Source organism: Phocoena sinus, chromosome 14 (assembly GCF_008692025.1).
Source record: "Phocoena sinus isolate mPhoSin1 chromosome 14, mPhoSin1.pri, whole genome shotgun sequence".
NCBI classification, from domain to species: domain Eukaryota; kingdom Metazoa; phylum Chordata; class Mammalia; order Artiodactyla; family Phocoenidae; genus Phocoena; species Phocoena sinus.
In genome coordinates this window covers 14,702-259,000 of record NC_045776.1, presented here as the reverse complement: position 1 = coordinate 259,000, position 244,299 = coordinate 14,702, and the positions used below count along the sequence as shown (strand labels likewise).

Genomic DNA, 244,299 nt, shown 5'->3' with positions numbered 1-244,299 from the left:
TGTTTTGTTTCCAAACCTCCCTTCCCAGCTTGGCTCGTTTGCAGGCCTCAAGCTCCACGTGCTTGGATACATCTCCTTGTCTTTCTGGATGCCTCCTGGGCGTTTCTGATGCTCCTGTCTTGCCAGGCCGAGACCAGAACTCACACTCATGCCCTCAGAGGCTGGAGAGATGACGTCTCAGTTTTGCATGAAAATTCATGGCGCTGCAGTAGCATTCACGTTGAAGAAACACGTCTTCTGCTTGCACTGGGAGGAACCCCTGCTTTGCAGTGGTAACAGCACCAAACTGGCCAAGTCTAGCAGGATGGCAGCAGAATTCCAGCTTTCCTAGATCTCGGGGCACCTTCCCTTTTTAATCCCCCCCCCCCAACACCCACACTCTCAGTGCAGTGTCTTAGTGCAAGAGTCTTGGTAGCCTTCCCTGCCACCAGGCCTCAGTTTCTGAAACTCTGAATCTTGGTGCGACGAGGGTTGGAGGCAGGGTGGAGGGAATCATGCTTCTTTCCCTTCTAGAACAGGAACTATGCACATTGGCCCATCTTCCAGATTTCCGCCATGCAAGGTGTCAGGAGTGAATTCTCTGTCCCCCAGGTGCAGAGGGCAGATGGAAGGTACTGTCACATTCCCCTGGGGGTGGGTGCTTGGGTGCCCAAGGACTCACCTCTAGAAACATCCAAGCAGCAGCTTCTTTCCCTGAGAAAACTTAAGCTCTGTCTAACCAGGCACTTCGCTGGACGTGCTGTGTGGGAAGCAGTTCTGACTCAGCCTTTCACCGTCTCCCCTTACCCTCCGTGAAGTGCACACAGGTAATCAGACCAGTGTTAGGAGAACTCCCTTCCCTTCACAGCTCTGAGGAATCTTTGGTGGAAGACGGATGTGGGACGTCTCGTTGTGCCACGTGATCCAAGATGACATGCAATCACTATACAGCTGCTGAGATCAGAACCCAAGTGTTCCTGGTAAACGTGGAAGGGATCTAATTTACATCTATTTTAAAAATAGGTTTTCAGTAACTGAAGGAAAAAAATGTAGCCTACAATATATCTTATTTAGCTCTGGACAACGGTCCCCAGTTTTATAGAATGCAGGTCCCTGCAACACTTTTCTGTACGTATTTTCAAATTCACTTATGCATAGCAGCTCTCAACATGGAGCATGACATTACTAGGTACAGCTTTTTAAAGTAAGCTGTTCTGGGAAGAATGTGTATAGAAGGAACTCTCAAGTGTCCAATAAAGCTTCTTCACTCAGCCCCAAACATCAAATTCCCTCTGTGCCTCCACTGCTTGCAGATGGCTCATGCACTGGCTTTGGAAACGTGCTTGACGCAGGTTCTGCAAAAATGAGTGAAATGCGATGGGGAGAGATGCCCCTGAAGCTGGCGAACATTCGGTGTGGGGTGGGGGCTGGTGGGCGGGTGCTGAGCCACGTCAGAAGAGCAGCCAGCTGTGTTCATACCGTGACCAGCATGATGGTGGCATCTGTGTTGCGTAGGCTGGTCCTTCCATCTGGATAAGTGGAATTCCTGATGTCAGTCCCTGCTCAGGCCCACGACTTGCAGCTTGGCTTGTGGGCTGGATGGCTGCATCACACACTATTGGGATCAAGAAGCCCCATCTGGCTCACATGCTCAACTACTGGATCTTCAAAGCAGGTTTCATCAGAGATATATTAATCTTGGTCACAAAGCCAAGAACGATTGTGTGTGAGTGTATTTTAGTGACCAGAAGAGGAAAAGTGGAGAAAGAACCATTGAGAAATGACAAAAGATTCATTGCAAAATCTTGCCTGAATTCTATCTGTGTAACTCTTAGAGGCTGGCAGTGTAGTACATATAACAGAGCACTGTATCCTAACTGTTTCCCCCCCAAAATGGAGAGGCAGGAATGCGTCCCACCTTACTCTAGAAGGCCAGTATAACCCCAATACCAAAGCCAGACAAAGACACTACAAAGTAAGAAAAGTAAAGACCAATATCCTTTGGACATTGATGTAAAAATCCTCAACAAAATACTAGCAAACAGGTTTCAGCAGCATGTTGAAAGGATTAGGGCTTCCCTGGTGGCACAGTGGTTAAGAATCCGCCTACCAATGCAGGGGACGTGGGTTCGTGCCCTGGTCCGGGAAGTTACCACATGCCACAGAGCAACTAAACCTGTGTGCCACAACTACTGAGCCTGCATTCTAGAGCCCACTGTCCACAGCTACTGAGCCCGTGTGCCACAACTGCTGAAGCCCATGTGCCTAGAGCCCATGCTCCGCAACAAGAGAAGACACTGCAATGCGAAGCCTGTGCACTGCAACCAAGAGTAGCCCCCACTCGCCTCAACTAGAGAAAGCCCACATGCAGCAACGAAGACCCAATGCAGCCAAAAGTAAATAAATTTTAAAACTTTAAAAAACTAGCCTTAAAAAAAAATAAAAAAGGGTTATACACCATAACCAAGTGGGATATATTCCTGGAATGCAAAGTTCAACACAGGAAAGTCAATGTTACATGCCACATCAACGAAATGATAGGAAAAACCACATGATCATCTCAAATCATGCAGAAAGAAGCGAGACGAAATTCAACAGCCTTTCATGAAAAAACAACAAAACAGGAATAGGAGGAGACCTTAATATTTATAAAATCTGTATACGAGAAACCCACAGCGAACATAATAATGGTGAAAGACTGAAAGCTTTTCCTCTAAGGTCAGGAACAAGACAAAGATGTGTGCCTGCTTTCACCATTTCTATTCAACATAGTACTGAAAGTTCCAGCCAGAGCAAGTAGGTAAGAAAAAGAAAAGGCCTCAAATTAGAAGGGAAAAAGTAAACTCATCTGTTTGCAGATGAATGGTCTTATGTGTAGAATATCGTAAAGACACCACATACAAAAAGCTGTTAGATCTAACAAATGAATTCTACAAGGTAGCAGGATTAGAAGTCAACACACACAAAGCAGTTGCATTTCTATACATGAGGAATGAATGATCTGAAAACATTACAGAGAATTCCCTGGCAGTCTAGTGGTTAGGACTCAGCGCTTTCACTGCCAGGGCCTGGGTTCAATCCCTGGTTGGGGAATGAAGCTCCCACAAGCTGTGTGGTGCAGCCAAAAAAACAACCCCCCCACCATATTACAATAATAATTACATTTACAATAGCACCAAAAAGAATAGAATACTTAGGAAATAACCAAGAAGGAGAAAGACTTGTACAATGAAAACTACAAGACATTCTGAACGAAACTAAAGAAGAGAAATAAGTGGAAACCTCCTGTGTTCACTAATTGGAAGACTTACTATTAAAACACCAATATTACCCAAAAGTGTTCTGCAGGTTCAGTGCAATCCCGATCAAAATCCTGATGATTTTTCCTCAGAAATTGTAAAACTTACACTAAATTTCCTAAGGAATCACAAGGGATCCTGATAGTCAACACAATCCTGCAAAAGAACAAAACTGGATGATTTTCGGTTCCCAGTTTCAAAACTTACTGCAAAAACTAGTCAAAACAGGGTGCTACTGGCTTAAAGACAGACACATAGACCAATGGGATAGAATAGAGAGCCCAGAAGTGAGCCCTCACGTATGTGGCCAGATGACTTTTGTTTTTTAATATTTTACTTTTTATTTATTTATGGCTGCATTGAGTCTTCGTTGCGGCACACAAGCTTCTCTCTAGTTGTGGCTCGTGGGCTCAGTAGTTGTGGTGCACGGGATTAGTTGCCCTGTGGCATGTGGGATCTTAGTTCCCTGATCAGGGATCGAACCCATGTCCCATGCATTGGAAGGCGGATTCTTAACCACCGGACCACCAGGAAAGTCCCTGGCGAGATGATTTTTGACAAAGGTGCCAAGATCATTCAATGGGGAAAGGAGAGTCTTCTCAGTAAATGATGCTGGGAAAATTAGATATCCACATGCAGAAGTATGAAGTTGGGCCTTTACCTAACACCAAATACAAAAATTGACTTAAAATGTATCAAAGACCTAAATGTAAGACTTAACAGTATAGGGAGTAACCTGGCAGTCCAGTGGTTAGGACTCCATGCTCTCACTGCCGAGGGCATAGATTCGACCCCTGGTTGGGGAACTAAGATCCCAGAAGCCGTGCAATGCAGCAAAACAAACAAAACCCACTATAAAACTCTTAAAAGAAAACATAGGACTAAAGCTTCAGAACATTGAATTTGGCAATGATTTCTTGGACGTGTCACAAAACGCACAGGCAACAAAAGAAAAAATAGGAACTTCCCTGGTGGTCCAGTGGCAGGGGTTAAGACTCCATGCTTCCAGGCTTCCCTGATGGCGCAGTGGTTAAGAATCTGCCTGCCAATGCAGGGGACACGGGTTCGAGCTCTGGTCCAGGAGGAAGATCCCACATGCCGCGGAGCAACCAAGCCCGTGCACCACAACTACTGAGCCCACGAGCCACAACTACTGAGCTCACATGCCTAGAGCCCATGCTCTGCAACAAGAGAAGCCAACGCATTGAGAAGCCCGCACACCACAATGAAGAGTAGCCCCCGCTTGCCACAACTGGAGAAAGCCCGTGCATAGCAACGAAGACCCAACGCAGCCAAATAATAATGATGAAAAGAAATTCATGAATCCTGATTGGTTCATAGATTTAAAAAAAAGAAAAGGACTCCACGCTTCCACTGCAGGGGGTGCGGGTTCAGTCCCTGGTCGGGGAACTAGGATCCTGCATGCTGCATGGTGTGGCCAAAAAGAAAAAAATTAGACAAATTGGACTTCATGAAAATCTTAAAATTTTGTGCAGAGCCAGTATCAGTAAAATAAAAAGGCAGTCCACAGAATGGGAGATAATATTTGCAAATCATATATCTGATAAGGAATTAATATCTAGAATATATTAAAAATGACTACAACTCAATGACAAGGACAACAAAACAATTCAAAAACAGACAAAGGACTTGAATAGAAATCTCTCCGGAGAAGATGTACAAGTGACCAAAAACCATATGAAAAGATGCTCAATATCACTAATCATTAGGGACATGCAAATCAAAACTACAAGATACCAACTCACAACCATTAGGATGGCTACTATTTTAAAAAATAACAGAAAATTACAAGTGTTCTCGGGAATGTGGAGAAATTTGAACCCTTGTGCACTGTTGCTGGGAATGTAGAATGGTATAGCCACTGGAAAACATTATGGCTGTTCCTCAAAAAATTAAAAATGGAACTGCCAAATGATACGGCAATTCCGCTCTTGGGTATACACCCCAAAGAATGGGTAAACAAAATGTGGTATGTCCATACAATGGAATATCATTCAGCCTTAAAAAGGAAGGAAACTTTGCAATATGCTACAACATTGATGAGCCTTGAGGACATTATGCTAAGTGAAATAAGCCAGTGACAAAAACCCAAATTACTGTATGATTCCACTTATGTGCAGTACTTAGAGTGCTCAAAAATCATAGAGACAGGGCTTCCCTGGTGGCGCAGTGGTTGAGAGTCTGCCTGCCAATGCAGGGGACACGGGTTCGAGCCCTGGTCTGGGAAGATCCCACATGCCGCGGAGCAACTAAGCCTGTGAGCCACAACTACTGAGCCTGCGTGTCTGGAGCCTGTGCTCCGCAACGGGAGAGGCCGCGACAGTGAGAGGCCCGCGCATCGCGATGAAGAGTGGCACCCGCTCGCCGCCACTGGAGAAAGCCCTTGCACAGAAACGAAGACCCAACACAACCCAAAATAAATATAAATAAATAAATTAATTCAAAAAAAAAAAAAATCATAGAGACAGTCGTAGAGTAGTGGTTGCCGGGAGCTGAGGGGAGAGGGGATAGGCAGTTAGTTTTTAATTCTTACAGAATTTCAGCTTTACAAGATGAAAAGAGTGACGGAGATGGATGGCGGTGATGGTTGCACCCCAGTATGGATACTTCATACCACTGAACTGTACACTTAAAAATAGTTAGGATGGTATATTTTGTTTCGTATATTTTACCACAATAAAAAGTTTGGGAAAATGTGTGCAAATAGCTGACATACAAAGATTCAAGAAAGACAAAATTTTATCTTATTTATACTAGTAACACCTGTGAAAAGTATCCATAGGCCTGTGATCCCTCATCTGAAATCCTTACGGCCGGAGGCAGCACACTGTGTCAAAAACATTAGTATTTAGGCAGTTAGGCATTTAAGTCTCCACACTAAGTAGCTTAAGTAGAGGAAGGCCCTTGGGAGAAAGGAGGTAATGGTAGTCGTAGCAGCTGCCATTCGCCACACGCTGACCGAGGGCAGTCTCGGGTGTTCCTTAACAACAACCCAAGGATGCAGGTGCTGGCAACCCCACGTGACAGAGGAAGCTCTTTAGCTCTGGGCGCTCCAGTAACTCGTAGCAGTAACTGCTAGTAACTGGCAGGTCTGGACTGTCCACCAGTTTGACCGAAGCCCCACTGTTCCTGGTGGGCTTCTTGGGGTCGAAGCATCACAGCATGTGGGGGTAATGGGGTCCCCCCTCCTCCTTGCTAACCAAAATCCTACTGGGGCAGCATGTGTTCCCTGCTCTTCGTGCCAGCACTGGGTTTAGAAATGGACACTCGGCCGATGAGAAGTGGGGGCCAGAGGAGACCGCCCCTTTTTCTGCCTCTGGACGCCGTGGCTGAGGTGTGCTGGGCAGACGTGACGCAGCACAGAGAACCATGGCCTGGGCATCTCTGCCCCTTTCTCTCGTTAGTGAGATGAGGAGTATCTGTACTGTTAAAGCACATTCACTTGTCCTGTCAATTGCATCCAGACGTACCCTGACAGATGTAATCCCTGAGAATTCCCCAACTGAAATCCAGATGCTGCACGGAGGGGGATAGGCTAACTCACTACTGGCCACGAACACCTCAGTGGTGATGAGTTTACCAGACACAACCTACCACGTTTGAGAGCAGAAGCCTATGGTGCCAAGGAGAGTAACAATAGAGCGCTTTCGGCATCCGCGGAGGCAGACTCCATTATCGCCTTTATTTATAGATGAGGGCACTGAGGCAGAGGTTACATAACCAGCCCAAGGCCACAGAGCCAGAGGCAGCCTGCCGTCCTGACCTCCGCTGCGCACCCTCATCTGTGGGCGGGGAGAGGGCGCTCTGATGCCACCTTTAGTAGGGGAAGCGTGCATCCCTGGACACACCTAAGATGGGCAGGCTATTTTCTTGCTACCAAAGATATTGTCGCCTTCGTTTTGTCTCTGGGGTCCTTTCCAGCGTGTGACAGGACTGGTGTGTCCCGGGGCGGTGAGGCCGGCACACTGGAGAAATCCAGGGACGGGAAAAGGCAAAGTGGGGGTCGGTGTGGAGAGCGGGACAGACAGGCGCGGGCTTGCAAGCTCAGTCCTCATCTTACAAACAGGGAAACAGGTCCAGGCAGAGGTGAAATGCTGCGCTGGAGGAGCTGACCAGTGTCTGGATCAGAGCCGGGCTCCTACTAGCGAGTGCTTAGTGTCTCCAAAAGGGCAGCAGTGGGCACGTCTCCGAGATACTGTCCTAGATCTTGCTGTTCGCAGTGAACCCAGTTAGAGATGCAGAACCTCGCTCCCTGTCCTGCGAGACGGTCCACACCTGGGGGTTTCCCGAGCCCCCCGGATGCCTCAGTCCACAGTAAGCACGAGAGGCTGGGAAGTGCTGATCTAGTGAAGTCCTCAAACTAGCTTTGTGAGCACATCCGTGAGCCCATTCTCTGCAAACACCTCTCGCTGCGAAATGGCTGCTGAAACGCGAAACGAGTCTACGCGTTTCAGTCTGAGAAACTATTGTATCAGCGCCTGTTATTTTGTTAGATGGGTCAGCGGTTCTCAAGCTTCAGTGTACACCCCTGGGGCGCTGGTAAGATCAGACGCAGGCCAACCCTAGCCCTCCGGATTCGCAGGCCTGAGGCCCGAGCACCTGAACTTCTGTCGAGCTCCCTGGAGATACGCATGCTGCCGGCCCAGGAAGTACACTCTGCAAACCACCGAGGCATGTCCAGGAGAACTTCTCCCAGGAGGTAGCACCACTCGCCGTTCCCCGCTGCACCACGGGGGCTGCGCGCGGACCGGCTGCACGCGTGGACCGGAGCTCTCATGGGCAACACTGGCCGTCTCGGGGCCGCCAGCGCAGCGCGGGCCGCCGCGGAGTGACCGAGACACACCTGCGTCCGGACCCAGGCTCAGGGCTTGGAGACCTGGGCGAGCCTCTTCCCCTTGCGAACCTCCGTCTCTCGTCTGGGTCGGGGGACAAGGCCCCCAGCCTCCGGCCAGCGATACCGGCCCGGCAGAGGTAGCGGGTAGGAGTTGGCGCCGCGTCCGCGCCGCCCTGAACCGCAGCCCCGGCTCAGGACGGACCCCTGAGCGCGCACAGGTGTATTATCTTTGGGCCTCATCCCCGGCCCCTCCCGCCGCCCCGCCCCTCCCGCCGCCCCGCCCCTCCCGCCGCCCCGCCCCTCCCGCCGCCCCGCCCCCAGCCCCTCCCTACCGCCCAGCCCCTGGTTATAGTCCGGGCCCCACCCCCACCCCCCGACCGCCTCCCGCACCTTTCCGTCCTTGGCTCCTGCGCCGAGAGCAGGCCCCGCACCCCGCCCGCCCAGGCTGCGCCCATGCACGTGCGTGGGGCTTGCGCACCGAGGCTGCCCGCCTAGCTGCCCCGGCTCCGCGGCTCCGGCTCCGCCCGGCTCTCAGGAGGGTGGTCTTCCATCGGCCCGGCAGCCGTCCACCTCTCCCGCGCCCCGGGCCGGGGTCGCCTGCAGCGGTGGAAGGAAGGGCGGGAACCCTGAAGCCTCGCCTGCTCCGAGGTCTGAGGAGGAAACTACTCGAGCCGCTGAGCCAAGTGGACGACCTTCGCTCCGGGCCCCTCGTCCCGGCCCTTTTCACCTGCAGGCGGACCTGGGAGCTCGCGCAGGTGCGGCGCGGGGTGGGTCCGGGACACGGCGCGTGCGGGGCTCAGTGGCAGTGGCAGGGCGCTGCGGGCCGGCGCAGCCTTCCCCCAGGCCGAGCGGGAGCAGCTGCCGGCCCCGCCCGATGCCCCGGACACGTGGCGCCGGCGACCCCGGGCTGTCCCCCTCCCCTGACCGCGGGCGGGCAACTCCGAGGGCGACGTGCTCTGGCCGCGCGGGTGCCGGCGGAGACGCGGGTCTCCAGCTGTTGCAAGTACCGCCCACCTCCTTTGAGCCGGGGAGCGGACCTTCTCTTTAGTCTGGATTGGGGCGGGGGACGGCGGGGCGAGGGGCGGAGTCGGGAAGAGGAGTCTCAGACCCTGGGCCGTGGGGCAGCCGGCGGGGAGCCTGCTCCCAGAGTTTGCTGCCCGCGAGGTCGCAGATCCCGCCCAGGCCGGTCGGCTTCGGCGGCTCTAGGTGGGAGAACCGCTAAATGTTCTTCGCAGGCTTGTAAAGCAGAACGTGGAAGCAAGGTCGAGGGGAAAAGACGTTAGTCCCTTGTTTAAAAGAAAATCTAGCAGATGGTTTTCTCCTGTGTTTTGTGAAAGTCAGCAGGTAAAGGGGGCGGGGACCGGACCACCTGCTAGAAACCCCTCAAGTGTGAAGCCCGGTCTCTGGTGCTCTCGCCAGATTCCTGAGCGACTTTGAAGGGACTGGATCATTCGTCCTAGGAAGGAATGCGCCAAAGGACGGGGTAGTGTGGTCTTTTCTGAGCCGACGATTATAAGCAAAACATCCATTTGCGTTTTCTTGGTCTGAAAGCCAAAACCCAGGAGCCCTCTGCTCAGCTGTCCTTGTGAATCCCACGAAATGGATTGCTGGATCTTATGGTAGTTCTATTTTTGATTTTTAAAAGAACTTCCAGAGAGGCTGCACCAATTTACATTCCCACCAGCAGTGCATGGGGGTTCCCCTTTCTCCACACCCTCACCAACATTTGTTATTTGTTGTCTTTTTGATAATAGCCATTCTTCTAACAGGTGTGAGGTGACATCTCGTAGTTTTAGTTTGCATTCCCCTGATGATTAGATGTTGAGCATCTTTTCACGTGTCTGTTGGCCATCTGTATGTCTTCTTTGGAAAAATGTCTATTCAGGTCCTCTGCCCGTTTTTTAATTGGGTGGCTTGTTGTTTTGGTGGGGGGAGACCGGGGGGGCCCTGGTGAGCGTCTGTCTTGGACTAGAAAGGGGCGCGGGAGGCCCAGGGACTCCTGTTGGCAGCGGCTGTGCCTCCCCGTTCTGAGTCTGAGGGACTTTGGGAGGCTGGGGCCCTGGAGGCCCCTCTAAAGGCTGGAAGCAGGTGCTGTCGCAGGACATCAAAACAGGACTGCACTGCCCGCTGGTCCTCACCCTCCCGCAGCTGCCGCTGGGGGCGCAGCTGTCCCCCAGGACGGCCAAGAGCTAGTGCAAACCCAGTCTGCAGGGCAGACGATGTAGGTTCCTCTCTATGATTTTTTTTTTTTTTCCTCTTTATGATTTTTGAGCATTAGCAGTGTAGCAGGGCAAAGCCAGACGCAAATTTTACTTCTAATTTTATAATTGGAGTTAGATAAAGGACAGTAAAACCCCAAAGGAGAAGGATAGGAGAAGATCACTAAGGAAGAAAAAAGAAGTGAATAGACGACACATATAAAAGTTACACTACGTTGTGCAGACCAGCTTCTGTGTGACGTGCGACGCTGGAGACGGCGGAGACTGCTTTTTTCTTAAAGCCTAACTTTTAAGCTTTGTGCCTGTTTGAAGAATGGCGAGCATTCTGCTTTTATAGGAAAAGGAGTAAAATTTATTAAAACATGACAATTATGATAAAGGAGAAATTCTGAATTAGGTATCGTACTGTTTTGTTTTCTATATAAAATATATAGTTTGAATTTTTGTAAATGTCTACTTTTAAAGCTTCCTTCACCGCATTCCATTTCATCTGCTACCTGCCAGGGTGCTCGGCAGAGTAGGTGTGACTGTATGTATGTTGCCTGCAGAGCCATCCTCTTAGCTGAGTGAGTTCTCAAAGTGAGCCTCACTGACATTTTATTTTAAAATGCAGTCATAAAATTTTCCTCCAAACAATTCAGAAATTATTTTCCCCATGGCTTTTTGAAAGAAAGTGTGTTCTGGTATGTAAATGAACAAGAATCACCTCCATTTCCAGCTGGTTGGGACCAACGCTTCATGAAAGAAAAGAAAGGCGGTGACAAAGGCGGGAGTGGAGAGGTGTGTCCGGCAGTAAAAGCTGTTTCGATCACAATGGGGAGAACGCGGAGGAATGACTTGGCAGACAAGTCCCAGTGTCATTAAGTGGTGTCTCTGAACTTGAACAAAACCTAGAAAGTGAACCTAAATTAGATATGGAGGGAGAAGATGACCAAAAACGAGGTTTAGAAGACCTCAGTGTTCGGGTAGTTCTCTGCCCGACTCCCGCGCCTCGTGGGGGGTTTGCACTCCACCTGCCGTGCGGGCTCCGTTCCGGTGTCGGAGGTGATTGTGACACCTGTGGCAGTCGTGCAGGAAAATGGGAAGGACCAGGAGCGTGCGGTCCGGTGGCCTGTCTCTGCACACAGCTGGGGGCGTGAATTCAGTTACCTCCTTCGTCTCTCTGAGTTGCGGTTGCCTCACCTGTAAAATGGGACAATAACATCTCTGTGATTTTTGAGAATTAAGTATTAATTCTCCTTTCCCTTTGCTACCTTTTATGATAACTGTGTGTTTGTTTTTTAGTTTGGGAATAAGTGTGTGTAAACCAATTTTTAAACGATGACTTTTTCCCCCTAAAAATACTTGCATTCCTCTTCTTTTTTTTTTTTTGCGGTACGCGGGCCTCTCACCGCTGTGGCCTCTCCCGTTGCGGAGCACAGGCTCCGGACGCGCAGGCTCAGCGGCCATGGCTCACGGGCCCAGCCGCTCCGCGGCACGTGGGATCCTCCCGGACCGGGGCATGAACCCACGTCCCCTGCATCGGCAGGCGGACTCTCGACCACTGAGCCACCAGGGAAGCCCTCCTCTTCTTTTTTAAGGTTTTTTTATTTGGCTGTGCTGGGTCTTCATTGTGACATGCGGGCTCTCTAGTTTTGGCACTCGGGCTTAGTTGCCCCGCAGCATGTGGGATCTTAGGTCCCCGACCAGGGATCGAACCCACATGCCCTACGTTGGAAGGCGGATTCTTAACCACTGGACCACCAGGGAAGTCCCACTTGCATCCCTCTTCTAATAAAAACTTAAAAATACCAGTGGGAGGCCAGAAGTTCCCAATGTTTTGCTATTTCTCCATTATGGCGGGATGAATCTGATTAAAACAGCGCGTGAGACTTAATTCTGGGGAACCTGAGAAGCAGAAGGAAATGACTGGAGGAAAGACTGGAAACAGGAGAGGAAATGGTGAAGCGAGGAGGGGCTCGGGATGCAGCCACTCTGCTCTGTTAACAGTCTGCTCTGTGGTGGGACGTTGTTGGCTGTGTTCTCTTCCGTCAAAGGGGCAGAGGGTCGTGCTCTGCAGAGCACCACAGGGGCACATACAGTTGATTCTTATGATCTGAGGTCCTTACGCACAAAAAGCCACTGTGAACCTGAAGCCTGGCTCCTCGGGAATTACCCGGGCAGCTTCCCCCAGGCCTCTGGTCACAGCATTCCCCTCACCCGACCAACAGAACCTTGCTTTATGTGTGCTTTTGCTTAAAGATGCCCTTCTTCTACATATTGTTGATGCATTAACATTGACCTTGTGGCCAGCAGCGCCTGATTCAGCCAGAATGCAGCTCATCTAACACTGCGTTTTCTCCTCCTGGGCTCAGGAACCCTGAAAACACAAAGAAAAGGCACCAAAATGCAAAAAAAAGTGTCACTAAATGGACCACAAAAGAATATGTGTACCTGTGAGCTGAAACAGGAAGGCGGAGTGTGGCCTGTGCCGCGTCAGCTAAGTCAGGGTGTCCAGGGCACGCGGCGGATACTCAGAAGTCAGCCTTGTAGTCAGAGGCTGCGAGGCTCCCGGGAGGAACCAGAGAGGGTGCCGCTCTCGAGATGCTGGCTGGGTGGCCCAGGAAGGATGTGCACTTCATACGTCACTGGTAGAAAGCTTGCTTAGTAACAGTAAGTTTTTACTTTTTTTTTTTTGGCCGCGTCACGCGGCTTGTGGGATCTTAGTTCCCCAACCAGGGATTGAACCTGGGCCCTGGCAGTGAAAGCGCCGAGGCCTAACCACTGGACCGCCAGGGAATTCCCCTTTACTTTCTATTTGAAAGCAGAATAAACCCAGCAAAGTAAGGCTTCGAGGAGCGAGAGTGACTGCGTTCTTCTCTAAATTCGCTTCTTCTCTTGACCTTGAGCCTGCCCTAGGCTTTCTAGGGCCTCTGCCCCACACCCTCCAGTGTATTTCAGCTCTGGTCTGTGATGTACGTGTGAGCTGCGGCCTCCACACCTCTGTGCTGTGAAGGTCCCCACTTAGCTTCTCCTATCTAAGCCATCACTGCTGTTTTCCGAAACACCAGACGGTTTTGGAAACTTTCTCCTCCTCCTCTTCTCTGAATGACGCTGTACTTCCTCTTTTTTTTTTTTTTTTTAAATTGGAATATAGTTGATTTACAATGTTGTGTTAGTTTCAGGTGTACTGCAAAGTGAATCAGTTATACATATATCCACTTTTTGGTTTGTTTTTTGGAATCTTTTCCCACATAGGCCATTACGGAGTATTGAGTAGATTTCACTGTGCTCTACAGTAGGTCCTTATCAGTTATCTATTTTTTTTAAAAAAATTATTTATTTATTTATTTATTTAATTTTGGGCTGTGTTGGGTTTTCGTTGCTGCATACGGGCTTCTTCTAGTTGCGCAAGCGGGGGCCACTCCTCGCCGCGGTGTGCGGGCTTCTCACCATGGTGGACTCCCCACCGTTGCGGAGCACGGGCTCCAGGCTCGCGGGCTTCAGTAGTTGTGGCATTCGGGTGCAGCAGCTGTGGCTCGCGGGCTCTAGAGCTCAGGCTCAGTAGTTGTGGCGCATGGGCCCAGTTGCTCCACAGCATGTGGGATCCTCCCGGACCAGGGCTCGAACCCGTGTCCCTGCATTGGCAAGCAGATTCCCAACCACTGCCCCACCAGGGAAGTCCTAGTTATATATTTTATACATAGTAGTGTATATATGTCAATGCCAATCTCCCAATTTATCCCCCTTACCTTATCCCCTGGTAACCATAAGTTTGTTTTCTACCTTTGTGACTCTATTTATGTTTTGTAAATAAGTTCATTGGTACAGTTTTTTAGATTCCACATAGAAGCAATATCATATGATATTTGTCTTTCTCTGACTTACTTCACTCAGTATGACAATCTCTAGGTCCATCCATGTTGCTGGAAATGGCATTATTTCATTCTTTTTTATGGCTGAGTAATACTCCATTGTATATGTGTACCACGCCTTCTTTATCCACTCCTCTGTTGATGAACATTTAAGTTGCTTCCATGTCTTGGCTATTGTAAATAATGCTGCAGTGTAAACTGGGGTGCATGTATCTTTTCAAATTATGGTTTTCTCAAGATATATGCCCAGGAATGGGATTGCTGTGTCATGCGGTAGTTCTATATTTAGTTTTTAAAGGAACCTCCATACTGTTCTCCATAATGGTTTACATTCCCACCAACACTGTGGGAGGGTTCCCTTTTCTCCACACCCTCACCAGCATTTATTGTTTGTAGATTTTTTGATGATGCCCATTCTGACTGGTGTGAGGTGATACCTCACTGTAGTTTTGATTTGCATTTCTCTAATAATTTGTGATGTTGAGCATTTTTCATGTGATTTTTGGCCACCTGTATGTCTTTTTTGTCTACTTAGATCTTCCACGCATTTTTTGATTGGGTTGTTTGTTTATTTGTTTTTTGATATTGAGCTGCATGAGCTGTTTGTGCACTTTGGAGATTAATCCCTTGTTGGTCACTTCATTTGCAAATATTTTCTCCCATTCTGAGGGTTGTCTCTTCTTTTTATTTATGGTTTCCTCTGCTGTGCAAAAGCTTTTAAGTTTCATTAGGTCCCATTTGTTTATTTTTGTTTTTATTTTCATTACTCTAGGAGATGGATCAAAAAAGATATTGCTGCAATTTATGTCAGAGAGTGTTCTGCCTATGGTTTCCTCTAAGAGTTTTATAGTATACGGCCTTACATTTAGGTCTTTAATCCATTTTGAGTTTTTTTATGTGTATGGTGTTAGAGAGTGTTCTAATTTCATTCTTTTACATGTAGCTGTCCAGTTTTCCCAGCACCACTTATTGAAGAGACTGTCTTTTCTCCATTGTATATTCTTGCCTCCTTTGTCATAGATTAGGTGACCATAGTTGCATGCGTTTATCTCTGGACTTTCTGTCCTGTTCCATTGATCTATATTTCTGTTTTAGTGCCAGTACCATACTGTCTTGATTACTGTAGCTTTGTAGTATAGTCTGAAGTTTGGGAGCCTGATTCCTCCAGCTCCGTTTTGCTTTCTCAAGATTGCTTTGGCTATTCGGGGTCTTTTGTGTTTCCATACAAATTGTAAACATGTTTTTTTCTAATTCTGTGAAAATGCCATTGGTAATTTGATAGGTATTGCATTGACTCTGTAGATTGCTTTGGGTAGTATAGTCATTTTGACAATATTGATTCTTCCAATCCAAGAACATGATATATCTCTCTGAATCTGTTTGTGTCCTCTTTGATTTCTTTCATCAGCATCTTATAGTTTTCTGAGTACAGGTCTTTTGCCTCCTTAGGTAGGTTTATTCCTAGGTATTTTATTCTTTTTGATGCAATGGTAAATGGGATTGTTTCTTTAATTTCTCTTTCTGATCTTTCATTGTTAGTGTATAGAAATGCAACAGATTTCTGTGTATTAATTTTGTATCCTGGAACTTTCCCAAGTTCATTGAAGAGCTCTAGTAGTTTTCTGGTAGCATCTTTAGAACTTTCTATGTATAGTATCATGTCATCTGTAAACAGTGACAGTTTTACTTCTTCGTTTCCAGTTTGGATTCCTTTTATTTGTTTTTCTTCTCTGATTGCCTTGGCTAGGACTTCCAAAACTATGTTGAATAAGAGTGGCAAGAGTGGAAATCCTTGTCTTGTTCCTGATTTTAGAGGAAATGCTTTCAGTTTTTCACCATTAAGATAGATGTTAGTTGAGGGTTTGTTGTATATGGTCTTTATTATCTGAGGTAGGTTCCCTCTATGCCCACTTTCTGGAGAGTTTTTATCATAAGTGGGTGTTGAATTTTGTCAAAAGCTTTTCTGCATTTATTGAGATGACCATATGGTTTTTATTCTTCAGTTTGCTAATGTAGTGTATTACATTGATTGATTTGCATATATTGAAGAATCCTTGCATCCCTGGGATAAATCCCACTTGGTCATGGTGTATGATTCTTTTAATGTGTTGTTGGATTCTGTTGGCTAGTATTTTGTTGAGGATTTTTGTGTCTATGTTCATCATAGATATTGGCCTGTAATTTTCTTTCTTTCTTTTTTTGTGTGGTATCTTTGCCTGGTTTTGGTATCAGGGTGATTGTGGCCTCATAGAATGAGCTTGGGAGTGTTCCTTCCTCTGCAATTTTTTGGAATGGTTTCAGAAGGATAGGTGTTAGCTCTTCTCTAAATGTTTGATAGAATTCACCTGTGAAGCCATCTGCTTCTGGACTTTTGTTTGTTGGAAGTTTTTAAATTACAGTTTCAATTTCATTACTTGTGATTGGTCTGTTCATATTTTCTGTTTCTTCCTGGTTCAGTCTTGGAAGGTTGTACCTTTCTAAGAATTTCTCTATTTCTCTACTTCCTCTTAAAAGGAGTTTGTTCACACAGGGCCACTTCATTTTACTACCTTGACTCCTAAAATGGTCAGACCTTTATTCTGGCTTTTGAAAGCACTAAATCAAACAAAACATGAACTGACAGCATTAAAAAGGTGTGTGTGTGTGTGTGTGTGTGTGTGTGTGTGTGTGTGTTTTAATTATGGAGCTTCTCTGAGCTTCTAAGAGAAACTCATTACAAATCTCTAAGAGAAGCCCGTGAGGATCCCCTCAAGGGTGAGGGGCCTTCAGGGTTGTCTCAGATAACTCTCAGGCAGGGTGGAGACAGAAAACAGTAATGAGGACGTAAATGAGGTGAAGGATCCAGAGAGGAGAGCTCAGAGCAAGAAACTTTCTCAGAGTAATAAAAGCAGGGCTTGTGGAAAGGGGCTAAAAGGAAATCAGGGAATACTGTGCGGGAACTGAGGTCTTGGATGTACTGATGGGAAAGGGGCTTGATGGGCTGGGCAGGGACTTCCTGCACACAGAGTCCCAAGGACACCAGGTTGGTTATATTTTCCTAAGCTGTTCTCATTTAGAATCAAAAGCAGGTGGACTGGGCCCCAAGCTGTGAAAGAGCCCACTTCTCTGTGTTTGACCCAAATCTTATCCTTCAGGTTTCTGAAGAACAACACAAGATGACGTCACACCTCTCCAGGCATTTTACCAAAAGTTAGGGCATTGACTGGGGAAGAGAGGAGCCCTCAGCAGTGGAATAGGGATCTTTGGGTGGATTCTGATGAGTATGAGAAGCTTGAACCTCCAAGTTCCTCTGTACCTCCCTCACTGCTAGAGTCCAGTGTCCTTCTCCCATCCGAGGAGACCAACCTCCCCTTGTGAAGACTTTGTAATGTTCTCAGCGAGACAGTTAGCTTTCAAGAGAATGCCATTCTCAAGACCCACCCACCACAGTCAGATCCCTGTGCATGGGGGATGCATACCAAGTCTGGCCCGGGGAGAGAGGTGTGCAAAAGGCTTGTTCTAGTTGTTATCAACGGATATCTGAGCATAACGTTTGAAAATGGATTCTATTGATATTATACGAGGAGGAAAACAATGTTGGGTTGAACAGAATCTATTGATATGGGGTACTTAGCAGATATTCTGGACTCAGCGTTAGCCTCAGCAGCTGGGAGTTGTTCTCACAATTTTCTTAGTTGGTTGACTGACAGCCAGAGTAATTGGTGACCACATTAAATGAATTTGAGATCCATAACTTTCTTGATTTAATGTATACAAAGGAATCTCCTGGCTTAAGGAGTTAAAAAATAATGGAATGGGCATGTCAAGTAAGACCCACTTACACATTTCCTCCCTAGGTTCTGGTAGGAAGGCACTGAGACACTCTTACCAAAGCCTGGGGAAATATATTAATTAAGAGAACACTGATGTGACCCACTTCTGCTTGACAATGGGATGCTGCTGCACGCGCACAATTTGACGCCTCTCTTGCCGCAGCCTGTGGGTGCTCCTGGGGTGGGTGTCTCTTATCCGGAAGCAGAGCCAAGCCTCGTTATTGCTTTCTCCTTGGGTAGCAGGAGCTCTGGAGAAGGTGCTCATTTTAGGTGCGGTCATAGGGTGGTAAGAGAAAAATTAGACTGTTCTGTGATACAGGACGACTCCTCGTGCAGCAACTAAGATCCAACACATCCAAAAATAAATAAATAAAAATAAATTAATTTTTAAAAAAGAACAGACATTCACTGTTGATTCAAAATTTAATGACCAACGTGCACTTAAGAATGTGTATTCTGCTGCTGTTGAGTGGAGTTTTCTGTATATGTCTGTTAGGTTTAATTGGTTTTTAACGTTGTTCAAGCCCTCTGTTTCCTTATTGATCTCCTGTTTAGATGTTCTATCCATTATTGAAAGTAGAGAATTGAAATCTCCAACTGTTCCGGTAGAACTGTCTATCTTCCCCTCCAATTCTGTCAATATTTGCTTCATATGTTTTGAGACTCCACCTTTTTAGTGCATTATATAATTATAACTGTTATATCTTTTTAAAAAATTACTGAAGTATAGTTGATTTACAATGTGTTAGTTTCTGCTGTACAGCAAAGTGACTCAGTTATATATATATATATATATATATATATATATATATATATGCACTCATATCTTTCTGTATATATATATATTTTTTCATATCTTTTCCATTATGGTTTATCATAGGATATTAAATATAGTTCCCTGTGCTATACAGTAAAACCTTGCTGTTTATCCATCCTATGTATAATAGTTTGTATTTGCTAATCCCAAACTCCCAATCCTTCCATCCCCCCTACCCTTGGAAACCACCAGTCTGTTCTCTATGTCTGTGACTCTGTTTCTGTTTTATAGATATGTTCATTTGCGTCATATTTTAGATTCCACGTGTAAATGATATCATATGGTATTTTTCTTTCTTTCTGACTTACATCACTAAGTATGATAATCTCTAGGTCCGTCCATGTTGCTGCAAATGGCATTATTTCATTTTTTTAAAAACATCTTTATTAGACTATAATTGCTTTATAATAGTGTGTTAGTTTCTGCTGTATAACAAAGTAAATCAGCTATACGTATACATATATCCCCATATCCCCTCCCTCTTGCATCTCCCTGCCCCTGCCTCCCTATCCCTCCCCTCTAGGTCGTCACAAAGCACCGAGCTGATCTGCCTGTGCTATGCAGCTGCTTCCCATTAGCTCTCTATTTTACATTTGGTAGTGTATATATGTCCATGCCACTCTCTCCCTTCGTCCCAGCTTACCCTTCCCCCTCCCCATGTCCTCAAGTCCGTTCTCTACATCTGCATCTTTATTCCTGTCCTGCCACTAGGTTCTCCAGAACCATTTATTTATTTATTTAGATTCCATATATATATGTGTTAGTGTATGGTATTTGTCTTTCTCTTTCTGACTTATTTCACTCTGTATGACAGACTCTAGGTCCATCCACCTCACTACAAATAACTCAGTTTCATTTCTTTTTATGGTTGAGTAATATTCCATTGTATATATGTGCCACATCTTCTTTATCCATCCATCTGTCGATGGACACTTAGGTTGATTCCATGTCCTGGCTATTGTAAATAGAGCTGCAATGAACATTGTGGTACATGACCCTTTTTTTTTTATAATTTTAAAAAACTTACTTATTTGTTTGTTTATTTATTTATTTGGCTGCATTGGGTCTTTGTTGCTGCTCATGGGCTTTCTCTAATTGCGGCGAGCGTGGGCTACTGTTCGTTGCGGTGTGCAGGCTTCTCACTGCAGTGGCTTCTCTTGTTGCGGAGCATGGGCTCTAGGTGCGTGGGCTTCAGTAGTTGTGGCACACAGGCTCAGGAGTCGTGGCTTGTGGGCTCTAGAGCACAGACTCAGTAGTTGTGGCACACGGGCTTAGTTACTCCGTGGCATGTGGGATCTTCCCAGACAAGGGCTCGAACCTGTGTCCCCTGCATTGGCAGGCGGATTCTTAACCACTGTGCCACCAGGGAAGTCCCCATGACTCTTTTTGAATTATGGTTTTCTCCAGGCATATGCCCTGTAGTGGGATTGCTGAGTTGTATGGTAGATCTATTTTCAGTTTTCTAAGGAACCTCCATACTGTTCTCTATAGTGGCAGTATCAATTTACATTCCCACCAACAGTGCATGAGGGTTCCCTTTTCTCCACACCCTCTCCAGCATTTGTTGTTTGTAGATTTTTTGATGATGGCCATTCTGACCAGTGTGAGGTGATACCTCATTGCAGTTTTGATCTGCATTTCTCTAATGATTAGTGATGTTGAGCATCCTTTAATGTGTTTGCTGGCAATCTGTATATCTTCTTTGGAGAAATGTCTATTTAGGTCTTCTGCCCATTTTTGGATTGGGTTGTTTGTTTTTTTGATATTGATGTGCATGAGCTGCTTGTATATTTTGGAGATTAATCCTTTGTCAGTTGCTTCATTTGCAAATATTTTCTCCCATTCTGAGCGTTGTCTTTTCGTCTTAAGGTTTCTTTTGCTGTGCAAAAGCTTTTAAGTTTCATTAGGTCCCATTTGTTTATTTTATTTCCCTTTCTCTAGGAAGTGGGTCGAAAAGGATCTTGCTGTGATTTATGTCATAGAGTGTTCTGCCTATGGTTTCCTCTAAGAGTTTTATAGTGTCTGGCCTTACATTTAGGTCTTTAATCCATTTTGAGTTTATTTTTGTGTATCATGTTAGGGAGTGTTCTAATTTCACTCTTTTACATGTAGCTGTCCAGTCTTTCCAGCACCACTTATTGAAGAGGCTGTCTTTTCTCCATTGTATATTCTTACCTCCTTTATCAAAGATAAGGTGACCATATGTATGTGGATTTATCTCTGTGCTTTCTATCCTATTCCATTGATCTGTATTTCTGTTTTTGTGCCAGTACCATACTGTCTTGATTACTGTAGCTTTGTAGTATAGTCTGAAGTCCCAGAGCCTGATTCCTCCAGCTCCATTTTTCTTTCTCAAGATTGCTTTGGCTATTCGGGGTCTTTGGTGTTTCCATACAAATTGTGAAATTTTTTGTTTTAGTTCTGTGAAAAATGCCATTGGTAGTTTGACAGGGATTGCACTGAATCTGTATATTGCTTTGGGTAGTATAGTCATAGTCATTTTCACAATGTTGATTCTCCCAATCCAAGAACATGGTATATCTCTCCATCTGTTTGTATCATCTTTAGTTTCTTTCATCAGTGTCTTATAGTTTTCTGCATACTGGTTTTTTGTCTCTTTAGGTAGGTTTATTCCTAGGTATTTTATTCTTTTTGTTGCAATGGTAAATGGGAGTGTTTCCTTAATTTCTCTTTCAGATTTTTCCTCGTCAGTGTATAGGATTGCAAGAGATTGCTGTGCATTAATTTTGTATCCTGCTACTTTACCAAATTCATTGATTAGCTCTAGTATTTTTCTGGTAGCATCTTTAGGATTCTCTGTGTATACTATCAAGTCATCTGCAAACAGTGACAGTTTTACTTCTTCTTTTCTGATTTGGATTCCCTTTATTTCTTTTCCTTCTCTGATTGCTGTGGCTAAAACTTCCATAACTGTGTTGAATAATAGAGGTGAAAGTGGGCAACCTTGTCTTCTTCCTGATCTTGGTGGAAATGCTTTCAGGTTTTCACCATTGAGAACGATATTGGCTGTGGGTTTGTCATATATGGCCTTAATTATGTTGAGGTAAGTTCCCTCTGTGCTTACTTTATGGAGGGGTTTTGTCATAAATGGATGTTGAATTTTGTCAAAAGCTTTTCCTGCATCTATTGAGATGATCATATGGTTTTTCTCCTTCTGTTTGTTAATATGGTTTATCACATTGATTGATTTGCATATATTGAAGAATCCTTGCATTCCTGGGATAAACCCCACCGATCATGGTGTATGATCCTTTTAATGTTCTGTTGGATTCTGTTTGCTAGTATTTTGTTGAGGATTTTTGCATCTATGTTCATCAGTGATATTGGCCTGTAGTTTTCTTTGTTTGTGACATCTTTGTCTGGTTTTGGTATCTGGGTGATGGTGGCCTTGAAGAATGAGTTTGGGAATGTTCTTCCTCCTGCTATATTTTGGAAGAGTTTGAGAAGGATAGGTGTTACCTCTTCTCTAAATGTTTGATAGAATTCACCTGTGAAGCCATCTGGTCCTGGGCTTTTGTTTGTTGGAAGATTTTTAATCACAGTTTCAATTTCAGTGCTTGTGATTGGTTTGTTTATATTTTCTATTTCTTCCTGGTTCAGTTTGGGAAGGCTGTGCTTTTCTAAGAATTTGTCCTTTTCTTCCAGGTTGACTATTTTATTGGCATATTGTTGCTTGTAGTAATCTCTCATTATCCTTTGTATTTCTGCACTGTCAGTTGTTACTTCTCCTTTTTTCATTTCTAATTATATTGATTTGAGTCTTTTCCCTTTTTTCTTTATGAGTCTGGCTAATGGTTTGTCAATATTGTTTATCTTCTGAAAGAACCAGCTTTTAGTTTTATTGATATTTGCTGTTGTTTCCTTCATTTCTTTTTCATTCGTTTCTGATCTGATCTTTATGATTTCTTTCCTTCTGCTAACTTTGGTGTTTTTGTGTTCTTCTTTCTCTAATTGCTTTCTTATTTGAGATTTTTCTTGTTTCCTGAGTTAGGATTGTATTGCTATAAACTTTCCTCTTAGAACTGCTTTTGCTGCATCCCATAGGTTTTGGGTCATCGTGTTTTTATTGTTATTTCTTTCTAGGTATTTTTTGATTTCCTCTTTGATTTCTTCAATGATCTCTTGGTTATTTAGTAGTATATTGTTTAGCCTCCATGTATTTGTATTTTTTATAGTTTTTTTTTTCCTGTAATTGGTATCTAGTCTTATAGCGTTGTGGTCGGAAAAGATACTTGACACAATTTCAGTTTTCTTAAATTTACCAAGGCTTGATTTGTGACCCAAGATATGATCTATCCTGAAGAATGTTCCATGAGCACTTGAGAAGAAAGTATATTCTGTTGTTTTTGGATGGAATGTCCTATAAATATCAATGAAGTCCATCTTGTTTAATGTGTCACTTAAAGCTTGTGTTTCCTTATTTATTTCATTTTGGATGATCTGTCCATTGGTGAAAGTGGGGTGTTAAAGTCCCCTACTATTATTGTGTTACTGTCGATTTCCCCTTTTATGGCTGTTAGCATTTGCCTTATGTATTGAGGTGCTCCTCTGTTGGGTGCATAAATATTTACAACTGTTATATCTTCTTTTTTGTGTGTGTGGTACACGGGCCTCTCACTGTTGTGGCCTCTCCCACTGTGGAGCACAGGCTCTGGACACACAGGCTCAGTGGTCATGGCTCACGGGCCCAGCCACTCCACAGCATGTGGGATCTTCCCGGACTGGGGCACGAACCTGTTTCCCCTGCATCGGCAGGCAGACTCTCAACCACTGAGCCACCAGGGAAGCCCTGCTATCTTCTTCTTGGATTGGTCCCTTGATCATTATGTAGTGTTCTTGTTTGTCTCTTGTAATAGTCTTTATTTTAAAGTCCATTTTGTCTGATATAAGAATTGCTACTCCAGCTTTCTTTTGATTTCCATTTGCATGGAATATCTTTTTCCATCCCCTCACTTTCAGTCTGTATGTGTCCCTAGGTCTGAAATGGGTGTCTTGTAGACAGCATATATATGGATCTTGTTTGTGTATCCATTCAGCCAGTCTGTGTCTTTTGGTTGGAGCATTTAATCCATTTACATTTAAGGTAATTATCGATATGTATGTTCCTATTACCATTTTTTAAATTGTTTTGAGTTTGTTATTGTAGGTCTTTTCCTTCTCTTGTCTTTCCTGCCTAGAGAAGTTCCTTTAGCATTTGTTGTAAAGCTGGTTTGGTGGTGCTGAATTCTCTTTTGCTTGTCTGTAAGGGTTTTAATTTCTCCGTCAAATCTGAATGAGATCCTTGCTGGGTAGAGTGATCTTGGTTGTAGGTTTTTCCCTTTCATCACTTTAAATATTTCTTGCCACACCCTTCTGGCTTGCAGAGTTTCTGCTGAAAGATCAGCTGTTAACCTTATGGGGATTCCTTTTATGTTTTTTGTTGCTTTTCCCTTGTTGCTTTTAATATTTTTTCTTTGTATTTAATTTTTGATAGTTTGATTAGCCTGTATCTTGGCATGTTTCTCCTTGGATTTATCCTGTATGGGACTCTCTGTGCTTCCTGGACTTGATTGACTATTTCCTTTCCCATAGTAGGGAAGTTTTCAACTATAATCTCTTCAAATATTTTCTCAGTCCCTTTCTTTTTCTCTTCTTCTTCTGGGACCCCTATAATTCGAATGCTGGTGTGTTTAATGTTGTCCCAGAGGTCTCTGAGACTGTCCTCAATTCTTTTCATTCTTTTTTCTTTATTCTGCTCTGTGGTAGTTATTTCCACTATTTTGTCTTCCAGGTCACTTATCTGTTCTTCTGCCTCAGTTATTCTGGTATTGATTCCTTCTAAAGAATTCGTAATTTCATTTATTGTGTTGTTCATCATTGTTTGTTTGCTCTGTTAAGCGTTTCTTGTATTTTCTCCATTCTATTTCCAAGATTTTGGATCATCTTTACTGTCATTACTCTGAATTCTTTTTCAGGTAGACTGCCTATTTCCTCTTCATTTGTTTGGTCTGGTGGGTTTTTACCTGCTCTTTCATCTGCTGTGTGTTTCTCTGTCTTCTCATTTTGCTTAACTTACTGTGTTTGGGGTCTCCTTTTTGCAGGCTGCATGTTCGTAGTTCCCATTGTTTTTGGTGTCTGCCCCCAATGGGCAAGGTTGGTTCAATGGGTTATGTAGGCTTCCTGGTGGAGGGGACTGGTGCCTGTGTTCTGGCGGATGAGGCTGGATCTTGTCTTTCTGGTGGGCAGGACTGCATCTGTTGATGTGTTTGGGGGTGTTTGTGAACTTATTATGATTTTCGGCACCCTCTGTGCTAATGAGTGGGGTTGTGTTCCTGTCTTGCTAGTTGCTTGGCATGGGGTATCCAGCACTGTAGCTTGCTGGTCGTTGAGTGGAGCTGGGTACTAGTGTTGAGATGGAGATCTCTGGGAGACCGCTTGCTGATTGATATTATGAGGGAATGGGAGGTCTCTGGTGGATCAATGTCCTGAACTCAGCTCTCCCACCTCAAAGTCTCAGGCCTGACAACTGGCCAGAGCACCAAGACCCTGTAAGCCACGTGGCTCTCGGCCCTGGTTCTTGCACTTTCCATCACTCTGCCAGCTCCTGCCTCTGTGCTTCCCTCACTTTCGGTTTGATATTTACTTCCCACGCCAGGTGGGGGGGCAGAGGGCAGTGCAGAGAATGCCAGCAGGCAGCTGCCCCACCGCATCCTCGTCCGCACCACACACCAGGCTTGCCAGGTCCCTCCCAGTCATGGGGCAGTGTCCGCAAAGACAGCCTGACTGCTGACAGATCCACAGACCTGGCGAGGAGGGAGGGATTGGAGCAGGCATGGCCTACATGTCACCCACCGGCAGCAGCGCCAACCTATTTCATTCTCTTTAATGGCTGAATAGTATTCCGTTTTATATCTATATATATACCATATCTTCTATATCCATTCATCTGTCAATGGACATTTAGGTTGCTTCCATGTCTTGGCTATTGTAAATATTACTCTTATATCTTCTTGATGAATTGACTGTTTTATCAATACGTAATGCCCTTCTTTTTCTCTTGTAATAATTTTTGACTTAAATCTACTGTCTCATGTTAGTATAACCAGCCACCCTGGCTCTTTTGGTAACTATTTGTATAGAATATCTTTTCCCATCATTTCACTTTCAGCCTATTTTTCTCTTTGCATCTAAAGTGAGTCTCCTGTAGGCAGCACATAGTTGGATCATGTTTTAAAATCCATTCTGCCAATATCTGCCTTTTAATTGATGAGTTTAATCTATTTACATTTAAAGTGATTACTTACAATGATGGATTTACTTCTGCCAATTTGCTATTTGTTTTCTATATTTGTTATTATTTTTGTTCTTTAATTCCTCTGATACTGCCACCTTTTTTGGGGACTGATTTTGGTTCCCTTTTTTTTTCTGTATAATTTTTAGGTTTTTTCTTAGTGGTTACTATGGGGATTAGAGTGAAATTCTAAATTTCCATGACTCTAGACTGAATAAACACAGACTTAGCTTCAACAGCATATGTTGACTCTGCTCCGATCCAGCATCATCTCCCCTTTGTGTTGCTGTCATCACTAATTGCATCTATATATGTTGTGTACCCATTAACATAGATGTAGAATAATTATTTTATGCATGTGTCTCCTAAATCATATAGGAAAAAAAGAAGAGGAGTTATAACCCAACAACACAATAATACTAACTTTTATATTTATGTATATATTTACCTTTCCCAGAGCTCTTTATTTCTTTGTATGACTTTGTGTTACCATCTAGGTTCCTTTAATTTCACCCTGAATTTCCTTTAGAATTTCTTGTAGGGGAGGTCTACCCATGATGAATTCTCTTAGCTTTAGTTTCTCTGAGAATTTCTTAATTTCTCCTTCTTGAAGGATAATTTTGCTGGACATAAAATTCTTAGTTGACAGTCTTTTTTCCCCCAGTAATTTAAATATATTTTCCCATTACCTACTGGCTTCAATGATTTCTGAAGAGAAATTGACTTATTGGCTTATTGAAGAGTGCTTGTACAAGTTGCTTCTCTCTTGCTGCTTTCAGGATTTTCTCTTTGTCTTTGTCTTTTGACAGTTTGATTGTAACATGTTTCAGTGATATCTCTTAGAGTTTATCCTGCTTGGAGTTCATGGAACTTGAGTGTGTAGATTCAAATTTGGGAAATTTCTGGCCATTATTTCTTCAAATATTTTCTGCTTCCTTTCTATCCTACTTCTTCTTCTGGGACTCCATAATGTGGATATTGATACACTTGATGTCTTGTAGGTCTTTTTTTCTTTCTGCTCCTCGGACTGGGTAATTTCAGTTGCCCTGTATTCAAGTTTGCTAATCCTTTCTTCTGCCTGCTCAAATCTGCTGCTAGATCTCTCTAGTGGATTTTTTTTTTTTTGATGTGGACCATTTTTAAAGTCTTTATTGAATTTGTTACAATATTGTTTCTATTTTATGTTTCTTTTTGGGCCACGAGGCATGTGGGATCTTAGCTCCCCAACCAGGGATCAAACCCGCACCCCCGTGCATTGGAAGGCAAAGTCTTAACCACTGGACCACCAGGGAAGTACCTCTAGTGAATTTTTAATTTCAGCTATTGTACTTTTCAGCTCCAGAATTTCCATTTGGTTCCTTTTTTATAATTTCTATCTCTTTATTGATATTTCCTACTGTTTATGCATTGTTCCCCTGATTGCCCTTAGTTCCTTGTGCATGTTTTTTTTCTGCTTCCTGAGTACATTTAAGACAGCTAAAGTCTTCATCTAGTAAATCCAGTGTCTTGGTTTCTTCAGAGATGTTTATGGCCAGTTGCTTTTTTCCCCCTGTGAATACACCATATTTTTCTGTTGCTTTGTATGCCATGTAACTTTTTTGTTGAGAACTGGATATTTTGAACATTGCTATGTGGTAATTCTGAAAATCAGCTTCTTCCCCTTCCACAGGGATTGGTGATGTTGCTTGTTGAGGGGTTCAGTCATCTGTACAGTGACTTTTCCAAGGATAGATCATATGTAAGGCATATAACAATTCTCAATAAATTTTAAAAGGTTGAAATCATACAAAGTATCTCTTCTGACTACAGTAGAATGAAGCTAGATATCAATAACAAAGGAACACTGGAAAATTCAAAACTATATGGAAATTAAACAACATACTCCTAAACAACCAATGGACCAAAGAAGAAATAGCTAAGCAAATTAGAAAATAATGTGAGATGAGTGAAAACAAAACCACAATATACCAAAACTCATGGCCTGCAGTGAAAATAGTGCTCACAGAGAAATTTATAGCTACAAATGCTTACATTATTAAAAAAAGAAAGATATCAACAGTCTAACTTATACACCTTAGGAATGAGGAAAAAGAGAGCAAGCCAAACCCAAAGCCAGCAGAAGGAAGAAAATAATGAAGATTAGAGCAGATTTAAATGAAACAGAGAATATAAACATGATAAAGTCAATGAAACCAAAAGTTGGTTCTTTGAAAAAACAAAACTGACAAACGTTTGCTAGATCAACAAAGGAAAAAACAGAGAAGATGCATATAACTAAAATTACAAATGAAGGGAGGTCATTATTACCTAACTTATAGAAATAAGAAGGATTAGAAGAGAATACTATGAAAAACTGTATGCCAACACATTAGATAATCTGGGGGAACTTGACAAATTCTTGGAAACAGACAAATTACCAATACTGACTCAAGAAGAAATAGAATATTTCAACAGACCTATAACAAGTAAAGATTGAATCAATAAACAAAAATCTCTCCCCAAAAGAAAAGCCCAGGGCTTCCCTGGTGGCACAGTGGTTATGAATTCGCCTGCCAACGCAGGGGACAGGGGTTCAAGCCCTGGTCTGGGAAGATCCCACATGCCACAGAGCAACCAAGCCCGTGCACTACAACTACTGATCCTGTACTGTAGAGCCCATGAGCCACAACTACTGAACCCACACGCAACAACTACTGAAGCCCACGTGCCTAGAGCCCATGCTCCACAACAAGAGAAGTCACCGCAATGAGAAGCCCGCGCACCGCAACGAAGAGTAGCCCCCAGTTACCACAACTAGAGAACACCCACGTGCAGCAATGAAGACCCAACACAGCCAAAACTAAATTAATTAATTAATTAATTAGTTAGTTAGTTAAAAAAAAAAAAGCCCAGAACCAGATGGCTTCACTGATGAATTGTACCAAACATTTAAATAAGACTTAAACACCAATCATACTTAAACTTTTCCAAAAAACAGAAGAGGGAACACTTCTTAACACATTTTCTGAGGCTACTATTACCTTGATTCCAAAGCCAGATGAATATACCACAAGAAATGAAAACTACAGACCAATGTCTCTTACGAATATAGTGTATTAGTTTCCTAGGGCTTCCATAACAAAGTACCACAACCTAAGTAGCTTAATACAACACAAATCATTGTCTCAAAGTTTGGGAAACTAGAAATCCAAAGTCAGTGTCAGCAGGGCCATGCTCCCTCCAAAACCTGTAGAGGAATCATTCCTTCCTCTTCCTAGCCTCTTGTGGTTTGTCAGAAATCTTTGGTGTTCTTTGGTTTGCACTGCATAACTTCAGTCTCTGTCTTCATCTTTACATAGCATTCTCCCTCTGTGTCTCTGTCTTCACATGGCTGTGTTCTTATAAGGGCATCTGGGACATTGAATTAGAGGTTCATTCAACTCTAGTATGACCTCATTTTAACTAATTTCATCTGCAGTGAGCTCATTTCCAAATAAGGTCACATTCATAGGTATCTGGGATTAGTACTTCAACATACCTTTTCTTAAGGGGAACAGAATTCAATTCATAACCTAAAAATTGAGCAAATTGAGTCCAAAAGCACATTAAAGAATTATACCCCAAGACCAAGTGGGATTTATTCTAGGCATGTGAGGGTGGCTCAACATAAGAAAATCAATCAATGTAACCCACCATATTAATAGAATGAAGGAACCCCCCTCCCATATGATCACCTCAATAGATGCAGAGAAAACACTTGACAAAATTCAACACTCTTTCACGATCAAAATGCTCAGCAAACTAGAAATAGAAACTTCCTTGACATGATAGAGGACATTTATGAAAAATCCACAGCTACTAAAAACCAACATCCTACTCAATGATAAAGACTTTCTCCCAAAGATAAGAAACAAAACAAGGATAATCCCTTTCACTACTGCTATTCAACATTGTGCTGTATGTCCTAGCCAGAGCAATTACGCAAGAAAAATAAATAAAAGGCATCCAAATTGGAAAGAAAGAAGTAAAACTATCTCGAATTGCAGATGATTCTACATATAGAAAATCCCAAAGAATAATTTTAAAAAAGTAGAGCTAATAAATAAATTTAGCAAAATTGCTTGTAGATTAACATACAAAGAGCAGTTGTGTTTCTCTGCATCAACAATGAACAGTCTAAAAGAAAATTAAGAAACAATTCTATTTACAATAGCATCCCTCCAAAATACCCAGGATCTGATTTACCCAAGGAGGTAAAAGACTTGTTTATTGAAAACTACAAAACATTAATGAAAGAAAGTAAAGAAGACCTAAATAAGTGGGAAAATATGCCATATTCTTGAATTGGAAGACAATACTGTTAAGATGACAATACTCCAGAAGCAAACTACATATTCAATGCAACCCCTATAAAAATTCCAATGGCTTTTTTTTTTTGCAGAAATGGAAAAGCCACTACTCAAATTCATTAGAATTCAAAAGAATTACGAGGGTTCCCAAATAACCAACAACAAATATAAAAAGAAAAACAAATTTGGGAGACTCATACTTCTGGTTTTAAACCTGATCACAAAGCTTCAGTAATCAAAACAGTATTGGTACTAGCATAGGGATAGACACATGTACTAATGGAATAGAAGAGTCCAGTAATAAACCTATATATTTATGGCCAATTGACAAGGGTGCTAAGATCCTTCAGTATGAGAAAGAAGAGTCTCTTCAATGAATAGTGATGCAGCAACTGGATGTGCACACAGGAAATAATAGAGTTGGATTCCTACCTCACTCCGTATACAAAAATTAACTCAAAATCAACAGCCAAAGTGTGAAAGCTAAAACCATACAACTCTTTGTAAAAAATATAGGGGTAAATCTCTTTGTCCTTGGATTTGGCAAAGGCATTCTTAGGTTTGACACCAAAACATGGGCAACATAAGAAATAATAACTGAACTTCATCAAAATTAAAACTTTTGTATATCAAAGGACATCATCAAACAAATAAAAAGTACAGAGTAGAGAAGATATTTGCAAATCATGTGTTGATAAGTTTAGTATTCATAACACATAAAGAATTCTAACAACTCAACAACAAAAGGCAAACAACCCAGTTTAAAAATGGGTAAAGACAGGCTTCCCTGGTCGTGCAGTGGTTAAGTATCCACCTGCCAATGCAGGGGGCACGGGTTCGAGCCCTGGTCCGGGAAGATCCCACATGCCGTGGAGCAACTAAGCCCGTGCGCCACAACTACTGAACCTGCGCTCTAGAGCCTGTGAGCCACAACTACTGAGCCTGAGTGCTACAACTACTGAAGCCCGTGCGCCTAGAGCCCATGCTCCACAACAAGAGAAGCCACTGCAAGGGAAAGCCTGCACACCACGACGAAGAGTAGCCCCTGCTTGCCACAACTAGAGAAAGCCTGTGCACAGCAACGGAGACCAAAACACAGCCAAAAATAAATAAATAACATTTTAAAAAATGGGTCAAGAATCTTAGTAGACATTTCTCCAAAGAAGTATATAAATGGCCAACATGTACATGAAAAGATGTTCAACATCACTGGTCATTAATGAAATGCAAATCAAAACCATAATGAGATACAGCTTCACATCCATGAGGATGGTAACAACAACAAAAACAGCAACAGCAACGATAACAGCAATGAAAAATAGCAGGTATTGGCAGCATGTGAATAAATTGGAGCTTTCCTAAATTGTTGTAAAATGGTGAAACCACTATAGAAAAAGTGTTTGACAGTTCCTCAAAAAGGTAAACACAGAATTACCACGTGATCCAGCAATTTCACTCCTGTATTTATAACCAAAAGATATAAAAACATATATCCTCATAAAAACTTGCACATGAATGTTTATAACAGCATTACTCCTAATGGCCCAACATGGAAATACCTCTAACGTTCATCAGTGGATGAATGGATTGAAAGTGTGCATACGTACAGTGGAATATTATTCAGCCATTAAAGGGAATGAATTACGATAGATGCTATAATTCGGACGAACCTCAAGAACATTATTCTAAACGTAAGTAGCCAGTTACAAAAGATCACATGTTGTCTGATTCCTTTTATGTGAGTGTCCAGAATAGCCAAATCCATAGACAGAAGAGACCAGTGGTTGTCAGGGGCTGGGGGTGGGGGAGGGGGAGTGACTACTTCATGGATACGAATGTGATCCTGGGGGGATGAACATGTTTTTAAACAAGAAAGAGGTAGTGGCTGCATGGCACTCTGAATGCACTAAGTGCTCCTGAATTGTGCCCTTTAAGATGATTCAGTGTACATTGTATAAATTTCACCACAGTGAAAGCAAACGTTAGTGATCCGTGGATCACCCTCTGCCTTCCTCTCATCATCTTCACTCAAAAATGACAATTTCTCTTAGATTTTTGACCCTACGTAAACACTGCCGTGACATATTGCTATGTATTAAAGCCCGCCCCCCCCATTCTCCCTTCTCCATCTACATAATCTTGTAAAATCAGGTAATAAAGTAAATTATTGGGACTCTTTTGCCATCTTCCAATCAGTAATGGACAATTACAACTTATCTTTGATGCTACCATTCTCTACAAGTAAGGCTGATAGCACTCAACGGACACAGATACACGTCTGCAAGCAGAGACAGGCCACCAGAGTGCTGGCTGGTTTCAGGCCCTGTGCCCAGATACTTAAGACACGACATCTCATTCCACCTTCACACAAAATCCTGAGATAAATCTGATCGCCAACTCATAAATGTGGCGGTGGCAGTGGGGTCCTGCTGCGGTCACTGCCCAGAAGGGCGTCCAAGGTGGGGGACTGGACGCCCAGGGTGAGGCTGCCCATCCCCGGGCTGTTATTGCGCGGCTGCAGAGGGGCCTGGACGGCCCTAGGGGTCAGGAGGAACAGACCCTTTCTCAGGTGAGCAGGTCCCGACAGCCACCAGTCCACCGTCACAACTTCACTCCCTGCATCTTAAGGACTTTCTGGGGTTGAATCATAGACGCCTCAGGGGAGGCCAGGTTCCCCTGACTTACGCCCCTTTGTCTGCGCACAGGTCAGGTGAGCACAAAGACCCCGAGCTTCAGCCCCGGCTCCAGGGCCTGAGAGAGGAGGTGGGACGTGGCCAGTGATGCAGCCGCCTGGTCTCTCACCCTGCTTCCAGCTCAGAGAAGGCCAAGCCTGAGACACGGGATGCCCTGCTTCAAGGAGCCACCTGCAGCGCCCTGGTCCCGGAGCCTCCTTGCAACACACAGAGGCTTCCCTTTGACCCACTCCGAGGCTCTCCCATGCCCCGCCAGCCTGTGACGGGGGCGGCTGACCCCTGGTCACAGCAGCTCTGATACCCAGCCTGTGCTTGCTCTCATTTCCAGTCTGTCCTGCCTGTCACCGCGGACCCCTGCCTCTGACCAGCTGTGGTCCCCACAGAAACCCTTGCGGGAGGTCCCACTCTCTTTGATGTGAGTTCCTAAGCGTTTACTGCGCTTGGTGCCCAGGTCTTGTTATTGGTTCCCATCTGTGCGGCATCCTTGCTGGAATCAGACCATTCCTTTCTATCCTTTTTTGCTGTCTTGGCGTTGCTGTTTTGCGCTGTGCTGACTAAAAGTAGTTTGGTCATAATTATAATCACAGAGTAGAACCTGGCATAGGTCCCATGAGCCTGTGGCTGGAGCTGGCCTCCCAGACCAGCGGTTTGTGATTCCTGTGGACCAGCGTCCTCTTGGGCAAACTCTGCTTGGGGTCGGCAGTGACATAGGATGAGATTGTTCTTTCATCTCAAGCTTGTGTCCTGAGAGCCTGGCTTTGGTCCAGAGACAGCGGTTCTCTCTGGTTTCCACCTGCTGGGGCCAACGGTCAGGGGGGAGCTAAAGGCACCATGTTCAAGAGCATCACATTCCTTCCGACTGTCAGCAGCTCTTGTGGCTCATCCAAGTCTACATCCCCCGCCCCACCCCGCTTCCAGGACAACCCCTGCTTCTTATATGTTCTCTCATCGTAACCCCAGTTCTTGCACCTGTCATTCTCAATGACATCACTTCACCAAGGACAACTTGGGCCTTCAGTGGCCCCTCTGGGGAACATCTGGCTTGAAAAGAAGTCCATTTGAGAGGTATGTAGAAGAGAAAGGGAGCCAGATTTCTCAGGCTCAAATGGCGCTGAGAAATCTCAGCACTGTTTGATTAGTAGAGGCCTCCCAATTAAATTCTGAATCCAAATTCTTTCGCTGGAAGTGTATTTGGCCAAAGCTAATGAACAACTTGACAAACTTCAGCTCCCACCATCTACTCACCTCCCTAGGAAGCCCCGTCCCGAGGGGTCTCCTGCACCCAGGTCTCCCTCCCCCACTCCTATCACTTCCCTTCCGCACCTGCATCCACTCTCCCTGCCTCTTCCCCCGTCCAGGCCCCCTGCCTTTCCCCAAAACTCTCCTAAAACCCCAAATTGGCAGGTACCTTTCATAAGCCAAATATGTAGGCAGCTGTAGAATGTAAACCATGGACTCAAGCCAAATTAAAAACTATAATTAAGGATTTCCCTGAACCCAGATAAAACCAGCAACTATTCATAGGATTTAAGTTCTTTCAGATTCAGGGGCCCCCCGGTGGCCCCGTGGTCCTTCTCCCAGTGTGGGGGGCCCGGGTTCATCCCTGGTCAGGGCACTGGATTCCGCATGTCGCAGCTAAATAAATAAATAAGTAAATATTTTAAAAATAAATAAATTCTTTTGGATTCATATGAGCCAGGGTTGCCTGACCTATATCAATAGAACCTCAGATTCTAAATCCTGGATGGCAAAAGCTGACTGGACTGACTTGGAGAGCGATCTACAGAATAAACCTGAGGGTGCAAAGAAGGCCAGATAAGTAGGTCAGAGTTTCCTAAAAGCCATACAGGAAACATTTGCTGTAAAAATTTACTGGACGAAATTCATCATGCAAACAAAGAAAGGTGAAACTATAGGAGATTTTGAGGACATTCTGGAGTTAAAGAAGATGCTGATGAAATAGCAGCTCTTTTGTCTCATCTGGTCTATGGAGTTAGACCTGAGATTGGAGGCCTAATTCAAGAACAGAAATCAGAACGGGAAATAGGCCTTCACCTGAACGACAGCACCTGGCTTTAGAACAAAAATGAGGCAGGACCCAGAATAAACCTGGGACCCTGCAGATCAAAGAGCCAGCTGGCCCATCCCCCCAACCAACCATCTCCTGACGGAACGTGTGTAGGTACTGTACACAGAGGGACACTCGAACAAAGATCATCCCTTCTTGCAAAAGAAAGACCAAGACCAAGACAAAGCCTCGACTCAGATCACTGAGGGTGCTCCAGGGAGGGAGCAGTGCCCTGAAACACTCAAGGTGAAGTAACTCAGTTAAGATCACTGAGGTTATGGTCAACTTCATCAGTTCCTGGTCCATACGGGTGCTACCCTTCCTACATTAAACTCTGCTACCTTTTAGTCAACACATCACGACAGGTGGGAGGTATTTCTGATGACCCCCAGATTTTCCAGATCTCTCAGCCCTTAATTGTAATGTCTGAGCCATTGGCTGAGAAGCATTCCTTCCTGCTCTGTGGTACCACTCCAGCAAATGCAATAGGGAACGACTTATTCTGCTAATGGAATTGTAAGATGAAATGCACACCACAGGGACTATTTCTCGAGTCCCAGAAGACTCCTGTATTCATAATCAAGTTGTGTCTGCCCTGGATATACCTCTGCCTCCCCCATGATATTTATGCAGACCCCAGATAAAGGTCTTGATGCAGTACTTGACAAGGATAAACATACTTGGACCAGACCTGTAATAGTTCAACTAGATCCTACAAAACCATTCCTAAGCTTCCCCCATATTCCTTGAAGCAAGAAGCAAAGGAAGAGATCAAACCTCTGTGGAAGGCCTTACATCCACAGGCTTCTCATATCCTGCGCTAGCCTTCGCAACACTCCGTCCTGCAAGCAAAGGAACCAAATGAGTGAGGCTACTGCTTTGTTCAAGGGCCATCAGCAAACTTGTGATTTCTCATTTCCCAGTAGAACCCAGATACCATCCCACGTCCAATTCCTCTGGAAGCCACTTGGCCACTGTGGTGAACCTCTGCCCCTTTCAGGCTGCCCCCCCGGATCCTGAATCAAGACTTAAAGGATCTAAAGTTCTCTCATGATTTAGTTCTGGCACAACATGTACATGATTTCCTACTTTTCTCAGAGAACAAAGCCTGTGAAAAGGACTCCATTCACTTTCTCTCAGCTTTGGAAGAAAAGGGACTTAAGGTTCTGAAAGATAAGTTATCAAATTTTACCAAAACACAGGCCATTATTTAGGGTATGACCTATCTAAAGAGGAAGGCTCACTCCTGGTAGACTAAAGACGAGCCACACTTATCCCAGACCCCTCACCAGATGACACTGGGGAGGATTTCTAGGCTTAACTGGATGTTGCAGACAACGGGGGCCAAATTTTTCTAAGATTGTATCGTGTCTTTACGAAGTAAGTCCTCAGTGAGGGTCCTTTTCCTCTTGGAGCCAAACATCAACAGGCATTCAGAACCTGAAGAAAGCTCTTCACCAGCCTCCTTCCCTGCACATCCTGGCTACAAACTCCCCATTGTCCGTTTGCGGAGAAGCAGTCTGGACGAGCCCTTGGAATTTTAACTCAGCGTCCTGGGAACCAGCAAACCCATCACTCACTAGAGACCTGGGCAGAATTGCTCCACTGTAGAGGTCATCAGCTCACTCTGAATGTCTTTTCTGAATGGGCTGCTTCTAAGGAATCCCTGGATTTTGAGGTCCCTTTTGAAATAGTCTTCCAACTAGATGGAATTCTGGACTGCTTCTTTAGTTGTGAGTCACGAACCGAGTTGTGAAATGCGACTGGAGTTTAACTGCTGGGTTTTGTTGTTAACAGTAGATGGTAAGGGGCCTTTCAGTGAAACTTAGGAGCAGTTTTCTCAGATGTCTCTTCCAACAGACAAGACCCCTGAGCTGAAGACCATGAAGAGACTGTTCAGGATGATGTTGTGGGGAGGTGGCCTCAGCCGCTGATGATGGGACTGGCTGTAGTAGATGAGTCCTTTGCAATGTTTCGCCACGATCTGTGTGCAGGAAGGCAGAGTCTAGTGTTGGAGGTGAAACCCCTAAATGCATCGGCCTTCCCTGTTATCAGATCATAGGGTAACTGATGTATCCCTGGAGGAGTCAACCATATGCCCATAGGGCTATTGGAGCGCTCTTGGTCCAAGGAGCTCAGGGTTTCTGAAAACAGCTTTTTGTTTTTTTATTTTAGTTTTTTTTTGCGGTACGCGGGCCTCTCACTGCTGTGGCCTCTCCCGTTGCGGAGCACAGGCTCCGGACGCGCAGGCTCAGCGGCCATGGCTCACGGGCCCAGCCGCTCGGCGGCACGTGGGATCTTCCCGGACCGGGGCACGAACCCGCGTCCCCTGCATCGGCAGGCGGACTCTCAACCACTGCGCCACCAGGGAAGCCCTGTAACAATCTATTGATCAGATTCTAGGTAATTATAAATTTGAATTTAACAACCTTCATAGAGCAATGGGCCAAACACTTGCCACCTGAAAGAGACCAAAGCATATAACCAGCTGAGGTAAGGCCTTGTGTCCCAGGCAACTTCTCTTTAACTGGATCTCCATGGGCCCATACTGGGTACTAGTTTTGGGGGACCAGGACCTTTGGTGCTGCTTGCCTCAGACCAACTCCTCATGAACTTTAGGAAGAGTATTCTCAGACTTGTCTATACACAGAGGCCCTAAATCTAGAAGTCACTAAGGCCAGAAATTCTAACTGAGACATGAACTCTGAAATGAGGCCACCTTGATTACTCAGGTGCTTTTCCTGGAGGAATCAGACTCGTTGTGATGCCAGCAACCAGAGCAGTGCTCCCACATGTGGGGCCATACAAAGAGAAGGCTCTAAGAGAGTTACCAAGAACTCTGGGGAAGCTAGGACCCCCCCCCCACCCCCCCCCCCCCCGGGAGCTGCAGACTGGCAGGGCAGAGAGAGGTTACCACAGTGCTCTAGATTTCGGGTTGGCCAGTCATGTGCCACTGCTAATACTTGCTGTGCTTGGATCAATGCAACAGGCCAAGCAGAACACGCGATATGTCACCTTAAAGAAAAAGCGATTTGTCTCTTTAGGGTTAATCCTCATGGTCTACGGGACTTTCCTCTCGCCCTAGGTTGGGCAGTTAGTATTCCTAGTTCAAAGCAACCTACGGGGACTGCTGATGGCTCTTGTTTGGTTGTGGCCATGACATTCTATCCAGCCTCACAGGCTTCTGTGCAGCTGCTCCCTCATCAGCTCAGATGATTGCAATGACGGTACAACTAAAAGAAAAAAAAATCTCGCGATATGATTGTTGATGGAGACAGCTAGAGAATCCCCAAGCTGTGAAGACCTGGATCCCTCACCTTCCCCGAACTGATCAGCTTCCCACAGGTGAGACAGAGACCCAAGTGGGAAGGGGACCGGGAGACTAAATACACAAACGGACAAGGGTCAGACCATTTATGACAGTCTCTGACTCACAGCCTCTGCAGCGATCAGCCCGGAACGATCAGGACGTCGTCAGTGACTGCCAGCTTCCTTATTATTATTATTATTAATTTTTGCTTCCACTTCCAACTCAGGACCAGCCAGAAAAAGCCAAATGTGCTCCCTAGCCCGGTCTGCTCCACAAACATAAGGGGTCCCAACTCTAATTAGCCGCCTGCAGCTCCCCAGGGCACCTGCCTGAAGCCTTGCCTTTTCACTCCAAAGGTTTCTCACTCATCTGCCTGCCTCTGAGTCTCTACAAAACACAGGTGATGGCGGCTGACACGCTCGCTACAGCAAGACCCAGATAAATAGCCTCTGTTTGTTCTCATTTGGGGGATCTTCATTTATTTCCACGTGACAAACTGGACTTACGTAGATTGTGAAACTGTCTGAAAAAGAAGGATGCTAACAACTGAACCTGGAGTGACCTTTCCAAAGCCTGTGCTTATTTAGATCCCCGCCCCCGCCCTGCTTTAGAGCCTTTACTGGCTCCCCTGCCGCTGCTCTTCTAAGCTATCTTGGTTGGCTTCCAGCCTCTCTCCCTTACACTGGTAACCAAACTGACCTTTTATTTTCTGGAACGTGCCTTGCTTTCTTTTCCTTCCTGGCTTTGGGACAGGCAGCTTCTTCTACCTGGATTTCTCCCCTATTTCTCTCTTCAACTGGATGCATCCTCACTACCCCTCAGGTGTGCGCACGGACATCACTTTGTCTGGCCAGCTCGCCTCCGTGCCGGCCTGTGTTAATTGCTCCTCCTCCTGTTACCATAACAGACCATTTTCCCACCGATTATTTGGTTGTGTTCACCCTTCAACTCTAAGCTAAATTGTAGTGGTCGTATACCACGCCAAGCCTAATCCCATCAGCCCTCACGGTAGTTTTGCAGTTCCTTATCTAGATAATCTGAATGAACATATCTGAAACGTTTCCCCTGAAGAAATTATTTCTAGAATTATTTTCTATCAGTATGGGATCTAATGCTTTGCTGATTACATAGTACCACCAACTGACTGTACAGTTCAACTTTTCCGTTATCTTATTTGTCATAGCTAACCTAGGAAGGCAGTTGTCTACAAAGTGTTTTGTATTTTAACTTTATTATTATATTAAAGTCATAGAATCTCAGGGTAGAAGTGACTTCAAGAACCAGTCCCATCTAGTACATTCCTTTGTGTTGGTTCACTCTTTACTCTCTCTCACCCATGTTCATGGCTTTGTAACTGAGCAGGACCCTATGGGGTCTTCTCGGGACAGACCCCTCCCCACATGCTCTGCTGTAGCTCCTCTCTGAAGTACCTGGATAATAGTATCTGATGCACGCTTCCTGAGTCGTTCTACAGATGCTAAAACCAACACCAAGTGGAAGAAATTAACTACCTGATGACCATGAGCATGTAGCCCCCAGACCTCCTGGAGCCTAAGGGTTGAGCCTAAGGTGAACCCCTGTGACACCACCTTGGTACCCCATCACCAACCAGTCAGAGAGCTGTGCACGAGCTGATCACATACCCCGCGACCCCCACTCCCTCCCTCACCCGGCCTTTAAAAATGCTTTGCTGAAACCCTTCAGGGAGTTCGGGTTTTTTGAGCACTAGCCGGCCTGGACTCCTTGTGCGGTGCCTGCGATAAACGCTGCCCTTTCCTCCACCGCAGCCCAGTGTCAGTGGATCGGCTTTGCTGTGCGTAGGCTGGCTGACCCAAGTTTGGTTCAGTAACAGCTTCAATTATTATCTGTATTATGGTGACTTTATATTTCTAACCCAGACCTGCATTCTTAGATCCAGACCTGTATTTCCAACTATTTGATTTTAGCATCTAGAGGTCTCAAGAGCCTTCTTCAACATTGTCAAGACCAAACTTGTGATCCCTTCATTCTCTTTCCAGTGTTTCCACTATCTGTCCTCACTGCCCTCATTCTTGACACTTCACTCACAGCCCCGTCCACACTGTCAGGTCTGGTTCACTTCACTTCCTAAATACCTCTTGGAACTACCTGCTCTCCATCTCCAGGGCTACCCGCCAAATCCCGGTTCCAAATGGCCATCGTCTTCCCCCTGCACGTCTCCGGCACTCCCCTCTGATTCCCACACCTGCTCTCCTCCACACTAGAGCCAGCTGTGCTCTCCAAAAGCGAATCGCATGCTGTCATCCCACTCACTGAAAACACTTCACTGGCTTCTCACTGGTCTTAAAAAAGACCCAAATGGTTTACTGATCTGGCTCCTAGCTTCCCCTCATAATGTACTTTCTTCCTGTGACCTGACCTGTAATTCAGTCCTTCTGGTTTCCTTGGTCAGCCTGTGCCACACCTGCCCCAAGCACCGGGCTTTGCGGGGCTGTTCCCACTGCCCGGAGTCATCTCCCCTCACCACCTCTCTCTGCCTTGATCAACTCATGCCTCCTTGCCCTTCTGACCTCAGGTTGCCACTGCATCAGGATTGCTCAACCGGATCAGGTCTCTGGGCTATAGATACCTGGAGAGCCTACCTTCTTCAGGAGCGTTTACTCAGTTGGTAATTAAACTTTCACTGTGTACTTATTTCACTAATGACAATCTCCCTCACTGTTCTCTAAGCTCTGTGAAAGCAGGGATTGAGCTTCTTTTGTTTTCTGCTCATCGCCGTCTCCTTGGCGTCTAGTAGACACACAAATAAACGTGAAACCAAGGTGAGAAAGGGAAGATCCCATGTCGGGTTCACAAGGAATATCATCTCCCCTTCTATAGACATTTCAGCGGTTTTGGATTAAGCGTAGCAATTAATTTTATTGTAGGTGAGCACGTGGACAGTTGTCTCTGTGTGTTGCCAGATGCAGTTGCAGAGGGTTGCTAGCCCAGCTCTGCCCAGAGGAAGGGACACTCCTTTCTCTTTCTTTCTTTGTCTGGAAGCTGGGTGGGGCCCTCAGGGCAGCACACGCCCAAGGGCTCCCTCTGTGGGCCAACGTGTCAGGCTCTGGGGCCAGTTTAAGATTTCTCTCCGTTCTGTGGTCACCCAGATTTTGCTCTTTTTACGGTGGACAGTGAGTTTTGCAAAAGCTGATGCTGATTTTATAGAAGGAACCAGATGAGAGAGTAGGAAAAGCCCAGCACATCTGTAGACTCAACTGAAGCTAAAATCAAAGCATCTGTACTCGCACTGACACCAAGTAGGTTGAGAAGAAGCAGAACAAACTTGTTTGTGCTACGACGTGCCCAGCATATAAGTCCTCAGGTCTAACTTCTGATTTTGAATGATTTGATGGCTGAGTCCCTCTGGGTCATATTGCCCATTCCTCTGTCATGGGGAGGGACAGTCCTTTCAACATCAAAGCCGTTGCTTGTAGTTTTAAATGTCATTTGTTACCTATCCATGCATACTCAAGTGTTTAGCGACATAGTAGACCAATGTCTGCAATTTCCTTTGAATGCATCCAAAAAACAACAAAAAAAGATGGAACAAGAGATGAATAGTTGATTCACATCAGCCAAAACATGGAAACAACCTAAATGTCCATCAACAGATGAATGGATAAAGAAGATGTGGTATATATATACAGTGGAATATTACTCAGCTATTAAAAAGGGTGAAATAATGCCATTTGCAGCAACATGGATGGACCTAGAGATTATCACACTAAGTGAAGTAAGTCAGAAAGAGAAAGACAAATACCATATGATATCACTTATATGTGGAATCTGAAATATACCACAAATGAACCTATCTATGAAACAGAAACACACTCACAGACATGGAGAACAGACTCGGGGTTGCCAAGGGGGAGGGAGGTGAGGGAGGGAAGGACTGGGAGTTTGGGATTAGCAGATGCAAACTGTTGTATACAGGTTGGGTAAACAACAAGGTCCTCCTGTAGAGCACAGGAAACTATATTCAATACCCTGTGATAAACCATCATGGAAAAGTATATAAAAAAAGAACGTCTGTGTGTGTAGAACTGAGTCACTTTGCTGTACAGCAGAGATTGGCACAGCATTGTAAATCAACTGTACTTCAATAAAAAAAAGAATTGAAAGAGATGAATAGTTAGATAGCTGGGTGATAAAGCAAATAGAGTAAAATTGTTCATTATAAGATCCAGGTGATGATGGGCTTCCCTGATGGCGCAGTGGATAAGAATCCGCCTGCCAATGCAGGGCACACGGGTTCGAGCCCTGGTCCAGGAAGATCCCACACGCCGCAGAGCAACTAAGCCCGTGTGCCACAGCTCAAGCTCTGAGCCCAGGCTCTGGAGCCCATTGAGCGACAACTAATGAGCCTGTGTGCCACAACTACTGAAGCCCACGCACCTAGAGCCCGTGCTCCACAACAAGAGAAGCCACCGCGATGAGAAGCCCGCGCGCTGCAACAAAGAGTAGCCCCCGCTCGCTGCAACTAGAGAAAGCCCACGCACAGCAACGAAGACCCAACAGAGGCAAAAAATAAATTAATTAATTGAAAAAAGAAAAGAATACTGGATACTCTTAAAAATAATTGTTAAAAAAAGGATCTAGGTGATGGTGTTCACTGTGCATTTATTTCAACGTTTCAGTATGTTCAAAGTTTTGCATAAGATGTTGGGAGAAAATTCAACATTTATTAAAACCTTGTGATATTTATTAAAATATTTATAAATATAAATTTTATTAAAGTAACCTAGGCATCAGGGATACAGTGACGATCAGAAGGCATGGCTCCTGTTGGTACAGCACTCCCTGAGAGAGACAGACACGTTAGCAGGTGATGATCAAACAGCATGGTGAGTGAAGTGATAGATACACACAGACTTCTCTGGGCGTGTCAAGAAGAACCCACCACATTTCGCCATGTGTATTTGTGCGGTGGTGGTGGTCAGGGAGATCTTCCTGGAAGAGAAGCCACCAGAACTCAGCCTCGAATGGCAATGGGATAGAGATCAGGTCAGGTAGTAGGGAAGGAAGGAATTCCATGAACAAACCCTGTATAGTGTTTGCAGCAGCGGGAGATGGGCTGGACTGGTCAGCTCTGGGGAGCTTGTGTTCCAAGCTGGCCAGCTGGGCTTGCTCCTTGGTGGGGGGTGGGGGGAGGTGGAATGGCTGAAGGTGAGAATGGAAACGGCAGGGTCAGATTCGCTTTTTGCTGCGTCTCTACCTAGCTGACTGCAGAGCATCCCTGAGACACCAAAGCTGGAGGTCACGTCGGTGCCTGACTGTGCAGGTGTTCCTGTCAGGAGATGCACACATGGTAAGAGGGTTGTAGGTGGGGGAACAGATTTGAGGAGCATTAGGATGTAAAATTAGAAAACTGGAAATGGGAAAGATGAAGGGTGGTAAGCAGCATGCTTACGGTTAGAGGGGCTGTTGAGGAGGGATGATGGGCTCAGTCTTGAACTGAGAGGGGCACCTCTCAGTTAGAGGGGCACCCAAGTGGAGCTGCCAAGTTGGCAGCCAGAAAACAAAGCTGAAACTTAGGGAAGAGGTGGATACACTTCATTACTGGACAAAGCTGAAACTTAGGGAAAGGTGGATACACTTCATTACTGGAATCGAAATAATGAAGTTTGAATCTGCAGTTGAGACTAACAAGGGAGAGTACGGAGAGTGATAAATGAAAGGGATGGGGTTTCCAATACCTGGAACAGTGCCTGGCACATACGACGTGGTGATGAATATGAACAAAAGTGGGAAGAATTCTGGAGCAAACATTCAAGGATGGGCTGAGAAAGGGAAGCTGGTAAAGGTGTAAGGACCGATCAAAGAGGGTGGAGAAGATTAAAGGTCATGTTTGGGAAGGAAGTGTTTCAGGACAGGGAGGAGGTTACAAATAAAAGATGAGGCTAAAATCTGTTCATGGGTGTAACAGTCGGGAGGTCACTGGTAGCCAAGGGATATCTGCAGAGTGCAGAGGGTGGGGACAAGAGAGCACAGGGTGAGGAGTGGAAGCAGCTGAGGCATCGGGAGAAATGTGACACAATTCCTCCATACTGGAGCGCCGTGGTCTAGATCAAGGGTGACTGGAAGGCTTTAACTTTTCATCACACCCATAATTACTTGAAAAAAGATATCTAGGGACGTCATACCCATTTACTGCTGTGATTTATTATCAAATAAAATCATGATTCATATATAACTATAAAGAGCAAATTCTCCTTCAATTATGGCCTGTATTCCTGTAGGAAAAAAGCAAATTGTGGCTAAGTAACATCATCAGCCCAGCATTCAACACACTTTTTAAAAATAAATTTTATGTATGTATGTATTTATTTTTGGCTGCTTTGGGTCTTCGTTGCTGCACGCGGGCTTTTCTCTAGTTGTGGCGAGCGGGGGCTACTCTTCTTTGCAGTGAGTGGGCTTCTCATTGCTGTGGCTTCTCTTGTTGCGGAGCACGGGCTCTAGGTGTGTGGGCTTCAGCAGTTGTGGCTCGCGGGCTCTAGAGCACAGGCTCGGTAGTTGTGGCGCACAGGCTCAGTTGCATGGGGGATGTGGGATGTGGGATCCCGCGGCATGTGGGATCTTACCGGACCAGGGCTCAAACCCGTGTCCCCTGCATTGGCAGGCGGATTCTTAACCACTGCGCCACCAGGGAAGCCCTCAACACCATTTTTAAATTAACTCAGACATTTATTTAGTGCCTGTCATGTTTTTAGTCACTGGGCTAAACTGAACAGAAGTTACCAGTAGAAAGAGAGAAGCTGGAATTACGGGAGAGGGAGGGCTGGACAATGAGGTGCTGGGCAGGGCAAACAGGCCAGGGGTGAAGGTGCTGGCCATGGGCGTGAGCAGACGCAGCCTCTGATCAGGACAGTTGCTCAGGAAACAGGCCTGTGCGTGGGGCCAGGAGCGGGTTCCAGGGAGACCAGGTCTGATGGTCTTGGTGTTCTGGAAGAAGGAGGAGACATGGTCTTCTGCTGAAAAGGAAGCTGAGGATTATCCCGGCAGCTTCAATGAAGTGAGAAAGGTCTGGAATAGTTATTGAGGAACGATAAATTAAAGTAGCTGTGTGCACACACACCAGGCCTCTCGTTAAACTGCAAGCTCTCTGAGGGCGATGTGGCCCTTTTCTTCCCCCTTGGGCGCTTGACTCCACGAAGGAAGAGACCCAAAGGCATTTTGAAAGCCTCCTACTCCATGATTTCATTCATTTCGAAAAATAATTATTGCCTCACAATTTTTTAAAGAGTTGGGCATAAGTGAACTTCTAGGACGTTTAAGAGATTTAACAAATGTATGCAATTAACTTTTTTCCTACACAACATGTAGTAGCTCTAACTTAAAAATCAGAATTCTCAAGAAAAAAATGTGACATTAATTTTCTTAGAAAATAATTACTAAGTCAGGAGACCCTATCCAGTCAGTTCACCAAGATGTGTCAATCAAGGGCATACTTGTCAAAGTTCTGATAGTCCAAGTTCTATCCTCCAATGGCAGGGCAGGCTTCTCCTCACATCTGGTTTCCCATTGGCTCTGAGGTGTGGGCGGGGCCACCCATTCCTGCTGCTGCCAATAGCTCCACCCCACCCCATGCAAATGAAATCAAAGCTCTGGTGAACCCACGTGATTGGTCACGTGGTACGACACACTCGCCCCACCCCCTCAATTGACATCATCACCCTCTCAAACTCTCACGAGAGTTTGCACAGATGCTGGTGAGAGGCTGGCAGGCCAGTCCACTGTGGCAGGAGGGGGGTCAGGGGAGGGAGCTTCAATACAGACCCCCATTCCCACTGCTGAGTCTCCAGTCCAGCTTAAGACAGGGGCCCCTAGGGGCCTGTGGGGCAGTACCCAGGGGTCCCATGCAGACTCTTCCCCCATTGGCTGGCTGCTCCGGCATGCAAATGAGGGCGCGCGTCACTTCCGGAGGCCAATCGAGCGCCATTTTCTCTTTCTGGCCGAGCTGGGAGGAGGGGACGGGGTCGCGCGGGGTGGGCGCGCGCCGAGCCGGGGTCCCGCCGCGCGGGGCTGAGGCGGGCGGGCGCGGGGCCCCAGCGGGCGCGGCGAGAGCGGCGGGGGACGCGGCGGCGCTGCGGTCGCCCAGCGGCAGGTAACCCCGGCCCGCGCCGACGCCCCTGGCCCGGCCCGGCCCGCGAAGTCCCGGCGGCGGCCCCGCCCCATCCCGCCCACACCCCGCGGCCCGGGGCCGCCTCACGAATCCCGCGACGCTCTCCAGGCGCGGGGCTAGCCGCCAGAAGGGCGCCCGTCGTTCCTCCGCGTCACGTGGGGGGCCGGGGGTGGGGAGGGGGCGGGGATGGGGGTTCGGAGGGCGGGGCGGGGGGACGGGACCGGGGTGAGGGGGACGCGGGGACTGGGCGGCGGCAGGGGAGGGCCGGGCGTGCGGAGGGCGGCGGGACGGGGACCCGGGGAGCCGCCCGGAGCGAGTGCGGACGCGGGCCGAGCGGATGCGAGCTCACCCGGCCTGCGCTGTGGCGGCTGTCTCTCAGGAGGAGAGAACAGCCGGTAGCAAAGCCCAGTTCCTTCACCCCTGAGCGTTTGGTGTGAATATTGACCACATGCAGTTGTTGACATGAACGTTTTAACTTTTCATATGTCGTCGCTTCCTGCGTTGACGTACAGTCTGGGTGCAGAATTTCTCCTCTCACTTGGCTTTGGAACGTCCAAACCTGTAGCCACCAGTTCACCCTGTACACAGTTGCAAAATGATAAGTAGTTAAATATTTAAAGTATTTTCTTTGAATTTGAATGGGAGGCTTACCTGAATTCTCTTAAAACTCGTTCTAATTGAATGGAATGGGTAATGGCAGCCTCTTGAGACCTGAAGGACTCTTGTGTGTGGTGATTTACAATGCAGATGGGCAAGTGCGGGCAGACAGCGGCGGGTACCCGGGTCTCGCCAGATAGGTGGGGCGGGGAGTCAAGGTTGTGGGGAGCGTCTTGGGGAGAGGACCGCGTGAAAAGTGCGGCTTGTGGGAAGTGCGTGTTCATCTTTGGAAGTGAAGTAATGCGTGCGTGACTTATTTAGAGCTGAACGAACTTTGATACTCCGGTTGGAGATGCAGCTGTGTTGAGCCAATGGTCTTCAGGCGTGGAAGTGACAGACCTGTGTGCAGGAAGGGAACTGGTGCTGGCCTGGAGGGTGGACCGGAGTGGGGCGGAGATGCTCACCCGTCCATCTGAGCAGTGGTGAGGACGTGAGAGCTGGATTTAAGGTTAGGAATTGAAGGTCGGTGACGGGAGGTGAAGGTGGAGTTGTTAAAAGATTTTTAGCTGCAGAGATCTGGGACCCCTTTTTAACTTGAACCCAGGTTTGCGATGTGCTTTTGGTGAATTTGTGGTTGAAGTCCCTTTGAGGGGTCACGCCCCAGCTTTCTGCCGTGGCCGCCACTCTGGATGTCACACACCTGTTAGGGCAGTGTTTGACAAGTGCGGAGACTGACTGAAAGATGATGACTTGCTGAAGGCCACAAGTCTGAGAAGGGGTATTCCTGTGTTTGAACCCAGACCTTTGAATCTTGCTTTCATGCATTGTACAAATACTGGTTTTTTTTTTTAAATTAATTAATTAATTTATGGCTGCGTTGGGTCTTCGTTGCTGCGCGCGGGCTTTCTCTAGTTGCGGCGAGCCGGGGCTTCTCTTCCTTGCGGTGTGTGGGCTGCTTCTTGCAGTGGCTTCTCTTGTGGGTCACGGGCTCTAGGCGTGTGGGCTTCAGTAGTTGTGTCTCCCGGGCTTCAGTAGTTGTGGCGCACAGGCTTAGTTGCTCCGCGGCATGTGGGATCTTCCCGGACCAGGGCTCGAACCCGTGTCCCCTGCATTGGCAGGCGGATTCTTATCCTCTGCGCCACCAGGGAAATCCCTGAATATTATGTGTTTTTAAAGTTACTTAAAAACAAAAAAACAACAAACCTGTATTCCAATAGTTGGGACATTTCATGTAGATTTTTTGGAGTTAGATAATGGCAACTCACAGCCTTATGTTCTAAGTGCTTTTCTTGTATGAAACTGTTCTTTCTCAGAAGTGCTTCTCAGAGTAGGCTGTGCAGAAGGAACTGAGGCCCCAGGCTTCAGTGACTTGTCGACGACCACAGCCGGTCAGCTGTGGAGCTGATTTGAGCCCAGGCAGTGCAGCTCCAGAAGCTTTTGCTCGTGAGATGACTGTGTGGGGTTGCTTCTGAAGTGAAATCTTTTTAGAACTTAGATTTCACAGGAACTGAAAAGAAAGTTATGTGGCTTTAAAAAGTCTTATATTACCTGAATGATTTTTTTTGCAGTGTATTTTTTCAATAATGGGATATTCTTAAATAATCACGATACTAAAAAGCAACAAAAGAAACCCTTTAAGTGCCTCTTTGGGAAGTAATATTTTCTTGTGCACATCAGCGCAATTTTTGGTAATTCCGTGTCTGCCACACACTGTGGAATTAAAGGTAATTTACTATGAACAGAGGTGGATAGATTAGTGCAGCTGCATTAGCCTGCTGTTTTCTAATGGTGAAGGTACAGATTTAACTGAGTACTAAGAATGTAGAGAGAACAGCATCAATAAAGGATCTATAGGTATGGAAGCACTGAACAACTTCTTTCCTAGTTAATTAATCCACTGGGTCCTCTTTATGAAATCTTGCGTCTCTGAGAATGGAGAAATAATGGTAAAAGTCACCTTCTGTTCCCCAAAGTGACTGGCAACAGTAGACCAAGGATTTTGAAAGAATTGTTTTAAGGTTATGAAACTTCTATGATTTACCTACGTTTTATTTTTTATTATCTTTACTTGGTTTCCCTAAAACAGCAAACTGCTGAAAAGAGGAAACTTTTTTTTTTTTTAATTAAGAATGGATCTGTGTACTTGTTTTGGGAGGGGGCGGGGAACCACAACAGCCATGATGAGGGAATGGGGGCACTTACAGTTGAGAATAAAAAGCTCCGATTCTCCGAATTGAAGAAGACAGACTTCCTTGACCCTCCTCCCAAGCCTTGAACAAGTAACTGCCGAGCCCTTTAAAACTTGCCCAGTCACTGGAAGTCTCTTTTCAGTGCCTTCCTCCTGAGGGTCGGCCTGTCAGTAGCAGCCTTGGGAACCATCCTGTGAAAATTGGCCAATCCCTAAACTGCTTCTGAGAGTGTACCAATCCCTGTACTCCTTGCTTCTCAAAACTGTGATAAGATCAGCACTTGCTTTGTAAGGCCAGATTTCTTTGCAAGCAAAAAATTTAGCTTTTTTGTTTTGGATATCTGTGGATGGTGGTCTTAACCTTGGACAGTTCTATTTACCCGCTTTGGGGAAAGAAGAACCCCAAAGGATAGAGAGGATAGTGGGACTTTAAGGAGGAAATAACGGCAAGTCTGATAAAGTGAGTGGGAAGCATAAAGAAGGATTTTTGAGGCATGCTCTGGCCAAGGAATCCAGTCTGGGCTTGAAAGTGACCTTGTGCTTAATATTTAGGAATGCCACCACGAGGGTCTTGACAGCTCCTCTGTTAAATTATGCTTTTGAAGGCTAGAACCCAATTCAGTGAATTTTATTGTTAATAATTTTATTATTAGGTTTTTTTTTTTTTTTTGCTGTACGCGGGCCTCTCACTGCTGTGGCCTCTCCCCGTTGCGGAGCGCAGGCTCTGGACGCGCAGGCTCAGCGGCCATGGCTCACGGGCCCAGCCGCTCCGCGGCATGTGGGATCCTCCCGGACCAGGGCACGAACCCGTGTCCCCTGCATCGGCAGGCAGACTCTCAACCACTGCGCCACCAGGGAAGCCCTAATTTTATTATTTTTAACTTTACTTCCTATGATTTTTATTTTTCCCAGTTCTAAAATGCTAAATGATCCTTCAAGCTCACTTTCTGCTGAGCCTGAGATATACTTTTCACATAGATAACTTGTCTGAAAAGTGTGTCCATTCCAAATCAGCTTCTCAAACACTTCATGTTTCTTTATTACCCACGAAAAGGTTCTCCCACTGTTAACCCTCCCTGCCCCGCTCATCTCTCGTTTTATTCCAGTCTACCTTTTTGGTTTTACTTACCTTTTGCCCAGTATATTCAGACTTTTACTACCTTACTTCAGTCATTTTCTGATGCTGATCTATTCACTTGGAATATCTTGGACTCCAAGTTACCAGCCCTCCATAGCCTTTCCATTTTGAACCTCAGTGATAGGCCCAGATGTGCAAAGAAAACATGATTCCTGCCCTGAAGAAGTTCAGTCCAATAGGGAAAATAGGTGTAGAAGTAGATAATTACAACGTAGTGAGGTGAGTGCAAAGAAATAAGTATAAACTGGCCACTCTGGGAATTCCTCGGAGGGGCACCAAGCTTATCCTTGAGGGAGGAGGGGTTTGGTTGTAAGAGGGTATAGAAGCGGAATTGCGGGCTTACAGAAATTGTTATTTAAGATCTTGGGAGGTACTGCCAGTTGTCCTGTAAACATGCAGAAAGTACAGTTTTTCTACTTATACTCATTACCAGTGGATATTATCAATCTTTAAGTTACTGTTTTGATAATAAAAAATTGGCATTCATTTTTTTACCTGGCATTTCTTTAACTCGAGTTTAACTGATTTTGTTTTATAGCTTGCACATTAAAACTTTTTTTGAAATAGTTTCGGATTTATAGAAAGTTGCAAGTACAGTACAAAGAACTTCTTCCCCTGAATCATTTGAAACTAAGTTGACAAAAATGATGCCACATTACCCCCAATATTGTCTGTTTCCTACAATAAGAACATTCTCATATATATGCAGAACACAACCATCAAAATCAGGAGATCAGTTTATTACCATCTAATCCTCAGACTCCATTGAAGTTTTGCCAGTTGTTCCAATATCATTTATAGTAAAGAATCTAGTTAGAATTGCGCATTGAATTTAGTTATCTTTAGTCTCTCTCAATCTGGAACAGTTCTTAGTTTTTCCTTCCATGATCTTTTTCTAAGTGTATAATTAGTTGATTTTTAGTAAATTTATAGAGTTGTGCAACCAACAACATAATCTAATATTAGAACATTTCCGGCACTCTCCCCAAAAACCTATCCATGTGCAGTTACTACCCGTTCCCACCCGCAGCTGACTGCTAATCTACCTTCTATCTCTGTAGCTTTGTCTTTTCTGAACATTTCATGTAAATGGAATCAGACTTTTGCGTCTGGCTTCTTTCACTTAGAGTCATGTTTTCGAGATTCATTCATGTTGTAGCGTGCATCAGTACCTAGTTACTTTTATTGCCAGATACTATTTTGTGGTATGGGTATGCCATATTTTGTTCATCCAGTCAACATTTGGTGGACACTTGGGTTGTTTCCACATTTTGGCTGTTAGGAATAGTGCGCCCTTGTATCATCTGGACACGTTTGAAGATTGCAGGTTAGGTATTTTGTACAGTGTCTCTTAACTGAATGTCTGCCAGACTTCTGTGAATTACACTTTCCCCTTTGGTTATGAACAAGTATTTTGTGGGGAGATGCTTGGAAACCATGTAAAATATCCCATTCCTCACTAAACTTTCAATTTATTAAATTGTTTATGTTACCATGGACTTAAGTTTATATTCTAGTGGGTTTTCTTTTGGTTACTATTTCTGAATACCAAACCACCCCAAAACTTTGTAGAATGAAACATTTTATTTAAAAAACTCAGTAATTCTTTGGGTCAGGAGTTCAGGTGGGAGCAGGAAAGATGGCTTGTTTATATTCCACAATGTCTGGGGCCTCATCTGGAAAGACTCAAAGGCTCAGGGTCACTGGACAGCTGCAGGCTCTAGAGCATCTTCACTCTTGTGTCTGCTAGTTGATGTGGAGCCTCTCCATGTGGGCTAGTTGAACTTCTTACAACAAGGAGTCTAGATTCCGAGAGTAATGGTACCCAGAGGGCAGGCAAAAGCATGTGGCATTTTTATGGTCTACCTTTGGAATTCACATGGCATTACTTCTGCCACACTTTATTGGTTGAGGTTGCCACAAAGTTCTGCCCAGGTTCAAAGGGTGGGAGCATAGATGCCCCTACTTTTTGGGAGGAGTGTCAAGGACATATTTTAAGGAAAGCATGTGGGATGGGAGATCCTGTTACGCTATCTTTGGAAAATTCAGTGCCACAGATTAATCTGTTATTGTCATTACTTATTTGGTACCCACATTGTCCCACATTTGGCTTGTGGGAACTTCTTCAAGCGCTTGACTTCTTTTGAGTCCTTTTGACATGTCTCACCATTCTTTGAGCAACTTCGTTATTTTCTGGCATAAGACATTCTAGGCTCATCTTGTCTTTTATGTGCTCCAGCCCTAGAATCAGCTGTTTTTTCCAAGGAGCCCTGTTTCCTTTTAATGGAAAGTGGTATTTAGTAAGATTTGAGGGACTTTGCAGGTGGCACAGTGGTTAAGAATCTGCCTGCCAATGCAGGGGACACGGGTTCGAGCCCTGGTCTGGGAAGATCCCACATGCTGTGGAGCAACTAAGCCCATGAGCCACAACTACTGAGCCTGCGCTCTAGAGCCTGTGAGCCACAACAACTGAGCCCGTGTGCCACAACTACTGAGCCCATGCCCTGCAACAAGAGAAGCTGCTGCAATGAGAAGCCCCCGTACTGCAATGAAGACTAGCCTCTTCTGTCCGCAACTAGAGAAAGCCTGGGCACAGCAACAAAGACCCCACGCAGCCAAAAATAAGTAAATAAATAAATAAAATTAAAAAAAAAAAAGAAAAGTAAGATTTGGGCCCAAGGAGTGCTCACTGCTACTGGGGTGTGTAACTGCTTCCAGGCTCTCGCAGTGGACAGAGCTATACAATATACACAGACAGATTAACAAATGTATTTATTTTTAATCTATGTATGTGTTAAAAATAATGAGGTCACAGCTATACCTCTTATCATGGTCAAGTACCACAGGATTTATTTTAATTTTATGCTTTTTCAGGTATTTTAAAAACAGCTTTATGGAGATGTAATTTACATACCATGCACTTCACCTTTTTAAAAAACAATTATTTATTTATTTGGCTCTGCCGGGTCTTAGTTGCGGCACGTGGGATCTTCATTGAGGCACATGGGATCTTTAGTTGCGGCATGCAGGATCTAGTTCCCTGACCAGGGATCCAGCCCAGGCTCCCGGCATTGGGAGCGTGGGGTCTTAACCGCTGGACCACCAGGGAGGTCCCCAGCTCACCTATTTAAAGTGCACTTACTAAGTGGCTTTTAGTGCGTTCACAGAGTTGTGCGTACGTCGCCACAGTCGAGTTTAGAGTGCTGTCATTATTCCAAAAGGAAACCCTGTTCCGCATAGCCATCACCTTCCAGTCCACCTCAGCCTTAAGCAACCAGTATTCTCCTTTCTGTCTCTATAGATTTGCCTGTTCTGGATACTTCATACACATTGAATCGTATAATATGTGGTCCTTGGTGTCTGGCTCCTTTCACATAGCATAATGTTCCCTCACACAGGATCTTCGTTGAGGCATGTGGGAGCTTTCGTTGAGGCACGAGGCTTCTCTTTAGTTGTGGCTCATGGGCTCAGTAGTTGTGGCCCACGAGCTTATGGGATCTTCCCAGACCAGGGATTGAACCCATGTCCGCTGCATTGGCAGGCAGATTGTTAACCACTGCGCCACCAGGGAAGTCCCCTTAGCCTATTTTTAAGTTGGGTTTTTTATTTGCCTTTTAATTATTGTTATGTATTTTGGATATAAATTTCTTATCAGAAGTAAGATTTACAAATATTTTCTCCCATTTTATGGATTCTCTTTGCTTTTTTGATGGTTTCCTTCAAAGCAGGTAGGTCTTTAATTTTGATGAAGTCCAACTTATCTATTTTTTCTTTTGTTGCTAGTGCTTTTTGGTGTCATATCTAGGAATCCATTGCCAAATCCAAGGTCATGAAGATTTATGCCTATGTTTTCTTCTGAGAGTTTTAAAATTTCACCTTGTGCGTGTGCATGTATGATCCATTTTGAGTTAATTTTTGTATATGGTATAAGGGAAGAGTCCGACTTCATTCTTTTGTATGTGGAAATCTGATTGTCCCAGAATAAAAATTACTCTGCTTTACCAGCCCTGTTTTTAAAAATTTTATGTGTGTGTGTGTATGGGTATATGTACTTATTACAGTTTTGTTTTCTTCCCTTTTAAGGAAAATTTCAAAAATGTTTCAAATTCCCGTGGAGAATCTTGACAACATCAGGAAGGTACGGAAAAAGGTGAAAAGCATTCTTATGGATATTGGGCTTGACAGCTGCAAGGAGTTGCTGAAGGTAAGAAGGCATTAGTAACAGATTAAGAGAAGACAGTAATATTGGAGATACTGGGGGTGGTGAGATTTGAACTGGGAGGTTTTGGAGAATGGGTAAGATGCCTCAAGATGGAAATTGCCAACTCTTGAAATGAGGCGTGGGAATAGCATTCGTTTTTATTCATGTCTTTGACTTAAAGTGGGCTACTTTAGGCTCTTCCAGTTTTTAACGTTACTTTTAGGAGGGACTGTTCATAGTCATTAGTTGCAACATATTGTTGTTTTTGATCTTTGAGGGGAGTGTCTTGAATTACATAAATTATTTTATCAGAAGAAAACTAACTCAATTTTGTCAGAGTGATCGTCAAATGGGGATGCATGCTTGTATGATAGGGTTGTTTGTTTTCTTTTGTTTTTTTCTGATTTGTGAGTTTAATACATTCAGTCTTACAAAAGTTTAAAAATTAAGGTCACAGTCACACACTTTATTGATAAGTTATGTTCTCATATAATTTTATCTTTTCTTATAACTGGAGAATATATGGCCGGCATAAAGAAATAAAAATTGTTAAATAAAGCTTGCTTTGTAGCTTTATAGCCACTTATAATTCTATGCATGTTTAATTCATAGCTATTGAAATAGGGACCGTGTCTGCTTTGAATTTTTCAGACTTGTGAAGAATTCGATTCAAGGTGTTACTGGCCTGGGAAGAGTTCAGTTTCTTAATTTTCAAATCTCAGACTTTGAACCAGATTGACCTTTATTTATAAAAAGGTGTTCAGGTGTTCTGATGCTGAAAGACCAATACTTAACCAGGATTCTCATTAATGGTCAGAATTGATTTTTGCTCTAAAGTAAAATCTCTCAAAGGTAGACCTCAAATAGTTGTCTTCAAACATTACCACCCCAGAGAGATCTTCCCCCTAAAATGCTGCCCTTTTCACTTTGTTATCTTACCTGTTCTTTCTTCAGAGCTCCTGCAATACCTGATGTTATTTGTTTATCTGTATCCCTCACTTGAATGTAAGAAGGCATGCACCACATTGTTTGGTTATCCACTCTATTACCTGTACATGCTTAACATATATATATTTTTTAACAAATATTTTTCAAGTGAATGAATGAAAGTAAAACCCAAGTAGAGAAGTACTTTCAATAACAGACTGTGCCTGAAAGTTTATTTGGAAATAAAAGGTTGGAGGAGATACTGAATTGGAAGCTCTTAGACACTGTTGTTCAAGAACAGTCTTAAAGTGAGAGCACTGTCATTGTTCCTGCAGCTCTGTCTGTAAGTCATATTTTATGCATGAGGAAGAAAGCAGGATAATCTTTTGGAGACAGGTTTGAGAAGGTAGGTAGTGGACACATAGTCCATTAATAATAGATAAGTATGTGAGTTTAAGTAATATTTGCAGAGAATATAAAAATAACAAGCTAAGAGCACAATATATATAGACTGAGGAAATTTCAAATGATAATGTATGAGAAAATTTTTGGAATGGTGCCTGGCCTGCGGTAGATGCTCAAAAAATGTGCCCTGAAGGTATAGCAGTGCCTTCAGTAACAGACTGAAACTCTCTTTGGAATATTTGGGGGATGAAGGCGTGGCTTTCACTTTAGTCCTAGCTAGCAGCTAGTGGTGAGGCCTTGGGCACATCTGTGACTCTTTGGGCCTCAGTGTCCTCGTTCCAAGGAATGTAGAGAATTAGTCAGGATACTTACCCTTGAAGGGGGTTGACAGTCTAGCAGGAGCTGAGACAAACTTGAAACAGTCATAGTGAGAAACAGACGGATCACTTCTAGCTGAGGAGGCTAGAACAGCCTTTATGGAGGAGATGAGATTTGAACTGTTTTTTGTTTGTTTTTATTTGTGTATTTATTTATTTATTTTTGGCCGTGCCGCATGGCATGAGGGATATTAGTTCCCCAGCCAGGGATAGAACCTGTGCCCCCTGCGATAGAAGCACAGAGTCTTAACCACTGGACCGCCAGGGAAGTCCCCATGTTTTTAAAGATAGGGTAGGATTCTCCAGTGGAATTAGAAAGAATATTTCAGGAACATGGAATTTAGAATGACAACCCAGTTGATTAACCCCCATCACACTAGGCTAAGTGAATTCAGTTTTTTAAAAAACTGTTCTATTTGGAAATAATAATTCAAACTTACAGAATAGTTACAAGACTAAAAATAGTACAGGGAACACTCATTACTCTTTACCCAGACTTACCAGTTGTTAACATTTTCTCCCATTTGCTTTAATATTTGCACACTTTTGCCTGTGCTGTGTGTGTGTAGTATTTTTCCCTGAGCCACTTAAGTAGGTTGCTTATCTCATTACCCTTATTACCTAAATACTTAAAGTGTGTGTTTTCTAAGAATAAGATTAGTCTCTTATATTGCCACAGGATGGTTATGAACTTAGGTAAATTTAACATGGATATGACATTTTTGTCTAATCATTTATAGCATTATTCCCCCTGTCAGTGGTGGACCCAATTTAGGGTCAGGTATTGCCTTTGGTTGTCATCTCTCTTTAGTCTCCTTTAATGTGAATTTACTTTTTAAATGGAATTTTTACAGAATTAGTTTTATTTTTAGGTAAAATGCCAGAAACAACTAAAATTTTTCATCCTGGAGTCCTTTGTTTTTGACATGGCGTAAAACTGGACATTCCTCACTAACTTGCTTCCTCAGTCAGCCTAAGAATTGTTTACTCATCTGAATTTGTTCAGGACTGTTTACTTTTTCTTTCCAAGACTATAGTGACACAGAAACATACATACTTTACAAGAGAAAAGTAAGAGATTTGAATGGCATACCAGAATTGTTAATTAACTATTGGGTTAAATTTTACTATTTCTTTTGGGGGAAAACTTTTGTTTTATTAATTTGTAGTTGGTCCTATATTTTGCAAAATTTTTGAAAATTCAAGCAATGTAGAAGTTCATTATAGAAAAATTAGAAAATATACACAGACTTAGAGGAAAACTATGACTCAACTGTAAACCGTTACCCCAGAATCCCCATGGTAAACACTGTTATATCCTTCCAGATTTTTAGAAACAGGACATGATCTATCTATAAAATACTACACTAGTAGCTTTGTTCTTACTTTTCTCTGAATCTCATATGAAGAACTTCTTTCCACGTCAAATGCATTTATTCTTAATCCATTGTATTATTTAGAGTCTCTTGGTCTCAAGCAACGAAAACCAGTACTGACCAAGTTAAGTTAAGCGAGAAGCAATTTATCTGAAGTCTGTGGGTGCTTACAGAGAGTCAGCCCTGGGAACACCTGTCCATGTGGTCCTTTCCGTTTCCTTAGCCAGCGTTTCAGATTTCATAGTGAGAAATCACTCTGCCTTCTCTGATTTCCAAGGTATATACGACTCCACTTATCCTAAGAGTTAGGCCCTCAGATCGTAGGCTGTACAGTTCTTGTCAAAAGCCTGGCTGAGAAAAGTGAATCTTAGGGGAAATAGGCTCTTCCAAGAACCTTATCTCCTTTTCTAAAAATAGATCTAAACCCTGCTACTCCTTAGAGTATCTTGAGGAGTTTTTTAAAAAGTTAACATTTGGGGGCTTCCCTGGTGGCCCAGTGGTTAAGAATCCGCCTGCCAAAGCAGGGGACATGGGTTCGAGCCCTGGTCCAGGAAGATCCCACATGCTGCGGAGCAACTTAACTTGTGCGCCACAACTCCTGAGCCTGCGCTCTAGAGCCCGTGAACCACAACTAACTGAGCCCTCGTGCCACAAGCCCGCATGCCTAGACCCCATGCTCCACAACAAGAGAAGCCACTGCAATGAGAAGCCTGCCCACCACAACGAAGAGTAGCCCCTGCTCACTGCAACTAGAGGAAGCCCACGCGCAGCAATGAAGACCCAATGCAGCCAAAAATAAATAAATAAAATAAAAATTTAAAAAATAAAATAGGGCTTCCCTGGTAGCGCAGTGGTTGAGAGTCCGCCTGCTGATGCAGGGGCCGCGGGTTCGTGCCCTGGTCTGGGAGGATCCCACATGCCGCAGAGCGGCTGGGCCCGTGAGCCGTGGCTGCTGAGCCTGCACGTCCGGAGCCTGTGCTCCGCAATGGGAGAGGCCACAGCAGTGAGAGGCCTGCGTACCGCAAAAAAAAAAAAAATAAATAAAATAAAATAAATTAGATCAAGATATTAAAAAAAAAGTTAACATTTGATCAGTTAAATTAAAGGCTACCTACATAATTTGGAGGGCACTGTGCAAAATGAAAATGCAGGGCCATAGGCGCACTGTCCCAACCCACAGCAGATGGGTGACTCCCAAGAGATTGCAGCTTCTGTGCCAGGATGCTTCTGTTGCCTGGATCCAGGGTGGGCTCAAGGCCCCAAGTTATCTACCAAACACCTTGGTGCTGCCAGTCCAGGGCTGGGCTGGTTACCACCTTCCTCCTCCTCTCCCTGGGTCTGCCTGGCTCCCACCAGGGCGACTGGGGAATATGGACCTCTTGACAACTTGGTTATTGCCCCAGGTGGTGGACAAGAGTCTAGGAGTGGTTGCAGGGTGAGGGGAGTTTGGAGGGTTGTGGAGACTGAGAGCAGGGACAGAATCTGTCCCAGGACAGTGGAGGTAGGACCATGCGTGAGCTGACACTTCAGGCCCCTGACACATGCTCCACGGTCCTATCAGACTTCACTTTATAAAACAAATTCAAAGATGAAATTATTCACACTTTCAAAATGCTGACAACAGGGATTACACCCCAGCACTGGCCTGTCTGAGCACAGGGCTCTGTGCAACTGCATTGGTCGTTTTGAAAACTTTCCGATTTTTTAAATTTAGTTATTTAACCTCATGTTGAAAATATTATTTCAGTATGTAGTCAGTATGAAATAATGAAATATTTTAACCTCTTTTTTCTCTTAAATCCTCCAAGTGTATTTATAGAATTTTTTTATTATGGTAAGATATATATAACATAAAATTTGCCATTTTAGCCCTTTTTTTGGGCCATGCTGCACGGCTTGTGGGATGTTAGTTCCCTGACCAGGGATCGAACCTGGGCCCCAGCAGTGAAAGCGCCGAGTCCTAACCACTGGACCACCAAGGACTTCTGCATTTTAGCTATTTTTAAGTGTACAATTCAGTAGCATTAATGATATTAACACTGTTTTGCAACTAGATTTTCATCATCTCAAACAAACTCAGTAATCTTGAAGTAGTAACTCCCCATGCCCCACCCCAGCCTCTGATAAACTAATCTACTTTATGTCTCTATAGATTTGCCTATTAAAAATATTTCATGTGAGTGGAATCATGCAGTATTGGTCCTTTTGTGACTAGTTTATTTCACTAGCTTAATGTTTTCAAAGTTCATCTATGTGTGGCATGTGTCAAAATCTTAACTCCTTTTTATGGCTAAGTAATATTCCATTATGTAGACATATACCACATTTTATCAGTTCATCTGTGGATACACACAGGTTGATTCCATCTTTTGGCAGTTGTGAATAATGCTGCAGTGAACTTTGCCTCACAGGTATCTGTTTGAGTCCCTGTTTCAGTTTTAGGGTATATACCTCAGAGAAATGCTGGGTCATGTAATAATTGTTTAGCTTTTTGAGGAACCACCTAACTGTTTCCACAGTGGCTGCACCTTTTTCAGTTGCCACCAGCCATGCATGAGGGGTCCAGTATACCCACAGCCTTGTTAACATTTGTTCTCTCTTTCAGTCTCTCCCTCTTTCTCTCCCTTCCTCGCCATTGTGGCCACTAATGATGTTGAGCATCTTTTCATGTGCCTATTGTAGTTTTTTGCCCATTTTTAAATTGGATTGTTGGTCTTTTTGTTGTTGAGTTGTAGTTTTTTATGTATTCTGGATATTAAACCGTTATTAGATATGTTTTGTAGATATTTTCTCCCATTCTTTTTACTTTCTTGATAATATCTTGATGCACAAAAGTTTTAAATTTTGATGAGGCCCAATTTATTTGTTTATTTATTTATTTATTGCGGTACCTGGGCCTCTCACTGTTGCCTCTCCCATCGCGGAGCACAGGCTCTGGACGCGCAGGCTCAGCATCCATGGCTCACGGGCCCAGCCGCTCCGCGGCATGTGGGATCTTCCCAGACCGGGGCACGAACCCGCGTCCCCTGCATCGGCAGGCGGACTCTCAACCACCGCACCACCAGGGAAGCCCGGTCCAATTTATTTTTGTGTTTGCAATGCTTTCTATGTAGTATCTAAGAATCCATTGCCAAATTCAAGTCAAGAAGATTTTCTCCTTTGTTTTTTTCTAAGAGTTTTATGGTTGTAGTTCTTTTCGTTTAGGTTTTGATCCGTTTTGAATTAATTTTGTATATGGTGTGATATAGGGGTCTAACTTTATTCTTTTGCATGTGGAAATCCAGTTGTCCCAGTGCCATTTATTTGACTAATTTTTCCCACATTGAATGGACTTGGCGGCCTTGTAGAAAATGATTTGGCCATAGGTGCATGGATTTATTTCTGAACTCTCAATTCTAGTCCATTAATCTTTATGTCTATCCTTATGTTAGTATTACACTTTTGATTACCCTAGTTTTGTGATAAGTTTTGAAATTGGGAAGTGTGAGCTCTCCAACTCTGTTCTTTTTTTTTTTTTTAACATCTTTATTGGAGTATACTTGCTTTACAATGGTGTGTTAGTTTCTTCTGCACTTGCCTTTAGTGTGTTTTCGATTACCTTCATTATTTTACGCAGGTTTCCCCATGTAAAACCCTAAAAGAAGTTTTTTTTCAGAACTCACGCTAGGAGAGTATGTGGCATGTCTTGAGTGTGCTGGACCCACATCAGGGATCGGTCCTGACCATCCTTTTCATTGCTTGGTCAGCCTCGTTAGGCAGGCCCATCCCTTGAAGCTCATTAAAGTGTAGAGGAAACTAGTACTGGGTTGCTTGATTTAAAAAAACAAAAAAACAAAAAAACACATGTAATCAGTGGGAAAGTGGAAGAGACATTGGATGTTCTTTCTGTGTATGATGTGTGTGTTGCTTAGAGGAGAGATTTCCAATGTATGATGTGGACCCTTGAGGAATCATGAAGTTATTAGGGATACAATTTCTCTGGTGGCTGCAAATTCAAATGAAGCATTGTCTGAGAATTGAAAGTAATCTCTCCCATTAAATTACTGTTATATATCAAATGTTCATAGATACTGAGGTGATTAATATTATCCAAATTTATTTAAAAGTATTACTCTTCCTATCAGCTTTTGTCATCCTCTGTTTTCTCAATTAACAGCTATCAAAGATACAAATACTGTCTGATGGAGGCCAGGAACCTTTGAAGAAGCGGTAGGGAAAAAGGGGATTAAAAAAAGAAGGTCCCTACGTTAGAGTTTCAAAGTATCTATCAGATTTATTGAGGGAGTTTGAGATAGAAGGAATTAATGTTGACTGTCTAGTAGAAGTTTGGATCCATGATCATTTTCGCCTTTTTGTCACCTTGTGGGTTATTACCTTGTAAGCCTTTTTTTCCTACCAGTCTTGCCTTTGGTGCAAAAGCTTGACTACTCTAGCTCTTGCTTCTCACTGCACTGCACCACGTTCCTTTCTGTGCTGTTCTGCTCAGAGCTGCCATTTCTGAGGCAACTAGTGCACTTCTTTGCATCAAGTTACAGATTAGATGAGAACATTTCAACCAATGTTTACAAATTTGGGGTTGCTGCATCTAAATTAGGGAAGCTTAAACAAAAAGAGTGCACTGAACCCACCCCATGTCAATCTTCTGAGACCTATATATGTATAAACAGATTTTTAAAAATGTGTTAACCTATGTTTCTACATCTTATGTACAAAAATATATTGAAATATTCTTAATCCATTTATTTCCTAATAATTGTGGTTTTTTTCTTACTAGCTCTTTTTTTCCTGCATCTGACAATGGAAAGCACTCTTTCCTTTAAACCCTTCTCATCGCCTGTGATAGAACATTACTGCTTCCCTCTTCCTTTTCCAGTATTTTCTTATGAAAAATTTAAGCCTACAGAGATACTGAAAGGCTTGTACTGTGAAAACCCATGTACCTGCCATGTAAAGTCTACAAAATTAACATGAATATATATCTACACTCATCATTTTATCTTATTTTTTGATGCATTTCAAAGAACGTTGCAGGCATTGATAAATTTGCTGTTTTTGTATTTGAAGTGAGACTTTCGTAGACAGCATATAATTGGATTGTGGTTTTTAACCCAATCTGACATTCTCTACCTCTTATTTGAGTGTTTAGACCAGAGGTAGGCAAACTATGGCTCATGGGCCAAATCTGGCTTGCTGCCCATTTTGTAAATAAACTTTCTTGGAATACAGCCATGCTTATTAGTGTTTACATATTGTCTATGGCTGCTTTTGTGCACAATGGTGGGATTGAGTAGTTGTATCAAACAGAGACTGCATGGCTGTCAAAGCCTTAAATATTTATCATCTGACTCTTTACAGAAACAGTTTACCAGCCCCTGTTATTTAATGTGATTGTTGACATGATTGGGTTTAAATCTCCCATCTCACTGTTTGTTTTTACCTATCTCATCTGTTCTTTGTTCTTTTTATTCTTTTTCTGCTTTCGTTTGGATGAATATTTTTATGATTACATATTATCTCCATTTCTGGCTTATTAGCTATACTTTGTGGGTACCTTCCTCATATAATACTGCTTCACATATAGTATACAGCAGCATGCTTTCATTTCCCCTTCCAGCCTTTGTGCTATTGTTGTCATATATTTTACCTCTATATATGTTACAAACCTCACAATAAAAGCAGTGTTCTATCCAATTTTTTTTTATTTTATTTTTTTTTGCGGTACGCGGGCCTCTCACTGTTGTGGCCTTTCCTGTTGAGGAGCACAGGCTCCGGACGCGCAGGCTCAGCGGCCATGGCTCATGGGCCCAGCCGCTCCACGGCATGTGGGATCTTCCCGGACTGGGGCACGAACCCGTGTCCCCTGCATTGGCAGGCGGACTCTCAACCACTGCGCCACCAGGGAAGCCCCATATCCAATTTAAGTCCTTGTAATAATTTGCACTTTTCTCTAGTTCTGAATTGACATGGTAGCAATGTATTAGCCTAGGTATAGTCCAAGGCAGATGTGATATTAATTGTCATTCTCTGGCTTAACTAATTCTTTATTTTATATTAAAATAGTCTTTAATTATTAAAAAACCCCAGTAATATATACTGTGAAAGTTAGAAAGTACAGGTTATCATTTCTTTAGAAAATAGAAATATTAAATGCCACGTACCTACCATTCAGAGATTTAGCTTTCTCTTTATGTGTGTAAACATATAAATGTGTGTAGTATTTACCACAGTGAGCTCATAGCAGTCACTCTTTTTTATTGCATGCTTTTTCAGTTACCTTCATCTTTCTGTGTCATTAAATGTTCATCCTATCTAATACCCAGTCCATATTCAGATTTCTCCAGTTGCCCCCAGATATTTTTCACACTCTGTCTCTTTGAAGCGGAATTCAGTCTGAACCCTGCTGCATCTGGCTTTAGGGTCTCAGAGTCGCGTCCCTTTCCGTCTTGCCGTCCCTGTGGTGTTGTTAGCCACACACTGAGCCCCTATGTCACTCCCCACCCTGACACTCTTCTCCGTGGTGCTCGCGCTGATGGAAGACAGTGTCTGCTCATGCAGTTTCTGTCTTTCAAAACTTACTTGTGGAAACCTCATCTGTTTATTTCTTATAAAACTGTAACTTTAAAAATATATATATATATTTATATATATATTTGAATTTACGAAAGACTAAATACATGGAAAAAAATCCAGCACCCTAACGAGTACGGCCAGGAAGGAAATCAACTCTGTAATAGGATGGTTTAATGAACTGCAATCAAGAAAGGATGGGAAAGGAAGAAAAAAATGTGCATTGAATTTAAGACACTGTAAAAACTCAGAAGACATATTCACTTATTATTCAAGTGTAAACTCAGTAAGTACTTGGTATAAATTAAAAGGCCGCTGCTGAGGTACAAAAACTGTAATATTAACTTGGATTATTTCAGCATTTTCCCCAGGTCTCCAGCTTGATGGGAACTCTGTCACAACTTGCCATGGGCTGCATTTTCATTTCACTCTTCCCAAGTAGATTTCTTAGGTGCCAAGTAATCCCATCAGGTTCTAATTAAATATTTCTTTATCTTCTGAAATTATGTAATAATCTCTCTTTTTCTCCCTTTTTAAAAGGACCTTAAAGGCTTTGATCCAGGAGAGAAGTACTTTTATAACACATCATGGGGAGATATTTCTCTCTGGGAACCTTCTGGAAAGAAAGTGGTATGTATTTTTATTTTTGATTTTCATGTTTCCTAAGAACTTGGGGGTAAGTGTCAATTTAGTTCATATGTTTTGGGGTTGCAGGTGAATGAATGGGAGGAGGAGGAGGTGTAGTGTAAATATTCAGGGAAGTAGAAAGAAAAACAAAGTTAAACGTTTTGTGATACAGGATTATTGATGCTTTGAGAGTTTTCCGCCTATCAAGTTGGTAAAGTGATGTAGTGAAACTATTATTTGTCCTTGATTATTATATGTCCCTGATGTAAGAAGGGCTTCTGATTTATATAACTATTCTCAGTAAAAAGAAATGTCATGACTTTATATGTAATGAAGGTATATCCTGGTTTTAAAAATTAAAATAAGAATATGGAGTTTGAATCGAGGAATACAGTTTATAATAATTTGAAGCCTCACACTTAGGCAGATTCGAGCTAAAATATGTGACATACCGCTGAATTCTCCTTCTTAAAGTGTTTTCTTCTGGAAAACCCTTCCTGCCCCCCAGCCACTGGACTATAGCACCTTCATCAGCGTCAAACCAGCACGTCCCAGATATGACGTCACTGCCTCCCCTCACCGCTCCCCCACCCCATTTGGCCAGACCGTGTTGACCTTGTTGGGAATTCTGGCTTTAACAACAAATTCCTGTAGCCAGTGAGTCATTTCTCTGTCAGAATTTTACTTAAAAAAATTTCCGTTGTCACCTTGTCCTCCTGAGTCCTGCTTTCTGCCCTGTTTTGTGTCTCTTATCCTCCTTAACCCGGAACTCCCCTCTCTACCCACAGATACAGGGTTCCTTGAAACTGCTTTGATTTGGTTATTCTGCTCAGAACAGCTCATAGCTATTCAAATATGCCTTGTTTTGAAGACCTTGGCTTTGTGAATATTTTCTTGGGCCTCCCTGATTTTTCTCATCTGAATTCTTAAAAGATTCTGTAACATAACATGCAATATAATTTATAATTATATGCTTTTCATCAAGAAACATATTTTGAATTCCTGTTACAAACTAGGTAAAACTTTGAGTGCTTGATACAAAGAGGTGAAAGTTAGGGTTCTTTTCCTCAGGGAGTTTATGTTTTTGTTCGGGTAAATAGGGCCTGGCATAAAAAGTTAAATAACAATATGAAAGAGTGGAGATTGAATTTGTTAAGTAGATACCATATTGAGAAAAAAAACCAATAAACCACTGTTGCCTGGCATGGTGGAGGCTGTGTTGTCTGCTCGTTTTAGTACCTTACCCCTCTCTGTGCCGTAGGTAGCTTCTTGCTTTAATTTGTCTCTGGGTAATAGGATATGTGAACAGAGACAGTTTCGGGCACCACAGCAGAAAAGTGTGACCCTGCTGGATTATGTGGCTCATGCTGCAGAGAAATGAGATGTGTTGGACTTTTGGGTTTGGGACTGAGACGCTCAGGTTATATCAGGTGATGGAGCCCAGCTGTTATGGGACCTGAGGACGAGGCCTTAGGCTGACGGAGAGACAGGGACTATCACGGGGACAGGATTTCCACCAGCACCCAGAACACCTGACTCCACTTCTTTTCTGCTTCTCTCCTGGGTTATTTTTTCTAACTCTGTTACAGTGAACCAAGGTCTCACGCTCAAATTGTTTCTGATTGGTCACTGTCCTAGAACTTTCACATACAAGTTTTTCTCTGAACATTTTGTCAGGGATTTTGTGCTTATGGACTTACTGTTTATTTTCCATTTTAATAGGTTTGTAGTGGTATCTGCTCTGGTGTTAGTTTGCATTTCCCTAGTGACTGATGATGTTGAGCATCTTTTCGTGTGTTTGGCATCTGGATACCCTCTTTACTTTAAAGTATTTGATGCTTAAAATGTTTTGCCAGTTTTCTAAAAGTTGGGTTATATGTTTTCTTACTGAGATTTGAACATGTCCACAAAAATGATTCTGGACACAAGTCCTTTATTAGATATGTGGTTTGCAAATATTGTCTCCTAGCCTGTGGTTTGTCTTTTTATCTTTTAAACAGTGTCTTTCAAAGAGCAGATTTCTTACTTTGATGAAGTCTTGTTTATCATTGTTTTCTATTATGGATCATACTTATGGTGTCATATTTAAGAAATCTTTTCTTAACCCAGAGACCTGTTCAATACTAACAGATAGTAACAAGTTGTTAGTAAGTGCTATTGACTCTTTAATTGGGTGTAATTTTCATTAAGTATCTGGTTTTTCAGTACAGCATTTTGTGGAGTATAAGATGCACCATTTTAAAATGAACCACTAATGAAACTAAAGTAATAACTTCACACTTAAGCTGTGTTGCAGCATTGAACTGTCAGTTGTAAGGTGTTTTCAGATTTCAGAGATATTAAAATATGGGGGGAAGAGTGTGTCAGAATTAGTGAAAAATGTTTTTTTTTACTTTTTGATCTGTGGTTGGCTGTTGCCCTAGGTTTATTATAGATCCTCCTTGAAGTGCCAGAACCTGGGATTTCTAATTGCTGGGAAGGCAGTAGTAACATGTTGTTGAATGAGTTTGGGTGATTTCTCTGACCAGTGACCCAAGAGGAAAACTGTATGACTAGGAGAGAAGGTGACAAAACCCACAGGAGGGGAGTACGTGTATGTGTGTATGAGAGAGAGTGGTCACGAGAGCACAGATCTGGGAAGGAGCGGGGTGGCCTGTGGCCACTGCAGTAGCTGGAAAAAGGGTTGCAGAATGGGAAGGCCTCTGCCCCAGCGTTTAACCTGTCCGCACCTTAACCTTCCTCCTTTGTGAAACTAGGGCCCGTGTTTCCTGGGGCACCAGCTCTGGGGTCCGGAGGCTGTCATACTGCTCCAGGTTGTCAGACCAGCAAGGTTTCCTGGATGCTAGAACAGACTGTGCTCCTCAGTTGGCCAGCTGCTGTACAAATGTCTGTTCTTGTGCCCCAAGCTTGTTGAATTTCCTGTATTTGCCTTACAGAGAAATACCGTACTGTCAGAGTTACAGTCTGTGGCCTGAACTCACCTCAGGATTATTCACAGTGAGTTAGGCACAGTCCCTCTTTCTTCAGTGCTTGTCGCATGGTTTATCGGCTACTTGCTTGTGCCATGCGCTGTCTTTGTGTCTCCTGCCTTCTCCAGGAATCTGGGAAATGGAAGACAGTGATGATGGAGTTAACAATTTGCAAGTTTGGTTATATTAGGTAAATTCCAGAAGTTTTAGAATTTGGAGTAAAAACAACATTGGAACTAAGAAGTGGGATGAGAAGGGGAGACAATAACTTTTTCGTGCAGAAAATTGAGTTTATTTTAATTAATTCAGTTAGGACTGCATCAATTCAAAGTATAGGACTAAGTAATGAGATTTGTGGTTTAATGGCTGGCTTGGAAACAGGGTTCAGCTAGCTGTGATTTTGGGGCCAAACTGTGTTTGTATGGCCTACATGCTGAGAATAGTTGTTACATTTTTACATGTTTGAGAAGGAAAGAAATTGAAAAGAATACTGTTTTGTGACATGTGAAAATTTGAATTAGGGTCTCTAGTGTTATTTACATGTTGTCTGTGGGTACTTTTCCCTTACAACACAGCACTAAATCTAGCCAGTTAGAAGGAAAAGAATCATATACTTGTCAACTGTAGAAGGTGTAGCATCTGATAGTTTTATTAAACTATGCTTGACTTTCTTTTCTTTTAACAGAGATATCGAACAAAACCATACTGTTGTAGCCTCTGTAAATACTCCACAAAAGTGCTTACTTCATTCAAAAATCATTTACATCGTTACCATGAAGATGAAATTGACCAAGAGCTGGTGATCCCTTGTCCAAACTGTGTGTTTTCCTCTCAACCCAGAGTTGTGGGAAGGCACTTCAGAATGTTTCATGCACCTGCTCGGAAAGTCCAGAACTACACTCTGAATATTTTAGGTGAAACTAAATCATCTAGGAGTGATGTGATAAGTTTTACATGTTTAAAGTGTAACTTTTCAAACACTCTGTACTACAGCATGAAGAAGCATGTGCTGGTAGCCCATTTTCACTACTTAATTAATTCCTACTTTGGCCTGAGAACTGAGGAGATGGGTGAGCAACCAAGAGCTGATGACCCCCGTTCTACAGAGAAGATGCCCCCATCCGACAGGTATTACTGTAAAAAGTGCAGCGCCAACGCCAGCAGCCAGGATGCTTTAATGTACCACATCTTGACGTCGGATATACACAGGGATTTGGAGAATAAGCTTAGGTCTGTGATCTCAGAACATATTAAGAAGACTGGACTTTTGAAGCAAATGCATATTGCTCCAAAACCAGCTGCACGTGTGGCTGTACCACCCAACAGCAGTGCTCCGGGCATCCCAGCCACATCTCCTTGCTTCCATCTGGCCTTGCCACAGAACAGTCAGAGCCAAACTGTGGTACAGCCAGTTCAGGGTGCGCCCCCCCCGGTGACTGTGGCCTCGGGCGCTTCTGGAAGCCTCACCCACTCCCCGCCTGCCGTTGCCCAGTCTCATGTGACTCTGGTCTCCAGTCCTCTGCCAGTGGGCCAGAGCAACCTCACTCTGCCGCCCTCAACACCTCAGCCTGTCTTTCTCTCTCACGGAGTTCCACTTAATCAGGCAGCAAACCCTCCTGCGTTGCCCTTGAGTCAGCCAGTGGGACCTGTAAATAAGTCGGTTGGAACCGGCGTCCTCCCCATAAAGCAGACCATCCGCCCGGGGGTTTTGCCCCTCAGCCAGCCTGTTGGGCCCATAAGCAGACCAGTTGGACCTGGAGTTCTTTCGGTAAATAGACCTGTTGCGTCCGGTGTCCTTCCTGTCAATCCCTCTGTCACCCCTGGAGTTCTTCAGGCGGTCTCGCCAGGGGTGATTTCTGTGAGTCGGACAGTCCCGTCAGGGGTCCTTCCTGCGGGACAGATGACCCCTGCTGGGGTTATCCCTTCAGGACAGACAGCAACTTCTGGGGTTCTCCCTGCTGGCCAGGTGGTTCAGTCAGGGGTTCTCCCCATTGGCCAGACAGCGCCATCGGGGGTGCTCCCCACTGGGCTGACAGTCCCGCCGCGGGTCCTCCCTCCTGGCCAGACGGTCCCACTGAGGGTTCTCCCTGCAGGCCAGGTAGTCCCACCTGGGCTTCTTCCTCCCAACCAGACCGTCTCGTCAGGTGTTCTCCCTGTGAACCAGGGTATTAACTCTGGTGTTCTTCAGCTCAGTCAGCCTGTTGTGTCAGGCGTCCTTCCTGTGGGCCAGCCAGTGAGGCCGGGGGTCCTGCAGCTTAATCAGTCTGTGAGTACCAGCATCCTGCCTGCTCATCAGCCCGTCAGACCCGGGGCTTCGCCAAACACTGCTTTCCTAACATCAGGCTCTATTCTCAGACAGCTGATACCCACAGGGAAACAAGTGAATGGGATTCCCACATACACGCTTGCCCCAGTATCTGTCACTTTGCCTGTGCCCCCTGGAAGTGTCGCCACTGTTGCCCCCCCCCAGATGCCCATCCAGCTCCTGCAGTCGGGCACGGCTGCACAGATGGCCAGCTCCATGGCCAGCCTGCCCTCCCCACCAGTGGTGGTAAATGCCACTCAGAATATGTTCGTTCAGCCTTCTTCGTCTGTGGCAGAGGCAAATCAGGTGCTCAAACAGGCAAAGCAGTGGAAAACCTGTCCAGTTTGCAACGAGCTCTTCCCTTCCAATGTCTACCAGGTCCACATGGAAGTGGCACATAAGCACAGCGAATCCAAATCTGCTGAAACACTGGAGCCGGAAAAGCTGGCGGCATGTGCACCGTTTCTAAAGTGGATGAGAGAGAAAACAGTTCGGTGTTTGTCCTGTAAGTGCTTAGTCTCAGAGGAGGAGCTTATCCGCCACTTGCTGGTGCACGGCCTGGGGTGCTTGTTCTGCCCGTGCACTTTCCATGATATTAAAGGCCTCTCAGAGCATAGTAGGGCTATGCACCTAGGGAAGAGGAGACTGCCCGTGGACTATAGCGACAAAGGATTTCAGCTGGATGTCGATGCCAATGGCAGCCTGCTGTTTCCCCACCTCGACTTCATCACCATCTTGCCCAGGGAGGAGCTGGGTGAGCGGGAGGTCTACTTGGCCGTGCTGGCTGGGATACACTCCAAGTCACTGGTGCCCGTGTACATCAAAGTGAGGCCGCAGACCGAGGGTGCGCCCGGGAGGCCTGGCAACCAGGCGCTGACCTGCCCTTTTTGCTTTGGCACCTTCGTGACGGCTGAGGCGTACGAGCTGCATCTGAAGGAGCGGCACCACATCATGCCAACGGTGCACACGATTTTGAAATCCCCGGCTTTCAAGTGCATCCACTGCTGTGGGGTTTACACGGGCAACATGACTCTGGCAGCCATTGCCATACATCTGCTGCGCTGTCGGAGTGCTCCAAAGGACAGCAGCTCAGGCCTGCAGGTCCAGCCTAATTTTATTGAGAACAGTGAACTGCTTTTAGTCAATGGTGAGGTGATACACGACTCCAGTTTTTCCGTAAAGAGAAAGATGCCTGACGGCCAGTTTGGGGCTGAGGAGCAGAGGGAGGGCGAGGAGCGGCCTGTCACCACGAGCGCTGACACAGAGCCGTCCCTGGAGAAGGCGACGAGCGCCGTGCCTTCTAAAAGACAGAGGAGCGAAAGCAGGACGGAGGCGCCCCTTGTTCACGACGACGCTCTCCAGGTTTTAGCGTTAAATCCTAAAAGATACGAAGACCGTTCTTACGAAGAAAAAAAGCAGTTTCTTAGAGATTATTTCCACAAGAGACCATATCCCAGTAAAAAGGAAATAGAACTGTTATCCTCACTCTTATGGGTGTGGAAAATTGACGTGGCTTCATTTTTTGGAAAAAGAAGGTATATTTGCATGAAAGCAATAAAAAATCACAAGCCTTCTGTACTTTTAGGCTTTGATATGTCTGAACTTAAAAATGTTAAACACAGATTGAACTTTGACTATGAACCACAAAACTTGTAAAAAAAAATTAGGAAATCTGAAGTACTAGATACTTAGTAGTCTTTTTCAATTGAGATTTTAAAAAATGTTATTTTCTTCACTGTATGTTGAACTAATCAATTTCAGTGGTCTTTATGCTGCTCTTTAGATTTATTTCAGGTGCTCAGAAAGACTTCTATATAAAGAACTGAATAGTTCTTTCAAATTTATTGTTTCCTGCAGCTTGATTTTGTAACAGTTGTTTTTCATTTTTTCCTCTGTCATGTAAATTAAATCTTTTGATATTTCATGCATGCCTTGTTTTCCCAGTAGTGTCAGTATCGTATGATAAAAACTGAAATCTATATATGTTTGTTTTTCATTTAAGGAAATTTCAGCTTGTTTCAGAATACTTGATTAACTGCGAATTAAAACTGCTCTCCCTCAGCTTCACAAGTAGCAGCAGATGATACAGTAAATGTTTAGAGAAGTGAGTAGAAGCCCCTGTGACATGTCTGGTTCCTTAAGGATGCACTGCATTAACTTATGCTGATTTCTTCTTGTAAGGTATTTGCTTATTAGATTATACTTTTGATTTACGTTTTTTCAGGTTTGTCCTAACAGCTGTTTTTGATTGTAACTCAGAAAACCAAATGTTTTCATTTGTTAAAAATATACTGAACCTGAAGTCTGGTATTAAAGCTCATAAGTCAAGAGTTATTTTACAAATAAAGTAATTCTGTAGGTACAAAAATACTTCTCAGTGTAGACTTTTCCCCTCTTTTTGATACGCTAAGTCTTTTCTCCATTCAAAGATATGACAATAAATCTTTAGTGCCTTTAGAACAAACACTGAAAACACACACACAAGCTCTCCTCCTAACCTAACTGTTCATAAACCAGTGAAAGGGAAGGACCGTGTTACTCAGGAATAAAATGTTGACCCCTGGGTGTGGCTACTAACTGAAATATAAACACAGGTTTGCAGGGGACAAGGTGAAATGAGTAGACCGGAGCTAGTCTCCTGGTTGGTGTATTAAATCTCTGACAGTTTCCTAGAGGTAAATGTATTCACTTTGGGGAAGTGGGCTTTCCCATAGCCTAGTTGTCCAGGTTCATGGGATGGGGTATTGCTAAGGAGCTCGTGTATTACTCTCCTTTGGACAGCTAAGCCTCGGTTTTTTCACACAATATAAAATAACATAAAGCACCAGAAGCAGTAATGGAGGCCATCCAGTTTAGACCTTAAGTCATAGTGCTGATGATACACAGCAGAGGCACCTGTGCAACATACTCGGCAGATAAGACAGTCTCCGGGAAATGAGATGATGTCACCGTCCGCATTTTAAAATGCAGCTGCATGTCGCTGTAATGTGCGTTTTTGAGGCAGTCGTGAAACTGGTGTGTGCTTGTTGGTGTGCTCTGTTGTAAATTCAAGGAGCTTGTTCAAGTTTATTTTTTTTTTACCTGTTGTTTTCAGAGTGTCTATTTTGAATTAAAACTTGTTACACCACTGCAAGTAGAACTGTTTAATTCTTTCAACTGTTAAAACATCACGGTGACTCAGGAACAATCTAAACGTAGAAGTAGATACCATATTTGTTTTCTAAAAAACATTACTTGGCATTGTGAAAATAAGCACAACCCAAAAGGGCTAACTAATTACAGGGTCACAAAATGGATGTGGCTAGAGATCCTTGCCGTGTCTGGCAGTGGCTGGGAGTCGGCCTTTCTCCAGGTTGTGCTCTGTGCTGGACGGCGCAGCTTGCTGTCTGCATGGTTTGACCCTCCCTTCTTCAGTTGTGCACGTTAGGGGTTCTGTTGGCACTGGGGCCTGATCATTCTTTGCTCGGGTGACTGTCCTGTCCACTGCAGGATCGGGGCAGCATCCCTGGTCTCTACCCTCCAAGTCAGTAGCGCCTCCACCCGCCCCCTCCCCCCCGCCCCGGGCTGGCAGATGTGTCCCTGCCAGGTGTCCCTGTGGGACAGCATCAGCCCTTGAGGAGAACCACTGTGATGAAGGAATTCCGATTTCTAATTGTATTTCAGCTTTCAATGTGGAGTCTTTTTATACTACGCTAGTTACTGGTTATTAAATAATGTTTTAGGCTTATGGATCAAAATTTGATATAAGCTGAGCTTCAAAAAGTACGTGGGAGTTCTTGCAAATGTAAAAAATGAGTAAATTTATTACTGTTTTTGCCTCTGCCGTGCGGCATGCGGGATCTTAGTTCCCTGACCAGGGATCAAACCCGTGCCCCCTGCAGTGGAAGCGTGGAGTCCTAACCACTGGACTGCCAGGGAAGTCCCTAAATGTATAATTTGAAAATGAAAAACTAAACTATAGATTAATAGTGGTGGAGGTTTTTTAAACTACTCCATTAAAAGATTAGAAATTGAGAAGGAAAGGAGACAATCCTTTTTATTACCACGGTTACGAATAATTGTATACTTTAAAAAATTTTGTAATCTATGTAGCATGAACTCTAAAAATATTTCATATTTGGAGACACTGCTTGGGAAAGATCCTCCGTGTTCTCCTTGCTGCACGTAGTAAAGCCTCCCTTCTCCTACCCTCTCCACCCCCAGATTACATATTTGAAGTCTATTCAGTGAAAGACAAATTAGAACGTAGGATACTATTTTAGCTTCTGAATTCTGTTAACACATCCTTGTTTTGGATGTTATTTTTTAATAACTAGGAATCACATCACTTCATTTGTTGCAGTGACTAATAAATGAGCGACAGTAATTCAGGAGTGCTCCAGAAAGCTTTTTATCCACCAAATAACAGGATAAGCACCTTCACCACCCACGCCTTTGCTTAATTCTTCTTTTGATCACTGCTCTCCCACGCAGCCCTCAGCATGCTGCTTCCAGAATGAAAGTGCTAGCAAATCTCAGTCTGTTGGATTGTGCCTAAGCAACTCAGCTGAGGAGCAAGTTGGCTTTGATTTCACCTTGTCCTAAGGCCCATGAATGTTTTCTCTAGAAAGCTGCAGGCGAATGAAGTACAAAGGGCCAAATGTGGACCCTACAGCTCTCGAGGACAGTAGGCCTCGGAGTCCAACACAGCTGCAGGAGTACCTGCCTTCAGTTTCTGTGATGTGGGCCACAGGGCTGGCATGAGGGCAGGCAGACAGCAGAGGTGGCCATGTCGAGGACAGTGCTGGGTACAAGGGCAGTGTTGGTACCACAGTAGCTTGAAGACTACGTGGTATACGTGGTGTCCGCCCACTCTTCCCCCTTCACCCTCATCAATGAGATCAAACAAAACATAGCCAATCAGTGAAGAGGCCAGGCCGGTCCTGAAAAGCCCACAGGGGCCAGAAGACCCTCATCCACATACCACCAGGTAACCACAGAAACTAGGCTTCTGCACCACCGCACTGGACTGGCATTCCCGGGCCAAGGAGCTCTCCCAGGAATTCCTGGTTCGGGTGGTTCTCAGGAAAGGGCTGTTGCTCATATGAGACTCGTCAGTTGGCCTCCCTGGTGTTGTGGACACATCATCCTCTCCCTCAAGCTCAGGCCGGTTCAGTCTCCCTTGCAGAAGCCATGTGGTTCTGGTTCTTCATTCAGTATTGAAATCCTACACTGTGCTGTAGTTGGGCAGCAGCTGGGCCAGGCCTGCAGTAGACGGTTGCTCTTCTGCCCCCGAGTTCCCAGGGGTGTGTGGCCAGGGAGGGCAGTCGCCCACCTCCTGTTACCCTTTTCCAACAGCTCTTCACATATGATGATTATGTGCAACTTTCTAAGAGTTCACTAAAGAAAGCAACAACCCCGACCAATTAAGAAAAGAAAAAACAGCCCCAAAACACTAACCTAGTTTTTACATTGTTTTTAAACAGACCTTCCTAGTAGATAATAAACATTTATCCACAGTTTACTATTGCTAGGAAATGGGCTGAGTATTTTAAGGACAATGATAAGGATCTATTTAGTGCTTACTCAGCTGTGCACAGCTGACATGCATTTTAACTCTCAACCATCCTACAAGGTAAATGGTAGTATCTCGTTTTGCCTAAAAGGAAACCAAGGCATGGAGAGCTTAAGTAAGTTGGCCGAGGCAGGGAGCTAGTTAGGTGAAAAGAGCTAGGGCGATACCTGAGGGCTGAGCGCCATGCTCTTAGCTGGTATGATACATTCCTCTGTTCACGTATTTCCCCATTTAAGCCTCATAATACTCTTATGATGTAGGGTTTATTTTACCTGCATTTTAAAGATGAAGAAATGGGATCCAAGGTAGAGTGACCAGCTGTACCAGTTTACTCAGGACTGAGGGATTTCTCTGAACTTTCAGTACCCAAACTGGGAGCATCCAGGCAGGTGGGGATAAGTTGGTCACCCTACGCAGAGGTCAGTTCACCCCCCACGGTGACATGTCCCTTAACTGATGCAGTACTGTCTGTAATAAATCTCTGTCTGCTCTCTCTAGACGCACACGTAGCCCTTTAGGTGTCGAGATGTACAGGGCATTCTGATCCTAGATGGTTACAGCACCAACAGTAACAGTGCCCTCTGTGTGCCAGGTATTGTTCCAAATGCTTTACGTAATGAACTCAATGACATGATGTGTTGTGAATGAAAAGTGAGAGGAGGGAAGTCCTGGTTAGAGCAACAATAAAAGAAGTACACACAGATTTGCTATGTAGATATCTTATAATGTCTCCCCATGTTACTAAATAGAGTCCCTGCTGAACTAAGGAATAAAAAATCCAACTATGAGGTACTGCCAGAAAACTTTTCTTTAGTTTTTAATATTTATTTATCTATTTGGCTGGGCCAGATCTTAGTTGTGGCATGCGGGATCTTTGTAGAGGCATTCAGGATCTTCAGTTGCGGCATGCGAACTCAGTTGCAGCATGTGGGATCTAGTTCCCTGACCAGGGATTGAACTCGGCCCCCCTGCATTGGGAGCGCAGAGTCTTAGCCACTGGACCACTAGGGAAGTCCCACTTTTCTTTAGTCTTAAAAACTTAAACTTAATTTCATTCTCTTACTGATAGTTATAATTTTAATGTTCTCAAACCAATTCCTTTTTCATAGGTGCTGAGAGTAAATATCTAAACATGCATTCCTTAACATAAAGCTTCACCTTGTAGCACACCTGCTGATTTATACTTCTGGAATCTGTTTTTTTCTGTTATGCAGTTATTAAATCTCAGCTTTAGAATTTTTCTAGCTTTTGATAACCTGTCCTAATTACTACTTAGTTTTTAAAATTTAAAAGTTAAAAATCAGATATCTAGGAGGGTTACCTTGTAAAGTAGATTAAAATCCAAATCAAAATCTGTTGTATCTGACAAGGATCTCTTAAGGCCACCATATTGGCAGGTGGAAAACAAACACCAACGCCATTCACTCAGATGACCTAGCTCACTTTTTTTTTTTTAAGTCCTTATTGAATTTGTTACAACATTGCTTCTGTAGTATGTTTTGCTTTTTTGGTCAGGAGGCATGTGGCATCTCAGCTCCCTGACCAGGGCTCAAACCCTTGCATCGGAAGGCAGTCTTAACTACTGGACTGCCAGGGAAGTCCCCTAGCTCACGTTTTGAGAGGGAAAATGTATATAACGCTGCTAAACAGTAGCTAACGCTTGTTTTTCACAGCCCGTTAAAGGAGGTGCTTCCCAAACCACTTTTCTTTATCCGACTCATAAAATTATGAGCAGTGTCCGTTTACTTTTAAACAAACAAAAAATTACATAAATTCCTTTTCAGAAGGAAAACTTTAACAATTAAAATTTAGAATTTTATCAATATTTAAATTATAGATCAAACTTCAGCTATATACGTATGTTTGCTATGAACAAACTAAGATCATGTGGTCATACTATCAAATGCAAATTCAGAATTAGTTGTCATAAATGAATATATTTTTTCAGAAATAAGTTGCTTAGAGTTTACAGTCCACGATATGGAAAGTTTAATATATTAATTTACCATTTGCCTAAACATAATCTGGAGAAAATTGGATAATAGCAACGGATAATGGTTCGGTAGTTTTTCTTAAAACAATGTTTCTATATAGATCTATCTTGAGCGTTAGTTGAGTTGTAAAATCCGTAAAAACAACAGTTTTGCTAGAGTTTATAGATAAGTTGACTCATTCTGCCTCCCCAATCCTCTGTGGAGCAGCTTTCAGAATTGTTAGACTGAAGACCCAGAAAATCCTACACTGACTATGAAATAGTGATACTGACACACATACACACACACAAGTTAATATGATATCAAACTTAGACTACATCTCACAGATTCTAAAAGGAGTCTCCATGCAGACTTAGATTTAAGGTCTTCTCATTACAAGGAAAGCACCTTTGGTCCTGAAAAGGACAGGAGATTCATCCTCAGTTTGCTGTTGTCTTGTGGAAGATGTCTTAAGAATTCTTAACACTGGGAAAGTCATGAGATCATTTTAAAGAAATTATGCATTTTGCAGGGAAGGTTAATTTTTGGTTATTTTTAAAATTTAATTTTGTCTAGATTTTATATGTGCTTTCAAATAACTAACTGGAGTGGCTACGTACATCAATAAGACAACTTACACAAAAGAAGGAGGGCAGCTGATGCAGGAATTTCTGAAGCTCACTGGGGAAGCCTAAAGTTTAGCCGGGCCAGTGGCTCCTCCCCACTCCAGTCACATGACTCCAGACATGTTAGCAGAGGCCTTTTCACTACGTTCAGCTCTAAGGTGAGTGCCCTTCTCATAACTTATCAGAAGATCAGTAGCCTCGCACCAGAACTCACATTGTTACCACAGTATTTCTTGGTGCCCTATTTCCTTGTTGCCTTATATTTCACTGCTGACCTTGTTTTTCTTCACAGGTGGTGGTAGTGACCATCTTGGTCCAATAAGCCACTAATTTAGAAGTAAGCAGGATACACATATATCAACACCCAGTATGTAGAATTTTCTAACCATATCCTAGCTGTTGGCATTGCCAATTTTTTGGCCTCTACATAACATTCTGTGTTAGATGATTTGATGACTAAAGGTGAAGCTGGGATACTAAAAGTACATGTATTGTTACAACATGGAATCAACTCAGAATTTTAAAAACGAAAATGGAAAATCTTGGTAAATTCATTATGAGATCTGTTCAGTAATCAAAGTAGATTGACATTACTGTGATTACAGGTTCTTATCTGAGTCCAACTTAGAAATGAATCTTTAAATACATGTTTAGAACTGCACACTTTTTTCTTTTTGGCTGTGCCGCGCAGCTTGTGGGATCTTAGTTCCCCGACCAGGGATTGAACCTGCACCCTCCGCAGTGAAAGCCACTGTACCGCCGGGGAATTCCCAGAATTGTACACTGTTGTCCAAATGAAACATATCTTGTTTCCAGGATCAAATAATGTCTGAGGGTTGCAGTGTAATTAAATGATATCCTCAATCTAATTTCTCAACACTTAAGAAGTTCAGGGTGTGAACTACTTAACCTTACTCTGCCATCTGAGAAGCTATGCCAGTTCTGGCTGTACTTTGCCTGTTTTTCCATTCACAAAATGGCAGGTGGGGAGAGGTGATTCCTTCTGTGTTTCATAAGAAATGGCCTCAGTATAATCATATGTTTTATTTTCAATGCACTAGAAATAGAGACTGGGTCTTTGCTAATTCCTGGACAGTTAATTAGTAATTAACTGCTTCCTTGCAATGACTTGTGTAAGAATAGATTATTAGTTGGCATCAATGCATTCCTGCCCTACAGGGTTGCCAAAGTGTCTACAAGAAAAACACTAGACACCCAATATCTTGTAATAACCTATAATGGAATATAATCTGCAAAAAAGCCTAGTCACTGCGCTGTATGCCTAAAACTAACACAGTGTTGTAAATCAACTATACTTCAATTAAAAAAAAGACTAGACAGATTCAAAGAGTTCAGAACACAGTATATAAGAGTCTTTTGCCTTCTGATATAAAGTCCACCTCAATCTAGATCATTTGGTTGTAACTCAAACTATGTAGACTAGCATAAAAGTCTAAGAGGTTGTCTTTCGTTACATTTCTCCATGCACCCCGCATGGTCAGGACCTTTTGCCCATGAGGATAAGCAATGTGAAGGAAGACAGTGCCAGAATGATTAATTTTCTTTGATTTAAAATTTAATATTCATTTATTAAAAAAATTAAGCTGCTACCTACATTTGGTAATGTTATATTCTTCCAGTAGTGGTTTCTCACTGCTAAGACAATATTTGTGTGCATAGTCTAAGATTATCAGCAACATTATTTTATAAGTATTTCACTATCGGGATAATATTGCAGACTTTTCTTCCTAAAGCAGTAAAGTACCTTTGGACCAGGTTTTCCTGGGTATGTGCTATATATATCTGTCTGCCTATCATAGTTTATATCGATTGAGATGATATGTCCAGTAGTAGAAAGATGCTAATAAAAATGCAAAGGGCAACTTGAGTCATAGTAAAACAAGGTGAAGTGCTTTGACTGTTGAGTTCATCTGAAGCTGTCAGAATATGTTACACACATCAAGTGTGTCTGCCTCACTTCAAGGGCTTTAGGGAAGTGGGAGGTGCACTTTCACGTACAAGACGTGCAGAGTCCCTACAAACCTAAAATCTAAAAGAAAAGGGTGAGGCTAGAACAAGTTACTCTGATGACATAATTTTGGATAAATGTGGTCCTCATTACTGTATAACGTACTATAGGTTTCCAAAATTTGTCAAAATCAGCCTTTCATGTTGGAACTTTTGAGTTCAGTGGTTCAGTCCCTCGTCGCTGGAGGCTCTGGGAGTTTGTACAAGCGTGTGTGACTTGGGTCTGTGTTTACATTGCTTCAGCCCCTTCCCCCTGATTCGTTCTCATATTTTCACCTGAGCCCACCTGTGAGTTGGCATTAAATTGCCACAGACTGAAGCATGAACTGCCCTAGAGATTTAAATCCTAACATTGATTCCTTGCCAGGTGCTAGTTACAAAATCATAACCTGAAATGAAAAGATGGTAAATAGATCAAATAGCTTTTTTTTCTGTTGCAAATTTGGTTGGCATCTGAATATTTGGATAGATTAGTTAAAAATCCAAATATCTTGGTAATTTAAATATATCACTATATCTTAGTGTTTAAATCACAGCAATGTCTGAGATATAATCCAACATACCTGCAAACTCATCAACTGTCCTTAGAAGTCTTCAAGACTCCTGTCTGAATCTTTTTTCTGTAATAAAGAAACATTAGTTTAGGATTAACTGAATTTGTGCATTTGATTTATGAATAAAATGTATTTTTAAGTTTTTAATGACTGTGCAAAGAATAGTGTTGGTTATTAACTTGGTAATTTGAATTGCAAAACTATTTTTACATGGAATGCTTATGTTTTTAAGTTGATAGCGTTGCTTAATAGAAGTAACTATTAATTCAATTTGATTCACTTCTTGTTTCCATTATCGCCATTTGTAAAACCTGACAGGAATTTTACAAATGAGCAGGGGCTGAGGTGCTTTCTGACTTGTATTAATTTTAAAGGATATATTCAAAACCTCTTGATCACGTGCAATGGTGGCATGCTAAGTATGCGACGCAGCCACTGAAGATGGCGACCAGTGTGGTTGTAGACGGGCACTTGTAGCCGCGAGGTACCTCACTCATCCATCCGTCATTCCCAGCTACTTCAGTGGTGATGCCAGAGGGAGCAGACTTGCCTCAGGTGTGACCTGAGCCCGAATCCAGCACCTGTGCCCTGTCGACTAAGAAACGTGCCTTCCTGAGCTGCTTCCTTAACAAAGGTTCATACTCCTTGTGCCTTATACGTTGTTTGATGGTAAATGAGGCTTTCTTTAAAGGCAAGTTTTGAGAGTTCCAATAAGAAATAGGTGTGTTTTTTTTTTTGATGTTTCAGTAGAAAATGTTTCTGAGAGTATGTATTTTGCATTTGCTTAGTACCTGCAGTTTGCTCACCTGAGTCTGACAATCCTGTGGAAGAGATAAGTTAGGCTTTGCTTCTTGCTGATGAGCAAACCGGCCCAGAGAGGTAAATGACTTTTCTTAGGCCATATGATACAGTGGTTGGCAGAGCCAGATCTAACTTGGAGTTACTGACTTATTTTCTAGCATACACTACCTCTCCATGAAGATAAGTCTTTAAAAAATAATGTTTTAACGTGGGATAACAGATGACCTCAGTGAGAGAGAAACGGGGAAGCTGCTCAATCAACCCAAGTGCAGTCGAGGTTGCTCACTGGTGGAGGGGAGGGAGAAGAGGCCGGCAACACCTGGAAGCACTTGAAGCAGCACCTGAAAGTGGGGTCCTGGTAACAGGAGTCCCACAGGCCTGCTGCTTTAAACTGATGTGATTCCCACAAATCGAAGGAAGCGGCAAACTGACGCAACTTGTATTTGACTTTCAGATTCTCCAGCAGTGTTTTTCAACCTGGGGAGGGCCGAACACCCTACAGAGATTAAGGAGCGTGAGAAAGAAACACTTTCAAAGCTGGACAGCCCTAAAGCCCAAGCAAATCGCAAGCTGCTAACAGCAGTGCACGTGACGGCGGGATCTCCACCCCCGACCCTGACGTCAGCAGACCTTCCCGTGGGCTTCAGCAAGGACGGATTCTGCTCTGGACAGCCCAGAACTTACTTGAAGAAAGCGTTCTGCTGTTTGAAGAGGTCAGGATAAGTGTTGTCTGAGAGGACGTGAGTGATTCCGTGGCCCTGGAGCCTGCCTGCTCTGACACTTCGGCCTTACCTCATTTCAGGTTCAGAGAAAATTAAAGTCTCCGGCTCCACCAAAACCCTAGGACGCTAGCTCCACCCCTTCAGCAGAGGCACAGCCCAAGGGCGAGGACGAACACCTCCAGGGCGGCTGGAGCACCTTCTTCTGACACTGGCTGCCCTTCCAAGGTGGGTGATGGTATCTCACTCATCGCTGTGCCAGCTGGGCTTGTGCAAGGACAGTGTAAAAGGCTTTGTTCTTTAAAACCTGTAGAGTCTGAGTGGCACACGAGTCCTGTCTTTGCTGCAAGGGTCTGGGGTTCATTCCGTGCTTTTCCTTTGGGTACTGAATTCTGCTTTCAGTTAGGAAGCATCACATTCAAGTTATTCCTTGTCCCCAGACCTCACTGCCCTCACCTTTCTGCCTGGAACGCTCCAAACCACGCTTAAAGCAGCTACTCCTTTTGTTCCTCAAACTAAGACCAGCGTGATCCTTAGATTCATTGTCGAGAAATTAATGTAATCTGGGAACGTGTCATGTGACCTTTAAGGCCCATTCATACACGGACCCCAAAATGGTTCATTGCTCCACATATTCTTGGTTATCACACCACAGGTCAGCAGGGCAGTGTGTGTGTGCAAAAGGATGTTTGTACACAGGCACCTGAAGAGAGAGGGAAGGAGCCTGGATGAACAAATCAGCTAAGAATCCAAAGCGTTATTTCTAGACTGCTTACGACCAGAAATTTGTACTCGTTTCCTTTCCCCCCCAATTTAAAAAATTGTTAGAATACACGTAATATAAAATTTACCATCTTAACCATTCTTAAGTGTACAGTTTGGTGGCATTTAAATACATTCACATTGTTGTGGAACCGTCACCACCATCCATCCAGGGAACATTTTTATCTTCCCAAATTGAAACGCTGTCTCCAACACTAACTCCCATATTTCCCCTCCCCCAGCCCGTGGAACCCAGCATTCTACTTTCTGTCTCTGTGTATGATTTTGCCACCTCTAGCGATCTCCTTTAAATGGAATCATTCAGGATTTGTCCTTTTGTGACTGGCTGATCTCACTCAGCGTAATTCCTCCAGTTTCATCCATGTTGTAGTGTGTGTCAGAGTGTCCTTCCTCTTAAAGGCTGAATAATACTTGGTCATATGTATTTCCATTTTTTGTTTATCTGTTCATCCTTTGATGGACACTGGGGTTACTTCCATGGTTTACCTACTGTGAACAAAGCTGCTGTGAACATGGGTGCCAAGATGCCATGCTCACTTGCTTTCAGTTAACGCTCAGCATGTCTGGGCTCCTGTGAGGCTCAGCTGTGACCTCTACGTGTCCGGGGAGATGGGCTGCGAAGCCCTTGCTGCACCTGGTGCGAGACGAGATGTGACTCCCTTCTTTGTGTTTTTCTGTATTTTACAAGTTTTCTAAAATTAAAGTGTGTTTATTTAGTTCCTTAAAAATACAAGGAGTGTATCATCTAACAGTGCTACCAGTTGGGAAAGGTGATTAAATCCAATCGACCCACACATAAGTGAGATCACTGTATTTGTCTTTCTCTGACTTACTTCACTTAGCGCGATGCCTTCAAGGTCCATCCATGTTGTTGCAAATGGCAAGAGTTTATTCTTTTTTATGGCTGAGTAGTATTCCATTGTGTGTATTTATGTAAATATATATTAATGAAAATTATATGTATATAATTACACTAGGCCTGTCAATATTTTCTTTATATATTGAGGAGCTCCTATGTTGGCTGCATAAATATTTACAAATGTTATATCCTCTTGTGGATTGAGCCCTTTATCACTATGTAATGCCCTTTTTGTCTCTTATTACAGACTTTGTTTTAAACTCTCTTTTGTCCGATATAAGTATAGCAGCCACAGCTTTCTTTTGGTTTCCATTTGCATGGAACATCTTTTGCCATCCCTTCACTTTCAGTCTGTGTGTAATGGAGACAGCATATAGATGGGTCTGTTTTTTTAATCCATCAGCCACTCTGTCTTTTGGTTGGAAAATTTAATCCATTTAAATTTAAAGTTATTATTGGTAGGTATGTACTTATTCCCATTTTGTTAACTGGTTTCTGGCTGTTCTGTAGTTCCTCTGTTTCTTCTTCTCTTGCTCTCTCCCTTGTGGTTTGATTACTTCCTTTAGTGCTGTTCTTAGAGTCCTTTCTCATTATCTTTTGTGTGTCTGCTATAGGTTTTTGTTTTGTGGTCACCCTGAGGCTCACATCTAACAGTCTGTATTTATGACAGTCTACTTTAAGTTGATAACAACCTAACTTTAACACATTCTAAAGCTCTACATTTTAATTGCCCCCCAACATTTTATTTTGTTGGGGTCACATTTTACATCTTTCACCTTGTATATCCCTTAATATTATTGTAGTTATCGTTACTTTTACTACTTTTGTCTTTTAACATTCATATTAGCTTTGTAAGTGATTAATGCAATACCTTTACCTTTATCAGTGAGAATTACACTTTCATATGTTTTCTTCTTAATAATTAGAGCTTAAAGTCATCCTTTTAACATTTCTTGTAAGGCCGGTTTAGTGCTGATGAACTGCATTAGCTTTTGCTTGTCTGGAAAACGCTTTATCTCTCTTTCAATTCTGATTGATAACTTTGCCAGGTAGAGTATCCTTGGTTAGAAATGTTTTTTCTTTCAGCACTTTGAGTACATTGTGCTACTCCTTACTGGCCTGCAAAGTTTCTGCTGAAAATACTGCTGATAGTGTTATGGGGGGTCTCTTGTATGTAATAAGTTGTTTTTCTCTTGCTGCTTTTTTTGGAAGTGTAGTAGATTTACAATATTACATTAGTTTCAGGTGTACAGCATAGTGAATACATATTTTTATAGATTATACTCCATTAAAAATTATTACAAAATCATGATTATAATTCCCTGTACAATATATCCTTGTGGCTTATCTATTTTACACATAGTATTCAATAGTTTCTATAACTTAATCCCATCCCCCTAACATGCCCCTCCCCACTTCCCTCTCCCCAGTGGTAACCACTAGTTTGTTTTCTATATCTGTGAACCTGTTTCTGTTTTGATATATACATTCATTAGTTTTATTGTTTAGATTCCACAAATAAATGACATCATACAGTATTTGTCTTTCTCCGTCTGATTTATTTCACTAAACATAATATTCTCTAGGTCCATCCACATTGCTGCAAATGGCAGTGTTTCATTTTTTGCTTATGGCTGAGTAATATTCCGTGTGTGTATCGTTTATCCATTTGTCTCTTGACGGACACTTAGGTTGCTCCCATATCTTGGCAATTGTAAATAATGCTGCTCTGAATGTTGGGGTGCGTGTATCTTTTCAAATTTGTGCTTTGATTTTTTTCTGGATAATACCCAGGAGTGGAATTGCCAGGTCATATGATAGTTCTATTTTTAGGTTTTTGAGGAAGCTCTGTACTATTTTCCACAGTGGCTGCACCAATTTAAATTCTCACCAGTACGAGTTCCCCTTTCTCCACATCCTTGCCAACATTTGTTATTTGTAGACTTTTTGATGATAGCCATTCTGACAGGTGTGAGGTGATATCTCACCTGTTGTTGTTTTGGTTTGCATTTCTCTAATAATTAGTGATAGCATTTTTTCATGTGCCTGTTAACCATCTGTATGTCTTCTTTGGAAAAATACCTATTCAGGTCTTCTGCCCATTTTTTGATTGAGATGTTTGCTTTTACTGATATTGAGGTGTATGGTGTGTTTATATATTTTGGATACTAACCTCTTGTCAGTCATATCATTTACAAATATTTTCTCCCATTCACTAGGTTGTCTTTTTGTTTTGTCAGTGGTTTCATTTGCTGTGCAAAAGCTTTTAGGAGCTTCTTAAAAGCTTCTTAAAAGAAAGCAAAAGCTTTCTTTTGCCTTAGGAGACAGGTCCAAAAAATACTGTTATGATTTATGTCAAAGGATGTTCTGCATATATTCTCTTCTAGGAGTTGTATGGTTTCAGGTCTTATATTTAGGTCTTTAATTCATGTGAGTTTATTTTTGTATATGATATGAGGAAATATTCTAATCTCATTCTTTTACATGTAGCTGTCCAACTTTCCCAGCACCACTTATTGAAGAGACTGTCTTTTTTCCATTGTTTATTATTGCCTCCTTTGTCATAGATTAATTGACCATAGTAAGTGGTTTTATTTCTGGGCTCTCTATTCTGTTCTATTGATCAATGTGTCTGTTTTTGTGCCAGTACCATACTATTTTTTTTTTTTTTTTTTTTTTTTTTGCGGTATGCGGGGCTCTCAGTGTTGCGGCCTCTCCCGTTGCGGAGCACAGGCTCCGGACGCGCAGGCTCAGCGGCCATGGCTCACGGGCCCAGCCACTCCGCAGCATGTGGGATCTTCCTGGACCAGGGCACGAACCTGTGTCCCCTGCACTGGCAGGCGGACTCTCAACCACTGTGCCACCAGGGAAGCCCTATCATTCTATTTTGATTACTGTAGCTTTGTAGTATAGTCTGAAGCCAGGGAGCATGATACCGCCAGCTCTGTTCTTCTTTCTCAAGATTTTTTTGTTATTTGGGGTCTTTTGTGTTTCTGTGTAAATTTTAGGATTATTTGTTGTAGTTATGTGAAAAATGTCATGGGTATTTTGATAGGGATTGCATTAAATCTGTAGATTGCTTTGGGTAGTATGGCCATTTATTTATTTTTATAGCTGTTTCAGCTCTTTTTAAAAACTTTTAAAAATTTTATTTTATTTATTTTTGGCTGCGTTGTGTCTTAGTCGCAGCATGCGGGATCTTCGTTGAGGCATGTGAGCTCTTCGTTGCGGTGCGTGGGCTTCTCTCTAGTTGTGGCGTGTGGGTTTTCTCTTCTCTAGTTGTGGCGTGCAGGCTCCAGAGCGTGTGGGCTCTGTAGTTTGCAGCACACAGGCTTTCTAGTAGAGGCACACGAGCTCAGTAGTTGTGGTGCGTGGGCTTAGTTGCCCTGCAGCATGTGGCATCGTAGTTTCCTGACCAGGGATCGAACCCGTGTCCCCTGCACTGTAAGGCGGATTCTTTACCACTGGACCACCAGGGAAGTCCCAGTAGGATGGCCATTTTAACAATATTAATTGTTCCAATCCAAGAGCGCAGGGTATCTTTCCATTTCTTTGTATCATTGTATCATCTTCAGTTTTCTTCATCAGTGTTTTATAGTTTTCAGAGTATAGGTCTTTCACCTCCTTGGTTAAGTTTATTCCTAGGTATTTTATTCTTTTTGATGCAATTTTAAATGGGATTTTTCTTGGCTTTCTCTTTCTGATAGTTCATTATTAATGTATAGAAAAGCAACAGACTTCTGTATATTAATCTTGTAACCTGTAACTTCACTGAAATCATTTAGTGGTGGAGACTTTAGGGTTTACTATGGATAGTATCATATCTTCTGAAAATACTGACAGTTTTACTTCTTCCCTTCCAATTTGGTTACCTTTTATTTCTGTTTTTTGGTCAGATTGCTGTGGCTAGGGCTTCCAGTACTATGTTAAATATCAGGGGTGAGAGTGGGCATCCTTGTCTTCTTCCTGATTTTAGAGGAAATGCTCTTAGCTTTTCACCTTTGAGTGTGATGTTAGCTGTGGGTTTGTCGTAATGGCCTTTATTATGTTGAGATATATTCTGTCTGCAGCTTTGATGAGAGATCATGAATGCATGTTGCACTTTGTCAGATGCTTTTTCTGTGTTTATTGAGATGATCATGGGATTTTGATCCTTCCTTTTGTTAATGTGGTGCATCTCATTGATTGATTTGTGGATGTTGAACCATTCTTATGTCCCTGGAATAAATCCCACTTGATCATGGTATATGATCCTTTTATATATTGTTGTATTCAGTTTGCTAATACTTTGTTGGGAATTTTTGCATCTATATTCATCAAAGATATTAGCCTGTAGTTTTCTTTTTTTGTATTGTCTTTTTCTGGTTCTAGTGTCAGGGTGATGGTGGCCTTGCAGAATGAATTTGGGAGTGTTCTGTCTTCAGTTTTTTTGGAATAGTTTGAGAAGGATATGTATTAGCTCTTGTTTATATGTTTGGTAGAATTCCTCTGTGCCACTGTCTGGTCCTGACTTTTGTTTGTTGGCAGTTTTTTTGTTTTTTTTTTTTACTACAAACTCAATTTCACTATTAGTGTTTCACAGATTGTCTATTTCTTCCCGATTCAGTCTTGGAAGATTGTATATTTCTAGAAATGTATCCATTTCTTCTAGGTTGTCTTATTTGTTGGCATGTAAGTATTCTTAGTGTTCTCTTATGAAATTTTGTATCTCTGTGTTATTGGTTGTTATTTCTCTTCTTTTGTTTCTTTTTTTTTTTTTGCCTCTATTTTTATTTGTTTCCTCTCTGATCTTTATTATTTCCTTCCTTCTGCTGACTTTGGTCTTTGTTTGTTCTTCTTTTTCTAATTCCTTTCACTGGTAGGTTAGGTTGTTTATTTGAGATTTTTGTTTGTTTCTGTATCACTTTAAACTTCCCTTTTAGAACTGCCCTTTTGCTGCGTCCCATAGATTTTGGAAAGTTGTGTTTTTATTTCCATTTGTCTTGAGGTATTTTCTGAATTCCTCTTTGATTTCTTCATTGACCCAATGTTTTTTTAGTAGCATGTTGTTTAATCTCCACATGTTTGTGCTTTTCCTATTTTTTGTCCTGTGATTGATTTCTAGTTTTATACTGTTGTGGTCCAAAAAAAAAATGTTGATAATTTCTATCCTTTTAAATTTGTGAGGCTTTTTTGTGGCCTAGCATGTGATCTGTCCTCAAAAACGTTCCATATGCACTTCAAAAGAATGTGTATTTTTCTGTTTTTGGATGGAATGTCCTGTAGATATCTATTAAGTTCAACTGGTCTATTGTGTCATTTATAACCACTGTTTCCTTATTGATTTTCTGTTTGGATGAAATATTCATTGATGTAAGTGGGGTGTTAAAGTACACTATTATTTTTTTATTATTGTCAGTTTCTCCTTTTATGTATTTCAGTATTTGCTTTATATATCTAGAAGCTCCTATATTAGGTGCATTTATGTTAACAAATGTTATATCCTCTTCTTTTTTAATAAATTAATTTTATTTTTGGCTGCGTTGGGTCTTTGTTGCTGCGCACAGGCTTTCTCTAGTTGCGGCGAGCGTGGGCTACTCTTCGTTGTGATGCGCGGGCTTCTCATTGCAGTGGTTTCTCTTGTTGTGGAGCACAGGCTCTAGAGCGCAGGCTCAGTAGTTGTGGTGCACAGGCTTAGTTGCTCCGCGGCATGTGGGATCTTCCTGGACCAGGGCTCAAACCCATGTCCCCTGCATTGGCAGGCAGATTCTTAACCACTGTGCCACCAGGGAAGTCCCTATATCCTCTTCTTGTGTTGATTCCTTTATCATTATAAAATGCCCTTCTTTGTCTTTTGTATAGACATTGTTTTAAAGCCTGTTTTGCCTGATATGAGTATTGTTACCCCAGCTTTCTTGACATTTCCATTTGCATGCAGTATCTTTTTCTATCCCTTACTTTCAGTCTGTGTGTGTCTTTAGCTCTGAAATGAGTCTTTTGTAAGCAGCATACATATGGGTCTTTGTTTTTTTGGCTGTGCTGTGTGGCATGTGGTATCTTAGTTCCCAGACCAGGGATCAAACCTATGCACCCTGCAATGGAAGCGTGGAGTCTTAACCACTGGACCGCCAGGAAGTCCCTAGCCAACCTATGACTTTTGATTGGTGCGTTTAGTCCATTGACATTTAAAGTGATTTCTGATAGGAATGTACTTATTGCCATTTTGTTACTTGTTTGCTGATTGTTTTTGTAGTTCTTCTCTGTCTTCCTTTAGTTTCTTCCCTTGTGGTTTGATGATTTGCTTTAGTGTTCCTTTCTCTCTAGTTTTTCTGTATCTATTGTAGGTTTTTGATTTGTGGTTACCATGGGGTTCATATATTTCGACCTATAACTATATCTACCTGTTTTTTTTTTTAACCTGTTTTAAACTTGTAGTCATTTAAGTTCAAAAAGATCTAAAAGGTTCTTCTAAAAGAGCTACATTTTTTTTACTTTCACATGTTATGAGTTTTTGATGTCATATTTTACATCTTCATGTTTATCCCTTAACTGTTTATTATAGTTCATTTTACAATTTTTTGCTTTTTAATTTTTGTACTAGCTTATTGAAGTGGTCAATCCACAGCCTTTAACATACATTTGACTTTACTAGTGGGATTTTTCCTTTCCTATGGATTCTTTGTTCTTGTAGCCTTTTGTTTTCCGCTTTAGCATTTCTTTTAGGGTCAGTTTAGTATTGATGAACTCTTTTTGTTTTTGCTTATCTGAGAAATTCTTGATCTCTCCCTCAATTCTGACTGGTTATTTTGCTGGGTAGAGTATCCTAGTTTGTAGATTTTTCCCTTTCAGCACTTTATATCATGCCCTTCCATTCTGGCCTGCAAAGTTTCTACAGAAAAATCAGCTGCTAGCCTTTTGGGAGTACCCTTGTATGTGACTCTTGGTTTTTCTCTTGCTGCCATTAGAATTCTCTCTTTAACTTCTGCTGTTTTCATTATGACATGTCTTTGTGTGGGTGTCTTTGGGTTCATCTTGTTTGGGACTGTTCTTCCTGTACCTGAATATCTGTTTCCTTCTGCAGGTTTGGGAAGTTTTCAGCCATAATTTCATCAAATACATTTTGACTCCTTTTTCTCTCTCTTCTCCTTCTGGGACCCCTATAATTCAAATGTTGGTATGCTTGATATTGTCCCAAAGGTTCCTTAAACTGTTTTCTTTTTTATGTTTCTCTTTTAGCTGTTCTGAATGAGTGATTTCCATTACTCTATCTTCCAGATCACTTAGTATTCTTCTGTATCACCTAGTCTGCTGTTAATTCCTCTTGTGTATTTTTCATTTCAGTTCTTGTATTCTTCAGTTCTGAGGGGTTCTTTTAATATTTTCTAGTTCCTTGTTAAATTTGTCATGTGTTCATCTCTTTTTTCCAGTCAGTATTCTTATTCCCAATGCTGTGAACTCTTCATCTGATAAATTGTTTATCTGTGTTACATTAGTTGTTCTCACAAGGGTGTTTGTGTTCTTTCATTTGAAACAAATTCCTGTCTTCTCACTTTGCTCATCTTTCTCTGTCTCTGTGAAACTAGATGAAGCAGTTACCGATCCCAGTCTTGGCGGGGTGGCCTTGTGTGGGGATGTCCCGACACAGTCTGCGTGTGCCAGCTGCTTTGCTGGGAGAGCTGGATCTGACATGAGCATGAGTCACATCTTCCCCCAGGGTGTGCTGGCACCTACTACCTTGGTAGGAGGTGGGGCTGGAAGTGGAGGTGGCAGAGTCAGGTGTGAGCTGGGTTCTCAGACCCTGAGGGTCAGTCTGAGCTGGTTCGTCCCCTGTAGGTGTGTGCCCTCCCCTCCGAGCGTCAGCACCTTTGCTCCAGAGGGGAGCGCACTGGAGCGGGCGCCCAGGGCTTGCTGGGGGTGCCTGAGCAGCACGGGCACCAGTCACAGTTGCAGCCAATCCTGACCTGCTGTGAATGCCAGTAATAGCCATCCTCGCCCTGCTCAGGTGCTGTGCTGGGTTGAGTCAGCTCTGGCTCCTCAACCAAGCACTCTGCTCAGCGGCAGCAGCCTCCACCCTCCTGAGGGGCTGCACCGCGGAGCGAGAGGGGCTGCAGGGCGTGTCAGTGTGGGCCGCGCCGTGGCCCGGGTTGGTGTGGAAACTGACCAGAGCCCGGGCAGTTTCTGTCTCCACTTGGCCCGGGAGTGAGCAGGCATGTGCCCACTCTTCACGAGTAGAGTCTGGGTTTGTCACATCCCCACTGCTGGTTCCACTGGTTTTCAAACCAGCTAAGGGGACTTGGCCTCCTCGTGTTGGACCCCAGGGCTGGGGTACCCAGAGGTGGTTCCAACTGCTCACTCCCCAGGGAGGGTCTCCGAGTCAGTGTCATCCCCCTCCTCCTTTGTGTCCCCTCCCAGGGGCGCAGGTCCCGACCTGATCGCTTCTCCCTGCTTCCTACTCAGCCCTGTAGGGCTCTGTCTTACAGCCTTGGTTATAGAGGAATCCTTCTGCCAGTTTCCAGTGAGAATTGCTCCACATATAGATATATTTTGATGTGTTTGTGGGGGTAGGTGAGCCCCATGTCCTCTTCCTCTTCCATCTTGATGTCCTCTGGAAAGAGCTTTTTTTAAAAATTGTACTGAGGTATAGTTAATTTACAATGTTGTGTTTAATTTCTGCTGTACAGCAAAGTGACTCAGTTATACATATATATATTGTTTTTCAGTTCTTTTCCATTATGGTTTGACACGAGATTTTGAATATAGTTCCCTGTGCTCTACAGTAGGACCTTGTTGTGTATCTGTGGCAGTAGCTTTTACAGTATAGAAATATGTAGTCCTGTGGGACTGCTGTGGAGTCCTTGCTGGCCACCAGACAGGCGATCTGAGGTGTCCCCTGGGCAATAGTTGCAAAAACTGGGGCTCTAGACGAGTTTATAAGCTCCTTTCTGGAAGATACCGCTGAGCGGGAGTGAGGCAGAGGGGGCGCATAGGATGGTGTCCCAGCCCGCGTTCCCTGAGAGCACCTCTGTTCCAGGGCCTCGGGCTGAGCCACACCTGGAGCCTGACCCTCAGGCTGAAGCTCCGGGACAGGAAGTAGGCCTCTTTCACGGAGAGAGTCGGGGTGTGTTCCGGTGTGGTGTCTGTGCGGTGTCCTGGGGTGGGACCCTGCCAAGAGCTGTCTCTGACCGTCACAGTCCTGTGGGCCCAGGAGCACAAGCCCACTGGCCGCCAGAGCTGGATGTTCACGGGCATCCCGGGGCAGCAACAGTGGGACACCAGCGGCGTGTAGGAGTTCCCCCCGAGCCGTGGGCTCTGGACGTGCTGGAGCGAGGATGCAAACACCCAGCTCTCGAGGTCTCTGGAAAGGTTTGCGTTCAGCCCTTAGATGTTGTGTGTCATTAGACGCCTGCTCCTCAGGCTTCTGCCTCGCTGGTGAGCCAGTAGGGCCTCTTTCACAGGAAGACTGAGCTCCTGGGCCTGCCGCCTCTTGTTGTGCCCTGAGGGTGGTAGCTGTCTGAGACTCTGCCTCCATTGGTTATGGTGCTGTGGGACCTGTCTGTGTAAGGCCCACTGGCAACTGGAGCCAGGTGACGTGCAGGTGTCGCCTGGCAGCAGCTGCAAAAATCAGGGCGCCAGAGGGTGTAAACTCCTCTCTGGGAGATACCAGTGAGGTGCAGCAAGGCAGGGGGTGGGCAGGAAGATTGCATCCACCAGCCTCCATTCCCTGAGCACCTCTTGGACCCCTGCAAGCCTGCCATTTCAGAGGCCTGCCCCTCAGGCCAAAGCCCCTGGACAGCAAATAGGCCTCTATCTCACAAAGACGGGCGAATGTTTTGGTTTGTTATCTGTGCAGCGCCCTGGGTTGTAGCCTGCCAAGAACTCTCTCCAATGTTACAGTCCCAGGGGACCCAGAAACTCAAGCCCTCGGTGTTCAGAGCCAGATGATCAAGGGGCATCCCCTGGGCCGAAGCCTCAAAAATCAGGCACCTGACGTAAGAACCGGGGCACTGGTGTGTGTAAGAGCTCCACTCCCAGAGGTGTTGGTGCTGTGGGCGTGGCAGAGAGAGGGGTGAAGACATGCACCCTCCCAGGAAACAGGAAAAATGATGGAGCTTCCTGGCTCTCACGAGGCAGAGAGAGTGCCAAGATGGCTCCACAGAGAAGAAAAGGAAAAAGGTCTCAATTAACCAACAGCTTTAGCAAGAGGGAGCACAGCGGCAGCGCTAGCGCCCTGTCCCTGGAGAGTGTCCCACCAGGCCTGGCTCCTCGGGCCGAGGCTCTGAGATCAGCCAGTGAGCCTCTGCCGTCAAGTCTGGGCCCTGGGCTGAGTAAGCCTGCGTGTCAGGGCGCCTCTGGGCTTCCTGAAGCCCGCTGGGTCTCGCGGATGCGGGGCTGGGTGGGCTGCAAGCCAGATGTTTTGGGGGCTCGTCTCTCGCCGGGGCGCCCTTTGTGGGGCGCAACCTCTGGCTCCTCAGGGAGAAGCTCCAGGTTTGTGATTCCCTCCTTGTGGTGGGCAGCTGTGCCAGTGGTGGGTTTATGGGGAGACTGCGTCAGCCTCTCCCACCCGCTTCCACGTGGCTCTTGTCTCGTTTGTCAACGTGAGGTAGCTGCTCGGCGAGTTGAAGGTCTTTTTCAGAGGAGATGGTCGCACCTGCAGCTGTAGACGCATGTCTGGAGGAGGGGAGCTCAGGGTCTTCCTGAGTCACCCCACTCTGGGTCCCGATGGCTGCAGTTTGGGGCATCAGTTTGCAGCGTTTCAGCTTTTTTTTTTCCTGCTGTGCTTGCAACTTTTCCATGAGATTGTTTCCAAAGAGAAAGAGAACTCAAAAATGTTCATACCCTTTGATTCAGTGATTTCATCTAGGAATCTATCCTAGAGAAATAATCAGAAATCTAAGCCACGATTGATGTATAAGGCTTCCACACTTTTTGTAATATAAACACTGTAAATAACCCAGTATCTCAGGGCCTTTGTGCTTTTCGTGTGTCTACACTTTGTTACTTCAGTGCTGAACTGTCTAGATGCCTACGGGGCCATCTTTCTTCAGGGGTTATATCTTTGAGAGTCACACTTTGTGAAGCACCTTGTGGATAGTTTGGGTTGGTACACTTGAAGACAAGGCAGAAGGAACTGGCTCTGTGGGGTAGAAATCTAGGTTCAGTATTTGAAGGTGTCTGATGTGCACTTCTGAATGGGCTCAGATACTTGTGGCATTTCAGGGCTCCCGCCTGAACACCCAAAGAGCCCGAGTGGAAACGGGTACAGCGGAGGCTGTGCAGGGGCAGGAATATGGACGTTGAGCCGGAAGCCTCGACTTAGTCTCGGTTGGCCTTGCACAGCTGGCGACTGGCCTCGCTCAGCTGGGCAGTGAGGGAGGCGTCATGAGGGCCGCAAGGGGTGCTGCTGTCGGCTTTGAAGCTGCTAAGGGGAGTGGGGGTGAAGCGTCTGTACGGAGGGAGCAGCTGCAGTGGGCAGGCGGAGGCTCGTCCCGGGGTCACAGTGTTTCTCAGTGGAGTGGCGCTGGCAGTGCAGTCCCAGCAGCACCATTTCCGCGCTCCCAGCACGGCGTCATCCACGGGGGTCTAACTCGTTGCCAGCAGCCCCGGGAGGCACTGTTTCCGTCACCCCCATCCCACCGCCAGCCTGAGGGTCCACAGGGACCTCCAGGTTCCCTGCCAAAGTGTCTTCACTCTGCCAGGCATTTCAAACAGAGGAGATTTCACGTGGGGAACTGATTACAGCTGCCCCCCAACCCACCACCAGCTGGGGCTGGTGGAATAGAACAGGGGTGATGACCAGTTTGGCTATAGAGGCAGGAAGCCAGGTGACGAGGACAGGAATGCCGGAGAGGCTGCCCTTCCTCCCACCTGCTAGAGACCGCTTGGAGGCCGGTGTCTTGGGGTCCAGCACTCTGGCTGGCACACTTCTCCCTCGGCACCACAGAGCATGGGAGGGCGGGCCTGCATCCGAAGAGCGGAAGGTGAGCCACTAGCAACTTAAGGTGTTGTCAACTCACCTCAGATTGTGGCACTGCTGCCAGGCAGCCGGTGTTATACGTCCCTCTTCGCTGCCAAAGCCCCAGTTTTGTCTGGGTGGCCATTCCTCCCATCGTGGTGAAGATGGGCTCCACATCCAGGGTCCACGCCCACTGCCCTGGCTAGTGCTGGATTTGGAGCGTCACGTGGCCTGGAGCTCCACCATCTACCCGTGTGGACAGAGCTGGCCTTTCTCACGTCTAGTGAGGTGTTGCCAGTCCTGGCGGGTGAGTGTCCTAAGTTAGGAGCAGTAAGGTACTGCCGACCCCACATATGCGTTCTCATTTACTGTGTTTATTTAATGCATATGTGTTCTTTGATCTTAATTTGTACCTGAACCTGGATTTATAGTCGGAGAACTTGCACGTTGCACAAGTGCGGGGCTGGGAAAATCGGGCTCTGCGTGGTTCACCCGCAAGGTCAGACTGACTCCAGCCCCGAGCTGCGGCCGCAGTGGGATAATGTTTCGTCAGCACTAAACATCCTGACCACGAACGTAGCCTTTTCTGCGTTTTGAACGCGAGTTCAACCTGGGATACTGACAAGGGGCCGGGATGGTGGGAGTGGAAACCATGCAGCCCCTGAGGGAGCAGAGAGAATATGAGCACACAAATCAGGAACAACGTACAGGAGTCCAGGCGTGCACTTCGTTCCTGTCTAAGAAAGTTCTCATTAATAAACACACCTGTCCCATGCCGGGGAGCCTGACCCCTGACCCTGGGGCATGAGGAGGAGCCGGGGTGAGCGAGCCAGAGGAAAACGGGCCGTGGTTGGGGTAAGCTGGCTGCTGCTGAGCACGGCTGGGTCTCCCAAATAGGCTACCGTTCTAGCAGCATTCAGTTCTCTAGGTGCTTGTAAACACAGAAGTCATGATTCTGAAGAAGGGAAGAGACAGGATGTGTAGGGTCAGTGGCCCAGGACAGGGAAGTTTCCCTTTGATATTTTCTACCTGAGTGATCCTGGTATGAGCAGCCCTTCAGTGTATATTCTTGATGTCACTTATGCTGGATGACAAATCCTGGAACTACTGTTGTTAGACGGACTGGAGGTTTACGGCTCAGTCCAGAATAATTCAAGGAGGAGACTGGTGTTTTTCCTTAGTGGGAACTGTGTGGATGAATGTTGCGTTTCTTTTTTTATAAATTTATTTATTTATGTTTTGGCTGCACTGGGTCATCGTTGCTGTGCCCGGGCTTTTTCTAGTTGCGTTGAGCGGGGGCGACTCTTGGTTGTGGCGCGCGGGCTTCTCGCTGCGGTGGCTTCTCTTGTTGCGGAGCACGGGCTCTAGGCGCGTGGGCTTCAGTAGTTGTGGCTCACGGGCTCTAGAGCGCAGGCTCAGTAGTTGTGGCGCACGGGCTTAGCCGCTCCGCGGCATGTGGGATCTTCCCGGACCAGGGCTCGAACCCATGTCCCCTGAATTGGCAGGCAATGATTCTCAACTACTGCATCACCAGGGAAGCCCCGAATGTTGCATTTCTGGAAGCAGATAGATGGGGCAGGAAAAGTACTGGATGTCAAAAAATATGGGTGTGAATTATGGCTCTGCAAATTACCGTGTGATCCTGGAAATATCAGTCTACCTTTACTTCCTCGTTTTATAAAGTAATGGTAAAAATTTACAATATCCTCCTTCTGGTTTTGTTTTTATTCATAGCAGTTACTGGCAAACAAAATATTACATCTTATACTCATTTGTTATTATCTGTTTCTAAAGTACAAGGTCCATGGAAACATTTGTATGCTCCCACTCACTAAATAAAAAAACCAAGAGAATATAACAACCTCTGAACAAAGAGCTTATGCTGGTTTAGGAGACAAAACACATAAAACCAAAACAGCAACCTGAGGACATTGAGTAAGGTTTGCAGTGCTTCCCTGAGTCCCTGGAAGCTGGTCTGTGGAAGCTGCTTCTCACCTGTGCTCTGGGCTTTGGGTGGGGTTCATATGAAAAATGTAACTCGGGGGGCTTCCCTGGTGGCCCAGTGGTTGAGAGTCCGCCTGCCGATGCAGGGGACGCGGGTTCGTGCCCCGGTTCGGGAGGATCCCGCGTGCCGCGGAGCGTCTGGGCCCGTGAGCCATGGCCGCTGAGCCTGTGCTCCGCAACGGGAGAAGCCACAGCAGTGAGAGGCCCGCGTACTGCAAAAAAAAAAAAAAAAAAAAAAAGTAACTTGGTCCTGGAGCAATCAGGCAGACGACTCAGTTTGCCATGAAACACCTGTAGTCTCGCTCAACAGATCACTGGGGTCCCTACTAGAAGTAAAACTTGTGTGCAAAGAGCTCTTCCCCCGGCACATTAGCTTGGGGTCAAGAGGGTTCAGGTTAAGAAATGTGTTTCCTTTCAAAGCTCCCTGGGGAAGGGAACGTGGAAAGTGGCACTTGTTTCCTGGGCTGGGGACACCAATGGTGAATCATTCTGTTTGCTTTTTAGTAACATAGTAACAGTTTATGCCATTCCTTGGAAATGTTGTTCAGTAATGCAACGTTCTCAATCCCTGAAAGTTATCTTTTTGTGAAGATAAAGAAGAAAACAAAATAAGTGAGGAAACGTAAGAGGGTAAAAGAATTTGTATATTGACTTGGGATGTGTTTGGGATATGAAATACTTAGCAGACTGACGTCAGAGGCAGACAGGAGGAACAGGTGTAGCTGGAATAAGAAGTAAACCACAGAACAGTATTTCTGCCCATCAGGAAATACTTTTTGCACGCTACCTGATATTAGGGTCTCAGTACCAGCATTATCCAGGTATCTTTGCGACTTGCAACAAGACCCCGCTCCCTGTCTCTGGCTACTTTGTGTAAAACTGTGAGATACTATATAACCTCACTGATTCATGGACAGGGTCTCCCTATCAGCTGAAAGGTTGGCCCTCCTGAGATGTCACAGGCTCTGGGGCTGGCAACGTGCATTACTACGAGGTCAAGTGACCTGCGCTCCCTGGCTGGTTAGCCAGGTGTCTGCCCCTGCATCTCCGACTCCATCACAGGAGCTAACTCAGAGTATGTGTATCCAGCTTCAGTACCTGCCTGCCTCAGCTCCACCTCACAGGCTGCGGGGGTGACTGTCCCAATGCTCGAGTCCTCCCAACTCTAAATGGAAAAAGGCTGCCTGCAGCTCAGCGTCAGTGAGGGGATTCAGCGAGGTGGTGCACACTGGTGAAGCTGAGATAGTTGCACCTCTTTCTTCCAGGAGTTATTGGTGTTTGCTGCTGTCACCTTGACATTTGTAATTTACTGAATGAGATCTTGATGTATTATACATTTAGTAACGTCCATGATGATAAAGTGTTAATGGAGGTCTTGCAAACCAGGGTATATTTTGAAAAAGCTGTATAGTAAGTATTCAGAAAAGCTTTTTCAAAAGGACTTCAAAAGAAGGTTCTGGACCTACGACACATCTATCTCCTATCAAATACGAGTATAATTTGGTTACCTGAAATGCCTTACTACCTGCTTGAGTTTGAGCCCATTTTTCCCATCTGTAAAATGGGGCTGCTACTACTTGCCTGTGGAGGAAGTGTGAGGATTACGTGGAAAAAAAAAAAAAAAAAAAAAAATAAGGCACCCAAGAGGCACTTGGTAAATATGAGGTATTTCATCCTGAGGCTGAGTTTCTCTCTGCTGATCGTTAACGGACATTCTCTCCAGTATTTAGAACACAGCTGAAAGCAGCAAAGAAAAAGTTTTATTCTTTGATATAAAAGAAAACTTTAATGTGTATACAACATAGTTTTTTTTGTCCTTTTTTTTTAAAAAAAAGAAAATTGCAGAAATATAGACCTGGGTAGAAAAATACACTCAAGCAGCTGCTCAAGACAATTCATAACTCCTAACATAATGAACAACAGCACACAAACCTCAGCATAAGCCTTTTTGTCCTTTAAAAAAGTATTCACATCTACTTAAAAACACACCTAGTTATTTGACAAGATATTCAATAACCAGCAATAACTTAATAAAAGAACATTTCCTTTGTGATAGTAAGTTAGCATAAGAGTTTTGGTTCTACAATACTTGTCATAGTAAAAAAACAACACTTCTGACTCCTGGTGCCCAAAAATGCTCATACAGTTCATTGGAGCCCATAAATTTGGGGGTCCTAGACCTCAAAGGGGAGCATCTTTGGTCTTCCCTGTACTTAGGACCAAAACAGACAGTGATCCTGGCATACAAATAACAAAAACAAAGGTGCAGGAGACCACAACTACTCAATAAAAGCTATTTATGCCCAATAAATAGTTTCCGAAAGAAAAATAATTTGCTTTTCACTGAATGAATTCAGGAGAAACGAACACACTGAGATACACTGTTTTCCACCTGTTATCAGCCTGCCATCCATAAAGTCAGTTCTGCCACTACCAGCAGGGGGTGCCTGACCTCAGGAGAAGCAGCCACATAGTTTCCCAAAAGGCAACCTACGAAAATACGTTTACCTGTATTTACATGAAAACTTCTTTGGGTGAAAGTTTAGTTTGCAAAGTACAAGTGTAACATTTTCTCCTCGACACTGGATTCAAGTAGAAAATACAGGTCATATAAAGTTTGATTGGCTGAAACATGAATAAACCTTTAAAGTTACTAAATACGTGAATATTGCTAGAATACCAAAGGAAGTGACAATGAATTCAATCCGTTAGAAATCTTTACATTCCATGTGACTTGTTATTTAAAATCAAAGATAACAGAACCCATACATCCAAATGACTGACCTTTCAAAGGCCTGTGTGAAGTGTTGGAAACACTTCAGAAACTGCCCTCAGAGTCACAATCCACAGGAAAAGACTGGTTTTTACCTCAGAGTAAATGCTGGCTTTTGATCACAGATGGTACTGGTGAGCTGTGCCTTCCACTCTCTTCCCAAAATCGAATTCACCTCAAAGGCTAAACAGGCCACCTCTGACGGCCTCAGAAAACTGCCTGTCGGGGCGAGTCCACCGCTGCGGCCACCACGACCACTTCACGCTATGTGAGACAGGACCGCAAACAGTGCAACGTTCTGAAATTCATCCTCTACCGCCATGCTTATTATTCCAGGTGTGGGTGCATTTGCTCTTGAAAACCAGCCTCTACCTTCCTGCCACGGCCCATCTTCATAGCCTCTGGCCCGTCAGCAGAATCAGTGCAAGTCGGCGGGAAGCACAGTGAAAACATGAATTCGACTCTTTTAAAAAAGTAATTTTAAAGCTTCATTTTAAAAAGTATATTTTTTAAATTTAAAAACGAAGTATTTTCTGCACTTGGTCAGATCCTTTCTACCACTTGACAAAGGTGCTAGACCCTCACCCAGCCTCGTACAGACGGTGCATGTATTTTATGTTCTGTGGAGAAATTCTACAAAAATACAATATTCTCTTCTCTCCATAAGTAAGTTGGAATCAAGAGTAGGGTTGTGGGAGAAAAGGGAGGGATAAGTAAAAACAACAAAAAGGAGGCGTGCAGTATACAATTTTTTCTTATTTTAAGACTGGAATAAAACTTGAAGAAGTATTTCCCCTCGGGAAACTGACGTGTCTGACGCCTGGCCCTACAGGGTGACTGCCGGCCCGTGCTCTTCCACCCCTCCGGGGGGCAGGGCCAGGCTGTGGCGGGGGTCGGACCGGAGGGAGCTGAGCAGCCTCTGGACACTGCCCTCCCGCCCAGGGCTGTGCAGGCCGGGCGCCAGGCCAGCACCGTTGACCCGAGCGAGGCTGCCTGGTGGCGGCCTGGGTACCAGCCGGGGCTCCAGGAGGCCCTCGAGGACCACGTCGGCCTCTTCGTCGCTCTCCATCTCGTCAGGGGGCAAGTTCTGCAGGACGTGGGCTGCAGGCAGGCTGTGGCGGCTGGCCGTGCTGTCCAAGGAGCGGCCGGAGCCGCCCAACGCACGGCTGCCACGCACCACGTTGTTCCTCTGGTTGGCCGGCTTGACCGTGACGATGAGGTTGTGGCTGTTGGCGATCATCATGTCCGTGACCTGGTCCAGTGTCTTCCCGGCCACCTCAATCCCGTTCACCTCCAAGACCTCGTCGTCCACGGCCAGCAGCCCAGTGCTCTCGGCCAGGCCGCCAGGCACCATACGGGAGATGAAGATGCCGGGCACCTTCTCCAGCCCCTGCGGGGCCACGCGCACGCTCGTGCCGTCGCGGATATAGAAGCCCAGTGGCTTCTGGCAGCCGTGCCGGTACAGCCTCACACGGCGGTGTGTCTCGGGGAGGATGTCCACGTCGATGATGGAGGACACGGGGCGGAAGTCATGAGGCAGGCCAATGTGCAGGTGTGTGCGCCGGCGAGGGCCGTCCTCCCGCAGGGCCAGGGGGCGCCGCCGCCTGGACAGTGAACCCACCCCGAAGCTGCAGCGCTCGGCCTCTTCTGGAAGAGCACAGAGGAGTCGGTCAGAGGAGAGACCCGCGGGCAATGGGGAAGCACAAGTCGAACAGCATCGAACACCCAGAGCCTGAGGCTGGCCGTCCAGGTAAGGCCTGGCCTCCTGCAGCTCCCTTCCCGCCGCTTCTCTGACTTGTGGTGTGACCCCAGGGAAGTCTGAGGCAATGGGCAAATCAAACCGTATAGAGAACTGACTGAAACACAAGTCTCCCACACATGCCCAGGAGCTGAATGATCAATTCATTTTGTCACACTTCAGTTTTGGGGCAAGTCTCAACCTCCTGGATGATATGCAAACACAGTGCGGTAACTTTATGGGTTGTTTTGCTGAGCCCACAGCAATCCTGGCCTCAGGTGAGCTGGCCCAACAGTATTCACCAGGCAAATGTTTGACCCCGAGTTCAAGCACAATCACCTCCTTAACATTAGCTCTCCAGGCAACCAACGGAATGGTTGAAAGGTCAAGAGAATTAACAATAGGTGAAAGGTTTAAAAGTGCCTGACTGGATTCTGCAATGACAGGGGAGTGGGAAGCACCAGGAACGTCTCCCAACCTGGACCACAACTGCAGGGGCGGAATCTGTCTGATGTAACTAATTTGGAACTTGAGAGTCTGTTGAAGGCTCAACTTCCAGGGGAAGAACTGGACGGTAATTGCAGTCAATTTTGCTCAGTTTCAACTCTTAGCACAGAAGCAGCTGCCTAGCCCACCCCCCAGCACCCTGGGAGGCAGCTGTGCACTGTTCCTGGAGAGTATGTGGGCCAGGGTGGGCAAAAAGGACCCTGCTCTCCAAACAGGCATCTGTGCTCTGATTACGGACTGCTACTTCTGATCACAAAGGTGTAGACAGAGGTAGGTGGCTACTGTACCTCCCTGCATTGTTGCAAGCCCCTCCCCTTCTACCTGAAGGAACGTCCAGGAGAGTTAAAGGACTGGCACCCTTTCTCTCCCTTCATTTTTCACCTTTTTTCATTTTGGGAGCCAGACCTTAAAGTCTAGGACAGTAAAAACAACTGCATGTATGGGGAAAGTTAGAAGTGACTGTGCATGCTCAAGGAAAGACTCAGAAAGGACCTTAGAAGACCTTAAGTTCACACCTTAATGTTGATACTCAACAAAGAGCCTCCAACAATTAAAAAAAAAAAACACCCCAAAACGGTAACAAAAACCCAGCAAACCCTCGGGAAGGGGTAGAATCTGATTTCCAGAGCTACCATGTTATTAGTTTAATCTCCAGTGTTCAACAACAACAAAAAAAGTCACAAGAGATACAAAGAAACGAGAGTGTGCCCCAAAGGAAAACAGTAATAGAAACTGTCCCTGAAACAACCTGATGGCAGATTTACTAGACAGAGACTTTAAAACAATGGCCTAAGACATGATCAAAAAACTAAAAAAAAAAGAGATGTGGGTAAAGTCAAGAAAACAATGTATGAACAAAATGGAAACATCAACAGACAGAAAACCTAAAAGGAAACTAAATAGAAATTTTGGAGATGAAAAGTACAATAATGGAAATTATTGAACAGGGGACTCAAAGGCAGATTTGAGCAGGCAGAAGAAGGAATCAGTGAGCTTGAAGACAGGACAGTAGAAATGATCATATCCGAGGAACAACAAAAACAAAAGGTTAAAGAAAAGAGAACAGAGTGTAAACAATCACTGGGACACCATTAAGCAAACTGATATATGCCTTGTGAGAGTCTGAAAAGGAGAAGAGAAAGGGGTGGAGGGAATATGGGGAGAAATAATGGCTGAAAACTCTCAGACTTGAGGAAGTGTGCAAATGCAAACATCCAAGCTCAACAATCTCTATGTAAGATGAAGTCAAAGAGACACAAGATTACAAAATAATCAAACTAAATAAAGACACAATATAGGGGGCAGAGTCCAGATGGTGGCATGAGAAGACGCCAAGTTAGCATCTCCCCACAACTAGGGCTCCTGCCTGCCACTGATGGGGCACCCTGATGCCCAAGGAGACGGGAGGAATCCTCAAGTAAACTGGTAGGATGTGGGGGGACTGAGGCGGGGAGGAGAAGTGGAAGCCAGACAGGATGGGGTCCCTGCGGCCGGGGAGATCAGGAGAGGCAGGGGGAGGGGCCCTGTGAGGGGAGCAGGAGAGGAGAGGAGGGTGTTTGTCCCACCCACTCAGGCCCGGGGAGCCTGCTGGGCTCCCAGGCTGATACCCGCCCTCCAGGACAACCCCCCCCCCCCCACCAGCAGCATTCGTCCTGGTGGCATAGGAAGGAGGCCGAGAGGAGAACAGGAGAGGCAGGCGGGAGGGGCCCTGCGGGAGGAGGAGGAGAGGAGAGGAGGGTGTTTGCCCCGCCCACTCAAGCCCAGGAAGCTTGCTGTGCTCCAAGGTGAAGTCCCCCGCCCTCTGAGACCAGGAGTGGGGGGCACGCCTTGGCCCCTTCTGTTCCGTTGAGCCTAAGCCCCACCCTGCACAGCCCCCAGGGCCTTTTCCAGCCCTGTGGGTCCTAAGCATAGGCCCTGCCCACCACCCAAACCTCGCTCTTGCTTAGGCCCCGCCCTCCACAGCCGGGGCCTTTCCCCCCCTTTTTTCCTCCTCTTTTTTTACTACTGTGGTACTGTTGTACCCTCTGGTTGTTGATCCATCTATATTTTTACTCATATTATTTCTAACATATCTGTTAGGTTCCTAGTCTAATTTTATTTTGGGCTTTGTTATTGTCCTCTTTTTTTTTTTTTGCCACCCCACATGGCTTGCAGGCTCTTGGTTCTTGAGCTGGGGGTCGGGCCGAAGCTCCTGCAGTGGGAGCTCCAAGTCTGAACCACTGGACTAACAGAGAACCTCAGACCCCAGGGAATATTCATCGGAGTGAGGTCTCAGAGTTCCTCATCTCAGCACCAAGACCCAGCTCTACCCAATAGCCTACAAACTCCAGTGTTGGAAGCCTCAGGCCAAACAACCAGTACGAAAGGAACACAATCCCACTCATAAAAAAAACAACAACAACAAAAAACATGGGACAGCAAAAAAATATTTCCAGATGAAGGAGCAAGGTAAAAACCTACAAGACCAAATAAAAGAAGAGGAAATAGGCAATCTACCTGAAAAAGAATTCAGAGTAATGATAATAAAGATGATCCGGAATCTCAGAAATAGAATGGAGGCACAGATTGAGAAAATACAAGAAATGTTTAACAAAGATCTAGAAGAACTAAAGAGCAAACAAACAGAGATGAACAACACAATAACTGAAATGAAGAATACACTAGAAGGAATCAATAACAGAATAACTGAGGCAGAAGAACAGATAAGTGAGCTGGAAGCCAAAATAGTGGAAATAACTGCCAAGTAGCAGAATAAAGAAAGAAGAATGAAAAGAACTGAAGACAGTCTCAGAGACCTCTGGGACAACACTAAACGCACCAACATTCGAATTATAGGGGTCCCAGAAGAAGAAGAGAAAAAGAAAGGGTCTGAGAAAATATGTGAGGAGATTATAGTTGAAAACTTCCCTAACATGGGAAAGGAAATAGTCACCCAAGTCCAGAAAGCACAGAGAGTCCCATACAGGATAAACCCTGGGAAAAACACACCAAGACACATACTAATCAAACTAACAAAAATTAAATTCAAAGAAAAAATATTAAAAGCAGCAAGGGAAAAACAAAAAATAACATACAAAGGAATCCCCATAAGGTTATCAGCTGATTTTTTAGCAGAAACTCTGCAGGCCAGAAGGGAGTGGCAGGATATACTTAAAGTGATGAAGGAGTAAAACCTACAACCAAGATTACTCTACCCAGCGAGGATCTCATTCAGATTAGATGGAGAAATCAAAAACTTTTCAAACAAGCAAAAGCGAAGAGGATTCAGCACCACCAAACCAGCTTTACAACAAATGCTAAAGAAACTTCTCTAGGTGGGAAACACAAGAGAAGAAAAATACCCACAAAAACAAACCCAAAACAATTAAAAGAATGGTAATAGGAACATACATATCGACAATAACCTTGAATGTAAATGGATTAAACGCCCCAACCAAAAGACACAGACTGGCTGAATGGATACAAAAACAAGACCCATATATATGCTGTATACAAGACACCCATTTCAGACCTACGGACATATACAGACTGAAAGTGAAGGGATGGAAAAAAGATATTCCATACAAATGGAAATCAAAAGAAGTTGAGTAGCAATACTCGTATCAGATAAAATAGACTTTAAAATAAAAACTGTTATAAGAGATAAGGAGGGCCACTACATAATGATCAAAGGATCAATCCAAGAAGATACAACAATTATAAATGTTTATGCATCCAACATAGGAGCACATCAATACATAAGGCAAATGCTAACAACCATGAAAGGAGAAATCGACAGTAACACAATAATAGCAGGGGACTTTAACACCCCACTTACACCAATGGACAGATCATCCAAAATGAAATAAATGAGGAAACACAAGCTTTAAATGACACAATAGACGAGATGGACTTAACTGATTATTTATAGAACATTACACCCAAAAGTGGCAGAATACACTTTCTTCTCAAGTGCACATGGAACATTCTCCAGGACAGATCCCATCTTGGGTCACAAATCAAGCCTCAGAAAATTTAAGAAAATTGAAATCATATCAAGCATCTTTTCTGACCACAACGCTATGAGATTGAAAATCACTTACAGGAAAAAACTGTAAAAAAACACAAGTACATGGAGGCTAATCAGTGAGCTACTAAATAACCAAGAGATGATTGAAGAAATCAAAGAAGAAATTAAAAAATACATAGAAACAAATGACAACGAAAACATGACGACCCAAAACCTATGGGACACAGCAAAAGCAGTTCTAAGAGGGAAGTTTACAGCAATTCAGTCTCACCTCAACAAACAAGAAAAATCTCAAATAAACAATCTAACCCTACACTTAGAACAACTAGAGAAAGAAGAAAAAAGATAACCCAAAATCAGTAGAAGCAAAGTAATCATAAAGATCAGAGCAGAAATAAATGAAATAGAAACGATGAAAACAATACCAAAGATCAATAAAACTAAAAGCTGGTTCTTTGAGAAGATAAACAAAATTGATAAACCCTTAGCCAGACTCATCAAGAAAAAAGGGAGAGGGTGCAAATCAATAAAATTAGGAATGAAAAAGGAGAAATCACAACTGACACTGCAGAAATACAAAGGATTATAAGAGAGTACTACAAACGACTATATGCCAATAAAATAGACAACCTGGAAGAAATGGACAAATTCTTGGAAAGGTACAATATTCCAAGACTGAACAAGGAAGAATTAGAAAATATAAACAGACCTATCACAAGTAATGAAATTGAAACCGAAATTAAAAATCTTCCAACAAACAAAAGTCCAGGACCAGACAGCTTCACAGGCAAATTCTCTCAAATATTTAGAGAAGAGCTAACACCAATCCTTCCCAAACTCTTCCAAAAAATTGCAGAGGGAAAAACACTCCCAAATTCATTCTACGAAACCACCATCACCCTGATACCAAAACCAGAAAAAGATATCACAAAAAAATTATAGACCAATATCACTGATGAACATAGATGCAAAAATCCTCAACCAAATACTAGCAAACAGAATCCAACAGCACATTAAAAGGATCATACACCACGATCAAGTGGGATTTATCCCAGGGATGCAAGAATTCTTCAATATATGCAAGTCGATCAATGAGATACACCATATGATCATTGCAATAGACGCAGAAAAAGCTTTCAACAAAATTCAACACCGATTTATGATTAAAAACTCTCCAGAAAACGGGCATAGAGGGAACCTACCTCAACATAATAAAGGCCATATATGACAAACCCATTCAAGCATCATACTCAATGGTGAAAAACTGAAAGCATTTCCACTAGGATCAGGAATAAGGATGTCCACTCTTATTCCATGGCAATCAGAGAAGAAAAAGAAATAAAAGGAATGCAAATTGGAAAAGAAGAAGTAAAACTCTCACTGTTTGCAGATGACATGATACTATACATAGAAAATCCTAAAGCTGCCACCAGAAAACTACTAGAACTAATCAATGAATTTGGTAAGGTTGCAGGATACAAAATTAACGCACAGAAATCTCTGGCATACCTATACACCAACAACAAAAACTCAGAAAGAGAAATTAAGGAAACAATCCCATCTACTATTGCAACAAAAAGAATAAAATACTTAGGAATAAACCTGCCTAAGGAGGTAGAAGACTTGTACTCAGAAGACTATAAAACACTGATGAAAGAAATCAAAGATGACATAAACAAATGGAGAAATATACCATGTTCTTGGATTGGAAGAATCAATATTGTGAAAACGACTGTACTACCCAAAGCAATCTACACATTCAGTTCAATCACTATCAAACTACCAATGGCATTCTTCACCATTGAATTAGAACAAAAAATTTACAGTTTGTATGGAAACACAAAAGACCCCAAACAGCCAAAGCAATCTTGAGAAAGAAAAACGGAGTTGGAGCAATCAGGCTCCCCGACTTCAAGCTATACCACAAAGCTACAGTAATCAAGACAGTATGGTACTGGCACAAAAACAGAACTGTAGATCAATGGAACAGGATAGAAAGCCCAGAGATAAACCCATGCACATATGGTCACCTTATCTTTGATCAAGGAGGCAAGAATACACAATGGAGAAAAGACCGCCTCTTCAATAAGTGGTGCTGGGAAAACTGGACAGCTACATGTAAAGGAATGAAATTAGAACACTCCCTAACACCATACACAAAAATAAACTCCAAATGTATTAAAGACTTAAATGTCAGACCAGACACTATAAAACTCTTACAGGAGAACATAGGAAACACACTCTTTGACATAAACCACAGCAAGATCTTTTTTGACCCACCTCCTAGAGTAACGGAAATAAAAACAAACAAATGGGACTTAATGAACCTTAAAAGCTTTTGCACAGCAAGGGAAACCTTAAACAAGACGAAAAGACAACCCTCAGAATGGGAGAAAATATTTGCAAATGAAGCAACTGACAAAGGATTAATCTCTAAAATATACAAGCAGCTCAATATCAAAAAAACAAACAACCCAATCCAAAAACAGGCAGAAGACCTAAATAAATATTTCTCCAAGGAAGATACACAGAATGCCAACAAACACATGAAAGGGTGCTCAACATTACTAATCATTAGAGGAATGCAAATCAAAACTGCTATGAGGTTATCACCTCACACCAGTCAGAATGACCATCATCAAAAAGTCTACAAACAACAAATGCTGGAGAGGGTGTGGAGAAAAGGGAACCCTCCTGCACTGTTGGTGGGAATGTAAATTGATACAGCCACTATGGAGAACAGTATGGAGGTTCCTTAGAAAACTAAGAATAGAACTACCATATGACCCAGCAATCCCACTACTGGGCATATACCCTGAGAAAACCATAATTCAAAAGGGTCATGTACCACAATGTTCATTGCAGCTCTATTTACAATAGCCAGGACATGGAAGCAACCTAAGTGTCCATCAACAGATGAATGGATGAAGAAGATGTGGCACATATATACAATGGAATGTTACTCAGCCATAAAAAGAAACGAAACTGAGTTATTTGTAGTGAGGTGGATGGACCTAGAGTCTGTCATACAGAGTGAAGTAAGTCAGAAAGAGAAAAACAAATACCGTATGGTAACGCATATATATGGAATCTAAAAGAAAAAGAAAAAAATGGTACTGATGAACCTAGCCGCGGGGCAGGAATAAGGATGTAGACGTAGAGAACGGACTTGAGGACACGGGGAGGGGGAAGGGTAAGCCGGGACGAAGTTAGAGAGTGGCATGGACATAAAAACACTACCAAATGTGAAACAGCTAGCTAGTGGGAAGCAGCCACATAGCACAGGGAGATCAGCTCCGTGCTTTGTGACCACCTAGAGGGGTGGGATAGGGAGGGTGGGAGGGAGGCTCCAGAGGGAGGGCATATGGGGACATGTGTATGCATATGGCCGATTTGCTTTGGTGTACAACAGAAAGTACACACCATTGTGACGCAATTATACTCAAATAAAGATGTATCAAAAAAAATACTAGACTTAATATAATCTTAACATGCTCCAGGACACAGGGCAGGAGCAGTAATTTGAAAGGAGGCTGGGTCACACCCACCTGCTGACCTCAGAGCGCCCCCTGGAGTGGCAGGAGGCATCTGCAGCTCACCCTGGGGACACAGACGCTGGTGGCAGCCACCTTGGGGAACTCATCCTACCACATGGACACCCGTGCTGGAAAGTGCTGTTTTTGAATTCTCCCTATAGCTTAGAAGCTTCAGGACCCAGCCCTGCCCTGCCCAGCAGCCTGTAGGCACCAGTACTGGGAGGCCTCAGGATAAGCGACTAGCCAGGCAGGGACACAGCCCCACCCCCACCAGCAGGCAGGCTGCCTTAAGACCGCCCCCCCCAGCCCGCAGCCACTCCTGCAGACAGCCCCGCCCACCAGAGGGCCTAGGCCCTGGCACCACAGCCTGGAACTAGATCCAAGACCCCCACGGCCCTGCCAGAGGGGGTCTTGGATCTAGCCAGAGACTAGAGACTAGATCCACAGCCAGAGACTGCAGGACCCAGCTCTGCCTACCAGTGGGTAAGTACCAGCCCCAGAACCCCCTGGGCCCCCAGCCCTGACCAGAAGCAGGCAGACACCAGCCCCAGGACCACTGCAGCCAGAGACTCCAGGACCAAGCTTCACCCACCAGTGGGTGTTCGCTGGCCTGAGGATCCCTGCTGCTTGCCTTTTCACGTGTCAGGCGACGTGTCAGCAGGCTGGCAACAGTATCAGGACACCCCAGGACTCAGCCCCGCCCACCAGTGGGATGACACCAGCTGTAGGACCCCAAGGACCCTGCAGCCAGAGGCCTCGGGACCTGGCTCCACCAAGCAGTGAGCTGGAACTAGCCCACGGACCCCCCAGTCCCCAGAATCACCCACCAGAAAGCCAAACCCGCTCTGAGATAACCTTAGAATCCTCAGGTAGCTGCCCAGGGATACAGTGGGCCAGCACCAGCCTTGGGATACTGTAGAACCCACAGCCAGCCATGTCAGAAGCAGGACCCATCCACCAACAGGCCAACACTAGCTCCAGGAACCCCGGTTCCGCAGCCATCTATCTGTGCCAGAACCAGGCTCTGCCCAACGGTGAGCACTAGATCTGGGACCACCCTGGGTTCTGCAGCCAGCCACCTTGTGACCTTGTCCTGCCAACCAGAGGCCAGCAGCCTCCGCACAAGGCAGGGCCTGGCAGACAACCAGACGGGGCCAGCTGCACCTACCAGACTGCCCACAATAGTCATCCTGCCACAACAGAAGGACCAGTGCAGCCCTCATATAGCCCTAGAGCAAACAGCTCTGGTGACTAGAGGGCAGTGTGCCACAGGAAACATAGGACATCTCCTAAAAAAGACTGCTTCTCTAAGATCAGGAAATGCAACCAACATGTGAGATACACAGAAATAAAAACAGCAAATTAGGTAAAATGAGGCAACAGAGGAACATGCTCCAAATGAAAAAACCCCGAAGAAGAACTAAGAGAAGAGGAGATGAGCGATCTACCCAATAAATAGGTCAGGTAATGGTCACAGAGATGATCAGAGACCTTGGGATAAGAGTGGACGAGCAGAGTAAAGCCAGAAGCCTTTAACAAAGAGTGAAAATCAGAAAGAAGAACCAGAGGCGAAGAATACAATATCTAAAATGAAAAATACACTAGAAGGAATCAGTGGCAGATTAAACGATGCAGAAGAATGGATCAGCTAGCTGGAAGACAGAGTAGTGGAAACCACTGAAGCTGAACAGAAAAAAGGAATGAAAAGAAATGAGGACAGTTTAAGAGACCTCTGGGACAACATCGAGTATACTAGCTTTCTCATTATAGGGGTCCCAGAAAGAGAAGAGAGAGAGAAAGGGGCAGAGAACATACTGGAAGACATACTAGCTGAAAACTTCCCTAACCTAGGAAAGGAAACAGACGTCCAGGTCCGGGAGGTAGAGAGTCCTAAGCAGGATCAATGCAAATAGGACCACACCAAGATACACTGTAATTAAAATGGCAGAAATTAGGATAAAGAGAGAATATTAACTGCAGCAAGGGAAAAGCAACAAGTTACATACAAGGGAACTCCAGTAAGGCTAACAGTGACTTTTCAGCAGAAACTCTGCAAACCAGAAGGGAGTGGCACCATATATTTAAGGTGATGAAAGGCAAAAACCTACAACCAAGAATACTCTATTTGGCAAGGCTCTCGTTCAGATCTGATGGAGAGGTCAAAAGTTTTACAGCTAAGCAAAAGCTAAAAGAGTTCAGCACCATGAAACCAGCCTTAAAAGAAATGTTAAAGGGGGGACCTCCTTGGTGGCGCAGTGGTTGAGAGTCTGCCTGCCGATGCGGGGGGCGTGGGTTCGTGCCCCAGTCCGGGGAGATCCCACATGCCACGGAGCGGCTGGGCCCGTGAGCCATGGCCGCTGAGCCTGCGTGTCTGGAGCCTGTGCTCCGCAACGGGAGAGGCCATAACAGTGAGAGGCCCGCGTACCGAAAAAAAAAAAAAAGTTAAAGGGACTTCTTTAAGCAAAGAAGAAAAGGCCACAACTGGAAACATGAGAACTATGAAAGGAAAAAGCTCATCAGTAAAAGCAAGTATACAGTAAAGGTAGCAAACCTACCATGTACAAAGGTAGTAAGAAGGTTACAAGATAGACGTAGTAAATCACCTATATCTGCAATAAGTAGTTAAGGGCTACAAAAACAAAACAAAATGTAAAATATAATATCAAAACAGTTAATTGTGAGGGGAGGGGAGTAAAAATGCAGGGTTGTTTAAATGTGTTTGAAATTACGAGATCAGCAACTTACCATCCCTCATGGTAACAACAAACCAAAAATCTATAAAAGATATACACAAAAGAGAGAAGTTTCTAAACATAACACTAAAGATAGTCATCAAATCACAAGACAAGAGAACAAAAGAAGAAAGTATCAAAAAAGAACCACAAAACAACTCAAACAACTAAAATGGCAATAATTACTCTCAATGTAAATGGACTAAATGCTCCAATCAAAAGATACAGAATGGCTGTATATGGATACAAAAACAAGAGCCATGTATATGCTGCCTACAAGAGACTCACATCAGATCTAAAGAGACACACAGATTGAAAGTCGGGGGATGGACAAAAGTTACCCCATGCAAATGGAAATGAAAATAAAGCCAGGATAACAATACTTAAATCAGACAAAATAGACTTTAAAACAAAGACTGTAACAAGTAACAAAGGACATTACGTATTGATCAAGGGATCACCCAAAAAAAGATATAACAACTGTAGCTATATATGTACCCAACAGAGCCGCACCTCAATACATAAAGCAAATATTAACAGACATAAAGGGAGAAATTGACAGTAGCACAGTAATAGTGAGGGACTTGAACATCCGGCTACCATCAACAAACAGATCATCCAGACAGAAAATCAATAAGGAAACTGGTCTTAAATGACACATTAGACCAGATGGACTTATATATATATATATATATATATATATATATATATATATAGATTCCATCCAAAAGCATCAGAATATACATTCTTTTCAAGTGCACGTGGAACATTCTTCAGGATAGATCACATGCTGGGCCACAAAGAAGTCTCGGTAAGTTTAAGAAATCATATCAAGCATCTTTTCCAGCCACGATGCTGTGAGACGAGAAAATCAACTACAAGAAAAAAAGTGCAAAAAACAAAACCATGTGGAGGCTAAACAATACTCTACTAAACAACAAACGGATCACTGAAAAAAATCAAAGAAGAAATTAAAACATATCTGGAGATAGATGGAAACGAAAAAACAACGACCCAAAATCTATGGGACGTGGCAAACACAGGTCTAAGAGGGAAGTCTACAGTGATACAAGCCTACCTCAGGAAACAAGAAAAATCTCAAACAAACAGCCTAACCGTACATCTAAAGGAACTAGAAAAAGAACAAACAAAACCCAAAGTTAGTAGAAGGAAAGAAATAATAAAGATCAGAAGAAATAAGCGAAATAGAGACTTAAAAAAATAGAAAAGATCAATCAAACTAGGAGCTGCTTCTCTGAAAAGATAAACAAAATTGGTAAACCTTCAGCAAGACTCATCACGAAAAAGAGAGGACCCAAATCAATGATACCAGAAATGAAAAAGAAGTTACAACTGACACCAGAGAAAAACAAAGGATCATAAAGAGATTACTGTGAACAGCTGTATGCAACTAAAATGGACAACCAAGAATAAATGGACAAATTCCTAGACGCGTACAATCTGCAAAGACTGAACCAGGAAAAAACAGAAAATTTGAACAGACCAATTACCAGTAATGGAATTGTTGGAGGTTTTTTGATTACTAATTCAAACAAAAGTCCAGGACCAGATGGCTTCACAGATGAATTCTACCAAACCTTTAGAGAAGAGTTAACACCTATCATTCTCAAACTATTCCAAAAAATTGCAGAGGAAGGAACACTTTCAAATTTGTCCTAAAAGGGCAGCATCACCCTGATACCAAAATCAAAACCAGACAGAGCTATCAAACAAAAAAGAAAGTTATAGGCCAATATCACTGATGAACATAGACACAAAAATTCTCAACAAATTATTAGCAAACCAAATCCAACAGTATATTAAAAGGATCATACACCATGATTAAATGGGATACATAGGATGGTTCAACACCCACAATCAATCAATGTGATATACCACTTTCACAAATTGAAGAATAAAAATCATTGATTGTCTCAACAGATGCAGAAAAAGCTTTTGACAAAATTCAACAGCCATTTATGATAAAAACTCTCTACAGTGGGTATAAAGGGGACCTACCTCAACATAAGCAAGGTCATATAGGGTAAGCCCACAGCTAACATCATACTCAACGGTGAAAAGCTCAAAGCATTTTCACTAAGATTAGGAACAAGACACCATTGCCAGTTCTCACCGCTTATATTCAGCACAGTACTGAGTCCTGCCCACATCAATCAGACCAGAAAAAGGAAGAAAAGGAATCCAAATTGGAGAAGAAATAAAACTGTCACTACTTACAGATGACATGATACTATACATAGAAAATCCTAAAGATGCCACCAGAAGACTACTAGAGCTCATCAACTGATTCGGTAAAGGTGTAGGATACGCTAATTACAGAAAGCTGTTGCGTGTCTATACACTAACAATGAACTGATTCGGTAAAGGTGTAGGATACGCTAATTACAGAAAGCTGTTGCGTGTCTATACACTAACAATGAACTATCAGAAAGAGACGTTAAGCAAACAATCCCATTTATAATCATATGAAAAAAGAATAAATTACATAGGAGTAAATCTAACTAAGGAGGTAAAAGACCCGTGCTTGGAAAATTAGAAGACACTAATGAAAGAAATTGAAGATGAGACACACAGAAGGAAAGATATACTGTGCTATGGATTAGAAGAATTAATATTATTAAAATGACCATACTGCTCAAGGCAATCTACAGATTTAATGCAATCCCTATCAAAATACCCATGAGACTTTTCACAGAACTAGAACAAATAATTTAAAACTATATATGGAGGGACTTCCCTGGTGGTCCAGTGGGCAAGACTCTGCACTCCCAATGCAGGGGGCCTGGGTTTGATCCCTGGTCAGAGAACTAGACCCCACATGCATGCTGCAACTAAGATCCTGCCTGCCACGACTAAAGATCCCACGTGCCGCAACTAAGACCTGGTGCAGCCAAATGTGTGTGTGTGTGTGTGTGTGTGTGTGTGTGTGTGTGTGTGTGTGTATATATATATATATATATATATATATATATATAAACACGAAAGACCCTGAACAGCCAAAACAATCTTGAGGAAGAACAGAGCTGGAGGAATCAGGCTCCTGACTTCAGACTATTATAACCTACAGTCATCAAAACAGTATGGCAGTGGCACAACAACAGACACATAGAGCAATGAAACAGAATAAAAAGCTCAGAAATAAACCCATATGCTTATGGTCAATTAATCTATAACAAAGGAGGCAAGAATGCACAATGGGGAAAAGACAGTCTCTTCAGTAAGCGGTGCTGGGAAACCTGGACAGCTACACGTGTAAAAGAACGAAAGTAGAACATTTTCTCACACTATATAAAAAAATAAACTCAAAATGGATTAAAGACCCAGATGTAAGACCAGAAACCATAAAAATCTTGGAAGAAAACATAGGTAGAACACTCCTTGACATAAATTGTAGCAATAATTTTTTGGATCTGTCCCCTAAGGCAAAGGAAAGAAAAGCAAAAACAAAGAAATGGGACATCATTAAACTACAAGGGTTTTGCACAGCAAAGAAAACCATTGACAGAATAAAAAGACAGCCGACTGAACAGGAGAAAATATTTGCAAATGATATGATTGATAAGGGGTTAATATCCAAAATATATAAACAGCTCACACAACTCAATAAAAAACAAACAACCTTTTAAAAAATGGGCATCAGACCTGCACAGGCACTTTTCCAAAGAAGACATACCGATGGCCAACAGGCACGTGAATAGATGCTCAACATCACTTATCATCAGAGAAATGCAAATCAAAACCACGATAAGATAGCACCTCACACTTGTCAGAATGGCTATCGTCAAAAAAATCGCAAATAACAAATGTTGGTGAGGATGTGGAGAAAAGGGAACCAGTGTTCACTGTTGGGAATGTATATTGGTGCAGCCATTGAGCAAAACACTATGGATTTTCCTCAATAAACTAAAAATAGAACTACCATGTGATCCAGCAGTTCAACTCCCGGGCATATATCCGAAGAAAACAAAAATATTAACTTGAAAAGATACGTGCATCCCAATGTTCATTGCAGCATTGTTTACAAGTCACGATATGGAAGCAACCTAAGTGTCCATGAACAGATGAGTGGATAGAGAAGGTGTGGTGTGTATATTCAATGGAATGTTACTGAGCCACAAAAAGAATGAAAATTTGCCATTTGCAGCCACATGAATGGATGTAGAGAATATTATGCTGAGTGAAATAAGTCAGACGGAGAAAGACAGATACTGTATGTTCTCACTTTATGTGGCATCTAAAGAATAAAACAAACTAATGTATATAACAAAACAGCAACAGACTTACAGAGTAGAGAACAAACTAGTCGTTACCAGTGAGGAGGAGGAGGGGCAAGATGGGAGAGGGGAGTAAGAGGCGCAAATGACTATGTATGAAATAAACTACAAGGATATATTGTAAAACATAGGGAAAATATCCGGTATTTTATAATAACTTTAAATGGAGTATAACCTATAAAAATTTTGAATCACTATGTTGTATACCTGAAACTAATATAATTTTGTAAATCAACCATGTAAAAAATATATTTACATATACATGAGGCAAAAGCTGACAGAATTCAAGGGAGAAAGAGACAGTTCTTAGGAGTAGTTGGACTTCAGTATCCCACTCCTAAAAGTGGATACAATGAATGGACAGAAGTAAGGAAATAGAGGACATAACACAATAAACCAATGAGATCTAACAGACACAACAGACAGAGCACTCCACCCAACAGCATAGAGAGTCTTTTCAAGTACACACGGGACTTTTTCCAGGATAGACCATATACTAGGCCACAAATTAATTCTCAGTAGGTTGAATAAGATAGATATCACAGAAATTATCTTCTCTGATAACAAGAGGATGAAGTTAGAAATCAGTAACGTAAAGAAAACTGAAAAATTCACAAAAATGTGTACCTAAACAGCACAGTTTTAAACAAGAAATGGATCAAAGAAGAAATCACATGGGAAATTAGAAAATACTTAGAGATGAATAAAAATGAAAACACAACATACCAAAACTTAAGCGTCACGGCAAAGGCAGTGCTAAGGGGAAAATTTATAGTTACATGCTTGCATTAAAAACCAAGAGATCTCAAATCTACAACCTAATTTTACAGCTTGAGGAACTAGAAGAATAAGGACAAAATAAACCCAAAGCTAGCAGAAGGAAGGAAATAATAAAGATTAGAGCAGAGATAAATGAAATAGAGAACAGAAAAACAATAGAGAAAAATCAATAAAACAAAAAATTTGTTCTTCAAAAAGATTAACGAAATTGACAAACCCTTAGCTAGATGAACTAGGAAAAAAGACAGAAGATTCAAATTATTCAAATCAGAAACGACTGTGGGGCATTACAACCATTTCTACAGGAAAACAAAAAAGGATTTTAAGAGTGTTATGAATAACTGCACACCAACAAATTGGAAAACCTAGATGAAATGGACAAATTCCTAGAAACACAAAAGCTACCCAGACTAAATTATGAAGAGATGGAAAATCTGAATAGTCCTATAACTAGTAAGGAGATTATACCAGTAGTCCAATTTCTTCCCACAAGGAAAAGCCCTGGACTTGATGTTTTCACTGGTGAATTCTACTAAACATTTAAAGAAGAACTAATACCCAATCCTTCTCAAACTTCTCCCAAAATTCAAGAGGAGGGAACCTTTCCACCTCATTCTATGAGGACTGCATAACCCTGACAAAGCCAGACAAACACACTAAGAGGAAAGAAAACTACAGACCAATATCCCACATGAACATCCTGGGCAATTCCAAGTGTGAAGGATTTGGGGTGGGGTGAGGGGGCGGGCGGATGCTCTGAGCGGCAGCATCCGGTCCTCCACAGGCTCTGCCCCCGCCCAGAGCATCCTCTCCCCGGACTCAGGACCTGCGCTGTGATTCCATCAGAACCGCTGGCCTTCCAGGCCCCCATTCCCCCGGGCTCCCTTCCCCGCGTCCCCAGGCTGGGTGGCCCCAGGGCAGTGGGCACTCCAGGCGCGGTCACCAGACGGAGGCCCAAGGGCTGCGTCCCTGTGCGTCCACCCAGGACTCGGGGGACAGAGGACAGCAGGGCTCCCCACGTACACAGGTGGATGAGGCCCCCGCACGAGACGGGGTGGGCTTCTGCCTCCCGAGGGTGGGGATGCCCACCTGCCCACCCTACTCAGGGTTCACCGACGTCACACAAACCGCAGGACGACCCCGAGGGTGGTGAGGGGAAGGCGGCCCCAGGACCGTAGCCCCAGGGACCACTTGCTGTTCAGTGCCTGGGTTTTCTGTTTCCAAGGCCGCAGCCTGAGACGCCAGTGTGCACAGACCCGGAAGTCCAGCAAAACCGCTCTTTCCACCCGAAGCACCAGGAAGGGGCAGCCTGAAGAGACAGCACTTTTAGGAATCTCTTCCCAGTCCAAATCCAACAGCGAAAAACGCCGCTTTACCCGCATCCGACAGCAAAGGCGGAGGGAGGAGGGCCCCCCCCTCAGGCCGGAGAAGCCCCCGCAGGTCGGTGAAGGCCGAGCGCGGAGGCTGGACGTCCACCCTGGGCGGGGGCGTCAGAACAGGACCTGCCCAGGGTCAGCTGCAAGTCCAATCCAATGTCCTAATGTAGGCGGGTTAAAAGGACGGAGGAGCCACTCAGACATAAATCAGAGGAAAGCAGAAGCTGCGCTGATAGGTAATGTATACCTTGGGCAGAGGGACAGACGGGCCACACGCAAGACAGTCCACCCGGGAAGCCCCAAGTGCCCCAGCGGGGCCGCAGCGAGGTGGAGCAAACCAACAGAACGAAAACCGAGCAAAACGCCCTAGAAGAGCTGCGGGAGAAACCGACAAGTCCCGTCACGGCTGGAGACTCGCCCTCAACCCTCCTGACCCAGCACAGGACCCAGCAGGACAGCCTCTGGGGACAGCCCACGGGGGGGACACCCACTCTTCCAAGCGCCCAAGGGCTCCGTGCCGGGACGGCCGCGCCCCGACCTCAACAAACTCTTCACACCTGGAGTCACACCGAGTGTGCGATCAAAGCAGAGATCAGCACTGGGGAGGCCACGGGAGGGTCTCCAAACGCTGGGGAAATAAGCCACAGGTAAACCGGCCGTCTCTAAGGAGAAAACCCGGCACTGGCTGGAGTGGAAAGGAAGCGCAGCCGTCCAAGCACATGAGACGGGGCGGCTGGGATGGCCTGGGGGGAGAGGAGTGCGGGGTGCAGGGACGGGAGAGGCACCCAGAACACGTCAGACAAGGGGAGCAGCCTCTGGTCAGCAGTCAGGGCCCACACCGGAAGGAAGGAAGGAACGAAGGAAGGGATAAAGAGAAGAAGTGACTCAACAAGCCTGGAAACAGAGAAAATCCATGACGCCAGCGGCCAAGTCTGTCACAGTCTGATGGGGGTGCTCTCACCCTGTGGTCCTGGGCCCTTGCCCTGGGCCGCATCCCCATGTGCGCTCCAGGCCTGCTGGGGCTCACGCACCATTGCGCCCCCCCCGCCCAGCTGCCTGAGCGGGTCCCCCACAGCTCTCCTCCCTACCTGCCTTACGTGCTCTTGACACGTTCACCCCACCGTCACGCCAAGTCCAAACCACAGCAAACGCACGTCCCCCCTCCTCCGGAAGCCAAACCCTTCAGACTCCAAGGGCATCCCCTCCATGGCGTGTTCTCCTCTGGTCTAGAGGGCTCCAGCTTTCCACTCTCCTGTCCGAGTGCTTTCTGAAGGGTCCGTACTGTCCCCACGAGTGTCGTGTTGAGTGGTGTTCAGCGTCAGGGCACAGGACCACTGGTCCTGGGCCTCCCCGGACCCTAACAGAGAGGACAGTATGAGGGGGCCTCGCTGGCCCACAGACAACAATATAAAAATCCCAGCCAACTTCACGCTGATAAATGTTTTTAATGGCGTTGAATGACTAACCTCTAGGAAGTTGCCAGAAACCATCATTTATCATTGCTACTTACTTCCTGAGTGAAAAAGCTACCCCTGTCACCATCTGGACGTGGAAACAAATGCTGTGACGCTTCCGCTTGTATTTTTCCTTCTGAAATGAAGGCAGGCCCGCCTGCAATGCTGCCCACACAACACAGCCTCGCTACCTGAGGCCGTACGGCCAGGGGGGCACTAGGCCACACGCTGCCCAAGCATCACCGCTGTGCCCCTCCACCCAGCGGCGCCCACCCCAAACGAAACAAGCCCAGGAGCGCGACCGCGAGGTCTTTCCTCAGCAGTCCTGGCCCCGTGCCCCGGATAACCCAAGGAGGCAACACAGCCTGGGCCACCTGTGTGCGGACGGACGCCCCTGCTGATCTGACCTGCCTCCCCAGCCTGCAGGCACGAGGCGGACCCCTCAGCTCGGTGGAATGTTCTGGAACTAGATATTTTCGAGAAGGGCGGAGAGCTGGCAGGAAGGCCTCAGAGCTGCACCCTCTCGGCATGGGTGAATTATTAGTGTTTTCAGGGCTGGAAGTCATAGCTGGCGTGCTCAGTCACTGATGAAAACGTAGTTCAGGAAATGGGAGATTTTCCCGTTTGTTGTTAAGTGTTTCTCATGTTTGCCTAACCATAAGTCAGAAAGTTCCTGTAAGAAAAAGCAGCCCTTACTTTCAAATAATACGCCACAGGGTTTTTGTTCAAATCGTTGGTAATTCCATCCGGGAAGCATATCAGCCGGGTACGGTTACTTCCTTAATGACCCTGACATTTTGGACACAGTTTTTGCTTTGACACTTTCCCATGAACATGTTATACACTAGTTTTCCAACATTAAGATGGTTCATCTGTTTCAAATGATAAAATCCTCACGCTGAACCAGATGAATGTTTTAAACTGAATCTCGGTGTTACCAAACTGAAGGCACATAGCTACACACACCACCCCCTCCTTTAGAATCCGAAGAGTTCAATACGATTATCGTAAGCAATTAATTACAGTCTCCCTGGTCAGGGCAGGGCCTGGAACCACGCTTCCACCACTAGGTTTAATTAGCTGCCAGATGAGAAAACACAGCTGCTCAGTGGCGGCTTATTATTTACAAACAAAACAGTATTTTCCATTTTCTGCTAAATGTCCTCAGTAGAGATCATCAGACAGGTGGGAGGAAACTTGCTTATTTCAGCCCATTCCTGCTGCTTGCAGCCACATGTGATGATTTACAAGCCTGTTCCCATCTTCTCGGTGACCTCGGAGAAGCAGACCAGGAGTGTGAGGTGAGGGCTGCGGGCCCACGGCCAGCGGGGGCGGCCGCCTCGTGGGTCCTGATCACACTGTTAGCCAGACCGGGTCCCGGCTGCAGCACCTTCTTGCCTTTCTCCATCTGCTGGCAAGGAGGCCTGCTAACCTCTGAGGATGGCGGGGGAAGCGGGAAGGGGGTTAGCTGGTGGGGCTGGAGCCTGGAGGCTGACCCAGTCCCCTCTCTACCACTTGGCCTCCTTCCTTTGAGGAGCCTCTGAACACAAACACTGGAAGGCCCAACATCTGACCCTGATCATGCTGGCTGAAAGCTGACACTCCATGCTGACCCTACCCTGTGTGCCCAGCTGCCCTGGTTTATTTAGCGCTGCCTCCAAAGGAGTGTCAGCAAATCTAAAGGGGACCAAGGTACCATACCGGGTGCTCAGTCCTTCCAGCAAAGACCCTGTCCAGAATGAGCAGATACATCCGGGGACCTCATGGGCCTTGTGGGTGTCAAGGAGCAGGGGACATTCTGTTGTGTGGTTCCCATCCTGGGAGCGCCCTGTCTACTGGGAAACACGTATGAACACGCATGGAAGCACGAAGACACGGGGACCTGGGGACAGGGCAGTAAGCCTGGGTCCAGGGGCCCCGAGCAGTGCACCCTGGAGGGTGGGACGGGGTCCAGAAAGGCCTGGGGGAGGCGGGTCCTGAGTGGAGGCTTCACCACATTCCCGGGGGCTGGGAGAGGATGCTGGTGAGAATCGGGCAGGAGTGACCCCGTCCTTTGCTTTGTCCAGCACAGATCCCCTCTCTGGAAGGGAGGCGTCTCAGATCCCTGAAACGTTGGTCAGGGTTCCCCAGGGAAACGGAACCAATAGGGTGTGTGTGTGCGCGCCCGCGCAGGTACAGACAGCAATTTATTATATAGTGGCTCAGGCAATTATGGAGACTGTCTGCAGGCTGGAGGCCCAGGTGAGCCAGCGGTGACCCAGGAGCACTGATGTCAAAGGGCAAAGAGGACGATGCCCCAGCCCAGCAGAAGGAGGGAGAATTCTCCCTCCTCCACCGTTTTGTTCCATCCAGGCCTTCGGGGACTGAATGCAGCCCAGCCTACTTCACTCAGTCTATTGACTCGAATGCTCACCTTTTCCGGAAACGCTCCGAAACGCCCACCCTCTGGGCCGCGTGGCCTGGCCAGGCGGGCACATGCAGCCAGCCGTCGACGTTTCCTCCAGGCTCGGGGACCCCTGTCCTCCTTTCTCAGGTGTGGCTGGCGGGGACTCGCAGCGAGAGGTGAGGCGGTCCGGACCCGACCCCGGGTGAGCGCGTTCGGGGTCCTGCGGACCTGCTTTTCAGGCAGGTTGACGCTGGGACTTGTGCCAGGCAGGTTCCGTCCCTGGCCTGGGACGCAGCCCGAGAGCCTCAGGTGATGCACGTGGTTCACGGCTGCTTCTGAACGACGAGGCGGTTGGCGCCAGGCCGGCAAACACTGGTTTGAACGGAAAGGCAAACGAGTCTCGGCGGCGGTCAGGGCAGGCGGCTCAAGGGGGAAAGAAACGACGCCCTCACGAGGAGGCGGGGCGCCCAGGCTTCACCCCGAGTCCCGAGGCCAGCGGCCCCGCGCCCAGGTCCCAGGCGGCTGCCCTCCGTCCTCCCACGTCCTAAGCAGCGCGGCAAAGCTCCGGTCAGACGCCCGGTGCCGACACCGGCGGGGCAGCCCTGCGGCTCAGGTCGTTTCACACAGAAGCCGTCGCACGGGGACCAGGACCTCAAAAACGAAACTTGGTGTCTAGAATGTCCCACTCCTAAGATCCCGGCTTTGGTTCCTGGAATTCCTTTCCCAAGAGCAGCACGGTCATGGCTTCTTTATCCCGCAACGTGTTCGATCTTATGTTTTCCACGAAGTCAACCATGAAGGGAGGCCCCCGTTTTCTGGGCGCACGGCCACCGCCCTCTCCCGTTTCACCTTTCCACTCACGTGAAACTATGTTCCCTTCCCCACCTCTGCTTCCAGACGCCCTCGGCAGGAAGGGAGACAAGCCTGCCCGCTTCCCGAGCACGTCTCCCTCCTCGGCCCAGGTCCAGCCGGGGTAGGGCAGGCCGACCGCTCCGCAGTCCTTCCTCACGGGCGACAAGGCCGCTCAGCGCGCCGCGCGTGACACACGTTCGTGGCGCGAGGGGGCTCCTTGGGGCCGTCCTGGGTCTGAGGGCCGGCTGACCGGCCGCAAACCGGCCTCGCTGCCAGCAAACAGCCGTCGGAGCGCCGCCACCTGCCCGTGCTCCACTTCTGCCCGCGTGGAGCGCGCTGAGGCCCCGAGGGCCTGGCGGATGCGAGGACATGGGTAGGTGGGCGCGGGTCCCGTCGGGAGCACTCGTCAGGCGGCGGAGAGGAGACGGGCAGGGTGAGGGAGAGCCGTGACCTGAAGTGCCTCTGGGCGCTGGGTTAGGGACCGGCCGTCCCCCGCGAGGAGGGAGCCGCGTCCAGGAGACGCGGGGACGCAGGCCAGCTGAGGGGAGGCTGGGCAGGGGCTGACAGGGGCCCGGGCGGAGGGCTGTGCGCCCCCAGGGGCAGGGTCAGTAGGAGGAAGGGGGGCCGGGCAGAGGGAGGGAAGCGGCAAGGCACCCGCGCGGCTGGGGAAGGCGCCGTGTCGTGGGCCGCTCCGCTGGCTCAGGCCTACTCTGGAAAATCGACCAAGTTACATGAAAGGAACTTTAAAATTTTTAAACTTGAAACTTTTAAATTTGGAAAACGCAGAATCACGTAGGGTATCCATGGTATTTTCCATGTTATAAACACGGGAACTTGTGGACGGATAGTACTCCCTTTCAAACAAATTGTTTTTTGGCAATTCACTAGAAACTGGACATTAAATTGAAATTTTATTTTAAAAATTCACTGAGAATTTTTTTAATCCAGAGGACCAGTAAAAATGCTTAAAAAACAATCCCGGAGTTCATAAAGATTAGCGGCTCCCCCTGCCAAAGCCCCAAACCCTCTGATTCTGAAGAACAGGAAACAATGTCTTAAAGTATAAAAGGCTGAAAATCATCACGCAGTGCCTACGTCAAAGCAGCCATTCCCTTAGCGTCAGTAAACGTTCTACCGTGTGGATGCCAACAAACCGATTTCAAGGTTACACAGAAAAGCCTAAGGGCCCTGAATAGCCCGCGAAATACTGAAGGAGGAGAACAGGGTCGGAGGACCAACGCCCCCGACTTTAAGACTCACCATAAGGTTGTGGTGAAGGGACAGAGACACAGCAACTGAACAGAACAGAGCGCTCAGAACAGACCCGCATAAAGGCACTCAACCGACTTTTCTGACAAAGGGGCAAAGGTGATTCAACGGTGAAAGGACAGTCTGTTCAACAGACGGTGCTGGAACAGCTGGATGTCCACACGCAGAAGGTGAATTCAGACCCAGACCTCACAACCCTCAAAAAACTAACTCAAAAGGGGCCACAGACCTAAAGGTAAACGTGAAACTGTAAAACCCCTAGAAGCTGACAGTGCAGAAAATCTAGGTGACTCTGGGTTGGCAGCAAGTTTTTAAATACAACACCAAAACGTGATCCAGGAGAGGAAGAATGCATAAATGGGACCTTATTGAAATAAAAACTGTTCTGTGAAAGACACAGAGAATGGAAAAAAAAAAAAAAGAGAGAGGAGCCGCAAACTGGGAGAAAATATTTTCAAAACACACATCTGAAAAAGGACTTGTTTCTAAAGAACACAAAGAGCTCTCAAAACTCAACAATAAGAAAACAAACAACCCAATTAAAAAAATGGGCAAAAAGTGTGAACAGATCCCTCGCCCAATACACAAATGACAAATGAGCACCTGAAAAATGCTCCATGTCACATCATCAGGGAGACAGAAGGTAAAACGAGATACCGCCACACGCCTGTTAGTTCGGCCATTCTAACAGAAGAGCCAAACTCCAGAACACTGACAACACCAAGTGCCCGTGAGGACGCGGAGCAACAGGAACGCTCACGCGCTGTTGGTGGGAACGCAAAAAGGTGCAGCATCGCAAGACGACAGTTCGGAGGTTTCTAACAAAGTTAAACATAGTCTAACGATATGATCCAGCAGTCGCACCCCTTGGTATTTGCCCAAATGAACCGAAAACTTATGTCCTCACAAAAACTGACCCGTGGATGTTTACAGCAGCTTTATTCGTAATTGCCGAAACTTGGAAGCAACCAAACCGTGAGGAGATCACCCGTGGTAAAGCCAGACAATGGAGAGTCATCCAGCAGTAAAACGAAATGACCTATCGAGCCATGAAGAGAGCAGAAGGAACTTTAAAAAGGTCTATAACTACGCGAAAGACACCAATCCGAAAAGGCTGTGCACTCTGTGATTCCCACTAGATGACACTCGGAAAAAGACAGAACTGTGGAGACACTGAAGAGACAGACCCGTGGCTGCCCAGGATGGAGTGGGCGAGGTGGGGCGGGGGAGAAACGGAGCACAGATCTTCAGCACGGTGAAAATACTCTGCATGACTGTCGTGATGGACACGGGTCACTGTGCACGAGGCAAACTCACTGAACACCACAGCACCGAGAGGGGCCCGAATGTAAACGACGGACTTTAATGAACAGTAACTTCTCAGTGCTGCTCATCAGCCGTAAGAGTGTAACGCGTTAATGTGGGATGCTCTCAGCAGGGAGAGGGCGATGGGAATTCTCTGTACTTCCTGCTGCATTTTTCTATAAATCTAAAGCTGCTCTAAAAGATAAAGTCTGTTCATTTTAAAAAATGCCTTAAAGCATAAAAGGCTAGAAATCAGTCTATGGTTCTTACACAAAACAAACTACTCCCTCGGTAGCACTGACCGTTTTCTTTAAAAGTAAACTAGGTATTAGTGGTCGAAAAGCCATCAAAGCAGCTAGAACTGCCTGGAACCATCTCCCCTTGGCCCTCGCAGCCCCGACTCGAGGGCCAGCCCTGGCCAGCTGGCTGGGCGAGCACCCCAGACACAGAGCTCAGATGGGGGCTCAGCCTGGCAGGTTGAGGAGACCTCGGTTTGCCCCAGAGGCCGGGGGATGGTACCTCACTCCTCGCCACCTGCCCGCACCTGTGACCACAGGACGGACAGACAGAACCTCCGGGTCACAGAGCCCCAGTCCAGCGTCGGAGTCAGAACAAGCAGCCGGCAGCAACGTCCAGCAACTGTGCCAGGAAGAAAGCAGGCCCGGGAGAGGATCCGGAGCAGCCCTGTGTGACGGGCGGAACAGGCCGGCAGCCTAGGCAGTGCCAGGAGGCTGCAAGTCACTGTGCTGTAAGCAGTGGCACAGTTAAAAGCCTGCTTTCCCTTTAAAGTAACGCACGGCAGGTGGGCAGGGGACCCCCAAGAGACAGACGGAAGCTGGGTGGGAGTCCAGGAGTCAGCACACACACCCTTCTCCATCCCCTCTCCCACAAAGAGTTCCCACCCAACCTCCCCCCTCCCTGGGTCTGGCTTTGCAGGCCGCTTGCTAACACTCTTGAGCTGGAGAAGGGGCCTGTGCGTGGGGGGCCGGCACTCGGCGCCCGGAACCCCGTCCCCTCTGGGAAGCACAGGGCGCCCCCGGGTCTGCTCCACCTCCCTGGGTCTGTGTGTCCTCCTGCTGCCTCGTGTGGGCCCTCGAGGTCAGTCCACGGTGGCCCCGAGAAGCTCCAGCCCATCCTCAGTCCACACTGCCCAGCACCCTGGACACAGCTTGAGGCGAACCACAACCCGCCGGATCACGGTGCCGAGCCGTCATGCCTTGTCCATGCCCAGGGGCCCCACTGACTGAGACTGGACGGGGGCGGCGGTGAACTACCACCGCTGCCACGGCTGCCCCTTGCAGCCCGGTCCAGGTGCGAGCTGCTGCGAGTCGGCTGCATGGCCGCCAGAGGCAGCCAGCAGAGGTCAGGCGTGCGGTCCCACCCCAGGCCGAGTCTGGGGGATCCCTGTCTGAAAGGACACCCGTTTTCCCTACCACTGCTCTTCTGGGTGTTGGCTGTGCTTTAAATAACATGTTTTCGTCTGATTTCAGAAGCGATACACGCTCACTGCTACACTCCCCGGCTGCGCACACGTGGCATCGTCGTCGCGTGGCCCCCGGTGCTGGGATGCTCTCTGTGCCCTTTGGCTGCTGCCTCCCCGTGTGCGATGCTTTCCCCATTAATGCTGTGCGTTAGGAGGCTGTTCAGTAACTGTTCTGCCTTTAAAGACTACATAAGACACCAGGACATGGATTTGCCCGCAGCTGTCTAACCCACCCCTCACAACTGGATATTTGGTTTGACATCACTTTGCAGTCCTACAAGTAACGACGAGGTGGCCGTGCATTCCTCCGTTTCCTTAAGGCAGATGCCCGGACGTGAGTCGCCAGGTCAGCTGGCCAGTGCGTCACCAGGACCCCAGCCTGAATGCACTCAACCAGGGCATCACCATGGAAGCACAAACGTGAGAAAACACCACCCATGCCGCTCTGATTTGCAGTTCCAGGAATGGTCTTGCGTGTCTGCAGGTGGTACAAGGAAACAGCTCGGGGTGCACTTTCCGCAGAGCCGGGCTGTGTCCAGAGAAGGCAAGCGGGGCGGGCCGAGGGCAGGAGGCCGGGGGCGCGGCCTCAGCCAGGCTGTGCTGGACCTCAGCGCCTGGACGCCTCAAGCCTGCAGGCCACACTCCACCCACAGCTCCCTTACGTTCCTGTAACTGCTCAAGGGGGGACGCACCAGACAGATGCAGAAACCTCTGGCAGAAACCCTCTGCCCCATCGGGCACTCAGTGGCGCTCTTCCTCCAGGATCAGACAGACCGGGCCTGCGGGGAGGGGAAGGCCTCTCCAGGCGCCCTGCCTTCTGTCCAATAAGCTGTCCCCACTGTCCTCCATCCTGCTGCTGCTGACTCAGCTTCTCGAGACACAAGCCGAGGAGGCCTCCTTCCCTCCCAGGACAGTTACCCGACTTTAAAGCACCTCGACGAGAAGAAGGAACAGCTCCCCAACGAGCCCGATTTGCCACCAGGATCACAAGAGCTGCTGCGAGTCGGCTGCATGGTCACCAGAGCAGCATCCTGGGCCACGCGGCGCAGGAAGCGGTGCCAGCAGACGGCTGCCGGCTTCCGTGTGAAAGGATTCTAGAAACAAAAAGTGAGAGGAGCGAGAGGGATGGAGGGAAGGGGGGAGGCGGGAGGAGGCCGGAGAACAGGCCGCAGAGAGCTGGAGGCCCTTTCGGTGACGTACCACACAGGGGACGGGAGGCTCACACGGGTGACTTTAATCAGGCGTCAGCCTGGCTGCACGAAAACACCTCCTCCAGCCTTGGCTTGTCCAAGGGTGGTTAAGGCCAAGCTCCCCTTCCCACAATTAAGCAAACACCGCAGACACATACAGAGAACATCCCAGAAGAACTGCACGACTGGGTCAAAACACCAGGCAGAGCAAGATGCTCTTCCTAGAGACACTGCCACGCACGCTGAAGAACAAAAGAGGCCACATATTACAAAGGAACCCGGAAGCCCCGCAGTTTTCTCCCTCCCCACAAACTCTGTCGTGCAGACTTGGGACCTGTCTCCGGCCTCTATTTCCCCCCGGCGCCCCCAGATGAACTCGCGGAGCGGAACTCCCTGGAGCCCCCGCCGCGCACCCCGCTCTCGCCACTCCCGGCTCATCCGATTTGCTGGGCTGAGGGATTCAGTCGGGCCACTCCCGGATGCCCCCCACCCCCCTGAGTTTTCCTCAAAGGACGCCATCCCGGTTAGTCCCCCATCTTTCCCAGGAGTGCAGTCCTCTGGGTTTGGGACGGCTCCACAGGGCACCCGGGGGCCCACAGCTCAGGAACCGGCCGAATGTGCTCTGAGCGTCGGTCCTGGCATCACGGTTGCTTCTATCGGGGCTGGTTCCAGCTTCAAAGGAAGTTTAAAGAGCGTTTCTAAGAAATGACTCGAAATGGATGCAGAATCAGGCCTAGGGCAGTGAGCCCTTTAGGGCCTCTGGCAGTAAACAGCTCCGAGGATCGGGGATCGAGGAATGCGTGGCTTGGGAGCGGAAAACTCTAGCCCGTCACCTGTCAGTGTGTCAGTCTGTGCCTGTTCTGGAAACAAGGACTTGGGCGGGGCTGGGTTGGGCTCAGGCCAATCAGGGCCCCCTGGAGCTGCGGTGCTAGGACCCCTCCCAAAGGTAAACATGCGTTTCAGTCCTTCTCGGGAAGAGGCTGTGAGGCACTGCTTCAGGGCAAGACGCCTCCTGACAGCTTCGGGGCCCCTCTCAGAGTCGTGGTCCTAGGAGCCCTGCCGACGGCAGACACAGACCTGTCCTCCAGGGGCTGCACGCAGGCTCTGGGGGGCTCGGCATGGCCACTCGCACGTGTCTTGAGCGTCTGCTACTCACCCAGCAGAGAAATTCGGGTAGGTCTGGGTCACCGAGGCCCATCTAGGGGACGGGGAGCGGCAGATCCTTGCTGCGACGCCACAGACGGCCCCGGCCGCGGTGACCCCCAGGCCAGTGTCAGGAGGCTTCGAAGGAGGGCACCCAGCGGCGGGGCCTGGGCATCACTCACAGGGCTCCTGGAGTGGGGCCTTCTCGGTGGCTGTGAGCTCCCCGACACCCCAGAGCAGGGTGTGTCCAGGAACTAGAGTCGGCTTCTGGGCCTTGTGCTCAGGTGACGAGATCTCTTTTAACGGGCATAGAGGTGTCTCCTGTGCTTGTCTTCTGTTCCCAGGCGCTTGTTTCTTCTTGGGTTTTTGCCTCTGTCCACGGCAGAGCTCCCACCCTCCTGCCCCAGCTTCACCGGGACAAGCTCTACTGTGTGTCTCACACAGAGGCTGGCTGTGGCTTGGCCGAGCTGCAGACGGTGGTCGGCAGGGCACCCCAGCCTGGGAGCCGCTGGCACTGGGAGACAGGCCGGTGACCCTGAGCAGCTCCCAGCACCTCCGTCCCCACCTGGGTCAGGTCTGGGAGGGCTCTAAGCCTCCCCCAAGAGCTGACTGACCGACACAGTTTCCTTAGAATCATATCTGTGGGTCCACCCTTTCTGGTAAACTCTAAACATCTTCAATGCTTTTGTTCTTAGCAGTACTAACTTATTTGTAACCCAGCTCAACGTAGACTAGGACCCTGGGTCCCGTATAGAAGGATGCCATGCGGTACTCAGGTAAGGACGAGCTCCCAGCAGGTGGGCTGAGACACACCTGTCTGCTAGGTGTGCACAGAGAGCCTAAGAACGCTGAAAACAGGCAGGGACTCCGGTGCCATTGAGAGCTGGCAGGTGGGGGAAGAGGGGCACCTCGGACTCGCCACAGACGGAGGAAGGGAAACAGGCAAGAGCACACAGCCAGGGATCCCTCGGGGAGAAAACCTCCCTAGTAACACGGCCAGTCCTCCAGCCCTCCTTCCCTCTCACCTTAAAACACATCCTTTCAAAATAAACTCTCCTCACATGAGCTTCGGAGAGCCTGGGTGCTTGACAACAAGCTTTCTTTTGACAAAAAACCAAAAAAACAAAACACAGTACAGTCATTCCTCAGTATCCGAGGGGCACTGCTTCCAGGGACCCCCGTGGACACCAAAATCTGCGATGTTCAAGCCCCTTACATAAAATGGCCCAGTGTGGTCAGCCCTCCGTATCCGTGGGTTCTGCATCTGTATCCCCTTCGATCCTCGGCTGGTTCAGTCCATGGATGTGAAACCCGTGGATACACAGGGTCAACTGTACTAGTTTTCCCCCGGGTCGTGTCTTCTGTAACTAGGGCATGGAATTCTTAACTTACTTAGGGTGCTGTTTCTGGAAGGCCCCCCCACCCCAAGTCCAGGGCAAGGAAAGAAAGAGAGTTTACGTTTTCTTTTGCTTCTGGGCGTCTAGTATCTCACTCTATTAAAAAGTTAACCCAAATCATCCATATGCATTATAGAAAAAATGGAAGCAAAGAATAATTAGAAAACCCCCAAAGCTGTAGCCCCACTCCTAGGTTACCAGTGTCAGCATTCCCCACTAGAACTGTCTCAGGAAAGACTCAGGCCGCCCACCTGCTCCTCTGTGAACCTCCAGCAGGTGACCATGGACAGAGCTAGAGGGCATCGTCATCCCAGGTGGGTGTTTCCACACCCCGCCCCCCAGCCCCCCGACCCCACCCAAGAAAACCTCTAAGACAGAGGAGCTTCCAGGCTCCCACCTCTGCCCCAGTCCATGGGGGCGGCGTCAGCAGCGAGCACCAAGTGGTCCATGCAACAGGCACCGCCCAGCTGTTCACTTCACCAGCCCACGTTTGCTCCCTGTGCATCTGGCTCAAGGAAAGGTGTTTTTTAAAAAATTGAGATAAAATTCATGTAACATAAAATTCACCATTTAGACCATTTAAAAATGTACAGTCCGGGGCTTCCCTGGTGGCGCAGTGGTTGAGAGTCTGCCTGCCGATGCAGGGGACACGGGTTCGTGCCCCGGTCCGGGAAGATCCCACATGCCGCAGAGCAGCTGGGCCCGTGAGCCATGGCCGCTGAGCCTGTGCGTCCGGAGCCTGTGCTCCGCAACGGGAGAGGCCACGGCAGTGAGAGGCCCGCGTACCGCAAAAAAAAAAAAAAAAAAAAAAAATCTTTTCCTTTAAGATATTTCCAAACAACAGTGAGAGGCCCGCATACCGAAAAAACAAAAACGTACAGTCCACAAGTTTTAGTAAATTCAGTGTTGTGGAAACATCACCACTGCCTAACTCTGGAGCATTTTCATCACCCAGAAAGAAACACCGCCCTTCAGAATGGCTCCCTCCCTCGAACCCCGAGCAAATACTAACCTGCCTTCTATCTCTATAGATTTGCCAATTCCGGACACTTCATGTAAGTGGAATCATACGTATGTGGCTTTTTGTGTCTGACTTCTTTCACGGAGCATAATATTTTCAAGTTCATCTACACTCTAGCATTTATCAGTGCTTCATTTCTTTCTATGGCCGAGAAATATACCACTGTATGGATGGACCCACATTTTAAAAATCCATGCCTCCTTGATGGACACGTGGGTTGTTTTCCACTTTTTGGCTATCGTGAATAATGTGGCTATGTGTGTTTTGTGCGGACATGTATGTCCATTTCTCTTGGGTAGGTGGCTAGGAGTGAAATCGCTGGGTCGTATGCTAACTATACTTTCACCTTTTTGAGGATTCACCGAATGGTTTTCCACAGCGGCTGCACTATTTTTTATTTCCATCAGCAGTGCCCCAAAGTTCTAGTTTCTCCATATTTGTTTTTATCTGTCTTTCATCGTTTCACGTGCTTATTGGCCATCTGAATATCTTCTTTGGAGAAACATCTTTTCAGATCCTTGCCAAATCTGACACATTCAGGTTTCAATTGTCTTTTTATCATTGATGAGAATGTTCTTTATATTCTTAGACACAAATCTCTTAATAAGATACAAGACTTTAAAATATTCTGTTCTGTGGGTTATCTTTTCATTTTCTTGATATAAAAGTTTTAAATTTTGATGAAGTCCAATTTATCTATTTTTTTCTTCTGTTGCTTGTGCTTTTTTTTTTTTTTTTTTTTTGTGGTACGCGGGCCTCTCACTGCTGTGGCCTCTCCCGCTGCGGAGCACAGGCTCTGGACGCACAGGCTCAGCGGCCATGGCTCACGGACCCAGCCGCTCCGCGGCATGTGGGATCCTCCCGGACCAGGGCACGAACCCCCGTCCCCTGCATCGGCAGGCGGACTCCCAACCACCGCGCCACCAGGGAAGCCCCTGTTGCTTTTGATATTATATTTAGGAAACCACTGCCTAACCCACGGTCATGTCCCTGTGCATTTCTAAGTAAAGCAGCAAACAAAAGTAGCTGTGGCCCTGGTTTTAAAAAACAGAAGCATAAATAACACCCTGTGTGTGGGGCCTGGTCTTAGGAGCTCTTCCCTGGAGAAGAGGCCCAACACAAAATACCAGGCATTAATAGAAGCTGTCTGGAACCAGCATGGTGTAAACATGAACAAACCAACCACACAATGTAGAAAGTCCTAATTTGAGAGGCTAGGTATGGCGCTCAGCTCCCAGTTTCCCAGCCTCATGTGAGGGTGGTGTACACCGGGAGCCTGAACAAGTTTACCAGGAAAACAAGACTCAGACCAACACTTGGTGTTTTCTGTTAAAAGCTGCCGCAAACAATGGATCGGGTCTTGAAAGCCACCTCAAAGTAAAAATAAAGTCAACTCTGAAATACCTTTCTCTGCCAAAGGAAGCCATGCCCGAGTTGGGGAGATGTTTGGACCACTCCCCGAAGGGTTTGCTGAGATGCTTTCAAGCCCACAGTGAAGAGTGCTGGGTCCTGTGTGGCCAGTTCTGGGCAGCACTCGAAATTCTCCACCGAGATTCAGGGTCCAGGCTGCTGGCAGAACCACTAAGGTCAGTGACAAGTGAAGCTTTATGTCGTCAGGACACGGGAGGAGCCCCGGCTGAGGCTCAGCCCGGTCAGCCCGGAGAGCTGTTTGCCGTTTCTGAGCCACGGTCGACCTCCCCCAGGGCTCCAGAGGAAGAACGCGAAGACGCCTGCAGCCAGGAAGTGGAAGCCGTCCTCTCCAACCCTCTGTGGGTGCTCAGAGCCCACCCTTCAGGCCCACAGACACGGGAGCCACTCGGGCGGCTTTCCTGAGGCCTGGAGAGGCCGGCTCAGCCGGGAACAAACCTTCCTGGAGGCCGAGCCGACTAAGAGCTTCCCACCCCGTCCTCCTCGGTCCTCACGGCTCCTGAGGCCCAGGGTACCTTCCTTTGACAGATGGGGAAACTGAGGCTAGAGGCAGACGCCACTAGGCACGGGACCCAGGTGCTCGCCTGCGGCACTGCGCCGGTGGCCAGGAGGAGTGTGAGCCCCTCAGCAGGGGCAAAGGCGGCATCGTGAAAAGTCGCTACCTTCTGCTGGCTCATTCATTTAAACAGTGGGCAGAGAAAGCGCTCAGCACGCGCTGGGGGCAGAACAGCCCAGATTGGATCAAGAGGATTAAATACACAAAACAGAAAGAAAATGCCCCGATGGCCCTCCTTCCTAATAACTGTCTCGCGCACACTTTCCCAGGCTGTTTAGCGCGACTAAAACGTATCTGTACTCGTGGGGTTCTCAGCGGCATGGAGCTGACAGGACACATACAGACACAGACGTAGGAGAAGACTTCTCACGGGAAGCGGTTCCGGCGCTTACGGGCGCCAAGGCAGCCCCCAGCCGTAGGCGAGCTGGGGACCCAGGAGCTCCATGTCCGAGGGCAAAGACAGGGAGATGCCCCAGCTCCAGGAGAGAGAATTTGCCCTTCCTTCACCTTTGGTCCCATTTGGGCCCCTAACCGACTGCGGGGGGCCGGGGGTGACCTATTTTACTCAGTCCACTGATGGAAACGCTCATCTCTCCTGCAAACACCCTGACAGACACACCCGGAAATAATGTTTTATCTGCTCTCCGGGCATCCCTTACGCCAATCAGGTTGACACATAAAATTAACCATCATGATAACACACACAGAAAATACATAAAACAGCACTTTAGTAACCGGGAACTTCCTACGTTAGCTCAAGCTGGGTGGTTTGAACGGAAGACGTTTACTTCGCACAGTCCTGGGGACTGGAGTCCGCCCTCGGGGCGCCGCGTGGTGGGTTCTAATGAGGCCTCTTCGTGGTGGAGGGGGAGCTCTGGTGTCCTCTCCTCTTCTTAGAAGGACACAGGCCCCCTCCCATGACCTCATTTAACCTTAATCGCCTCCTGAAGACCCTCGCGTTGGGGTGAGGGCTTCGGCGTGTGGCTTCGAGACATAGCTCGGTCCGTGTTGCTGGGTGCCCGGTTCACAGCTGGCTCCTTCATTTACCGTACCCTGGGCGCTCTCCAGGTAGGACAGGTCTCTCTCTGTCATAGTTATCAGGTGCACACTGCAGGGAGAGGCCTCCGCGTGCCCACCTGGACGCTCGAACCACTCTCTGATGACCCTAAGACCGTCACTGTGCCTCTGAGTGGGCTCTTCCCGGAAGCGGGGCTGCGAGCTTTGGGTCAACGTGCACGATGAGCCACGCCGGGCCTGCTGCTGTGACGCCGCCGCAGGCAGCGCCTCTAAATCCGATGACCCCAACGGCCCACCAGCGCCAGCGACACTGTGACGTCTTTCCGGTCAGAGGACAGTAAATCCTGAGAGGCTTCCCGGAGGAGGAGCTTTGCAAGGAGAGGAGAGGTTTGTGGTTTATGAGGACCAGCCTTGAAGGTGGATGAGGAGAGAAGAGCTACGGTCACGATGAAGAGAGAAAGTGGTGAGGGGGTGGAGTTCACATTTTACCTGTAAAGGATTGGCGACAGAAGCAAGTGTGTAGAAGAGGAGGGAATATCGGCTTAAAGGGACAGCTGAGGAACAGAAATCAGAGCAGATACCCGACCACTCTTAAAGTAGCTGATACCTGCTTTTTATTTATTTCTTCATTTCTTCATTTTATTTATTTTTTTATACATCAGGTTCTCATTAGTTACCTGCTTTATACATATTAGTGTCTACATGTCAATCCCAATCTCCCAATTCATCCCACCATCACCACCACCCCCAACCTGCTTTCCCCACTTGGTGTCTGTATGTTTGTTCTCTATATCGGTGTCTCTATTTCTGCCCTGCAAACCGGTTCACCTGTACCATTTTTCTAGGTTCCACATATATGCGTTAATATACGGTATTTGTTTTTCTCTTTCTGACTTACTTCACTCTGTATGACTGTCTCTAGGTCCATCCACGTCTCTACAAACGACCCAATTTCATTCCTTTTTATGGCTGTGTAATATTCCATTGTATACAGGTACCACATCTTCTTTATCCATTTGTCTGTCGATGGACACTTAGGTTGCTTCCATGACCTGGCTATTGTAAATAGTGCTGCAGTGAACATTGGGGTGCATGTGTCTTTTTGATTTATGGTTTTCTCTGGGTATATGCCCAGTAGTGGGATTGCTAGGTCCTATGGTAATTCTATTTTTAGTTTTTTAAGGAACCTCCATACTGTTCTCCATAGTGACTGTATCAATTTACATTCCCACCAATAGTGGAAGAGGGTTCCTTTTCTCCACACCCTCTCCAGCATTTGTAGTTTGCAGATTTTCTGACGATGCCCATTCCATCTGGTGTGAGGTGATAGCTCACTGTAGTTTTGATTTGCATTTCTCTAATGATTAGTGATGTAGAGCAGCTTTTCATGTGCCTCTTGGCCATCTGTATACCTTCTTTGGAGAAATGTCTGTTTAGGTCTTCTGCCCATTTGTGGATTTGGGTGGTTTGTTTTTTTTAATATTGAGTTACATGAGCATACCCGCTTTTTAATAAAGTTTTTCCTAGTGTCTCTACCTGGAAAACTTCATGCCCTGAGAAAAGACTGATGGATATACCTGTAAGTTACGTTTAAACTTCGAACACGTTAAGTGTTTTTCAGAACCAGTTATCCTACTTATAATGTGTATTTACCACTTCCTTCAAAGCTGAAAAAATGCCCCCAAACCCCAGAGAAAAAAACCAGCACCTGCTCTGGGATCTCAGCATCCACGCGGGCCTCGCCTGAGAGAGGGCACACAGGTAACCCGGGCTGGGGAGCAGGGTAAGGGGCTGTGGCTGTGTGATGGGGGTGAGGGGTCGGCAGGGAGAACAGGAAGGAGTGAAGCACAGTCAGCCTTACAGCTGCCGCCTGCCTGCTTTCGGAGGGCTGCTTCTGCAGCTTGCTGTGGGATGCAGGCCCCAGGACAGCTCCACGGGGGAGGAAAGCACTCTTGGGAGGCCGTGGCCGCGAGGGCTGACAGGTATCAGGCGTGGCCCACAGACAAACGTTACTTATGTGAGTAGCCCGTGACCGAGCCCTAAGAGGTAGGAAGCACTCGTAAATCGCCGTCTGATGGGACAGAACATCCTGCCACAGATGGGAAAGTGGCTTGTCTTTGTGTGTTCAGTCTTACCAGATATTGCTGTGATTTGCTCTTAAAAATCATGCCCGCACCCACAACTGGGTGCCAAGTAAAGCTAGGCAAACCTGAACAAGGTGCGGGTGCGTCACGTGTGACACTTGTGACAGTTTCGTAAACTACCACCGCTGGGGGGAACTGGGCAGAGTACACTGGGATCTCTGTATTATTTCTGAAAACTGCAACCATCTCAATAAAAACCCCATGCCAGCGGGGGGAGGGTCCCGCATGCCCAGCCCCCCACTCCGGCTGAGGCTCTGCAAACTCAGTGTCTTTGGGAGAGTCGGGTGCTGCCATGAGGGCCCCTGGGCCCCCACTGCAAGGCCCCAGCACCGCACTCCTGGCTGCATTCACGGCAGGAAAACTTCTCCCAAACCTTCTGCTCTCTCGGCAATGCAAAGATGAGCAGAGACGCCCAGAGCCCACAGGGATCTTCCTGGAGAATTCCTAACGCGTCCTGCTGGCCAGCTCCCAGCTCCCCCCACCCCGCACCCGGGCCAACACACACACACACACACACACACACACACACACACACACACACACACACACACAGGCTCCTGCCAGACTCTCGTGTCGTCTCTGCTCTAGGGCTGCCCCGCTCACTGGAGCGGGGTGGGGGCCCTCAGAGTGTGATGGAGCCTCACCTTCAGCACAACCCGCTTATCCAGCCCTTGTGGGAAACCCGTCTTTACGTACATAACACAGGGCAGGAAGCAAACGTCAACAAATCTGGGTGAGTGGAGACCCAGCCTTGGGGAGGGGTACACGGGAGGGGCTGGGGCTGACTGCCCTGCGTTGCTTCGAGAGGACGCGGATCTAAGGCAGAAGGGGTGAGGAACAGCGTTTGGGGGCATCCAGCATGGTTTCCTTGAATGTCTCTGCCCAAGCCAAGCCTGCAAATGCTGAGAATCAGGCATCCTCTCTCCCCTTCCTCGGCCCCAATCCCTTCCTGCCACCTACGGGACCATGTCTCCTCGGGAAGGAGAGGGGGAGGACGAACCCAACCTGGGCAGACAGCTAATAAAGAACATGCCGAGTCAAGGGGAGACACAGCCAACCACCCGAATTCTTACATTTTTGCAGAAGCCACGAAGGGGGGCTGATCACAAAGCACCAATCGGAACTCGGCGTTCCCGCCTCAAGCCCACGTGGGAGGACGTCTTGCCAAACCTCCCGGCCTCGTGCCCGTGGCCCGGCCCCCACAGGAGGGGCCGGTAGGAGGACTGCAGTCATAGTTTTAACTAGAGGGGAACATTTTCCCTCGGAAATCCCGGGAACCGAAGTCACTCAGGTGTGTCTCGGTGAAGCAGCCTCAGACGCACGTCGAGGCCGGGGCAGGACGAAGTCGCCCCTCTGCAACCAGGCGCGCGTGCCCCAAACTGCAGCAGCACGCCCCCCGGCTCCTTGGCCGTCGCAGGGGAGTATCCCTTTCCTCGCCAGGACTGCGCCCTGCCCTCCGCAGGCCACGGGCCTCAACGTCACTGCAAAAGGGCTGACAGGGGTGGGAGCCCCCAGTGAATGCCCCGCTCCCCCATCCCCAGGTCCCCAGGCAGGTCTTGTCTGAGGTCTCCTGCCTTTGCACCTGAGGCACTGCACCAACCATGGCACCCTGGGAGCCACTTAGGCCCCAAGGCCGCGTTTTCTCATTGGGTACGTGAGCACGACGACAAACACCAATGCCGTGGGCTACCCGAGTGTTCGGAATACGCGGCGCCCCGACACTGTCTCATTAGAGCAAATGGCCTGGGTAACGCAAATTTCAGAACGAGCCTCCACTGCCTGCCTGCGTGCTGGCTCGGAACACAGCTGACACAGACGCTCCTGTGGTCTGAGGGCCAAGGAAGCTGCCCCGAGGCTCCAAGAGACAAGGAGAAAGCAGGCTGCGGGGGGCCTCTGTGAAGGTGTGACAAGGCGGCGGCAGCAGTAGGCGTGTGCCTGGCTGGCAGAGCTGCACTCAGCTGGTCCTCTCTCCCCGCGGACAGAGGCAGAGGTGACAAAGTCCAGCGCCCTCCCGAGAGATGCAGAAAGGAGACTGAGGTGCCCCGTGCATAAGTGACCGGAAGGCCTGGCCTGGCAGCCCCGGATTCGGGGCTTGGAGCTCACTTTGCCTGAAGGTACGGTCCTGGCAGCCCTACCGGCCTGAGCTCCTGCTGGGGGAGTTCGCAGCAGGGCCCGTGGTGCAGCGCTCGGCTCTCACCCTGGGGGGGTGGGACGCTCGGCCCACACGGGCTCCCCGGCAGCCCTGCGAGGGGGAGGGAGCCCTGCCCGCGTCTGTGCCCACGTCTTTGGAAACATGGGCTCCAGGCTCTCCTCGGACCAGTCCCCGAGTGGGGACCAGCGCTCACTTCCCTCCAAGCTCCCTGGTCACGTTCACCAGCAGCTCAGCTGGGAGCCGCCCGCGGCCGGGCAGGCAGCTGCCCCCGGAAGTTTCCAGCAGGACCGTCTCACGTTAAGCTTGCTTGTCTCTGTCACACCACAGTGACGGGGTGCCCAGTGTGATGGGGCCGCTCCACCTCTGTAGGAAGCAGGCCTGGCCCAGCTCCTAGCACTTCAGTACACACTCCACACGCCCCAGACCCCAAGGGCCAGCCTTTCCTGGGGAGGCCAGACCCTCAGCCTGAGAGCACAGCGCCTTCCTCACGACTGCAGCACAGAAAGTGACACCCAACGCAGGGAACGGCCCCCAGGGGACGTGTTGCGACGGTGGAGACGCCTGTGGCTGTCATCAGCCGGGTGCTACTGGCGCCGTGCAGGTGAGGGCCAGGAGCGCCGCCAGGTGCCCGCAAGGCACAGACAGCCCGCAGCGAAGGGTTATCTGGCCCAAGTGTCAGCAGGGCCGCAGGGGAGAACACCCGCCACGCACACGTCTCCAGCAGGCGGGAGGGGCCCCTGCAGAGTCAGGCCGTCTAAGGCGCGTGGCAACACACGAGAGGTCGCGACGTGTTAACGTGGGTCACAGGAGACTGCCGGCCTGGGCGGGCGGGGGGAAGGTGCAGCCTAGAGGGTCCGTCTGTGGTCAGGACGCTGTGAGGACCAGCCCTGGTGCTGACACCGGGGCCTGCAGGGCAGGCCGAGCATCCCAGGCCAGGCACAGGGAGGCATCCCCACTGGGGCTCTGCACTGGCCCCTGGTTTCCCGGCGCTGTGGCCTCAGTGCCCCCGACTGGCATGGCCTGCACACGCCCGAGGTGGACATCAGGCCTGGGGCGCACGTGCGCGTTACACACACACTCGGGCACCAGGAACTGGCCGGAATGGGGCCGTAAGCACCCAGGGGGTCCGCAGGCCTTTGCTCCCGCCCCCTCCCCAGACTTAGCAGTCTCACCAAAACTGCGTCTGGAGACCCCTTCTCCTCTGCACACTCCCTGAAGGTAGATCTTGCCGTGTCCGCTCACAGCTCCCTGCCGCCAGGACCCCAAACAGCGAGAGGGCCGGGGGGCCCCCGGGCTGCCGTTAGCGCTGGGAACTGGGGGCACCATATCCACGTGATGGAGAAGACTGTGGGCCAGCGGGCGACCCTGCTGGCGGGACCTGAGGCCAAGGGGGCTTGGGGGCAAACCTGGAAGCCGTCTGCGGTGGACGAGCTGGCACAGACGGGCGACCAGCTCGTGGCCGTTCTCTGCCCAGTCCGCTCCCCACCTGGCGGCACACATGGGACACACGGGGGCAGCGCTCGGGTGCCTGTGAGCCCGGGCCACCCTCTGAGGACCTGCGCCCCAGCTGTGCTGGGTCGTGACTGGGGACACAGGGGCGACCTCCCAGCCCGGTGCCCCACCCAGTGTCAGAGCTGCTCGCCACAGCCTGGGGCCATGGCAGGCTGAGACAGGGGCGCCTGGCCTTTCGCCTGCCGGGAGTCGCCCCCTTCCTGGTGGGGGCCTGGTCCGGCACCCTCCTCGTGCGGAATGAACGCGGGAAGCAGGCCCTGGGTCTGCTGAGCGGGCTGGGCCGTGGAGCTGCCCCAGAGATCAGACCAGGCCCCGCCCGGCGGAACCCGCATTTAACCAGACCCGGGAGCACCCACGCGTGGCCGTGGGAAGCCTGGCGCCTGGCTCCGCCCCCTCTGCCCCTCGTCAGGGGGAACTTAAGGCTGGAAGCGGGCACCCAGAGCACTTACAGCCCTCCTGTGTCTGCAACTTGACAGCTGCCCTGGACCTCGAGCCACTGCGTCCCTCTCCTGAAACACCCAGGCCGCCTCTGCTGAGGGCCTCGGAGAAACGGCAGCCCCGCCTTCCCTTCGGCGCCCCGACGTCCCCACGAGCAGACGTACGCCAGGCAAGGGAAGGTGGCCAAAGGACAGGTTCTGTGTCTAATTCTATGTGTTTCTTTTACTGTAACCAGCAGATGCTGGCCAGGGTGTGTGCTGAGGTCAAGGGCAGGCAGTGTGGGTAGAGGCTAGGGTGGCTGTGAGGCTGAGCAAGGGACCTGGGCTCCCTCCCGCTCAGCTGAGCTAGCCATGGCTCCAGCTCGCCCACGGGTGGCACCCCAGGGAGTCAGCGGCGGGGGCCTGCGGTTGGCTGGGTGGTCACCGGTCGTCACAGCTTGGCGGACTCCCTGGTCGTGCCCTTGTCCCTGAAGGTAGTGGCGGCTTTGTGGTGGGTCTGCAGTGGCTCGTCTCCCCCTCTCCCCTCCTTCTACTTGTAAAGTAGTGGCTGTGCAGACTCTGGAACTGCACTTAGAAAGCTATTAGCTTTTCTAAACGTCTTTGTCTTCGTTCACGGCTGAGGAATCAATCTTCCACGTTTAGACACCTCAACTCTGAATTTATTTCCAACGATATCTGAAAATACACACTAAAAATTAATTCACACTTTAAGGTAACGATTTTGGCCAATGTGTTCTGAGAACAAACGGACACTGCGTAAAGATAACTTTCACAGGGAAAAAACGGTGCTAATCCAACACTTTCTCCAATTCCCTGGAAATCACCTGGGAGGTACAGCCTGAAGCCGATTCCACATCAGCAGTGCCTCAGACAAAGCAGGTTCTCAGCACTCACAAAGCTTGGGTTAACTCTTTAAAAACGCACACTTATTGTTTGGGCAGGACAAACATCTAAGAAGACAGCTGTACACTTTAGCTCTGGGTACAGGGCTAGACGCTCGGCTGAAGGTGGCACGCACCCAGAAGCCGAAGGCCCTCCTGCCGCGTCCCCCTGCCGCGTGCGGCTGGGCCTCCTGGACGGGCTGGCCAGGGGGCAGGTGGCAGGGGTCTGGGGGGGGTGGGGTCACAGGCGTCCTCCCCTGGAGGTGGCAGGATGCGCTCAAGGGTTGCATCCAGCCCACCCTCGTGAGCTCCGTCTGAAGGAGCACCTGCGGGGAAACTGAGGAAGGAGCGGGAGCTGAGGACGACAGAGAGACACAGGCTGGGGGACGATGCTGTGAAACAGCACAAAGGGCTTGGGGAAAGCCACTCACGGGCAGAGTGGAGAAGCACGCCGCTCTTCCCACGGGTCCTTCTAAAAACGAAAACAAAGCCACCCAGAAGACAAAATCCCCAGCACCATTCTCCTTCCTTTGCAGTCAGACAAGCCTCACCGGCCCTGAGGGCACACGCTGGTCAGAGAGGCAGTGCAGGCTCCCCCAGCTAAGCCCACTTGCAGGATGCAACGCCAGGGCAGGGCCGTCTCTCCCCTCCAGCTCTGTGCTGGGAGAAACCCCGCATTTGTTTCTGCAGACATTCCTAGGCTTGAGCACAGCACGTCCCCAAGACCACAAAGATATGCATTTAGCCAAGCCAGGCATAATGACCTTTCCCTATCAAACCCAGCCCCAACGACCTTTCACACAACGTTTAAATAAAAGCGAATGGAAAACACAACAAAATGAATGCTCTAAATGGAGCTGTGGCATCAAGTTTCAATGCCCCAACTCAGGAAATCAACTCAGTTTTCCTAGGCTGAGCTGAGAGCCCACGGCACACAACGAAACCACAAGTACAGATACACACGGAACTGTAACTCCGACGACGTGTGTGCCGTGAATGCTGATGCTGATAAAAGTGCTTTAACTCTCGTTTTTATGGGTTTTCTTCTTATAAACGTGTTAGTAGTCAAGTAGCTCTATTCTCTTTGGTCGTTTTTATGAAGAAGATGAAATTAAGAACCCACTCCCAGATGCATTTGCCCTGATGTAAAAAGAAACACTAGGTCTTCAGCCTGATAGAGGGCATTCATGAAAAAGCCACCACGAACCTCACACTCAGGTGACAGGCTGGGTGCTTGTCTCCAAACTCGGGCACGAGAGTATCTACTCTTCACTCAACGCAGCCCCTGGAGGTTCCAGCCGGGGGATTAGGCAAGAAGAAGAAGGAACAGGCATTCATTCCGGTGGGAAAATGTGAAGTACAGCCATCATCAGAAGTAGGACCGCTGGGTCCCGTGGTAATGCCACGCTGAACCTTTTGAGGAGGCACCAAACTGAACTGAATACATACGTCTACACAGACACTTGAACAGGAATGTTTACAGCAGCCAAACGGGGGAAATGACCCCAGTGTCCATCCACTGAGGAATGGATGCAAAACGTGTGGCGCATCCATACATGGAATATTATTCAGCCATAAAGAAGGACCGAAGTACTGACACAGGACACAACACGGATGTGTCTCAAGAACACGATGTCAAGTGAAGGAAGCCAGTCACAAAAGACCACATGTGATGGGACCCGTTTATGCGAAACGCCCAGGATGGCACATCTGGGGGGACAGAAGGCAGATCAGGGGTTGTCAGGGGCTGGCAAGAAGCCGTTTTCTGGGTTCAGGGCTTCTTTTTGGGGTGATGGAAGTGTTCTACAATCGCTGTGACGGCGGCACAATTCTGTGAACACCCTGAAAGCCAGTGAGCTGCACACTTTAAATGGGTGAAATGTATGATACGGGAATTACATCTCAGTGAAGCTTTTATTAAAACAAAGAAATAAAATTGTTCCAGCTCTGGGGGAAGAAAAAGAAATACTAGATACAGCCCAGCGCTTCCTAGTTGTTGCATCCTCAGAATGCCTTTTAAGAAGAAGACATTTTGGAGACATTCTCATCTTCTCCCTACTTTTAATCTACCCTCCTTCCCCCAGTTAGACTACAATCAACACTAACGGATTAAAACCTGAACATTTTTGCCTTTATCTGGTTTTGCGTTTTATCGGGTCCACACCTTGCTTGTCCACATTCTCCGCTTCCAAACAGGCTCACCTTCACCCGTGTCCCAGGACGGGGCCTTGCGAGGGCAGGGCCAGGAGACCCCTGGGGAGGCTCCACACGCCACAACTGGACGGCTCTGCAACGCTCGTGAACATGGTGGCCATTCATCTTCGCTGAAGGCTCTTTTTCCTCCTGACTAATCTGGATTGCTTCCATTTGCGCTACAAACCGGGAGCTTTTGGTCCTTCTGGCTTCTGTGCAGGGCTCTGAGGAGGCAACGGTAAGGACCGCAGGCTTTGCAGAAGGAAGGAGCAGCAATTTGAGGGGTGACCCCAAACGTCTGCCTTTGTTTTCAGTCCCCGGGAAGAGAGGCGGGTCAAAGGAACCTGCTCCCACTGCAGCTTCAGTGACGCTTCACGCGGACACAGAACCTCACCGCTCAGAAGCCTGCCGTAATTTGCCAATGTTATTTCATTAACTCTAACACCCTTTATCAGATGAGCAACTGACAAGTAAAATAATCCTCATTCTGTTGAAGGCAAAAATTAAGACTTGACACAGGCCAGACGATGATCGGCAAACAAGTGGCCAGTGCCTCCTTCACGCCGAATTCCCCGCTTCAGTGAAGTCCTGCCCCCTTGGGCAGCCCCGAGAGCCCGAGCCCACTCCTCGCGCCTTGGAAAGCAGCCTGCACTCGGCCTTGCCCCCCACAGGGGCAGGTCTGAGCTGGCACCCCTGCTGCCCACCTCGGCACAGCCCTCTGGGAAGCTGAGATGAGCACGGCCAATCCAACAGCGACTGACCTGCCGGCGCGGTGGGAAAACAGGCAGACGCCAGGGAGACACTCCCGGGGGGCCGGGGCCAGGCTCGCTGTCGGGCTATTTCCTCACGTTGCCTGTGCTGGGCGGCCTGGAAGTGCACGGCGGGTCCGGGTCGAGCTCAGGATCTGACGTGAGACGGTGCGTGTGTCTGAACCAGGGCGTCTCGTCCTCCCAGGTCCTGCTTGGGGCCCAAGGAGACTGTTCTTTCGGGTGTATTATCGGAAGATCAGGTCGTCACTGAATCGGAAGGTCCCGCCCTCTTCAGGGTCTTTTTCCAGCAACTGATCTTGATGAACAAAAGTCTAGTCAGTGCTGCTCCGCTTTGCTGACGTCAGTAATCAGTTCCCTTGAGCACACAGGTGGCAAAGTCTCTACTTACAAATCCATTTTGAATGGCCAATTATAGCCTCAGAAGGTGATTTAAGGTTCAGTGTGTTAGGAATAAGTGATTTTAAAACTAATTTTAATGAAGGTAAATTAACTTTCACTGTCTTTCCTATTTAGCTACACTTGGGCCCAAAGGTACCTAAGTGTCACACCACCGGGGTGCAAAATCTTTCCAGGCACACAACCAAAGACCTCGGGACACAGCAGGACACACACACAGGGGCACGTGCACACGCCAACCGCTGGCTGTGATCAAGCGCTAAGAAGCATCTCTTCTGTAGCCGCTCGTCTTCCAACTGTTTCAGAAGTTAACGCGTAAAATGTCATCCTCCATCCCTAAAGTCTGTTTCGTGCCCAGTGGCTTTTCATCTCTTCTGGTCTTCAGAACCAGCTTAAGCAATGGGGGAAGAATCCAACAGGAGTCACTCTAATGCCCCTGAAGCCCAATCAGAACGCGTCCCATGGTGGGGTTGCTGGCTGACAGCTCAGGACGCAGGACTGCCCCAGGCTCCAACCTGGCTTCTGGGAGGAACCGGCAACACACGGGTGCGTTCTGCTCAATGGGCCCCTTCCTAGAGAGCCCTGGGTGTGCAACACCGGCCCTGACCGCTCTTAACTTGTGCCCCAGAGTGGAGGGAACTGTGTCCCGTGGGCAGGACACGGAAGACGGGTGGTGTGAGAGCCACGTACCCCTCGGGCCGAACGACCAGCTTCTCGAGGGGGAGGCTCACTGCTGCTCTGCACTCAGGGAGGTGCTGGGCAGCAGCTGGGCTACTGTGGGTCTGAAGGACATCCAGCCCCGCCCCCGATGCTCAAGGACCGGGACCCCTGGGCCCACACCCCGTTACACACACCCCGTCGTCACTCACACCTCAGCCCTGTGCCGTGGGAAAGGGGAGGGTGGTAACAGCTAACCCTCACAAAACGCCCTAAGGGGTCAGGCACAGTTCTGAAGATTTAATCCTCCCAAACTGAGGTTTCACAGATGAGGAAACTGAGGCACAAGAGGGATGAAGTGATTTGCCCGAGGCCACGTGGCTGGTGGGGTGAGGAACAGGGACTCACTTTCATCACTGCCATGTCTGAGGAGCACGACTGACCCAGAAGGGAGAGCACGCTGGTGGTCCTAAGGGAGCCGGACTGAAGAAACTCCAAGTTCTGGGGGCTGATCTCAGACAAGAAGCTTAACGGAAAGACCTCGGCGCCAGAAGTGAGACGGCTTGGACTCGGTCAGTCCCTCTCACTTCGCAGGACTTCTGCCCCTCCCGAGTCTGCAGTGCAGCGTAATTAAGATCCAGACTCAGGAACCACTGAGAAGTGGGCCGTGAGCAGGCCCTCCTGTAGACCCACCACATCTCTGGACATCCAGGGGACAGAGCTGGTGTCTCTCCCGAGCAGAACACTTTCAGAAACCTAGAATCGAGGGGCACTGATGCCAGCCATTCTGAGGGTCCAAGCAGCACTTCCCTCCACCCTCAAGTCCACCCTCACCTCCAAGCGGGGCCGCTGTGCTGACACGCGGCCCAGACACGATCAACAGTAACGGCCTGGCCTCACCAGCCCCAGGGCGGCGCGCTGGCGGCTAAGCCCGGCTCGGCCCCCGGCGGGCAGTCCTTCCCAGTCCCTCTGCCTCGCGGAGGTCGGCCCGAGGAAGAGTTCTCCCCGTTCCCCGCCCTCTCATATTTAACCTTTGTTATGACGTAGGAGAAAGGAGATCAGATAAAAAGCAAGGAAATATGAACCCCCAAGTTCCAAGGAAAACACTGGGCCTCTCAGGAGCCTGTCTCAGGAGCAGGGTTGGATCGCCGGGGGCAGAACTGGGTCAGGCATTTCCGAAAAGCCAGCTCTCCGACGCCTGTCAGGGTCGGTGGCTCTGCCCCCAGCTCACAGCGGGTTCCTGCACACAAGGTGATTTCAGGTGCTGAGCAGAGGGTGTGGGAAGAATAGCACGATCGAATCAGAGAGAAGGGGTGCCGTTCACTGGCTCCCCTTCCTCCGAGCGGCCACTTAAAAGCCCCACGGGGTCGCCGTGCCCTCCAGGAGGAGCGGGGCCATCCACGTGTCCACCCTCCCCCGCTGGCTCCACAGCCGGAGGCTGTGATTCGGCCTGTATTTACGGGATGCTACAGCGGTTACCAGAGGGGACAACTGTAATTGAAACAGCCGAAAATAACTGCTGGCAGGAAAGCCTGTACTTAGAGCAGACCTCCTCCAGCAGTTCCCATGGCCAGCCCTCCAGCAGGCCAGCACAGCACAGGGCGCCGCGGAAGCTCCACGGGAGCCTGGAGGAGGGCCACAGGTCCCCACCCCTGCCCTCAGCGGCCAGGCCTCTGCGCCACCCGGCACTGCAAGCCTCCGCAGCAGAGGCCGCTGGGCGGTGGCGGCCACGGGGAGACGTCTCTGTTCCGCGAGCCCACAGCCAAGGCCGCCGGCTCCAGCTGCCTCTCTCACCAACAGCTCCTAAGCGTGAATCCCAGGGAGCAGTTCCCGGGACCCTACGACAGAGCCCAGGGGCCAGCCCTGCCCTGGGTCTCCGCCCGATTCACCCCGAAGACGCTGCGAGAGACACAGCTTCGCAGGCCCTCAGTCCACGAATCCAGAGACGGGGCGAAGGCCAGTGCAGCTCCGCTAGCACTAAACACTTGGCTCAAAGAGGCTCAGAGCCACGCGAGATGCCTGCTTCAGGAAGATGCTTTAACCGCAGGACTCAGCTACACGCCACGTGGTTGGCTTCCACAGTGCCCCTCGTTAAGGGGTGCAGTTCATCGGTTTTGGCGCACTCGGCTGGGCAACCGTCTCCACTGCCTAATTCCAGAACACTTGCATCACCCCGAAAGGAAACCCCAGACACGTCAGCAGTCACTCCCCACCCCGTACTCGAGGTTGTGACTTTTGCTAGTTTATCGATCACTCCAGGTCTATTTATGCAACTACAAGCAAATATGAACAAAGATTCGTACTCCCTCATTTTGTTTCGGGGGTAACGAATTATACACACAATTTTGCACCTAGGTTTTCCACTTAATACATCTTGAAGACCCTGGATTTTAAGAGCTGAACAAGTCATCTTCCTGCTGTTTCTACGGAGCTGCCCAGTCCACCAGCGACAGTCTGGGTCAGGAGAGGGTCCTGACCGGCAGGATTGTCCAAGATGGACAAACCACGGCGACCAGGAACCACAGTGCCTGTCTTTCTCCCGTCCAGAGGAATCTGTGGTCTGTCCGGGGGGCACTTCCTGATGCCCCCCCACCTCAGGCCAGTGGAAACTGTAGCCTGCGGGCTGGGTTTGTGCAAGTGCCACGGTCCTCTGCTGACCGCTCGGGAGCGCTGCAACCTCCTCCTTCACTCCCCACTTCAGCCATGGGAGGAAACCAGAGAAATCTGGACAGCCGTGTGGACCTCTCTGGGACTCAGGTTCGTCCTCTGTAAAAGGGACAGGTCACCCCACTCGGGGAGACCATGGACTTGAGGACGCCTGCCTCGACCATGAGCGCTCCGCAGCCCTTGGAGTCTTCACTGGTGCCAGCGGCCCACGCGCCACACCGCCATCTTGACGCAGGAAACAGGGCTCGTTAAGTTCCCGCTGTAACAACAGACCCTGACGCCGTATTCCCAAGCCCCTGTGAAACACACACCACTTCTGCAGCTCCCTTCACTCACTGTCCTGGGAACGCCTGCCCGTTACGAGGGGGCCGGCAGAGCAACGCAGGCGGCACACGGCACAAGAGGACCAACTGGGTCGGGGGTGCCAGGTGGATGAGGGTTTAAAAGGCACACAGGGTAAGAAGGACGCATTTTCATTTCAGAAGCACCTCGCCATAGTTTGCGGTCAGCAGGAATTCCCCGGGAACTCGAGGAGGGTCCACAGCTAAAGGGTCTGGAAACCTCCTTGTGTGAAGCCCTGGAGCCTGCAGCGCGAAGTACACAGTCTTCCTCGCCTGTCCGTGAGCACCTGCACCGGAGAGCTTGTCAAGCTTTGGCAATTGCTCTGATCGACTCTGAGAGCGCAGGAGGCCCGCCAGGGTTCACTAGCTAAGCGTGCCCCCACGCTCGACAGTGAGGGCCGCCAGAAAGAGCTGCTGGCGGGAGGGTTGAGGAGGGTCAGGTCCTCGGGTGGACACACCCCGAATCTACACGTGGGCCGGTCTCAGGCTCTGCCCTCTGATGAGCTTGAACGTCAGAACCGTTTTCCAGCGTCAACTGCACGAAGAACCTCCATCCGCTAAATGATGCTCAGAAAGACTGGGATGGTTCCAAGGTCAAAGGCGACATCAGGAGACGAGGTGCCCTCTGCCTGGCGCCTGCTCCCAAAGGCCAGCACACTTTTTCGTGGTGTCTGAAGCTGGCAGGAGATGGGCAGGGGCCACGAGGGGCAGATCTGTGTTGGAGCCCCCTCCCCCAGAGGGGCCTCAACCAAACGTCCACCCCACCCGAAGCCCACCCGAGAGCGAGCCAAGGCCAGGGCTGGGAGCACACCCAAGGCTGCGGACGGTGGCTCTTGGGGCTGGGAATGAGGACGTGCTCGCACACCGCCCGGCGTCCACCACCGCCAGGACAGGCTGGGCTGCAGGGAGGGCCAGGAAGACGCGACCAGCACACCGGCCTGGGCAAGGAGGGCCGCCAGCCTCAGCCTCCCCATTCTCCTGCTATTCTGTCCGCCAGAAGAGAGTCCCAGGCCTGTTAGCCACACGAGGAGCCACGGGGGCCCGGCCGTCTCCAGGCTCCCCTCACCGGAGTCTGGGAGGCGCAGGGAGAAAGGTCTGCAGGGAAGCAGATCTGCCACACTGCTGCAGCCGCCCTGGCAGAGGGCATCCCGCCCCCAACACACAGACACCCGTCACGCTGCGTGCTGCACTTCCCCACTCAGAGGGGTCCCAAGCAGGAGGAGGAGAAGTGAGGCTGGCTGACCCTTCTGAGTCACTGCCGATGCCCTGACGTGTCCAGAGGAGCTGGATTCATTTAACCTGAGACTCTCCACGTGCGACCTGAAGTCCAAGAAGCCCGGTCCTCACTGCCAGCCTCCGGTCCAGGCGTGGTCAGCGCACGGGAACCAGAGGGATGAGGGTGGGCCGCAGACACAGCCCCCAGGGAAGGCCTGGGGTCTCTGCAGGGACACGATGACGCCACTAGCAAGCGACAATTATTTCCTAAGCGATGTGCTTTTTGCAAAAGTATAATCCCTCACCCTTTGGTCCGAAATTCTAAGAAGACCACAGACACTATCAGTTATAAATGTGCCCCATGGGCATTTTATAGGAATTCAGACTTACACGGACAGAGGTGCTTCTTGGCGTTTGACTTTAACTCACCAAAACACATAATGTTTTAGTGGGTACAGTTTCAGCTGGGAGAAAAGGTTCAGGAGGTGGACGGTGGCCGCACAGCCGTGTGAATGTACGGAACAGCCCTGCACACTCACAGATGGTTAAAATGGTAAACGTTATGGTACCTATGTTTCACCGCAATAAAAACAGCCTTTCCTAGTTGGTGTGTACTGTATCAACAGTCTCCTTTACAGTTTAACAAGGTACAGAACTCCCAGCCACAGCCTCTCCCCGTCCGTGGTTCTAGCGGGCTGCTGGAATACGGGGGGCGGGGGGCAGGGCCTAGAGGGCGTATCCTGCTGCATTCACGTCCCCACAGATAACAACCCAGGAGTAAACAGCTCCAAATCCAACTGTCAGTGTCATCCTAATTCTCCGCCCGCCTTTGCTAAATGCTACAAAGTGGCTCGGGGCTTTACGAGAGTCCGGGTGCAGGTGGCGTCCGCTAGAGATGGTGGCCTCTGTGCTGAGTCACTTTCCCACAGCAGAGGATGGAAACTACAGGGACACAGGGCAAAAACAGGAAGACAAATCACTATGCAAGAGGAAATCCAAACCTTGCTTACGCCTCTGGAAAAGAAAAAAGTTCATGATGGAAATTTTAATCTCTGGACTCCAAACTAGTACAGGTAAATCATTTGCGCAGTAAACTACTCGGCACTAAGGTACCACTGAAGTTTACTGTATTCTAAATAACGATTCTCCTGGCTATGGGAAGACAGTACGGTCTTTAATGTGGTCTTAATTCCAGTTCCCAAGGCTGACTGCTTGTTCTGAGCTGCGGACAGTCACATGTCACACCCATTACTGTGAAATGGTTGGATGTCACCGGCTCTACATCCTTTGTTGAAAGGTGCCAGATAAGCCCTCCCCAGGGGGTATTTTAAATAAATTCCAAACAACTTCAGTTGAGAACTATATTTGGAATGTTTAACCTTTCTTGAAGCTTCAGTTTCAAAACGAGAACAATTATACAACTTGGTTTGTTGTGACAGTCACGTGATAGCTTCAAAGCCCTTGGTCAACCGTAAACTGCTAAATGAGCTTTCGTCTTGAGAGTAGAAGGGATATATGTGTTCTGAGGCTGTGTGCGTGAGTCACTGGAGAAGTCCACTCTGACCTTCACCCCAGAGGTTCTGGTTCCTGGGTTGGGACGAGCTCGAGAATCTGTGTCTCACAAGCTTCCTCCCCTCCCTGGGGTTCTGATGAAGGTGGTCCCCAGGGCACACGGGAATTACTTTTAAGGACTCCTCAAGTAAGATGGTAACAGCGGTGGAACTTAGGAAGGAATGGATGTTAAAGGGAAACAAGCGGGCTATGACTGAGCCGGGGAATGACATAAACAAACACAGAAGCCAACATGCGAGATGCTGGCGTGAGAAGCCACGATGCGCGGTAACGAAAAACGTGGTGAGGATGCCCGCAGCTGCTGTGGGGCGTGAGCTGTACGTCAGGGGCCAGTCCAGCCTCTAAGCTGCTGAACCAGGTGTGTGGGCAGAAGGAGGGAGTGACAGGCAGAAGGCCAGCTCAGCCCACCGGGGGTGCCACAGAGACCAAGAGGAGGGGTCAGGCAGGCAGAACATGGAGAAGTAGTCAGCAGAGCTGGAAGACAGGCCAGAGTTTGGGAAGAAAGGAGAAAGAAAGTTAAAAAGGAAAAACCCAGCAAGCAAACATCTCCAGAGCTGTGAGTTTAAGGGCCTTGGACGAAGCGGGCACCGAAGCAATTTCATTCAGGGCTTTGGAACCATTTTTCTAAAACAGAGCGTCCTTCTTCCCCTCCAGCTGCCTGTTTAGAATGATCCCCTCCTCGTCACTGGTGCATTCCACTGAGGACAGATCACAGCGGATGGGTGGGCTTCAGACGAGCCCACCCGACTGCCACCAGCTTCCAGTCTCCGCAGCTGTCCTCTGCAATGAGAAGCCCTTTTAAACAGAAATGGCCGCGCAGAACTAGCGGAACCTGTCACAAGAGTGTCCTTGAGCTTCTCCGTGGGCTGTGCTTTCATGGGAGCTGCACCCGGGGTACAGTCTCCTCCCTGGGGCTTCCATGGGGCCCACACCAGCTGCAGGCTCTCCTCCAGCCGTCTTCATTCTCTCCCCAAAAGAATTTCTTCCAAATGGAGTGGCATTTAATTGGACTGAAAATGACTACTAACGGGAACATAAGCAGCTTCCCAGCCCAGTGACCCTAAGGATACAGGTAGGTGTAGGTTAGATGGGCTAGCCTTTAGCTAAGAGGGAAGACTTCACTGTTTTGAGTAACCTGGAGCTTTTTTCTAGCAAAAACGTGTCAAATGCAAAATGCTTAAAAGAACACACTTTAAGATTAATACCGGGCTTCCCTGGTGGCGCAGTGGTTGAGAATCCGCCTGCCAAGGCTAGGGGACACGGGTTCGAGCCCTGGTCCAGGAAGATCCCACATGCCGTGGAGCAACTAAGCCCGTGCGCCACAGCTACTGAGGCCCGCGCGCCTGGAGCCCGTGAGCCACAACAAGAGAAGCCGCTGCCACGAGGGGCCCGCGCACCGCAACAAACAGTGGCTCCCGTTTGCCGCAACTAGAGAAAGCCTGCGCACAGCACCAAAGACCCACTGCAGCCAAAAATAAAAAATAAAATAAAAATAGATTAATACCGATCAACTACTTCTCACCTACGCAAAAGATGTTTTAGCCAGCCACTCTGTAAACACGCTAAAAAGAAAGGTCTCGACTGAAGGCAACTGGAATATAGATCTCCCAAGGGATGTGCGATTGGTCCCCAGATCTTATCAAGACCTTGAAGGGCTTCTCCTATGTGCCCCCTCCTCTCATCTGCAAGCTCTGAGGGGCATCTGTCATCTGACCGCATCCTTGGCCAGAAGCTCACTAACGTAGCCACCAGCTTACGAGTGAGCTCCTCCTGTTTGCAGGTGGGGATACGCAATCCCCAGGCTCTCCTGGAGCTCAGAGACCCCTGGTCACCTCCCACCATTTCCTCCCGTCACAGACTTCAGCCTGGCGCTGTGAAACAGAGCCCCCCCGCCCCCGCAACTTCCTGCTTCTCCCGTGACCCTGCACACGCTTTTTATTTTTTTTTATAAATTTATTTATTTATTTTTGGCTGTGTTGGGTCTTCGTTTCTGTGCGAGGGCTTTCTCTAGTTGTGGCGAGCGGGGGGCCACTCTTCATCGCTGTGCGCGGGCCTCTCGCTGTCGCGGCCTCTCTTGTTGCAGAGCACAGGCTCCAGACGCGCAGGCTCAGTTGCTGTGGCGCACGGGCTTAGTTGCTCCGCGGCATGTGGGATCTTCCCAGACCAGGGCTCGAACCCGTGTCCCCTAGCATTGGCAGGCAGATTCTCAACCACTGCACACGCTTTTTAGTCGACACTCGGCTCTGGCACCACCTCTTCACAAAGCCCTCCTGGACTCTCCACCTAACGCAGTTCTTCCCAGTTCCTGAAGCACAGTCCCCTGGGTGGTCGCTGTTTTCACGGCAGACTGTGGGGCTGCAGGTCCCTTGTTAGCGCAGGAGCCACGACCTGACCTTGTGCCCCAGGACTTGGCAGTGCTGAGCACAGAGCAGGTGCCCGTCAGCGAGGTGAGCCTGTCAGTAGACCATGTTGGCCGAACGAGTAAGTCAGCAAAGAGCTGGTAGTTCTGTGACCATTATGAATGATGGCCTAGAAGCCACATCTTTAGTAGGGGCTCTGCGTTTTCCAGTGCAGAGTTAGGGCTGGCTGACCTAGGAACCATTATCCGGATCAACGGGGAATGAAGCAAGGACCTGACTTTTGGAAGCTGCCCGAGGCCAGGTCACCTCTCCAAAATCTCTGTGCTGACACCTGTGGACACCCATCCCCAACAAGGGCCAGGAAAGCTCAACCTTAACCCCTTGCTTACAAAGGCCCACGGGGGCTGGCGCTCCTCGATCTGCTGGCCTTCAGAAACACTCGGTAAAACCCGGTTTTAACTCCAGGCACAGGGCCCTCCCCCAAAGCTGCACACCTGCTGAGGGGACGCTGCCAGCCTGCTCGGCAAAGCAGGCCTTCCGGACGGAAAGGAGCGGGGCCCCAGCTCACGGAGAGTGTGGCCCAGAACACGCAGCGGGCACGGGTTCCCTCGGGCCGCAGGGGAAGCAGGTGCGGTAGGCAAGGCACCACCCACAGGGCACCTCGGCCCCTTCACACAGGGCGTCTGCTTCAACCTCCCCACGGCTCTCCATCAGCCTTGGAGCAACCCGCACGGCCCTGCAGCAGCTGGCCCATCCCTGGGGCTACAATGCCTCCCTGCAACATGCCTCCCAGTAGAACCTGCACCCAGAGAGCAGGAACACGACCCAACCTGCATGCCGCAGCACTGGGGGGTGGGGGGGCGGGGCGTGAGATTCAGCGAGCCCAAGAAGGAATGACCACTTGCCGGCCTGAACGCAGGTGGGCCCCACGGGAGATGCCTGAGTGCCAGGCTCTGAGCGCCTCCAAGGCCTCAGGCACACATGGGAGGCTGGGGTGTGGGTGCAGAGTTTACAGGCTGGGATGCTTCAGAAGGCCAAAGAATCCCTCCCTTCTAAAAGCAGGTGACACCACATAACCCTCACCCACTCTGGAAACAGAAACACAGCCCTGTTACATTACCTGAGGAGCATGTTGCTTTGCGTTTAAAAAGAGTTTTCAAAGAGAAATACTATATGGAGAACAGTATGGAGGTGCCTTAGAAAACTAAAAATAGAACCACCATACGACCCAGCAATCCCACTACTGGGCATAAACCCTGAGAAAACCATAATTCAAAAGGGTCATGTACCACAATGTTCATTGCAGCTCTATTTACAATAGCCAGGACATGGAAGCAACCTAAGTGTCCATCGCCAGATGAATGGATGAAGATGTGGCACATGTATACAATGGAATATTACTCAGCCATAAAAAGAAACGAAACTGAGTTATTTGTAGTGAGGTGGATGGACCTAGAGTCTGTCATACAAAGTGAAGTAAGTCAGAAAGAGAAAAACAAATACCGTATGGTAAGGCATATATATGGAATCTAAGAAAAAAAAAAAAAAAGGTCACGAAGAACCTAGGGGCAAGACGGGAATAAAGACACAGACCTACTAAAGCATGGACTTGAGGATATGGGGAGGGGGAAGGGTAAGCTGTGACAAAGCGAGAGAGAGGCCTGTACATATATACACTACCAAACGTAAAATAGATAGCTAGTGGGAAGCAGCCGCATAGCACAGGGAGGTCAGCTCGGTGCTTTGTGACCACCTAGAGGGGTGGGATAGGGAGGGTGGGAGGGAGACGCAAGAGGGAAGAGATATGGGAACATATGTATATGTATAACTGATTCACTTTCTTATAAAGCAGAAACTAACACACCATTGTAAAGCAATTATACTCCAATAAAGTTGCTAAAAGAAAAAAAAGAAATCCTACTAACACAGGCAGCCTGACAACCAGGATTATCAGCTGAAACATGAAAGGAAAGCCCCAAACGGTGCCTCCGTTCCTGGCCTTATTTCCCATCAAAGCAGAACTCCTTGAGCTCGTCCTCACTGAGAACTGGCTTAAGTACACGTGTTGATTGGTCACAAACGAGGCACTCTGATATCGAAGACAGGAAAGAAACGATACGATGCCCACGTGCAGCCACACGGTCCTTTGGCCTCCGTGGAAGCAAACGGCTTCAGCTGGTACCGTCCGCGCCCCCTGGGCGGTTTTCCCCCAGGAGCTCACGTCCTGCGGGTCTTCAGCTCCCGCCCAGGGAGGCCAGGTTGGGAGGGGCTCCCTGAGCTCAGGAGTCTGGGGCAGGATAATCAGCTCGCGGGGGCAGGCTGGGACCTGCAAGGCACCGGACTCATGAGCCCACGGCGGCTGCCATCCTAGCAGGAGGGCAGCCCTCCCCCCACACCACTCGCCAGCCCCTCACTGGCCTTTGTTGCAGCGTTCAAGACGGTAAATCCAAAGCTCACGAGCTTCCACGCCACCCAAGAACGGCCTTCACAGATGTGTTTTAAAAAGACCCAATTCAAATGTCATTCTAATGCCCTGCTAAAGAGAGGTCCACTGGCAAAAATATACTTTAGTTAAAGATACGCATGCCTTTTAATCCGGCAAGAACATTTCTACCAATTAATCCTGAATCTGACATGTACATTAAAAGGTACAACACAGTTTATTGTAATGAAAAATTGGAACAGTTTAAATATAAATTATTATGGGATTGGTTACATTTTGTTAAATTCATACAACTGCTATGTCTGTTAAAAAGATGGTGTATATCTATGTATCTACAAGGAGTCAAAAATATGATGCCAGGGGCTTCCCTGGTGGCGCAGTGGTTGAGAGTCCGCCTGCCGATGCAGGGGACACGGGTTCGTGCCCCGGTCCGGGAGGATCCCACATGCCGCGGAGCGGCTGGGCCCGTGAGCCATGGCCGCTGAGCCTGCGCGTCCGGAGGCTGTGCTCTGCAATGGGAGAGGCCACAGCAGTGAGAGGCCCGCGTTCGGCAAAAAAAAAAAAAAAGTGATGCTAGGCTAAAAGAATTTCTACAGTATGTGTATTATGACCCTGTTTATGTGAAACTATATCCAACTAGTTGTATCTACAGCAAGGGGTCTGGAGGGGGCTCACCAAACTGCTAACAATGGTCACCTCAGGGCGGTGAAGTTATTTCCATGTTGTTTGAATTTTCTTTTACAAATACGTTATAAACAGAAAAAACATCTTTTAAAACAAAAGTTTCACGAAGGGTTTAATGACATAGGATATGTTTATGATATGTAAGGATTTCAGAAAGAATCCAAATTGTTAGTATACTATGGGCTTGAATACATAAAAAGTACGTATGACTCTCAAATAAATAAGGGAAGAGGAGAATGCAAAATTCCACCCGTGTAAACTCTCACTGTTTATACGCAAGGTGTTCTGTGGGACAGTGAGAGAATAAAATCACCCTCTGATGTTCTCCCCTCCCTCCCAGAGGCCCAATTGGAGGGGAAGTTGCAGACCCAGCGACACGGGTGGAGTGAGCCACGTCCAGGACACGGCGAGGCCCGGGCTGCCCAGCAGTGCCTGCACAGAGTGGCCAGCTTTTCCAGGACAAGCTCTTTCTGGACGGTGGGCGGCTCTGGCTTTGTTTGCTTTTTAATGAGCTACATCAGCACATTCTCTCCCCCGGTCCACTCCCACTCCAGGGGTGAACACCGGCTTCAGGCATTTTGTTTTCTGCATGTTCCCACGGTAGAGCAGTGGGAGAGTTTTTGCCCTTTTTCACAGTTGGGAAAAAAAAGAAGGAAATTCTCCAAACACACGAACTTCCAGGAATCAGTGACAATTAAAACAGCAAACGTGTCTCATGAAAAAGATCCCAGAGCAGAGGGGTGTTTAACTGCAGGTTCTCCTCACACACTTGTTCCTATATGTGTGGGCGCATAGATGAAGCTAATTCAGCTAAACTACATCTTTACCCTGCCCTCAACACACAGCCTCAAAACCTTAGGCAGCATCTGAGGAAAGAGAGTAAAACGGGGAGAGAAACAGAGAGATTCAGCTGTGGCAGCTAAACTGTTAGACCCGCTGAGTGCTTCCTGCTAAGCAGTAAGCCACCAACGTAAAAGCCAAACACGCCTCCTGCTAATTAATGACGAATCCAAGGAAAGCGTTTATAAGCAGAATTTGCAGGCCTGATACTTTTAAGAGTCTGCCAGTGTCTATAACCAAATCTTCAATGATTCTATACGTTTTACTTTGAAGAACTTCCCTTAATTACTTTTTCCGGCAACACGCTTAAGTGACATCACAAGCAAATACCCCTACCTCCCCACCCTGCCCCGAGTCATGCAACTTTCTGATGAGTCAAAAGCTTTAAAATGTGTCTTCCTCATCCTAGAAACCCCAAAGAATGCTAGAATGCCAAGAGCAGTTAACAGACACATGTAAATGAGCAATATTTACGCTTATTTTAAAAGTAAATAGTTGAGAGCCCTCTAATTGTGCTGGAAATCTTTTGGTATAATTGTCTTCAACAAGCCTCCTCGACACCCTGGGAGGCCCCTTACCCCAGGGACAGAAAGCAACTGAAATTCCATCAGCGTTCCTCCGCTGGTCCTGGCCTGGGACCTGGGGGTAAAGGGCATCTCTTAAGTGATGAGAACACAGGGGTTGCTAGTATTGGGAGGGTTTATTTGATGGGTAAGTGGTGACAAGTGAGTGTCTGCACTTCCTGTTTATTCTGCTAAAAATAGACCCCCAGCTCCTTTGCTGGTCTCGTCCTGCATTCCCTCTGACTTGGGCCGGTTTCCCCAGTGTTCCTGCAAGCTCGGGGAGGACAGGAGTATGCAGGGGATGGAGAGGATCTGTGGTCCAGGTTCCCCACTGTGACTACTTCATCCTGGTAACGGCTCTTCTTCTTCCCTTAAATGGGCAAAGCATTAAAGCGAAAGGCATAATGACATCTTTTATTCACCCAAGGGAAAAACCCCACAGCTGGTAACAGCAGCCAGCCCAGGACAGAGGACTGACAAAGTCTACTAAACGCAGAAGGAAAGAAGTCTGCAGATGTGAAGGCCAAAGGCGTGGTTCTCTGCCCCCTGTGGACACAAATGCCCCTGACTGGGTCCCAGGAGGGCAAAATCCCAGTCATCGCTGGCCTGTTGTCTGAGCCCCCAAATGCAGACTATCTACAGCTGGGTTCCTAACTCTGCGTACCAAGAACCCTCAGCAATCTGCTGAGGCCTGGGAATCCTCCTCAGAATAATGTTCTTAAATGCATAAACTAAGAGACATGGGATGACAAAAGAACGAAATTACTTTGAAGGCAATGATCAAAGCAAGTGTGGGATACTACATATGTTTCTCACTAACGCATTCAATAACAATCTGCGCTATTTAAAAATCATGATCACTGTAAACGATATTCAGGATCTCTGGCCGATATGATCACATGATATGAAAATGCTATCTGTGATTTCTACTGGTAACAATGTTGCGGGTCCTGCTAATTTTACTGTGCCTGCCACTGACATTCCCAATGAGTTCAAGGATGGCAGCCAGGGAAGTCCCTTGGGAGCCACTTGGGTGTCCTGAGCGCTGTCTTGAGTCCCAAAGCCCATGCGTCAGGACCGCAGGTGGTGCTTACAGCTGAGGCCACAGCGAAGAACAAAGAGTCCCTATTACCAGGGGAAAAGACGATTTAAAAAAAAACCTGTACAAATAAATGAGTTAAAAAGTCAAAGTATTCACATGGATTGAGGATGGCTGAAGTTTGGAAATAAAGGCTGGAGATGAGCCCAGATGACTTCACTCAGGGCCGAGACTCAGATCCAGGAGAGTCTGGTTTGAATCTCATACTTTTAATTTTTAACAACTTTACTGGGATATAATTTACATCCCATAAAGTTCACCCATTTAAAGAGTATAATTCAATGGTTATTAGTATATCTACAGAGCTGTGCAACCAGCACCACTATCGAATTTCAGAATATTTCCATGATCCAGCAAAGAAACCCTGTACCTCCCACCCTCATGAATGTGCCTTCTGTCTCTACAGACTGCCCATTCTAGACTTTTCATATACAGTTGATTCTCGTTATTCACAGTAGTTACGTTTCACAGAGTCTCCATGAACACTGCATTACTGAACACTGAACCATGGCTGCCAGGAAATACAGGGTCCTGTGAGCCTCTGATCACAACATTTTCATCCACCGAGCAATAAACTTGCGTTAGTGTGTTTCTGGTTAAGACGCCTGATTTCATATATACTATTGATTCATTAACATCAAACACATGGCCAAGAGCATTTTCTAAGTAAAGCACATCCCATGCACCCTGGGCTCAGAGAAGCCCTACAGCACTCCGGCACTATGCTTGGAGCAATTTTATGTGAAATCACACGCACACACACGCACACACAGGAGAGCTCTGGGATGACGGTAGAGAAGGGAGCACCAGGGACACCCCCCACCTGGACAACAATGGCAGGACCTGTCTGGGGTAACTAATTTGGAAATCTGAGGCTGTTGAAGGCTCACGACTTCAAGGGGAAGAACTAGAAGGTTACTGCCCTCAACTCTGGTTCATTTCAGGTCTTAGCACCCACCCATCGCACCCCCAGCCACACAGCAGGCAGCTCTGCATGTATGTCTGGAGCAGCTTGCAGGAGCCAGGGTGGGCAAAGAGGACTCTTCCCTGCAAATACCAGGAATCTGTGCTCTGATGCTGACTGTTGCGTCTGATCGCAAAGGTGCAGCCAGAGGCAGGTGGCCATTGTTGTTACATTTTCCCCCACTGTTGCAAACCCCTCCCCAAGAAGCTGAAGTGACCTGAAGGGGATTTCAAAAGTGAGTGCCCTTTTATCCCCCCTTTTTCTCTTTTCCCCTTTCATGAACCAGACATTAAAGACTAGGACATTGAAAAACAACTGCGAAAACCAGGAAGTGACTGTGCGTACCCAAGGAAGTCTCAGAAAAGACCTCAGAAGTTATTAATTTTACACCTTATGCTGATGGCTTAGCAGAGAAAGCCTACAACAATAATTTTAAAAAACCAACCAACCAAACAAACAAACAAAAAACCCCAGCAAACCCTGGGGGAGGGGTAGAATCTGATTTCCAGAGTTGCCATGTTATTAGATTAAAATGTCCAGTGTTCAACAAAAAAATCACAAGGCATACAAAGAAATAAGAGAGTATGGCCCATTCACAGGAGAAAATAATTCAACCGAATCTGTCCCTGAAAAGACTTAATGGCAGATATATTAGACAAAGACTTTAAAACAACAGTCCTAAAAATGCTCAAAGAACTTTAGGAATATGTGGAGAAAGTAAAGAAAAAGTATGAACAAAATGGAAATATCAATAAATATACAGAAAACCTAAGAATAAACCAAAAAGAAATCCTGGAGCTGAAAAGTACAATAACTGAACTGAAAGATGCCCTCGAGGGATTCAAAGGCAGATCTGAGCAGGCAGAAGAAAGAATCAGTGAACTTGAAGATAGGGAAATGTAAATCATCAAGGCTGAGGACTAGAAAGCAAAAGATTGGGGGAGAAAAAAGAAAATACCCTAAGGGGCCTGTGGTACACCATCAAGAGGACCAACATATGTATTATGGGAGTCCCAGAAGAGGAAGAGAGATAGAAAAGAGCAGACCATCTGAAGAAGAATGGCTGAAAACTTTCCAAATTTGAATAGACATGAATTTAAAATTCAAGAAGCACAGCAAATTCCAAATAAGATGAACTCAAAGAGACCCACATTGAGACAAATTTTAATCAAACTTTCAAAAGCCAACGACAAACAGAGAATCTTGAAAGCAGCAAGAGAGAAGCAAAATCATCACGTGCAGGCCATCCTCAATAAGATTATCCGCATATTTCTCATCAGAAACTTTGGAGGCAAGCAGACAAAGGGCAATGTGTTGAAAACGTGGAAAGAAAAAAACCTGTCAATGAATAATCCTATACCCGGTAAAACTGTCCTTCAAAAGTGAGGGAGAAATCAAGACATTTCAACATATACAAAAGCTGAGGGAGTTCATTACCACTAGACCTGCCCTGCAAAAAATGCTCAAGGGAGTCCTGCTGATGAAATGAGAGGACAGTAGACAGAATTTCAAGGCCAACTGGAGAAATAAAGATCTCTATAAAATTAAATATATGGGTAATTATAAATGCTATAGTATTGTAACAACGTTTTAGACTGGACTTTTTTTTTTTTTTTTTTTTGTGGGTATATGCGGGCCTCTCACTGCTGTGGCCCCTCCCATTGCGGAGCACAGGCTCCGGACGTGCAGGCCCAGCGGCCATGGCTCACGGGCCCAGCCGCTCCGCGGCATGTGGGATCCTCCCAGACCGGGGCACGAACCCGTGTCCCCTGCAGCGGCAGGTGGACTCTCAACCACTGCGCCACCAGGGAAGCCCCAGACTGGACTTTTTGTTTTCTACATGGTTCAAAACATTAACACATTTTTAAAAAAAGAAAACAATTATAAGTGTAAAGCCAATATTAAGGTAACTTTGATTTGTAACTCCAAATCTTCTTTTCTACATAATTTAGGAGTCTAATGCACTTAAAAGAATTATTAATTTACGTCTGGGGGCACACAATGTAAAAAGATGTAATTTTGTGACATCAACAACAAAAGTAGTAGGGATAGAGCTGTAAAAGAACAGAGTTTCTGTATGTTACTAAAGGTAAGATGGTATGAATTCAAATTACAGTGTTATAACTTTAGGATGTTAAATGTAATTGTCATGGCAGCCAAAACGAAAATAGCTGTATAATATACACAAAAGGAAATGAGAAGTGAAGTTAAACATTTCACAACCAATAAAACCCACAAAAGAAGATAGGATTACAGAAAATGAGTAACATAAAAGACAGTCTTATATGTTACTATAAGACATATACTAAACAAATAGCACAATGGCAGAAGTAAGCCCCTCTTATCAGTAATCACCTTATATGAAAACAGATTAAACTCTTCAATCAAAAGACAGAGATTGGCAGAATGGATAAAAACATATGTTCCACCCATAGGCTGTCTGCAAGAGACTCGCCTCAGACCCAAGGACAGGTTGAAAGTGAAAAGATGAAAAATGATATTCTATGCAAAGAGTAATCAAAATAGAGCAGGGGTAGCTATACTTATATCAAATAAAATGGATGTTAAATCAGAAAAGATTACAAGAGACAAAGTATAACACTATATACTAATAAAAGGTTCACACAGCAAGAAGATATAACAATTATAAACATTTATAAACCAAATGACAGATCATCAAAATATATGAAACAAAGCCTGACAGGACTGAAGAAACAGACAGTTTTACAAGAATAGTTGGAGACTGAAATACCCCTCTCACAATAATGGATACAAAAGCCAGACAGAAGATAACTAAGGAAATAGAGGACTTAATACAATAAACCAAATAGATCTGACACACACGGAACACTCCACCAAACAACGACCACATACATAGTCTTCTCAAGTGCGCATGGGACATTTTCCAGGACAGACCATATGTTAGGCCACAATGTAAGTCACAGAAGATTTAAAAAAGACATCATACAAAGAATCTTCTCTGTTTACAATGGGATGAAGTTACAAACCAAACAAAAAACTGGAAAATTCACAAAACTGTGGAAAGTAAACAACACACCTATAAACAACCAATGGGTCAAAGAGGAACTCACATGGGAAGAAAGAAAATACTTAAAGACAAATGAAAATGAAAATAAACATACCAAAACTTATGGGATGCAGCAAAAGTAGTGCTAAGGGTAAATTTATAGCTATAATGTTTGCATTAAAAACCAAGAAAAGCCTCAAATCAACAACCTAACTTACAACTTAAGGAACTAGAAAAATAAGAACAAACTAAACGGAAAGCTAGCAGAAGGAAGGAAAGAGTAGAGCAAAAATAAAAGAAATGGAGTATAGAAAAACAGCAGAACACATCATTGAAACTAAATGTTGGTTCTTCAAAAAGATCAAGAAAATCAGCAAATCTTTAGCTAGATAAACTAAAAAAAGAGTGAAGACTCAAATTACTAAACTAAGAAATGACAGTGGTGACATTACTACCATTTCTACAGAAATAAAGATTATAAGAGAGTACTATAAACAATTTTACACCAACAAATTGGATAACCCTGATGAAATGGACAAATCCCTAGAAATACAAAACCTACCAAGACTAAGTCAAGAAGAAACAGAAAATCTAAATAGACCTATAACTAGTAATGAGATTGAATAAGTAACCAAAAACCTCCCCCCAAAAAAAGCTCTGGACCTGATGGCTTCAGTGGTGAATTCTACCAAACATTTAAAGAAGAACTAATACCAATCCTTCTCAAACTTTCCCCAAAACCGGAGAGGAGTGAACACTTCCCACCTCATTCTAGGAGGCCAGCATAACTCTGATGCCAAAGCCAGACAAAGATACCACAAGAGAAGAAAATTACAGACCAACATTCCTTATGAACATTGATGCAAAAATACTCAACAAAACACTAGGATACAGAATTCAGCAGCAAAGTAAAAGGATTGTACACCATGACCTAGTGGGATTTTTTTTCTGCAAATTCAAGGATGGTTAAACACAAAAATCAATCAATCAACAACATGAAGGGAGAAAAAAATCACATGATCATCTCAAATGATGCAGAAAAAGCATCTGACAAAATTCAACATCCTTTCATTATAAAAACACTTCACAAAATTAGAAATAGAAGGAAACTACCTCCACATAATAAACTATATGTGAAAAACCCACAGCAGACATATACTCAATGGTGAAAGACTGAAAGCTTTTCCTCTAAAATCAGGAAGAAGGCATAGATGCCTGCTTTCACCACTTCTATTCAACAAAGCACAGGAAGTCTAGCCATAGCAATTAGGCAACAGAAAGAAATAAAAGGCATCCAAACTGAAAAGGAAGAAGTAAAATAATCTCTGTTTACAGATGATACGACCTTATATGCAGAAAATCCTAAAGATTCCACAGAGAAGCTGTTAGATCTAATAAATGAATTCATCAAAGTAGCAAGATTCAAAGTCAACACATAAAATCAGTGGCATTTCTATTTATAAGCAAGGAACAATCTGAAAAGGATATTACAAAAACAATTCCAGTTATAAGAGCATCAAAATTTATAAAATATTTAGAAATTAACAACCAAGGAGATGAAAGTCTTATACAATGAAACCTTAAAACACTACTGAAAAAAATTAAAGACATAAATAAATGGAAATATATCCTATGTTCATGGATTGTACGACTTAATATTGTTATAATGCCAAGATTACCCAAAACAATCTTACAGATTCAAAGTGATCCCTATCAAAATCCCAATGCTATTTTTTTTTTTGCAGGAATAGAAAAACCATCCTAAAATTCATATGAAATCTCAAAGGACTCTGAGTAGCCAAAACAATCTTGAAAAAGAGACTAAAACTGGAAGACTCACACTTCCTGATTCTAAAACTTATTACAAAGCTACAGTAATCAAAACAGTGTGATACTGAGATAAAGACAGACATAGAGACTGATGGGATAGAACAGAGAGCCTGGAAATAGACTCTCACATATAGTCAAATGATTTTTTACAAGGGTGACAGGACCACTAAATGTTTAAAGGACAGTCTTTTCAACAAATGGTGTTGGAAAATAGGATATCCACATGCAAAAGCATAAAGTTGAACCCTTACCTAACATCGTACACAAAAATTAACTCAAAATGGATCAAGAACCTACACTGAAGACCTAAAACTATAAAACTCTTACAAGAATACGTAGGACAAATGTCTTATGACATTGGATTTGGCAATGATTTCTTGGATATGATACCACAGGCACAGGTAACAAAAGAAAAATTAGACAAATTGGACCTTGGGAAAAATTTAAAATTTTGTACATCAAAAGACACAATCCACAGAGTAAAAGGCAACCCACAGAATGGGAGAAAATGTTTGCAAATAATATATCTGATGAGGGATCAATATCCAGATAAATAGAGAACTCCTAAAACTCAACAACCAAAAACAAACAACCTAGTACAAAATGGGCAAAAGACTTGAATAGACATTTCTCCAAAGAATACATACGAGTGGCCGTTAAGCAAGTGAAAAGATGCTGAACACCACTAGTAATCAGGGAAACACTAATCAAAACTAAAATGAGCTACCACCTCACACCCATCAGGATGGCTATTATCCAAAAACCAGAAAGCAATGAGTGCTGGTGTGGACGTGGGGAAACTGGAACCGTTACACACTGTTGGTGGGGACGTAAAATGGAACAGCCACTGTGGGAAACAGTATGTGGGTTCCTCAAAAAAAAAAATCAAAAATAGAACTACCACGTGACCCAGAAATTGCACTTCTGGGTTTATACTCAAAGAGGGTCTCAGAGAGATATCTGTCACTCATGTTCACAGCAGCATTATTCACAATAGCTTAAATGTGGATGAAACTCATGTGTTCATCAGCGGATGAGTGGATAAGCACAATGTGGTATCGTCATAGAATGGAAGGAGGACTAAACTGTGACACAGGCTACAACGTGGATGAACCTGAAGGACGTGATGCTCAGTGAGATGAGCTGGCACAAAAGGACAAATCCTGTATGACTTCACTTATAGGAGGTACTCAGAGTTGTCAAAATCCTAGAGACAGAAAGTGGAATGGTGGTTGCCAGGTTTGGGGGAGGGGAAGTGGGGAGTTACTGTTTAAAAGTCAGAGTGATTCAGTTTTACAAGACGGAAAGGGGACGGATGGTGGCGGCTGCACAGCGCTCTGAATGTATTTAATGCCACTGAGCTGAACACTTAAGAATGGTTATGATGCTAAATCTTATGTTGTATGTATTTTAATACAGTTTCACAAAACAAAAAAGTACAAAAATGTGGCATTAAATAGACCATGAAAAGCACGCTTGTTCACAGCGTGAGCTGAAACAAGCAGGCAGAGCAGTGCCTACTTAGCCTCGTCTGGAACATGCGTTGGCAACCTGTGCACGTCTGCAAACGATTGTGAAAGGGCCCTGCGTGCTGATGCTGGGTTACAAACAAACTGGACTGAGTTCACAAACACAGAATCTGCAAAGGATGAGGACAGATCATAAATGGAATCCTATAACCCATGGCTGTTTCATCCACTTGGCATTCTTTCCCATCCATACTGCAGTCTGGACCATTTAGTACTTTGTTCCTTTTTATGGCTGCATAATATCTCATTGGATGTATATACCACATTCTGTTTATCTATTCATCCACCACGGAAACATGTTTTCCATATCCTAGTATTTTGCTGAGGGGTTTTTACATCTATATTCATAAGGGGTGTTGGTCTGTAGTTTTACTGTGGTGTCTTTGTGTGGTTTGGGGAGGGGATTAGTAAGTGGCAAACAAATTCATTTTCCTAAACATCACTGTGGGTCTATTTCAACACCTATTAGAAGAATGACTCTTCATTTGTGATGGTCAAACAATTTCCTCTTACAATACACATCAATGTACAGAAAGTTATTAAGTAAACTACAGACCAGGTGTGGCTACAGTAAGATCATGAGGATGGCATTACTGTAACCCAAATCTCAGGACCCACGCTGTAGGAAAAGGACATGGGACTTGAGTGTCACCTCCAGAGGAACCTCATCTCTGCCCCACCCGTGACGGACAGCCCCTTTCACACGGTTAGCGAGTCTTTCCTGAACACGCAGGGCACCAGGATGGCTCCTGCTTGCCGCCGTCCACAGAAACACAACTGCCCTCGCCTCTCCCACTGGGATGCAGTCTTTACAGGTGGACTCCATCGAGGAGAGTGAGAGGAGAGCCCCAGTCTCCCCAGTGATGGAGCGAGGGGCCAGGCTTTGGGACCATCAGGAACATTTTCCTCTCGAAGCCTGACAATAACCTGAGGTAGGTTCTCCCACTGTACAGATGAGAACCTTAGGGTGGGGGGTCGTAGAGCCAGCGAGAAAGTGCTGGGGGCAGGTATGAATGCAGCTCCCTGCCGTCACCTAACAGAGAAAGGCAGGGGCTGGAGGCGAAGCCTGCACCCTTACAACACAGGACGGTTAGAAACCCTAAGGCAGCTAGTTAAACTCTGGGCTGTTCCTCTGAGGCCAAGGGAAAGAGGAAAAGAAAATAATAAAGACAGGAGGCAGGGCCTGAGCCAGCAAGCTGAGCAGCAAAGCCATCCGAGCGACCCGCGGAAGCGGCACATCCCCGCCTGCGGCTTCCCGCCTCACCTGAGCTTCGGTGACTCGACAGCACAGGCTGCCAAGTGTCCCTAGGGCTGCCCTCACAAAGGGCAAGAGTGCCTGCGGCGGTGCTCCCAACGCAGCAGTACAGAGACGCCTGTTGCCTACACAGGTGGCAGAGCCCGTGTGCACGTCCGTCACTCGCAGGGCTTCACACCCACTACTCACCCTTCCGCACCCTGTGAGACAACGCCACGACCTGGGATGGCCAGGGCAGAGCTGTGGACGTGGGATGTGGACCACGCGCCAGCCTCTGGGAGCAACTGATGATACAACACAGAGAGAGCAGAATAGAGACAAGGGGATGGGGACGGGGGGGGGGGGGGTGGCGGGGACACAGGCCAATCGAGACCAGGCCTCGCCAAGAGGGTGGACGGACGAGAAGAGGCACCCAAACGACGTGAGGAGCGGTGGGCTCCCTGCGGCCCCAGCAGCTCCACAGGAGGGCCACCGTGAGCAAGTGACAGCTGTGTTGACTTTCGGTACCGTCAGCAGGACACCCAGGCTAAACCAGGGGTGCAGACGCACAGCTTTCTGATCTAGTGCCAGGGAACCAGCCCGAAGTGAGGTCAGCAGATCCCCTGCCGTTCCCTTGCTACACACTCCCTTCCAACACCACAGACCGGAGGACAGCAGCAGCCAGTGTTCAGAGCACGGGCCGCCGGCCAGCACTCTCAGCACTCGGCATGTGCGGCCTCCCAACCTCGGGACGGCTTGGCGGGCTAGCACGCTTCGAACGCCGTCACGCAAAGGTGGGGACTCGGGCGGAGGAGAGAGAGCCAGGCACCTGGGCCCGCACTTCGGCCTCCTGCAGTCTCACGCTTACCAAGCCTGGCTCCGGCTCCCGCAGCCTGGAGGGCGCCCCGCCCTGCTAGTGTCCGTGAAGCTGCCCCACTGCCCCAGAGGCTAAGACCGTTCTCTCTCCTCCCCTTCGCCGGAAGTCCACAACGGCGAGTACGGTGTCCCCACCGCCATGCTGCTCCCCCGGGGTGGTCAGCACTTGCTGCGGGCACAGAGGTCTGCTCAGGGAAGGAGGGACGGTCGTGACCAGGGCAATCATAAGGTGCCTCTTTCTTTAACCTCGGGCCTCGCCTGCAGGTGGCTCTTTTCTTCAGTACGTTATGTAGAATTGTTAGGGTTCTCCCAAGTTCTGAGACGATAAAACAAGTCTAACACACAGCTCTGAGAAGTGACTCCACAGCAGGGTGCCCCACCTTTCAGCCGCTAACCTGTGTTAGTGACTTATTCTCACATAAAATGATATTGTTCTTACTTACAGCAAAGCTAGGCCTTCAGAGCTAAAAGTTAACCAAAGTTACAATCTAAAGCTAACATTTTTTTCAACCCTAAGAAGACAGTGAAAAACATATACTAACAACCTTAAGTTTCACTCTTGGGTTACTGGCTAATGCATCCAGTTAAAATACTGAAAATATCGATATTATTTTTCCTCGGTATTTACAAATCATAAGGCAACACGATTTCAGGTGGAAAATGCAGCTTAAATACTGTTAAGCCTTTCTAAGAAATTAACGTCGACCAAACAGATGTTAATTTCTTTAGTCTCCCACCAAAGGCTAGAAAGCAGAATAACATGGTTCTGAAATGACAGACAAAATAGAAAACTGCATTTATTTCTTAAATGAGTGCCAAGCAAGAGCACGAGCTCAGCCTCCTCGGTACCTCGTTTCTGGATGAAGACCCTGAGCAGGGGGTTTGCGCTGGAGACCGCCTTGCAGAAGTTGTCGTCGTTGTTGATGGGCAGCAGGTCGCCATGCACGTCCGCGTAGCCGATGGTCACCTCGGTGTTGGAGATGTGATGGGTGTGCACAACCAGCTTGTAGAAGTCTTCGAACTTTCCAGGCTTTTGTCGGTCCAAGGAGAACCTTCGGAACTCGGCTCCAAACTACAACGAAATAGACAGCGGGTCCGCGGACAGCAGGGAAAGGGCAGCAGCGCCGTGGCTCGTTCGCCTGACAAAGGAGCACTTACAGGGCCTCCGGGAGGCCTGGGACACAGCTGCGAACACCCCAGTCCTCGGGGCCATGCGAGCCCTGAGGGGAGGGACCGGCTCGCTTGAGTGCAGGACAGGCGCTGGAGCTCAGTTTGTGGGGGACCCTCACCTCCTCTGAGGACGCTGGGGTGCATCTCCAGGCCCAGGCAACAGCGCAAGCCGGGGGCAGCCTTAGACACTCAAAGGTGGGAGGGAAGCCAAGGCCAGCTGCAACTTCTGCACTCTTTCCTAAGGGCAATGGGAAGTCCTGGACAACTGTAACATTAAGGAAGGAAACGACTTGATATGATTTGCATTTTTAAAAAGACCAAACGGCTGCACTTCAAAAGGATCAGATGCTTCACAAATATCTGGGGCAGGAGCATGGGTTCTGGACTGGCCAAAAGGACAGAGCAGGTCTTTTCAAAAGAGATGCTATTCACTCTCCTGTTGTAGGAAACACGCAGGGCCCACCTCCTTCCCGTCAGCCCCTGGCTCTGGCTCAGATGCCCACAGAGTTGCCTGCAGACCTCCAGGCCACCTGCCAGGGGAGGACCCTGGGTCAGCTCCCATGGGCCGACTGTCCCACGATCTCAGGAGAGGACCCTGGGTCAGCTCCCATGGCCGGACTGTCCAGCGATCTCAGAAGAGGACCCTGGGTCAGCTCCCATGGCCGACTGTCCAGCGATCTCAGGAGAGGACCCTGGGTCAGCTCCCATGGCCGGACTGTCCAGCGATCTCAGGAGAGGACCCTGGGTCAGCTCCCATGGCCGGACTGTCCAGCGATCTCAGAAGAGGACCCTGGGTCAGCTCCCATGGCCGACTGTCCAGCGATCTTAGGAGAGGACCCTGGGTCAGCTCCCATGGCCGACTGTCCCGCGATCTCAGGAGAGGGCCCTGGGTCAGCTCCCATGGCCGACTGTCCCGCGATCTCAGGAGAGGGCCCTGGGTCAGCTCCCATGGGCCGACTGTCCCGCGATCTCGGGACACCGCCTGTTTGTTTGGCCTGAGGCTGCTGGCTTAGGACGTGCTGTTGTTCCGCACTTGCCAAAGGGACCTTTATCCATCAGGCAGGACAGATTCTGTGCCCTTGTACATAACTGACAACTAATTACATTGGTTCCAAAATACACAAAAATGAAATGTCTAATGTTTACACAAACTAACAGTGACATCATCTAGACATTATGTCAACTACTCAAGGGCAATGCGACTCAAACCATATAGGTGTGAGTGGTTCTGAACTTTGGGGAGGCATCAGAATCACCTGGAGGACCCCAGAGTTCTGGAACTGCCTGATTTGGAATGCAGCCCAGGAATGTGCATTTTAACAAGTTCCCAGGAGAAGCTGATGGTGCTGGTCTGCAAAGCACACAGACAAAACCACAGGTTTAAAGGGTTAGTCTTCAGACCTCAACCTCCACAGATCTCTTAGAAACAGAGCCTCAGATCCCATTTCCCTTTTAAAAAGCAAAGGACAACACCCATCCTGCACTGCCCCAGGAACGAAAAACTTCAAGTTTGGGAAAACCACCTTCAATGGCTAATCGAAACTAAAGCCTGGCTCCGCAAGCCAGGGCCCAGGGGAGCACTCTCCTCGTCCCCTGCTGCTGCCAGAGATGCCTCCCCTTGAGACGGGGTCCCTCTCCCCTTTACTTAAAAGACAAGCCCCATTCTCCCTCTCAGTATTTTCTCCAAGCGCTCACAAGAGCAGGCTCACAGTGAGCAGGGCGCACCCCACGCCTTACACACAGGGGAGACACCCCGGCCGGCAAAACTTCCAGACACAAGAGACGAGCAGACAACACAAGGTTAATGGGATTCTTCACAATCAGTTATCCAGTCACACCACGAATGCTCATTTCAACAGCAGTCAACCACCGTCCTTCCAGTCTCATATATCTCACACATGCTGACTTCCAGAGCAATTAGTTTCCATCAGTCTATGTCTTATTCACGAAATACACAAGAGCTTCATCATGTCTAATGAAACCGCGTATTATATATAAGTCCCAGTTGAATATTCCCCCAAACCGGACACAACACACTCACTTTCATCCAAGGGACACCAAGGAACTCTCATTCTTCTCCCTCACGCTAGACTTATGCCGCATCTTGCAATTTAAGTAATGAGGAACAGCATGTGTTAAGTAAGTCCGTTCTGCAATGTTTTAGTCCTAACTGCACTTGGTAATTAACTTCAGATGAAGTTTCATTTGTTTCTCAGTTCTTTTAATAATTTTACTCAAAGTACATGTTAATTTGAAGTGCAAATGAGTTCTGGCTTTTTCCTGACAGGAAGTCTGATTTCTGTTGGATAGAGAGGCTGTGGCTTTGTCAATCCAACTACATGTGGGATATGCTTCGTATGCTGAATGAGCTCCACAGCTGGGCAAAGGGAGGTGTGGAATGTGATATGATAAAAGCATTTTTTTCAAGCTTTTTTTTTATTGTGGCAAAATATACATAGAATTCACCATCTAACCATTCTTAAGTGTACAGCTCTGTGGCATTAAGTACATTCACACTGTTGTACAACCATCACCACCATCCATCTGCCTTAACTCTTTATCTTGTAAAACTGAAAGCCTATACCCGTTAAGCAATAACTACACATTTCCCTGCCCTCCAGACCCTGGCAACCACCACTGTGCTTCCACTGAGCTTCCTCTCTCCCTCCCTCTCTCTCTCTCCCTCCCTCTCTCTCTCTCCCTCCCTCTCTCTCTCTCCCTCCCTCTCTCTCTCTCTCTCTCTCTCTCTCTCTCTCTATATATATATATATATATATATATACACAAAAAAACACACACACACACACACACACACACACACACATATATATGCATATAATTCTTTATCAGATACATGCTTTGTAAACATTTTCTCCCATTCTGTCTTTTACTCTGTGGATCTGGGTCCTTTAAGTAACCAGGGTGCTGGGAGGGAAAGCTGGGCTGTTTTGTTTTTTTTTTTTAAGCTGGACTTTTGATACAGTTCTGTAACTTACTTCCTAACCCAGGTCAGGCACATTTAAGGCAAGTTTTTCTTAAAACTTTCCTTAGTAAGTATTGAACTTCATTTGAAATTGGTAATGGAGTGAGCCATTTTATGGGTCTGATTACCGGATAATAGGTGAAGGAGTGAAGCTCTGCGGTCACCCTTTCGTGAGTCCTGCCGTGGGAACACAGTCCAGTGAGATGCTGAACACCTTAAAGGGGTGGTGAGTCTCCAGTGAACTCCACTGTTAGTTCAGGCATTTCATAGGGATCCCTCTACCCTAATGCAGTGGTCTCCAAATGTCACATATCCCCTCAAGAATTTTGGAAAACCTACCACTATGAAGAGGATAATATACTTTTAAGTTGGCATCTAAATTCTTCATAATAAAAATAAATAGTTGCAAAGGATATAATTTCCAGCATGCTGTAAATATTTCATTTAAAAATATTTTATCATATGATCTTTTAAATATAGTCAGTGAAATCTAAATGCCATAGTGATTTGATACTACTGTCACGCATTTTAAAATAGAATGAACAAGCTCTTTTATAACAATCAGAAATTCAACAAGGATGAGAAACCCCTGCTCGCCACAACTAGAGAAAAGGAAGCCCATGCACCGCAACGAAGACCCAACGCAGCCAAAGAAAAAGAAATTCAACAAGGTTCCTTTTTCTCTTTGATTTCGTTTCCATTACACTGCTCCAAGAGAATTTAACCCCGATATTTTATCCTAATAAGTTATGCTTGATTACCCTATCACTCTTCTCTACAACAAAGTTAGATAAATTGAAATTAAACATTTTCCCCAAGGCCATAAGGCTCTCTTTGTGAAAAATATTTCCAAGTTGTTTCTAATGGGTGTAGAGTTTTAGTTTTGAAAAGTGGAAAGTGTTCTGGAGTGGATGCAGTGTGAATGTAATTAACGCTACTGAAGAGCACACTGAAAATGGCCGAGACGGTAAATTTTATGTACGTGTATTTTATCACATTCATAAATCAAGTAATATAGAATAAGCAAATAGATTTTTACAGTAAAAAGTTTCTAGATTGAGTCATTACAATTATTAAATCAAGCTGGAACACATTTATAAAACTTGACAAATAATTATTAGCCTTCCAAAGTAAACATTTAAAAAATCTTTTAATAGGAAGTATTTATTGCTAAATGAGGCGAGGGTAGCATCGATTCTTCTGCTGTTTCTTGTTGTGGTGGTGTTGGCTCTGAGAAGCCTTTTCACGTGAAGCAGGAGACAGGCACAAAGATGCTCAGCCCTGTGAGTCTCACCAAGTCTTGGGCCAGAAGTAACCACAGAGCAGCCTATCATTAGAATTGTTTCAGACAAACTATTCGCTGACAATTCAATTAGGACCACTTTCAAGTTTTTTGAAAACAAAGAATTGCAAAATACTTGACTTGGAAGATTTATTGCCCAGTCATTAGAGCCATTCACTTTTTCAATTTCTGGTAACTATGCCAAGAATTATACGACAACGAATTGTGCCGGCTAATTCCTTCATTTAGAGGCAACCTGTATGATCTGATAGAACAGGGAAGTAAAAATATAAAATTAGTACCACATGCCAATATTTTTAAAAAATAAAATAGTTTTGTCATAATAAAGTTGGACCCTTACCTAACATCATTACAAAGATTAACTCGAAATGGATCCATGACCTAAATGTAAGGCCTAAAACTATAAAATTCTTGGACAAAAACATAGGGCAAAAGTTTCAGTCCATGAGGTTTGATAATGAGTTCTCGATATGACACCAAAGGCACAGGTAACAGAATTAAAAAAAGACATTGGACTTCTTAAAAACTAAATCTTGTGCATCAAAGGACAGTATCCACAGAGTAAAAAGGCTTTAAACAGTGATAAATACAGTCGTACCTCTGTATCAGCAGAACCCTAAGAAGCCCAAGTCCCTTATAAAATGCCACACTACATGCATACAACCTACGCACGTGCCCCACCCTCATACTTTAAATCAACTCTAGATGACATATAATACCTAATACAATGTAAACACTAGGTAAATAGTTGTTAATACAATGTAAATAGTGGCCAGTGCACACCAAATTCAAGTTTTACTTTTTGAAAATTTCTGTAATTTTTATTCTGAATATTTTCTATCCACAGTTGGTTGAATCCACGGATGCAGAACCTGTGGATACTGAGGGTCCACCGTATTCAGAATATATAAAGAATTCCTAAGCAAAATGTTATTCAGCCTTAAAGAGGAAAATTCTGGCATCTGCTACAGCATGGGGCCTTGAGGACACTATACTCGATGAAATAAGTCAGTCATAAAGGGCGATACTGTAGGATTCCACCATATGAGGTACTCAGAGTCGTCAAAATCATAGAAAGTCCCACGGTGGTAGCCAGGCGCTTAGGAGGAGGGGAAAATGGTTAGTTATTGTTTAATGGGTATAGAGTTTCAATTTTATAAGATAAAAAGAGTTATGGGGATGAATGGTGATGGCTCCACAATAATGTGAATGTATTTAATATCACTAAACTTAAAAATGATTAAGATGGCAAATTTTATATTCTGTGTATTTTTAAAATTTATTTATTTATTTATTTTTGGCTGCGTTGGGTCTTCATTGCTGCACGCAGGCTTTCTCTAGCTGCGGCGAGTGGTGGGGAGACGCTTCATCGTGGTACGAGGACTTCTCATTGCGGTTGCTTCTCTTGCTGCAGAGCATGGGCTCTAGGCGTGCGGGCTTCAGTAGTCGTGGCACCCGGGCTCATGGGCTTAGTTGCTCCGTGGCATGTGGGATCTTCCCGGACCAGGGCTCAAACCCGTGTCCCCTGCATTGGCAGGCAGACACTCAACCACTGCGCCACCAGGGAAGTCCCTGTTCTGTGCATTTTAACACAAATTAAAAAAAAAAAAAGATCTAGGGTTCCTTGTCAAAATGGCTAATTCTAGATATGAGTCAAGAACTTTATATGACCCCGTGAATCTCATCCTTCTAAGAAGCAAGGAATTATCAAAGGCTGTTAGGGTCATATCAAAAGGACTCAGGAACTAGTTTGAATGATCTCCCAACAGCTGAAGATGGGACGTTTGTGCATTTATCATCTATAAGGATAATAACTGCTATGGATTGGAACACATCCAATATGCATAAATAATGCATATTTGTTTATAATGAGAACCAGAATTTTAGTTTTTACTTTTTGGAGGGTGCCAGGGAACCAACCTACTATTTTGTTTATAATGAGAACCAAAATTTTGTTTATTTGCTTATAATGAGAACCAAAATTTTAATTTTTACTTTTTGGAGGGTGCCAGGGAACCAACCTACTACTTTGAAATAAGTAAATAAAAGGAAAGAATCAAGCACTTTCCCCAAAGAAACAACATTAATTATTGGGAAATTAACAGACGTAACAACTCCTTATTTCCCAAAGCTTGCAGATAAATAAACTGTCATTCCATTATTATCTTGATAATATTTATTGAATTTTACAGCTGACCCCACCTGTTATTCCCACAATAGGACAGTAAAAATGGGGGAGGGGGTTCACCTCTTTAAATTTTTTAGTTATCTCAAATATGAAATAAGTAAGTCAGTAAGCAAAAATGAATCGGCCTCTAAATGAAATGTACTTTTATTTCCTTTAAAAATATTACATAAGTAATAAAATGATCATTATAATTAGAAAACAAAGATTTACCTACACATCTATTTTGACCCTCTTTCCCTTCAGGAAGAAGGGATACTTCTGACAAATGCTTGTTGAATGAATAATACCTAGAACTTAGTTGCTACAAAAGTAATATGCCATTGAGTACACTATGTTACTGACAAAGTCCTTTGTCAACAAGAAGCTTTTCCTTGGTCAAGAAGCAAGGAGACAAAAAAGAGTGGTAGAAACCCAAGATAGCTAAGCGCTGGGGAAGTACAAGTTATTTGTTGTTCTAAAAGAATCTTGAAGTACTTCTAGAGCAGTGGAGTCACGATCTGCAAAAATCTGCTCCTCCCTAAAAGCAACGAGAACCCTGGCAAAGATAGTAAAAAAATCAACTTTTTGAGAATTCTGGAAATTAACCAAAGGTTTGCAAGCAATAATCCACAGTGCATTTATTCCAGAAAAGCAGCTGAATCTCGGAACGGCAAGTTTTACAGTGTTTGAACTTCCCCCGTTCCTCAGCTTTGAAAACCAGCAGCCTAATAGCTTTACAGGGGGCAGAACTGGCTTGGAGCTCACCCAAAAGCCCCATACTTATAGAACTGTCATCTTTAAACGTGTCTCACAAGTCCCTGGAAAAGCCCTGTTCTCAGGGTTTGTCTCTATGTGACCTGAGTCAGAGATCACTCATTGGGAAAAGCCCTTTCCTCAGGACATTTGTTGAGAACAACCAGCAACAACTGTTTAATGATTAAAGATTATACAATAAAAGTCCCGTTTTTAAATGGAACTTTTACAACATGAAGGAAATCATATTCTTTCTAACTATATTTATTACAAGAAAACTTAGATGTAAACTTCAAGATACGTTATCTGTTCTATAGAGGTAATTCTCAAAATTCTTTTAGGGGGTTGTAACGTATGAAGATTACTGCATTAGGGTATAGGAATCTCTACAAAAGTACCTGAGTCAAGTACCAGCTGGGACAAACACAATAAAAAGAAATGCTGGGGATTCCCACCTGTTAGGATGACTACTGTCAAGAAACAGAAAACAAGTAGTCGTGAGGATGTGGGGAAAGTGGAACCCTTGTGCACTGTTGTTAGCAATGTAAAATGATACATCCACTGTAGAAAAGAGTATGGAGGTTCCTGGAAAAATTAAGAATTACCACACGGCCCAGCAATTCAAATTCTGAGTATACCTCCAAAATAACTGAAAGCAGGGTCTCAGAGATATCTGTACGCTCACGTTCATAGCAGCATTATTCACAACAGGTTAAATGTAGAACCAACCCAAGTTTCTATCAACAGATGAATGAATAAGCAAAATGTGCCTTATCCAGGCCATGGAATGTCATTCAGCCTTAGAAAGGCAGGCAATTCTGGCACATGCTACAACACGGAGGAACCTGGGAGACAGCACGCTCAGTGAAATGAGCCAGTCACAGGAAGACTAACACTGTAGGACTCCACTTACATGATGCCCTTAGAGTTATCACAGTCACAGAGACAGAAAGTAGACGGCAACGCCAGGGGCTGGGGGAGGGGGAAGTTGGGAGTTATTGGTTTTTTCTTTCTTTGAAGGGAGGTCACTCAGTACACCTTCTTTTTCTGTTGTTGCTGTTTTCTGGCTGCGCCATGCGTCACGCAGGATCTTAGTTTCCCAAGCAGGGATTGAGCCCGCGCCCCCTGCCCTAACCACTGGACCGCCTCGGAATTCCCAGAAGTTATTGTTTAACAGGTATAAAGTTTCCGTTTAACAAGATGGAGAGAGTTCCAAGGGTAAATACTGGCCTGACTGCACAACAGTGTGAATGCCTTTAATGCCATTAAACTGTACACCTAAAAATGGCTACGATGGTAAACTTGATGTTATGTGTATTTTACTGCAATAGAAAAATGGAGGAAAACTTTAAAAATGCTGCGGAATGAGGTATCCACAGAAGGCTTTGATAAGCTCTGATATATTCCTGGAAACATGAGGGCGCATTCGTGTGCAGGACTGTGTGCATGGTCAGGAAAGACACGAGAAGGTTGTAATCTCTCGTATCTGGCTGACTTTGAGATTCTGCGCAATCAGGAAGTGAAGGCCAAAGCAAAGCTGTAAACTACTGAAGTGCTGACTGTGTACCCCAATACGTGCCCCTTTTGGTACGTATAACCAAAAGGACTGGAGACTTACTGGTTAAAATCACTTGAGAAAATCTGTGTCCAATCATCAGATGACCATGAAGCTAACTAAGCAGAGCTTCAGCGGTCACATATGAGAAAGAATACACTTTTTTACAGCATTAGTCCAGGAAAAGTCACTCAACAAACCAACAGCAGCCACAACCACAAACCCCTGAGGGAAGAGTCTGGCTTTCAGAGTTATGTCATGTTATTTAAAATGTTTAGTTTTCAACAAAATTATGAGATATACAAAGAAATAGGAAAAAATGGCCAGAGTTAAATAAAACAGTCAATGCAAACTGTCCCTGAGGGTGCCCAGAAGTTGCACTTACTAGACAAAGATTTTTAGGTAAGCTACTATAAATATGTTCAAATTAAAGGAAACCATGTATAAAGACTAAAGGAAACCATAAAACAATGTCTCACCACTAGAAAATAATAGAGACTAAAATCATTTTTAAAAAGAGAACCAAACAGAAATTCTAAGTTGAAAATTATAATAACTGAAATGAAAAATTCCCTAGAGGGACTCAGTAGTAGATTAGAGGTGGCAGAGAAAGAATCAGCAAACTTGAAGATAGGTCAATTTAGAGTATCCAGTCTGAGAAGCAAAAGAAAAAGGAATGAAGGAAAATGAACAGAGTCTCAGAGACATACTATCTGTGCCATACTATCAAGCATACCAAGAAACACATCTTGGAGAAATCCTAGAGGAGAAGAGAGAGAGAGAAAAAGGCTAAAGGATATCTGAAGAGATAGTGGCCCAAAACTTCCCAAATCTGATGAAAAAGTTTAATCTACATATCCAAAAGTTCAACAAATTACAAGTAGAATAAACTCAGTGAGACCCACATCTAGAGGCATGATAGTCAAGCTACCAAACTCAAAACCAAACAGAGAATCTTGAAAGCAGCAAGAGAATAACAATTTGTCATGTCCAAATGATCCTCAATAAATTAACAACTGACTTCTCATCAGAAACCACGGAGGCTAAAATGCTGCAGAATGACATGTTGCAACTTGTGGGTAGAAAAAAGAATGTCGGCCAAGAATTCTATATCCAGCAAAACTATCCTTCAAAATGAAGGAGAAATGAGACATTCTTAAATAAACAAAAACTGGGAGAATTTGTCACTAGCAGAACTGCCTTACAAAATACTAAAGCCATCCTTTAGGCTGACATGAAAGGACACTCCACGTTAACTTAAATTCACATGATGAGATAAACAGCACTGTTAAAAGTAACCACATAGGAAAAAAAAACTACATAGGTATGTACAAATGTGTTGTTGTTTGCTTGTAACTTTTTCTTCTCTCTGATTAAAAGACAAGTGCAAGGACTTCCCTGGTTGCGCAGTGGTTAAGAATCCGCCTGCCAGCCTCTTCAATAAGTGGTGCTGGGAAAACTGGACAGCTACATGTAAAAGAATGAGATTAGAACACTCCCTAACACCATACACAAAAATAAGCTCAAAATGGATTAAAGACTTAAATGTAAGGCCAGAAACTATGAAACTCTTAGAGGAAAACATAGGCAGAACACTCTATGACATAAATCACAGCAAGATCCTTTTTGACCCACCTCCCAGAGAAATGGAAATAAAAACAAAAAATAAACAAATGGGACCTAATGAAACTTCAAAGCTTTTGCACAGCAAAGGAAACCATAAACAAGACCAAAAGACAACCCTCAGAATGGGAGAAAATATTTGCAAATGAAGCAACTGACAAAGGATTAATCTCCAAACTTTGCAAGCAGCTCAATAACAAAAAAAAACAAACAACGCAATCCAAAAATGGGCAGAAGATCTAAATACACATTTCTTCAAAGAAGATATACAGATTGCCAACAACCACATGAAAGGATGCTCGACATCATTAATCATTAGAGAAATGCAAATCGACACTACAATGAGGTATCACTTCACACCGGTCAGAATGGCCATCATCAAAAAATCTAGAAACAATAAATGCTGGAGAGGGTGTGGAGAAAAGGGAACACTCTTACACTGCTGATGGGAATGTGAATTGGTACAGCCACTATGGAGAACAGTATGGAGGTTCCTTAATAAACTACAAATAGAAGTACCATATGACCCAGCAATCCCACTACTGGGCATATACCCTGAGAAAACCATAATTCAAAGAGTCATGTACCAAAATGTTCAATGCAGCTCTATTTACAATAGCCAGGAGAAGGAAACAACCTAAGTGTCCATCATCGGATGAATGGATAAAGAAGATGTGGCACATATATACAATGGAATATTACTCAGCCATAAAAAGAAACGAAATTGAGTTATTTGTAGTGAGGTGGATGGACCTAGAGTCTGTCATACAGAGTGAAGTAAGTCAGAAAGAGAAAGACAAATACCGTATGCTAACACATATATATGGAATCTAAGAAAAAAAAATGTCATGAAGAGCCATGGGGTAAGACAGGAATAAAGACACAGACCTACTAGAGAATGGACTTGAGGATACGGGGAGGGGGAAGGGTAAGCTGTGACTAAGTGAGAGAGAGGCATGGACATATATACACTACCAAATGTAAAATAGATAGCTAGTGGAAAGCAGCCGCATAGCACAGGGAGATCAGCTCGGTGCTTTGTGACCACCTAGAGGGGTGGGATAGGGAGGGAGACGCAAGAGGGAAGAGATATGGGAACATATGTATATGTATAACTGATTCACTTTGTTATAAAGCAGAAACTAGCACACCATTGTAAAGCAATTATACTCCAATAAAGATGTAAAAAATCTGAAACATAAAAAAAACGATGAATGTTGGAAGCTTCAATATTCCACTTTCATTACAAAATAGAACTAGACAGAAGATCAAAAAGGAAATAGAGGACAACACTAGACCTAACAGTCTATACAATATGCCACCAAACAACTGTGGAATGCACGTTCTTCTCAAGTGAACATAGAACATTCTCCAGGATGGACCACATTTTAGACCCTAAAACAAGTCTTAATAAATTTAAAAGGATTGAAATTACACAAAAATATGTCTTCCAACCAAAATGGAATGAAATTAGAAATCAATAATAGAAGGAAATTGGGGAAATTCACAAATATGTGGAAATTAAACAACACACTCCTAAATAACCAATGGGTTAAAGAAGAAATCACAAGGGATATTAGCAAATACAGAGATTAAAGAAAATGAAAACATACTGCAGCAAAATTTATGGGAATCAGCTAAAGCAGTGCTTAGAGGAAATTCACAGCTATAAACACCCATAGTAATAGAAGAAGAAAGATATCAAAACAATAACCTAAACTACCACCATTAGAAACTAAAAAAGCACAAAAAGAACCCAATGCAAGCAGAAAGTAAGAAATTATAGAGATTAGAACAGAATGAATGTGATAGAGAATAGAAAAAAATATAGAAAATAACAAAACCAAAAATTGGTTCTTTGAAAAGATCAAAGATCAACAAAAGTGACAAATCTTTAAGTAGGTGGACTAAGAGAAAAAGAAGATTCAAACTACTAAAATCAGGAGTGAAAGAGGAAACATTACTATTGAGCTTAAGGAATTAAGAAGGATCACAGGCATCCCAGTAGTAACAATCACACCTATCACCCAAGAAACTCCTTGAGGAATCGACTGGCTCTAGAACTGGTACACAAAATACCTAAGATGAGCCTAGGAAATTTTATAACACCAGAAAGTGCTGAAAACAGAGACAAAACACATCATCATGGGGGTATGTCAAAGGAAACAGGAACCAACTGAAAAAGCTCCCGATTGCTGAAGCTGGAACCATATGAGCAATAAGATCAATAAAGTATACTGGATTATAACTCAGCATACAAAATAAACGTCCATAATAAATGGTGAATAAATAAATGGGAGAGAAGAGACAGACCTCCCATGCAGAAGAACACCAAATAATTTACGTAGATACACCAACTTCAAGGAGGTAGAACATAACTCCTTAAGTGTAGGCTGCACACAGAGTTCATTCCAAAGAATACAGTATGGAAAGGGAGAGAAAGAGTAACTTTAAGTGGAGAAATCTGGCAAACATTCTCAGCCAGGTCATCAAGGTCAACATCGACAGTGATAAGCCATGTTGACAGCATGTACCCTTGATGTGGTGTGATGAAAATGGCACTTTACCTCTGTGGTCTTCCTCCCCAAAACCTATAATCCCAGTATAATCATGAGAAACACAACAGGCAAATCCCAACTGAAGGATAATCCACAAAGTATCTGACCATTACTCCTTCAAACTGCTGAGGTCGCTGCTTGAGCTGCTACAACAAAATACCATAGACTGGGTCGTTTAAACGACAAATATTTTTTCCTCACAGTTCTGGAGGCTGGGAAGTCCAGAATCAAGGCGCTGGCAGATTCAGTGTTTGGTGAGAGCTCTCTTCCTCATTTGCTGATGGCCGCCTTCTTACTGTGTGTCCTCACATGATGGAGAGCTCATGCATCTTTTCCTCTTTTTATAAGGACATTAATTCCATCATAAGGCTTCTACCCTGATAACCTAATCTAACCCTAATTACCTCCCAAAGGCCTCATGCCTCCAAATACCTACAGTCAGATTGGGGATTAGGGCTTCAACATATGAACTGAATTCAACATTCAATTCATAGAGGTAATAAAAAGCAAAGTCAGAGAAATGGTCATGGTCAAGAGGAGCCTAAGGAGACATCACACAAATATGACGTGGTATCCTGTACAGGATTTTGAAACATTAGGCTAAAAAGAATACTAGGTGAGAACTAAGGAAAAATAAAGTATGTATTTCATTTAAATGTATCAATATTTACAGACTATAACAAATGTCCCATTAGATTTTATTTTATTAACATTAGACGTTAATAACAGAGGAAACTAGATGCGGCACATATATGGAAACTCTCTGTACTATCTTTGCAACTTCTCTGTAAATCTAAAGCTGTCCTAAAATTAAAAGTTTATTTTTTAAAAGTATGACAAGGGAATACTACTAATAACTGTGTGTCAACAAATTTGATAACCGAGATGAAAAGGACAAATTGCTAGAAATACACAGATTACCAAAACTGACTCAAGAATAAATAGACAATCTGATTAAACTTACTGCAAGGTATTTATTTAATTTTCAAACTGCCCACAAAGAAAAGCCGATGCCCATATGGCTTCACTGGAGAATTCTAGTAAACATTTACAAAAATAATACCAATCCTTCACAAATCTTCTAAAAAGTAAAAGAGGAAGGAACATTTTCCAACTTATTCTATGAAGTCAGTATTACCCTGGCAAAGCCAGAAAAAGACATTACAGGAAAAGAAAACAACAAATCAATATCCACTGTGAACAGAAACACAGAAATTCTCAACAAAATACTAGCAAGCTATATCCAGCAAAGGACTATATAGAAAGGACAATACATCACGACCAGTGAGATTTATCATAGGAACACAAGGTCAGTTTAACACCTAAAAATCAATGTAGTATATAATAGCAATAAAGAGCAAAGCCACGTGATCATCTCAAAAGATGCAGAAAGAGCATTTGACAAAATCTGACACCTTTTAATGATCTAAAATACTCAATGAATTAGGAATATAAGGGGACTTCTCCACCCTGATAGAGGGCATCTAAGAAAACTCACATGTAACCTCTGGAAATTAATAAAGGAGACCTCAACTAAAATTAGAGTCAGGAATGACCTGTAGAGGGAGCTCTCACGCATTCTCACTCACCATCATTTGCATGGCCTGCATTTCATGTGTATGCCCCACAGGAAGAAGCATACCTTGCACTCCCAGACAGGAAGTGACTACATTACTATCCCAAAGGAAGAATTTCTCCTTGCTCGGCAACAGTTCAGCCAATGAGAAACATCACAGCTCGACCAAGGAGAAGCCATCACCATCCTGAACTTCTACCTTCCTCCAATGAACTTTCATTTAGAACAGCCCCTGCAGCTTCCCCATTTTCCCCATAAAAGCAGACTCCCTTTGTTCTCTGGACATGCCTGTGGTTTGCCATAGACTGCATGTCTCAAATTGCAATTTTTTTGCTGTTCCCAAACAAACCCTATTTGTTGGTAAAGTAACTGCTTGTTTTAGGTTAACACCTCACACTTAACGGTTAAAGACAGAATGATTTCACCCTGAGATGAGGAACAAGAAAAGAATTTCCACTTTCACATCTACTATTTAACACTGTTCTACAGGTTCTACCAAGGGCACTTAGGGAAGACAATAAAGGACATCCAGATTGGAAAGGAAGAATTAAAAATACGTCTGTCCCCATCTGATATGTCCTTACATGTAGAAAGTCCTAAGGAATCTGGAAGAATTAATTATTAGACCTAATAGATGAGTTCAGCACGGTTGCAGGATACAGTATCAACACACAAATAAAAATTTATTTCTGTACACTAGCAATGAACAATCTGAAAATGAAATTAAGAAAATTTCACTTACAATAGCATCAAAAAGGATTAAAGTATTTAGGAATAAATCTAATAAAAGAAGTGAAAGAAAGACTTGTACACTGAAAACTACAGAATAGTGTACAGAATACTGTTGAAAAATTAAAGAAGAACTAAATAGTGTGAGCACATATATGGATATCTAAAAAGGACAAAACAAAACAGCTTTTAATTCATAAAGTCAGACGACTAATACATTAACAACAATTCCCTGATGAGTTCCCATTTTGTCAAATATTTTTCTCAAAGTTATCGGCAGGTGTCTCCAGGGAGCAGATGGCTACCTATGGCATGAAAGGAAGAGGGGGGGAAGGAAGAAAGATCTTCAATGCTTATGAAGTGCAAGACTTAATACTGTTAAGATGGCAACAATCCCCAACTTGACTGCAAATTCATATCAAGCCCTATGAAAATCCTAGCCGCCCTTTTGCAGTAACTGGCAAGCTGTTCCTAAAACTTATATAGAAATGCAAGGGACCCAGAAAATCCAAAAGATTCTTGAAAAAGAAGAACAGGGAGGACTCACACTTCTAAATTTCAAAACTTACAGACTAATGCTGGCAAAGAAGTAGACATATAATCAATATTATAGAATTGGGAGTCCAGGAAAGTAACCCTTATATTTGTGATCAATTGATTTTTGACAAGAACGCTAAGGCAATTCGGTAGTGGAAGAGAATAGTCTTTTCAACAAATGGTGCTGAGGCAATCTGATACTCACAGGCAAAACAATGAAGCTGGACTCCTGCCTCACATCATATACAGCTAAACTAAAACTGGATCACAGACGTAAATGTGAGGGCTAAAATTATAAAACTCTTAGAAGAATACATAGGATTAAATTTATTACTTCACTTAGGCAATGATTTCTTCGCTATCATACTAAAAGCATAAGCAACAAAAGAATAAATTAGATAAACTGGCCTTCGTCAAAACTGAAAGCGTTCTGCATCAACAAAGTGAAAAGATAATCTACAGACGGGAGGAAAATGCTGCAAATCATATGTAATGTACTTGTACCAAAAATATATAAAGACCCCTTAAAACTCAACAACGAAAAGACAAACAACCCTATTAAAATGGGCAAAGGACTTGAACAGACATTCCTCCAAAGAAGATATACACATAGCCGATAAACACATGAAAAGAGCTCAACATCATAAGTCATTAGGAAAATGCAAATCAAAACTGTAATAAGCCACCATTTCATCCACTATGATGACTACAATCAAAGAGATAGATGACAGGGACTTGCCTGGCGGTCCAGTGGTTAAGAATCCACGTTTCCACTGCAGGGGGCATGTGTTAGATCCCTGGTCAGGGAACTAAGATCCCACATGCCATGAGGTGCAGGCAGAAAAAAAAAGAGAGATAGATAACAATGTGTTGGTAAGAATGTGAAGGAGTCTGAACTCTCTCATACATTTCTGGTAGGAATATAAAATATGTGTGTTTTGGTAATCAGTTTGGCTCCTAAAAATGTCGAACAAAGAGTTGCCACGTGGCCCAGAAATGTCACCCCCAGGTATGTACCCAAGATTAATGAACACATAAAACTTGTACACGAGATGTTCACAGCAGCATTGTTCACAACAGCCAAAGAGTGAAGAGTATCCCCATGTCCATCAGCTGAGGAACGGATAAACAAAAAGTGTGTATACCCTATTAGTGACTATTACTCAGCCATAATAAGGAATGAAGTATGATACACGCTGCGACAAATTTGAACCGTGAAACATTATGGTTAATGAAAGACGTCAGACACGTAAGACCATATACTGTATGAGTCTATTTATATGAAATGTACAGAATACGCAAATTCATAAAGAAAGCAGACTAGTGGTTTCTAGGGACTAGAAGTAGAAAGGAATTGAGAATGGCTGCTAATAGGTATGGGGTTTCTTTTCGGGGTGAAGAAAATGTTCTAAAATTAAATAATGGTAATGATTGCACAACTCTGTGAAAATACTAAAAACTACTGAATTTACACTTGAAAGGTATGAATTTTATTTCATATAAATTACAGCTTATAGAGCTGTTTTTGTAACTTTCACTTCAAAGAATAAGCTTTTTAAACCGCCAATTGAAGGCTTATTGGCGGTTGCGTTGAGAAATACGGAAACCCCGGAAGACAGTGGTGGACTGGCTGGTGCACACGGAGGCTCGGCTTTTGCCCCAGGCAATCCCCAGAGACCAAGGGTCCAAGCATCGGCTGCCAGCACACCTCAGTTTAGAAGACGAAGACTTACAAAGAACTCAGGGAAGCCCGCCCCCCGTCCCCCGCCCCGCCGTCATTACTGCTGGCCCTTGCCGAGGAGAACAGGATGTGAGACTTCGTCCAAGCTGGTAGGGCAAGCTTTTCCAGTTCAAATTGGTCCAACAGCGTAGAGCTGGTAGGGAAGACAGAGGGCAGGCACTCTGAACAGGGCAGAACTTGCCTCCTTCACACGCCCATCTCCACCCTGACCCCAAACTGCAAAAGGCCCTCAGTCCCTCTCATCCAATTTAGAAGCTGAAGCTCCATATGAATGACGTTTTTGGAGCCACAAGGCTCTGGCAATACAAATGTATTTTCATCATTCAATGTCACGTGACTCCAAGGTTAGTTCATTACCATTACCATAATTATCTCTTACTTTCCAGGTTAAAAATATTAAAAATGTAAAATTTTCTTTTTCTTGATACCTAAGGATTTCTCTCTACAGTTATCCACATGTTTAAACAAATCCCTTTTGCATGGAAACATATTTAATTCAGAGCGTGAAAAGCTCATTTGGTGTGCACTGCAAGTCTTGTTAGCTGTCTTTACGCCCACAATTAAATCATAAGCTTCCCTAGTGGAAGTGCACTTCCAAGCTCCTATGCTGAGGGTCTCAGAGAGAGAGATTTGCCCAAAGCCATAGAGCTACGTGACTCCAGGCTGGAAATAAAGCCCATTTTCTGACTCTGCTCCCGTGTTCCATCTGCAGCAGTAAGCTGCTGCCACTTCAAGCCACCAAAAAGTTCATTCTTTTCACAACTGAAATCATGGTCCCAGGTTTCATCTTAAACTCACTTAGCTACTCTTTGCTTAAAAACTCTAAAATGGCACACTTTTGATAATTAGATGCAGCTCTGGCTTAATACCATTCCCAAAGAAACTGAGTCAAGCAGCTGCCATCCTCCTGTGGTCTAACACCAAAGGCAAGGGTAGGAGAATGATAAATGGTATTGTCTTCTCACCTAGGTCCTTTCCCACTGTTGTCTTTCTAACTAGGGAGGGCTCCTAGGGCCTGAACCCCGCGTGATGTCCCTCGACGGCCCCCGGCGGGGGGCAACCAATCACCATTTCCATCAGTCGGGCGAAAGCTGTGGGAGGTAAAGGTGCACCCGTGGCTGTGTCTCTAACAGCTATATGGGGGCAGGAAACGCACCACACTACTGTTACTTTCAAGCTGCCCCCTCCTAGATGTGGGCAGCTAAAACCCAGAGGCAAAGGGGCACTTGGTCACTCTTTGCCACAGCGTCTGAGTCAACCACCCCCAAGCCCCAGCTCACCTCCCCTTTCGGGTTGCCTTTCACAAAAAAGGGGAATTGAACTTTAAGGACAAAGGTCTGTAACTCTGAATTTCTATCCTCCTTCATCATTTCCTTAAGATACTCTGCTGTTTTTAAAAAAGCATCCTTTCCTCTCCTGCATGCAACTCACGGTAATCTTCGCCTCGGAGGCAGTCAGAAAAGCCGACCGCATGTGCCTGTGAACACAGTCACTCTGGAGAAACCAGCAAGATTCATGCTGGACCGAAAAAGGGGCGGAAACGCCAAGGGCTGGTGTCTGGTATGACACTTGAGGTGCCACTGGAGCCCAGGGCTCACTGTCCTGCGGCCGTTCCAGTCCTGCCTGGGCCGGGAGGGACAGCTGACTGAGAGAGCTCTGCGCTCGGGAGAGGACGCTCCTCCAGGCTTCTCCAACATGCATGCTTTTTAAACAATTAGGATCACACAGTTTGGTACATTTATCTTTATGGTTTGAATGGGATAGAACCATACAGCTCAAAATTCAGAAGGAATCCCAGCCACCCAGTGTCCCCTCCACAGGAGCCAATGATTTCAGCTGTAGTGCCTTCAAAAGGCATCTCCTGCATGTAAGCGCAGTATCTGTGGCCTGTATCCATATTCCCTCTTTTTTAAACAGGAGCACACTGCATGCACTGGTCTACTCTATGCATTTCCACTGACCTGCTGTACTTGAAAAACATTCTTTTACTGAATGCTTGTGGTCCCATGAGGTAGGTATCTCAAACTTGCACGTCATCTGGCTCCTGGCTTGTAAGGTGCCCACAAGGTGCCCACAGGGGCGTGATGAGGTATTGTCAGACTCACCAGGCAAGGCCAGAGGAGCCAGGCATTAAGGAGGAGTCTTTACCTGTTGAAATCTGCTTAGGAACTGAGTCACTTATAAGCTACCCCCCAAACCCCAAGCAGCCACAAACTTTCAATTACCGTATGAGCGAAAGCAGGAACCTGCCACCAGACCGTGAGGGCAGGGTCTGTCTGCCGCAGCCTAGCACGGTCCCTGCTATATGGTAGGCGCTCAAATCTTTATTGAATTAATGAAATAAACCTGTGTTAACCAGCGTCAAAATAAAAGTCTATAAGCTGACATTACCGGACAAAACAGGAATGCAGCAGATGTGAGCACGGAGTCACCAAGCAGGCCCCGCGCCTCAGGCCAGCCCTGCCACATCCCAGCAACCTGAAGCTGAACGCCAGCCCGCCCCTGCCCGCCACGTGTCAGCACAAAAGTGAAGACAGCTTCACCAGCAAAGGCACTGTTGCAATGAATATTTGCAAAGGGGTGTGACCTGGCAGGTGTAACACACTCTGGCTGTGCCTCTGCTTCAGAGGGCACACAGCTCAACACCACGTACCAGCTTTAGGACACAGAGGCTCAGGGGGTCTCAGACCCAGTGGTGCCTGAAGGTGTGCCCTCCGCTAGAGACCACGCGGTGGGCACCCTGCATTTGCGGCAGGAAGGTAGACCCCGAGCCTCTAGGCCGCTCCCACCACTGCCCGCCCCACACCCTCCCTGCAGCAGAACTGACCCTAGAAAGAGGAGAACATCCGAGAAGCATCGTTTGCTTTTGCCGCTCCCTTTCACAAGAGAGGCCCCAAGAACCACCAGGACACTTTTACAAAAGTGTCGTTTCACGTGACATGTGTCTCTTCATTCATGTGAACTCACTCCTCCAAACTACCAAGTAGGAACTTTTTTTTTTTTGATGTGGACCATTTTTAAAGTCTTTATTGAATTTGTTACAATATTGCTTCTGTCTTATGTTTTGGTTTTTTTGGCCTCGAAGCATGTGGATCTTAGCTCCCCGACCAGGGATAGAACCCGCACCCCCTGCACTGCAAGGAGAAGCCTTAACCACTGGACCGCCAGGGAAGTCCCCCAAGGAGGAACTTATTCATTGAAAAAATATTTTCATGAGCTGGACTTTATAGCTTCAAAAAGAAAACTATGGTCTCCATTTTATCCCCACTGACCCTGGCATAGAGCAGGCACTCAAAGTACATCTGCTGAGTGGACAGCTAGTAATAAGGTATGGCCCCCGCTCTCACTCACGCAGAGAATATCCATGGAGAGGTTCCAAGAAACAGGTACCACCCCTCACACTGGGGCACGTGAGTGAACAAAACAGAAAAAATGTCTGCCCTCATGAGACTTACATACTAGTGGGGAGGACAGGCAGCAAACAGTAAAAATAGTGAATAAGCAGATCCTATAGTGTGTAGGAAAGTGGTAAGTGCCATGGGGAGAAGGAGAGAATGTAAGGAGATGGGCTGATGGAAGCCACGTGTTTTCCATAACCTGCCGGAAGCTACATAGGAGCACAGACCATGGCAGCTCAAAGGCCTGCTGGATCCCTTCCACAGGGCCTGGACAGGTCGCCCCGGCGCTACAGCTCTCTGGGCTTGCGGCTGTAGGATGCGGCTACCTTAAGGTTTTATGCACACAGAGCAGGTTAGCTGCTTCTGACCACTGTAACAATTTAACCATTACTGTGAAAGCAGTGCTTTCCTTCAAAACTCTTCAGGGCTAGGCTCTTCCCAGTGATCCTGAGACTCTGCCCTGATCTTGAGGGACCAAGGAGGATGCTAGATGCTAAATCTTCTCATTCCAATCCCCACTGACTGCTCCCTGGCAGCGGCCTGGGGCTGAAGCACCCAGGATTCCTCGGCTCATTTTCCTACTGTAAAATGTGTTTCTCTTGAAGATACCTGAGGGTTATCCGGGGGGCTACTATGTTCTTCCACACACGAACGACCCCTTATAAGTAAAGGCTGTCTTACAACGCAGACTTCAAACGACGCACACACGTTACCCAGCCTTCTCACTGCAGGAAGCGACCCAGCGCAGCACCCTGGATCCTGCGGTAGAGGCTCCGCCCCCAGGCGACCCCACCCCGGGGCACCACCCCATACCAAGGCCACCACCCCCGGCCCCTTAGGTGAGAGCAATCACAGGAAAAGAAGCACAGGTAGATTCTGATAGAAAATCTTCATCAAAATACGGTGAAAAACGGAAACTGTAAAAGCTCGTCAAACAGATGAAGCAGGCGCGCAGGATGAAAGACGATGAAGCCAACAGAGGTGCTGTTTCAGCGCTCAAGGAAGCCTTTACAATATGGAAAGTGAAAGAAAACACAACCCGACGGTAAATCCACGGTGTGATCCCAATCAGGTTGAAAATTACCTGGGTGCAACACAGAACAAAGCAGCAAGGCCCCACCCCGGGCCTGGGACTCCCGCCTAAGCCAAGAGCCCAGGGAGCTGCGTACACCTGGCCCACCTCTGGCTCTCTGGGCTGGGCCCAGGCACAGGGAGTCAGAACCTGCATTCTCACAAGATTCCCAGTGACCCGGGTGCACACTAGAGTCTCAAAGGCAGTGTTGTAAACATCCCAGTAAGCATCTTGCCAGTGACCGCTATGGGCTACTTTTTTTTTTTTTTTGCGGTACGCGGGCCTCTCACTGCTGTGGCCTCTCCCGTTGCGGAGCACAGGCTCCGGACGCGCAGGCTCAGTGGCCATGGCTCACAGGCCCAGCCGCTCCGCGGCACGTGGGATCCTCCCGGACCGGGGCACGAACCCGTGTCCCCTGCGTCGGCAGGCGGACTCTCAACCGCTGCACCAACCAGGGAAGCCCTGGGCTACTTTTTAGTACTCATTCATTCATTCAACAAGATTTCACTGAATGCCCAATACGGGCCAGGCCCTGCGCCAGTGATGAGCGTCTTCGTGAGGCTGATGGTTTAGCTTGAAAGCCCAACACTGAGACGCTGAACAGTAATCACATGTGCAAATGTGTAATGACAAACTGAGAAACGTAAACGAAGAAGTGGCATGACACAGGTCCTGGTTTAAACTGTGCGCACGAGGAAAGCAACAAGCAGATGGAGAAGGGGCTGCAGCACATCACCCACGTGTGGCCCGAAGGAGCTCCCAACAGCCCAGGCACCGGGGGGCAGGACCTCGCTGTGTGCACGAGGAGGCTGCCGGGGCAGCCCTGTGGGCTGTGACCTACGTCCTGCTCTTCATCGGGGTGGGTCCTGGAGTCACAATCAACACGACATTCCAACCATAAAAGATCTCAGGAGCGTACATTCGTAGGGTAAACGCCAGCACCTCGGGACCATTTCAGGACGGGGCCAAGGAGCATGTGTACACATGCCACGTGGAAAACTGTGGAGAGACCTCCATTTATGGGATGATCAGGTAGCACAGGCTGTCCTCCTAACGAGGCATCTGTCAGAGCGTGGGACCTGCCGTGGGACGACCTCCTGGGCTGACACGCTGGGACAGTTTAAAATCGGGCCACAGACCTGTGAGTCAGATGGGGCGGAGCCTGGCCCCCTGCCGTGCCCCGTCCACCCACCTCAATCCACAGCAACGATGGCCCAGCTGTCAGCGCCTGCAGAACTGCTCAGACAAGCACCAATTCCTGCACGAGGCTGCCAGACAGCTGCTGGGGCCTGAGAACCCACTGCACTTGTGGTCACCTCTACGAGCCCCACGTGTGCCCCAGACAGGTGGGCACACACTCCTCTGCTCACGAATGCGTGGCCGGCACCCGTGGACCCAGTACTGCTAAATGTAGCGGTGGGGCAGGGTTGAGAGTGGAGGAGAGATTTAGGAATATGGCCTGTGGTCCCTGCCTGGCAGGGGTTTCCACGGTGGTAGAGGAGGTGTGGTGGGCGCCAAGCTCTGCGTGCATGCTCTACGTGACCCTGACGGCGACCCTGAGGTGTCACTGTTCCCATTTTACAGACCAGGAGACTGAGGCCTGGAAGGATTCCATAACAGTGCACGGGTACAAGGCTAGTAAATGAAGGAACTGAGGCTAATACAGGGGAGAATTTAGACAAGACCTAAAGAGCGCCCATGGTGTGGGTGAGAATTCCAAGGGACAGGGACGCCCTACGTGGGAAGGGACGGCACCCAGACCAGCTGACAGCGTGGACAGAGGGGGGCCATGGTGGCGTTAGCAGCATGAACCAGAGTCGGGCTGCTCTAGAAGCTGGGGGTAAACATGCAGGGAGACCCTGGTGTTGAGGTGGGGCTGGCGGACTGGAAGGTCCACCTGGGCCAGAGTGTGGAGGCAAATGCCAGGGTGCTCATCTGTCTTTGCCTTCACAGAACTTTCCTGGAACAGAAATCCACTCAGGCAGAGGACTGGAGCCCCAGCTGAGTGGGGAGGCAAGGTCACGTTCGGACATGAGCTCAGGGTGCATGGAAAACCGTTAGTGTCCAGGGAGGGGATGGGCTGAGGCGGGACGCTGCCTGGGCCCGTGGTAGCTTATCACACAAAAGGCAGAGTCACCGAGAGCAAAGGCTCTGGACCAGTGTACTAGGTTCAAAGTCCTGACTCACCTTGACTGGCTGGGTGACTCGATAATTTCGACTTCTCCAAGCCTACCTCCTCCTTTGTAAAAGAGGGACAAAGCATATTCCTCGTAGGGTTGTTGTGAGAGCTGAATACACATCCATGTGCTGCTCGGAGTGAGATTCCAGCAAACAGCAGCTAGTCACCAGCTCGCCCTCGATCAGCTTTGCTCCCGGAGCTTTTGCTCTTCTTGGCCAAGCACGCGTGGAGAAGTTCTGCACTGAGCTAGACCTTCCGCACGCATTCCCAGGGCTGTACTGAGCCCTTCTCAAAGCGTCAGACTGGCCAGCATCATGAAGTGAGACTTTGGCCGGTGTGGGTTTATAAATGACAGAGCAGGAAGCTCGCGGGCCCCCACAGCAGCGTCCCCTCCTTCAGCTGAGCCACCTTCCTAATTTCTGAACGCGAGCCACGGCTTCCATAGGCCCTGTCCCTTCCGCCACTGGCAGGCAGTTGTCGTTCAGGGCATCTTTCACAGTGAAACCACCTTTTTATAACTCTGGGAGAGAAAAGCGGTGCTCAGGAGTGTGACCCTAACCCCGATCTCTGGATGGGGACTCTGAGCTAAGCTAAGCAGGCGCTGCCCACCCCCAGCCTTGCAATCCAAGGGGCCTCCACTGAGTCACTCGTCCAGTGCGCTAGGGACCTGGGAGGTCACCGCTAACACTGACCACAGTTGCAAAGAGCCTCTGCAGTGCTACAGAGGAAAAGGCTCTCCCTGTGCCCTCCCCATCTCCCTCCAGTCAGACTGTACACAGGCCAGAGCTCGTGGGGCTGCCGAGGAGAGGGGACTTCACAGGATGCAGGAGGGATATTTAAGAAGCAGTGCAGCCCTGAGCTGGTGTCCAGGAGGTGCTGGGGAGGAAGGTGGAGAGACACATGCTGTGACTTCAGAGCACGTCTGGACCAGGTAGGTGTTGTCTGTCTTCCATGAGGTGGAACCAGGGGATAATAACTAGATGGGAAGCAGGATGGCACAGCAATTGAGGGTTTAAGATCTGATTCTGCCACTTGGCTGGGGCCTTGGCTGGGCGAGCTAACAGCCTGGTCAAGACCCCGGGTCCTCCCCTCTACAGCCCATGTATAAGGTGTCATGAGCGTCAAGGAAAACATCTGTGACGAGCACCCGGCAGAAGGGCCGGCAGGAAGCGGGTACACAGCCGATGCTCCAAGAAGGGAAGCTGCAACCATGAGACGCCACTGAAACTGACGAGAGAAGGTCACACCTGCCTGGACTCTCCTCCAGGTGAGGTCAGGGAGGGAGCCCAGAGACTGCGCTCCCCAGAACCTCACTCCAGGAAGCGCTGCAGGGCAACCCCGATAGCACATGCTTGCCCACTCTCAAGGGCTGGTCCCTGCGGATCCTCGGCCTGGCGGTGACCAGAGTCTGTGGCCCACCACCGGGTGGGCTGACAGGAGGCACCACCGATCAGCAGTGCGGTCGCATTCCTGGGAAACCGCTCCCAGTTCGGGGCGGCGGTGCACAGGACCGGTGACTCCGAGCTCGAGGCGAGCAGGGACAAAGCTGCTCCAGGGCAGCTCCTCTCCGGAGAACCCGCGACACACTGCTTCCCACAGGAGCGTCCAGACGTACGGGCTTCTGCATCCCCTTCCAGGCCAAAGGAGCACGTTCCTGTGAAATCTGGGTGCCCCGCTCGTCCTGCGCCTGTAGCTGCTGCCAGGAGTCAGGGGCCGCCTCCTCCTCTGTGCGAAGGACCTTTGTGCAGGCAGAGCAGTTTGCCCCACAGCAGCGGCCCGTCATCATTCCAGGCCAGCGAGGGAAGTAAGGGCAGGGCTTGTGGGTGGGGAAGCAGTCGCTCAGGCCCCCAAGCATGGAAAACAGGACGCGAACATCCCTTTAGTCTCCCAGTTCCTCTAGCATAGCTGACCATGGAAAGACGGCCGCTAATGGTCCTCACAGTTCTTTGCCACAGCCCTTAACCAGGGACCCCAGGGTCCTTCCACGGCAACACGCACCCCCAAAGGAGGCCGTCGGGGGGGCTTTCTGCCCCTGTGCGTCAGTGCCCCACGTCCTGTCTCGGAAGCAAAGGCACAGAGAGATCTGCTCTGTAGACTGACGGACATACAATCCAGCTTTCGACAGGCACACTCACGCCGTGAAACGGAAAATAAACACGCCGGATCACTAGGCAGGACTTTCAGGGAGAGCGAAGAAATTCCCGAAGGCAAAGGGTGCGGCTCACCAACATCCTCAGGTGTGCGAGTGGTGAGCTGCAGGGCGACACAGGGACACCCCTAGGTGAAGGCCACGTGAAGCTCCCGGCTCCACAGCCCGCCACGGTCAAGGCCGCCGTGGGGGTCTTCGTTCCGCGTGGGAAATTCAGACAGTTTTCAAAAGGACGACTGTGCACCGTCACCAAAGAGACCGTGGCAGAGGCAGACCACAAGCGTACGGACAAAGAGACCGTGGCAGAGGCAGACCACACGCGTACGGACAAAGAGACCGTGGCAGAGGCAGACCACACGCGCACGGACACCAAGGGGGGAGGTGGCGCGCTGCAGACCACACGCGCACGGACACCAAGGGGGGAGGTGGCGCGGGGGCGGCGGGGGGCTGAACTGGGAGATTGGGATTGACATGTACACACTGATGTGTGTGAAACATGACTAAGAAGAACCTGCTGTATAAAAATAAACAAAATAAAATTCAAAGAAAGAAAGAGACCGTGACACGAGCTGTCCTGGACCCGTCAAGCAGCACCAGGCCCGTCCTTGTTCATGTCGTGTCTCAGTTTCTCCCCGAGCACCTGGCCCACCAGAAGGGCCCACGCCAGGTAGTACGGGGTAAAGCGGGGCAGAGGAAGGCAGGACAGCAGCAACTCAAACTGCAGAATTAAATGAAAGACCGGGGCGGAGGTGGGCGGGGGGGGCTTCCCTGGCAGGCCAGTCCTGGCAGGACTCCACGTTCCCGATGCAGGGAGCCCGGGTTCCATCCCTGGTCGGGGAACTAGATCCCGCGTGCGTGCCGCATCTCAGAGCCTGTGTGCCACAACTGAGAGTCTGCGTGCCGCATCTCAGAGTCTGCGTCCTGCTACTAAAGATCCTGCGCTCTGCAACTAAGACCTGGCACAACCCAAATAAATAAATACATAAATATTTTTTAAAATAAATAAAGGAAGGACTAGGAAGGCCCTTCAATTCTGTAAGGCAAATTCCTCATTTGTTTGGATTCAGTAATCAACAACCTATTAATAAGCTGTGGCTCAAGGCCTTCGGGAACTCCTTAACCCTCAGAACCCTACAACAGCTGCTCCACCCAAATCCACCCAAGTCCAGGGTCGGAGCCCGCACACCTGACGCTCCAGAAGAGCCACAGTGGGCTGTGCGCTAGCCTGACCAGGGCCTCCGCCAGCCGGCCCCCAGCAGCATCGAGAACAGCTAGTGAAACTCACAAGCACGCTGAAGGGGAGCTCACAGGAGGCTTTGGCTGCCTGGACCTCCAGCAACACAGACGGATGCATAAGAATACTTTTTTTTTTAACATCTTTATTGGAGTATAATTGCTTTACAATGGTGTGTTAGTTTCTGCTGTATAACAAAGTGAATCAGTTATACATATACATATGTTCCCATATCCCCTCCCTCTTGCGTCTCCCTCCCTCCCACCCTCCCTATCCCACCCCTCCAGGTGGTCACAAAGCACCGAGCTGATCTCCCTGTGCTATGCGGCTGCTTCCCACTAGCTATCTAGTTTACATTTGGTAGTGTATATATGTGCATGCCACTCTCTCACTTCGTCCCAGCTTACCCTTCCCCCTCCTCGGGGCCATCAAGTCCATTCTCTACGTCTGCGTCTTTATTCCTGTCCTGCCCCTAGGTTCTTCAGAACCATTTTTTCTTAGATTCCATATATATGTGTTAGCATACGGTATTTGTCTTTCTCTTTCTGACTTACTTCACTCTGTATGACAGTCTCTAGGTCCATCCACCTCAATACAAATAATTTCGTTTCTTGTTATGGCTGAGTAAAATTCCGTTGTATATATGTACACATCTTCTGCACAAAGGAATACTTTGAATCCATAGAAAACAGATCTCTGCACGCACACAACACGGATGGACCCTGCGGACACAGGCTGCGTTGTGACATCGCACCTGACAACCAGCACGCTCACCTTTGGTGACAGAGACCCTGCTGGTGGTTACACTGGGGACGGGGGCTGACTATACAGCGCACGAAGGCACTTCCTGAAAGCCGAAATGTCCCACACTGTGTGTGCACGGTGCTCACCGGGTGTGCAAACACGTAAAATTTCATCAAGCCACACACCTGAGACTAGTGCACTTCCCTGTCACACACACCGCACTCCACACAGGAGATTCCCTGGTGTGAGGCGGGGCTGGAACAGTTTCCTGAAAAGGCAGCTGTTTCAGCCTTGAGGCATGGCAGAGCTTCCCGCGTAAGCGCAGGAGAGGATCAGGTTGCAGACGGTCAGCCCGTGGACCTGGGGAGGGTGACAGACTAAGAATCTAACAGGGATGGGCCATGCAGGAGGCTCCTTAAGCGGCAAAAGCTTTTCTTTTACTTCCCCCAAGTAAAAAGCTACACATATACCCCAAAATACAGAGCACATGCTCTGGCTGGGGATGGTGAGAGGAGCCCACCCGCTTGGCCTCCTCTACCAGCAAGCATCTTTGCAGAGCCCCAGAGGAACACAGTCTTGGCGAGCCGGAGAGACGGATGGTGGGGTGCGGGACACATATCCCTGGACCCCAGGAACCTGGCAAGCACTGAACTTAGGGGACAGGGAAAGGAGGCATCGAAGGTAACTGCTGTCCCAGCTGTAACAGTGAGAGCCCTGTCCTGCTACCCCTAACCTATGGGTAACACAGGGCTGCCCAGGCGCTCTGGCGGAGGAAGCAGGTAGGGCCAGTGGGGTTTACAGGGAAGAGGGGTGGGCAGCACTCGTGGAGATGCACAGGAGCTGGTTCTGATGACGTGCCCCGAGCTGGGCCCCTGCAGCTCTCAGCCTACAATTTAGCACTAAGGAAATAAGGAGACACTTACAACAGCAGCGGTGTCCACGTGGACTTTTAAATCAGCTTCCTTTGAACTTCCAAATTTTCTCTTCTTTGTTCAGCTCATCTGCTACCCCGTTCTCTCCCTTCCCCTCCAGGGCACTAGCAGGCAGATGAGAAGGCCCCTGACCCCTCTCAGAGATGCCCTGGGAATAAGTCAATTGGTGAATCCAGCTTTGGTCACCTGCCCCAAAAAGCAGTTCTTTTTGCAAGTACCCTGACAGACCACTTCTGAACTAGCAGCTATCAGGAAAACCATCTGATTTCAACTCAACTAACATTTATTGGGTACCTACTGCATGCAAAGCACTGCTTGTCACATTCTAGCTGCTGAATGTTTTCCTTGGAGCGTGCTACTGAGAAAGGTAGCACAGGGAGAGAGCTAGAGTCCCCAGATGCGTACAAGTGGGGACCAGAGCCCAGCTGCTTCTGGAAGCAAGGAGGGGAGAAGATGCTCTGACTCATCTCAAAGCAACCCGTGGGGGCACCGCTGTTGCTGGCGCCAGAGAAGATAAGAGCAGCTCCTGGATGCCCGAGCACCGACTGCTCTTGCTATGTGGGCAAGACAGCCAGGATGCACCGGAAACCTCTGGTCTCAAGATGTGAAACTGTGGATTTGGTGATACTTCGGATATCAGAATGAAGGACCCCCGCATCCACCCACTCCGATATGCCCATCAGTGACTGATCCTTCATTGGATCATACGTTTTTAAGGTGAGGATACTGGCTGTCTTGGTTACCTTTGTACCGCAGCACGAACCCCACACCTGTCACACTATAGTTGCTCAGTAAATGAATACATCAACGGATGACAGGCTTTTAAGAATGACTACTGAACGCTGGACTTCCCTCAAGGCCACACGGCTAGAAACTGCTCCCGGATGGAAGAAAAGTAGAGCTTCCTCCCCGCAAAGCACTAGGCCTAACCCTTCCAAACTCCAGATCCAGACAGCCCGAGAGGGACTCCTCATTCTACACGGGGTGAGCTGTGAACACCTGCGTCAGTATCCGGACCTGGACTTGAGGGCTTGTCAGAGGGAGAGGGGCAGCAGTCCTCCTCCAACAGGGCCACAGACCGTTCATGGTAAAGAGCATGGGGTCTGGAGCCGAACTGCCTGAGCTCCCTGACCTGGGCCAGGTTAGTGGAGCCACCTTGACTTTTCAGTGTTCTCTTGTGTAAGGGAGGTTATAACAGAACCCATCTGGCAAGGCTGTGATGGGGATTAATGAATTATTATCTGTAATGTATTTAGAATATATATGTATGTGGTGAACCAAATATTAAGAAATACTTCTGAATGCAACCTATACACAGAGCGCAGCATCCAGCCTGGACCATCTCTATACCCCTAGTGTGTTCAGGGCAGCCTCAGAGGAGGGCTACCAGGTGTGTGTTGGGGCTAGAAAGGGGCACAGCACCTCACATTGCTCCCCAGGTTCACAGCTGAGGAGAAATCTGCCGAGAGGAAGTAGGGAGCCTATCAACATGGAAACGGCTAGTTGACCAAACGCAACTCGCAGACCCCTGAGGCCCCTTTCACAGACGCCTCTGCCATCGTCATTCCAAGCTCCTTCCTTGCTTGCCTCTCAAAGTCCAGGAGGCCCCTTCGTGGGAAAGGGGCAGGATGCCTCTCTATTTTCGCCGATTCAGGATGTGATTCACAAACATTAGAGCTTCTGACACCTAGAAGCAACCTTGAATGGTTGCGTCTCCCAGGCCCTGACACTCCTTTCCTTCCCTAAAATTGGAAGAGCCCTCTATCTGAAATGTCATGGGTCCTAGGAAAGGGCTTGAAGCCCTGCTAACTGGGGCGCCCCTAGGAACGCCCACAGGGCTTCCTGCTGCTCACGGGTCGCAGACCCACAGGAGGTGGGCCGCAACACCATCCATGCCCACCAGACTGACACTCCCCACCTGGGTCCCTGATGAGAGTCTCCTCTAGATGCAACTTCCCAAATCAAGTTACCAAACCTGTTTAAACACAGACATGCACGGATACAACAAAACCGGAATCTTAAAAGGGTGTAGCCAAACACAGAGGTGAGTCAAACTGTGTCAGGCGGTTCTCAACTGGCCCACAGGAGACAAGTGCCCAGCCACCCCATGGGGAGGGCCTGGCCCAGGCTCCAGCCCCCAGATGGAAGGGCATGGCCAGGCAGCCGACAACCTCAGCAGAGACAAGATCTGGGACCACAGGGAACACTGTCACCTAGCACCATCTGCACTGATTGGAAAATCTCCTGGGACAAGCAGCTCCATCACTCAGTAGAAAATAAGAACACTAATCAAAAGAAAAGAAGGGTGGAAGGAAACAGGCAGCTAAAAATAGACATAAAATAGCTAACAAATATAAGAATTTTCTATTCACTAATAACCCAAGAATACAAATTAAATGGGGATAGAATAAGAAAACACCCAGGACTGGAGGGAGGGAGAGGGCTAGACATGCAACAAGGTACACATGTATAGAAGAGACTTTCTAGAAGGAAATTCAGCAATATGTACTCAAAGCCTTAAAAATGTGCAGACTTTTCACTTAGTAATTTCACTTCTAGGAATCTGTCCTAAAGACATAATAAAAGTCCTGCATTGAATTAAGGGAATCAGTATTCTTTGTATACTTTTTATGATATACATTCTATATGTACTCTTTATATAAAGATTTAAATGCAAAGCTGCTATTCACAGCATTGTTTATTCTAGGACAAAACTGGAAATAACCCACTAGGATATTAGTTAGATTAATTATGGTTTACACATAAGACGGAATACTACGTAGTCATTTCAAAAATATGTTTTCTAAAATTATTAATGACATGAGAAAACACTTCACTGTTAAGTTCAAGGCGGAAACTTGAAGGCTACAGAATAATATACCTATAAAATATGACTCTGATTCTGTAAAACAAAGACATCTGCATGTATACATGCATATATAAAGGGTCAGAAGGACATGCGACCACACTTTGGATGTGAGAATTACCCCCTTGTGCCTGTTATGGTTTCTACATTTTCTAATGATAATGTATTTGTTTAGAATGCAGAAAAGTCTCCAACATTATCTAAACCAAGCAGCCAAAACTGGATTAAAACCTTTAGAGGTGTTACTCTCCCCTCACACAATGAACACAACAAGCCATGGGGGTGTAAACACAGTCCTGGGTTCCTGTCACCAGCACCGTGAGAAAGGCCATAAGATGAGAGAAACACGGGGAAGGGGTCAGAGGATGCAGAAGGCTTGGCCTGGTGAAGACATAAGATGGGCCTTGTAGGAGAGGGTGGTCAGGATAGGGCAGATTCTTCGAGAAAACATTTCAGGTGGGGGGAAAGCCACATAAACGGGACCCAGAGGCTGAAGAGAACACGGATGAGGCCTGAGGGGTAAGGAAACTGGGACAACACGGGCCTCATTTAACACAGGGGCCTCCAGCCAGAGGGTGAGGGCTCAGTGAACAGCAGCTTGCGGACATGGGTTGCTGTGTTCCTCTAGGCTTTTCAGGCCTGTGGCTCGCAATGGCCCCGGGCGGCCTTCTGCCTTCTCCTCAAACAAGTCATCCCCAATTACTCTGCCCCTGCAGACCCCTCCCCCAGCACTGGCCTTCCTGCTGCCCCTCTGATGGGCCAAGACTTGCTCCCCTCGGCCTGAAACATGCTCCCGCAGACAGCTGCACAGCCCCTCCCCACTGCAGGTCTTACAGGGAGAGAGGAAAAAGAGTGAGTGTGAAATGGCGGCCCCATGAACCAGAACTGGGGAGTCAGAAGTGCGTGCACCTAGAGGGGTGGGATAGGGAAGGTGGGAGGGAGACACAGAGGGAGGGGATATGGGGGTATATGCATACATACAGCTGATTCATTTTGTTATAAGGCAGAAACTCACACACCATTGTAAAGCAATTATACTCCAAAGTGCAGAGAAATGCAGCTGGTGGGGAGAGAAGTAGATGCATCACAGGTATTAAAACAGAAATGCTGGGGGAGAGCCAGGGGCTATACGATGGGGAGGACCCACCAGGTCAAGATAATGTCTCTGCCTCCAAGGCTTTGGGAACTGACCAGCTGTGGCAGATGGCTAATGCCAAAAATTCTGAGAGGATCAGATTTTCAGACCTGATATCCTGAAATGCCACAGAATCCTGACCTGCAGTGCTTAACTCTTACAATTGTGGGTGCTCTGCGGTTTAAAAGTACTTCACATTCATTACCTCATTTGATCCTGGGGGGCTAGCGGAATAGGTACAATGACCATTTTACAGATGAAATAACTAAGGCTCAGAACAGGTAAATAACTTGTGAAAACTCCAAAGGGTAGGTGGCAGAACCGGCCGGACTCAGCTCCCGAGCACCACTTTCTCCACATACAAACCCAGGTGTTACGGTGCTACCTTTAGATGGTGGAAAGACATCGCTGTCGTAACGTCTGGCCTCCCATATTTTGACATCAGCAGCTGGACTAACGCTCCCTGCACAGATGGACTCCATGCGTGCAAGTATTCACTACCAAGTGGGTGGGTGGGAGGGCGTGTACAGACGCACGAGCCGCGTGGACCCTCTGGACAAACAGTAAGGCAAGCCCCCTCTTCCAAAAGGGCGGGGGTCAGTCGTGGTGCTGTGTGTCAGCCAGCCCAGCAGGCCCCAGGCTGGTGTGGCCTGCCAGGGGTGCTCCCAAATTCAACCAAAACTCTCGCTCTGCCACTCAGCCCCGGTGGAGCATTCAATGCATCTGAACTTGAACCCAGGCTTGGGCCATGGGGCAGTGCCCCTTCTTCACTGGGGAGTCAAGAAGGTGGGGCAGCCTGAGGCAACCCGCTGGGCCACTCGAACGCCCACAGCCCCCAGTTTCCCAGGAGAGGCAAAGGCAGACACCTACTCTCCAGTCCCCAGGGGTCCTCACAGTGTCCGCAGTGCAGAACTGCAAGATGAGGCCTGGTGAGGGCATTTCCTCCAGGGCTGTCCCTCTGGACGGACCCTCTGGAGTTGAATGTGGTCAGGCAGCTGCAAGCCGCCCGTGGCTGCTGAGCACAGGGAATGTGGCCAGTGAGACTCAGGAACAGCATGTGATGTTAATCACTTAGAACCAAACTGCCACTGTGAAAGGGCAGCAGGAGGTACCCTTGGGTTCGAAGTGGTCTGTGTTGTGACCGCGCTGGGTCTCAGGAATGAGCACACGACAAAAGTGTGTGACCCAAAAACACCCCATGAACAAGTCTGATGAGGCCCTGGATGCGGCACTGTGATACAACATGTTACCTTTGGGGAAGTCTCTGCATTCTTTTCCACAACTGCCTGTTAATCTATGATGATCTCAAAATAAACGGTTAAAACGAAACACCACACGGGCTCAGTGGCTACTGCAGGCGACAATGAGCTCCACAAAGCCACCTTCCCACTGAGTTGAAGAAACGTCAATAATTATTTGGGGCTCCCACTCACGCCTGTCGGTTCTTCTCCCCCACGCAACTCACAGCGAGCACTTCTGATTCCGGGGATGTGGGCACTCTGGGGCTAAAAGCGGGGAGGAGTGCGGGGCGAGGGTCCCAGAATTAGCACACGGGGTAGTTAGAGATAAGGGGTTCCTAAAAAGACTGTCCAACAAGATGGTGATGAAATGTCGCAACTCACTGCAGTGGGCTTCCCGCAGAGAATCCCCCATCCTCGGAGGAAGCCCCGGAACTCCTACGCCAAAGCACCCCCCTTGGCCGGTAGGGGCAACCCAGGCAGGGGGCCGCCGGGTTCGTCTTCCCAGAGACCGGACCGGGGCACACACGCCCCGCGACCCAAGCGTGCGCAGAGTTGGAGGTCAGATCCCACCCTCGGGTCCGGCCCCCTCCCACCAACCACTCAGTTGCCTCCGCCTTGCTTGACCGAGGCGGGGGGCGCGCAGAGAACGGGCGAGAGCCGGATCCCAGGCAGCGGTAAGCTGGGCCCCCTCCCTCCAGGACCCTGAACAACTGCAACTCCTCCTCTGCCGCGGGGTCCACCACTGAGACCCTCGCAGACAAAAGCGTCTGCCGCGAAGTAGCCGCCCCCGCAAAGGGCAGAAGCGCCAGATCCTATCAGCCAATTACCCAAACGCGCACAGCAACCCGCAAGTTCGGGCACGCTGGGGCCGGGGCGCGGGCAGCGGGAGGGGCCGCCGGCCCGGCGCGCCCGGGCAATCTGGGCCTGGGGCGCGCCGGGAGGCTGCGGGACTGGTACAGAGGGCCGGGCCGGGGGCTGGGGGTCCGGTCCGGGGATCGGGGACCGGCTGCCCGTCTCCCCTCACCGATTCCGAGACTCCTCCGCAATGAAGGAGGCGGCGCGGCCAGGGCCCTCCCCTGGCCCGGGCCCCCGAGGCCCCTCCACGGCCCCGAATCCGAGCAGCCCCTGGGTCGCCCCGGAAATGTCGCCCCTCCACCGTGCGGCGCGCCGGGTCGCCGCCAGCTTGTGGAACAAAAGAGCCGCTCTCGCGAAGGGTCAGGCGGCCGCGCGGCCCTCCGAGCGCCGGGGCTCCAGCTGAACCCTTTCGGGCTGCCGGGCTTTGTGCGCGCGCAGGGGCGGGAAGGATCGCGGGACCCCTGCACATCCCACGGACGGCGCCGCGTTCCAAAGTTGGCGCCGGCCCGTCTCGCACCTCCCAGTCCCCTTCGGGGTGCCCATTCATTCGCGGGGGTGGGGGGCGCAGACCGCCGGCCCCCGGCTCACCTTGCTCTTGACTTCCACCGCGCTGCAGTCGTAGAAGCGCAGGGTCTGAGACTTGTGGAAACTCCGGTTCATGGTTCCGGCCCCGCTTAGCCTCGTCTTCGCCCTCGCTCCTCGCTACGGGGGCTGCAGAAGGACCCTGGGCGCAATACCCGCCGCCGCGGCCCCGACCCCGGCCCGCGCTCGCTCGGCCGCGGGGCAGCTCGAGTGCAGCGGCCCGAGCTGGGCTGGCCGCGCGCCTTGGGCACTCCAGGGGCCGCGCGCGGGAGGAGCAGGGGAAGCCGGCGCGCGCCGCCCCGAGGACCCGCCCCCCGAGTCCCTAGACCCTACGTCCCGCCCCGAGCCCAGAGTATCCGCCACCAATCCCCGCCCCGCGCCCAGAGCATCCGCCGCCAATCCCCGCCCCGTACCCAGAGGACCCGGCCCCCACGCCCCGCCCCGCGCGCCGACGACCTGCCCCGCGTCGCCAGCACTCGTACCCCGAGGACACGCCCGGAGCTCGGAGGGCACGCCCTCACGAGCCCCAAGGGCCCACGTCCTGCTCCGCGCCCCGTGGATCAGTCGCCTGTCCCCGCCCCGCGTCCCGAGGACCTGTTCCCCGAGGACACGCCCCACGCCGAGAAAACCGGCTCACGTTCCCGAGGACCCGCCCCACGAGCCTCAAGGCCCAGACTCGCGCCCTGAGGATCCACCTCCCGAGTCTGGAGGACACGCCCCCTGCCCCTGAGGACTCACCCAACGCCCCGCCCAGGGCTCGCCGACCCGGCCCCCCGAACCCGCCGTCAATCCCCGCCCTGTGCCCCGAAGACCCTCCCCCAGCCCCGCCCCTCGGGCCCGCCCCCAAAGACGCCGCGACCGGGTAGGTGCGTGCTCCAGTCCGTAAAATCAAGAGCGGGGAAGAGACGCCGCGCTGACCCACGCGGGGCGCCTCATTCCCACCTCGGCGCCCACGCTTTTTCTCCCTTGCTCGATCCCGCCAAGATTTTGTTTGCCTCCACCCGTCGGCCAGGGAAGGGGGCTGATCTGGGGTGATCTTTAACGTTGTCTTGGATAATAGGGGAATTATCGGAGGCGTGACGCCCTTGGGCTCACGTGTCCGTAGGGGCTGCCAGGTGGTAGATGGTCTGGGCGAAGGTTCTGCCGGAGGCAAACTCCTAAGGCATAGTCTAGCATAGGCCGAAGTAAAGGGATAGGGAAGGGTGAGAAGCATCGTATAGGCCCGTCTGATGAGAAAGAAGACTTCTGCCAAGGCTGGTAGAAAAAAGAACATGTTAGGAGAAAGAGGTCATCAGTTGTTAGCAATGACATGAGTACTAATTATCTAGAGAGCTGGGGAGGCGGGGCTGCCAAAACCAACATCCTCGCTCTTGAGGAATTTGTAATGAAGTTAAGAACACAGGACAAATAGGTGTTTCAAAATTATTATAAAGTATACTATACGAGTTTACAATCCAATTTTAGTTTATTATATAATTTTTCTTAGTGTAAATTCATAGGAGGAAAAGGAAGAGGAAATACAAACATGCTAATTTAATTATTATACATACAGAAGGGTGTGTTAGTTAAATCTACGGTTTTATATGTAATCAAGAACTTCCCTGGTAGCGCAGTGGTTAAGAATTCGCCTGCCAATGCAGGGGACAACGGTTCCATCCCTGGTCCGGTAAGATCCCACTTGCCGCGGAGCAGCTAAGCCCATGCCCCACAACTACTGAGCCTGCGCTCTAGAGCCCGTGAGCCACACTACTGAGCCCGCGTGCCACGACTACTGAAGCCTGTGAGCCTAGAGCCAGTGCTCCACGACACGAGAAGCCACGGCAATGAGAAGCCTACGCACCGCAACGAAGAGTAGCCCTGGCTCGCCGCAACTAGAGAAAGCCCACGTGCAGCAACGAAGACCCAACGCAGCCAAAAATAAATAAATAAATAATAAATTTCTAAAAAAAAAATTAAACTACGTTAAAAAAAATAAATGTAATCAAGAACAAATTTAGAAAACAATATAACCCCTCAAATTTTCAGAACATTTTATGTATATATACATATATATAGAGAGAGAGAGAGAGTGTGTGTGAAACGAATGCAAACACGTTGTGAAATACTAATTAAATTCTATAGACAGAAAAAATAGCAAAGTAAATAGGAACTGTGAGTATATATATATATATATATATATATATATATATATATACATCTGTCATGCCTATAAATGTGAGTGAGATAAAATTCACCTATTTTAAGACTTTCAGATTTGTTCACTAAGTAATACCCAGTCAAAAACAGCAAACAAGAGGGGCCCTCCCTGACGGTCCAGTGACTCAGACTCCACGCTCCCAATGCAGGGGCCCCATGTTTGATCCCTGGTCAGGGCACTGGATCCCGCACGCCGCAGTGAAGATTCCCAAGGGGCAACGAAGATCCCCGCGTGCAGCAACTAAGACCCGATGCAGCCAAATAAATAAATATTTTTTTAAAAAACGGTAAACAAGAGACATAACTACAACGAAGTGACATAGAAAGGATGAAATTTAAAATATCAGTAAAAGGGAGAAAATGGGGGTTCTTAATTTAAGATTATGTTGCTTTAGGGACAAAGGCATTACCTCATTTAATGAAAATGAGCCTTCAGATACCACAGACGACAGGAGTTTTTTTTTTAAGGAAAACAAGTCATAAGGGCAAAATTTTTCTTTAGGAATAGTTATTCCTTACTCCTGTTACATTAAGCTTACTCAGCCATTGTACAGGCTTTAGACATCTCTTACATGATATTTAAATAAAAGGCTCTATATTTTGGACACACACACAAAAGGAAATGAGCCTTCATAATGAAAATGGTCCTTCATAATGAAAAATGGTATGCCAACATGAAGATCTAATGTATATGAACACTACACGGCTCAGCATTCATAAAATAAAATGGCAGGAAATAGAATGAGAAGTTAACTAATGTACCTTTGTTAAAATGCACAGTAATAGGTAAAGAGTAGTAAACGTAGTCATTGAACTTATATAGCTATTGAATTCTGCCTAAATACAGACAATGGTCCTTTTGCAGTTTTCATAGAACATCCACAGATAACTGTGTGTCAGGACATATGTTAGGACAGGGCCACACGTTACGGCCCGTGTGCCAAATCTGCTCTGCTGCTTGATTTTGTAAATAAGGTTTTATTGGAACACAGGGCTGCTCATTCTTTCATGTCTGTGGCTGGCTTTGTGCTCCAGGTGCAAAGCTGAATAGCTGAGAGGGAGATTGCATGGGTCACAAACTCAAAAACTCTTGCAGTCTTGCCCATTATACAAAAAGCTTGCTGATCCCTAAATTAGTTTGTAAACACTAATAATTCCAAAGTATAAAAAGAGTAGTAATATATATGTATCAATATATAGATAGATATTGATATGTATATGTGGTCACAATGTTTTAAAAATAGGAATGAAAGAAAAAATTAGAAAATAAACACCACAACAAAAATCCTTACTGTCTGGAAGCTAATTTTATGAACTCAAACTGTTATGAAAATACACACACCTTGAATAAATGAGTAAATAAAAATCAGATTAAAATATCTAAAGTAATAATGAAAAACCATAGATCGGAGCGTATATGATATAGTTCAAGTAGTGCTCAGAGGAAAATGTTATAGTAAGTAATTATACTAATAAATAAGTGAGAATGAAAATAAATGAATAAAAGATCAAATGTAAAAATTTAAAACAATAACAATAAAATAAAATTGTAGGATGAGAAGCAGAAAGATTGAATTAGGAAAAGAATAATAGAATCAATAAATAAATGCAGGAGGTGGCTTTTTGAAAAAAACAAATAAATATTAGGTAACCTAACCAATTAAAACATTATTATCAAATATACCATAAAGGACTATAATTTATAAGTTATGTAATTATAAATGTACCATAAGTTCATTGTAAAAGAAATACGGAGAATACAAACACGTAATAGAAAGAAGTTAAAATCACCCATAATCGAGCTGCTGAGCAATCGACTGTATTTATTACCTTTCTGGTATATTTTACCTGTATTTCATTGTTCTGCATTTATATTTATATAGTTCACAAAATTTTGATCATGCTGTTTAACCAGCTTCGCAAGCTGCTTTATTTTTAACCTCATGTTATATAAAAAACATTTTCATTAAATGTTCTTAAAAAATAGAGTTTTTAATAACTGCATATATGAATACAGGTATAATTTTTAATCATTCCATTACTGAATATTTAGAATGTTTCCAATGTTTAGGTTTTATATAATGCTGTGTTTATTGAATTCTCTTATTTCCGATTTCATTAGAATCAACTCCTAAAAATGGAATTACTAGGCCATAAAGCACACCTATCCCTAAACCCTTCAATATAGATTGACAAACTGCAGTACGCACAATTTAATTTTCATTTCCTTTTACTACATATGCTGTTACATGCCAGGGACTACAATCAGAGAGGCAGCGATTCACGGTCCCTGCCCTTAAGAGAAGGGTGGCCAGTGGTCCAGACGTGTAGACAGAGTTCCACAACAAGGCACAAGTGAAGTAAGCAGGCAGACAAAATGCTGAGAAATTTCCACAGAGAGCCAGGAGAAAACTGTTCCAGACAGCAGGCTGAGGATGTCCGCTTGTCTGAAAGCTACAAAGGACCTGGTATATTAGTTTGCCATCTATGCAAAACTTAAGAAATTCCAGGTAGAACAAAAACATGTCAGAGGGATACACAGTGGGCAAGTGGGAGAGTAAACTGTGTACAGAGGTGCTGACTGTCTCTCAAAGGGAAATTTCCTAATCTGAATGCAGGTCTTTGGCTCCGAGGAGAGTCACAGGTTATGGCTGACAGTGGGCACCTTCGTCTGGTGTGGGTAGGAGAGGCTCCGGCCATGCTCATGGCGAGCTCCCACCCAGATGTTTTAAGAAGGAGGGCTAGAGGCAGAGGGAGGATGAACAGCGCCCTTGGGGCAGAAGAGAGGAAAGGCTGGAAGCCACAGGATTCCAGGCTTGGCGGAGGAAAGATCGTCTCTGCCACGTTTGTGGCCCGTGTGGTCCGAGGCCCCATAACACGTGTTGCCGTGGCACTTGTTAGGGATCCCCCAGGCCCGCTGCAGCGCGATCTGCACTTGAACATCCGCACCCTTTCTCACCCATCTCTCTTCTCATCTGTTGCCGATCACTTGTTGGTTGGCGTGGTCAGCAGGAGGGAAGGCTGGGAAAGCTGCCTGTCTGCATGTGGAGCCTGAGTGTCCAGCTGAGACTTGAACAGGATCCTTTAGGGCTTCAAGGCTGTGGGTGGGTTGGGTGTAGACAAACCAACTTGCCTAGTGGAGCCTTCAGGTGGAAAAATCTCTTCAAAGTTCAGAAGCATAATTGAAAAGCTCTCCACAGGTCCCGGCCTGACACACACCGTGGGGTCACAGAGCCCTGGGAGGCCTCGTTGGGAGGCTCTCTATGGCTGGAAGGTGCATGCTTGCCCCACAGGCCAGACACAAGATGTTGATTGCTGTTCCGTTAGTTGTCTCTGAGCTAGCTGCCTAGTCAGGTATCCAGAGATTTAAATTAAGTTAAATTTGGAGTCTCTCAGCAGAAGTGTTGGCAGTGTGTGGAGGCCTCCTATTTCCATTGTGCAGCCTGCAGGCATCTTATGAAGGACCTGGATCTAGGTCAACTTGGACAAGTCACTTAACTGAGCTTCAGCGTCTTTCTTCGTAAGGTAGGCACCACCGTGCTTCCCTCGCCTACTTCAAGGCGATATCCTGGCAACAAGAGGACACCATGTGGGCCCACTTTGAAGTCTTTAAAGCGGTCTGCCAATAAAAGTGGCTGGAGGTTGCACCTTCCCAGCAATGCCTCACCTGGTCTGGGGTGGAGAGGGTGTCAGGATTGAGCACACTGTCCTTGAGATGAACGAACACAGCCCAGCCAGAGGTGTTCCTTCACTGAGGCCCGGGCTGCAGAGGTTCACACTTTCCATGTACACAGGCTAGTTTCAGATGGAGACTGGAAAATAGGCAGGTGTAAGGGTGCAGTCCTCCTCAAATCTTTGGCTTCAAACAATCCATCCCAAACTGGTACCCGAGCCCCCCAGTATCAAAAAGGAAACATGCTATAGACCCCGAAAATCTGTTTCCCAAAAGGCCTAGGTTTGCTCTCACAGTCATCAGTATCTAAGATGGAGGTAGCCGTAGGCTTAAAATCTTAAACTTCTAGGTACTCGGGGACCAAAGGCACTTTCATCAGAAAGAAAGGGATTTAATAATGAAAACGCAGAGAGATAAGTTGTTTTCAAACCCTGAAAAGAGAGAAGAGAAATGTCAACCTCATGGGAGTGGCAGAATCAGCCGTTAGGATTTTTGGATGTCAACTCTGGTGGAGAAGAGACTCCAGCCTGTACCCTCCCTGCCCACCCTCCCCGGTATGCCTGGTTAGGAGGTGAGTCCTGCATGCATGGCGGCCCCTGGGCTGGCCAGAGCGGCAGGGTAAGTGCAGGGGTTCCTGAACAGAACAGTTTTACCCTCCCTCCTCAGGGACACCTAGCAATGTCTGGAGGGTGGGCTAGTGGCAGGTGGCCAGGGACGCTGCTAAACATACCACAATGCCCAGGACGAACCCCACCACAGAGAATGATTCAGCCCAGAATGTCAGCAGGGCTGAGGATGAGAAACCTATGTATGTGGTAATGCTGGCCTCCAGGAGAAGCTCAGGAGACAGCACAACCCTCTTCCTGCCCACAAGGGGGTGATGGTCCTCTCCTGTAGCTTGGTCAAATTTAAGGACCTTTTGCTGTCCACTCTTGGTGAGTGACCCACTGCCCTGGCCTTAGGATCTGGGAACTGAGGGCCTTGTTAGCTCTCCGAATTCCATGGACTCAGGGTGCACCTTACCCCACCCTCCCCTCTGCTGTAGAGCAGGGTCTGAAAAGCCAGAGGGAGTGGCTGCTGGATTTGGCGCTAGCAGACTTGGTCTTGGTCTCACTGGTAATGTACAATGTATATTTGGGGTAGAAAGAGACAAATTAGGCCAATTAGTAGTGAGGTGGTGGCTGCTCTGTGGAGCACCCTTGAGTCGCGAGACTCCAGGGTCAACTGATAAGTAGCAGAGGTGTGACGAAGACACAGCCTCACACCCTACTCCACAGCCTGGGCCTTTCAGAGTTGACCTCTTCAGAAGGCTTTCCCAGGCACCGACAGCCCCATCCCCAAGCCCCAGCACGCTGCCAACTCTACACTGGACATCTAGGGGTAGTGCGGGGTGTGGTGTCCATGCCAGGCTAAAGTCCAGGCCCGAGGGGCTCAGCCTGAGGCTGAAAGGAGACGGGTGGATCGGTAGGTTAGTGGCGCGTATCTCTCGGGAGGGAATCACAGGGAACTTTGACTTCTTCTCAGTTACCTTCTGCCGTAGGTATGCATTTCTATAATCAAAACCTTACTAGAGCGGAAGCTTAGTGGAGCAGCTTTGCAAAAGGATCCTGCCTGACTCCTGACCCACCTGTGTGACTAAATGCACGTGAAGCTGGGGGCTTGATCGGCAGCGGTGACCTCCTGAAACTATTTACAACCTGTAAACGGTGCGTGCTCCTCCACGGGAGGCTTCGGTTCTGCGATTCTCAGGTTCTTCATCTGTGCAGAAAAAGGGCAGATATGTTCTACAGATGTCCACAGTTCCCCGTGCAGAATGTGCCTCTGGGCATGAACATGTGCTGGAGTGCAGCGATGCTGGCGTCTGCCCCTCACAGCTCGATCTCAAACACTCCAAGCAGAGCTACTTATTTTATACTTGTCTTCCCTTCTGAAGACATTGGCTGGCACTTGGCCTTGGTCCAGGTTGTACGCCTTCTTCAGGACGGGGCTTTGAGAGGGTACACACGCCCCTCCTTCCCAGCCACACACCTTCTCTTCCTTGAAGAAAGCTTGTAGAAGCTCTCCCTTCTCCTACTTTGCCAGCGAAGCGGCTGCTTCGTCCTCTTCTGTAACCTGGGCTCTCCCATCTGTCTTCAGTTTTTCATGTGCTCATAGCTGGCTAGAAACCTGCCAGGGGTGTTTTTCAGATGAACTTGAGTAACTTGCCCTTGTAGATTAGTTAAGAGCCTGTAGGTCTCGAAGGGATGTGTGGAAAAGACCCAGCAGAGTCTCCTAGAACCCGAGGTGGCTGTGGCTGGAGCCCGGTGAGCCACAGGTTAGGGGCGTCTGGGCCTCATCCTGTGTGAGGTGGATGTGCTACTGCTCTTCTCTGCCTCGGACCCTCATCTGTGAAATGGGGGTACAGTGAGGACTCCCCTCCTGAGGTTGTCACGAGGCTTACTGTGTGAATGCACTGACCGCTCAGAGCAGCCCTCACGGCAGGGAGCAGCGCGTGTGTGCGTGTGTGCGTGTGTGCGTGTGTGTGTGATTGTAGCCACCGGGCTTCGCTTTTCTCCACTAACTCCTTCTTCAGGGGAGGCAAGGAGGGGCATGGGAGGGAGGGAGGGAGAAGGCTAAGGAAACTTGGCAGAGGGAGGCCCCTGGGAAGGGTTTCTGCCACTCATGCATGGGTGGCCCGGGATCCAAACTTGGGGTTTTATACCAGGGCGTGTGAGCGAGGGCCTGCAGCTAGGAGCAGAGCATTTACCGACCGCGCACAGGTCTGGACAGAGCAGGAAGACACCAAGGCTCTGCTTCCTCCCAGCCGTCAAGGCCCGAGGCAATAGGTTACTCCTTCTGAGTCCCTGAGAAATTGGGAGCTGCTATAGTCCAAGGGCACAAAGTTTCAGTTATGCCAGATGAACAAGTTCTGGAGTTCTGCTGTATAATATGGTGCCTGTAGTTAACAATACCGTATTGTGTGCTTAAAATTTACTAAGAGGATGGTCCCTTTCTTAAGTGTTCTTACCATACACACAAATGATGATAATAGGAATAATAATAAATAAAGGAATGAATAGGTCAGGAGCAAACCTTTGGAGTGACAGATATGTTTACGGTGTAGGTTGTGGTGATGGTTTCATGGGTGTAATCTGTCTCCATTCTCACGAAGTTGCATATATATTAATTATGTACAGCTTTCTGTATGTCAATGATACCTTCATAAAGTGGTTTAAAAAAATAAAATAGGGGAGAATATAGTCACTCCAAGTACTGAGCACATTTCCTGTCACAGTAAATAAGCAAATAAATGTAATTATGGTTTAACCTTAGCTCGGGACTGAGAGTGGGTGCTTGGCAGGTGGTGTCTGTGGCCAGCTGCTCCACCCCGGCTCAGCACCGCTTCTGTGAAGCACAAGGGCTGCCCAAACACAAAGACCAACTCCAGGTGCAGCTCCTGACGGAGGAGGCGGGCTGGTCGCAGACACCTTGCTTTGGTTACTTGCTATTCCCTGCCCCACACACCCTTTCACCGTCCTGGTCCTTAACCTTTAGTTCCTGTAAGAAGCGGGGTTTGCAGATTCCTGAAGACATTTTGCAGTGTGCAGACCTGTTTTGCCTTTGTTCCCCATCCTTGGGTCTGGAGATAAACGCGGGAAAACAGTACTCTATGAAAGCAGCAATCGGAAACATCAGGCACGCTCACCGTCAGATGCCTCAGACTTCAAAGAAATGGCAAGCTAAGCACATCACTTTATACACGGCCCTCTTTAAGTACACGTATATGCACGTAAAATGAAACTGCACTGAACATAAATCTTATTACTGAACGTTTGCTTTCCAGAAGACACTTTGGTGTCAAAGTCCCTAAGAAAAAATATTTTTTAAAGGACCAAAAATGGGGTGAATGTGTACATGCAAAGTATGTTCCACGGGTAAAGACCTTTTTCTTAACGACGGAAGGTGAAGTGAGCAGGCTGTGCAATCTGGATTCCAGCTGCATCTCCGTCACTACCCTTGGGAGTGTGCTGGAAGGACCCCAGAGGGCTGGCTCGCTGGGATGAGCTTATAGACCTTGCCCCCCGACTGGGAGGATGGTAGGCATCCCTGCTGCTCTGGGTCCAGCGACACCCAAAGTGGGTGAGGAGGGGGCTGGGTGGGAGGTGAACGAGGGCACAGTTTTCCCCAGAGCTGTCTTGGTGGCCTGTGTTAGAGGAACAGAAGGCCAGAGCAGGCCTGCGTGAACCCCAGGTGCTGAATGTCTTCAGCTGGAGCGGCAGTTGCCTTTTCCTGGTGCCTGGTCTTCCCCTCAGCGTCCCCTGCTGGTCATTTTCTGGTCCAGTGACCTCCCGCCAAACCAACACCTGTAGCTGTTCAAGGAAACAACTGCGTCCTTCCTCGCGGAGGCTCTCCACCCCACACCCCGGTCTGGCCGGCCCAGCACAGCCCCTTGGTCCTCCTGCTGGCTTCGTTGTTCCCCTGAATGTTCCCTGTCGTAGCACTCGTCACACCATACTGTCATTTTCTGTCTCTGTCTGTCCTTGTCTGGATACAGTTTATTCATTCTAGATTGTTATGGGTGAACCCAGCACTCTTAGAACTGGGTGGAAATCTTCCTGGAAGATGCTGCTCCAGTACGCGATTACAAAACTCACAGTAGCACATGAAGAAAGTGAACAAGGGACTTCCTTAGCCTAAGGAAGACAAGGTTTGGATTCAGGCAACACCCAGTTTGATACCCAGCCCTTTAACCAGAGGCCCTCTGTCCTCAATATGCACCCATTCTAGCTGTTCTAGTGTGTCCCACTAAAAACCCTAAGGACAAACTGGAAGCCCACTGGGTTCCCTCGGACTATCCTCTTCTGATCTCTGGTCCTGTTCATTTCCCCTTATCCACATGTCTGCATCCCCTTCTGGTGTCTTCTTCTCCTTGATTAGTCCTGGATCTCCCCATTTTACTGGGAGAATAACTGCTCAGACTTTCACTCACTGTGGAGTCTTCACATTCCTCCTATCCTCAAAGTGGTAAGCAAGCAGCAGAACTTGGGCTCCTCTTTCCTCCTTCCTTCCTACTCATATTTCGCAAGATCTAAATCATGCACTCAGGCAGACCGTCTGGACACTTGTCACTATGGCTTGACCTATACAGCCAATCTCATCGTTTCTGCCCTCGCTCCTCTCTCCCCAGATTGCTGCTCCTAGGCGCTTCCCGTGTTGTGCCCCCTGTCTGCCATCCCACCCCACCTGCCCAGCAGTCACCCAATCTCGTCTACCGCCTGCACATGGTCCCCTGGCGTGATCTTGTTCTGGCATCTGCTTGGATGCGTGCAGCCTTTCCTAGCTGCTCTCTGCAGGGCCCCGCTCCCCTGCATACTCCTCACAGGGGCCCAGGGCTCGCTCTAAACCCTGGAGCCTCCCAACCCTCTATCAGGGCCGCCCCGCTATTCTCACCAGTAGCTCAGCCCCCGTCCTCAGGGGCCTGTGGTCCTGTCCACACAGTGTGTCCTGGCCCTGCCTTGTGAGGCAGCCTCACTGGCCGGAGCCCTGGGTCCCTTCCCTTCCTTACCAAGCCTCCTCCTCCTGTGGCTGCCCCTCCCACCCCGCATCCCCCATAGGGATCCTCGACTGTGGCTGGCTCTGGCACTTCCACTCTGGGGAGGGGCACAGGAATTATTCTGTCTCCTCCATCAGCCAGCACCTTGAAAACAGAAATTCTGCTTTTCTGTATGTATTTATTTAGGCCGGGCCATGCAGCGTGCGGGATTTTAGTTCCCCCACCAAGGACTGAACTTGCCCCCCTGTTGAAAGCCCTGAGTCTTCACCGCTGAACCACCAGGGAAGTCTCAGAGATTCTGCATTTAAACTCTGTATCTGCCCAGTTTCTGTGTCCTGTGTTCCTGAATGGCACGTGTTTGTAGAAGGGACGTAAGATGTGTGGACTCTCTTTTCTGGTTGTTGGCTGAGTATGTAATGTCCACTGTGGGTCATCTAAGGGCCGAGACCAAGTACTCTGTTCCTGCTGTGACCCGTGCTTCTGCTACCACATCCTGCACAGAGTAAGTGCCTCAAAGTCCTAGCTGAACAGCTAATAGAGAGACAGGTCTCATCGTTGCTTCTCCACCTGCATCTTACAGAGGTGGAAAGTAGGAACTGCAGCCCAGCAGGCCACGGACCCAGGCAATCCTAAAACTGCAAAGTCACCTGTGTTGATTCCAGCCAGCTTTTAGTAAGTAAATCCATGACTGTTGTAAGAATAGATGTCTGAAGATGTGTACCTTCTACAGAATTCACATTTAGTGAGGGGCGTGTGAAAAGGTGTACACAATTTTAATCTTTTTATTTTACTAATAGTACATCTTAATGATTGAAAAATAGACATTCCTGTAAGTAAAAAGAAAACCAGAAAATACTCATACTTTACACACCTAGTGTTCATGATCTAATGGGCCTGCTTCACCTTCCCCTCTCTCGTCTATCTGAGCCTCCACGATGGACAGGACTCACCTGGTGCAAGTGACGTGGGGTCAAGCTGGACTGTTGGTTTTCTGCTCCGCCTCCGCTTCCTCTCTGCATCCTGGACTGTAAAGAAGATGAAAGAAATGTCTGCTCTGGCTGCTGATTGTTTCATCTCCACCTTAACCTCAGTCTGTGGTTGTGGAGGGCCTCAGAAGTCAGGAAGGTCCCCCGCCTCCAACATGGGGAGGGTGGGGCTGGACCCAGGTTCCAGCCCAGCTCTGACACGCAGTGCGCTCAGTGGGACGTGTTGGCATGCATGCAAGGCTGTAGCGCTGCCAGCCCCCATATGCTGCCTTCCTGAGGGCCGGCGGTGCCCTTCAGGACTGGCTGCATCCTTCGTCCCATTTGAGTGGGCAGTAGTAGATAATAAAACCTCAGAGTATCCCTTGACCTCTGACCACCCAGGCAGGCATCTGTGGCCTTGCAGCTCAGGCCTGCTTGGGCCCTGTCAAGCCCCTGTGGCCAATCACTGAGCTGACCTTGCTGCTGGGCAATTGAACAGCTCCCTGGGCAGCGTAGATGGCCCCTTGGGGTGTTTCAGTTCCCTACATCCACGTGATTGAGAAAAGGGCCTCCTCCCTCGTAACCTCCCAGCCTTCCGAGAGGAAATAACCCCCCAGACATTGAGTGTGGCCCTGGCCACCCTCAGCATACAGCAGACCGTGGCCCTGCAATCCTCTGGCCTTTGGGTTGTTGCAAACCTTTGCCATTCATACTCATGAGAAATCAAAGGTACGGGAGCAAGTGGCTTCCCAGCTGGTGTTTTCTCACAGAGGCTGCGTGGTCTCCAGGAGCCATGTGCATCCTGGACCCAGTCCTTGTGTTCTCCGGAAAGCCAGCCTACTGTGGCTTCCACGGTATAGAATAATCCTTGAGACGCTGCTCCGTTGAGTAACAGTTTCCTTTCCACCTACCATTCGGTTTCTGTTCTCTGTGAAGGAGCGAGCAGAGACAGGAAAAGGAGCAGATGTGTTCTGTGGAGATGGGTGATTAATATAGACAGAGGCAGGTGTGACTCCTGGGCTCCCACCTCCCAGGGACACAAATGAAGTCTGTGTGCCTTTTGAGGTACACAGGCAATCAGGGCCAGCCTCGGATGTGATGCCCAAAGCAAGAGTGTTGAGTTTACCACCAACAGCAAAGTTGCTATTTTAGCTAGTGGGAGAGCTTCCTGCCATCAAGGGAGGACAGCAAGAGCCCTGGATGGGTGACCACAGCCCCTGACCTTAACTGAACCTCTTCCTTTCTGGTAAAATGGACATTGAGTGGGTGTCAGCCTGGAGTTGCTCCAGGAAGCCCTGGATGGAGTGAGAGAGACTGTTCCTGTGAATGGGGCCACCCAAAGGCATTTACAGGACAAAGGATTGGAGAGAGACCAGACCACACTGCAAGAGAGTGAGCCACCAGAACTGCCAGGTCCACATCCACTCTTAAACCTGTCTCTTACCATTATTAATTTATTTCTATCATTTAAAAATATTGGGGACTTCTCTGGTGGTCCAGTGGTAAAGAATCCACCTTACAATGCGGGAGACACGGGTTCGATCCCTGGTCAGGGAACTACGATGCCACATGCCGCGGGGCAACTAAGCCTACGTGCCACAACTACTGAGCTCGCCTGCCTCAACTAGAGTCTGCTTGCCACGAACTACAGAGCCTACGCACTCTGGAGCCTGCACGTCACAACTAGAGAAGAGAAAACCCGCTGCCACAACTCGAGAGAAGCCCGTGTGCCGCAACAAAGATCCAACACAGCCAAAAATAAATAAATAATAAAGAAAACGTTTAAAAAATATTGATTTATTTTACTTTAGTAAGTGTGTCCAGTCCCTTGGAATCAAAAATTCAGAGCTGACACATCAGAACCAATAATCCCTGAGACTCCCTTGGGTGTCCTACTGGGTGGGGCATGGCTGGGGGAGATGAAGACACTGAATGTGGTCAGATCTTAGGGGAGCTGCTGATTGCTCTGCCTCTGTTCCTTCCCTGTCTCAGGAGAGTGAAGTCTCAGAACAATGAGAGGAGAAGCAGCATGGGGAAGAGGTCCTTTGATGGCTAATTGTTCTGTTTGTATTTTCCATAGTTACGTTCCATTTTGTTAATGTGTTTTTACTAGGAAGTTGCCCATTTGCTCTAGATTTCTAGTGCGATGCAATAGGTTTCTCCTATTTCACTTATTTTTTTCCTCTCGTTCTAGTTTTTTTACAAATTGTCACAATTAATGAACAAATATCGATACCTTATTTTTAACTGACATCCATGTTTCACTTGGGTTTCCTTCATTCTAACTTTTTCTCTTCCAGGATGCCATCCAGCGTATCATGTGACATTTAGTCATCATGTCTGTTTAGGCTCTTCTGGGCTTTAGCAGTTTCTCAGACTCTGCTTGTTTCTATGACCTTGACATTGGTGAGGGGGACTGGTCAGTATTTTGTAGACTGTCCCGCATTGGGATTTACTTGGTGTTTTTCTCGTGATTAGGTATGAGTTATGGGTTTTGAGTAAGCAGATCACAGAGGTAAAGTACTTTCTTTTTTTTTTTAATTTTTTTTATTTTTGGCTGTGTTGGGTCTTCGTTGCTGTGCGTGGGCTTCTCATTGTGGCGGCTTTTCTTGTAGTGGAGCACCGGCTCTAGTCACGCGGGCTCAGTAGTTGTGGCACGCAGGCTCTAGAGCACAGGCTCAGTAGTTGTGGCACACGGGCTTAGTTGCTCCGCGGCATGTGGGATCTTCCCAGACCTGGGCTCGAACCCGTGTCCCAGGCATTGGCAGGCGGATTCCTAACCACTGCGCCACAGGGAAGCCCGGTAAAGTGCTTTCTCATCACTTGATATCAAGGCAACAGGTTCTCAAGGCCAACTTATCACTGTTAATATTAACTTTGGCCACCTGGCTAGGTAGTGTTTGTCACATTTCCCCATAATGAAGTTAATTTTTCTCCCATTTCCATACTATGTGCGTTCTTTGGGAGGAAGTCGCTTTGGGAACCAGCACCTATGGAGACAGGAGTTAGCTCCACCTCCACACTCCATGGATGGCTGAGTGTCTACATCAATTATTCGGCATTCTTCTACATAGGAGAGTTGTATTCAACCCCATTCACAAAACAAACAAACAAACAAACGTACAAATAAAAAGAAACAAACCCCCTATGCAGTTACTTATTTTTACCAGCATGGACGCGTGTGGCTAGTTTGTTGTTGTTTGGAATTTGTGGTATAATCCAGCAGTACAGAGTTGGTTGCTAAGTTCATTCCTGCTTTGGCTACTGAGAGCTCTCTCCATTGGCTCCTCTTTTCCTTTGACATAAATCCATGCTGTGGATTTTTTTTTCTTGGTACTTCCTTACATTCTGATATAAGATTCTCCTGGCTCATATATTTACTGTGTCGGTCTTAGTGTCAGCCATTTTCCCAAAGAGCTCTGTTTCCTTTTACTAGAGAATGGTGTTAAAAAGTTACATATAGGGGCTTCCCTGGTGGCGCAGTGGTTGAGGGTCCGTCTGCCGATGTGGGGATGCGGGTTCGCGCCCTGGTCCGGGGTGGGGGGGCCACGGCAGTGGGAGGCCCGCGTACCACACACACACACACAAGTTACATATAGGAGGTAAAAGTGCTCAGCTGATAATGCAAGGAAATATGCATGTATCCCCATCTCTGTGTATTGTTGGGTCTCAGAGAGGGCTGCTTCACAATGGCGTACTGATTATCTTGAATTAAAGTTACTTAATAAATGACTGATGCAAGAGGGACACTCTCTCTATCTCCCTGAAAGAAGGAAATAAGTCTCTCATGTGAAAGGTGCAGAAGCCTATATACACAGCCTTTGGTACTTCTTTAATTTACTGCCCCAAGCCCAAACTCTGTTTAGATTCTTCACGAATTGAATATCCAAAACCTAAGTTTCTTTGCCTTGTAAATTCTTCATAAGCTTATTGTGTGATGAGATGAAGCCTTGCCTTCTGTGACAGCTGGGGGAGGGGCTTGTAAAGCACCTTGGCTTTTAAGGCAAAGATTTGTCACTAGAACAAAGTGTCCCCCCCGAAATGGGCTGAAGCTCAAGATGTCTCTGTCTGCTTCATGTAAGAGTCCAGGGCAGGTGGGGCTCAGGGCCCAGGCTCTGTCCCCCTGGTCTCTCCTCCCTGCTTCCAGGTGAGGGCTCCAACCAGCAGGGTGGGGTGACCACGTGGGCATGACGTCCTCCGTCCTAGGATGCAGGCTTGTCAAGGTCCTCACCACCTCCACCATTTCCCCTTGGTAACACGAGACACTTGGTCCCAGTTGCAAGGGGTGGGAAAGCTGGGAGGTGCATGGTAGCTGTGAGCAGGAAAAAGGGAAATGGGATCTGGTGGGCAGCTGCACGGCTTTGCTGTGAGGGTTGCCCGGAAGCTAGCACACAGACTCTGGGTCCTGTGAAGCTTTGATGCTTTGTGGTTCTGGAAATCCTATAGGAGACGGTCCACAGCAGGTGAAGCTAATGCTCTCAGTGGAGCTGGTGAAGCCCAAGATCTGCAGTTCAGACTGAAGGTGCCGATGTACATACAGGACAAAACCATCTCGTGTGATTGGACTTCAGGCACGTTTAACATGAATGCAGCCATGTTAATGCCTAGCATCTTCTATCTTGTGCCTCCCCTCAGGGACCCCCTCCTCAGTTTCTGGGGTTCCTGTAACTCACGTACAGGGGGATGGAGAGTGGGCTCTGTCCAGTCTGAGCCCTGAGTTAACCCTGCGTGTGAGTCTGCTCAGGACCGCCGTAACAAATAGCACAGACAGGGCAGCTTGGGTAACAGACCTATCTCCCAGTCCTGGATGCTGTCGGAGATCAAGGTGTGTGCACGCTGGCTTCTCCTGAGGCCTCTGTCCTTGGTGCTTAGACAGCCGTCTTCTCCCCAGGTCCTCACATGGTCTCTCCCTGTGCCTATCTGTGTCCTAATCTCTTCTTGTAGGACATCAATCCTATTGGATTAGGACCCACCCTACTGACTTCATTTTTACCTTGATCACCTCTTTAAAAATCCCATCTCCAAATACAGCCACGTCCTGGGGTCCTGGGGGTTAGGGATTCAGCATGTGAATTTGGAGGGACGTGACTGAGCTTATACCATCCTCCTTAGGAACCAGGTGTGCCTCAGTCCTTCCTTCCCTCAAGTCACACGAGGTGATGTAATGGCTCAAGGAGAGGCCACTCATGCAGAGTTTGTGTCCCAGCTGGGGACCTTTCTCTGCTCTCTTTGAAGAGGCTGTGGCAGTGCCTGCCCCGTCCGGAGGTGAGCAGTTCTGGGCTTTCCTGCCGTGTCGCCGGGCCTGCTGAGGTGCTCGTTGTCAGGGAGCTCAGGAGCCAGCAGCCTAGTGGGGATGCCGGGGACTCTCAGGGCCTTGGCAGGTGTCTCTCCCGGCAGATACCCTAGTGAAAGTGGGGAAACATTTGGGGGATTACAGGTGGGAGAGAGTCAGTCTCGTGTATGCTTCAGAAAGACCAGGTTGGGGTGGGATGTGAGACACACCGTGTGGGCAGGGAGCTTTGCCAGGCCTGATGGAGGAACCAGGCACAAGATCGGGCTTGGGCCAGGGCTGTGGGTGTAGAGGGGAATTAGTGTGGGAACTGGCCACAGACTCTGGAGGAGGATCTGACAGTCACTGGGGCACAAGGAGAGTGGGAGACTGGGAGACCCCAGTGTTAGCGAACCAAACTTGGGCCGGCTCTCCCGAGTGCAGTAAAGCCAATCTACTGACATCGGGTGTGGTGAAGGAAAGTGCAGCTTTAATTGTAAAAGTGCCAATACAAGGAGGCCAGGTGGTTTGTGCTCTAAAACCCCTAATTCCCTGAAAGTTTTCAGCAAAGCAATTTTAAAGGCCGGGTGAAGGAGGGGGGTCGCAGGGTATGTGATCAGCTGGTGCACAACTCTGGCTGATGGTGAGGTAACAGGCGGTTAACATTATAAATTCTTAGGCGCCAGAAGCTCCGGGGCTACCTGTTCATGATCATCAAGTAGTTAATTTCTTCCACTTGGTTGTGGAGGAAGCGTGCATCAGACACTGTCATCCAGGTACTTCAGAGAGGACGTACAGCAGAGGATGTGGGAGAGGGGTCTGTCCTGGGAAGGCCCCACAGGGTCCTGCTCAGTTACACCCGGTGTCTGGGATCGGCAGCCTGGGAAGGTGGGGCTGCTCCTGGGTGTGTGGAGCTGCGGGCCTAGTCCTCTGAGGGGCCTGTTAGCCCCCAAGGTGAGATGGGGGTGCAGCGGCTGGACAGAGGCGTCTGGCCTGGGAGAGGGGTCCAGGCTGGAAATGTCACGGGAATCATCACAGGGAGGGAGAGGAAAGGCCAATGGGGGCAGGTAGGTCACAGCAGACTACGTGCAGGTGACTGCGGTCCTGGTGGAAGCAACTCAGAGCCAGAAAGGAGTGGCCGTCAGGGGCTCAGCTCCATTCTCTTGTTCCTTTGTAAAATCGCTGTGTCAGAGTTTGAGACACCGCCAGGAGACGTCTGGGCCCAGTGCTGCCATGGTTTCATCAAAGGGCCCAGGGGGAACAGAGACCCACAGCAGGCCCCTCCCATGTCCACACTGGGAATGAACCCCATCGGGGCTTCTGGGCTCACAGACTTGAGGGAACCTCTGTCCTCAGGACCAGTCTTCCTCCCTCCTCTCACTTGCTGGTCAGAGGCCCAGGAACCCCCAACCTGGCTCCACCCCCAGGGCCTGGATTCTGGGCAGCTTAGGGGTAAGCATGCTCCTTTATCCGCCTGGGGGTGAGAATGTCTAAAAAGCTGCAATTGACTGATTATGGAGGGATGAGTGTTTCCAGCAGTTATGGTGGAAAGATGGGGTGTGAGGTTCCTATGTCCGCAGGGTCTTTCCAGCGTGAAGATGTGTGTGTTTCCCCTGGCCAGTCAGCATCCTCCCAGGAAGCCCAGATCCAGGATTACGAGGGCAGAGGCTCTCCCCTTGCTTATCCGTAACTTCCCACTCCCACAGCAAGGCTGTGGCTGGCTCCCTGGCTCCCACCATCTGCCATTTATCTGTGCATTGCTCCTCTCCACGTTACATGTGCAGAGGTTTTAGAATTGTTAGCTACTACACCCTGGAAAAAACATCGTAAAATAAAGCCCACTGTTTATATATGGTCCATTTTGCCTTGAGTTTACAGATCCTGTTCATTTCCAAAGTTAACTTAGGTCAGCACCTTTTACCCCATCCTCTACAGTGAGATTTTTCCATGCATTTCTAATACAGTTAGATTTGGTCACATTGAGTATTCCATCCTGCAATATTCCTACACCCTAAATAACTAAATTTGAATAAATTTTGATTGACCCCTTGGGCTATACAAATCTATGGGCTTAGACAAATGCATAGTGACAGGTATCCATCATAAAGTATCACTTCAAACCCCCCAATCCATGATCTGCTTATCATCTTTGTAGCTTTGCCTTTCCCAAAATGTCATCAATGGGGTCATACTGTGTGCTGCCTCCTCAGACTGGATTCTTTCACTTAACAATATATACTGAAGATGTATCCACGTCTTTCCATGGGTCGATGGCTCATTCTGTAGGGCGCGGCCGGATAGCCATTACGCATGCACTAAGTATGCCGCTAGGGCGTATGCACCTAATATGCTAATCAGGTTTTGAAGCAGTGGCCTATCCAAAGTCCGGCTTGCGAAATGCGATAACCATACGGACGAATCAGGGACTTACACGAGTCCTTAAGCCCTTATATAAGCAGACAGGCTCGAGCGTACGGGGTCTTCCTTCCATCCGCCCGAAACCAAGCTGTACTCCAATAAAGTGTGATGCGAGAAGAATCTAGCGTGTGGTGATTCGTCATTCTGCTGGTCAGAAGCGGCTCGCCGCATCATTCCTTTTTATTGATGAGTATTCCACTGCACGTGTATGGGAGGAAAAACAATTTTCACTCTGTTTTTCTAGGTTCTTGGTTGAACACCCCCCCCCCCGCCCCTGCAATAAAAGACAGATTACCAGGAGAAAAGCAGAAGTTTAATAACATGTATACCTTCTGAATACAGGGGGGATACCACGGAAAACCGAGTCACTCCCTGAAATGACCAAAACCATCCCCTTAAATACCATCATCTTCAGCTAAAAACAGAAGAAAGATGCTGGGGAAGGGGAGAAGCCAGTTATGGCAGGTTATCATGCAAAGCACAGTAAACAAGGGTATGGTTGTTTACACATTTAAGTCAGGACTTCTCCGTTGATAAGAGTTACTTGAGATTTCATTATCCTTCTATTTCTGGTGCAAAGAGGGAAATACCCTTATAAATGGAGACTGCTCTATTGTAAATGTCCTTCACAAAAGGACAATCTCTACTCAGTTTTTTTTCTTTCTTTTTTTCAATCAGACTGAAATAATCCTTATGATAGAGAAGCACAGTTTGGGGTGGCATATTCTACTCACCTTGACATGGATGTACTCCACTTTGCTTATGCATTCATCTATTGAAGGATATCTTGATTTCTTCAAGTTTTTAGCCATTATGGAAGGGCTGCTGTGCATAATTGCATCCTTGTTTGCATTTGGACAGAGATTTTCAAAGCAGTTGCCTAAGTACTGGAAGCATGATTGTTGGATCCCAAGGTGAGACTTGTTTAGCTTTGGAAAAAAAAACTGCCTAAGTGTCTTACAAAGTGGCAGCACATGCATCCCCCCAGCTATGAGGGAGAGTTCCTGTTGTTCTTCACCCTCCAGCAATTGGTACTGTCATATTTTTGGAGCTTAGCAGTCCTAACAGGTGTGCTGTGATAGTTCATGATTTTAATTTGTAATTCCCTAATGGTATATGATATTTTTGTATGATTTTTACTATCTGTATATCTTTTTTGGCCAGGTGTCTTGTTCAAATCCTAACCCATTTTTTTTTAATGGGATTTGTTTTAGAACTCTTTGCCTGTTTTTAGTCCAAATTCTTTCTCGGATATGTGGTTTACAAATATTTTTCTCCCAGTTTGTGACTTGTCTTTTGACTTTCTGAATAAGGTGTTTCAGAGTAGAAATCTTTAGTTTTTATAAAGTCCACGACATTTTTTTCTTTTGTGGATTGGCTGTTTGTGCGTCTACAGACCAAACCCAATGTCATGTAGATTTTCTTCTGTGTTTCTACGTAATTTTGATAGCTTTGCATTTTAAATGTCTGATAATAAATTTGCATGAATTTGGTGTAAGTTTTAAAGTTTGTGTCTACAGTCATTTCATTTCATACAGTTTCCAGTTAATTGTTCCTTAACTATTTTGGAGAAGTCATGGGATACTTGACTGTATTTCAGTTTGAATTTCCACAGTTTAGTGGATGCAGCGGAAGTGCCCTCAGGGGCGGAGCCTCCACTGAACTGGGAGGTGGTTTGGTCTGCACGTTCCCATTGGCTGGCAGGGAACGCGAGCCCGCCTCCCTGACCCTCCGCGGGAAGGCGCATTCTGCCTGCAGACTTGGCGCAGCGCACAGCTGACTGGATCCCCGTCTCCTCAGGACCCGCTGGGGCTTTGGCTTCTGGAACACGCGGGGCTGAGTCCACGCTCATGGCCGGGCTTCGGGACAAGCCGGGGTCGAGTCCACAGTAACAGAAGCCGGGTCTCCTCAGGACCCGCTGGGGCTTCAGCTTTGGGACACTGTGGGGTCCAGTTCATGCTGACAGGAGCCTGGTCTCCTCAGGACCTGCCGGGAGGTGATGCCGCTGAGGGAGAAGGTGGGGAAAAGTGGGCAGAAGGTTCCTGTGCGTGGCTGACCGCTGAGGGTGTTTGTCTTCAGAGGACCCAGGAGAGGAAGGGCTTGATGTGGAAAACTGGATTTTTGGCCCCTTTTGTGTGTGGTGTAGACAGAGTGCAGTGTTGTTCTTTGGCGCGTGGCGTCTGGTTTTCCTAGCACCGTTTATTGAGGGGACTGTCCTTTCCCTGGTGTATGTTCTTGGCTCCTTTCTTGTGAATTAGCTGACCACATACCTGTAGGTTGATTCCTGGGTTCTCTGCTCTGTTCCTCTGGTCTGTGTGCCTGTTTTTGTGCCAATTCCACACTTTTTGGGGACTGTAGCTTCATAATGTAGAGTGAAACCAGGGAGGGAGACACCTCCAGCCTGTTCTGCTTTCTCAGAATCCCTTTGGCTATTCAGGGTCATTTGTGTTTCCACACAAATGTTAGGAATGTTTGTTCCGTTTCTGTGAAAAGTGCCATTGGAGTTTTGAGCAGGCTTGCTTCGAATTTGAACATTGTTTTGGGTAGAACGGACATTTAAACAGTATTCTTTGCATCCAATAAATGACAGCTTTCCATTCATTTGTGTCTGTTCAGTTCCTTTCATCAGTGTTTTACATTTTTCAGTGTGCTTTCACATCCTTGGTTAATTTTTCTTTAATACATCGTTATTGGACTATAATTGCTTCACTGTACTGTGTTAGTTTCTGTCATACACCAAAGCGAATCAGCCATATGCATACACATGCCCCCATATACCCTCCCTCTGGAGCCTCCCCGCCACCCTCCCTATCCCACCTTCCGCTTCCCACCCCTCTAGGTCATCCAAAATCAACGAGCCGATCTCCCTGTGCTATGCGGCTGCTTCCCACTAGCTATCTATTTTACATTCGGTAGTGTATATAGGTCGATGCTACTCTCACTTCACCCCAGCTTCTCCCTCCCACCCCGTGTCCTCAAGTCCATTCTCTATGTCTGTGTCTTTATTCCTGTCCTGCCCCTACGTTCTTCAGAACCATTTTTTTTCCTTTTCCTTTTCCTTTTTTTTTTTTTGTGGTACGCGGGCCTCTCACTGCTGTGGCCTCTCCCACTGTGGAGCACAGGCTCCAGACGCGCAGGCTCGGCGGCCATGGCTCACGGGCCCAGCCGCTCTGCGGCATGTGGGATCTTCCCGGACCGGGGCACGAACCGGTGTCCCCTGCACCGGCAGGTGGACTCTCAACCACTGTGCCACCAGGGAAGCCACCTTTTTTTAGATTCCGTATATATGCATTAGCATACGGTATTTGTTTTTCTCTTTCTGACTTACTTCACTCTGTAGGACGGATTCTAGGTCCATCCACCTCACTACAAATAAGTCATTTTTGTTTCTTTTTATGGCTGAGTAATATTCCATTGTATATATGTGCCACATCTTCTTTACCCATTTGTCTGTCGATGGACACTTAGGTTGTTTTCATGTCCTGGCTATTGTAAGTAGAGCTGTAGTGAACATTGTGATACATGACTCTTTTTGAATTATGGTTTTCTCAGGGTATATGCCCAGTAGTGGGATTGCTGGGTTGTATGGTAGTTCTATTTGTAGTTTTTTAAGGAACCTCCATAGTGTTCTCCATAGTGGCTATATCAATTTACATTCTCACCCACAGTGCAGGAGGGTTCCCTTTTCTCTGCACCGTCTCCAGCATTTACTGTTTCTAGATTTTTAAATAATGGGCATTCTAATCGGTGTTCATTGTAGTTTTGATTTGTATTTCTCTAATAATTAGTGATGTTGAGTATCTTTTCATGTGCCTCTTGGCCATCTGTATGTCTTCCTTGGAGAAATGTTTGTTTAGGTCTTCTGCCTGTTTTTGGATTGGGTTGTTTGTTTTTTTGATATTGAGCTCCATGAGCTGTTTGTATATTTTGGAGATTAATCCTTTGTCTGTTGTTTCATTTGCAAATATTTTCTCCCATTCTGAGGGTTGTCTTTTTGTCTTGTTTATGGTTTCCTTTGCTATTCAAAAGCTTTTAAGTTTAATTAAGTCCCATTTGTTTATTTTTGTTTTTGTTTCTGTTACTCTAGGAGGTGGGTCAAAAAAGATCTTGCTGTGGTTTATGTCAAAGACTGTTTTTCCTATGTTTTCCTGTAAGAGTTTTATAGTGTCTGGTCTGACATTTAAGTCTTTAATACATTTGGAGTTTATTTTTGTGTATGGTGTTAGGGAGTTTTCTAATTTCATTCTTTTACATGTAGCTGTCCAGTTTTCCCAGCACCACTTATTGAAGAGGCGGTCTTTTCTCCATTGTGTATTCTTGCCTCCTTGATCAAAGATAAGGTGACCATATGTGCATGGGTTTATCTCTGGGCTTTCTATCCTGTTCCATTGATCTATAGTTCTTTTTTTGTGCCAGTACCATACTGTCTTGATTACGGTAGCTTTGTGGTATAGTTTGAAGTCAGGGAGCCTGATTGCTCCAACTCCATTTTTCTTTCTCAAGATTGCTTTGGCTGTTTGGGGTCTTTTGTGTATCCATACAAACTGTAAAATTTTTTGTTCTAATTCAATGGTGAAGAATGCCATTGGTAGTTTGATAGTGACTGAACTGAATCTGTAGATTGCTTTGTGTAGTACAGTCATTTTCACAATATTGATTCTTCCAATCCAAGAACATGCTGTATTTCTCCATCTGTTTATGTCTTCTTTGATTTCTTTCATTAGTGTTTTATAGTTTTCTGAGTACAAGTCTTTCGCCTTCTTAGGCAGGTTTATTCCTAGGTATTTTATTCTTTTTGTTGCAATGGTAAATGGGAGTGTTTCCTTAATTTCTCTTTCTGATTTTTCATTGTTGGTGTATAGGAATGCCAGAGATTTCTGTGCGTTAATTTTGTATCCTGAAACCTTACCAAATTCATTGATTAGTTCTAGTAGTTTTCTGGTGGCAGCGTTAGGATTTTCTATGTATAGCATCATGTCATCTGCAAACAGTGAGAGTTTTACTTCTTCTTTTCCAAATTGTATTCCTTTTATTTTTTCTTCTCTGATTGCTGTGGCTAGGACTTCCAAAACTATGTTGAATAAGAGTGGCGAGAGTGGACGTCCTTGTGTTGTTCCTGATCTTAGTGGAAATGCTTTCAGTTTTTCACTGTTGAGTGTGATGCTTGCTGTGGGTTTGTCATATATGGCCTTTATTACATTGAGGTAAGTTCCTTCTATGCCCATTATCTGGAGAGGTTTTATCAAAATTCGGTGTTGAATTTTATCAAAAGCTTTTTCTGCATTGAGATGCAAAATGTTTGATAGACTTCACCTGTGAAGCCATCTGGTCCTGGACTTTTGTTTGTTGGAAGATTTTTAATTACGGTTTCAATTTCATTACTTGTGATAGGTCTGTTTATATTTTCTAATTCTTCCCGGTTCAGTCTTGGAAAATTGTACCTTTCCGAGAATTTGTCCATTTCTTCATGGTTGTCTATTTTATTGGCATATAGTTGTTTGTAGTAGTCTCTTATAATCCTTTGTATTTTTGCAGTGTCACTTGTGATTTCTTCTTTTTCATTTCTAATTTTATTGATTTGCATCCTCTCCCTTTTTTTCTTAATGAGTCTGGCTAAGAGTTTATCAATTTTATTTATCTTCTCAAAGAACCAGCTTTTAGTTTTATTGATCTTTGTTATTGTTTTCTTCATTTCTATTTCATTTATTTCTGCTCTGATATTTATGATTACTTTCCTTCTACTGACTTTGGGTTTTCTTTGTTCTTCTTTCTCTAGTTGTTTTATGTGTAGGGTAAGATTGTTTATTTGAGATCTTTCTTGTTTCTTGAGGTGAGCTTGAATTGCTATAAACTTTCCTCTTAGAACTGCTTTTGCTGCGTCCCATAGGTTTTGGGTCGTCATGTTTTCATTGTCATTTGTTTCTATGTATTTTTAAATTTCTTCTTTGATTTCTTCAGTGATCTCTTGGTTATTTAGTAACGTATTTTTAGCCTCCATGTCTTTGTGTTTTTACCTTTTTTTCCTTGTAATTTATTTCTAATCTCATAGCGTTGTGGTTGGAAAAGATGCCTGATATGATTTCAATTTTCTTAAATTTACCAAGGCTTGATTTGTGACCCAAGATATGATCTATCCTGGAGAATGTTCCATGAACACTTGAGAAGAAAGTGTATTCTGTTGTTTCTGGATGGAATGTCCTATAAATATCAATTAAGTCCATCTTGTTTAATGTATCACAGATCTCAGGGATTTAAATGGATGGAACAGGGTGTCCTGACACAGAGTCTGTCTTCTAATGATAGTCACTGTCTTAGTAACATCCTTCACACCTTATTTCAGCCCCATTCAGGGTCCAGCTGAGGGCTCGATTACATTCAGTCACCTGTCCCAGGTCCCTATAAGCTACAGTGTCACAGTGGAAGAGCCCGACCAGGGCCTGGGGTGTCCCTCCTGTTGACCTGGCCTCCAGGTCCTGAACTTGGCTCCTGTGTTCCCATCTCTCAACCAGGCCCCAACTTGGATGGGGCCGCCATTCCTCACAGGGTCCCATTGCCCAGTCAAGGGGGTGCATTCTTCCAAACTCAGCATCAGGAGTGGGCGGCCGGTGACAGCCCCCACTGGGTCTTCTTCATGTGAGACCCTGTGCTTTTGAAAGAGCAGGCACCCTGCCCTTGGGGGTGGGGGGCTGGGGGGTGACATGGGGCCCACAATGGGCAGGAGGTTCCCTGGGTGGGGATGAGCCAATGTGCAAGGAGTTCCACAGTGGGTTCTCCTCTCCAACGGCTTCTGTGCCCCAACCTCTCCCCGTGTCTCCCCTTGAAGACAGCTTGGTGCCCGTGCTGGGTGTCAGCCCCAGGGCATGAGGTCACCTGACTGGGAGCCATAGGAGCCGTCAGCCACCGCCCCTTCTACAAACACACACACACACACACACACACACACACACACACACACACACACACTGCAGGGAAGCAGGACCTGAGTGCAGGGTTCTCAGTGGCCCTGAACGCCCCGCCCAGAATTGGCCAGCAGAATGGACAGACCGGATCTCCCGGCCCGGACCATGCAGGACTGTCCTGCCTGGGCTTCCAGTGCAGCCACCTCATTCTGAAAGCCTGGGAGGCTGGAATCAGTCCACTTCTTGTCTGCCCTTGCAGGAGACTGGGCTGCACTACAAGAAGTTCATGGCTCACCCGTGGATCCTGACCAGAGATATTGGTAACATTTTTTTTTGCCTATTGAAATGTTTAATGACAAAGATCTTGATCAGTTTCCTGATGTGGGTGTCCAAAGATGAGAGACCCATGTATGTGACCTGTACCTCCTATGAGGTACCCTAAGCTAGTTTAAACATGGGCAAGTTCTGTCTACATGGAAGATTTAGACCTCTGCATGTCCTGTCTACTGATTATTCTTAGAGCTGACCATGTGCTGTCTATAATAAGAAGATTGAGACCTAACCATGTTCTGTGTATGCTAGGACTATGGGAACCTGGGTAGAAACCCGGCCTGGCCTCAGTACTGGGAAGCTCCGTGCCTGCATCTGAAGGTCAGTGCTTAGATGTCTGGGGTCTGGAGCTGAGGTGGGCTTGTCTAGGTAACAGCCACTCCTCTGAGTGTGGTTACCTGGCCCTCCCAAGGGTCAGTGCTATTAGTATTTATCCCTGCAAGGTTCACCTTCCCTGGGGCTCATGGAGAATCCTCAGGAGGGCTACCTGGAAATTATTCCAAATCACCAGCATGTGCATGGTGCTTAGGGAGGCAAGTTTACCTGGTGAACTGATTGCAGGGCAAGCAGATTGGGCAAAAGGCTAATGGGCAACAGGTGAGGCTGCTGCTGAGCTCTCCTTCCAGTCTCCCATCCCTACTCAGCAGCATCCAGAGCTGCCCCTCTGCTTTTAGCCCTGCTGTCCTGTGAGTTTTCTCAACATGTAAGTAAGACAAGAAAGGACTGAGCCTGCCAGAACCAAGTAGTGTGTTCATCTCTAGCATGAAAGCTTTAAACACAGGTAAAATCAAAAGAACCAAAGTGAAAAGAGGAGGACTTCTCTGGGACAAGCGTGGGGAGAGGAGACCCACCTGTCACTTTTTCCAATCCCAGAAGGTCCCAGGAACCCAGATTGTTTCCATATTAGGGGAGCCACCAGCAGAGCCAGGGTATCCTGACCAAGGGGACATGTGACCCCAGGTGCAGGGTCTGGGGAGGTGGGATCACCCTGGGAATGTGCACGTTTGACCCCAGTTGGGGGTGTCTGGGAAGGTGAGGTCACCCTGGAGACTATGCATGTGTGAACCCAGGTGGGGGAGTCTGGGGAGGAGGGGTCACCTGTTGAGAGAGAACGTGTGACTTTAGGTGCAGGGTCTGGGGAGGTGGGGTCACCGTGGTGAATGTGGATGTGCGACCCCAGGTAAAGGGTGTGAGGATTGTGTGGGTCTCACCACATCTGCATGGGTCAGGGTCACATGTACGGGGAGACCACATATGTGCTCTTTGCCTGCAGTGTGTCTTGTCCCCTTTGAGATTTCCAACATCTGAATTAAGGGTGTTGCCCTGATTAACCAGTGCTTCCTTTTCTTCTCTTAATCTTGTCACGTTCACATGAGGTCAGGCATGTTTGAGTGGGTTGCTGCTCTGTGTTCTGGTGAGAGACAATGCTTGATGGTATCATATTAATATCATAGCATATCATATATCTAATCTATGGGGGTCACCACTGCCTGGGTCCCCCTGGACAGAGGTCAGGTGAGCACAGACTAGCCCCCCCCTAAGAATGGACCCCATGTGCCATGTGAGGGTACCATGGTGGTCCCTCAGGTGGGGGAGTGTGTTTGGGCCTCCGACATTTGTGAAGGGGAGTCGAAATGGAATCTCAATTAACAAGACATTATTTTAGGAATTTATTTTAAGTGAAATAAAACACACGTCACATACCTTTACCATCATCACCATTTTAAGTGCACGTTTCTGAGGCATCAGATCTATTCACTTTCTCGTGGAGCCATCACCACCATCCCTAGAACTTTTCATCTTGCAAAACCAAAATTCCACAACCATGAAAGTCTCACTCCCCGTTCCCTCCCACTGCCCCTGGCACCGATATCCACCTCAGTCCCTGAGTTGTCGACTCCAGGGCACCCACTGAAGTGGGATCCTGCAGTGTTTGCTGGCGGTCACTTTGGAAGAGCTGACTTTCAGTCTGAAGCTCTGCCTGTTTGCATCTGAAGAACCTGCATTTAAGGAGAGGGTGTATGAGGAAGAGGGTGTGTGAGGGACAAAGGTGTCCGGGGTGCAGATGAGCCAGGACCTGACCAGCTGCCTTTCGGGTCCTCTGGTTCCACCTCTTGGCCTGTGTCTCATCTGCATCATCACGGGCCCCGCTGGCACCCCTGGGGTGTTGTTGTCTGAGCGAGATTCCCCTGGTGCCCCTGCTCTCCTCCCCTCCTCCTGAGTTTGGGGAGGGAGCTGCTTGCTGTGTGGTCTCTACTCCTGAGGCACCAAGGACCCTGCAGCATGGACCTGCGGAGTGTGGGTGTGGTCCCAAGAGCATGGGACCCACATAGGACACAGCATTGGGGCATGACAAGTGCTAGGGCTGCCTCATCACTGACAGGGGATGTTGCCAAGATCCTGCTCGGGAGGGCTTGGTAGGTGGCCTGGGACCCCAGAGACCCCATTCCTATCCTGGAGCTTGGACAGTGCATCCCCATGGGCTCCAGATTCACCCCATATCTCAGCCATATCCTTCTGTCCTGTCTTTGAACTCACAAAAATGAGCTCTCTTGTCCACAACATCGGCCTGGTCCTGTTGGTATTAGGGTTCTTTTTTTTTTTTTTTTTTTTTTTTTTGCGGTACGCGGGCCTCGTCCTTGTTGTGGCCTCTCCCGTTGCGGAGCACAGGCTCCGGACGCGCAGGCTCAGCGGCCATAGCTCACGGGCGCAGCCGCTCCGCAGCATGTGGGATCTTCCCAGACCGGAGCACGAACTCGCGTCCACTGCATCGGCAGGCAGACTCTCAACCACTGCGCCACCAAGGAAGCCCGGTATTAGGGTTCTTTAATTTAGGCGTCCTGGGATAGCAGCTCTTTTTAGGCCTGAGAAGGAACAGCTCAGGGGTGTACAACATTTTCAGATGAAACTAATATTCAATGACTATCTTTATTCTGCTGGGTTGTTGACTTCTATTAGTCATTATTCTCCTGCTTTTAGCTCTGATGTGGGGATTACAGAGGAGTCAACATTTAAATCTTCATAATCTGTGTATTTGTAGCGTCGGTATCATTACTGACCCATAGTTTGTATGGTTTGGGAAGAGTTATTGATTTCACGTATCTTGTAAAGGATTCACAATGATGATAGGGCAATTAAGATTACAATAATGGCTGGTAAATTGTTCAAATTTTCTCTACCTGTGCATCTATTGTATGTATATGAGTTTAGTTGTCAATATTAGTGAAATAATATAGAGGACTAGAGAACTTATTTTAAAAATAACTATTAATGTGTGATTATGAACATGTAAAAGTTCTTCCATAATCGGTGATGTTACATTTTGAGAGCCTAGAAGAAATTGATGTACCTTTTGATATACAGTAATTTAGCCTATGATTTAATTTTGACAAAGTTACATCACTTTTAACTTTTATCTCATTTATTGAGAAAGACATAATTGTTATGGTGTTGGTTTGAAACTGGTTGAAAAGGACTTGAGTCCTTCCTTATTTTACATTTACATAGGTAGGATCTTCAAACATAGGATATGGTGGAGGGCATCCGTGCAACCATTCTAGGTTAGGAGTAGCAGTTTCCACTGCTGAGACTTCTCGTTTGGATGCAAATGCTTTTCAAAGTATGAAGATTATTAGCATTACTGCTGCTACTGAGACGAATGAGCCTAAAGACAAAATACTTCATGTTGTGTGTGCCTCAGGGTCCTCAGACTAACGCAGTGACATCCCTGAGAGGCCAGGAAAGCGCTGCAGGAAGTCGTATTTACTACGGCAAATATACCTGTGACGTGACTGTTTGCTCGTGCTGAGTTAAGTGTATAACCTGAGAATAGTGGGAATCAGTGTAGGAAGCCTCCTATAATAGTGAAGGCTTCTCCCGTGGACACTACCTCATGGAAGTGTGCTACTACATAGTATGTATCCTGCAGGACAATGTCCGGGGATGAGTTGGCTAAGATGATTCCTGTCAAACCACCTACTGTAAAAAGGAAAATAAAGCCTAAAACTCATAATAGAGTGGGAGCTCATATAATATTACCTCCGTGAAGAGTTGCTGATCAGGGACTTCCCTGGTGACGAAGTGGTTAAGAATAGGCCTGCCAATGCATGGGACACAGGTTCGATCCCCGGTCCGGGAAGATCCCACGTGCTGCAGAGCAAAAAGCCCGTGCGCCGCAACTACTGAGCCTGCGCTCTAGAGCCCGTGAGCCACAACTACTGAAGCCCACGTGCCTAGAGCCTGTGCTCTGCAGCAAGAGAAGCCACTGCCACAAGAAGCCCGCGCACAGTGACGGAGAGTAGCTCCCGCTCACCGCAACCAGAGAAAGCTGGCGCGCATTAACAAAGACCCAACGCAGCCAAAAAAAAAAAAAAAAAAAAATTAGGGCTTCCCCGGTGGCGCAGTGGTTGAAAGTCCGCCTGCCGATGCGGGGGGCACGGGTTCGTGCCCCGGTCCGGGGGGATCCCACATGCCGCGGAGCAGCTGGGCTCGTGGGCCGTGGCCGCTGGGCCTGCGCGTCCGGAGCCTGTGCTCTGCAACGGAAGAGGCCGCAGCAGTGAGAGGCCTGCGTACCGCAAAAAAAAAAAAAAAAAAAAAAAATTAAAAGAAGAGTTGCTAATCGGCTAGATACTTTTACTCCTGTAGGGATAGAAGTAATTACGGTAGCTGATGCACAGCATGCTACTGAGTCGCCAGCTATCCTTACGGTAAATATAAGACGGGCCCACAAGGGAAATCCTAAAAAGCCAGTGGACATGACTCATAACATTCCCAAATAGCTGAAAGGCAGTTTTTGTCCTAAATAGTATGTAATGATATGTGAAATTTAACAAACCCTGGTAGGCCACGAATACACACTTCAGGGTGACCAAAGAATCAGAATAGGTGTTGGTATAGGATTCGCTCTCCTCCTGCAGGGTCAAAGAAGGTCGTGTTGAGATTTCTGTCTCTTAACAGTATAGCAATTCTGGCTGCTCGGACTGACACTGGTAATTATGGTAATATGGCTACAGTTGGGGAAGATTAAACTAATAATGGTGTTTGGTGTTGGGATATGACTGCTGGTTTTGGATTAAAGACTATAGTAATACAAGAAATAGCACGAAGAATTGAAGAGACACCTGCTAAATGTAAGGAGGAAATGGTTAGGTCGACAGAGGCTCCTGCATGGGCCAGATTGCAGGCTAGAGCTGAATACACGGTTCTACCTGTGCCAGAACCAGCTCTATTGGTGATATGAGTAGGAGTAGGAATGATGGGGGAAGTAGTCAAAAGTTTATATGCTTTATTTGGGGAAATGTTACCTCAGGTGCCCCAGTTATTAGTGGCCCAAGTCAGTTTTCAAACCCTGCAATCATAATGGGTACAACTGTAGAGAATATTATTGCAAGTGCAGGGACTGTTATGACTACGTTAAAGATTTGGGCATCTCCAGGTAGCGCTCCAGGTTAGCATAGCTCAGCCTGGATTAATAGCAGCAGGTGCTGCCTGCTACCCCAGCCCAAGCACCAAATAGTCAATATAAAACGCCGATATCTTTGTGATTTGTTGAAAATAATCAGCAGTGTGTGAACAGAGGTACAATGACTTGAGCTAGCATTAGACTGTAAACCTAGAGACAGAGACTGAGCCCTCTGCTCTTTTCCCGTTTATCTGTGGATCTAGATGGGGTCAATGCAGGTTTCATCACAGCCCCTGAACGAATTTTGTAACAGTTTCTCCCTGTGGTTTTTTTTTTTTTTGTAATTTATTTTTATAATGAGGTGTAGCTGATTTTCCATGCTGTCTTTCTTGCTGCTGCACATCCACTTGATTCACTTACAGAGAGACATCCATAAATTCTTTTCCACATTCTTACCAGTCGTACATATTCTTTTCTGGTGACTAGAGTGTGCCCAGTCCAGTTCCTTGAGCTATAGAGGAGGTCTTGTCGATTACCTATTTGGTCTTTGGAACGGTATCTGTGCTAATTTCAACCCTCTGGTTTATGACTCACCCCACCCCACCTTTCCCCTTTAGCAGCCATAAGTTTGTTTTCTAAATGTGTGACTCTGTTTGTTTTGTAATTTAGTTCATGTGTAGCCATTTTTAGATTCCACTTATAAGTGATATCTTATGCTAAGTGTCTTTTTGTGTCTGACTTATGTCACTTAGAATGATCGTACCTAAGTCCACCTGAGTTGCTGCAACTGGCCTTATTTCATTGATTTCATGGCTGAGTAATATTCCATTGTACAGAAGTACCACATCTTCTTTATCCATTTTTTCCTTCCAAGGACATTTACATTGTTTCCAAGTCGAGGCTCCTGCAAAGGGGCTGCACTAACAGTTGAAGTGCCTGTGTCCTATGGATTTATGGTTATCCCGAGATATACACCCAGGCGTGGAAGTGCCGTATGCTCTGTAGCTCTATTTTTAAAATTAATTAATTGTTTTTACCTGGGTTGGGTCTCTGTTATTGCACGTGGGCTTTCTCTAGTTGCACCAAGTTGGGGATACTCTTCGTTGAAGTGCGTGGGCTTCTCATTGCACTGGCTTCTCTTCTTGTGGAGCACAGGCTCTAGGCGTTGGGCTTCAGTACTTGTGGCACATGGGCTCAGTAGTTGTGGCTCATGGGCTCTACAGCACAGGCTCAGTAGTCGTGGTGCACGGGCTTAGTTGCTCCGCGGCATGTGTTACCTTTCCGCACCAGGGCTCGAACCCGTGTCCTCTGCATTGGCAGTTGGATTCTTAACCACTGCGCCACCAGGGAAGTCCCTATAGCTCTGTGTTTTAGAATTTTTAGGAAACATCATACCCTTCTCCAGCGTGGCTGTTAGCAGTTGACATTCCCACCATCAGCGCAGCAGCGTTCCCTTTTCTCCACGTCCTCTCCTCCATTTCTGGTTTTTACACTTTGTGAGGACGGCCATTCTGACTGGGGCAAAGTGACACATCTTTGCAGTGTTGATTTGTTTTTCCCGCATGTTTGGTTGGCACAAGGGCGTATGGATTTACACTGTACGCTCTTTTTGGCCACCTGAATCGTAGGCAATGTTGAGCAGCTTTCATGTGCTTTAACGGCGAGTCCAGTCTACGTCTTGCAATCCGGTTCCTGCAATTCTGCCTTGTTTTCAAGTCCTTTTCAATTACTTACCCCAAGACATTTTCCCACCATAGTTGTCATTTACAACCCTGCAGGCGTTGTGGATTGCAGTGCCCCTGAGAAACTGTCTTCAACTTGTTTCTGGAACCGGCCACAAAGTGGCAGGATCGCTTTAAGCCCCATTCTGGTTACAGGGGCAGCTGAGCCTTTGGGAAATTCCTCTTCCTGATTGGAAATTAGAGTGGTATGTGCTGTCCAAACACGTAGAGCTTGTTTCTCATTCTTTCCCCCGCTTCCCCTTCATCCTCCGGACAAATTCCAAGCCGTGCACGACCGGCTGTTGAGGGTGCTGACTTCCCCAGGTGGGGAGACTCTAAGGAACGAGGCGGGAGCAGGGACCCCTCCCCCAGGACATGTGGAGATAAGGTGACTTTTCCAAACTCTTCCCACCCATCCGGGCCCCCATCCTCTGGGGTTCTGTCTGGACACTGCGTGGTTTCCAGCGGTGCGGGGCTCTGGCGCTGCCCTGCAGGGAGCAGCCCTGCTACCCGCGCCTGCAGCGCCACCTGCTGGTCTCTCCGTCCTCCCGCCGGGCACAGTCTTCACCTTCCCCGCTGCCTCGGATGCTCTGTCTCCGCACTGTCCTGTGATCAGCCCCTCGTCCCCACCGCTGTCACCCCCAGCTCTACACCCCTCCTCCAGCCTCAGGGATGACCCAGGACCCTTCCTGGGCTCCCCGCCTGCCCACCCTTGGTCTGTGTCCTCAGTCCACCTGTGCAGACAGGTAAGAATCCCCTCCAGAAGCTCCCAAACGCTTCACCCGTACATCCTCCCCGGGGTTGGCCCGTGTCCTGTCGGGATGTTCCACCCTCACCAAGCCCCCAAGTACATGGCAAGGGCAGGCATCAGGCCTGCTGTGTGCACTGCTGTGCGTCCTGCTGTATACACAGGCATGACACTGCCCCAGGGTGCAGGAAAGGCAGCCTTACCTCGGGACGTGGGGAGAGGGGCTGCCCACAGGGTGGACGTCAGCTCTCAGCTCACCAGGCAAGGGCAGCCGGGTTCTCGCTCCTTGGACCCTTTCTCACCCAGCCGGACCATGACCCGGCTTTGTTCCCACCCCTGTTGTCCCTCCATTGGCCTCGCTCTTGTGAGCAGAGCAGGACAGTGTGGTCTGTGGTCACAGGCTGAGACACACAGACACTGGCTGACCTGCGTGCACCCAGCTGACCCCACGGAACGGGCACTGCACCAGGGCCTGTGCGGTGTGGGTTCACCTGCCCACAGAGAGGCCGGGCCTCTGCTCCTGGCTCCAGAGGTCACCTTGAGTCTGACGGGAGTGTCCGTGCTCCGTGGGCCTCGCTCCAGGCTGGTCTGTGCTGACGGCGTGATGCACGGTGGGACTTCCTGAGTCCCCCCCGGGGGCTGGAGGCCAAGGTCAGGCACATGGCGGTCCCCACATTGACGTGACAGACCCCAATAAACCCTGCACTTCAGGACTCAGGTGGGCTTCCCTGGGCTGCCACAGCCGAGGAGGCTGGACCCTGCTCGTCCCCCTGTCCTCGCTGATTTTAACTTGCATCCTTCACCATAATAAACCCTGGCTATAACAGCTTCAGGGAATTCTGGGAGCAAGAAAAAAGAAGCCGGGGAGGGGGTCTCTGGGTCCCCAACTCTGCAGTTGGGGTCAGAAGTTGGTGGGGAGGATCTTGGGGCCCTGGAATCTGAAGGGCCCCCCTACCAGGGGAGGGGTAGGAGACCCTGGGTGGTAGTTAAGCTGAGTCCAAGGCCCTCCTGTGTAGGAGGCTTCATAGCCCCGGGGATCCTGAAGCGGCCGGCTCCCTCCTCCCCTCCACCTCCAGGCTTGGTCCCTGCTCTTGAGAGATTCCCTAGGGTGGGGTCCTGGTGCTGGAGGTGCCCCGATGCTGTGGCCTCCTGAGTCTCCAGTGAGGATAACAGGAGTCGGGGAAGACTTGTTCACAGAAAGGGAGCTTCTGCCAGAGCAAAGCCTGGGTCTGCTGCCCCCGACCCCAGGTGC

At 47.0% G+C, this 244,299-nt stretch overlaps 2 protein-coding genes, 1 long non-coding RNA gene and 1 other non-coding gene across 10 annotated transcripts; 2 read left to right on the top strand and 2 right to left on the bottom strand.

Annotated features, from left to right (window-relative positions):
- Nucleotides 1-46,541: 46,541 nt before the first annotated feature.
- On the top strand, nt 46,542-73,474 carry ADNP2 (ADNP homeobox 2). Of its 7 annotated transcripts, none has more exons than XM_032602520.1 (4): nt 46,542-46,646; nt 54,675-54,795; nt 64,985-65,074; nt 68,726-73,474. In XM_032602520.1, the coding sequence occupies exons 2-4, from the start codon at nt 54,688-54,690 to the stop codon at nt 71,999-72,001; spliced, it is 3,474 nt and encodes a 1,157-aa protein (XP_032458411.1). In that variant the 5' UTR covers nt 46,542-46,646; nt 54,675-54,687; the 3' UTR covers nt 72,002-73,474. The 7 variants fall into 7 exon arrangements, with proteins under 7 accessions (XP_032458411.1, XP_032458416.1, XP_032458412.1 ...); XM_032602525.1 differs by having other exon boundaries at nt 46,591-46,650; XM_032602521.1 differs by lacking the exon at nt 46,542-46,646 and adding an exon at nt 48,381-48,989.
- On the bottom strand, nt 59,788-59,859 carry TRNAE-UUC. The gene has a single exon. It is a non-coding gene; the product is annotated as a tRNA-Glu (tRNA).
- A 2,673-nt stretch (nt 73,475-76,147) lies between the features above and the next one.
- Nucleotides 76,148-84,271, top strand: LOC116764928. The gene is made up of 4 exons (XR_004353086.1): nt 76,148-76,491; nt 78,449-78,656; nt 81,595-82,594; nt 82,684-84,271. It is a non-coding gene; the product is annotated as an uncharacterized LOC116764928 (long non-coding RNA).
- A 15,649-nt stretch (nt 84,272-99,920) lies between these two features.
- Nucleotides 99,921-208,145, bottom strand: PARD6G (par-6 family cell polarity regulator gamma). Its single transcript, XM_032603373.1, has 3 exons — nt 207,901-208,145; nt 171,662-171,884; nt 99,921-102,598 (listed from the first exon to the last, which is right to left on the bottom strand). Exons 1-3 carry the CDS (start codon nt 207,970-207,972, stop codon nt 101,778-101,780), a joined length of 1,116 nt encoding a protein of 371 aa, XP_032459264.1. The 5' UTR covers nt 207,973-208,145; the 3' UTR covers nt 99,921-101,777.
- Nucleotides 208,146-244,299: the final 36,154 nt, after the last annotated feature.

What these genes read in the sequence shown, in the direction of transcription:
- ADNP2 (XM_032602519.1), top strand. Translation starts at nt 54,616, where the DNA reads ATGTGTGTGTGTGTATGGGTATATGTACTTATTACAGTTTTGTTTTCT. An exon ending in GCTGCAAGGAGTTGCTGAAG is followed by an intron (nt 54,796 to 64,984) that starts GTAAGAAGGCAT and finishes CCTTTTTAAAAG; the next exon opens with GACCTTAAAGGCTTTGATCC. An exon ending in AACCTTCTGGAAAGAAAGTG is followed by an intron (nt 65,075 to 68,725) that starts GTATGTATTTTT and finishes TTCTTTTAACAG; the next exon opens with AGATATCGAACAAAACCATA.
- PARD6G (XM_032603373.1), bottom strand. Translation starts at nt 207,972, where the DNA reads ATGAACCGGAGTTTCCACAAGTCTCAGACCCTGCGCTTCTACGACTGC. An exon ending in CGGTGGAAGTCAAGAGCAAG is followed by an intron (nt 171,885 to 207,900) that starts GTGAGCCGGGGG and finishes ATTTCGTTGTAG; the next exon opens with TTTGGAGCCGAGTTCCGAAG. An exon ending in GGTCTTCATCCAGAAACGAG is followed by an intron (nt 102,599 to 171,661) that starts GTACCGAGGAGG and finishes GTGCTCTTCCAG; the next exon opens with AAGAGGCCGAGCGCTGCAGC.